The following is a 288,358-nucleotide window of genomic DNA, read 5'->3' as shown; positions in this document are numbered from 1 at the left end:
CTAAAAAGCCCATGTACATAATTATCACTGAACAAAATAGCAATATTTAATTGTTTACCACAAACGTTATTATAATATTAAAAATAATATCACAATTATATGGCTCATTCATGTCTGCAATTATCAAAATTTAATTATCTTTTAATGTGCATTTCTTATTTGACAGATATGCATATCAATATGTATAAATCCGTCTAAACATAAATTTCTTTAAATTTCGGTTGTACTTTATTTCATTTTATTGCAATTTAATTTTACATTATAGTTTGAACAAAAATGATAAATCTTACGTTCTCGAGAGAGAAATATTTCATTACGTAGTTACATCCCTGTCCTTATTATTGTTCATTACAATCCTGCCCGCCTCAACTCCAAAGTGTATCAACACAATATATTTAATACTAGTCAAATTAAGGTCCCATAAATAAGTCAGAAGTTTCTGTCAATTTAGGTATAGATTGAACTTGTTGGCCGTTAGATAACAATTTGTTTGTTTAGAAATGGCATCACCAAGTGGCATGGTGTTTATATGTGCTTAAATGCGTCAACATAGATAAAAGAACAATCAGTTACAAAGAATACATGTATCACAACATAAACACTACTTTCTGCAACTGAACTAGTGAATTATATAATAATACATTAATGTTCTTATCTTGCCGGTTTAAAATAGCAGATATTTAGTCGTCTCAGGCGCAAATGTTATTCTGCCGGTGCATGAAGTTACAAATCTATATTGTTATTTTCATTAATTTATTTCTTTTTAAAAGAAAATGAAATAAAACTAAGAAAAAAATATTTCTTCCCCCCCACCCACATAGATTCAAATTAAAACACAACATTGATACAACATTGCAAAAACGTTACATAGTATCTTTTTTTAAAAATATCACTGCTTGTTGTACATGTTGTGATCAAAAAAAAAAATACGTGCCATTTTGTTTTGGATCATAAGACTTTTAAAAATATCTTAATGTGTAATGTTGTAGCAACGTTGCCTAAACCTTTTTTCTCAATGTAACAAGATCACAACCTTACATCCACAATGTGAAAACATTATGTGTAAGATGGGGATTCACTAATCGTGTTGTTGCTGCCTCATTAGCACTAATCTGCCTCAACCACAAAAATGTTTTGAAAGAATTTTCATGGCTTTAAATAGAGCGTATACATTTCAATGAGACAAATAAGCAAAATAATGACAGATGATACAGCTTAAAAATTGCCATTATACGAGTCTGCAAAGACTTTTATAAAACAAAATAATACCCAGGTCATGAATATATGAACGTTAGATCAGGTTTGTTTGACACTGTACCTATAAACATACCCAGTTATTTGTATGTTCGTTGTATCACTCAGATTTTATTTTGTTCTTCTTTTTCTCAAATATTTGTTTGCTATTTCTGATCAACACATATTTGCAAACCAGGGGTCGTCTAACCACTCCGCTCTGTATTAATGTGGAACAGCTGTGATCAACGATCCTTGGTTAACAAAATATTGACCAGACATAATCTAATCTATGAAGTCAATATAATCTGTATGGCCATAATTATGGTGACTTATGACTTATCATATTATCCGTCTTGAAAAGTTCTGTCGAAGACCTGTTTCTGATTATGACGTAAAATACTTGATAACTCAGATACATGTACCATGAGTCCATATATTTAATACAAATAGATTATTTGAATAAAAGTCAGGGTCTATTGCTTGTGTACTGGACACTTTATTATAATTATTTGTTTCCCCTTTTAAGCTCATAAGCGGTGAACGGAAGATCCTTGTATGATGTAGACTTAGTGTAGTCTGGAACAGTCTCTTAAAACGAATACTGATTTCAAACGCTTTTTGTGAAGTGAGATATTTCCTGGCAGAGCTAAAAGCGTTTTTTAACTTTTAGCTGATGAAAGCAGTAAATTTAAATAATTTCAACATTCAAAAAGGACTTTTTGTCTTTGGCTCAGTACGAAGTATAGTTTATATGTATAGCATACCGCTTCATTCCATTATTTCACTTCATTGTCTACGTCACTCACACATAGTCTGATACTACCTTATATGCTTGAAATGGCTGCGATAAAGTACATACAACCTAGTAATAATCAAAGAAGGGTTTAGCTTGTATATTCTTCTTCTTCGGTTGTCCATCGTGTCTGTTGATGATGGTAGTTGTGCGGCCACTTAGTCTACCCATGTGGCTCCTGGGTCGAAATCTAGACGCACACCAGATGATACAGGTTGGGAATGGGAAATCTCTAGATGAGTTGGTATGTGATGCTGCGAAGTGTCGGTTATCTCTCCAGTCTGTAAGAAGTTGGTGGCGGTCATCTTCCACTACATCAACAGCCTTGGTGATGAGAGTTAACCATGTAAATCATTTATCGGCCGAGTGTACCAGCTCGCTGAGTTGGATTCCTCACCATTTCAGGTTACACATAAAATTGCCTTGTTACCTTTGTCGGAGGCGCCCTCGTTCCCGCTTTCCTTGCTTGAGCTCACCATAGAAGAGTTGTATTGGTATTCTGGTCATTTCTATCCGAATGACGTGACTAGACCATCTGAGCTGGGCCGTGCCTAAATGCTAGTTACTCAGATCCTTTTGAGGACTTATAAGTTTGACAACCTGTATTGCCATTAGATTCACCGTAGTGAGTGAGTGTGGACATAGAGTACCCAGGTTATGACGACAGTTTTGTTGACTTTTATATTGGTGGACATCCTAATGCCATTTTGCTGCTGGACTCTGACACAAAGTGTTCCTTGAGCTTGGCTTGTTTTCCGGATACTGGCTTTAATTTCATTCTCCAGTGACCCATCTGAAGACGTTGCGTCCAAGGTACGCAAAGCTCCCCACGTTCTTCAGCTGTCTCCCGTCGATCTTGATGGTGGGCTGTAATGGGTTCGTGTAAGGAGCTGGATAAAGGAACACCTCTGTTTTATCCAGGTTTATTGTGAGACCAAACAAACTGGATGCCTCAGAAAACATATTTACAATGGTATGTAGGTGGTTTCCCTTGTGTGTCATGTGTGCTCTGTTATCTACAAACAGAGCGTCAATAAATATTCTTTCCAGTACCATTGTTCTTGCAGAGAGCCGAGAGCCGAAACAAGTCAAATAAAGATCAATCAAGGCGATACTTGATGTAGACTTCAATGTCTAGGTCTTTCACTGCATAAAGCATGACTTGTGCGAAGAAGATGTTGAACAGCATTGCTGCGAGTACACAACCCTGCTCCACTCTCCTCGAGATGTCAAAGTACTCAGATTGCTCCATATTGCGGAAGACATCTCCTGTCATGTCGTCTTTGAATAACTGGCTTTGGATTAGCTAATATAAAATTATATTATATGTATGTTGTGTCATCATACGTTTTATGTAATTTACGTGTGCCTTTGCATTTAAAGCAAGTGCTGTAGACTAAATAGAAATGGTGAAATATTATTTGTTTCAGCTGTATTTGCGATGCACGCAACTGATCCACCAAGGTGATGTATTACGTGGAATACATCACATGATGAATCGTATACCTAATGATTAATGTATTGTCACTCTTCACCAACATGAGTAAAGCATGGTCAAACAAGTTACTTGTACTGTAGGACGCATGGTCAGACAAGAGGGTAGCGTGGTTCTGTTCTGTCTATTCGGTTATGTGTACAGTTTGGGTTAAGGCCAGACATGTGTAGCATGGTTCCCTTCTGTCAATTCATGATAGTGTAAAGTACGAGCCAAGTTCAGACATGAGTGGAAGGTGGTTGTATTCTGTAACTTCACTATTCTGTATTGTATGAGTAAAGTTTAGACATTAGTGGAGAATGTTTGTGTTCATTCAATTCAGTTTTGTGTACGGTATGTATCAGTGCTAGATTAAAGTGTATTGTTCCCTTTTGTGTGCCATATAAGCCAAAGCAAGACAAGAGTGTAGCGTGGTTCCGTTCTGTCGATTTCCTTTTTGTGTTTTGTATATATCGAGGCCAGACATGATTGTGGCAGGATTCCGTTCTGGCGATATCCTTTTGTTTAATGTAGAGCCAAAGCCAGGCAAGAGTGTAGCGTGGTTATGTTGTGTCAATTATTTTCTGTGTGCTGTAGTAGTCAAGGTCAGACAATGATGATTGTAGTGACAACATGAAATTAATTGTCAAGAAGAAGAGCGAACACTAATTTAAAAATATAATTTAGCATATATATTGTTGTGTAAATTATTAAACTGAAAGTCTTCAAAGACATGTGCTTCTTTTAATTGTTGCTGAGCAGTTTTTATCAGCATTACATTAAGTTAATGTACTGTACTTTGAGTGTCGATTGATTGAGAACTTTCTGTAAATAAAATGAACCTGGTGCAGATATCTGGAGAAAAAAAAAACGCGATGTTTTGATAATCTGAATCAGATCTCGGTCACAAATTCACCATGTCCTTCATAATCGGAAACAAAAATAAAATGGTATGGTCTATTTTTACAATACTTGTAACGAATATGGTTTTTTTGTTGTCAACAGCCATATATGATGCAGATATGCAGCAGACGGAATTGTATCAGCAATCATATGTGCTACACACCTACATCACACATGCTTATGTCAGCATGCATATATGTTACACATATATAGCACTCTTGTGCCTACATGCATATATGCTGCACATATACAACGCGCAAACTTGTATCTGCATACATATAGGCCATAAACATGCATAAACATATTTCCATCAGCAGGCATATACACTACGCATATATAGCACACAGGCAAGATAATTAATATATATATATATATATATATATATATATATATATATATATATATATATATATATATATATATATATATATATATATATATGATTACATTACAAACGTAGCGGCATTCTGATCTGCGTTATGGTTCAAGTTAAAGATACTCATGTTCAAGTTCATTTAATGTCTAATATGCAGGTAGCCTAGACAATGGATGAAAGTCATTTTGTTTAAATTTATCAATTAAATAAACTGAGGTGGAACGTCAATTACAAAGGAATGAGAGAAAGATATAAAAAAAGAACACAGAATATAAAAGTAATGAGGGTACATGCATTTGAAATAATTGGTAAGTCATTCAAATAAGTCGGTTAAGTGTCAATCTAAAATATATTTGCCTTCAATGCACACATCACTACATTGGTTACATGGTCCACATCAGCGTTACACTTCTCTCTATTGTTCTATATCATAGTTTCGATCCTGTTTCCAGTGCATTCTTCATTTACCAATTAAATTTGGTATGTATGTTCAACCCGTTGGTAGAAGCATCTATATGGAAGGTACTACCACATATATACAAATACACGTGTAAAATAAAAATACTTTTGTGATCTTACACAATGACACTGCTTTATTAAAAAAGAGTGTGAGTGTCGTAACTATTGACTATTTACCACAATAGTATCATATTATCAACTCTGCATGAGGTAAATATGTTTTTCAATAACACGGTATTAGTTATGTGTTGCAGTAGTAATCTGTCGGTTTATTATATACCGTGTCTCTGTAAATCCATTGATAATGAGCATTGTACAGAAGCATGTCTGATAACAGGAGGATCAGATTTTCGTTTAGTAAATGTCTATACATTAGTGAGAAAAATGGTCCAGCAATTGGCTAGTGTAAAGGTTCGATAGTGTTTTTGTTCTTATGTAGTGGTGTTAAAAGTGATCCAGCAATGCTTTTGTGTAATAGCATGAGGTTGTTTCAATATAGTGGTAATGAAAGTCGTCCAATACTTAACTTGAGGCTCATGGGAGTTATATAAGTTGAATCAATTAGTCAATCAATATTTTATGATTTGTTGGTGTCTTTGCCGATTTCACATTTAACGTGTGTTCCAGAACTCCCATTAGTCTCCTACGTGCATAACGAATAAATTCAACACAAGTTGAATTTTAATATTACAACGCTCGCTATTGTCTTTAATATCTATGAAGATAAAAGTGTAATTGAAAGTGAAAGTAGTAAATGTGTGTGTGTGTGCATGAATGTGTACTCAGTATTGTGCGTATGACTGGTGTATTTGTATCCTTCCAACAGAAGACCTTCAACAAAGTCTTCTACTATCTAGATCAGGATTGTACAAATTGGCTCCTCAAAAATGTGTGCGTAACTGGTATCTCAAGATGTGCCTTGCATCAGTCGTCACGAATACTTCAGCATCCTAGAATTCAATGGTATTCTTATGCGATAGCAAAACCAATTTTATTAATATAATGAGGAAGACAAAGAACAGACCGATTGAGGACGGACGGAACAACAGACATACCACTAATTTAAGAATATGCTTGCAGCGTGCAGATAAATTACACGAATAGCTATCAAATAGTTTTGTATCCTATCTAACGTTTCACTATCGTCGATGAACTGATGAGACAGCCTAATAAATTTAATGTGAAGACTACTTTAATCCTATTAATAATCTTTTGAATAATTGATACAATTCATGTTGTCAATACCGTTTGAGAAAGGCTTAGATCATGAGTTCCAGACCCACATTAATAACACTCATGCTGCCAATACCGTTTGAGAAAGGTTTAAAGAAGTTTTCCAGACCCACATTAATAAAACGTATGTTGTCAACAAAGTTTGAGCTAGGCCTAGAAAACGCGATCCAATCCCACTTTAACAACACCACATAATCATTGTACCTGCTCAACATTTTTCCTCCATAAAATTTCACTAGGAAAATATGACGACTATGTAATATCATAATAAATACAGGTGAACAGATTGGTTCAAAGAAGAGTGAAGTTTTATTACTTAAGGTATATATAATTTATATGGCAACGCACTTTTAATTGAATACAAGGTTACCATCTAACATTCTTCGAACACCATTAGATTAATAAATGATCATGTCCGGTTCCCATGACAGCTTGGTAAAATTAGTATGAGCAACAAATCTTTTTGGGTGCAGGTAGATGGTCATGTCCTACATATATATGTCATGTGGTTGTCTGGGATACAGGTAGATTAACATATCCTACGCATTTATTTCATGTGGCTGTTAGGGGTACAGTTAGATGGCCATGTCCCACGTATGTATTTCATGTGTTTGTTATGGGTACAATTTGATGGCCATGTCTCACGCATGTATGTCATGTGGCCGTGAGAGAGGAAGGTAGATGGCCATGCCCTAGGTATTTGCTTCATGTGGTTGCTTGGGTTACAATGTAGATGACCATGTCTGAAGTATTTATCTCATGTGGTCGCATGCAACTAAACATTCCAGGTCTCAATGGTGGTCTAGTAGATTTTCAAATTATCATTTGACGAATACAAACTTTAAAATAACATGATCACAATTTTCCATTGAAGATGCAACAAAAACTAACCAAACATGCGTGGAAGATTTTAATTTTTAGCAGAAATGAATATTTTTCTATGAACCAACTCTAGCCCAACCGCTTGTTTATAGTGTTTGCTTCCGACATTTAAGACCTATTTTGAAATATTTTGTTCTGACACGGTGATTCAAACACACAATAAGGGACTTATGCACGATTACGGTTCGCTCTTGTCATAACAAATTGGAAAGCTATAAATTTACCAAAGTCAGTCGATACGGATATCATTTGTATATCATCTGGATCAAGTGAAGTTACCAGCCCTTTATTTTAGTAGCCCTATATTTGTGCAAATATACATATGTTAAACATTCAGTTTTAACTGAAATTTACATCTAAATTTTAAGTGACCTTACGATACAGAATAAAGTAGAGTTCAAAGGACATATATCCTTAAGAAACTAAGCATCGAATATTAAAATACCGTAAATTAACTCATTAGAGAGGAAAAAGGAAAGAGAACTGCGTGTGAAAGTGGGAAAATAGTTCATTGAATCAATATATTTACACATCGCATTGTTCAGCACAACATTATTATAGTAGTCAGCAAATTAAATAAATTGGAGAATTGATTCCAGATTGAGAAATAAATAATTGATTTCCGTTGCACTTACTCTGAAACTCGGTCGCCATAATTGGGCTAACTCGCTTTAATGTTGTCAACATATTAAATGAATTTCATGAGAGATAAAACATTACTATATTTAAGCTCTTTTAACACATTCCAATGACTGATACTTTGTAAGAACTACATTTTTAATGTGATACTGATGACTGTCAAAACATATACATATCAAGTTGTGTTACAGTATTCTGGAATACGTGTGAATAGTTTGTCATTTCTGTAACGCATTCGCAGACATAGTACTGGAGAGCTGTACAAGCAAGCATGCAAATTTCCTTGTACTTTCCGGTGTAAAGAGGACACGTATACTTTTCTAGATATGACAATAGACGTAAATATAGAATAGTGTTACCTGGTGTACAGCCATGGTTTATCAAGTATGATATAAATTGTAAATATAGAGTATTGTCACTTGGTGTATACATATGCTTGGTCATATATGACATCGAACGTAAATGTATAATAATGTCACCAAAAAGGAACCAAGTTGCAATGCATATAAGACAAGCCAAATTTGAATTAAACCAGTAGATTATATGTAGTCTGCATCTTAGTTGCACATTCATAACATATAACATCTACTGAATAGGCTGTTTTGACATCCATTGCACAGTCTGGACTGACAGTATCGGACAAATAGAGTATCCATTATTAATAGGTTTAGATAGTATTTGTCAGGCACTAACGTAAACGGGCCGTGGTTGACCAAGTAGTCAAAAGCGCTCACATTTATCGATCACTTCCACGTAACTTCTATCAGCGTGTGTTCGAGTCTCAGGCTCAAACAAAGTGCGCATAAAGCTTGCCAGTAGTTTGCAGTGGGTAATTCGTTCTTACCGTGTTCTCACGGGTTGCTCCTTCACCAGTTTTACTGGCTGCCAAGTATATCTTATCGTGTGCTGAATAACGGCATTATAATCAAAAGAGTAGCACACCTAACGGTTACGTTGAATATACATTACACAGTTTGTTTGGACAATATCAGACCGTGTGAAAAAGAATGCTCATTAAACATTCTGTTTTGACATTATCAAACAAGTACCAGCTATAGTATCTATTATATTTTTCTTTCTTACTTTGATATAATGCGTAAACATTAGCGAAGGATACACTAGTTTAAGTGTTTCCTCGTTTATCCCCTATTTATTCACTCCTGTCAGTCAGAATATCTTACGCTAATGACCTACCTCTAGTATTATTTATTTTGTCACCTTTGCAGTTAAGACAAAGTATTCCGGTTGTATTCTGTCTTTCTATTCACTAGAGTTTTGCTCACGTTACACATGACGATATTCTGCAGTTTATTTTGTGTTTCTATGTGTATAACGAAAAGGACTGATATAGTATATATTTCCTAAATGCACAGTAGTTAAATGTCACAAAATTCACTTTTTATTGACCTTGGTGATGCAAAGTCCTTTTGGCAAGTTATATCACCGTATCCTACTTTAAGTCTGGATGCATGGTTAACCCTTACAATCTATATGCGTGTGTATACAATCTTGTCTCCGACAGTTCAACAGTGACTTCTAAATAATTTGTTAAACTTGATCCTGTTGTTTTTGTATTCTGTTTCGTATGATCATCATAAAAGCCATTAAAAAAGCTATCATTGATATTATATCATCATCAGCACGAACATAATATTATCATCACCATTATTAACAAAAGAAACACCATCACCACTATCGTAATCGGCAAGATTGCAGAATTTGTTGATTTCCAATAAACAATATGTAGGGATTTGAAATTCTTACAGTTAAAAAATCTTCATCTTTCTCCATCATTTTGCGTGTTATTTATTTAACGAAGGATTGTAGGAGTACACTGAGGAATTAAGCATAGCCATTGCGACGAGAAAAGGAAAATATGGAACCCGTGCAAACTTGATAGGAAATGTTGGATGAAAAGGACGAGAACCAGTCCTGGGGACATACGAAATCTACATAGATGCTAGATTGGCCATGGCTTAATTTTTCAGAGAGTTTACCAAATTCTTACTTGGTACATGGTTTCTATACACATTTTGGTACAAAATACAAATAACAAGCAAAGTAATGTCAAAACAAGCAAGAAAAAGGCATACTCAGAAACGAGAAACAAGGTGTCCAGCACAAGCAAGCAATCGTCTTTTCTGACTGCCATCAATCTAAGGAATCTATACTGCTACTCATCTATGCTAACTCGAACAACTATTGGATAAGATTACTTTCCTGTCCTTTCGAGATGGAGTAAAATAATTCAACTTTTATATTGTTATCTTTAATTATAAAGGATGGTTCGGATGCTGCTCATGTTTATATATTATATAATGAGATGGCCATTATCAAAAGCACTAAGAACATGTTTTGGATTACATCCTTTCTTGCATTCAAATACATTTCCAATTATCTCTTACTACTAAGGAACGTTTTAATCCATTTTATATTTAACCTACGTAACATCTTAAACTCGTCATGAGTTAACTTTCCAAATCTCAGCATCAACTAAATGAATCATAGCGAAGACGAAAACAAGATAAAGCCATGATTAGCGAAGATCCTGTAAAGGTTATATCACACATAAGGATGTTAGGGTGGAACTGAATTTGGAAGACAATATGGAAAGCAATCATAGGAATTGCATGATGGCTGAAGATCCTGTAAAGGTTATATCACACAGAAGGAAGTTAGGGTAGAACTGATCGTGGAAGAAAACATGGAAAACATTCATAGGCATTGTATGATACCTGAAGATCCTATAAAGGTTATATCACACAGAAGGGCATTAAGGTGGAACTGAACTTGGGAGACAAAATGGAACGCAATTTTAGGAATTGAATGATGCCTATGGCAAGATTTTAACGAATGCATCTGAGTAACACAAAATGGCGAGGCATTTTCAAAATGCAGCACCAAGTGCTGAATTAACGCAAAGTGGATGAAACTAAACGCTATTACACTATGTATTGCTTCGATAGATGCCTTTGCAGCAGGTTTAGGCATCTTATTTGCTGATCAATTAAGTTGTTTATTTCAATATCTTCAACGTTAGGTTGCAAACAAGTTAACAACAAACGATCGAGAAAATCAAAACATGTTATCCATAGAGGATATGTCAAGCGTTTGTCCACATGCAATCCCATGCCGGAAATTCGTTAGGGGAACTTTAAAATCTGCGTCAGCGTTCGCCGGAATTTTTGGCAAGATACATAAAGGAAGAAACCTTCACCAAAGAAAATGTGGAAATTACAAGTATTGTAACTTCGTTATGTCAATTCACAGTCGACAGACAGATAACGCATGGACTTTTACCTGTTAAAATTGTAAACAGCTGACAATTAATATAAAATCAAACATTAGCCTTTCACTATATATAACGGTACATGTACAAGAAAACGAAAAACATTACGAAAAACAATTAATCCGTAACATTATGCTGCCTACATTATACTTCATACAAACTATTTACTATTATAAAAGAAACTGGTCTGCCAAAACGCTAGATACTGCATAATGAAAAAGTTAGTGGGTTTTACAACTGTTTTACAACTTGGAACTGGTCTGCCATCAACAATAGTTCTTGAAGACGTTTTAAAGCTTGTAATTCCATTTTCATTTAGCCAGTTCACAATCGAGAATATGATAGCAAATGGACTTTTACATTAGATAACTGGGATTCGGTAACAGCTAAGGTAATTATGTTTTGAGAAATATTTAAGCATCTATAATTTTAATGAGCGAAATTCAAATGGGACAATAACATAAGATTGCCTACAAAACCTTATAGCGATTACAAATATTTGATCCAAGGTCCATTATAAAGGCATGATAACTAAATATATAATTCTATGAAATTTACTCAGTATGAGGCTTTATGTACACAGGTTTAGTCTTGCTATATTTTCAGCAACTGGATGACATATTATAAAGATAATACAATTGTTATTCAACTAACACATACCAAATATGGTAAGTAAATATAAAATAGCCTTTGCATAACATTACCCATTTCACTTCTTTTCAAAACTCATTGTATCTTTATATTGACGAATTATCTCCGCTCAAATTTCTCTACCTCGTCGGATGTCTTTTCATTCAACTGATAGTTGAGTCCAGCTACACCTTTACTGAACTAATATATGTCATTTTTACGAATGATGATCTTCAATCTGATATGAATGAATTTCTAAGTCTTCAAGAAATTATTCTGTATTAACATGATGCTCTCCGTTATATATATATATATATATATATATATATATATATATATATATATATATATATATATCATACTTTAAAACAACATGGCGTTTAAAGTGTTGGTATGAAGTTATTTGATATAACAATACTACTCTTATATCAAATTATGATCCGCCCATGAATAAAACGAATATACAAATATTCTAGGAACTGTGTGTTGTCATTTCTATCCTATATATCAAAGAAGAATTTCGACTCATTAATCACTGGTGAGGTATGAAAATAACGAGATAAAGTTACAATAATCCCCATTTTCTAAATGAATTTAAATGGTACACAATTTCATCGCAATTCTTTCTTTTCTCTCCCCCCCCCCCCCCCGCGCCTTCGTGCATAAGGGACAAAATATGTAGAAATCTAGTGTGAGAGAGAAACAATTATGGCCTGGATTATAACCTTAAAACTGAACTTGCACCACGTAACCGACACAAATATATTTTGTCGTACCATTATATATACACATTCCTTGGGATCTATCTCTAGTATTGATATAATCAATGACACAAAATTACAATAGCCTGAATTGGTTGCCGGGACACACGTAATGTAATGCATTTAATCCTTTGTTGTTGTTTTTGTTTCTGAAACCTATAATCAGGTTCTAAAAATCGATTATTATTAATTAAATGGCCCCCATCTCTCTCTCTCCCTCTCTCTTTTAAACATCGTATCAAGATACGGATGAAAATAAATGAAGAGAGAGAGAGAGAGAGAGAGAGAATTTGTGGTCGGTAGTAATGTGAATAATATCAGAATAATGACTGTAAATATAATACAATATTTTGACAACAGCTTGCTGGTTCGTCATTTCGTTTAGTTTATACTCCATACTCATGTCCATGCGCCTGTGAATGCCTGAGCGTTCAGTGTTCAAGCTTATAATGATGCCTTTGTAGTAATCTACATTCTTCATTAAAGCCATCTTTCAGTTATAAATCATAAGTGTCTTATATTCATTAAATCAATGTGAATACAAATAGAAACTCTGAAATGTCAATCAACTTATTAATATGCAATGGTGAATGTGAATAGCCATAAAATGCATAAAACTAAATGTTATAGCGGACACACTCAGCAGGGATGAGAGTTCATTCACTCGTCAGTATTAGAGTTGCCCGTAGAGTCTTAACTGCGTTCACAAGGCAAGTATGTATATTGTATGTGAGAAAAATAAAATATATTCATAGTATATACGTTGCATCAAATATATACCAGTCGTTGTATAATTTATTCATTTAAAGTAAACTCGGTAAGCCTCGTTTCCTTTTAATGAAATGTGTATACATCACATGGTATACCAGTGATACAGCGTACTTACTAGGCATATTTATGAAAGTGCTATTTTTGAATCTCAGAGCTTTGATATACATTCGGGAAAATGCTTGCCTCATTATCTAAATCTCTTGCCATGAAGGTTGTATTTATTGGAACTAAATTACTTTCCTCATTATCTTAATCTCGCTCTACTGGTGCTGAATATTATTGATCTGAACCATTTGCCTCATTACTTACATTTCCTATCATGAGAGGGTTGTATGTATTAGAATTGACCCTTTCCGCATTATCTAATATGCCCTGCAACAGATTACGTGCTTTGGAACTGAAGTACCTGCTAGTTCATGAATCTCAATAAATTGCTACTCTCTAATTTCTGCGGTGTACAATGCGCACTCAACTACGAATCGAGCGACTTTACAAAATAAAGCACATTTACTTAACAGAGGGACCTGATTGTCAGTTCCCTACTAATCCCAGTAAATCTACCGCTTATAACGCTCACTGAGTTATGTATTATTTACGTTCTCACTGATTAAGAATGCAGAAAGCTGACTGGGTGGTGAGTAACATGTACTCACTATCATTAGTAAGACGCGATGAATGGCATTGTCTTTTCAAAAATTACTTTAATAGACATTTAATAATAGCATTAGAAAACGTTTTAAGTGTATAGTACAGCCAGGACTGTAGAATACGGTTTTAAACATTAGTAAAGTATTTAAGTGTATAGTATACAAACTACTGTGGAATACAATATTAACTTTTAGAACGTTAAGTGCAAATTATAAACACCAATGCAGAATGAGGTCTTAAACTATAGAATGTTATTAATGTCTTAAACTCTAGAACATAATTTAAGCGTATAGTACAGATATTAATACCAAACAAGGTCTTAAACAAGATGGATAAAGGGAGAATGAAGACCACGTACTCGCCCCAACAAAATGATGGAACTCTTCAAAGTGCGCGAATGTGTAAACTCCCTCGATGGGTGACACTATGTTAGTGGTCATTACCTTTGACCTTATGCCAGTTGCCACTGATATATCTAGGGTAATCGTTACTTTAACACTTCCACTGTAATATCGTTGTTCAAAGTGTATTTGTACCCAGCGTGTCCTCCTCTCCACAACCGGAACGTTTCCTTGTGGCGAGAGTGTGAAGCAATGTTAATCTGTGACACACATTATACATCTTACATACATGTTTAGCATTAATGTCTCCTTGTATGCAGAGTGGTACAAGACGAAATGGCGGTGAAATTTTAAAACCTCTCCATGCGCCCAGGGAGAAAATACAGGTCATTGCATCTACTTTTACATCTTTTTTTAATTTACGCATTTTTCATGATGACTTCTACAGGTTAATACTATTTAAACCACACTGTGATAAGACTTTGTTCCTTATGTGTTATTAATAATGGCTGCTTCGGGACTTTACACAGAGAGGAAATTAGAACACAGCAGTATTTTTTTTTTTTTTTGGGGGGGGTCCAATGTGGTCCCGCTTTGGTATTGAACACAATGTAGCATCAGTAGACACCCCTCAACAAACATGCATGTATTGCAGCAATAGCAACACTAGACGCCACTCCCAACAAAGCGCATATACTACAGCATTAGCAACAATAAACAGTAATCCCACCAAAAGTGAATTTATTAAAGCAGTAGCAATACTGGCACCACCCGCAGCAATGCATGTATTATGGCAGCTAGAAAGACAACAATTATACAGACTGCAGTTCAAGTAGTTGATGCATTTGCTTAAAATATAGAATTTGCATGTAAATTAGCGGTAGTAGTTGTACTAGTAGTATCAGTAGTGTAGTCGCAATGGTAGTGATAGTGGTAGCAGTAGTTCTTGTTATTGTAAAGTAGAAGTAGCAGCAGTAGTAGTAGTGGTAGTCGGGTTTGTAGCTCTGAATGAAGAATGTATCATACGGCAGGTAGTGAACACTTATTTTCTTCCTAATTCGTTTTCTGCAAATGCTGCACGATAACGATTTTAGACGGTAAGACCCTACTCAAAATGACACGTGTAAATATTGACTTGGTCATTAATCATAGTGTCTGATAAGGTTCTAAACGCGCACATGCATATAAAGCTCCCGTCTACCCGGGAAAAGCAATTGGGTCTCAATGAAGCAAAAATGGGCAGACCAGATTCTTATAACTCGGAAATTGTGCTCATCTTCATACAAATTAATTATCGAATCGAGATGCAAATTGTTGTTACCAATAGGCTGGACTTAAGGCAGTAAACTGTTACTGGATGGTAATCATAGAAATGTGCCATGAAATATATATATTTAGTCATTTATTTCACATAGTCGTCAGTGTCTTTGTTGTAAATATTGGTTTGCCTCAAGGAGATGCACTGTAAGGTCGAAGAGAAACAAAGAATTTTTTTTTCAAAGAAAAGACGAGTAATTATTTGCATATAATTTAAATATGTTTATATGTATTTATTGGATTTTTTAAAACATTTTCTAGAAAATCTTACATTTATTAAAATGTTTGTCTGTGTATGTATGTTTAATGTGTCCCTTGCGTAGATTTTGAAATCCAGTCGAATTACAAGTATATATGATCTCTTTCAATGTGTTACAACACCATTTTCAGCATATTTTATTGGTATCTATAGCGAAGGCCAAATACATTCAAATCACACTTCAAGCAGAAATTCAAGACACAAATGTGATCACGTAATAAATTGAATAATAAATTGTCCTTATTCAGGAGAGGTCATACAACATGACTCTTACATCAACCTTATACACGAGTGGAGTTCATCCCATGTCAGCGGCCCTTTATGATTTACCTAGTAAAACAAACGGTGTATAAAAGTATCTCTACCTTACAAAAGGTAATTTGTTACAAGTGCGTTTTCTCCTATGTATTTCATGCAAATATGCTGCGTTGCATTCCACATGTAATGCGTGAACGACTTGTAGATTTTTGTCCAAATTCCACCTGTTATAAAAGTGACACGAAACGTGAGAAACGTTTTGTCTAAACTTGCGATCAATAGTAGTACATTTAAGTCTGATGTTTATCCACACATTATTCAGTATAAGACATATACTAACTAAACTAACCTGGGAGCTGGGTGAGACTTTGTGTCTATCTAAATTCCATTAGCTTTGTCTTCGAGAGGCGGAATAAGGCCTTGGCATACAAATCCCGGCACTGAACTATATTCCTAAGTAAGTTTTCTTTTAGCGTATTGGTTCTTAATTTGATTGCCGACAACACGACCTTATTTTAACCCATATGTTGGGTGCCATTCATGGTGTTTTAAACGAGTATGCGCTTTAACGAAGTAAAGTGGTATATATAGATTATTTACAGCATCATATAAACAATCTTTGTAACCACTATGGCCCTTGTGTGTCTTGAATATCAGATTAGAAACAGAAGTGTATACGTAATTTTTGTAACCGCTATGGACCTTGTGTACCTTGGATATCAGATTAGTAACAGAAGTGAATACGTATTTTTTGTAACCGCTATGGTCCTTGTGTACCTTGAATATCCGATTAGTAACAGAAGTGAATACATACTCTTTGTAACCGCTATGGCCCTTGTTTTTCTTGAATATAAAATTAGTAACAGAAGTGAATAAATAATCTTTGTAACCGCTATGGCCCTTGTGTGTCTTGAATATCAGGTTAGTAACAGAAGTGAATAAATAATCTTTGTAACCACTATGGCCCTTGTGTGTCTTTAATATCAGATTAGTAACAGAAGTGAATACGTAATATTTGTAACGGCTATGGCCCTTGCGTGTCTTAAATATCAGATTAGTAACATAAGTGAATACGTACTCTTTGTAACCGATATGGCCCTTGTGCGTTTTGAATATCATTTAGATTAGTAACAGAAGTGAATACGTAATCATTTCTTACCGCGTCTTTTGCTGCAGCTGATTCTGCCCATTCCATCCCCATCCAGAACAAAAAATGGTGGTGTCGTTCATGTTAAGACAATCTTTCATTCCTAATTTGGCGGTAAAGACAAGCCGACCTCATGGTATGAATATATCTGATAAAATTTGCCCACACTAAGAATTGTAGAAGATGAACATCAGTTTCTTTTACTATATAATGCACACAATGATCTGAGAAAATGTAGTTACATAAAAAATTGCTTAATAACACAACATTCATAGCTTTTGTTAATATTATGTCCGATGTTAATATTTTGTCCGATATTAATCTTATGTCAGATATTAATCTTATATCCGACGTTAATCCCAGTACTTTGACTAGTCTAGCTTCTTTTCTGTAGGTTGTTCACTACAAGAGAAAGTGCGTAGTGTGTACTATGATCTAATAGTCATATAGTTTAGTTTGAATTTGAAATCTTAAGTTTACAGATAATGATAATCGTTCGGCAGTATCTACATTATTAGCAAAGATGTCCCGAATGTATGGCATACACAAAAGTACGAATGTATGGCATAAATAAAGACATACACAAAGAAAAGTGTTACAACGCGGGTTACGGATGACAGGCTAGACAGATGGTTGTCCAGCCATGGCTAGCCTTTAAAGGATGCTTGCATCTGGTTTGAGATTTTGAAAGTAATTTTGCAGTAAAGCAAACAACCGATATTATATTCTTCTATTGTTTAACGCTCTATCGCTATTTGTTGGGGCCACATTTGGCAAATGGTAGGTGTTTGAGGTACAGTGATCTACCCCAATACAGTTCTAAGTTTAGCTGGCAGCTGTATAAACATGAGCCGACAGCTTCGGTAGCCTAAGTTATTAGCTCTTACGCCTCGTATGCAGAAGGTTGCTGGATTGAATCTCGGCCGAGTCATATCACATAATTCTTTTTTTTAAATGGTACCAACAGCTGCCTCGCTTGACGCTCAGCGAGACTAAGAGGTTGGTGTTAGGACTGGTGGGCCTGGTATCATGATAATGTGACTGGGTGGAACATGATGGTACATGCCTGGGGCATGATGCCCAGGTGCTAGACATCACTATAAACTGTCACACTGCAGACATAGTAGCGATATGACTGAAAAAGTGTTAAAACAATCCAAATCACACACACGCACACACACACACACACACACACACACACACACACTATTCGAACAGACGTAATAGACCAGTTCGTATGACACATTCCTCCTGCTTGTGAAATCACTTACTCTATTCCACATTATCCGTACCACGCAGACGTACCGGCTCATGCCACCACTGTCACAGTGGAATTATCGGATCGGTTCTTGAAAACAGGAATTCCACTAATTCTAACAGGGATCTCAACCATTATAATTATCACATTAAATGTATTTTACCCGTTCACGCGACCTAATATTTAATTTGTCCGTCAGTCTATCAACGGTCTATCAACGGGTAACACTAAGCTTAAATTTAGCGTTTAAGCCATTCCATGCACCGTCGTGGAGCATTCATGTTACATGGACAAATTTAAAGTTACCTATCTAAGTGTACCATGAACGGTCTCTACCAGTGTGACTTCAACCATTGTTTCAGTGCTGACTGATGATTGGTATCTTCAGTACAGATTTAGAATTATGTTGTTCAGTACTGGCTTATGATCTGGTTGTTTAGTACTGACGTATGTTTGAATTGTTTATTATTGACGTGTGATAAGGTTGTTCAGTGATGACGTATGTTTGAATTGTTTATTACTGACGTGTGATAAGGTTGTTCAGTGCTGACGTAAGTTTGAATTGTTTATTACTGACGTGTGATAAGTTTGTTCAGTGATGATGTATGTTTGAATTGTTTATTACTGACGTGTGATAAGGTTGTTCAGTGCTGACGTAAGTTTGAATTGTTTATTACTGACGTGTGATAAGGTTGTTCAGTGCTGACGTAAGTTTGAATTGTTTATTACTGACGTGTGATAAGGTTGTTCAGTACTGACGTAAGTTTGAATTGTTTATTACTGACGTGTGATAAGGTTGTTCAGTGCTGACGTAAGTTTGAATTGTTTATTACTGACGTGTGATAAGTTTGTTCAGTGCTGACGTACGTTTGAGTTGTTTATTACTGACGTGTGATAAGGTTGTTCAGTGCTGACGTAAGTTTGAATTGTTTAATACTGACGTGTGATGAGGTTGTTCAGTGCTGACGTACATTTGAACTTTTTAATACGGTTGTATAATTGGGTTGTTGAGTCCTGACGTATGTTTGAATTGTTTATTACTTACATATGATGAGTTTGTTCAGAACGAAGGTATGTTTTAATTAATACTGACATGTGATGAGTTTGTTCAAAACTGACGTATGTTTGACTTGTTTAATGCTGACGTATGATGAGTTTGTTCAGAACTGACGTAAGTTTTAATTTTCTAATACTGACCTATAATGAGCTTGTTCAGAACTGATGTATGTTTGACTTGTTTAATGCTGACGTATGATGAGTTTGTTCAGAAGCGACATATGTTTGATTTGGTTTTTACTGACATATGCTGAGGTTGTGCACTGCTGACGTATGTTTGAATTGTTTAATACTGATATGTAATGATGTTGTTCGGTGCTGAATTACGTTTCGGATTCTTTAATATTTTTGTTTGATTGGGTGGTTCAGTAATGACGCATGATTGGGTTGTTCTGTTCTGATGTAAAATGGGGTTATTTTGTACTTATGTATGACGGACGTACGATGAGGGTTAGAATGTAACGTTTGATAGATGTTCACTCACCTTTGAAGAAGGTAGATGTGAATATTTAAAAGAGTGAAATAAATATTAGAAAGTTTTTCCATTCAAATATTTATTACATAGCTTACAAACATAATAAAGGTGTACAGTTATGCATCTGTTATCCGGAAGTGAAATATCCAGATTATTCTCTCAAGTATTTTAGTGGCATTAGCAGAAAGAACATTGCGAATCGAGCTGATGTGTCTCAGTTCCAGATATGCAGATTTGCATAAGTTCATGGCATGTTATTTGTGCATCGAGCGCATACTGTTGAAAGTGATACATTGTACTGATTGTCTAAATATGATGATGGTATTGTTGATACTTTTTGTTTGAGGCAAAGGTTGTGAATGAGAACGTATTTTCACTAGTGATCCTGATGGTTTCAGTTTTATCGTCATTCATCTGCAACGTGTCATATGTCATCGATTACTTCACATTGGAGATGCACCTTTCTACGCCTTGGAGTGTAGCCTCAACTACATTTGGGCAGCTAAAGTTGTATATTTGAATGTAATTATCGTATTAATGGTGAGGCACCGAATGTAGCTGATATTTCATCAGAAGGGCAGTGTCAATATTAAGGCAGTGGTGATATGCGAGCTGTTCATTCCCCAACAGACTATTTGAATTCAGGTGAAATGCATGTTGGGATAGAATAAAACCTTTTCTGAGACTTTTAAAATGAATGATAAGTTACAAACAAGGCGATAGATTTGGAATCGTTAGAATCCAAGGTTTGTTAGTTTTCAGAAGCGGTTTAACAATGGCAGCTTTGAAACATGATGAGAGTTCTCCAGACGAGAGAGCAGTATTGATAACATCAGTTAGTGAAAGCAATATTGAATCTAAGCAATGGAGCAGCAGTGATTTCGGAATTGGATCGAATTCCTGTGATTTTTGGGCGCTCTTCATCTAAATGGTATATATCAATTCAACAGAGACAGGTTAAAACGCTTTTACAAATTGCAATGTATATTCTGTGTCTTAACTGTATGAGACAATAAAAATTGTGTTGACAAGTTTATCTCTAATGGACTGAAATTTGTCACTGAAGAAATTTGCAAACAGGTCCGGAAGGTCAACTGGAAAGAAGAACGTTGGAAGCGGTTCCATGTATTACTTGACATTTGGATGTTCCTAATCTCGATGAGCTCTTTGCATTATTAACCTTTAGTGATCCTAGACCTGTAGCAGACTGATTTTGCTGCATGAACAGTATTTGTGGCATTCTTATATCTGATCAAGAACAGTGAGGCTGATTGTACTGTGCGTGTTCCACTGTGATGGGTCCAGATAATCGACGTTTTACTGTATATGTCGCATTGTAATGGGTAACGATAATAAACTTTTTACTAAACATCTGGCATTGGGTTCAGATAATCGACCTTTACAGTGTACATGCAACACTGTATTTGCTTTAGACGGTGTACTGAACCGTGTTGTTGTAGTAACGGCACTAGAAATATATACATAATACTTTTCATGTAGAAGGTTGTTTGATCTGATGCACATATGGCAGTGATTCTTGCATGAAATAATATGACACATAAACTCGTTTTTCAGTGAGTCACCAAATCGTACATCCAATAATGTAACACAAGAAAGCGTTCTGACCTTGGCTGTGTTTAAGTCAATAATGTAGCTTAACCAACACTCGACCAAAAAACGCAATTGTTTACTGTCACAGCGGTTTAGGTCGTGACAACACTGACAAGTGCTCCATGACTGATGCTAAATCTCGTTAGCAGATACAAACGTTTAGTTTCTTCAAACACCTGTAAAGTGTTCTACGATTGATGTCAGATCTTGTTAGCCGAGGGCGGTTTTGTTTCCGTTAAAACTAAAACCTATTTGTGTTTGCAGAAGCGATGCTTACCAGTCGCGACAGTATTTTGTTCACAAAAACCTGGCCAGATCATTAAGCCATCTTTTATGTAAAGAGTTATATATTTAATTAAATTCCTGTGATGATGAGATATAAAGGTCCTCTTGTTAAGTTATTTAATTCTGAGATACGAGTTTTTCTATGCCATGGAGACGCAATACCTTAGTTGCTACAGTGTCGAACTCGTGATACGAAAGTCGCGGGTTAAATACCCGTCCATGCTGACCCGGGCTGTCTGCTTCGGTGTCTCAATGAGAAATGCACATATCTCTCATTTCCTCGCCATAATATTACCAGTAATGTGCTAGACGTGTCAACAAAGCCAAAAATGTGCCAGACGTCTCCGTAAAGCCAGTAATGTTCTCGACATATCATTAAAGCCAATACGGTCCTAGACGTGTTCACAAAGTCGGTAATGTCCTAGACGTGTCATTAAAGCACAGCTGAAAAAATAATTTATTTATATTTTTTATTGCCAAAACATTTTTTGTTTCTTTCACAAACTGTAATTTCTCCTAAGATATCTGCCATTCAAAGGTCTTGCCTGGCCTCGTGTGCAGAGCAACACAGTAGGCTAGGGTACAAAGGAAAATAGTTGTCATGTTCTTTTAGCTAAAGTAAGCCAAAGGGAACAACTGTCTGATACCAAACTTATCACAATAACCAGTCCCTTGATGGATCTCCTGCAGCCATGATGTCCCATACCAAGCTTATCACAATAACCAGTCTATGGATGAAACTCCTGCAGCCATGATGTCCCATATCAAAATTATCACAATAATCAGTCTATGGATGGATCTCCTGCAGCCATGATGTCCCATACCAAACTTATCACAAAACCCATTCTATGGATGGATCTCCTGCAGTCACACTGTCTCCTACCAAATCTGCCACAACAACCTGTCTCTAGATGGAACTGCTTCAGCCACATCCGTACAACTGCCAAATCTATCTATCTATCTATCTATCTATCTATCTATCTATCTATCTATCTACCTATCTATCTATCTATCTATCTATCTATCTATCTATCTATCTTTCTATCTATCTATCTATCTATCTATGCATATATATATATATATATATATATATATATATATATATATATATATATATATATATATATATATATATATATATTTATAGGTGTCATGCCTGCCAACCATCCAGTACATTACTGCATTTGTCCTTCTATATACAAATACTTAAAAATGTTGAGACTGATCGTGATGTATGCAAAAAAAAATTAATCTAATGCTTTATAGTGGCTTGATACACAGACAAATAAACACAAACACTCGTAAAGACACACAAATTGTTACCACCATATATAACTCGTTTAGAAACATGTTTAGAATAAACAAAATGTTTGGGATTCTTTCACACAATACAATATTCACGCTTGCTCAAATGAAAATTTTTGAAAGTTAAGAAGCAAACGTTTGCCAAGGTATTTGTCCAGGGAACCAGTGTCTATTTACATATAATTACATATAATTATTTTTTATTTTGGTAAGAGGTGTAAAAACAACAAAAAAAGGAAAATTAAACAAAATTTGTTTGAATTTCTTATTTCATTTGATTAACATGGTTTCTATAGAAAAAACAATACCCTTTACAGAAGATTTTGGGCCCGTCAGGCACATTTCAAAAGGAAATTCGTAGATGGACAGGTATCTTTAGATTTGAAAGCTTGTTCGAATAAAATTTAAATCTGTTTTGTTGCTATGAAATTTTGTAGAATTGTATTGTGTATTTTGCTTCCGGCAGAGAAACGCTTTCTCTAGACTTTACTGCAGAAATACCAAAAGATATCAATACTATTTTAAACATTTATGAAAACTTATTTGCTATTTCCTAATATGCATTGATTGTAGTTTCTTGGAGTATAGCAGTCATTTGTATACACCTGTATTCATGGCGTTGTTTATCCATCTGTTAATATTTGTTTATCCATCTGTTAATATTTGTTAGTCTGGCCCATAATTTTGTAACTGTCTGAAAAAGTTGTGACACTTTGCTCATATATATATCATGACGCGTCCGACTCTGTGTGTAATGTACCGTAGCCAGGCCCAGCCTGTAGATCAATATCAAGAGAAAATATAACTCTGTAACTGCTACCTTTGTCCAGAATTCAACGTTTGCAAGCCTGCAAAATCATATGATTTTATCGTAGAGTTTACTGAAAATATTCATAAATTATGGACTTACGGAACAGTAGCCAAAACTCTGAAAATGCTATTGTTGCAGTATATTCTAAATATTAGCGTGTCAAGGTTTGGGACAGATCACATTGGAGTTGGTCACGGAAACACACTAACGTTATATGGTGTATCTTAGACACTTTAATCAACCAAATGCTCATAACCAGCAAAACGATTGCATGTATTTTATACCATGGTTTGAGCGTTGTTCATCGAGTGAAAATATTGTGAAATTGAAGGGGACAATCAACTCACTACCAAGTCCAAATACTTGAGACAAAGATATATAAAACAGTACTCATATACTTTCTCAAGCATATTACAGGGCATGAAATACAGAAACTGTGATTGTAGGACATCATGCTGCGTCAATATGAGCATTGCTCAATGATGGAATGATGATTACTGCTACTACAAGAATGAAAAATAAAAACGCACAAAGATTACGTCAAGTTGATCCATTAAGAAGCCATTGACCGCCATCTCGTTTGTAGATGCAGTTTCTGTAACTGAACTGAATGTCATTTAGGCTGAAGTGTTTAACGTAATAATGACTTGTCTTCATTGGACCACAATTCTCAACTTTTCAAATGCATGTTTTCCACATTGACAAGAGCAGTACATGATACTTTGTTGCATCTTACTAAAACTTGGTCTTACTTGCAGCAAATATTGGCTGCCTTACTGGAGTTTATTTAGTATTGGCAGGTCTGCTTTTCTAGCACTGAATATATTTTAATGAGACTGTAGCCAATTATTTATCATAACTAGATGGTGTGTCAGGTACAATAGTCAAGCCTTCTGCCTCAAGGGCAAATTCACGGCAATGGAAATGTAAATATGCGACTGATAAGCTATGTCTGGAAGGTAACAAAGTAGCCACTGAAGACATTTTAATGCAACATTTGCCAGTTATGTATCATGCATAGATTGTATGTCGCATACCATAGCCATTACCTCTATCAAATGCAACTCTGACTTGTATCCTTGGCCAAAATATAACTTTGAACTACTTCAGATATTGTAATAAAACCTTTAACCTGTTATATATTATGACTAGACTGTGTGTTACATACCATTGCCATGCTCCCTGCTTCAAGGTCAAGGTTACTGTAAGGGAGACTATAAATCAACGGCCTTTCTTCATGTATTGATGTGTAGATATAGCTGTTAAACCAGTAAAGCTATTTGAATGAAATTTTAGCCTGGTTTATAAAACTTGATATTGTCTTGTCAATTCAATCATTCCACTCTTCCTTTCAAGATCAAGGTCACAAAAAAGAGTACTGTAATCCAGTTGCTAGTTTCCAGTGTCACTTTTAACACCTACATATATTCTGATGAAACTTTAACCAGGTTCACACCATATCATACCAGAGTCAAATCCCAAGCTCAAAGTTCAATGTTGGGGAACAAAACTCACAAGGTGTGCATGTCATGTGTCATTTGTGGTATTCTTGTTGTAAATTTATTTTATGTTTTCCATTGTAAATTTTGATAACTGTAATATAAACCACTCATATGCTTTGGTCCTGGTGTATCTCAATGACTTATTTACTCTGGAAAATTTGTATTAAATGAATTTTTGAATGATACATTTACTTCTAAACTACACAGAGTTTTTAAAGTTCTAATTATGTGAGACCATAATAACAATATATCTTGGAACATGAACAAAATGTGTGCATCCTATCACTTATATGCAGGTAAAATATATACAATATTTGGTTTCGCAAAACTTGTAGACAAACACATATAAATGTAAAGACCAAATGTTAAGATCACCATACACCACAAAATGTTGTTTATATTACGTGAGGTCATGGTAGATAAAATATGCCAATCGATCAGTAGACTAAATTATTTTAGCTGTACCAGAACCTATAGTTCATGCAAAAAATGCTTTAACTGCGTGTCCCAACTTGTGTAGGTCATGACAATTACTTAGAAAAATAATTAAGGGTGTCTCAAGACTTATAATGCCCCGAGACGTACTGTCATTATGTTGATAAATCTTATTTATGAATTATACTAAGGAAGAAATTATAAAGTACACCTTGATTTATAGGCAAATATTATGCTGTACAGTACCATATAAAAGTTATAAGTCTTTCGATATGTTATAATTTACTGAACTCCCCCAAAAAGCTTTTGTCCATTAGAAACTAGTAAAAATCAAAATGATGGCATTTAGACTTGGGTTGCTTCAGATCGTTAGCGTTATTATTGTCATATGTATGAATCAATTTTGATTAAACTATTAAAGTAAGCTTCTGTCAGCAAGAATATGACTGTTACTCAGGGATTTGTTGGGGTAAGTTGTAGTTAACATCGTCTTTAGCGTATATTAGCTGAGTTTCTTACATTTCTAGTGGTTATGTAAAAATTGGACTTAGTATGTAGGCTTATATTGTATTAAAGGGATGACATGATCATTTTCAATTTCCACTGTTTATTGCAAGCTAAAGAGGTCATACAAATTATGTGGAAAGCTCTATTAAAAACTAAAGAAATATATAATACAGGTTCATAAAGATTTTAAGGAAGTGTAACGTATACTAGAAAATCGGGGTCACGAAAGAGCGACTAGAAAAGAGGGTATCTTGGAACATAAAAAGCAGCCGTACGAAAAGGAAAACCCATAATTTCAGTCTCAGAAATATTGTGAGGGGAATATATTGTGTTGCCCAAATTATAAGCGATTTTATGGGAACAAATTCTCCTTCAGGCATAGAGATAAATAACACTTGGACAAATGTCCATTTTCAAACCCCATTCCAATGGCAAAGCAAGCTACTGAGGTGTTATAGTAAGTCCTAGCTGACAGATGAAGACAGATGAAGGGAGATCTGTAGATGAAAGTAATTTTACTATAAACCTGATAGGAGCATACATGTGGAAACAAACAAAAGCAGAAAAAACAATGGACGTGAGAAACAGTGTTCGCTCAGACATCCGAACATTGGGAAGACATTATGTAGAATTCAAATATTTTGAGAAAAATGGATGCATAGAATCTGTAGAAATGTTCAACCATGATAACTTTAGTTCTTTTAAAACCGTTATCTACAAAAAAAGATTCCAGCATTAAGTATGGCTTAAACGAGAATATTTGACACATACTGATAACAAGTGCAAGGGTAAACAGGGAGAAGTAAAAGCGACGGATTTGGACTACGTTGTCTCAGTTTTAAAGTTGAACAGAGGAACAGTTCTTTTTGTGATGCATGATCCATGATTACCCTAAGTAGGCAAGAAAGCGTTCGATTGCCAGATAGACTAACAGATGATGAAGCGTGCAAAAGCTTCAAAAATATGTACTGGAAGTGATAAAAAAACACACTGAAAACAAATTTAATTTAATTGGAAAACATGGCTTTGTAGAAGTGCGCAATGCCGTTTGTTCCAGACTCTTTTGAATGCTTGCTGAGATGGAGAATCCAGTAGATTGAAGATTCATCACTAGTGGAAGGGAAATCAATGGATTACACAGTCCCAGATGAAGACTTTGGATTATCTTTCACCAGTTGAGATGAAAGTGTTTTGTGATATAGAGGTCACTTCCAACAGGGAAACGGGACACAACATGTATCATGTTTGATAACTGGCAATTGCAAGAATTCAATGGCCATCCTCTGTGACATACATATTCGTATGGATATAGGTATTTTATCAACACACGAATTCATCTTTCCAAATGCTGAGTCTTTACCAAACCATGTCGTTTGATGGGACTGCAAGGACGACATGTGTACAAAGGCTGGAATTGAAAATTCAAACCTCAATGCCACAAACAACAGAGCTAGGTCACGTAATATGTATGCAGCACTTGAAGATAAACCAGAACCTATTTTTACCAGCACATGGGGCATACAAAAGTAATGAATGAAAATGAAAATGAAAAAGACCATTGCCAGTTTTGACTGTCGCCAAAGTTGGATTGCATTTGCAGAGTTTTGACAACGGTAAGTACATTGGTGTCTTAAAAGTATAGTAATCTGGAATAAATTTAAATGCCACTACTAACGCGTCACATGCTCTTGTTTTAATACTGGCACTGTGGTAGTATTATGTTAAAGGGTGGTTCCATTATAAGTGATATTGTTTGCACTAATTACTTTAAATTTGTCTGTCAAGACACTTTGTCAAGTAAAGGTAGTGGAGGACATCTTCGTATTGTGTTTGGCCTGTAAAAGCATATATGGATTGGGAATTACTTCGTGGTTTGTTTTACTGGTATGTCTGATACAGTCAATAACGTTGCTTCATCTGATACCCCTACACATAAATTGACCCCTTACGTGAAACGTTAAACACCGTTCAAGTGATACCAAGAGCCGCCCAACAAATCGCACTACCGCTGCTCTTCCATGTGAAGAGGCCACCATTCCCATAGGAATTGCGAACCAAGCTGATTCAGCTGACGCTTCTAGTGCCCCTTTCATTGACACAGCTAATAAACAATCAAGCAGGAATTTAAGTTTAAATAAATTGTTTGGACTAAATTTTCACGTTTAAACCTGTAAGTGTGGGTGAATCCTGAGATAAAAGTTTGTCACACTTCAGGGCTATTTGCTGCTATGATTTTTAGATAACTGGGTCAGTTTGACAGGCGGCCTGCTGTTTTTAGACAATATCAAATAGTATGAGACCAAAAAGCTAGAAAACTTGGTTGTCTATATATTGCACCCCAAGAAGACAAGTCACATATTATGACATTATGAAATATTGACAAGACAGATAAATAGTAAACCTGATCTAATTTCTTGATATTAAGTTCAATATGACATGAGAATCTAATGATATGGACAGCTGACTAAAATATAATGATATAACAAACCTCTCCTTCGATATCTCGCGCACAACAGGGTCTACAAACATATACTGCACCATATGCGAAGGCGCGAGTTACCGAGGGACCTCCAAACATTAAACAAAATCCGCTTATACATTGAGAAAACCACGGAAGGGGGTATTGAACTGGGTTTTTTAATCTCTGAATCATCATTTAGCAATCACCTGTATAGTAAATGTGAATAAACTGCTTTTTCTAATGAACTTGTTCATTATTCTGTGTAAATAAAATTTATTTTCAAAATGTCCAACATGTAAAAGATCGTTCCAACTGGTTTCAACAAACATAACGTATAAGCGAAAATATGGGTGGTTTGGACTGGGATAAGGAATAAAGCTATTCATATAGGGGTCATAGAATAAATATTTTATATATATATGATGGTTGATTGGCCTGTAGCTGCTCTTTCAACACATTTTTGGTTATTGTATGAAAAGAAAATGGGAGCTATGTGCCATTCCTAAGAACACACCAAGGCAGCTCATCTAGACTGGCCTCAGCGGTTTTCAAAACCCGTGACCTTTGGATTATGAGTCTGATACTGCTGTTGTCATTAATTTCGACTTTTTCTTTGAAAACTTTATGACCAAGATTAAACCAAAACCACCTAAGATAAACTAAAGAAATGTTGTAGGCATGTTTATAAGCATATGTAAACAACCTAGTTTGATTTGTATGCCCGTTGGAAAATTTGTAAAATTTGTATGAATTGTTAAAGATTTTTAGACATTGACTTTTTATAGTGCATACATATTTTGCAAACACAAATCTAGTGTTGGTTGTTAAACTGTAATAGAAACAATTGTTTTATATCACTAAAAGTAAAATTACAACTAAGTACACAAACTCACACTTCTTTTATTTCTTTCCTGCTCACTATTTTGCTTATCTATACATGCACACATCACGGAATGGGAAACAAGTAAAGATCTCACCACATACAAAAATCTGCATTCTTTCGAACTGGGGATAAACAAATAATGAGATGAATTTATCATTACTATTTAGAAAATTTGGATATCAAGGAGCAATGTTTTATTTACACAGTGTGCACAAATTGTGTTGGGCATATATCACTTGCATCCATGTTGGCTATATATTTCTTGCATCCATGTTGTAGTTACCGAGTTATACTCCTCGTTGCAATGAATGTTCATTGAATTATTTGGTTGATGAAAGTAGGTGCCTATGAGTGAAAATAGTTAATACAGACACTACAGTAATTTTTATCGACAACAAATGTATATCAACAAAAAACTTTGCTTCTCAAGTATTGCCATTTTTATTAATTTAGCTAAATACAGTGCATGTCATACTGTTGTAAATGCAAAAGTCTATTTCTAATGAATGACTGTGAAGCTTGATACATATTATGGTCATCATCTGAAGATGCACATGTCAACAAATTAATTTACTCCTGCAATAATTGCTTGAAATTGTCTTTTATTTGTGTCTTGATGTAATGCATGCTTGAATCTTGTGAATGCAACTACTGTCAAAGTTTTCATTTAATCTGCATGAAAGATAATTTGAAGATTCATATTTCACGAAATAACTGCCCTACTGCATTTTTTATTGTTGAATTATTGTCAGTTTTTTTCTTACAATGACCGATTCTTGTGCATGCGACACGTCTTGCAGTTTTTGATACATCACTGTGCAATTTGTCTACATATAATGTAAATATGGTGCAGTTATGAAAACAATTCTGTCTATACTTTTGTGAAGGTGTTGGAAAACCTGGGGTTCCAGTGAAGGTCATAGCTTGTATTTTGTACTTGGCCGCATCACTGATTTCCATATACAATATAGATCTCCACATTTTCTCCACATGCTTATGGGCTGGTATGTCATCAGTCCATCCTTTAGCACAAGCTTGTTATCGCTACGCCTCCTAAACTACTTAACGATTGCAATGAAGCTTTATATACCCCTTCACCCCACATACTAGTTGGTCAAATAATGAAAATAGTGGAATTTGGACATCCAGTATGGGTACCACTGTGGCCATATTAAAATTCGTATCGTTACGCCTACTGAACGGATGAGCGGGTTTCACTATAAAACTTCTTATGATGACTAATTGGACCTAAATGAAAATGGTGCCGATCTGGGGTCTAATTTGACCACCACAGTAGCCATCTTGAAAGTTTGTTATCGCTACTCCTTCAGACCAGAAAGTAATATTACTATGAAGTTTTCTCTGGAAATCTAGTTGGTCATAAATTAAAATGTTGTCACTTTGTCACTTACACATCCAATATGGTCTCAGCAGTGGCCATCTTGATATATTATCGCTGTTTATCCCGAATGGATGGTTGTACATGTTTTAGAATGTTTTATTGCTAAATTACATCTTGTAATATGTAGTTGGTCCTTGAAGAAAATACTCTTCTCTGACATCTTATATGGCTGCTGCAGTTACTATCTTGAACATTTGTTATCACTAGTTCTCCTGAATGAATGTTCATATTGGCATTAGGTTTTCACTGAATGACTTCTTACCATGATCCGACTTCACATATGGCCACCATTATGGTCATCATGATATTCTCGTTGCTATTTCTATTGATATTGTACTTTCACCAATATACTTCTTATAATGTGTAGCTTGTACTAAATGGAACGGTGCCATTCTGGTATTCAATATGGGCATCCTGGCAGTCATCTTGAAAATATTGTTATCATTACTAAAATAAGAACACAAAGTCATATCAGCTTGAGGTTTCCACCAGAAAACTTCTTATCATCTGTTAGTTCTAAATGAAAATAGTTCAGATATGACAAGCATTCTGACAATCACAACAGCTAATTTAAAAATCTTGCTATTGCTAAAGAATATTAGAGATGGTTTCAGTACTTGGTAATTGTCTTATGTAGGAAAATATGGAGTGTATGACTTTCCTATTTTTTCACGCTGGAGTAAAAATGTGGCAATTGAACTTGCAATTCATTATGCGAAGAAATCAGAATTTACACCTGCAGCAGACTCCATTATACACATTTGTTTTTAAAATTGAAGCATTAAAACATGAAAGTTCATAATTACCAAAGACAGAATTTGTATTTATTGAAATCTTATATTGGCACGCTATTTACGACATTGTGACGTTTGTAAGCACTGGTTAGCTAAATGCTGATTCCTGATAATCTTTGGTGAGTTCCAAGTACTTTGAGTGGGATGAATAGGTTTCATTTGAGTATAAAGATTCTCGTTAAAATTTATATGTTGAATTATAAAAACATTCTTCGAGTCTTGCTTTTGCAGAAATAATGAGGATAATATATTTCTCTTATACGATTGGAGAGGGGAAAAATTCTTGGATGTGGGCATGAAGGTGCAATGTACTACTTATTCTGTCCAGCTTCACTAGGAAATATTAGTCCGACTAAATGATGTTTACTATATTTACGATATATTATTTATCCTAAATACATATGCAAATTAATTTTTGAGCAGAGTTTGTATTTAGTATATTCTAATAAAGTGGCACTCTGACAAATGTCAAGACTCGGAAGGAAGGTTAAATGACAGCAATGTATGTAACTGACGTCGAAAGGGAGTATCTGATTCATGTATTGTATTCAAAGAATCTATACCAATCTTGTTAACAATAGTGATTATATTATGTATATTTTCCATGAATTTTGGAAGGCATCGCATTTATAGTTCTACTGGTCATAAAGCGGGCGATCTTGTGCGATAGCCTGTTGTCCATCGTCAATCTGTGTGCACAAGTTAATTATCGTTACTCCTTCTAAACTACCTGGAGGATTGACATGAAACGTGACACGATGACCATCTTGACAATATTTTTATTGTGCCTTCTCATGAACGGATATTAATATCAGCATGGAGTTTTTAGCAGAAGACTTTTGATGATGTCAATTACGTCCTAAATCAAAATGATGCCAATCTGGCATCCGATATGGCCACTAACATCTTAAAAAATCTTATCTCCATTCGTTCTAAATGGATGGCCATATCAACATGTGGTTTCACTAGAAGACTTCTTATGATATCTTATTGGTCCTAAATGAAGATGGTGCCAATCTTATATCCAATATAGCTGCTTTGACATCCATCGTGGCAATCTTGTTATAGCTACTCCTGCTGACACGATGCTCACATTGACATGGGTTTTTTACCAAAAGACTTCAGATGATGTCTAACGTCTAGTTAGTCCAAAACGAAAATACTAATGCTCAGGGATATCAGCAATCGTTTCCACAGTTATTGGTTTAGAAGAAAGAAATCCTCTTATATTGATGTCCTGAAAATTAGTTTCGGCCAGTATAGCTTCAGTTCATTCGAGAGGCTCTTGTCTGATTTTTGAATTATCATTTAATTGTAGAATCCCCAAGCTTGTGAGCCGTGTTGCAGTGGTAGTGACCCTCTTATGCTTAATATTAACTGTCACAAAAGTACACACCTATCAGACATTGGGCTACAATATTCAGTTAATCATTTAAACCCTTGCATACCTCACAACAAATGTACTGAAACCTTGTATTTTTAGTCGTATCACTCCTTCTTCGAGTTACAGAATATGATTCAAAGTTAAGTTAACCTTGTACCCTAATCCTTTGTCAGCCAGGTGAGTGATCTCAGACCCACATGAGCCTCTTTCCTCTTGGATGGTCCATGCTAGGATCATCAAACTTGGAAAATGTTTTGTGGCTTATATACTGTAGTTCTCTATTCAAAATCAGTCCTGCTCACTAATAACAAATACACACTTTCCTTCTCACATTAGGTTTTAATTTGCATGTTTCAAGTTTGACTATGTGCAGCTTGAGACTTTTTATTTTGTGAAAACGATGGGACCCCTTATAAAGTACACAAAATTCAGTATCCACGAAAATGTAATTTACCCAGTTCACAAAATAAGGTATCAATGAACGTTTAATTAAATGAATTCACATTATCCTATTGATTCCTTAAAAGTGAGCTTTTCGTGTGGTTCTGCATTTGTTGTGCGTCGTCTGTCATCAGTTGTCTATTGTTTACCTTGAGCAGGAATTTAAATTGTACATTCTCACCATTGACATTTTTAGCACACCTGGCCAAACGATTCACTTATTTGATTCAAAGAATCTATACTAATCTTGCTCACAATAGTGATTATGTTAAGTATATTTGTTCCATGATTTGAGGAAGGTCTCGGATTTTTATCTGTACAGGTCATACAATGGACGATCTCTTGGGGTGGCATGTTGTCCATCCTCCATCTGTGAGCACAAGTTTATTATCGTTACTCCTTCTAAACTACTTGGAGGATTGACATGAAACTTGACACTCAGACCATCTTGAAAATGATTTTATTACTTCTTTTCTTAAATGGATAGCAATATCAGCATGGAGTTTTAGTAATAGTCTTCTGCTGTTGTCTAGTAGGTCTAAATCAAAATGATGCCGATCTGATATCTGATATGGCCACCAACATGGCCATCTTAAAAATCATATCTCCACTCCTTCTGAATGGATGAACATATCAGCATGGGGTTTTCATTAAACGCCTTCTTACGATATTTTATTGGTTCTAAATGCAAATGGTGCCACTATCCTAGCTCACATATAGACAGCACACAGTTCTCCTGAAGTGGGTTGGACCATACATGTATTGGTCACAACCACCCTTCATAGATCAACCAGACATACGTACAGATAGGGTGGTTGTGACCAATACATGTATGGTCCAACCCACTTCAGGAGAACTGTGCGCTGTCTATAAGTATATGTGAGCTAGCATATTATGCTGTCTGTCTGGCCGCCAGTGCGTCTCTATGAGCAGATGTAACCTTCAAGGTCATACAAAGACGAAACCGTCGAGTTGTTAACTTGTGAGTATGGTGGATCTATGTAGAGTGTGTAGAAACCATACAAGTGTATGCCAACAAAAGATTTCAGGAGAACTGTGTGGTTTCTCAATGGGAATATTTGCATGTTTTACAAATATTTATGAATCATACTGCTGTACTAATGAACGATTCATGTTTGTTTTAATCAATTGTTGATTTAGTTGAGTAGAACTGAGTCATATTTATTGCAAGAGATTTTTTGAATCTTACTTTCATCACGTGAGACTATGTGAACCTCATTTATATTACATGAGGCTTTTTAATCTGTTTTTAATTCTATGGGATGATTTGAATCTTACTTTCATTATGTGAGATTATGTGAATCTCACTTTCATTACATGAGATTTGTTTAATCTTACTTTCATTACGTGAGATTATGTGAATCTCACTTTCATTACGTGAGATTATATGAATCTTACCATCATACATTTGAATATATGAATCACATTTGTGTTTTACTATTTGTTAATGTGTCGAATGAGTCGTATGTTTAGAGCGTTAAATGATGAGTATATTTGTAATATATATATATATATATATATATATATATATATATATATATATATTAATTCATTTCATAAATAAATATTCTTCTTTCATCACAATGTGTTGTGTTGACATTTGATCCAAGCATCCATACAGGCCTATCTTGGAACAATTGGTGTCAGAAGTGGGATGCTTTGGATTGAATGAACTACCAATATACTGAATTTAAACTATAGGCTGGCTGTAAGTCATGGACGTTTTGAAAAGTGAATTTTTAGTAGGTGCGGGTTTCCTTAAATATACACGTTTTTTTTAGTTTTTGTTGCCTTGATAACTCAGATTGTATATTGTAGTTTGAAAACCTTTATAACCACTGCACTTAGATCTGGGTTATGAAGGAAAATATCATTGGAAATTTATAAATGAAGAACACACAAAAGAAAGGAACGAACGTGCAAAAAAGCATGGAATCGGAACAGGAAAGATTGTTAGAGGAACACCATCTCGAAAAGGAGAAAATGGAATTAGAAAGTGAAATATTGGAAAGGGAGCAAAAACTCGAAAAGGGAATTAGAAAGGGAAAGATTGGAAAGGAAACAGCAACTCGAAGAAAGGAAAAGGGAATAGAAAAAGGAACTATTTGAGTTAGAAAGGCAGGCAAGATTATAGGTTATAAAGTTAGAAGAATGAAATAAACAAAGAGAGTACGAAAGACAATTAGAGTTAGCACAAGCTAGAAAAGGAAAACAAGATTTTGCCTCTTGCAAATTCTTCTTCTTCTTGGTAGTCTCTCGAGCCAAGGAAGACAAGCTGTGCTATCTGATCGACGGTGGACGCGCATGTGGCTCCGGAGTCCAAATTCAAATGCACACAGGCGATTGCTGGTGGGGTATAGGGCACCGGTGGCTGGTGTGGCTGGTATACAGCTCTGTGACGTCTCTAACGAGCTGCAGCAAGACGCTGCTGGTGGTCAACCTTGAAGGTGGAACTTGATTTTCTGGTCAGGGTTAACCAGTGGCTTCTGCTTGAGGCAGCGAGCTCGAACTGCTGTGGTTGAAGGTCTGTCTTTTTGATGTGCACCTTGAAATTGTTTTTGTACCTTTGTCGAGTGCGGCCTTAGTTTCGGTTGCTCTGGGCTAGCTCGTCAAAGAACAGCTACTTTGGGATTATTTTTTAATCCATGCCAATGACATGGCCAGTTCAACAATGCTGGGCCTGGATTAGTTTGGCTTTGATCCTTGTTGGTTTTGTTCTAACAAAGACTTCCAGGTTGCTGATATGCCTTTGGTAGACATTCCACCTTTCACAGCCAAACAAGAGAGACGCGAGTACAACTGCACTGTATGCTTTCATGTTTATTGACAGGAGTATGTCCTTGTGCTGCAAGACCTTGGTCCGGCGGCGTCCGATTACTTGCTTGGCTTTTTGGATCCTCTCAGTTATCTCTTTCTCCAGGGAGCAATCCCTGGATATTGTGCTGCCAAAGTCTTTGAAACCGTCCACATTCTTCAGCTGCGTGTCGCCAATGGTGATGCAGGGCTGTGAAGGGCTGGAAGAGGTCATCTGTCTTGTATAGGCTAATTGTGAGTCCAAATAGGATGGAGGTTTCAGAGAAGCTGTACATGATTGCCTGTAGGTGAGTCTTTTCATGGATCATGAGGGCACATTCATCTGCAAAGAATGCTTCAATGATGAGTTTGTATAGCGTCTTGGTTTTTGCAACCAGGCGCTGGATATCAAACACTGATCTATCCAGGTGATATCTAATGTAGATACTAAGGTCAGGGTCACGGATGGCATGGATCAGTACCTGCATGAAGAAGAGATCGAAGAGTATCGGAGCGAGTACAACACCCTGTTTGACACCATTATGTATGTGGAATTTCTCAGAGGGTTCACCATCTGAGAGAATCTCTCCAGTGGAAGAGCCGCATGAGGTTGTTAAACTTCTGAGGGCACCCAAGCTTCTTGAGTACTACCCACAGTGCGTCACTGTTGACTATCGAAAGCTTTTGTCATACGGCATACAGATTCATGTTCTGCTCCAGGCACTTCTCCTGGAAGTGTCTTACTGCGAAGATCAGTTCACCGGTGCTGCGTGGTGAAAACAACATTAATACTCGGGGAGGTTATCTTATGACACTACAGCAATAAGCATGCCGGGAATGATAAGAACAAGTATTTTGCCAGCTACGGAGAGCAAGGAGATGCCTCTAGGTAATGCAGTCCACATGTGTGCCTTTATTCTTATAGAGGGTCACATTTGATGCGTCGAGGAGGTCATCTGGAATCACCTCTTCCGTCCAAATGCTGATTGGCACATTGTGGAATGCCTTCAGAGTCTATTCTCTGAAAGCCTTGTATACCCCCGCTGAGACCCCATTTTTTCAAGTTGCCCTGTCACAGTTCATTTGTTTAATGGCCGTTTTCAACTCCTTTATCGTTAGCAGAACATGCAGTTGGCCGTGAGTTGGCTGTTGAGGTATTTGGTCAAGCACATATTGACTGACGGATGAGGGCAGATTTAGTAGCTGATTAAAGTGTTCTTTCCATTTGTCCTTAATGCGAGCGATGTCCTTTATTTGTGTACTGCCATATGCAGCAAGCAAGGTGGCAGAGCCAGACTTTGAAGGGCCGAATATTGACTTGCACTGTAGAACTCTTTGGATTTGTTAGTGTCGGCATAGCATTGTACTTAATCAACTTTCCTTTCCAAACCATTGGCCATGCAGCTTGCGGATTTCTCTCGGACTTTCACCTTGATAGGATTTGAAGCAGCCTTTCTTGGGGCTTTTCCTTAATACATACTAGGATGTGGTCAAAATCAAAGTCATACTTCACACCAAGGAAAATAATACCCAGCATAAAGCAAAGTAAGAGGGTAAGAAATCAAACAAATAATGAGAATAAAACACTAGTTCAAATGGGACAATATTAGAAAATGGAATACTGTAAAAAGTAGAAAAGTGCCTGTCCAACAGTGGTATAGTAATTGTGTGTGATTTGGATTTTTAATGTAGCATTGAAAAAAGTATGTCATTTCACTAATATGTCTGCTGTGTGGCAGTTTAAGGCGATATCTAGTACTGGGGCATCATGCCGCAGACATGCACTATGATAACCTTCCCAATCATATTATCCTGACAGCAGACCAACTGGTTCTAACACCAGCCTCTTAATGGTGAGTGCCTATTGAAGCAGCTGTTAGTAAAATGTTTATACATCTTTGACATGACTCGGCCAGTACATACAGTAAAATGATACAAATAGTAGAATACTACCAACTGGAATAATACAAATATAGGATGAGTACAGATAATAGAAGAGAACTATAGTACAAATGTACAACAACGAACAGTAGAAATAGTAGATCATTGCCAATAGTAGAAGAATACAACAGTACAAATAGTAGAATAGTACAAATTGGAATATTACACATATGAAACCTACATTGAAAAACAGCTAATAATCCCAAAATCTTGATGTTTCTTTTTAGGTTAAACGATGACATGCAAGTGTTCCAAACAAAACATAAGGATTTCTAATACAATTAACACTGTGTTGTGTAATAATTATATGAGAGGTATCAAATCATCCATGCATTTAATCAATATGATCATTAGGAACCAACAATCAATTAACAGCGGATTTAATCTTCTTGTCTGACTAGATCTCACTTATGTGGCTTCACATAATCTCATTAAAATCACCTACACTTTGTTTGATAGCTTGCATAATATACGTGATTTCACATAATCTCATTACAATCACATACACTGTGTTTGAAGCTTGCACACTATACATGGCTGATGCTAGCTTTGTGAGAAATGGATCAAATAAAACAGAATTTCACCATCAAAACAGCTTGTGAGGCAAGGACTCATCTATTGAAATTGTCGTGTGTTAAAACATGAACAGTATGTGAACTTTAATGCAGATATAAACAACCCTGACAAATATAAGCATACTTAATTTTATGATCATGCTGACAATGTGTTAATCAAAATATAGGCACTTGACAGACGTTGAACCATGCATAAGCCACACAGACGTGGAAGCAATTCCACAAGCAAACCCAGACATTGAACCATGCGACAAGCACAAATACAGTCATTGATTCATGCCATAAGCACACAAAGACATGGAAATGAAACCGTGACATTAGCACACACATACACTAAACCATGCCATAAGAATAATCAGACATAGAAACCATGCCAATAACACACACATGGAACCATGCCACACGCACACACATTGAACCATGTCACAAGCACACACAGACATGGAACCATATCACATGCACACACAGAGACAATGAACCATGTCATAATCACGCAAAGACATGGACATATGCCATAAGAATACACATAAATTGAACAATGCCATAAGCGCACATAGACATGGAACTGAAACCGTATCGTTAGCACACATAGACATAAACCATATCACAACCATACTCTGACAATGAGTCGTGTAAAAGCATACAAAAACATGGAGCCATCTCACAAACACATACACAGACTGAACTATGCCATAAGCACACATAAACATTGAAACATGCCACAAGCAAACATACTGAGCCATGCCAGAAGCACAAACATTGAACTATGCCATAAGCTCACACAAACATTGAACCATGCCACAAGCACACATATTGAACCATGCCATATGCACACATACTGAACCATGTCACAAGCATTCACATTGTACCATGCCACAAGTACACACATTGAACCATGCCATAAGCACACAAATTGAATCCCACACGCCAAAATTATACCCCATGATATCAATAGTGTCGAGCGATATACACAAGAAATACTTAATTTTTCAACATTTTATTGAGGATTCAGCTTTGCCAGGTTAGCTAAGTGACATGTTTCAGTCGTACCCGTAGCCTGTCAAGATATATACATACAAGATAAGAGTATATATATATATATATATATATATATATATATATATATATATATATATATATATATATATATATATATATATATATATATATATACATACATACATATATACTCTTCATGTCCAGAGACAGTGTTACTCATGTGGTACACTATCGTGGTAGTGTCAATGCACAACAATTTTAGCTTTTTGTGGATAACTTGAACAAGGAATCAAGAATCATGATAGAATATATACCTCACATTCTTCCAGTCCAATCGTATTGATTAACTTTCATTTTTCCAACACTCCCATCAACATGTCTTAGTTTTAAAATCACAATAGTATTCTTATTTCTTTAAGCTGAAGCTAAAACATACCTCAATAAACTCAGAAAATTGTTGTTCATGTTTTCCTGCTACAAGTAAAAAGCAGAACGATAAGTAAATATTAATTTACTATGCAAGTGGGACATATTCTGGCCTAAAGGGGTGTGGACTGACAAAGGCTTTTTTACACTCCCGGGCATAGTTTAGCCTAGGACACTTTATCCCCCGGAATATACTCAGGTCTCGGTCAAACTATACCTAGGTTTAATCTGGGCAGGGGTTAATATGGCCTGCTACACCGGTACCATTACATTTGCCAGTACCTTCTCCTTCTCTACCACTCGCTGATCATTTCAAACAGAGAGAGAAAGATGAATTGGAGAAATTTATACATCAGCAAAAGGGAAGTAGAACAAGCTTTTCTTCTTCAACAACATCGAAAAGAAGAGGTAAGAAGGGAGCGACAGGAAGAAGAAGCAGCGAAGAAACAAGGGAGTGAAAGTCAAACGGTCACGGTACTTTTAGAAATTTTAGCAGAGTTAACAAGTCTGAAACAAATGTATCAGACATCTTTATTACGACCGAAGAGAATAAGACCTTCCAGAGCTAAACAACCCAACCCTGTGACTACGCCTGCTGTACCACCCTTAGTGATTTCTACCAAAATATCATTGATAGGAGGCAAACCAGAAGTAGGCCTTGACCATGGCAAAGGCTTAATGCAGTTAAAGTTGATTTAAACCAACAATTACCCAAATTTCCTTCTCAGGGCCACCCACTTCTCTCGAAAAGAGATAGTATATCAATTGCCAACACCAATTAAAACTCAAGAAGCCCGTTATTACCCCTACGGTATGTGTGTATGTGTGAATGTATGAGTGTAGGTTCATATTCTAAAATAAAAACGAAGAGCCATTTACGTTTTATGCCTGGTCTATTGTGATCCAATTTTTACAATTCACATCACAGATACATAAGCTTCTTGTGTGTCTTTATTCACTCTCTCTGTGTATTAAATTTCTTCACTGTTACAGTTTTTCCTTCACTCCTTCCTCACTTTCGCCATGTATTCTTTTCTTCTTCTGTTTCTCTTTCTGCACCTGTCTGGGTTCTTCCTTGGGGGAGGGTACCTCTTTTTCTTCCTGTCCATAATTCCTCTCTTCTTCTTCTTTTTGTTTCTTAGGGCGATCTGAAGACCAATGTCTTTTTCCTTGACAATGATAAGAGGTATCTTGACTTCTAGCCCCTGTTTTGCTTTTTTGACGGTCGGGACACTCTGAAGACCAATGTCCTTTCTTCTACAGATATAGCAAGTATCTTGACTTTGGTCATGAAAGGAGGGTGAGAAGACCGTTGCTTGTCTGAAGAAAAGTTTCTAATGACCCCTCGCAAAGCTCTGATCAAAAGTTCGATCTGGGTAGGCTCTTCCATCGTTCTGCTCGGTTTGAGAGTGAAATGAATAGTGGAAGGGCAAGACAAACACCCTTTATAAACGTTGGCCTGTCATGGATATAAAGCGACCCATGGTGTTCAACAAATAGTCATTTGACATTTTGCAGTCAAGATGAAACGATCACATTAGTGAAGAAAGGAGAAGAACGTAAGAAGTAGAAAGGTGATTTTTCGCATCGTACAATAGCTGAAGTCTTGGCAGACATTCATGCCAGTGATTTTGAAGATGACATGAGTGAACCAAAATCCAGGCCCAGAGAGTCTGCCCCCAGCCAAACTTCACGAGTAAACCCTGAAAATTACTATCACATTCGAGAGACGGAAAAGCGCTCCTCTAGAAAATTAAGAATCACGGCTTACACTTACAGGGTAAAGTTTAGAGATTTCAAGTCCGACGTACCATTGAAGAAAGTAGAGGGATTCATTACCGAGATGTGTGATTCTTTGTTAACCACACTAAAGCGACAATGTCAAGCCAAAGAAGACGATTGCTTGAGACTTTCCATAATCACGACAGCTTGAAATCCCCTGGTTGGATCGAGTTTAGCAGCCGCGCAGAAATAACACCTTCCAAAGTCATGGACATGATACAACAGGTACAACAATTCAATGACCAATTTCACACTGATGGTAAAGCGACACTGTCCATGACCCACGTCTCTCTTCCCCAAGGGACTGGACGCAAAAAGGTCTTATTGGTGGACAACCTTCGCAACATTAATCGTAGCCTCGTCCAAATTAACAACAATCAAGACCAGATGTGTTTAGCAAGTGCCATCGTGGTGGGACGAACCTATGCCAACAAGAACGACACGATAGAATGGAAAAGAGCCTGGGAGAACATTTGTCAATCGGACCAAGCCAAACAACGCTATGTAGCATAACTCTTGTTACAACAAGCTGACCTGTCCAAAGTCACACCCTGTAGCATTCCTGAAATGCAAATATTGCAAGATGTCCTAGCTCCACGCTACACCTTGAAAGTGCACTCTGAACAAGTGCGCTGGCCTCTGTTGTTTCTAGGCCAAGATTTTAAAGCTGGAAAATACATTCACGTCTATCATTACCATGAAAATTTCGATGCCATTACCAGTATCACTGGATTCCTGGAATACAGATATTACTGTGAGAAATGTGACTATGGCTACAACAATCGAGAGCAACACAAAATTGTGGATCGAAATGCTCAGGATGTTTGTTTCTCATCCCTGTCTGGATGAAGGACAAGAACGAGTTCATTGTCCAGCTTGTCAGCGCACTTTTGTCAGCCATCCTTGTTACCAACAACATCTAAAGACACAAGGTTCACAGCAGAAATGTGCTTGTCAACTCCTGAGATTGTGCCATATTTGTGGACATGGCATACGTACCAATTGTGCCAAGGCACACGTATGTCCAGGAAAAAAAAATGTCACATTTGTCACCAAATCGTGGACTTGGAACATCAATGCTACATTCAAAAATACCAACGCCAACAAGTGGAATAAGATGGCCACAAAAAGAAAGGCAATTTCATCTTTTTCGATTTTGAATGCATGCAAGAGACTGGCATTCATATTCCTAATTTCTGTGTGGCTCATCGAGCGTGTGAACAGTGTATTTAAGAGCCTATCTTTAGTTATTGCCCTCACTGTAGTAAGATTCCTGGAGGACGTGAAAAAAAATTCGGGGACCGAACACGCTGTTGATTTTGCCCGATGTACCTAGACCCCATCGACAAGACATGGAGCCAAGAGGTCATCGAACGTTACAAAGATTGTCATCGCCATGACACGGTGATGACCCACAATTTCTCGGGATACGATGGACAGTTTCTTTTGAGGTACTATACAGAACAAGGAACCGAACGTCCTAAAGTGACTTTGAACGGAGCCAAAATCATTTCCATGCAAGTGGGACAAGTACAGTTTAAAGATTCGATGAGCTACTTGGCCATGCCTTTGAGTCGAATGCCTAAAACGTTTGGAATGACAGAAATGGCCGAAGGCTACTTTCCACACTTTTTCTATACGGAAGCTAATCAACACGCCATTCTACCCCACTCCCCTGAGGCTGACGACTACGACCCGACAACATGCGCGCAGAACAACGAGAAGCTCTCTACGCTTGGTAACAGACTCACGCCTCGGACCCTTTCGACTTTTAGGAAGAAATGTTAAAGAATTGTCGTTCGACGTGGACATTTTACGGCGTTGCTGTGGAAAATTTTGAGAACTGTTCATGGATCACGGAGGGGGCGATCCTTTGAAAGAAGCCTGCACCATTACCAAAGCGTGTTCCTTAGTGTACCGACAACTATTCGTGCCTGAAAAGACCCTGGCTGTCATCAGTCCTCAAACGACCAACATTGTCAAACGTCAATACTCGGTCAAAGCCCTACGCTGGTTACATTACTTGTGCGACAAGGAAGACAAATGGATTCAGCACGTCCGCAACGGAGGGGGCGAAAAGACCATCGGAACGTATTTGGTAGAGTTTATCGGTTGCTTATTTCATGGATGTCCCTTCTGTTACCCTGAGCGTGGCACTAAAATCAGTTTTTACAACGAACCATGGAAGACTTGTACCAGGCTACTTGTCAGATGCATTTGAAGTAAAAACAGCAAGGATGCCAAGTGTTGGAAATGTGGGAACACGTGCACGATCACCGTTTGAAAACTGATCCGAGTTTAAACGCATCGTAAAAAGTTACAAGTGGGTGGACCCCCTGAACCCGAGTGACAGTTTGTACGGAGGAAGGACAAATGTCACCTGTTTGTTGTACCACGCTGACGAAGAGAAAGGAGAAGAAATCAAATACTTGGACGTTTGCAGATATTGTCGCTTTCCTGCAGGGCACCCGCAATTGTTGACGGAAAACATCTTCCAAGGACAACATATGACAGTACGAAGGCTTGATCAAGTGCAAAGTTTTGCCTCCCACGGACTTGTACCATCCCGTGTTACCCCACCATTGCCAAGCAAACTGATGTTTCCCTTGTGCCATACTTGTGCCGAAACGTGTAACCAAGACCAGCCTTGTCAGCACACTTGACGAGAACATGGGTCAGCGTATAATTCTTTAAAGCTCTTGACATGGGATAAGAACTGTTAGAAGTGTACGAAATTTACCACTTTCCGAAGACACAGCAACGTCACAAGGGCGTTGAGACTCAGAAAGGCATTTCGCAGACTACGTGGATGCCTTTTTGAAGCTGAAACAAGAAGCCAGCGGCTATCCTTCTTGGTGTCACACTGCCGAAGACCAAAAGACAATCAACGAGAAATACTGGAAACAATATGGCATCACTTTAGACTACATCGAGAAAATCGAAGGCAGGCGATCGTTTCTCAAAGTGATGTTAAATTGATTGTGGGGCAAAATGGCACAACGACCGTGTTTACCCAAGACGGAATATTTGATAGAACCTTCCATTACTTCCAGATGATTTACGACAAAACCAAATTCATGAAACACATAGACGTCGTTCGTGCGCAATTTGATTTTAGTCAATTACGAAGAAGATCTGGACTTTGTGCAAGCCGACGAATTTGGAAATGTCATCATTGCGGCTTACGTGACAGCCCATGTTCGCTTAAAATTGTACGAAGCTTTATAACTGTTAATGGATCGTGTCCTGTACTTTGACACGCACAGTTGCGTCTACATGGATCGCCCGGGTCAATGTCACCCTGACATCGCAGGAGACCGTTTAGGAGCCTGGACAGACGAAAATCCCGACGAGAAAATTTTAAGTTTTGCTAGTGGTGGTCCTAAAAATTACAGCTACAAATGCCGCGACCCACAAGGAGAAGTGTACACCGAGCGCAAAGTGAAAGGACTGACTCTGAATTATCGCACCCATCGAGTGGTCAACATTGGGGTATTGAAAGAAGCCTTGCAGTCTGGAGGGGATGGAAACTTTCAAGTGACCACGCATCAACCGAACAAGATTGTACGTTTACCCACTCACCACATCGTCAGTCGACCCTTGGAAAAAGTCTATCAAATCGTGTACTAAAATTGAGTGCGTCTTTCCAACTACTTCACTTTGCCGTACGGTCACATCGATAATGGCCAGTACATAAAAAGGGACAATATACAAGAACAATCGCTCATTGTCAAGTGTCAGAAGAACCCGTCCCCGAGGACATCTATTCCCTTCAGGACAGGACTGTCACAGACATTCCCAAAAGACCATTTCAGAGAGGATACTTGTGTGACATTGCCCATGTAAAGTCTGTCCGAACATTACCCAAACATGTTGTACAGAGACTTGTTTTTATTCCACTTAGATCGTTTTAATGTGCATTTTATCATTGTACTTAAACATTTAGCTTTTATATATTTTAGTCTTTAGTGTATATGTTTGAAACATCAATAAACCTGTCCTGAAGAAGGTATATAAAATCTTGTCTTGTCTGTCTTCGTGTCACAAGTGACATTCCTGACACTATGGCTGCCTCTACTGTCTCTGCTCCGTCTTCCTCGTCTTTCAACGTCATCGACGAATACTTAGATCGTGCCAGTTGGGAGGCTTTGTTTCTCCGTCATCCTGTTAACATGTTCATTGCTGGACCTAGCGGTTCAGGAAAAACCGAATTTGTCAAACGTTTGATCGAACATAAACATAATTTAATCGATCGTCCAACTCAACGAATCGTGTGGTGTTAAAAAGAGTGGCAATCGGAGTACAGCCTCTTGCGAGAAAGTCAAGGTGATTCCATCGTGTTTGTGGACGGCATTCCTAACGAAGACTACGAAATCTTGTCTGACCCCCGTTAAACCCATCTGGTTATTTTCGACGACATGTTAGAAGAAGACGAAAACGAAATTAAACTTTGGTTTACGCGCAAAGGACATCATCGTAATCCCAGTGTCATTTACATCACACAAAATTTGTTTCAACAAAGTAAAGCCCATCGTACCATCAGTCTCAATGCTCATTACGTGGTCTTGTTTAAAAGCCCTCGAGATAAATGGCAAGTGCAAATATTAGCCAAACAGTTACGAATGCCTTGGCTAACTCAGGCGTACGACGATGCCACTCAAACCCTACTTGCCTATTTACTCGTCGATTTTAAACCCACTACCCCCCCCCCCCATGATTTGTGATTTCGTACCCATTTGTTTCACCACTGGTGTCAATACGGAGGGCCTGTCGTGTACATGTCTCTGTCCTCGACTTAACACCAAAAATCTATAAAAACCTCAGACACTTTCGTCTGTCTCATACAGTGTCAACATGACGTCCCTTAAGTCTCATCTTCCCGTCAAATTGATACGTGCTCGTGTCTTAGAAGCCATTCTCAAAGAACTCTTAAGATGATTTACGGTGACAGCACGTCAATTACTGCAAGGCATCATTCAGATTCCCCATCAAAAACTTTTTTTTTGATAGAACCAAAGTAGCCTTGACCCAACTGGTTGATCCAAACTGGTTGAAACCAAAAGGCAAATCATTTTGAAACCTGGAGGGAGCGCTACTCTAGGAGGTGTCACCATTCGCTCCTTATTAAGATGGGATCCTAATGCCCCCAAAGTTCTCCCCAAGAAAAAAGCCACTCCCAAAAAAGCCAAACGAAATCCCATGAAGAAAAAGAGGAACGGTGTCAAGACCAGGTCACAACCCCAGAAAGATTAAAGCCCACAGAAAAAGAAAAGCTGAAAGGATTCTTGGGAACCATGCTGGGAGGACTCGTGGGGGCAATATAAAAATTACCTCTGGAGTTCCAAGATCTTAGACGTGACCCTTGACATCGAATGGAAGGACGAAATCTAGCTTTAGTGCCTTACAAACGTTGGCAAGAACAACGAACCCAACATTTGATTCCCAACCCCAATTTGAGCGAGATGTCCCAGTTGCAACACGAATTGCAGTCGTTGATGGATCGCCACGATTTGTCCGAAACAGAAAAATCACAAAAGTACGGTCAACTCTTGAAATGACTGCGACTCTTTCACCAGAAAGATTTAAACGAAACAGCTCTACCCACTCTGAAAGATTTTAAAACCTTGATGAAAAGGCCATCAACACCACTACTACTGCCAGTTTCCAAGACAGGAAAAGGAGAAGAAGAGGAAGGGTTTCAAAAGGTACGCAAGTTAACAACATGATGACCACCCCTTCTTCGTTAGAAGAGAAAAAGAAGATGAAGACAGAAGTGAAACAAGAACCGATGACCCCTGTTCAGACATGCTCATCCTCGACATCTATCGCTGGTCTGACACGCAAAGCATTATAAACCGAGAAAAGTCTCCGTTTACCTCAAGTGCAACAGTGGTTACAAGAACAAGCTACCTACACTTTGCACAAGCCCATTCGACGCAAGTTTTCCAGAAGTCTCACCCAATGGAAGGCATCTATCATCAATAGCAAGCCGATTTAGCCGATGTCTCTCATTTGGCCAGCTACAATCGTGGCTACAAATATTTGTTTTGTGTCATCGACGTCTTTTCCAGATTTGCCTGGATCGTGCCATCGACATCCAAATCGAGCGGCGAGTTAGTGCGAACCCTGCAACGCGTATTGAAACAAAGTGGTCGTCACCATCTTCGATGGCAAACGGACAAAATCACGGAACAGCTTTCCAGAAAGAATTAAAGAAACGTGACATTCATTTTTTCACCACCAAGAATCCAGAAACCAATGCCACCATCGTGGAACGTTTTCAACGCACTTTGGAAGAACGCACGTGGAAATATTTTACACATCACCACACTCTCAAATACATCGACATCTTACCATACCGGGTTCAGGCGTACAACCAATCTTACCATCAAAGCATTGGACGTGCCCCTCAAGAGGTGACTCTCGACAACGAACTGCTGATTTGTGATCGCCTGTTTGGCACGTCCCCGACGGTGGCTGTCAACATTAAAGGTGATGTGTTGGCCATAGTAGATTGGGTGCGCATTGGCAAAACCAAACGCACTTTCGACAAAGGTTATTTGCCCAAATGGACCACCGAATCGTTTCCTATCACTGGACGAGTGCATGGTCGTCATCCTACCGTCTATAAATTGGAAGACATGAATGGAGAAGTACTTAAAGGAACGTTTTACTTGCCCGAGTTACAACGTGCCACCAAAAAGGAAGACGACGTGTACGACATCGAAAGCATTCTCGAACGCAGAACCCGAAAAGTGGGCAAACGACGTGTCAAAGACGTCAAAGTACATTGGAAAGGATATCAACCCAGTATTGATTCTTGGATCGACGCTTCGCAAGTCATCGACTATACAAAGAAGTGACCATCATGCCCTTTCACACAGACTCAGTTACCGCTACCACTGCAGCTTTTCTCTGCAATATTTACAGAAACAACCCTTGTATTTATGGCGTGGAGAACGTGTGCCTAAAATGCAAATCGTCTTTTTCTTCCAAATCTTTTTGGAGTATTGTGTCATCGGTGCAGCCATTGCCAATTTGAGTCTGCAACAAGGAGACAAACAATTGTAGACCATTTTATTGAACAGTTGCATCGGTTGCCTGCTTCCCAATCCATCCCTAAAATTCTCCTCGAACGGCAACAACGGGAATCATGCCTCCAGTGTCAGTCACCACTCCAACATCAATAACAATCCCATTTTGAGAGGAGACACTCATCTGACTTCCAGTAACCCCTCCGACAGCCAAATAACTCTGGAATTATGAGCTACCATAACCAATTTTACTTAACCTTACCAAGTGATAGTTCCATGGAGGTGTTTCCCAACAACACTTTGTGCTGTTACACTGCCAAATTACCTCAGGCCATGCAATTAGATCATGAAGCCTTTTGGGAAGTGGTCTTGGTAGAAATCATTCATCCGGCACAAATCAAAAACATCACCGAAAAGCAAAACACTTTCCAGATCGATATCTTGAATGTCCAATTACAAGAAGAAATACATAAAATCGGGTTTTTCGGGGACACAAGACCAGCCAGCAATCCATCCTTGAGTATCTACATATTGGAAATTCCTTCAGGGTTTTATTTTCGTGGTGACCATTTGGTTGACAATATTGCGGACAGGTTCGATTTAGCCTTTGGCAAAGCACTGAACAGAGCCAAACGAAGTGTGAAGATTGAGTACCATAAAGTGGCTCATCGCCTCAAGTTCAAATTTAAGGATACGGACACAGTGTCTCTCGGGTTTAATGGTAGTTTGTTTGAAATTTTGGGTGGATATGGACAGATGGTAACAAACAATTTGAGCCCCAAGATCAACAGTAATATGGATTTTTACAGGACTTTTGGAAACCCAGTAGAACTGTACGAAGGACTGAATTATAACTTTGTGTACTCCGATCTTGTGAAGTATAACGTAGTGGGACACACGTCTGTGCCGTTACTGCGTGTAATTCCTTTCAAAGTGGATAGTACCACGACCACTGAACAGGAAGGTGCAAAAACCTATCACGTACACAGTGAATTTGTACATCCTCAGTATTTGCCTCAGTAAGAAGTATTTTGACGCTGTCAACATTGCTATAAAAGCAGATCTTGGACAAATATTCAATTCTCGAAAGGGAAAGTCACGGTGAAACTCCATTTTCGAAAACGATTCTGTAACGAATTGCAAGTCACGTATCGAGTGTACCGAGGCGTTGCTCGACAGCGAGGACATGGTTTAAGAGATATGTTAAAATCAGCTTTTCGTTCGGTGGCTCCGATGTTGAAACCGATGGCGACACGCGGATTGCATGTCTTGAAGGATGCGGCATTGACCCAAGGCAAAGAATTTCTCCAAAATGTCATCATCGACAACCTAACGCTACAGAATCATTTTTGAGGGCAGGCAAAAATGTCTTTCTGCAAATGGGTAAAAACATTTTGGGCCCACGTGAAACTCCTATAAATACCCTGAACGCTATGGAGTCAGACATTCCTGCTTCCCTGACGAATCAGCTACAACAAGGCAGAAAGAGACGAAGAAGAAAACACCCTTTCACCAATCTTCATACTTCTAAATCTAGAATGACAAAGAATAGAAGACTTAAAATTAGACGTTTTTGATTATTAAATATTAGAAACAGAAATGATGCACCAAGAGGCTTGTGTCTGTTCCAAGTCGGAACTGGATCTGTCTGCCATTCCACCCACCATGACGACGATGCAAAAATTCCAATGGGTCGAATTTCATCCTATCTCCTCTTGACATCTTCGGCTCCCATCGAGTTTGAAATTAAAGGACACTCCGAAGATTACAAGTCAAAGTCATTGATTCGGATGATAGCGATCTAGAAGCCGATGAACCAGTAGCTCCTGTCAACAATTTCATGCATTCATTGTTCAGCGAAGTGGACTTGTACTTGAATATCAAACTGGTCAGCAGCATGGATTCTTACCTTTGTCGATCGTACCTGACAAATCTCTTGACGTACGCAAAAGAAGCCCAACATATTCATCTGGATGCTTGCATGGTATGGAAACCTGGCACAACAAACAAGTTCGATGAGGTGGCAGATAAAGATTGCACCAATAAGGGATTTGATGCACGTTAAAAGAAAATTGCTGGAAGTAGAAGTGTATAACTGATGGATCGCTTGCATTTGGAGCGGCAGTACCACTTTCCAATTGATGGCTGGTGCAAACGATTACAAAATCTACATCGAGGAAGCCAGACTCTACGTGCGTCGTGTGGAAGTGTTGCCAAAAGTGGGAAACGACATGTGTCACACTTTGTGCAGAACAAACACTAAGTATCCGATACGACGCCTGGAAGTGAAAACTTTCACCATTGCCTCTGGACTCCTGTCCAAGATCGAAGATCATCTGTTCCAAGGACAGTTACCCAACCGATTAATCATTGTCATCGTGAGCAAAGCAGCCTTCAACGGAGTCCACAATCAAAATCCTTTCCAGTTTAAACACTACGACGTGTTCAAGATCGAAGTCAGTTGAGATTGCAAGACTAAGTGTACCAGACCCTTCGAACCTGACTTTAGCGCCAAGATGAATTACTTAGAGTCGTAATTGTCCCTGTACGAAGCCACCGGACAGTTAGGAAGCAACGCCAGTCACGGTATTACAAACGACGATTACGCAGGAGGCTATGCTTTGTGGGCTTTTGATTCACTCCAGACCAAAGCAGCGACGAGGGACGTTTCCATCCGATAACATCAAGCCAGATTCGAGTGGAGCGTCAGTTTGCCTGAGACGGTGAATGTACTTCTGTATGCAGAATTAAATAATAACCTAGAAATCAATAGTTTGAGAGAAGTCATTATAGACTATTAGAAGCCACGGAAGACTTATCCCTCTTTTCATAGGTCATTATGGTTATCTTTTGTCTTTAGCTAGGAAACGTAGTGTGCACCAATGACCCAATGACTTCCAACAGTGGAAATCTCAATTTCAATGGTGTCAACCTTGTTCAGAAAAGATAGTTACTGAAAAAATGTTTGTTAGTTGTTTGAATCGTTAATTTTTAAAACATTTGTTAATTGTTAGTTGTGAGTTATTTGAATAAAAAATGTTTTGAAAAAATGCGTTTGTCGTGTTTTGATATGGGTATCATGAACAGCGCTCTTTGACTTCTCTCTATCCCTCACAATACATTATTTGAGCAATCTGACTCAAAACCGTGTAGGGATGTTTTCCTTCGCGTCCGCGCTTTTACCATAACAGTGGGGCAGTCTCCAGTCTGACCATTCATTGTCGACTCATCCTCCTACGAAGATGTGCTCAAGATTAGCCAAGCTGAATGAAGCCTATGTGAATTTGCATCGTGTCAGACAAAGTCTGATACCGAAGCCTGAAGAGATAGAGAATGTCAGAATGTTACAAGTCACTCAAGATCTGATAGAAGACCTCTTCAGAGAGGAAATCAACAGGGAAAAAGAAGAATGGACGGAGAAGTACAGACTTCAGAAACAGCAGAGAGAGCAGAGATAGAGCAGCAGCAACAAAAGCAGCAGCAGCAACAGCAACATGAACCTGACAGAGGCTTTGTCGACTGCCGTGTCGACACCAAATAGGTCTCCTTCTCTTTCCGAAGAAGCATACCCTATCCTGTGGAAAAGTCTGCCACCAAAGGAGGCCGCAATCTTAGATCCTAAAAGATTGCCATCACTTAGTTCACACAAAAATCCAGCCCTTTTCAGGGCTACCCCATACTCTAGAAAAGAAATAATCATTTCATTGCCTATGCTAAGTTAGAAAACAATAGAAGTGCGTCTATAAGCACATGATTTCCTTATCTTGGTTAGAAAGTGTGACTCTAAGTCCTTTGTTTCCGTCAGTAGTCAAAAAAGTTTAAAATATTAATTGTTAGTAGAAAAAAGGGAGTGAGTGTTTCGTTTGGGTCCGCGCGTTTTTTTTATATATTTTTTGGTAGTCATGTAGGTAATGTAAGATTTGGGTCTTAGAGAGTGTTTTCCGTCACGTCCGTGCTTCAAGTATAAATTGAGAAACGTTCGTCAGTCTGGCTAATCATCGTTTTTTGATGAACCGTGCAGAATGAGTAGAATGAGCAGCAGACTGACTAAGTTAATGGAACTTCAGATACACAGGGAGTATACCAGGCGACTGCTTGACGAACTGGCAGTGGAAGCTATTGTGGAAGAATGCAGGATAGACCAGGAGGAGGAAGAGAGAAAAATGAAAGAAGAGGAGGACAAAAAGAGATCCGACCTCACCTGTTCATGAGACCAAGTGGTGAGGTGAAACCTATGGTGAGGGAACCTCCACATACAATGGCTGCACCACAGCCAGTAGCTGCAGCACAGCCACAACGTGAACAAAAACAACAACAAGAACCAGTACAAGACCTACAGGAGACACGGAGGCCAGTTGTTCATCCTGAATGTGGCATATAAGACAAAGAAAGCAGAGGGAACAACATGTGTTTACTATTCCACAAACGGAGGAGTGGGATAATGAAGCCACTCAACCCCCGTCTGCTTTTAGCTTCTTCGCGTGTGTGGATTTTAGATTGTGGTATGATTTTTTGTCTTTCCTTGTGTGGATAGTAGAGTTTGGGGTTTGATTAGGTTTCTTCGCGTGTGTGGATGGTATATTTTGTTTTTGATTTGGCTTCTTCAGGTGTGTGGATAATAGAGTGTGTTTATGTTTTTAGCTTCTCCCTTGTATGGATGGTAGAGTTTGGGGTTTGATTTTGCGTCTCCGCGTGTGGATAGTAAATTCTGGGGTTTGATTTAGTTTATTCTCATGTGTGGATAGTAGATTATGGTTATGTTTTTGCTTATCATCGTGTGTGGATAGTAAATTGTGGGTTTGATTTGGCTTCTTCGCGTGTGTGGATAGTAGATTGTGGTTATGTTTTTTAGCTTCTACCGTGTGTGGATAGTATATTTTGGGGCTTGATTTGGCTTCTTCGCGTGTGTGGATAGTAAATTGTGATTATGTTTTGGCTTCTTCTCCTGTGTGAATAGTAGATTGTGGTTAGTTATTTGTCTCCTCACCTTTGTGTGGATAGTAGATAATAGGAGAAGAGAAAAAGGAATGTTTTCCTTCACGTCCGTGCTTTAGATAAAAACTCAAAGCATTCGTCGTTCGCGTCATTCTACGGAATAAGCAGAGAAGATGGCAGTGTCAGCCTTGTTCAACGATTTAAGAAATAGTTACTTTTGGATGGTGGATGGAGAATATGCTGTTGAAAGAATTGAAAGAGAATGGAGGTTAGCAAACAATCTTGCTTATGTGAACCAACTGAAATTAGCCAGGGAGATCATAGAGGGGATAATAGAGGAAGAAGTCGAGAGGTTGTGAGGATCAGTCAATCCCCTTTGTCAGAGTGGGGACAGCAAAAAAGGCAGTGGATAAGATAATATAAGTAAGATACTATTTGGAAGAGATAGAGCAATGGTCAGAGTGGTCCTTTGTCAAAAGGGGTGGTGAACAGCTGAAGAAAGCGGAAGAACGGATGAGAAAGGTGATAGATGTAGAAGTGAAGAAGATAAAGGACAGGCGGTTAAAGAAGAGAAAAGAAAGAGAAAATATAAAGTAAAAGGAAGAGTTTGAGAGGCTGAATCATAACTGGATCAAGATCCAACATAAATTCAGAGCATTGGGTCACCCTGACTGGATGCCAGACCACCAAGAAAAGAAGACAGGAATAGTTGGAAAGGTCAGGAGATGGCTGAAGAAGTGAAGGAAATAGAAGTCGAAGCCAAAGGCCCTTTTCAGGGCCACTCATTGGTCTTGAAAAGAAATGACTTTCTTGCCTTAAACATTTTTCATGTTGTATCAGTGTTTATCTCTTCTCTGTTGTCTATGTTATATCCATCTCCGTTGTTCATTTTCCCTTTGCCATAAAAAGCTCATCCAAGTTCATTTTCCCTTGACCCTATAAAAGCCCATCAATGTTCATTTTCCTTTGACGCTATACAGTCCCATCCATGGTAAAATTCCAATGTTAAATTCCCATAGACTCCATAGTGCAAGGACCTGTTTGTAATGGTAGGTCACTTTGACCCTACGGTGGCCCCATATACTACTAGTAAGGCCCGACAGAAAAATAATAATAAATCCATGTCTGTTTTTCTCTATGTATGCATGTGTTGGTAACTTATATATATAACTGTACGTCATGTCGTCATGGTTCTATACCCTTTCTTTTCATTAGTATTAAAATAGAATAAGTATAGAAATAGTATGCATGTACCAGTTGGTCATTTCTATATGTAACCAGCAGTGGTAGGAGTATGCATGTACCAGTTGGTAATTGCTATATGTAACCAGTATTGGTAAGAGTATGCATGTACCAGTTGGTAATTTCTATATATAACAAGCAGTGGTAACAGTATGCATGTACCAGTTGGCAATTTATATATGCATCCAGCAGTGGTAACAGTATACATGTGCCAGTCGGTAATTTCTATATGTAACCAGCAGTGGTAAAAGCTGCAACAGCATCTTATTATCAATAAATTAGTAGTAGTAGTAGTAGTAGTAGTAGTAGTAGTAGTAGTAGTAGCAGTATTAGTAACAGTTCAGGCGTAGGGGTAGGAATACAGTAGTAGTATTAATAGTAGAATAGTAGTAGTAGTAAGGGTATATACGTATTATATTAGTACGGTACTAGTAGTTGTAGTAGTAGTAGATTAAGCAGAAATATTAATAGTAGTAGTAGCAGCAGCAACAGTAAGATAGTAATTGCAGAAGCAATAGTATTATTATTATTTGAATTTATTTTTCAGATTTATTCTCTCTATCAGCCATATTGTTTGCTGCTGTAAACCTGAAGTACAAGATATTCATGTCGTAACTAAGCCATTTGAGTATCCATTGTAGTATTTGTCTGTACACGCCAATAGCTTGCTAGATAAGCTCAACACTTAATAACATGGGTTGTTGTCATGGTTGGTTTTGTGTATGATAACAAGATTTTGCTTCGAGACAAGTACAATCTTTACAGAGCACACAGTCTGGATAACTTGGGAAAATTGCATTTTAAAGGATTTTTTTATATTCTGTAAGTATCAGTCTACCATTTACTTTTTTGAAACATGAATTCCTATTGAGTCAATACATGAATATGGAATAACGTTGTACTGAATGTGCAGAGTCCTATATTTACTCCAATCAAGGTCACAAAACACTTTCTGATAGTTGTACAGTTGATGATAAATCGGTAATTAAATTCACAGAGTTTTTAAATATTGAAAGATAAGTTATTCATGATGCAGAGAGTTGTATAGTCTCATTGTGTCAGATGTTCACATATTAAATCAGTTAACTCACACCTAGGTCATTTAATGCACAGAAAGTTGTTTATTTTTAGCGAGTGTGATTATAAAGTAAAACTATCATGTACACGTCATTTCCTGTGACCGTGAGGTCAATAAGAGTAGATGAAGACTCTTTAGCAGGAAGCATTACTGGTATTTACACGGATTGCTAACCTCCACTATTATTATACTCGCCACTAACACCCCATCTACATTATTTATACACACTAATAACTTCTATCTATAGTTTTTAAACCCACCACCAACTCTCAATTTACAGTATTTAAATCCACCACTAACTCCCCATCCAAAGTATTTACACCCACCATTAACTCCATATTCATTGCATTTACACACCCACTAACTCCTCATCTACATTATTTACATCTACCACTAATAAACTCATATAACTTAGTATTTACTCCTAAAACTGATCTTCCTCTCCACATCACTTACACCCACTAACTCCAAATCTATAGTATTTTCCCACGTCTCATTCCCCATCTACAGTATTAGTACCCACCACTTACTCCACACCGACATTATTAACACTAATCAATTACTCCCCAAACACAAAAGCATAATGCTTCGTCCAGTCATTGTAATCGTCACCAACTCTATTCTGCACTAAGATCACACAACACCTCTAAGATCACACAACACCTCTAAGATCACACAAAACCACAAAGATTACACAACACCTCTAATCTGCACGAGATCATTAAGATCACAGTACACCTCTAAGATCACACAAAACCACTAAGATCACACAGCACCTCTAAGATCACACAAAACCACTAAGATCACACAACTCCTCTAAGATTACCCAATACCTCTAACATGGCACAATATCACTAATATCACACAACACTAAGATGACTAGGGAATTTAAAGATAATTACCTTCTGCGTTTAAAAATGAGTGTGTGGAACGGCAGCTTTGATAAACTCTTTACACACCAAAATGTTTATGCCATTTCATTGGTATAGATATTTCATTGTACAAGCAAGCTGATATATGTACAATAATTCGTAAACTAAATATTAGTTTGATATATTTCATCGACGCGAATATAATAGTCCTGTCTATATTTTGCAGCCCAGTCTTCGTGTCAGCATTGTGTTAAGTTGAAAGACCATTGCAACTTGAGTCATACCCTGAAGCACAATCATATAAAAAGATAAAATGGCAACAGGAGGAGAGGAAACAGTCGGTTACAGTCTTGCCAATGTTAGGACTGTGACACTAGAAAACAGTAAGTGATCCATAAGTTACATATAAAACTCCAGTGGAGTTTGTCAGTGAATATTTTCATACTCTGCCTACTAATACCTGTACTATATTCATTACACGGCGGGAAATATCAGTGTCTACTTAATACTAATTTGTTTCATAAAGTCTGACATACCTAATGGAATATGACAGTTAATAGTTTCATATTTTCATAGTCTTTCTTAAATAAGTATGACATATTTATTCGAATATTTCAGTGAATACTTTGAATTTCGATCTTAGTTTCATACTCTTGTGTTACCTAACGTCGGGCATACTTAATGGAATCTATCAGTAAATATTTTTATACCCTGCATACATATGCTTTTAATACATATATTAGGAAGGAAAGACAGGAAAGACCGTGTGCAACAGCAGTGCAACAGCCAGTGAGAAACGCATCAGAATTGGCTAAGCCTATATATGGAATTACTAAGTAACCTAAAAACTATAATGCAAAACCATAAACGCAGGTTTTGGAAATTTGATATTCCAACTGGTTGCAACGCAAGTCTTTTCTTTGGTTATGCGTGTAAGCTTCCACCATGACAACTATTGCACTGGCTTTCTGTATATACTAATGGTTATACACAGAATTTGCATTTAAAATTAGCATTTTTATTTTGCTTTAAAGCGTCAGGTCATGTAGTGTATCAAACAAACACAAAATTAGTATATGCAAAGAACGAACACAGAGTCCATGTCATAAGAAATGCATGTATTATTTTCCTCTCTTGTAAAAGAGATCAATATCTGACACCACTCTTTGTTCAGTGTAGTGTGTGGCTACATAAAGTGTATTAATATGCAATATGAAGCGACCGATAGCCACTGTGACTGAGTGGTGACAGGTATGAACATGCTCTTGTCACTGTTGGCAGGTAATCTTACCACCGCGATGCTAGGTTTGTTTTTACCAAGCTTACAGTATTATTTACCTTTATGTATAGTGCCAAAAATTCTGCCCTGTGGAGAGGTATTGTAGTAAATTTAGAGTATGTGCACGTGGTTGTAGTGCCCCGTTTTAAGCAATTCTTAGATTTGTGTGATTACTTGTTTGATTATTGGAATTTGGCGCCATGGAAATATTCCTGGCCCGAACTAATGAGCTAATCAATAGGAGCAAACGTCACGGAGTGAAGTGTTAGTGTGTTTCCATGATGTCCTGGTTCACTAATAGTGAATTCCGACCAAGACCGAATGACTGTCCCTGGGGTAAAATAGTACATATTAAAATCCAGTGGTATACATTGGTAGCGTGACTGCAAGGACAGCACTTACGGTATTAAACCAGTAAATTACACAAGGGCATAAATAAAAAGGGACTTGGCAGAGACCGTTTATGTCGCCATGCGGGCGAATATGGTGCAGTTATATCGGCGAAATGTGCCTGGAAAGCATACATTGACTGGCCTAAGGTGGCGGAGTTAAAATAGTTCCCATTGTTAGGAAGTACTCGTATATGTTCTAAGGCGTGAACGGTTGGTGGTACGGAAACATAATGAAGCCAAAACACGCAGATGTACGGTTGATGGATAGCTGACAGTTTGGTTTATCTGTGGTCTTGCATTAATTAGAGGAAAATTTAGGTATAGAATGGACACGTCGGGCTTTCTGATTTACAACTGAGGTTGTATGGAAGTGTTCGGAAAGTCGGGGAAACTTATGACTTCTAGCGAGAATCGCGCCAGGGTTTGACAACCGCTCGGTCAAGTAAATACCCGTGTGCGTGTAACAGTATTATATTTTTGTAAGAAAAGGGTCAAATATATATGTATTATTTTTCTCGCACGGACGATTTTCAGACTACCTTTCTTGGGATGATGTCGATCTAGAAGCTATTCTTACGGAGTATAGAAAGTATGAACACAAAGAAGACTGGTAACGATGACGACAATTTTGTTGATGATGGAGCATCATCAGACTGATGTGTTGTTTGTCTCTGGCACAAAGTAGATTCAAGAAAACAGTGTTTCTTTTAATACAGATTTTATGCATGCGCGTTCTAAAAAGATTAGAAATTAGACGTCACAAGAAAAAAACTTTGTATGTTTTCAACTGACGAGCAGCTGAACTGAAAGGTCTCATTTTGTTCATATTTGAGTAGAATTACGTTAAGGAATAATGTAGCTTTCTAATTAAAGTCTCCAAGAACATGTTATGCAAGATCTTGCTTAAAAGAAATCCTATCATCCAAATCCCGTGTAATTCAGTCTATAGTAAACTTTGTTGGCATAAATCTCAAACTTGTATCGTTATCAATATTGTTATTTACCAAAAGCATGTGTCCGCAAGAGGGCAACACAAGACTGCATTGATTATGTAATCATGTGAGATGCCGTTTTATTATTGCATGCTGTATAATATATTCGGTGTACGATATACGTAGTCTCGTGTATGATAGCATAACTTCAAATTCGTTATATTATTATTTCTTTCAATTTATTGTTTTATAAAATTAAATGCATGATATCTTAAATTTGTCTAATGAATAATTTACATTCCGTCGGAACTGAGGAAATGTTTTGGCTATAGGCGATATTTCCCAATATTTAAAAGAGAATTGAAGTCTGAAGAAAAAACACTCTCGACTAAAACTTAAATTTGGGAATTTTCTGGACACTAATTAATTAATATTTTATATTCGTCAAATATTAACTACATATTCAGTTACTTTATATAATAAAATAAAATGATATCGCAAGATAAATACAGTGTCATACAATAAGGAGAAAAAGGTAAAATGGTGCCTCATATTGCCAGGTCTAATACGGTTCGATTGCCAAATATTTAGATTTATATATGAATAATATAAACACGATTTTTTTGAGATGCATTGAAACTAAAGGTTCAATAATCGCCCTACCCACCCTACCGTCAACCAGGGTTATTATCCAGTAAAAGAATATGTTATTATATTGACATGTGTAGAGCTAGAAGTTGAATAATCTCTCACCCACCAAACCGTCCAACATGGGTTGTATCCATCATAGTACATGCTGTTATTTTGACATCTGTAGGTGTTTGAGATTTAATACTCTCCCAACTCGCGCAACCATCAACCAGGATTACAAACCGTCAATGTGGACTGTTCTAACACACTCCTGAGTCGTGCAATCCGTGGTTCATAAACGCATTTAACACCTTGACCTCCAGCCAGTTCCATGTCGGTTGGACCACAGGACCCTGATGTTTTATTGTCAGGACATCAGACTCCTTTGGTTGGTCCATATCATTGTGATCCACCCATGGCATTTATAAACATTGGTTCGACTCCGTGTCATCACATCTATATATCAGTCATGAATTTCCACTGATTAATCACTAGCGACGTAAGAAAATAACGATACACATATTAAGATTTCCCTCTCCCCCCACCTCCACTTTTCATTCATAAAGGACAGAGTACGCAGGAATCTAGAGTGAGAGAGAACATTTATTTGGGCTTGAGGAAATCTTTGAAACTGAAACTTAAATAAAGTAGTCTATTGTAACCCGGATCATTGTAACGGTATGTTTACACTTTCCATGGGATTTATAATTAGTGTTCATAAAATCAGTAATATAAATTCGCACTAATCTGTATAAATTGTAAGGTAATTTTCTTGTTTGTGATGCACACACTGTAATAAATTTAATGCTTGTCTTTGTTGCTGTTTTTTCTTATTAAACCTATAATTAGGCTGTAAAACAAGATTATTTTTAAATATCAAAATATCCGAAACATGCCCCTTCCCACTGTTTCTGTGTTGGTTGGTCAAGAGCAGACAAATCCACCTAGAGAGAAACACATGGATTGCCAAGAACAGAAATGCCCTTAGGTAATTATCCCTTAACCCCTCTCTCCCCCCTCTCTCTGTCTCTCTCTCTCTTTCTCTCTCTCTCTCTCTCTCTCTCTCTCTCTCTCTCTCTCTCTCTCTCTGCTGGTCTGTTTGTTGGTCAGTTTCATCATCAGAGGTCCACATACATCGTAGCATGCCACAGGTAAAAATCTGCTACGTTCCATTTTATGGATTTTTGTTTCGGTGTTTTGCAACTGTTCTCGATCGATTGATAGATCAATCGATCGATCGATCATTCGACAGAGAGAGAGAGAGAGAGAGAGAGAGACAGAGAGAGAACTGTTTAATGTAAACGAATGTGCGTGTAGACAAACCAAGGGTGGTGGGGTGGTTGGGAAATGACTGTAAGATTGGTTCGTTGTCCGTTTCGGTTTCTTTGTTGGTGGAATATTTATTTTTACCACCAAACAGAGACAGAGAGACAGACAGAGAGACAGAGAGACAGAGAGAAGAGTACATTAATATGTGTGTCACAGAGCGATAGACTGATTTAAGAGATTGTGTTTACCTGAAATGAGTGAATAGGAAATATATATCGTCGAGTGGAAGAAAAACTCTGGATTTTCACCCACCAGATAAAATACATCCATTACTCACTCCCTTCAACAAATTTCCGTTTTAACATCACAGACTGATAGCATATATCGTACTTTATCCATGGCAACAACCTCAGCGGCTTACAGTTCAAATTCTACTATTTTTCTGCATATTTATGCAGGAAATATCAGTAGAAATCTAATTCTTCTTCCTAATTCAAGCCAAAAGAACACAATAATAAAATGAAGAAAAAATGTATGCATATTAATTGTATCTTGAATTTGGTTCTTCTGTTTGTTTTTCGTGCATGTTTACTGCTGCATTATTCAAATAACGCTCCGGTAGCCTAGTGGTTAGAGCGTCTGCATCGGATGCTGGAGGTCGCGGGTTCGACCAAAGACTTATACAAAGGGCACTAGCAACTGCCTCGCTAGGCGCTCAGCATTAAGAGGTCATTGTTAGGACTGGTCAGCCTTGTGTCAGGATAATATGACTGGGTGGGACATAATGCTTCATGTCTGAGACATGATGCCCCAGTGAAAGACAACACCATAAACTGTCGCACTGCAGATATCGTAGCGATATGACTAGAAAATTGTTAATGCTACGTTAAAAATCCAAATCACACATAGACACATAGACATATACTTCAAGCTTAAAATATGATCGAAGCGGCGTATATATATATATATATATATATATATATATATATATATATATATATATATATATATATATATATATATATATATATATATATCGTATTTTATTTTCAGTGAAATATCATAAATATTTCATTGAGAAAAATTAGTAATTGATGACTCTGCATAAAATAAAGTACTTGTATGCGTATGACACACAAAGATTTTCCAGTTAGATTTTCTCATCTCGAGACGTTATTGTAACTTTGTAACATTGTAGACAAATCTCATGGAAAGTGTACGCCTAACATAATAACCACCCGGGTTCATGTAGGTTACTTGTGTAAGGTCAGTTTGAAGATTGTTATCCCTTCAAATTGCATTTCCTCTCACTGTCCATAATTACCGCGTTTTTTCCCCTAAATAATAGGGGAAATCAAAGGAAATTCCGATCAAATTCATTTCTAAATCGATAAATATGAGGAAATTCTGATCAAGTTCATTTTTAAATCGGTAGATATTAATTAGTTTTCTTTCTGTTTTATTATTTTCTAAATGATTCATAAATGGAAACTCATAATATATCAAGAGAAATAATCAACCGTGTAAACAATAATTATATGCGTAGTCATACCAACAGTATTGATATATCAAATTGCTTCACACCGACACTTTAAAATTCAAGTTAATTTTAATATATGTGATATATCTATGTATCTATCTATCCCGGCTTATAGCATTCGCTATCTTGAAAGAATAACTCACGTGCATGAACGGCGTTTGGGGGTGACAATTTGGGCGACCGTCCCAGTCCCCACTCTTGAGGGGGCTCCGCGCTTAGGTCTAAGGTCGTCCTTATGAGTTTGTCAAACTATGCTCTCAGCCAAATCGCGAAAGTTGATCTCGTCTAGATATAATCAGTGTTTGCAGTTGCATACCAATCGAGATACCGATACTCTGGCCCCTCGCGGTGTCATGGTCGGCCCTAGGTCCCGCGTACTCCTAACGCCGCTTCTGCTCACGTGGTCATTATTTGTAAATAAATTGCAATTTTTTCGGCCCACATATTTGTGTTATAAAAGATTACTCAATTAATAATCCTGCTGCAAAAAAGACCACCAAAATATGAAACTTACTGCCAAGTAATAAACAAAACTCAAATATCAACTTCGGTGCGATTAGCAATTATAAGCATTGAATCTCTTAGGCAATATATTGATCTTTCTCAAAAGGATGAAACTCTATTGACGGCTGTACCAAATTATTCAGACCCCATGCATTACATATAGAATAATATCGCATTTATTGAAAGAAGCAATGAGTTCAAAATGATGAAACAAGGAAGTAATATTTTAATTTATGGACACATTATTTTTAATTAACGATATTGTCTGGTTTCACACATAATAATAATTCCTTTAAACTAGATATGTCGTTATTTCGATTTAGTACTTCTTTTATAATATATATCACGTAATGGGCACCGTAGTTTTACAAACATACAGGTAAGAAAGATTTCGTATGCATAAGAAAAGAATCCGATTCAGTTCCCCTTCGTCGAGTTGATTCAGAACAGTGGCTATACATGTTTGATAGAGTATTCACGTATTTACCTTGCTACGATGTCGTAGCCTCAACTTGATTTATTGTGGTTGAGGCTACGAACTGATCCCAGATCATGTAATGGAGCAAAAAAAATCATCACTAAAGTCAAAAAAACAAACAGTGTAGAAATAAACTACATAAGTATAATCATGTTTTGAAAGAAGTTTGGCTTATTTTGACTTTATTAAGCCCCTACACGATACAATAAATTGGCATGGTTACTCTAACCTTATCCTGTCCGCCATGACAAATAACGCGAGACTCTCTCCGTGACCCCTTTTCTACGTAAGGCTTGCCAGAACATATTTTGGATATTCTACTCTATATTATTATCAATCAAGTGCGAATAATCGCTTCTTGGTTGAATTTCAAAGTTGCCGATAAACCGTATTTACTTTTAATGCGCATATTTTCTGACCCAAACGGAGCCAAATTTACTACGATTTGTTTACATTTCCAAATAAGGCATCAATGTCCTAATATAGCACACAAATAAACGAGTCTGAGGACGGAAGTAATCATTATTTGAAATAACATGGCGGACGATCTAAACGAAAATATCAGCTGAAAAAAGTAAACTAGATTTTACAACTATTTCTACAATGATTTTCGATACTTCCGGTATTAAAAAAGATGACTACTCTATTTATTGGATTATAAGCAAGGAATTTGTTTAAAGTGTTATTAGTAGGCTAAAAGAGCGCCGGGTGTGATTCACACCCGGCTTGCTCCATTAACACGTATATGCTCACGTAAGTACCCTGTCCACGAGGTACGAGTAAGGGTACTAATATTAGTACTAGTATTTACCGTAATATAAAGCTGTAGATGTTTCAACAGCTGTAAACAGATGACATGTACATGTGCTTATTTCCCTCTGGTTGTTCTACCCTAAATCGTAGCTTCCCCTTTTGCTGATCGGTTTTACCAACTACTATATTGTTAAAATCGGGGGTTTACTATTGACTGATTTATAGAGTTGCTCGTTACTCGAGACTGACAAAGAAACGAAATAACAGACAAACTGAATTATGTAGTGATATATGCACAATGGCCGGCAACATGGCAGGCAGGCGAACAAGTATCATCCATTATGTCCTGAACTTCTTCAGCTGGAAATATGTTGAGTCAAATACTTGTCTTAGCTTTATTTTATTGTTTGCTTCTTTTATTAGGGCACTATGACCTATCACGAATCAAGAGAAAAACGTAACAGAATGTGATCTCATGCCTGGCTAATATAAATTTGAAATAGAAGGGTAATTTGAACTTTATTCTAAAAGACAATTTTAAAATGTATGATGAAGATTATACTGGATTTGTTTGACGAGTCAAATCTTTGCTTGCACTATCGTTAACGTATAGCGGGAAATAATGTATGTATGTATGTATTTATGTATGTACGATTTTAAAGTGTGTGTGTGTGATTTAGATTTTTAACGTATCTTAGCACAATGTTTCAGTCATATCGCTACGATGTCTGCAGTGAGGTAATTTATAGTGATGCCTAGCGCTAGGGCATAATGTCGCAGACATGTAGCGTGATGTCCAGGGTTCCCAGATACTTTTTTATATTCCCGCACGTTTATATTTAAAAAGCAGCAACCAAACCGTCCAATTTTTATATTAAAATCTGAAGATTAAATAAGAACCAAATACCTTAAATTATCACTACAATCATTTATTCATCTGTAACTTTAAAGTATTCCTCGTGTATAACGTCCTCGTCGTTATCAGCAGATTCAGTTGTTGCATAAATTTTCGAATTGAAATTACAATTTTGACAACCGCGGCTTCTGTGCTGCAAGGACGACAGAAGGTGAGAGATGAGTCACAGATTCAAGCTGCTCAACATTTGCCGGCAATCTCTGACGCAGTTCTCTTTGTAGTTTCAGTAGATAATGACGACAGCGCTCTTTTATTTGGTCTGCCAAAGAACACTCATTTTTGGAGTCGTGCAGCAGCAAGTTGAATTCAATGCCAAAGTTGATCGCTGCTAAAGATAAATGGTTAGACCTGTTCTCTAGATCAAACGCTATTATTGCTGCCCATGAAGGAAATGTAGTTGGAATTAGAAGCGCGCTTCGATCGTCCGTTTCCGGAATTTAAAAAAAAAGAAGAAATTAAGTATGTGAGATAACATCTATGGTGATACATCCTTAATAATGGATTCTCTTATTCGCTGTACTAAATGTAATAATGATCACATTGCTACACGTTTGACATGTAACGGACATTTGTTCATCACTGCTGAGTTTCAAATCAAATCGCTTATTAGGATAACTGTCTTTGGTAAATTCTTGGCAAAGTATTTTTGCTATTTTTTGCTTAATCGACATCGCTAATTTGATCAGCGATATTAATTTTCAGTTTCTTTCATGAAAAGGGATTGGTTCATGCAATACACGTTGATACAGTCTTTTTTAAGAGAAAGTCTCTTTTCAGGAGAAAAGTGCAATTTTCGTGTGGAATTACCTTATTTCACGAAAAGGAGCCCGTAAACGTGGAAGAAAAATGTTAATCTGCTTGAAAATGTTTAATTTTCATACAATGTATTTTCTGCACGGAAAGGTATTAATCTTCTTTACTATCAGTAATTTATTTTCGTTAACATGGCGAACTCATAATAACAAGTTATTCATGAAAATCTTTTATTTTGTATATATACGGCCAGGATGCACACGTTTAAAGTGAATGAAAGACGATTGCTTTCGTCCCAAGATAGTCACTTTCTTCGCGAAAAGTTGTCTTCGTGAAGACTCGCTAGGGCAATAACATGCACGACATTTGCTTACTTGATTCTTTACTTTTCACTGACATGATAAAATGGTGCAAGACTTTCCTTTATAAAGAAATAAAACTCAACACATATCGATGATTATATATTTAAAGCTCTGATCTTCAAGCCTGCGAAATAGTTTTCATGGAAAAGGATACAAATTAACATAAGACCCACTACATAAAAGGTGATAACCCCAGAGACATTCAAGATGTCAAGATTTAAATGTCTTTGCAAATTATTACTTCGATCGTTTCAAATGTGGAATTTGCACATAACAACATTAACAACAATGATACAATTTGGTTAAAAGCTGACGATGTAGTCATGTTTTAAATTCCCAGAGAGTGATGTAGTTGGCGGAATTTGTGTTGTACAGTTGAAGACGCGCGCTGCTTCAGAACTCACACAAACTGTGCCAGAATAGATAACTTTAGTACATCGGGCTTCGCGGATTTGTAAATAAGTACGTTTCTCCATGTTGCATGTTTCCGTCAGCGTTCTTGTCAGTGCAGATGTCACAATCCAAGGCAGGCAGCCCAATGTGAAAAAATGCAGCAGACAAGTAAATGAATGAAGACATTTACTAACACGGATTTTCACTGAAATACTAAGGGTAGCACATACATATAGAGTAACGACTAAATGTTGGGTATGAAAGGAAAATGTTAGATGAATGATTTATTATTAGTATTATTATTGTTTTTAAAATTTAGTTCACCTGCCCCTCCTCCCCGTTTGCATGACTAACACTAATACTATGGTTAAACAACTTTCCAAAAAACGAGAGAAATTGCATTCATTAGGTTAAATGGTTTATATTTTCGCGAATTTTTCCCCGGCTTTTATTGGAATTTGAGACAAAATTGAAATTTTTAAGTGATACTGTTATAATTGTAAATTAGGGAAGTGTTTTTCTAATTTTGTTATTGTTTTGTTAAGAAATGGAGGTTAAGTATATTGGGTTTGATTTAGTGTGCGATCATACTTTATTTATAGTTGTACTCCTTAAAATGGACAGCCATGATTCTGTTTGCAAAGCCGATAGTCTATGAACCATTTACTAGTTTCGATTCAAATCTCGTTTTTTTTTTTTGTATAAAAAAAATGTTTTCCCCTTTATTTTGTTGTATGCCCGTTTTGTTTACAGTTGTTACGTGGCTGTGGGATGAAGACCTATACTCTATAGCTTTCAAGCAATGACACAGAGACTATTATTTTAATGTTTACATCACCTAAATGTACAAGTTATTTTAGTATTTTGATATGAATATATCTATGCAAATTTAATAATATACACGACGACAACCGCTACGACCATTGCAATTTTTTGACAGTTAAATTTAGAACAATAGAATAAGTATCATAAATTTTACAGGATTTAATTTTTATGGTCATAAATATAATTAATTAAATCATTATTAATGGAATAATACCTACACACTGAGAATGTACAAGTTATTTCATATTTTAATATAATTATGTATGTTTAATATTTTGTGTAGATGTGTATTATTGTTTATATCACTTTATTTCCACAGCCAATGACTTCTTCTTGTACAACTCTATTGTCGTCTGCCAAGACAAGATAGTCGTCCTAGATATCAAGGCGTGGAAAGTCCAGATCCATCGACTCCAAGATGGAAAACTCCTGGCCACGTCAGGCAGACTAGAGTCAGTACCACGTGACATGTGCCTGATCGACGCCATGACGGTTTGTGTCCTTCATGGCGACGGTCTGATAAAAATGATATCAATTGATTCTACAGACATGTCACGTGTTATTAAAACGACCAGGACTTTACGTCCACAGAGAGTATTGAATAGATATTATGGTGTTGTCAGATTCCAGGATAATCTTGTTGTCACTGGTAAGAAACAGGGCAGTATGTACTGGTGCATCGTGTCACTTGATGACGGCCATGTTGACAGGATTCACCAGATATGTGAAGGGGACAGATGGAGTAGAGTGACAACAAAGGACAACATGATTTACATCTCGTGTTTTGCTAGTGTTGAATCTCGTAATAAATCCCATGATAATAATGGTGTCTATGGATTCGACATTTTGAATCCCACTCAATGTAAATATACATACAAACATCAACGTCTACAAGACCCGACATCAATCGTTACAAATGAAGACGGGAATATTTTCGTATGTAACCACGGATACCTTGATTCCTGTATTCATCAACTTACAGCTTCATGTCAACTTGTAGCCATTTTCACACAGGGAATTCCACGGTATCTCAGTGCCATATTCTGGGACAATGGATTTCTCTATGGCACACACTGGACGAGTAGTGACATTACTGTATTCCAACCCATGTATCAAGGTAATTCTTATTTTTTATATTTTATTGACATAAGCAAACTTTTAATGACGTCGTAAATGAAATTACAAGACTTCATTTAATGAGAATTCTCAAAGATTTCATTTTAAATTTAGAAAATAAAATGTAAACACTACAGTTTCGTCATGCCGAGCTGTCATGTTGACATTAAGTTAGATATAGATAAATAGTATTTGTTGTTATAAAATTTATATTAAGTTCACTAAGTGATATACATTTATTTATACTATTTATGTATACTATATACATTTATATGTAAATAAAAATAACACAATTTTGATAGACAAAATGTATCAACTGATGAAGGACGACGACATTTTGTACCGAGTTTATCCACCAGGTGCCGCTTTCATTCCAAGCGCGTGCCATTTATCTGGTTTCATCTGGATTACTAAGATGGCCGTTGGATGTCTTCAGTTTTTCTGTAGACTGTCTTTCTTCACACGTTTATAGAATCATTCCCCCCAACAAAAAATGTATTGTTTAACCATATATAAAAATGTTTAAATAATTTAACAATGAATTTCCAATTTAAACAGTGCCATTCAAACCGGATTGAACTGCATCATACCTGTAGGTAGGCTTCTGTGTAACTGGTTGTGCTTACAGTTTACCTGCCATACATACAATGACTATACGTAGTATATATATTCCAAGTGAATTGTAAGCAACGATACGATCGTCTGGTGCTGTATAGATAAGGCAAACAAAATATGCTTCATGTCAATCGACCGTCTTTGATTTTAGGTGCCAACCTATCTCCCAACCTTTTGAAAACTAGAACTAAATTTTAAAAAATTATGTAGAAAAGGACAATTTTTTAAAAATAAAAATGACGAAATTGGTTTGTGTATTTAATTGAGCTTGTTTTGCGCAAAAGGTTGTAAAAATTTTTTTAAATATTCCAGTAAACTGATTTTTGCAAACAATTGAACCGGTTTTTTAATAGTACTTGAATCACTTTAAACAATATACATATACTTTACTATATACTATATAATCGTTATAATATGTTTAAAAGCAAGGAAAAAACCCAACTACCGAACCTAATTTTAAAACCAGTGAAAATAGGGAACACATTTTTGTGTGCCTAATGGACCGCATTTCTTTATAGAGTTTTAGATTGATTTTACACAATATATGCTTCATAACCGTGTTTGCAGATCTTTGCTTGTTTTAAAAAAATTGAAAACGAATTAAACTGAATAATCGCCATTAAAAAGCCAATGTAGAGAAAAGTGCATATGCAACCTGCAGGATACAGCATACATACAAAGTGGCAGACCATTGTGTTTGGGAAGGGTTGGTAGCTCAGTTGGTAGCCGAGTTTTAAGAATTCATTGGACTTGGGATATATTTTAACTATGCATTAATTTTTTTTTTTTGGACCTAGAATTAAAATAAAAGACCCTGCCTGCACCAAAATGTAATGATGGGTCTCCACATTTATAAAAAGACTCTTCTTTGGCAAGTGGAGTTGCATGAAAAATAGGACCTGGGACAATCAACTTTTTACAACTAAATAATCTTGGTATCAACTGGAAATATTTAAGATTTATGATTATTTTGTTCAAAGGTTGTTTTATTAAGTTGTGTTTTTTTAAAATCTTCCTGGCTTTTAAAACAAATATATCGTGTCAGTTTTACTCTATTTTGGGGTGGGGGCACCAGACAGATGCCCCCCCCATTCCCCAAAAATATAAAAAGTATTGTATGTTTGTATGCTTCCCCCTCAGATATGTTTTATGTTTTATTTAAAAAAGAATTTTATCAAAAATTTTAGTTTTAATTTTTGATGGGGTATTTATTTTTTCCTAGTGTTATCTATAGTGTTGTTCATCCGAGCCTGCTTTTATTCACCTTCAGCGGAGTCCCTTCCCTGACAATTGTGTGACCTTTGCTAAAGGTCCCCTAAGTCTCAGTGTTTGCTATTTGTGTTAGTGCTATATTGTTTGTATGCTATATTTTCTGTATGTTTGAGACAGCAAGTATAAGTCAGGATTTTCCCCCAGTTGTCCTATTTCAGTTCTTTGAATTTAGAAGCCATTGTAATATATTTTATATTATTTATCCGTTTATTTATTTTCAATTTAGAATTTTAGCGATCGGAAGGGTGTGTTATATTAGTTTAAGAGAAAAAAAATTATGTTGTTTTATTTGAGTGTTAATCTGTGTCGTTCCTCGTAATAGGTTCTTTAAATATATAGGCAGGCCGTGCTTGATTCTAGGTTCACACTTCTTTATTCTCCTTGTATTTCTCCTGGTTTGAGTTAGGCCTTCTTTAATTCTTTAAACTATTTCTTAGAAATTTCCAAAATTGTTTAAGACACTACAAGAATATAGGTTGGTTGACCATACAGTGCGGGAGCTGTATAGCTAGAGAAGAGGAAGATAGTCAGTGGGGGTTATACTGTATGTATTTGTTTGGTCTGTTTATACTCTATATGGGGTGTTTTTCCAGGACTCTTTCTTGGACCTGTCCACTTCGCGTAGCGCCTTGTGATGCAGCCCCGTGATGTCATCGCATTGTACTTTCCCCATATATATTCCCTGTGGATTCGCTATAGTTTCTTATTTCAGATAGTATTTTTTTTTTGATTTTCCAAAGTATGACATTATAGGAGTCTTTTGAATTTTCAAGTGTTAATTGAAGATTTAATAAGTATGGGTTCCTATTTAGAATATATTATAATATTATAAATTAGGAATTTTTTAATTCAAATTAAAAAATTTTAATTTTTTTCCCCTTTTTTAATTTTTTTATTATTATTTTTATTATTTATTTAAAAAGAAATTTTAAAGATTTTAAATCATATTTATATCTTGGGAAAAGATTTTACTTTGATTTTTATTTCATTTCCAAAAAATATTGCTGATTTAAAAATTTAAGTTCTATGTAGTTTTTAATCAAATGGTTTTAGGTTCCATAATAAATATTACTTTGGTTGGAGGTTTAGAGACGTTATTATATAATATTATAATTTTTTTAAAAAAATTTTTTAAAAAAAATTAAATTTTAAAATTTGAATTGGATCCTGTGGTTTGTAGGTTCCATGTACGGGTCCAGGGATGAGGTGGATGCTCTGGCCTGCTCACTGGCAGTATCACACCCCTAGTGGGTGGCTAGCAAGAGCTCCTCCTCCCATTGCCCTTTCCCTCCATATTCTACCTCCTTCCAGGTACCAGTTCTTTACTAAAATGTTTCATTATTATCTACTTATTACAATTATCTGCCCACAGGCCCTCATTATTCCTATAATATAATCCGTAATTTTATACAGTGTGGTTTTATCGATATTCCCGTCTAAAAATAAAATTCTTTCTCTTTTATAAATCCGCTTTTTACATATTTCCCCAGTTAATTGTATTCTATCTTCTTTTTTCTTATCACATTGTGTCATAGTGTGGTACTTACTAAAGGGGGGCATTTTTACACAGTGGACATTTTGGCGATACTCTGATCATGTGCCGTCTCACTGCCACCTCTACTGTCAACAATGCAATATGCATGTATTTGAAGCAGAGGCTTTAAATTTTCAGAGGTCCTAGTTTATTCCAGTGCCTCCAGGCCCTTTCCCAGTTAACTACTAAATTTTCTTGTTCTATTTTGCTCTTGTTTGTTTTTGTTGTGTTGTCTCTTCTCTAATTCATTGGTATGTATCTTTCTTTTCTTTTTCCCATACCTCCGTTTTATTACGATATTTAATTAATAATTCCTTAATAAATCTAAATTTTGTAGGTATTTCAAGTTTTCAAAAAAATATTATTTTGTTGTATCTCCAATTTCTCATTGTAAAACCGTACCAATATATGCATATTCCTTCCCACGGTAGGTTGGGTTCAGATTTAAGTCATTAAAACTTATTTAAAATATTAGCATGTTTAATTAAAATGGGATTAGTTAGTGCTAATCTTCCTGTTTCCCTCGCTCTATATCAAGTTTCTTTATTTATGTGGTATGTTTTATAATCCCATATAAAATTAATAATATCATTGTCAATTTTGTTTAATGTGGCATTTTCTATTTCTGTAGATTTTAAAATATAATCTGTGTTAGAATACATGTATGTTTTGGCCTCCTGGGCCCATTCCATTATACATAGTGGCGTTGGTGCCCAGATAGTCACATTTTCTTCCATCTTCTTCGCTTGAGATGAAATCGTCACACAAGTTCTTATGTTCTGATGATATCATCTCACAACCTATCCCTTATAAATAATCCTCTAATGGTATTAATTTTTTGTGAAGTATACAAAATTAATGTAAAACTCTTCGATGTATTTTAAAATTTCCTTCCTGTCAGTTACCCCCTTTCCCTCATTATTTTTAAGAGTTTCAACATATTTTTGACTCCCCCTCCTTAACTCCTCTTCTGTACGGTCCATCCGCTTTATATATATATATAGCAGTGAATTTTCCAGCCCGTATTGCCCTCCCTTTATTTTCTTCATCTAAAATCTTGTTTAGTATATCTTTTAAAATTCTTTCTCTTTCAATTGTATTTACTTTTCCTAACTGCCTATTAATCACATCTTTTTGTTTTTCCTTCCTGATTTTTGAGTATGCAATGGCTTTTTTTAAAAAAAGTAGTTTTTAATTTATCCCATTCAATTAGAATATCTGTGTTCCCCTTTTCTATAAAGTTTTTAATTTCTAGTCTAATTTCTTCAGTGAAAACTTTCTCCTCCTGAATTTTGTTGTTTAATTTCCAGTTCCCTTTGCCTCATTTGTGTTTATGTTCTAAAGTTATTTCTAGATATATTAAATTGTGATCTGAACTTTTGAAGTCCTTGATGCCTGCATTTTTATATAACTTTTTTTCAACATTAGTACAAAAAACTTTATTCAGTTTGCTCCCTTTATTGATTTTGTAATTATATGTATATTCCCTCCTTAGTAAACTAAACTTTTTTATATATGTCTACCATTTTATGTTAATTTAAAAAGAATTCGAACTCTGGTTTAAACCTTATGTCGTTGGTGGTTAATTCCCGTACTATATCTATATTTTCCACCACCCAATTAAAATTTCCCCCTAAAATTAAATTTTCCATGGTGTATTTTTCCATGTATTTAGAGACGTTTTCCAAAAATTGTTGTTTGCGGTATTTATTCACTGACAGATATACATTTAAAAAGTGAACTTCTTCCATTACAATGTGAATTAATCTACCGTTAAAAAATCCTCCTCGTTTTACTTTTTCCAATTCACACCCCTTTTATTTTTTATGAAAGTTGCTACCCCTCTTCTCACATCTTCTCCCTTAAAATCATTTAAAATAAAAACTCCATTCATTTTATTCTCGTATAATGCTTTTAACTTGCTGGTGAAACCATTATGTGTTTCTTGTATAAAGAAGACATCATTGTTGGTTTCATTGCATAGTTTTGTTAATTTTTCTTTGTTGATCCCATTTGCATTTTAGATGAAATGCGGAAGTTTTATGCTTCCGTTTTTCATTTTCCTTCCAGGTTGCCGCATTTTGGTTATACATGGTCATTTTTAACTTAGTTTCTAATTGAATGTGTTTTTTTATATTTACTTAATTTGTATTGTTTATTTGAGGGGGCACTGAATCCCCGCTCCAAATTCTTAGATGTTTGAGTAGTTACTTCTGATGTATTGTCATCAGTCTTATCTTTGCTTCTTTGGTCTTTGGTGTTCTCTGTGTCTATTTCGATTCTGTTGTCGTTTTCCGTTAATTGCGATTCCGTTTCTTTTTCTGTAATGTTGTTGTTTTTGCTATTGAAATTGTCTCTGTTGCTGTTTTCGTTGTCATTTCGCTGTCAGTTTTATTTTGTCCCTATCGTCTTTTCCTGTTTAATTTCGTATATAGTTACACGGCTCTCTTTCTCTGTCGCTACTGCCCCTCTCATGTGACGAGCTTGACCTGGAGAGGGCTTTCCTTTTGTTTATTCTATTTATCCTTAATTTTGGCAAGCGTTGTTGTTCTTGTTGTTCTTGTGGATTTAACGCCATTTTTTAGCACATGATAGGCTATGCATGGCGGCCAGTATTAACGGTGGAGGAAGAACCCGGAAAATCCCCGGGAAGAACCACCGACCCACGAGAAGCTACTGGCAAGCTTTCTCACATACCCACATTGGCCGACTCCTAGACTCGAACCCACGCAGACAGAGGTGAGATGGCATTGATCCATAACGGAGAGCGCTTTAGACCACTCGGCCACTCGGGGCCCCTTTTGGCAAGTGAGTAGAAGTCATCTGCTTCAAACTCACAGCTGACTCCTCACCTTCTATTTTGTCATTGTCCTCTACAAAAAATCGTTCTTTGTGCTACGTTTCACGGACGGGCTCCAGTACAACATACTTATCCGACCTCACCCATGTGTACACACCAGCAAGATATTTATGCTCTTCTTTCTACACTCATATTCTCATTATTCCCACTATGAAAATGAAATCATTTAGACATTTTTTTCACTTACCAATGAATTGCCCACCAAACTTGGACATAAAAAACAGTGATTTTATTCAAGAGCACTTTTAAAACAGATCTATTCTGGCGGCAAAAATAGATTTAAAGACCTTATAATGTTTTCTTACCATAAATATTTTCATCATGAGTTTTTTAAATTTTTATTTCATGGTGTTTGTTTTTTGTAATCATATTATATATGTGTTGTCTAATGTTGTAAAGTGAGTCTTCATTAATATTATTATTATCTCTTAGAGATGCAATTTAATATACATCTAGATAGCAGACTAAAATATTCACTCAGATATTAAATATTTACAACAAATTATGTAAAACAAATTGCTCAAGAAAATAGGGAATTTTACACCTCACTAAAATACCAGTATGTAGGTATTCGTCTCCATGGCACAATCTGTCCCATCTTTAAGGGACTTGTCTATTTCTGTTTCCCATAAAACAAATATGTGTTTATGTGTGTGTATATAGATGTTGAAAGTTAAATAGTTATATGAGTTATTAATATTTTCTTTTGATGGGTTTAGGAGACTTTATAATTGTTTTTACTTTCTGTCATGGCCAGAAATTGTTTTGCTATCCATTTCTAGCAGCAATCAACTGCATATACAAAATCTAGGTAAGTTTTGCATTTAAGAGACAGTCCAATCTGTGTTTAATTTTTTTTCAGGAAGGTTGATACGTAGGTTGATGCGTTCTCTGGGTCGTGGTCGCTCCGAAAAGAAACTTCCCATAAAGCACAGTCAAGGTAGGGTTTGCATATTTTAGTTTAAAATCTTTTTTTCCTTCACCTTAGATCACCTTGCTAAAGGCCAATGAAGCTTATGTTCTGGCCATGCATCTTTTAGACACTGTACCCTGCTTGTCATCAATCGATCACTATTTTTAGTGAATACTTTAAGGACTCCATTTTGTAATAGATTGTCAGAACTCTGAGTAGCATGCCTATTGGTGTGTTTTACATATATATTTGGTCCAAATGCACTTTACACAGTTTCTGTCAAAACATATTGTGTTATGATGTCTATTGGAATTAAAGTGTTAGTCTTGTCCATATTGTGTTGTCCTCTCCATTTGAATTTAAGTGGGAGTGTTGTCCATATTATGGTGTGATGACCACTTGAATTGAATTTGGTTGTTGTTGTTGATGTATGGTTTAATGCCATTTTTCAGCACAAGATATCCTTATACATGCGGCCAGTATCAAAGGTGGAGGAAGAACCCGGGATAACCCCAGAAAGAGCCACCGACTCAAGAGAAGCTACTGACAAGCTTTCTCACATACCCACATGGGCCAAGCCTGAGACTTGAATCCACGCAGATAGAGGTGAGGTGGCAGTGATCCGCAACAGTGAGCACTTTAGACCCCTCAGCCACTTGGGGCCCCTGAATTGAAGTTTGAGTGTAGTCCATATTTATGTCTGCTGTCTCTTTTGATATAAGTGTGGGTGGGAGTTAAGTAGTACAATGTTGCTGAGCTACTTTTTGTCTATGTGGTTTTCATGCATAATCCTTGGAGGATTTATCACAAGGCAGATATATGATACCATTACTAAAGGAACTATGTGTTGGGATATCTTGCCATATTAGGATATTAGCTGTGTTAATCATAAATGGAAAGTTATATTAGGGAATCAAAATTTGATTTTGATTGGTGGAACGTTATGAATAAATAGAGATAAATAGTTTTAATGACTTTTTATTTTTATTCTTATTATGTATAATGCATTTATTTATATTTTTAATTGATAAAATAATCAAGATTGTACATAATCGCGTAAATTTCAAGTTTTTAATTGCTTAAGTGGCACGCAGTATCCAATTATTAAATGCAAACTGTGTTACTGCAAAAAAAGACCCCAACACGAAGGGTTAAATTTGAGTTATGTCCCCTAGTACAATTTAAAAACAATTCAGTATTGTTTTAATTTATAGAATAAACAAACTTAAAGTAGGAAAATGTGATAAAATCATTATCATAAGAATATATTTAATAACATGGTTATACATATATATGTAAAATGAATTTAAATTATAACATAATTATTAATTTTAATACTACTTTATATTAATATAAATATTATGCAAATAAAAGTAAAAAAATTATATAACTTGTGTTACAGGGGTTAGAAATGTTATTCTCATTATTAACAAGAATAGAGGAATGCAAATAAAAAGCGGCCTAGAAGTCTTCAATGAGCCCTTAATAAGAGGCATATGGACGGGCTACATATGCTGCAGCGGTATCGACAAATAATGATTTGTTCGGACACATCTACGACGATGGTGGGGATTCTGACCATGGGCCGGACCAGGAGGCTGTCAGCGTAGACCAGCCCCAGACCCCAGCAGCACCAGAAACGGAGGAGGAGGCCATGCAGAGTGAGGAGGAGGCAGCACTGAAGGATGAGCACGATGGTCCTCAGGCGGAGGCAGACGGCGAAAATGCGATCGTAACAGATTACCAAACTGTAGAACCAAATGAGGGAACTGTGACTGAAACAAATTACCAAACTGTAGAACTGTGAAACATAAAGCAAAAAAAAGAAAAGAAAAACAAGCAATCCAAATTAAATGAAACCAGGCCCCCAAAACATATGACAAGGAACAACAAAGAGGAGATATCCTATTTCAGACCCCACCAAAAACGTCAAAAGCAACCTCACACGAAATCAGCGTGCAACAACCAGCAAAACTCATATGCCCGCACAAGAGCAAGAAGCTGCACCAACAACAAGAAGCAGCACTATCAACCAAGCACACAAATATAACAATAACCAAAACATGGATCACCAAAACGCTACACCAACAAAATACAAAACAATAACTAAAACACCAACCAAAAACCATAACCGCTAACAAACCACCACAAACAACCAATACCAGAACTCATAATGCAGAATAAACATTCAGTAACACTTATATACTTTTTCTATTTAAATGGAGCAAGCACTACGCATTCTGTCTCTAAATTGCAATGGACCAAACCATGATAAAGGCAAACAACTCATACAGTTTTCAAGAAATTCTCACATTATCCTATTACAGGAAATGCATGACATAAACATTCAAGTAATACAATACCTGGAAAACAATTTGGATGCTACACTCATAGTACAAAAAGATCTAATTAACCCAAGATCAGGGATAGCTTTTATATTAAATAAGAACATAAAAAAATAATAAATGGACAAAAAACAACATACCCGACACACTAAAAGGTAGGGTATTACACATTTTTATCAACAACATACACATAATTAACATATATGCACCACGAAATAAAACACATAGGAGACACTACTACTAAACCCTACAAGAATACCTAAGAGAATTCAACCTCGAACACATGTTGATAGCTGGAGATTTTAATTCACTATATTAGACCTGGACCGGAGGGGAGGAATGTCTGAATCTGACAAAGAACTTGCCCCCACCGTATCCAACCTGATAGAGGAATACTCACTAACAGATTCAAAAATCCAAAAAGGAATCAATTTACATATCACTATGAAAACGATGGAGCCTAGGGACTAGACAGAATGTATGTAGATGACCAAAACAAGGAAAATATAATAAACTCTGAAATCCTACCGTTTAAACTAGCGGACCATAATGCTATTTCAGTGGTAATACAAGCCCAAAACACACACAAGTGGGGAACGGGACATGGACATTAAACAATCAATTACTACAGTTGGAAACATATCAGCAAGAAATTGTTCATGTTTTGATCAACCACGATACACACTACACTAATATAATAGAAGAATGGGAACACAAAAGGCCATTCAGAAAATCTCCCAATCATATGCACTCTCCATAGCAAAAAACAAAATGTACATTGAGAGACAATGTCATGATATTATCCACTATCCTGATCCGCAAATGAAGATATACAAAAGGCAAAAAGCGTCCTACATACACTGAAAGAAAAAGAAGAAATAGGAAATAGACTCAGAGCAGGGAAATTCCACTACATTTACGAAGAAGGGAGGCACCTATATAGGAAAGAGGAGATTAGAAAAGGTTTTGAATGAAGCATCATTGAATTAAAAGAGGAAGAAAAAATCCTAAAACATAAAAGAAAAATACATAAATTTTATGCAAATCGATACCAATCACAAAAAGTACCAACATCAAATATAACACTTTACATGGGAAATGTAATCTTTCCGAAACTAAGCCAGGAGAATACTGACCTATGCGAAAAAAAAAGTCACAGAACAAGAAATACTGTATGCAATCAACCAACTAAACAAGGATAAATCCCCGGGATTAGACGGCCTAACCGCTGAATTCTATAAGACTTTCCAAAAACTACTAGCACCATTATTATGTAAGATCTTCAAGGAAATCTTCAAACAAAAAGATATGTCCCCCAAGCATGAAACAAGGACTAATCACGCTAATTTACAAAAACAAAGGGAATGAAAATGAATTAACAAATTGGCGACCAATCACTCTAATAAACACAGATTATACAGTACAATACTGGCCAGTAGAACCACCACTACATTTAACGATATAATCAATAGAAATCAAACATGTGGAGGTGATGACACAAATATTCTAGACAACACCTCGTGAATCAAAACAAACATAGACTTTATTGAGAGCCAAAAGGACACCGGAGCGATGATCCTAATTGATAAGAAAAGGCTTTCGATAGGGTTGACAAAATTACATAACTGAAATCCTAAAGCGTTTTCATTTTGGACCGATTTATTAAGAGTGGATATAAATCCTACACAACAGCATATCACAAGTAGTACAAACCAATTTCACGATTACAAAAAAATTCCCGATAGAGAGATCGGTGAGACAGGGATGCCCTTGATCCATGTTACTCTATGTAATGTACATCGAAGCACTAATAATCAAAATACCGAGCAATAAAAAATCTGAGGGACACATATTCCTAACCTAAAAGAGGAAATAAAGATCCTACAGCACACGGATGAATGTACCAATTTTATAAAAGACATGACCTCATATAAACATATAATGCAAGAATACTACAACTTTGGAAAAGCATCCGGATCCCAGATAAGGAATGGGACAACCGAAATATTTTTACTCGGGAATAGGCGTTGAAACCATCCAGGTCTACCACCTGATTAAATAGACACGTTAAAACACTAGGCATTTTTTGGGGTAAAAACACGAATCACTTAAATTACCTAAATGTACTAAACAAACTAAAATAACAATTACGTTTGTGGAGCTCGCTGTATTTTAACCTTATCGACAGAGCCCATATAGCTAAAACATACCTTTTCAGTAACATATGGTATGAGTTTAGTGTTATAGACTTTGATATGCAGTACACTGTTGCTGTTGAGTTTAATTATAGTGACGTGTGCACAATTGTGCATGTGCCACTTTTTCTGACTGCACCGCAGCCTGCTAGTTGTTCCTGGGGAAGGGAATGGTGCCACCTCCCCCAGGCTTTTATGGGTTCAAGAAACTCTAATAGTTTGGCCTCAATCTGTGGGTCCATAAAGGTCCCTTACAGTTGAATGGTTGGCTGTCATTAGTGGGAAGGAGAGCTCGGGAGACCGCTCCGGTGGCCTAGTGGTTAGATCGTCCGCCTCGGATGCGGGAGGTCGTGGGTTCGATCCCCGGCCGAGTCATACCAGAGACTTAAAAAATGGTACTAACAGCTGCCTCGCTTGGCGTTCAGCATTAAGAGGTTAGTGTTAGGACTGGTCGGCCTGGTGTCAGGATAATGTGACTGGGTGGGACATCGTGCTACATGTCTGCGGCATGATGCCCCAGTGCTAGGCATCACTATAAACTGCCACATTGCAGACATCGTAGCAATATGATTGAAAAATTGTTAAAGCTACGTTAAAAATAAAAAATCACATCACAAATCACAGAGTTCTGGCTGTTTCACATCGCTGGTTTCTTGTTGCATTTGCCTGGTGTTTCTTGCGTTTTGTATTTAGTTTTTCAAGATGTTCTTAAACGGGGGGGGGGGGGTGTTCTATGATGTTTATAGAGGTTGTTAGTAAAAATCATGTATGAAGAGAGATTGTCAAGGTTATTTTGGTATTACTAGTCGAGGTCTTTAGGGTGTACTTCCTACGTTATATTATTTGTAAGTTTTTAGATATTGCCTCTTTAAGTTATTTATTAATGTTTTTAGGGACTGATTGTTATTTATACTTTATTTAGCAAGAGACTAGAGTCCTATCAGATTACACGGTTAGTTAAGGACATCTAGGACCGGTGTCCTAGTAGATTACTAAGTTCGTTAAGGACATCTGGGACATCCGATTTTGCGGTTTCCTTAGTCTTTGATAGGTGCTTCGTAGTACGTTAGGAAACTCGAGAAGGTAATATACCAATTCATATGGAATGGGAAAATACACAAACTAAGTAAACAGACACTACAAAGGGAAAACGAGAAAGGGGGGCTTAACATCCCTATTCTTGCAATTAAACAAACAGCAGACATCATTAACATAATTAAATAATTACAAAACCTTGACGGAAGTCCATTGAAATATATATCTGTTTATTTATTTGGATATATCTTAAATAATTTCCAAGAAATATATAAAAATAGCAAAGTAACCAAGAATCTCAATACCCCAGACATCACATATAAAGTAGAAAACACAATCATAGAATACAGAACTAACAAAGGAATATGGAGCTTACATGAAGAAAAAAACATATGGATACTTACACAACGTTTATACAAACCAACACAAAACACAAATATAACATCTACACCCTGACCTAAACTGGAAATGAATCTGGGAGAAATCGGGAAAGTAAAAAAACACCAACACTCAAACAAGATTATGTTTTAACCTACACGATGCATGGTGGACAGGAGAAAAAGCCTCCTTTAGGAAAATCATCACATCCATACCACCATGTATCTTATGCAACACTCAGTACGATAGCAAACGACATCTAATTTTATATTGTCCAAATACAAAAACACAAAGGGATGCCATAAAACAGAAAATAAAAAATTTAGTAGGGAATTTCCAGACAAAACAATCATTGTACACAGACAACATAGAGGATAAAAACTTATATAATGAGCTAATTCAATACATAAATAATATCGTGCAAATTAGAAACAATAAAATATGGACTACCAATCCATCAGAATAACAACCAACATGTACACAAGACTAATTACCATTACAAAATAAAACCTACAAAACACATCACATTTAACTTAACCCCACCTACAACCTATTAAAAGAGTAGTCAGAAGGGGCGGCGTGCATAACTCTATTAAAGAGTTTATGCCAAACGGAAATCCCCACCCCAGCCTGCGATCACAAACTAACTAAATCAGGACTGTCTACCATTATATAGATAAATCACCACCACAACTAATTATCAACCAATTACGAAATTAAGTAACACAGAAACACAGGCTTTCCCTTGTCTGTCTGTCTGAATATCTGTGTGCTTTATGCCAGTGTTTTCTCGGATTCGTCCACAGGCGTGTCCATTTCGCGTATCACCATATTATATAGCCCTGTTGTTTTTACGCTCGATACCTCTCCCAATGAATGGTTCCCCTGTCCCTCTTCTAAAAAAAGCGGTTTTGTACCTATCCAGTGATTGTTAAAATGAAGTTAAACTATAGTGGATTTCCCAGGTGTTAAGTGTTAGTATTGTGAGGAGTGTACCATTCAATTATTTGTTGTTTCTTTATATATATTTTCTATCCTCCGAAAAACCTGTAGAGCCCAGTACATGTGAAGGGAGAAGCATCCAGCCCATGCACTGGCTGGCACCACCCCTTAGGCAGGGCAGTTAAACGGAACCCATCTCCCACAGTGGTCATTTCTCCTATGGATTATGGGAGGAAATTTATCTATAAGAAAGTTATTTGTTCCAATTACTTTCTCACACCTCAGTGTCATTGTACATGTACTTACATACTCAATCAATTTTTGTGTTGTAGTCTTATCTAGACTGCGGTATAGATACAGTAAATTATTATGATACCTTCCTTTCAAATAAATTATATTCTTCATTTTCTGCTTTATATTTGTTCCACGGAGTAATTAAGTCTGTATTTGTAAAATATTCTCTCCTACATTTCGGACACATGGGAATTTATTTTATCACGTAGTGGTTAAACACAATTTCGCTTGTCAGCCACACATCATTCAAATATTTAAAGAGCATAGTCTGTCTTTTGAGTGATTTATCCCCTCCCCATTTTTCACACATACCCCCATATAATCTCCTAATTTCTTTGTTCAACTTTTCTTAATATGTTTTTAGTGGCGTCCTCCCTCACCCATTAGTACATGTGCTTTTCATCAATTTCACACACTTGCTTCTCATATGTTGTTATGCAGGAGTTCTTTTATTTGTCTTTACCCTCTGGGTAGTTCTAGTTGTTCTGTTAGTGAATTATTTCTGTATACATCTGGTCTATTCCTTAGAGTGAAGCCCAACCAGTAAATTTGGTATACCTGAATTTATCCTTCCCCGCTCCTTGCTTATATATATATATATTCTTTAGGTAAATAGTGCAGTTTTCCGCTCCATAGATAATATATAACTGGCTTGTCTAGTTCTTAGAGCTTTCTATTTTTGAAATCGATCAATATCATCATATAGTTTTTGCCACTTGGGCCCACTCCACTATGCTGAGTAGCATAAGTGCCCAGATGTCTATGTGTTCCATTATTTTTCTCTCTATATTCTTATACTTCTATCCATATTCTTGTTCTCTCTGTATTCTTATACTTGTTTCCCCCCCCAAAGGTTACACCTTGGGCCTTGACCTCATCTTTAATAGGGAGGGGGTGATTTCCCCTCCAGTTCCTTATAATTAAAATTCCAAGTCTTGTTATTAATTTTAGAACCTGATGCCTTCCCAAGGTTTTCAAATATCTTTTCCAGGTGTCTAATGTGATGAAATTGGTACCATCATCAGCATGGTTAGTTCATATTTCAGATCTGGTACAGTATTCCTGCAATGTTTGTTATTTCTTATCTTGTGGCCTAGGATTCTATTGCTATTACATATAATAGCATTAACAGGGGGCAATGGTTCCTGCCTTGCTGAACTTTGATATCAATTTTCTCCATTGTCACACCATTCACCTGTACTTTCGGAAATATTTCATTGAACAGGATTTTGGTCCAATTTTTCATATGTTTTCAAACCCAAATGTTTCTAATACTTTCCCAATAGTTATGTTCTAATCTGTCTAAAGATTTTTCCTGGTCAAAGAGTACAATGGCACCCTTTTTGGCTGGTAATATTTAGGAAGTCGATCATGGTTTGTATGTTCAATATGTTTTTTGGGATATCCCACTCTTTTTCTCTGCAGCTCCGATTTGTTGCTGTTAAGTTTGGCATACTATATATTATACTGTAGGATAAAATCCTACTGAGAAATTTTTAATCAACATTTGGCAAGGAGATGTGTCCAGAGTTTGCTAGTTCATCCCTATCTCCTTTTTCATTGTATAAAATTATTGATCGCATCCTCATTGGTTTTGTCAGTCCCCCCCCCCCAAAAAAAACCCCCAACAAAATAAATATATTACATAACAATTATAAGATTGGTGTTATTTCCTTATTCAATTTTCTTATAAAATCCTTCAGTTAGTCCATAAGTCCCCGGTGATTTCCATTTTGCGATGGAGGCTATTTTTTATTATCTCTCCATCCGATATAAATTCATCACATCGCTCTTTAGTACCATCTGAAATTTGCTTGCATTTTGTATGTTATATAGATATGTATTATCTCTCCCGTGTTGATATTTTGTGAATATAAAGCAATTCGTAATAAATTCCTTTTCATTCTAAGATCGTTTTTTCCTCTATGTATATTGTATTTCCCTCTCTTACTTTATCTAAGCTTCTTCCTTTCTCCCTCCTGGTTTCGTCCCTTTAATACAGTCCTATTACATTTTCATCCAAGTCCATAAATTTCCCTTATGGTTTGAGAACTTGCAAAAGCTGATTTGACAGTCTTTCGTGTTTTCCATTAATAGGGGTGCAATATAAATGTGTCCAATTTACTTTCTTGGTTTAAGCCATTATCATAAATTCTATTAGTAAATTTAGTTTCCTATAAACATCTTGAAGTTCATTTCCTCTTATTATACTGTTCATCCTTTCTTTGAGTAGCAGATCGGTTTGTGTTAATTCTGTTTTTCTGTATATTTCTTCACCCCAACGAGTTATAATATCCCCCACCCTATGATAAAATTTTCAATCTTATAATTTTGTATATATGTTGCCCAATTATCAACACAGACTATTTTCCGATGTTTGGCAGGTAGTTAATGTGTGTGAGAGTGATTTGGATTTTTAGCGTAGCTTTAACAATGTTTCAGCCATATGACTACGATGTCTGCAGTGTGGCAGTTTATAGTGATGCCTAGCACTGGGTCATCATGCCACGAACATGTATCATGATGTCCTACCCAGTCACATTATCCTGACACCAGGCCAACCAGTCCTAACACTAACCTCTTAATGCTGAGCACCAAGTGGGACAGCTGTTAGTACCATTTTTATAAATCTTTGGTATGACTCGGCCGGGGATCGAACCCACGACCCCCCGCATCCGATGCGGATGCTCTTACCACTAGGCCACCGAAGCAGTGCAGCAGGTAGGTAAACATTTAGAATATGACAATCCTTAGTTTTTATGTGAATCATCCTCTCTTTAAAAACATCTTGGAGTTGGTCCCATGATATATGTTCAGCTCTTTTCATGATTAGAGCTACCCCTCCTCTATTTTCTTCTTGATTATTGTTTATTATTACTATCACATTCATTTTTTCTGCAATTTGGGCTTTTACTTCCTTCTATATATTAGGTGTTTCTTGTAGCAGAATTATGTCATAACCATTTCTTTCTTTTATTAAACATTATATTTTGTCATTGTTAATATCATTTATATTAATGCTAGCAATCCAGAGGTTTGGTCCCTCCATTTTCATTATAGTTTGGCATGATGTGTTTATAACATTGGCTATTTTCTTTTTTTGTCTATCCAAATTAATTTTTTTTTGCATGGCCATATTTAGCAAGTCACTTTATTATTTTATTTGTTTCATCATTACTTGAGTTATCACTCCTTATTTCTCCCGATTCCATTGTCCTTTTTTGTATCTTCATTTTTTTCTGATTATATATCCATATCCATTTGTGTTCCGGTCGAGTCTATTTGTTTGAGTTCATTTTTTCCCAATTTTTGTATGTTGTTTTTTGGTCTGTCATATATATCTTGTTCCTTCTGTGTTTTTCCTTCTCATAGGCGAGTATTGTGACATTTTGTTTTCGAATTCGTGTATGAGGTGTTTAATATTTGCATGCTAGATCTGGGGGAGGGGTTTCTCTCTGTTGCATTTCACCCAAGTTTGAATGGGATTGAGATGTTTTCCTCTTCTGGACTTTATTGATCAGCATCGAGGTTAGAGGTTTCAGGCCCAATCAAATCTATTATTCCTTCTTCCATGAGGCTTCATCCTCGATGGAGGATTCCCATTCCTCATACCCTGAGCACTGACTATTGTCTTCTGCTGTCAAAGTTTGCAATAAGCATTCTTATTCTGAACAGGGACAATATCATTCATTCGAGTGGAGCTTGGTAAGAGTTCTCCCCTTTTTTTGGTTTTCCCCTCGAAATTCTCCCTCTCTAAAACTATACCGTTTTTTTTATCTATACTGGACAGGCTCTGCACCTGCATATCAAATGTCCGATTTCCTTCTGGAAGGCTTGGTCCAAGTACTTCACTAGGCCTTGGTTGTTACTCTTAAATTTCCCTTCAGTAAATTCTGTCTGTTGACTTCCTATTTGATTTGCTTTATTTCTCAACTATTGCACGCTGCCGTAACATGTTTTCTATCCCATCCTGTTACTGTTGATTCTTATCTGAGGCCATAGCCGCATTTTCCTCTGTTCAATTACTAAATTTATTTTCAACAGTCTTGGTTTAGGCAGTCACTGGCTGACTGTCCTGTTTGTCACCAACCTCAGGAGGAATTCATTTACATAAAAAACGTTAGAATCTTGGGGTCTTCCCTCTTTCGGACTTGGCTGATTCATACCCTTAATTTTATGTTTTGAAACCAACAACCTGCTGTTATTATGCTTTGCTATACTTTATTTGCAATTTAATCTCAAGTTTGTTTATCATTTACTGGGTCTCTATTTCCACAGGGAGGTTGGGCATGTAAATCTCTGTCTCCTTGGCCTCGACCTCTCATACCATGGGGTGGGAGCACCTTTTTTGTTGTTTGACTCTTTATCTCAATAACCTGTGTTTATTAGTTATGTTGGCAGCCATAACCAGTTCCAGCAGATGTTTGTAAAGAGCTGGAGATGTCGCTCTGTTTTTCGTTTCTAAAGGTCATGGTTTGTGATTTATGTATCCCCCGTCCTCCAATTTGTGGATTTCATATGTGATATTGTTTTATTTGTATTCATTTTTTTAATATCAACTTTTTAATTTTATTATTATTTTTTTTTCGGGGGTGGTGGTTTTGTTTATTTATTCATTTTTTCAGTCAGGGTTGATCTTTGTTTCGTTACGCCATATATTTCGAGTTGTCCCTGCATGCGGGTTCTGAGTTGTTCTCCATTCCCACTCGGTACGCAAGTCGGTTTCCATTCTCAGGTCAATACTTGCAAACACTAGCGCTTGTGATTGTTTTCCTGCCTTGAACCCGACATGCATGAAACTTAGGATTGTACTCGTTTTCCCTTTGCGAAAGTTCAGGGTGAAAGTTTCCGCTCCCATCCCCATTTCGTTATTGTTATTATTTTTGAGTGACTTGCTATATTCATTAAGTCTAGTGTGGTACTGTTTGTGTGTGTTGTGTTGTAACTGCATATGTTCTGTATAGACTGGCACTATCTAGATCATACCTTAAGAGTGTTGGGTTAACTATCTAATTTTCAGTAGTGGCATGGTAGACTTGGTATTAGTCCCTGGGGTGTAGTTCTATCTGTACTTGGATAATTGTGTAATTGCTTTCCAGGCTGGGGTGTAATTAATCATTGGTAGTTAGCGTTCCAAGATTCCGGGAATCATAAGCTAGAAACGAGATTTTAATGGGATAGTTTAGATACAGATTCGTCATATGATGTGTCGTTTAGCAGGTTATTCATATTTGGTTGTGATTTCTGGATTTTTTAATATATACATATTTTTTAATTATTATTTTTAATTTTATTAGGCCATATTATTAATAAAAATCACGTATATTTGGAATATGCATCGGATAACAGTGCTAGAGCCAACTATTTCAGTCAAGTTCGAAATTTGGAATTGATGCATGAAATTAGCAATTTTTTTGCAGTTTTTATATGATGTTTTTCTGGGTTTTTGTGTGCTTGTTTTAATTAGATATGTAGCCAGGTATTTACGATATATAGAGAAATCATAACTTTTTAACCTTTATCAACTTAGATACAAGTATACTTTTTGTACTCTCCCCTTCCCCCACTTAAATGAGAGAACCTTCATATAATTTTCTAGTTGGGTGGCAAAAACAGTTACGAAGGAAAAAGAAGAAAAACAATAATGTCCACCCCACCCACCTGTATATATTTTATTTACAGATTTATTAAGTTTGAAAATGTGAGGACTAATTTTATGAAAATAAAACAAACTTAAATGCAATATTGTGAGTCTGACTGCTAGTAAGTTGATTTTTATTACATGTAATTGGGGTTGAGTCCAGTAGCCTAAAATCTTGTTCAGCATACAAGCTATTTCAAAACACCCCCACCCCACCCCCACGGTCGTTCTGAGATGCTCGCAGTACTTGGCAGATTGAACAAGAAAGAACAGTCTTATCTAGAGCTTCTCGAAATACGTTAGACCAGTGGAGCCCCTGATGTCGCATGAAAATTGAATTGTTCCCAGACATATTTTGCTGTAATCTTTAGTTAGTACAGATTTTAATAAATACCTCATTCAGATTCAGTGTCTTGGTGTATTGCTAATTAGCTGGGACAATTTTTTTTTCTGCAGTAAGTCATAAAGCTTCAGAAGTCCTTGTGAGTGATGAAAGAAAACAACCTGTCATTGAGGAGACAGCCATACAGATAGGACAGGGAAATGTACTGGTAAGTACCTCATACATTCATTTCATATAGTTTACCACACTGTACTGGTGGCTCACTTCCAGTATGACTCGTATGACAATACAGAATTTCTGAAGTATGATATCCATTGATGAGACAACTTTAATACCATTCAAGCATTTTTACTCTTAAATCAAGGTCTATTCTACAGTAGAACAAAAAGTTAGGGGGAGAGGTAATTTCCTTCAGTATTTGAAAGCCAGGAAACATTTAATAAATATCACAGATTGTAAATGAAGACATAAAGGTGGGGCTGGAAAATAATGACATTGCTTGTATTCAGGGCCGTAGACAACGATCACAGGCCCTGGGGTGAGAAATATCTGGGCCTGTCATACTTCTTGTTGAAAAATAAAAGATATAAAATCTTTTATAAAATTAAAACGTGTTGTTTGGCCTGGGCCCCCCTTAAGGGCCCCAGGGATATATCCCCATTTCCCCCTGTCCTTGTTGGCCTTGCTTGTATTTTATTTGGTCAATTTGTTGGCATTACTATTTTACAGCATTATGCTGGTCTGTTTATAAACCAGATAATACGGGATGGCCCATTTTACATCAGTTGGTGCTACTCCTAAACTTCGTAGAGCATTGTCACGAAAGTTTACTGACACATTCATATATCAGACTGCTCTGGTGGCCCATTGGTTAGAGAATCCGCCTCAGAAATGGGAGGTTGTGGGTTCGAACCTCGGCCAAGTCATATCAAAAACTTACGAAACAGGTACTCACAGCTGCCTCTCTAGGCACTCAGCATTAAGAGGTTAGTGTTAAGACTGGTGTCAAGATAATGTGACTGGGTGGAACATCATGCTACATGTCTGCGGCATGATACCCCAGTGCTAGACATCACTATAAACTGCCACACTGCAGAAATCGTAGAGATACGACTGAAAAAGTGTTACAGCTACATTAAAAATCATATTCGCACCCCCCCCCCCACACACACACACACATGCCAAGATATAATTGATCTTAGTGATAGGAAGTGGTTAGATCTTCATAATCGATAATTGGTTCCACTTAACCAGCTGGTAATCGATTATAATTAGTTGCTAAAAGCAAATTGTATTATTTGCTTGTTATACAGTTATATCTTTGATCAAGGGTTCTAGATGTTAATAAATGTACAAGAGTAATCTCTTTTAATAACATGTATAATTTAACCTGATAATGATATTACATTTTTTCTATTGTATTGTGTGTTGATTTTTTTTTCTACAACTTTGTTAAATGAACGCAACCTTTTATGGCTAATGTTGTATGTGTAACTGAAATACTGTAGCAACCCCCCAAAATCCTTTCATTCAAATGTGATGAGTCTAAGTTTAGAGTATAGAAGGACATGGTTTTCTAGTTTGTCATTGTTTACAAATACTACAAGGGATTCTACATTTAAACTGAAACAAATCATCAAAATGTGTTTATATTTAATAGCTCAATAATTTAACAGCTTGATCATGTAATCATGATTTTATGTTCCTAACTATAAAAGTTTGCACCTATGGAAGGAATATCCTATGGTTTTATATATGTAGTTGTAAAGGGAATTAATAATTCAAATCAACTTTACTGGCTGGGAGTTGTACTAGCCTTTGTGCTTCGCATACAATTTAAAAGTATCCTCCCTTCACAACAATCGATTATGGAGTGTCACTATTATCTTATTGGTTTTCTCAAGCAACTGATGATTGATTATAATTGACAATCGGAACAACACTAGTTGATCTTAAATGAAAATGTTGCCACTTGGATATCCACCGTTGCCACCAAAAATACCATCTTGAAATTCGGAATGGAAGATGATATTGGCATGGGATTTTCACAAAAATACTTGCAGTGTCAATTTGGTCGAGATCAAAATGACATCCAATAAACATTTAGCCGTTTTGGCAGCCACCATCTAAATCTTTTTCATACTCCTAGACAAAAAGTTAAATCAGCTGGTCAAAGTTTCCTCTGATCGTTCCCACTACATCTTAATATTTTTTTTAAAAAATATATGCTTGGGTATGGATCATAACGCATTGTCCATCAAAAAGTTGGAATTAACATAAACCACATTGGGGGTAGCTACTTACTAATAAGCCTGGCAAAATTAAATGGCATGACATTCATCCTTATTAGTAAGAATCAATTGGAAGAAATTTCATCTTCTCAAAAATTGCAAATGAAGCATTTATTATGTCTTTCGTTTATTGATAGAAGAGAGGAAACTATTGTTGACAAAATTTGACCTTGTACTCTCTAGTTTTCATGTCGGTCAGTTGAATCTAGCGGCCAATACGTCCATGACAATCAGAGGTCAAATTTTCATGCGACACCAACAGAATCCTCCTTCATAATGGTGTTGTACAAAATAGCAAAAATATTCAATAAAAGTCATGTTTGTGAAAAACAGTAAGATGACACATAATTTTCAATATTTATTCCAAGAACAGCCACAAACCTACTGCTGTCATATCAATTTAAAAAAGCTAGATTTTGCACACAGAGAAAACATTCCAACATGTAGTCACGTGATACTAACTAGAAAAAATATCCAGCATGACCATCTTGTTAGAATCTTGTCAATTTCCTGGTTACTTCATTTGATGTATTGTTGGTCCTGTTGAAAATGGTTATACTTTAACATCATGTCTTCTCGTTACTTATTCTAAGTGATAACTGACACGTAGATTTGGTTTTATACCAGAAAACTCATTGTGATCTCTAGTTGGTCCTAAATAAAATGGTGCTGATCTGACCCTAAATATGTTGGCCAACTTGAAAATTGTTATCGCAGCTGTATCTCTAATAGAAAGTAAATCAAAATGCGGTTTTCTGCAAAATATTTTGATATATTGTTGGGCCTAATGAAAATGGTGCTAATCTATCATCCATTATGGCCTCATTCCAGCTACTGTGAAATATTGTTCTTGCTGCTGATACTAAATAGAGAGTTGTATTAACATAGGGTTTTCAAGGGAAGACTTATGCTGTGTAGTTGGTCACAAACAAATTGTGTTCTTCTGTCATCCAGTATGGCCCAGATGAAGCTATTGTGAAATATTGTTCTTGCTACTCATCCTAACATAAAGTTGTATCGATGTAGGGTTTTCAAGAGAAGACTTATTATCATATGTAGTTAGTGCAACATGAAAACTAAGTCAATATGACATCCAATATGGCCACCATGGGTGACATTTGAAATATGTTGCCATTGAAAGGTATGTCAACTTAAGTGTTTTAGAAGATTTTTTTAATGTTCTGTATGTCCCATATAAATGGACATTCAATAAAAGCATGAGAATATTTTTCTTAAACTTTGTTTTTAGTTTAAAGCTGTTGGGTAGCATTAGTTAGCAAACAATGTAATGCTATGATTTTATTTGATTTATATATTTGTATTGATCATATAAATTGAAGTGCTCAATGCTGTATTGTTCTTGGTTTTGGTAAATGAATGAAGTATGTTGAGATTTGAAGTGTGCTGCTGAGGTGCTAATGTTTGTTATAATTACTAATAATACTGTAGTTACTAAACAAAAATTATAGCTATAAATGGTTATTTTAAATTACTACATGATTATTGGTTTTCAAACACAATGATTTTAACAGCTAAATATATTATTTGAATTTTAAGAGCAGTATAGGCTTGGAAATATTGCAACATACATAGATTTGTTTTGCCAAAATTCTTAACAATGAGTATGTATTCTACTAAAGTTTTGATAATTTCTAGCTTTGAAATGACAACAAAAATACTATCTGGCTTGTCAAGTTTTGAAAACAATTGTCCATGAATTTGCTGGTCATACAAGTAAATAAAGGTCGAGAGGTAGGAAAGTCTGAGTCGAGTAGTTGAATGCATAGATACTGTATAGGTGTATATATAACTTGTGTAATATATTGACTTGTTTGGTTTATAGATATGGTCTTATCTTATTTAATAACCACATACATGAATTGACTTCATGATATATGACTTGAAGTATATTCATTCCATTGCAATTTGACCATTATCACAATGATGTTATATTGCATATCCATTTGCGGACAAATTTCATTGGACTTGAAATTCATAACTCCTTGTTTGTTATTTCTTGAAGCTGTTTAAATGCTGTAATGAACATAAATATCATAAGACATTATAATCTTTACTCAGTCTAATTGCTATAGAAATATAAATTTCATAAATACTACTACTACTAACAATAATAATAATAATAATAATGAGGACTTTGTATAGCGCCTAATCTTTAGAAGCTCTAAGCGCTTTACAGACTTGAAAATATTGCAACAGACAGATATTTGTTTTGCCAAAATTCCTAACAATGAGTATCTATTTTACTTAAGTTTTGATCATCTCTAATTTTGAAATTACAACAAAAATGCTATGAATTATCAAGGTTTGAAAGCAATTGTCCATGAATTTGGTGGTCATAAAAGTAAAAAAATCTAAACTAGAGGTAGAAAAATCCTGAGTCGAGTAGATGAATACATACATTTGTGTGGGTGTACATATAAATGTTGTGATATATTAACCTATGTTTGGTTTATAGATATGGCCTTATCTTATTTAATAACCACATACATGAAATGACTTCATGATATCTAACTTGAAGTATATTCATTCCATTGCAATTTGACCATTATCACAAGGATTGTATATTGCATATTCATTTGCGGACAAATTTCATTGGACTTGAAATTCATAACTTCTTGTTTGTTATTTTTTGATGACGTTTAAATGCTGTAATAAACATAATAAATATAATAATACATTATAATCTTTACTCAGTCTAATTGCTATAGAAATATAAATTTCATAAAAAGTGCTCAACAAATTGAAGACTAGCATGGCATGATTGAGACAAACATTTTGGAAAGAAATACTGAAAAATATATTTGTATATACTTTTCTAAAGAGTATGACTTGAAATTTACCTGCCAGCATGATTCACTTGTTAATACTTACAACATGTATTCTTTTCGCTTTATTGAAAAATAAGTGCATGTTTTATGTTGAATATATTATTGTTTGTAGTTAGGAAATCACATAATGATTGGGTTTTGTTTGCAACAGATTCATTTTTGAACCATTTATTCATGACATAAAAACCATGCTAATTATATACAATTTACAGCATGCTTGCTTTTTGCTTTCTTATGCACCCTTTGGCTTTCAATCATCCTCTGTTTCATGCTAACCTACTTTGTAACATAGCTTCATGGTGAGTGGTACCTTTTCCATTTTCCATATAAGCCATTAGCCAGGAAACCTAGTACAGGACCTGGGGGTTCGGGTTAGAGGATTGGTTTGGTTTGTGGGTTTTAACACCATTTTTAAGTAATGATAGCATATACATGCTGGCAAGTATAGTTGATGGAGGGATGGCCTGGGAGGCTACCAGCAAGCTTTTTCACATACCTAAATTGACTGAGCGGAGACCATTACATGCAGTGGTGAAATGTGTGAGTGATCTGTAAAGATGAGGGCATTAGACCTGACACGGCTACCTGTGGCTCCAGGAGAGGGGTAAATTGTGCTATACAGCAAATGAAATCAGGAATGATAGCCACAGTTATCCTACCATCGTGTGCATCTTTTGCTTATCATCATGTTTATTATACTGATATCCAATAAATATGCATTAACATAGTCTCTATGTCACTCTTTTACACCAGGTATACACGCAGGTGACATATATTCCCAAGAATAGAGGAATCTGTCATACATATGTGTAGCAGACCTGGGTTAAATTACAACATAATTGGTGTAATTGAGTAATTAATTACAATTACAGTGTACATGTATTTGCAACTGTAATTGAAAATCACCAATATTGTGATGTCCCTCAGTAGCATGTGTACAAGTGACATCGGCATTGTGATTGTATATAGTTATTTGTAATTGTAGTACAATCAGATGAATACATGCATGCATACATATCTTAAAATTAATTGAATAACCAAAATCTGATTTTAGGTTCCTCAGTTTTATTGCAAAAAGAATTTAATCAAACTCAACAAAAACAGATGTAAATATGTAATTAAACAATATGTTTAATAATTAAAAATAATTTAAACTATCATCGTATTTGGTTCTACTGGCACAATGTTGAATATCACAGTAAAACAGAAAAATATAAGTTGGGTTTAAAACTAAAATCTCAATTACACCAGTTGAAAAAATAAATAATGAAAATTTAAAATCACTAAACATTCAAATGGCCAGGTAATCTTTGCTATATGAAAATTAAAGCTGTATGTTTATAATGAAGAACAATGTAATTTGTACAGTACCTTAATCATTATTCATTGAACTATACTCACCTCACATGGTACCTAATTTCTTTGTGGAGAAATATAAAAACAAAGCCTTCTACAAACCTTAGGAAATTTTGGAAAAAACGAATCGAAAGCTATGGATGACCCAGAAATGATCCCTAGCAAGGTCACTGCATGAGGTCACACACTGCATTAGAATAAGAAGTAGCAGGAAAACAATTGCCATATGCAGGCTCAAAATAACAGTAAAAAATTATACAACTGATACAGGTATTTATAATGTTAGAGTTGGTTGTATTCACTGCCAACGAATTTTATTGCTGATCGCTCTAAAACATGCTCATCACATCTTAAAACCCCCACAGATGTAACACTGCTGTAATCATGCTAAACTCTCACATTACCCTCTGCTTAATGTGAAGTGTCCTCACAAACATGAAAAAGTACAATACAATATTTTTGCCCTTGTTGAAAAATAAACCTTTTAAACAAATATATAATTGATTCTGACTTATGCAATGAACATAACAACACAAACAGAAAACATTGTGAGTATTGACTGTGTCCTGAGAGCTCAAATCATGCATACATATAACTAGCCATGTAAAAATATGCTGATCACTTTATATAACAAATGTAATTGTTAACTGCTATATCCATAAACCACAAGAACACAAATAAAGACTTTCAGTATGATAATACAGCAGTTAAATGAAACAGTCAATTAGTATAAACCATCAACAGATGAGATGAAATAATTATAAGTGTGACAACTGTAACCATATGACAAGAAACTGAGCATGTAACTCCTAACAACTGAACCTGTGTGTACAATATGAACCCTATTTACTTTTCCATTGATCAATTAAATTTGAACTTGACATTGAATATCATCATCCAAAATGCATAAAGAATTTAAATATCAAATTTATGGAAAATAACTTGTGCACATTAATTAAAACATTTTAAACAGAATAATTTTGTAATCATTGGCATAAAATATATTACATGGGAATACTTAATTCAGTTACTTTGTAAAGACCCTAAATAAATATTCTTTAAAGTTTGTTTATTTGTAAATTTCAGGATCATTCTTTGTGAAAATCATGAGGGCTGTGATTTTCAACAGAGGCCAAAATTAAATGAATTTTAGCATAAGAGCCAGTTAGATGCGATACAGAAAAAACAAATCACTCTCATTCTCTCTCTTTGTATATGCAATATTGTGATGTTAATTGAATGTGTATGATGTTGCCTTTCATCTCTCCTCTTCATTGAATCTTTCTCATCTACTATTTTTCCTCCCCTCTTATCTTTTTTGCTTTTTGTTCTGTTCTCCACCAGGTTCATCCAGTCTATCAATCCATCACTCTCATATGATTTCTCGTTGATGATCTGCAGCAACTCTTCAGTGGTTGCCTTCATTTCATTAAACATTTTAATTTGCTCTTTAGAACTTCTGCTACTTCTCGTGATGCCTTGGCTGAATCTTGTAGCCCATCTCATAACGCCTGTACGGACACACCCATTATCCTGCTGGGGCCAGTGATGACATTGCCCACCTTGTCCATCATTTTATTTGAACATGATTATACTGCTGTCTCTGAGCTGGAACTGGACCATGACTAACTCTTCTACTGCAAGGAAGGCAGCTCCTTATTTGCAACCGTTTCATTCAGACTTGTTCAGTGACCGACTGTAAGTTCAAAACAAACCATGCTTAGTCACAAATGCAGTCTTAGAGATATCTTTGTCCCTAACAAGCACTTGAAAGTATCCTGATGTAAGGTTTAACGTACCGAAAAATCTTGCACCGTAACTGCATCAAGGCATTCATTCACTCTTGGTATAGAAAAAGCATCCACCTTTACACCATTCAGTTTTCTGTAATCTGCCCATGGATGGACGGTACCATTTTTCTTTCTGACCAAAACTATTGGAGATGCCCATGGAGAGCTGGATTCTCTAATTACAGCTTGAACTTTCAGTTTATCAATAACTTCTTTCTCTTCATTAGCAAATGCCACTGGTACACTTCTGAAGGGCTGCTTTATTGGTTTTGTATTCCCTGTGTCAGTTGTGTGTTCTGCAAGATTAGTAAGTTTAGTAAGTCCTTAGTCATTCTCATCTTGAGGGAAAACAACTTCGAAATCAGTGAGTAATTTTGGTACTTCTTTCTGTTGAAGAAACTTTTCTCATCGGATGATTCTCTAGAAATGGCTTTCAAATATTCAGGTATATCTTTTTCTCAGATTTTCTTCTGTGTGCTTCTTTGAGATTGGTTTGCATTCGTGGTTAGAGTTTCCCTTCTTTACATGTATATTTTATATGATCAGCAAGCTTGCTTAGGGTCACTGTATATGCTATCTTTGTCTCATTAGCTTGATACATCTGTTTGCAATGTCATTCCATTCCTAATTTTCATCTTCCGCTAGAGTTACCGTCTTTATGACTGATCCAGGTGAAACTTTCTCATTAGTACCAGTTGTAACAAGATAACCAGGATGGATTTCCATTTCAGTCTTTGTGTGTTTATTTGATGGTCCAATGTTTTTGTATTCTTGTGGAATAGTTCATTGTATGCATGTACTTATGTCTAAGTTCCATGTCTATACGCTTATGGCATGGCTTCCATGACTTTGTGTTTATGGCATGGTTCAGTGTCTGTGCTTGTGGGATGGTTAATTGTATGTGTGTGCTTAAATATGTTCAATGTCTGTTTGTGGTTGTGGCATGGTTCATTATGTGTGTTGATGCCTTAGTTCCATATGCTTGTGGTTAAGTTCCATATCGTGTACCTATGGCATGGCTTCTGTAACAAGATAACTGGGTTGGATTTCGGATTTACAACAGAACACTTGATAGTGATACAAATACAATGTTTAATGATGAATGACTTGAATGAGAAAAGAATCATGATTAATACGTGCGTATATATTATCCAAATATTGGATCAATTAACATAATCCGCACGAACTTAATAATGAAAATACAAAATAACCTTGCACAGTACAAGGACAGGGGTAGAGTGATTCACATTGATTTAACAACGAAAGATTGACATGTGTTATTCAAATTGTAAAACATGTGGTATTTTACTCATATAGTATGTTAGAGTGACTCTGCCAAAGTCATTATTTTTATCCTTGTTGTGCATCAGCGAGTTTTGTGTTGAAGTAGTTCCCCTTTAGATGTAAGGACGGCTCTATCTAGATCAGATTTATTATAGTTGTTTGTTCCTTAGCAATTCGTATTTGTGTTAAAAGAAATTTTTAATAAGTATTTAAGGCTGAAAATAAAGTATTTAGTGTTGACAACAATAAAGTGTCTAAGTGCTTTGTAGTTTGTTTTGTGAATGCATGTGGTGCGTTTGTCTATGTACAAGCACACACACACACACACACACACACACACACACACACATATATATATATTTGCTGGTTGTTATATTATTTTTCATTATTTGATTCTTTGTCTTGTTCATTATTTGTCTTTCACAAAGTCTATAATCCTGTGTGCATAAAATCTGTATCCATTTTGTTGTTTTTCTATATAGTCAGCTCTTGTGATATTTACTTCCTCGGTTTCTTTTTCTGTCATCCAGGTTCGTTGTACTTGTTGATGGTTAGGCTCTGTTAAAAGGTCATGTTTTGTGGGATATACCTCTAAAGAGGTACCAATTTTAAGATTCCAAAATTATGGATTCAACTATGTATAAATTTAATATGTAATCATGAATCGAAGTCCATATGCATTCCTATTTTTTGCCATGGTATTGTAGATTTGTTTTATGGGTTACACTTCCTAAGAAGTAACAAATGATTCACTTTTGCCTTGTGGTCGGGCTTTCCCGCGCAATTTCCTCCCTTACCTCTTACTGATATTACTTCTGTTCTAGTGACAACAGAGTGAATCAGACCACCGACTGACAAGACATTCCAAAACATGTAGATTTAGTCTTGCGGAGAGGCGTTTATACACAGATGATGTAGCTATACATCATATGTGCGCTGGCAGCATTATGTTTTACCCCCTCAAAAACACTTCACAAGATGAACCGAACTCACCATTTTGAAATATTGTACAATATACATAAATCACTCTCGGGTATCGTTGTACACAAAAAAAGGATTTGTGCTATTCCGTGACACCAATGACAGCTCTTTTTTTCCTTGAGACTGATGATGGGAAAGGATTCTCAACCCCCACCTTTACTGTAGCTGTAGCACTAAGATTAACAAGACTAGAAGCCATCACAAGGGGATAACATTTTCATAACGCAGTATTCGTTCATAAAAATATCACATTCACCTTTCTGATCATCAGAATTATGGCGATCAAGAAACACATTTACAATCTGTTCACTCAAACCAGATATGATGCAATTATCAGCTTAACAAACTCGTTTGATTTGATTGTTAGCAATCTGTTGACACTTTATCTCTTTGCCGTCATGAAAAACTTTACTTTCACTCAAAATAATGTCTGCTAGCTTCTGATTAGATTCTTTCATGGCATCAATCTCAAAGAAAACTGCGTCTTCGATTTTAGCAACAATTGCTACTTTATCCATCTTGATAGTGTCTAGTTCTAAGGTGACTTTACACTTCCCATAATCCAGAAGTGGTTCCCCAGTGCTTCATGTACAATACATCCTTTTCTCCTTAATTCTGGTCTTTCAGACTCCTCTGTTTTCTTCTATACATGTTCAGCTAGAACAGTTTTCTCGGCACCAATATCTACTACAAATGTAACTGGGACTCCCTGTGCAAAAACCCATAACATAACTGCCCTTTGACGTTGGTATTCCTCTATGAACATGTATATTGACAGGTATATTAATGTTTGTTCATCAGAAAAATGCTCAATTTAATCACCGAGACCATGTTTCTTTAAAACCTCGACTGTCTTTTGGCCAATGGAGTCACTTCCCATAAAACATTTTCCTGTGCTGGATACCCTTAACTCGGAGCTATTTTTGGAGGTTTTATATGTTGTGGGCTTTCTATCATATCTGTTCTGGTGTCTTGGACATTCACGTTTGAAATGAGAAGGAGTAATACAAATAAAATAGACCTTATTGTATGACTAACTCTGCCTTTGACCATGTGACCCATCTTGGTAACATTGTTTACTTTGTGACCATTATCAAACCTGATGTATGCTGGTTTCCATGGGCATGCATAAGAACTCTGTGTTAAATTAGCAGCATGTTTCTTTATCTCTTCTTGTATAACCTCCTTCAGCTTATCCAAATCAATTGAATCTGTCTTTGAGTCTTTCTTCTCGGTGTTGCCTTTGCCAACTCTTGCAGATTCTTGCACTTTTTTTTATTAAAGACTTTATTCTTATTCTTCCCTGCTGCCCAATTGCAACTCTTTTCTCTGTAGACTGATTTTGATCTTCAGTCACTAGACTACCATCTTTATCAGTATCTGAACACCTTCATTCTTTGACTGCTCGTTTTTTACTCTTCTTGTTTCTATTCTTACATGTTTCTTTGAAGTTAACTATTTGAAAGATAGCTGTCTTTCGGTTCTTTACATACAGTCCTCAAAGTGAAAGTGAGCTTCATCATCTATCAATCTATCAAGGAATCTTCTCAGTAAATCTTCTTGTCTGGTCTCTTCATCACGCTTGACATGCACCTTGTCAAATAACCTCTTTAAATCAGCTTCATACTTTTCTGCAATCTCACCATATTTCTGGTCTCTATGAGTAACTGGGTGCCACATGCTTTTGCAGTTTCAATAATCCTATTTCGACTGGTTAATTCTTTGTGTAATGCATGTAGTCTGTGAGACAATTGTCCATACACAAATTCACCTGCAGCACCTTGTAATCTTGGAAGTAATTCATCTAATTTTTCATCTGATGTCCACCTCTGACGATTGGCAACTTCATCAAAACTATTGAATCACATGGGTGGTAACTTTGAGCTTGTGCTTTTCCTTGTCCTTTACCCTCATAACGCTGATATGATTACTTGCACTAGATGTGTAGATTAATTCACTATCACTCTCTGATGACAGACTTCCTATTTGCAGAGAAATTATCATCATCACCTTGTCCAAAATTCTCAACAGTTCTGTGATTTGTAGTCTTCTGTTCTTTTTCAACTTTCCTTTCATCAGCATTCATTCCATACAAAGCTGCTTGCAGTTCATCTGCAACACCCATAAAAGTGTTACATAACTGGGATACCTTCTTTTCCATCGCTTTCGTAGCTCTGGCTAAGCCCAAATCCTGTAAGGCTGGTTCCATGTACTATTTCTCAAGAAAGCCTTAATATTGTCTGCATCTCTCAAGGTATAACACCGGTATCACTAATACTCCAATATACTGATGCTCTTGGAGTTGATAGACTGCTATTATGACCCAACACACATTCCCCAGCAGGCATCACAGTGTCCATTATAGCTGTAGCTTAGAAAGTAGGAGTGTTACCAACGTCAACTGTACTTTGAGCAAAATGGTTGCCTTTGCAACTTCTTGTATCCACCATAATTGTACTCATGTCATTGGTCATCCTGTTCACTCGTTGAGAACTTGTTTCACATGGCCTATTTCCTTGATGGGTACGGGACCTTATCTGCATCATTTTCTGGAAATCTCTTTCAATGACTTTGAGTTTTCTAAATTACATTTAAAATATTTCCTTATTTAAAATCTATGTATTAATTTATCCTACCCTACCATATGTACACTTTTATTCTAATGCTAAATCTTGGAGACGTAAATTCACTTCACTGGATTTGAATAAAAGTGTCTATTCCCGCCGGTGACGTGTTAGAGAAATCATTTACGTGCTGTGAATTCTTATTCTTGTTACTTCTCCCTCTATAATTTGAAATAGACTTTAATTAAATCAGTTTTATTTAGTACAAGTTTAAATACAAGTCTATTTAATATAATTACCTGTAATTTTGCATTCTGACCTAAAAGGGGGGATTTTTCTTTAAGATAAATGTCAGACCATCCTCCCAATTCTGCCAAGCTTTTAGTTTATATATTCTACGAAATCCCGTAAGGCATACGGAATTCTGCGGAAATCACCGTCAAAAATCTTACCGCCTCTAAGGAATATATTTAAGAAAATAAGACTATTCAATGAAGAATAACATAATTTGTACATTAACTTAAAAAATATTCATTAAATAATAATTACATCACATGGAACACAATTACTTTGTAGAGAAATATAAAAAGAAAGCCTTCTTCAAAGCTGTTTGGGAAGCGCGAACCAATAAATAGTGATGGCCCGGAAGTGAACCCAAACAAGGTCACCGCATTGGAGTAAGGTCAAACACAGCATTAGATTAAGAAGTAACTCCGAGGAAAACAGTTGCCAATGCAGGCTCAACCCAACAAACAGAATGAGAATTTTATAACAGATACAAGCATTTATAATTGTTCCACTAGAGTTGGATGCATTCACTGTCAACGAAGTTCATTGCTGATTGTTCTTAAAATCATGCTCATCACATATCGCCGTACCCCTCCATGTAACACGGCTGTAAGCATGCTAAATGCTGACTATATTGTTCAATTGTAATTGTAATGAAGGTTTAGACTTTTTTAATTGCTCAATTACAAGTCAATTACAAAAGCAAAAATAAATGTCTTTTTTTTAATTCCAAGCAAATTAAAAAAATTGAGAGAAAATACATATGTTAACTGCCAGGTGTTAGACTAATAATATAGGCCTTAACATAGAATAAGCAGTAAAGCTAAGTTTTAGATAAGAAAACTGTAAATGATTTTACTTGGTATACTGTGGGATTTAGACTTCAATTACAATCTAATTAGTGTAATTGAGTAATTAATTAAAATTACACCATGTTTGCAATCACCAGTATTGTGTAACTGTAATTGTAAATCACTAATATGATGTAATTGTAATTGAATATTACCAATATGATGTAATAGTAACTGATATTATTGACTTGGGATTTTCACTTGAAGACTTATTGTGGTATATGGTTGGTTCTAAATGAAAATGAAGCAGATGAGACCTCCAATATGGCTGCCTGGACAGCCATCCTGAACGTCTTGCTACTATTTAATTGAAAGGCACATTGACATGGGTTTACACCAGTAGATTTCTTGTGATATTTAATTGATTCTAAATGAAACTTTAGTGTGAGTCTTAAATCCAGTGTGGTTGTCAAATGGTATTATCTTAGTTTCCTGTAAATTATTTTGATTAGAAAAGCAGCAGTCCGTTGAATGACAATTATTGTGCATTTGAATGTCAGTTTGAAAACAAAACTCTAGTGTTACTTCAGGTATAACCTGTTTCAGCATGTTTTTGTAATATAACTCTCTGATCTGGAATACTAGTCAGGATTTTCAGAATTTCCAGAACTTATAGCTACAAAATAGATTCAACTGACTCTACCAATATGTATCTTCTCCTATTTAATTTGTCATGATGATATGAAAAAAAGTGTTCTCTTTGGAATTTACAAGTTAAGCCATAAACATAGAAATCTAATTCCAAGATAATAATACTAATAACATTTCTCCACTGTTTCAAACGTTTCATGAATTCCTTTTTTATACATCAAATTGGCCAATTTTTAAATAGTTAACATGATATAATTTAATACTTAAGATAAATTGTTTTGCGTCCAAATATCTAAACTCGAAATTGACAGGAAAAGTTAATATGCTTTGCAATGAGTAATTTGGAGGTTCCAGAATTTAATGATTATGACATTTTCTAGATGAAATTTCTTTTTCAGATTTTTAGCTCTGTAACCTTATCTGTGGACACCACGCATTCATATCCCAGCTCATATAGCTTTATAGATGCCCCCTCATGTTTTCTAAAATTAAAGTATTTTATGTCTGTTTATCCCTGTCCATTTATGATGATTAAGTATTTTATCAACAATAATAAAAATAATTTGGAAAATATAATTTTGCATTGAGGTTTTTCTTTGTTTTGTGCTAGTTTCCTTGTGTTATTTGATTAATCCAACATGGGTTTCTTTGTTCATACTCATTTCCCTTCAGGCATGATCCTACTATGCATGGTTTCTTGTCTTTTCCACTTTTAAATCAATAAAAGACCTTTTTGCTCAGAGGTTTGTAGAGTTTGTTAATTTTGACACCATGACGTGGTGTTTGTGGTATTGCATTTGTAATACATTCATTACCCCTTTGTTCTTGTAGGGGATGGGGTTGTCTGAATCAGATCATGTCTTAGACTTTCCAATACAGAGATACTTATAATTATAACCATATGTGTATGTTGCACAGTGTTAATGCCTGCATGTATTTTTATTATTTAAACTTTTACTATTTTTTCCCTTAATTTTTCTTCTTTTTTCTATATGCTATTTTAGCTTGACATTCTGACATGAACTCAAATGATTATTTTGCATGGACATGAATTAAGACAAAGTTAAAGATGTATATTGTTCATGCTTGATGTTGTGAAATGAATGGAAAATGTTTTTGTTGGACTTGATGGAAAACTTGGTAATGTTACTTTTATTGATGTCGTAAAATGGACTGAAACTATTTCTGTTGGACTGAATGGAATACTTGGTTCAGTTACTTTTTCTGTCTTGGGTTTGCTGAATGGATCAAACTTACTGTCATGAATTGTGACTGACAGCATGGTCCATACTGTTAAATCTTTTGAGCTAAGGGTTTTAGTAAAGATTTAAAGTGTTTCTTGAAAACTTGGTAGTATGGATATATATATATATATATATATATATATATATATATATATATATATATATATATATATATATATATATATATATTGGATGATACAAAAGTGGATTAAGATTGCTCAGTTAATGAGTTGAATTGTAAGATAGTCACATGACAATTGTGAAGCTTTAATTTGGTAATGGAACCAAAATTGTTTCGATGTGGATTTAATTGAAACATGATGGTATTAAAGTTCTGGTGGTAATAAACCTTAAGCCCATTAAACACACCTACCTCTTAAGGAGGTAGACATAACTCTCTTTCCTCTGACTCGAGTTACTTTTTTTAATTTTGGTTGAACTTAAGTACTGCAAATTGCTTTCCTTATTTACTCATTCTTTTCTGCTACGTGTATTATACATGTTCTTGTATCCTTGCTTTAATTTGGTTATTTGTCTTTACTTGTTCATATATGTATTAAGACAATTGTTTTTGTGCTGTTTGTCTTATTTTATTTACACTGGATTATAACATGCAGTTTACCATCTTGCTGGTACTTACAGAGAGGACTTGGTGGTTCTATTTCTCATTACATTCCTTATAAATGTTATTTCCCCATCCCACCATGCACATAGGCATGTTTTTAGTCTTGCTTGTATTTAAGCATTTTTTTTTATTTGGCTAAGCTTTTTCCAGACAAGTTTCAGATTCTGATTTAAGTTTTGAGATTATAACGTTTGCTTTGTTTTCTACAAATTCTTTTGTTTGTATGAATTACAATATATTTTCATATACATTTATTTCTATTTCCCACATTTTAGGATCCAAATTCAATTTTGAGTAGTTTTTTTTTTTTAAAGTATTTTTATTCAAGTGAAGGGTGTGTCTAGGGTCTTAGTTACTCTCTTTTTAAAGAGAAAATCAAGGGAACGTGCTCATTTAATCCTTATAATTCCAATTTATTTCTTTTAAACATCAGATCAGCAGATTCAATCAACAAAACATTAACTTTTATGTACATCATAGTTTTCTTTCATTAGCCTCTTAACTGCAATAAAATACCTTGTCCTATCTTTGCTGGCCAAGATTCATTGATTCTTTATAAAGTGGTACTCTGTAGAATGTCGTAGCGGGTCATTCCAGTGATATATTGTTATGATCATTATTTTAATATATATAAAAAATGTTTGTTGTGGTTAAACCAGGAATATGTATTGTTATTTTTTTCTTCCGAAAATTAAACTTGCATATGGCATGTGTTGTCATAGCAACGTCGTTGTTACTTTCTATGCATTTAGATCGTTCTAAAGCAAATTATATCCATATTTAGTGAGATCCGTTGGTTGACACATGACCCTGACATTTAATAACCGCTGCTGTAACATGTTGTCAAGGTAAAATGCAATAATTTCCAAAGATTGGCTTCTAAAGCCTGCCAAATGCCTTCTTCAGGAAAATGGGTGAGTGTTGGAGTGCAGGAAGGTCTGTGCAATTACATGTTTGTAACTTCTAATGGTCAATTTTAATCTGTGGCTTGTCATTTGATCGAAAATCACAGTAGTGGGTGGTGGGAGCTTGTTATTATAAGGGTGTAAGGCATTTATAATATATATATATATATATATATATATATATATATATATATATATATATATATATATATATATATATATATATATATATATATATAACTTTACATCAGATGATCTGGAAACAGTGAACCAAAAGTAGTCTGCTGAATTTATCGGCATAAAGAATTCCAGATCAGTATCACATGACTGTATACATCCAATCAAAATGTAGAATACGCAGTCAATTCATAAAATATTGGAATTATTATCATATAAATTTATTTTAAAATTTCGATTATTGTTAAGATTAGGTAGACCGATTCCATCTTTATTCATATTTTATATAAGGCCTGTTTCAATTTTTAGATTCCTCTGTCCAGCATAAAACTTGTTATCATTTTTTCTATATTACGAATCTATGGTTTTAAGATAAGTAACAGAAAAGAGCGAGAAGCAATACACTTTGTTAAGCTCACAAAATTATTTACTTCTCTAGAATACAAAATGTGAAAAAAAGAACTTATAGCATTGTGAACTAAATCCCATATAATCCTAGAATTACAGACACATGTCCTAATTATTAAAGTTTTTAAAAAAACTTTAGTGGAAATCCAAATTATATCCAATGCTGGTCCATGTAGTGATGATGTGCCAAGAGTCTTTGATTAGATCACAATGATACAATCCAAGAATTAACCCTAAATCCAAGTCTCCAATTCCAAGAATGTTATTATTGAAGATCATTCTGTATTTGCAGAAAAGAATAACTTCAATTAAGTAATTTGCATAAATAAATTCCTGCCCAATTTAATTACTGGACACAACATATTACCGCTAATTCGTCTAAGATCATGCAGCACAAATTAATAATTTCTAGAAAAAAAAGATTATAGAGTCCTCAACTGGACCTTGGATCACAAGTAGCATTTTCTAAAGAAAAAAAGACTATTACCCAATGGAGAATAATCCTCTAGAAGATTCTTAATGTTTACAAAATAAAATCTTATAATTCGAGGGTCTTGCAGAGCACTTTGTATTTCCATTGAATAATAATTTGAATAAACAATTACACCCAAATCAAATATTGAATACAAGTACTAAATAATTTCTCAAACCAGATTATATAAAAAATAAGACACAAAAGAAGAGCCTGGATGTAGATCCAAAGATCATTTGTAGAAAATTCTAAAGGTGCAAACATATAGAATATGTTACTAAAATAGGTTATACAGTAAAACCTGTCTTGAAAGACCACTATTATGTCAGACCACCTGTCTTGAGACACCATCATCTCAATAAATACATTTAATGATTATATAGTGTTATGACCTGTCATGAGATACCAACTGTCTTGAGAGAACATAATTTTATGGCAGAATGGGTAGTCTTTCAAGACAGTTTCTACTGTACTAAAAATATGGTAAACATCAGGTCCAACAGGTTCTTCATGGGGGATTGCCAGTTGGTTAAGTGGAACCGATTATCGATTATGAAGTTCTGACCAATTCCTATCATTAAGATTAACTATATCTTGGCACGTGTGTGTGTGTGTGTGTGTGTGTGTGTGTGTGCGTGACTAGGATTTTTAATGTAGCTGTAATACTTTTTCAATCATATCGCTACGATGTCTGCAGTGTGTCTGTTTACAGTGATGTCTAGCACTGAGGCATCATGCTGCAGACATGTATCAATTTTAATTACACCCAGCTGAGGAGTTTCCTGTTCAGAAGTTGAGCAAGTATACGGTATGGACCCGTGTCTGTTTTATATTGTGCATTGATAAGCATGTGTTCATGAATTGTTTCATAGAATTTATTCAAAAGTATGCAAGAATTTTGATCATACTTTGTACACATGATTTATTAAGATGTTGTATTAGCTTCCCTGGCAACTATTTGAAAACTCTTAAAATTTAGATACATATATTCACTAATTAATGCCCCTGGAAGCATTACATTTTCAAAATGGGGTTGGGGTGCGTTTATTAGAGCATAATAATGAAAACTAAGTTGTTCTTTTGATTTACTACTATAATGATCACATGTACATCGTGAAAGATTTCTACCACTGAATTCAGTCATTGTAATTATCAGTACAGTTAAAATAATCAATTGATGAACACATTTTCCCACTCAGCAGCTGGATGAAGTAGGACTGGTAAGTCTTTCATCTTGCTGTCCAGCTATTTTATCATGTTTAACACTCAGTCTGATTAAAATCAGATCTCCACTGTCCTAGGTGAATATCGGACAGTGACCGCTTAAGGGTGATGTTCTGGTTACCTCTGAATTGCCATTGGAAATGCATCTTTCAGAAATTTAAAAGTGAATTAGATCATGGGCCAGACACTGACACTCTTTAGCCATGCTGCATAGTCTCCCAAAAGCAAAGGGTATAAGACTTAATCTGATTGGCTGATCAAATTAGCCATTATGGTAATAACAAAAGCGGTCAGTGTCAATCTTCACTGGGACCCCGAGTGGGCGAGTGGTCTAAAGCGCTCACCGTTACGGATCACTGCCATCTCACCTATGTCTGCGTGGGTTCGAGTCTCGGATTCAGCCAATGGGGCATGTGAGAAAGCTTGCCAATAGCTTCTCATGGGTCGGTGGTTCTTTCTGGTGTTTTCCCGGGTTCTTCCTCTGCCATTAATACCGGCCGCCATGTATAGCCTATCGTGTGCAGAAAAATGTCGTTAACCCCCACAACAACAAGAATCTTCACTAGGTCTGTGAGTGGAGATCTGATTTTAATCAGATTGGATTAGCATTACATGTGTGCCTCTGGCTTGAGTAATTTATACATTGATACACTGTAGCAGTGTGATTAATTTGACTGCTGCAGCATTTTGTTGTAATCATGGAATCTGAAGCAAACCTGCAATGAAAAGCACAGCTCTGTATGTTTCAATGTACGTTTCTGTTATTGGTTTTATAACATGTTCTAGAGAAGTCATGTTTTTAGTGACTTTCCAAGCAACTTTTTGGCTTCCATAGCAAACAGGATTAAAATGCATTTTTGACCACTCTGAAAACTAATAAGCCATTTGTGATCCAATGTATTTTTTAGGCATGATTACTTATAGTTTTTTGTTGTTGTTAGTATATTGTGTAGCAACTACATGGCTTCCAATGTCTTATGCAAAACAGGCAAGCCAGTTTTTTGTTAAACAAGTGCCATTAAAAAATTATTTTGGTGACCTCATTTACAATATTTTCTGTTAATAGAAGCAGGCATAAACTGTTATTTAGTTTGTCATTAAACATTTCCTGGAAAATCTTAAGAACTTTGTAGGAAGATTTCACATAAGATATTTTACCACGGTTTTATCAAGATGAAGCATTGAGACCACAATCATTTCTTATGACTTCCATGGAAGTTAGCTGAGAAATTAAATCCAATTTACACATCGAACTGGTCATAAAGACAGTATTAGAGTGAACACTTGTAAGAGCCAGATGAACAAATTAAGCCTACTTGGGCCTCGTGTTTAATATTTGTACATTATAAAAACATCTGAAATCCCAACTCATTAATAAATACAGTCAAACCTGATATGGTGCAAACTATCAATGCATGACTCGATCAAAATGTATCCAGGTAACTTCCTTCTATGTACCATGTATTTGCACATTATTAGACCAGTAGTGCATTTTGAGCTATACCAGAACATCTGGCGAATTAATGTTTATCTGTAGTAAACAAAACAAACATGCTAACTTGCAACTGCTAAAATTACATCTTGCCATAAACTGTCTCCAAGAAAGCAAAAATATAAACAAAATCTGGGGCACTGAGTGTCGGAGTGGTCTAAAGCACTCTCCATTATGATCATTGCCAACTCACCTCTGTCTCCGAGGGTTCGAGTCTAGGATTCGGCCAATGTGGGTATGTGAGAAAGCTTGCCAGTAGCTTCTCGTGGGTTGGTGGTTCTTTCTGGTGTTTCCCTGGGTTCTTCCTCCACCGTTAATACTAGCCACCATGTACAGCCTATTGTGTGGTGAAACATGGCGTTAAACCCCACCACAACAAGAATGAACAGAAACTGTCTACTCCCAATATTTACCATATGATACTAAATTATAAATTAAATCAAAGAATTTATTTCCAACTGACCTCGCCATTGTATGTAGATAACATACAGTTCAACGTTTGACAGTGCCATAGATGGTATTGCTTAGTTGCAATTACAGAACCGCCTATTGTCATATGCAAATGATTGAATTTAATTTAATCCAGTCTTGAAATATGCAGAGGAAAATGCCACGGAATGATTTTGTCAGATATAATACATGTAGAATAATGCTGTATGTTGCTCCTCATAACTGCTGTGTCTCCAGTCAGTTGTATCAGTAGTTCCCCATCAATGGCTGCATCTCTAGCCAGTTACACGAGTAGTCCCTCATCAATGCATGTGTCTCCATTCAGTTGCAGGATTAGTTTCCCATCAATGCCTGTCTCCAGTCGGTTGCATGTGTCTCAACTCTCAAGTCAGTAATACGAGTCCTTCCCGATCAGTGCCCATGATCAGTGCCCCTGCCACAAGTCAGTTGTATGTGTAGTTTCCCACCAATGACTGTCTCTTGAGTCAGTTATAGGAATTGTTCTTCATCAATACCCATGCTTCGTGTCAGTTTTACGATTTGTTCCCTATTAATGATTGCATCTCAAGTCAGTTATGAGTTGTTCCCATCAATGCATATGTTTCAAGTAAGCTAAAGATTTGTGCTGGTTTGTCAGTGTTTTGATTGCGTAGACTATCGGTTATGAGTCGTTGCCATCATTGCCTATGCATCAAGTAAGCTCACGAATTGTGCTGTTTGTCAATGTTTCGATCACATAGACTATCAGGCATTTTGATCACATGGACTATCAAGCTGCTAGTCACCAATTAATACATTTATTTTGACTGACCATTTAATGCAGAAGCCATGTAAAATCTATTGTCTTTTGAACTATAGCATTAAATCCAACAAAACACTCACATTTTTAGTATTAGTCTCTGAGAACTGAACACTTGTGTATCCAATCCATGTCAGAACAGAACACTTGTATATCCATTGCTTATTGACCTGAAATTTAAATTGCTGATTCATGCATGGAAATCAGTATCACCGAAAGTAAGAGTAATTTGTGAAAACCGTCTAGACAGTGACGACTATATCTCTATGAGCTGAGTAATGCTTGAAGCAGAGCTGATGTTACTCTTACCTTGGGGATGATGCTGCCCTACACGCATGCATCATCAGTTTAAAGTTCAGGTCAATAACCGATGGAGATACAAGTGTTCTGCTCTGACAGACATGAATACTAAATAAATATGAGTAGTCTGAAGGATTTAATGCCATGGCTCAAAAGAAGAGGATTTTCTTATGTTCCACATAGAAAGGTCAGTAAAAATCAATGTATTAATTATTAGCTAGCACTCCGATAACACTGATGCTCTATCACAAATTATGCCTAGCAAAGTAGGTATCCATCACCACTGAAGTCGAAAAGGGGGGAGAACAACTTGTTAATCAAGGTTTTTGCAATTTGTTACCAATGATTTTTTCTGATTTTATCTAGGTAGATAAAGGACAGACAAGTGTAACGACAGCAATGCCTCCATCGGCACCAGTCCCTGATGACTCTGGAGATAACAATCAAGGTAACATTAACTAAAATCATTGTTACATGCACACATCAATTTGTAAGAGTTTAGACATGCATCATTTCATTATGCTACAGTACATATTTTGTATTGTAGTTTTTTTATTTACTGAGAGAGAGACTAGCACTATTCATGGATTCTACAGTACATATTTTGTATTGTAGTGTTTTATTTACTGAGAGAGAGACTAGCACTATTCATGGAATCTACAGTAGAATATTTTATAGCATTAAGTGAATTTATAAATATGAAGAAACAAGGTTATCATAGAGGTTATAGCAGTGGTAATGAACGTTTTGTGCCTACAGGCACATTTGAGAATTTTTAAGAGAGTGACAAGCACCAACCACTACTGTATACAAACAAATTGATATACCTTTGCATACACATAGCATTGACATACCTTGCGAGTATATAATTTTAATTTGTGTTTCTTCATTATTCAGTACAAGAATGTTCTGTAAAGAAAATCATAATTATGAGTACTAAATTTAAGAGCATAAAACAGATGCACAAAAAAGCATTGGCTGGAGCCTGCAGGCACTGTGTTGGGGACCGCTGGGCTAGATAATTCTAAAAGCTCTATAACTAGTATGATATTTAAACGTTTATATAATGCTATCAATCATTCTTCTAGCGGATCCAAAGATAGCATATTGAGCACTGTTTGGTGTATATAAAATTCATTAACCTGTATGATATTATTTCTTCATAAAAAGGTAATAATCTCTATATACCTTGATTTCTGTCATATGACTATGCAGTGACTGTATTTAGATGAGAATTGAATACTAGGTCCACGTGTGAGTTTCTGCTACATATGAATTCCCATACCAGCTACTTTTTGTAGCATCATGTTTGAGTGATTTGTGAGTGGTCAAGGTGTATAGGGGTTGGTGCTTGCAATATAGGTGATGAGTGCTATAATCTTGCTTTAGTAAGAATTAACTAGTCTCTGATCTGTATGGTAATAATTTATCATGACATACATACATACATACATACATACATACATACATACATACATACATACATACATACGGTTGCCACATGCAGGCAAGGCAGTGGGTGTCATAATCTACATACAGTATGAACTAAAAAATATCTAACCTGTTTGATAATACTATTTATAAATGTGTGTGTGTGAATTGGCAATGAATAATTATGATGACAGGATGATTCCTGTATACATTGTATAAATTGTCATAATGCATTTTACATTGCGCCATATCTCACTGCTCCATTATCATTACATACATGTCATAACAGTTGCGTGGTTAGGAAATTCACTAATTTACCATAGCAACATACATAAAAGAACAAGACTCAGGGAACTGGCTAATTTAATATAGCAGCAGACATGAAGTGACGAGACTCAGTTAGGGAATTAGTAATTTAATATAGCAATGGGCATGAAATGACGAGACAGAAAATTAATTAATTTAACATAGCAATGGACATGAAATGACAAGACTCAGTTAGGGAATTAGTTAATTTAATATAGCAATGGACATGAAATGGCAAGACTCAGTTAGGGAATTAGTTAATTTAATATAGCAGTGGACATGAAATGACAAGATTTAGTTAGGGAATTGGTTAATTTAACATAACAATGGACATGAAATGACAAGACTAAGTTAGGGAATTAGTTAATTTAATATAGCATTATGGACATGAAATAACAAGACTTAGTTAAAGAACATGTTACTTTAACATAGCAATACAAATGAAATAACAAGACTCGACTAATGAATTGGTTGACCATTACAGTCATCCTGAATATGTTATCTCTACTCTTTCCAAATAGAAAGTCCAATCGGCATGGGTTTTCACTAGAAAACTACTTGTCATTTCTAGTTGTCCCTGATGACTATCCTGCTGATCTGGCTTCCAATATGGCTACCTCAGTGGCCATCTTGAAAATGTTGTTGCTCTTCCTTCTAGATGAATAGTGAGTTTTAGTTGGGGTTTTCACCAAAAGGCTTTATGTGGTATCTGGTTTGATCCTAAATAGTGAAAGTCAGACATCTGTTATGGCTGCCATGTTTGCTATTTTACAGATCTTCTGATTACTACTACACCATTATGTAAGTCACATCAACATGGGGTTTTCGCCAGAAAAATTCTAGTTTGTTTTAAATTAAAATTGTGCCAATCTAGCCTCCATTATAGCTGTCATCTTGGCTACTTTGAAAATCTTTGTATTGCTTCTTCTCATAGATGGATGGTTACATTAAAAATGGACCGCTCCGGTGGCCTAGCGGTTATAACGTCCGCCTTGAATGCTGGAGTTTGTGGGTTCAATCCCTGGCCAAGTCATACCAAAGACTTATAAAAATGTTTATATCAGCTGCCTCGCTTGGCACTCAGCATTAAGAGGTTAGTGTTAAGACTGGTCAGCCTGCTCTCAGGATAATGTGACTGGGTTGGACATCATTCTACATGTCTGTGGCATGATGCCCCAGTGCTAGACATCACTATAAACTGCCATACTGCAGACATCATAGCAATATGACTGAAACATTGTTAAAGCTATATTAATAACACCACATTACAACACATTTCATCTAAAGGTATTATGATGTTGGTCCTAAATGAAAATGGAGCTGATCTGACATCCAGTATAACCACCATGGTAGCCAACTTTAACATCTTGCTATCATGATAACTTGTGAATGGATGAACATATGCACATTGGGTTATCAGCAAATCGTGATCTTGTCCTGATCTTAAATGAAAATGTTTTCAACCTTACATTAAGCTTGGTTGCGTGAAATCTTGAGAGAATATATCTCTTAATAAAGCCTTCACTTGTAATTCTAATCATGCAAACTCAAGAAAGTGCTGAATGAGTGAAATCCACAGCTTCCATTTTGAGAGTGGAGAATCCAACCGCAGTTAGTTTAAATAACAAATTAAGACTATTTTAACTAGCAACCCTCTGATTTGATACAATGGTCATTTGCCACCATGTCTGTTGTTGGCTCCAGTTGGCCTAGTGTCATCTTAGTCCAAAAGGTACTAGTGTCATCAGAGTCCAAAAGTGTTAGTGTCATCTGAGTGCTTACATGAGTTGAAGGCTTATAAACAATATATTATAAACAATATATGGTCATCTCTTGAAATCCTGAAAATTCGTTTCAGCCATTAGGCATAAGCCTTTTCAAGGGAGTCTTTGAACTTTTGCTAAACTAATTGCATGTCATAGGCTGCATTTAAATGGCCACTGAATAATTGTGACTTAAAAATAGTTATAAAATATCACCTAGAGAATTTAATATTGGATTGTAAGAGATGAAAAACATCGAGTATCAGTTTTCACTGCAAAGATTGAACCTCTTGCAGACAATATATGTCAGGAAATGAACAACTGTGAAACTGTACAGTGCATTATAACCTCTGCATTACAATATTGGGTGATAGAATGCATCTTCGAAGTGAAAAGCTTCAGACATGAGATAGTGAACTAACCTTCATGGTATGTTAATGCAGATGATGAGGACACTGTTTAGGACAATAATGGTGTAAGCTATATACATGTGAATTTTCCCAAAATTTTTTTAAAGCAAACTATATATATATATATATATATATATATATATATATATATATATATATATATACACTATATACACTATATACACTTTCAATATAAGATCCAGTTTACTTTTAACTTTGTGCATGCTGTTACGATCTGCATCAAAGGAGTGGTCGTTTTGGCATCATAAAAGAATGACAATAAAGCTTTATTTTAACACATGAAAATTTCTTTTTTAAATATTACAGTGATTTCCCTTCTTGAATGCTGGTTGTAAAATTTGCTTCCAGGCCCAGTCATTCCTGTGGAGATCCTTCGTATGGATGATAAATCTCTTCAGTTATACAAAGAAGCTCTGCAAGATGGAAAGGAGAAGGTTTATAACATCCGAGTCATGGTGGTTGGTCAGTATGGGGTCGGAAAGACAACACTAACAAAGCGCCTCCTTGGACAGCATGTTGATATATCTGAGCGGAAAAGTACAGAAGGAATTGATGTATATAAACATTGTTGCAAAATTGCTTTGGATACTGGGGAATGGATAATACAGCATGAAGGTAGGCCATCATCATTCTGAAACATTACAAAGTAAAAGCAGGAGTTGTGTTATTCTGCCTGTCTGAAAGTGCATGAGTAATGATGTATAATTCTCCTCTAGTGTGTATAGAGATTTTAAACCAGGGGATGTGATTACGGTTATTTTGAGCAATGATGTATAATTCCTCATCTAGTGTGCATAGAGATTTTAAACCAGGGGATAGTACAGCATGATAGTACAGCATGAACATTGGCCATCATTATTCTGAAACATTACAAAGTAAAAACAGGAGTTGTGTTATTCTGCCTGTCGGAAAGTGCATGAGTAATGATGTTTAATTCCTCCTCTAGTGTGTATAGATATTTTAAACCGGGGGATGTGATTACGGTTACACCTCTCCCTTGTTAATTCGCGCCCTGATAACGCACGAACCCGATTATAGCGCGGTGTCAGGCATGGATCCCACTTTTTAAACACGAAAATACCCCCAAAATTAATCAATATTTGTTGAACTTGAAGAAAATCGTGATCAAAACTGGTAACGGAAACTTTGATCTATCATCGAAAACAGTCGATAGGACCTGGACATTTTAATCAGCACTATGAAATGTCAAATTTAAAAATAGGTCATACAATTTTTACATTTTCGTTCCAAATGACATTCCTAGTACACCGCATTTAGCGATGTGTAAGGAAATTTTGATCAGTGAAAATGTTACTTATGCTAAGTGGAGGCAGTACTTTAATAAATAAATTTTATATCGATTCAAATTTGTGTTCTGGCTCTATCTTTTAGTTCATTTCAAGTTTTGTCGTCATAAATGCAATGTGTCCTCTTGTATGAGAACCTAATTAAGTGCCGACAGTGTTTTGATAATTGACTTGCGGAAGTATTTGTTATATTGTTGCACTGAATTAAAACTTGGCCTCCATTGTATTATCACGTTAATGATGTCTTTTGAAGAAAAAAAAAGGATTTAGCAGGATATCAAATGCCACTACGGGAACCAGAGTCGTCAAGAAAACAAAAATATGTGACGTAATACACAGATTATTCGCATACACGTGATGGTTGTTCAAACCAGTTGGAACGATCTTTCATATGTTGGATATTTTTAAAATAAATGTTATTTAAACAGAATAATGAACAACTTTATTAGAAAAAAGCACATTATTTATTTATTTATTATTATCGACATGATTGTAAAATGAGGATTCAGTCATTAAACAGTTCCCTAACGCTGCCCACCCCACACCCCTGTTTTCTTGCTGTCAAAGTGATTTTTTCCACGTTTTTGAGATCCCTTGGTATCTCGCGCCTCATTATAGTGGGTTCTATGTTTGTGAACCCCGTTGTGTGCGAGTTATTGAGGGAGAGGTGTATTTTGAGCAATGATATATAATTCCTCCTCTAGTGTACATAGAGATTTTAAACTAAGGGACGTGATTACGGTTGTTTTGAGTAATGATGCATACTTTTTCCTCTAGGGTGCATAGAGATTTTAAACCAGGTGATGTGATTATGGTAATTTTGAGTAAGGGTGTATAATTCCTCCTTATGTGTGCATAGAGATTTTAAACAAGGGGATATGATTATGGTAATTTTGAGTAATGATGTATAATTCCACCTCTTGTGTTTGAAGAGAGATTTTAAAGCTTGGGATAAGATTAAGGTCACTTTGAGACATGCACCACCTTTAGAACTTTGTTTCATCCACCACTGGGGCAGTGTAGTGTATAATACTATAATGCAAGCCAGTTTTGCTTTACATAACGGTTTGTAAATTTACTTGTGTATTGACTAAGAAGAAATGCACACTGTATGATGTTCCTGAATTTATTTTAATGGTATACATTAGAGTTGGAATCAGGTATAATGGTCAAATCCCACCCACCCCAAAAATAAGATTGCATGGAGTTTTACTAGCAATGGATTTAGCTTGTGTATTTTTCCTCGAGAACAGCACAGTATACTGGAGTGTTACTATTGCTGGATTTAGCTTGCATATTTTCCCCCAGAACGGTACAGTTGAATGGACAGTTACTAGTCGTGTAGTTAGCTTGTGTATTTTCCCCCCAGAACAGTAATATTAAATGTGGAGTTACTAATCATGAATTTTGGTCGTGCAATTTTTCCCCAGAACAATAAGATTGAATGGAGAGATATCAATGATATACTGTGGCCATTGAGTTTGATTGGCAGGATGAAAACTTAGGTGAGACATGAATTTCAGCCCGGTGTGTTTGTAGATATTATCTGCAATCTTTATTTCATCAAAGACATCCTGCACCTATTCCAAGTAAATTGATTATATAGAAAACACATTTTGCCAGAAAACCTAGCTGATGTAATAGCATAGCTATGTGTCCGTTATACTGAGTGTTTGGAGTTATGAATCCATACAAATTGCTTGTGTGTAATTAACATTTTTTTGTCATGAATGAACAAATTTTGGTACAACATTCAATTTGACTGCATTGTTTCCTAGCCCTATAACAAAGAGATGTAAATGTTGTCCCCTGACCTTAGAACAATGGGATGTAATTTGTTCCCAGACCCTATAGCAAGGGGATGCGATTATATTGTTACCTGACTCTATAGCAAGGGATATGATTATTGTCCTGTGACTCTTTAGCAAGGGACATGACTACTGTCCTGTGACCCTATAGCATAGGGTGTGACTATATTATTCCCTGACCCTATAGCAAGGGGATGTGACTTTATTGTTCCCTGACCCCATAGCTAGGGATGAAACTATATTATTCCCTGACTATATAGCAAGGGATGTGACTATATCGTTCCATGACTCGATAGCAAGGGATGTGACTATTGTTCCCTGACTCTGTATCACAGGATATGACTATTGTCCTGTGACTCTATACCATGGGATATGACTATTGACCCCTGACTCTATAGCACAGGATGTGACTATTGTCCTGTGACTCTATAGCCTGGGATGTGACTATTGTTCCGTGCCTCTATAGCACAGGATAGTACTATGGTCCTGTGACCCTATAACAAGGGGATATGACTATATTATTCCCTGACTCGATAGCAAGGGATGTGATTGTACTATTCCCTGACTCTATAGCAAGGGGGTGTAACTATATTATTCCCTGACTCTATAGCAAGGGGATGTAACTATATTATTCCCTGACTCTATAACAAGGATGTGACTATATTATTCCTTCACTCTATAGCAAGGGATGTGACTGTATTATTCCCAGACCCTATAGCAAGGGGATGTGACTATTGTCTGGTGACTGTATAGCAAGGGATGTGACTATATCTTTTCCAGACTCTATAGCAGAGGATATGACTATTTTCCCATGACTCTATAGCAAGTGGATGTCACTATATTGTTTCCTGACTCAATAACAAGCGGATGTGAAAGAGTTTGTCCCCTGACTTAAAAGCAAGAGGGTTTGACTAGTGTCCCCTGACCCTGCGGCAAAGGGATGTGACTATATTGTCCCATGATCTAACAATGAGGTCATGTGGCTCTATTATCCCTGACTCTATAGTGATTGGATGGGAATGTATTGTGCCCTGACCTTAGATGATGGGATGGGACTGTATTGTCCCCTGATGCTATAGTGATGGGATGGGACTGTATTGTCCCCTGACCTTAGATGATGGGATGGGACTGTATTGTCCACTGACCTTAGATGATGGGATGGGACTGTATTGTCCCCTGATGCTATAGTGATGGGATGGGACTGTATTGTCCCCTGACCTTAGATGATGGGATGGGACTGTATTGTCCCCTGACCTTAGATGATGGGATGGGACTGTATTGTCCCCTGATACTATAGTGATGGGATGGGACTGTATTGTCCCCTGACCTTAGATGATGGGATGGGTCTGTATTGTCCTCTGACTCTGTAGTGATGGGATGGGACTGTATTGTCCCCTGACCTTAGATGATGGGATGGGACTGTAATGTCCTCTGACTCTGTAGTGATGGGATGGGACTGTATAGTGATTGGATGGGAATGTATTGTGCCCTGACCTTAGATGATGGGATGGGACTGTATTGTCCCCTGATGCTATAGTGATGGGATGGGACTGTATTGTCCCCTGACCTTAGATGATGGGATGGGACTGTAATGTCCTCTGACTCTGTCCCCTGACCTTAGATGATGGGATGGGACTGTATTGTCCCCTGATCTTAGATGATGGGATGGGACTGTATTGTCCCCTGATGCTATAGTGATGGGATGGGACTGTATTGTCCCCTGACCTTAGATGATGGGATGGGACTGTATTGTCCCCTGACCTTAGATGATGGGATGGGACTGTAATGTCCTCTGACTCTGTAGTGATGGGATGGGACTGTATAGTGATTGGATGGGAATGTATTGTGCCCTGACCTTAGATGATGGGATGGGACTGTATTGTCCCCTGATGCTATAGTGATGGGATGGGACTGTATTGTCCCCTGACCTTAGATGATGGGATGGGACTGTAATGTCCTCTGACTCTGTAGTGATGGGATGGGACTGTATTGTCCCCTGATGCTATAGTGATGGGATGGGACTGGATTCTCCTCCTACTCAGTAGGGATGGAATGAGACTGTATGGTTCTCTGAGTCTATGGTGAGCGGATGGGACTGTATTGTAAACTGACCCTTTAACAAGGTGATGTAGATATAGTGTCTGTCCATCTGTCATTCTGTTCATGTGTATGTCTGTGCACAATGTTGTTGCCAATATATTATCCATATTTTGTATTTGATTTTACTGCACTTTTGTGTAAAATTTTATCTTATGAGTGGGATGATCAGCTTCGTTAGGTTGTACTTTTTAAAGTTCTTTCTACAATCAACATACAATAGTCATTCCATTGGCTTGTGAGGAAATAAGCATTCATACTTTTTGTTATATTTTATTAAAATTTATTGTAAAGATTTATTTTAACTATAGCTGAAAGGATTTCAATGAATATAACTTTTGTCAGTCATGTTTTACACAATTATGGCCCTTGATTGATTTAGAATAGGAATTATTCTAGCTTATAATCATTCTAGTGTTAAGAATTTTTGTTTGTAAAGCTTCATCTTAACAGATTTCAGATAAGTTCTGCGGTGAGTAGACATTGATAATTTCCTAAAAAATATTATGATTCTCGATCAGCTTAGAATAAGCATTGATACTGCTTGATTCCAAGCAAATTTGCTTCAAGGTAATAAATGAATTTAATAACTATTAAACGTTTAACATATTTGACAGAGTTATATCCCTTGAAACACTTGAGAGAAACATCACAAAGCATGCAAACACTCTGTCATTCACAGGTTACTCTCTTGGATTTCACATGTTGGCGTCCAGAACTCCCAGCATGGAAACAATTGTCCCAGATCAAAAACTTGGACACGCAATCATAAAATTATGATTTCCAAGAATCATTATTTATGTCTGAAATGTCATAGGAGCCATGCATAAATTGTATAGCAAAATGGTAACAACTGTACTCACCTGATGTTTGCATTCTTAATTAGTCCATTTAACAAATACACTGAAATGCCTACATGGTTTTAATTTATTGAGACCCAAATGTTTCAATGAGTTACCTTTCAAACCAAGTGCTTAGAATGAAACATCATTGATTAACATGTATTTGTAACTTTATTAGCAATTATCATGTATTTATAACTTTATTAGCAATTATCATGTATTTGTAACTTTATTATCAATTATCATGTATTTGTAACTTCATTAGCAATTATCATGTATTTGTAACCTTATTAGCAATTATCATGTACTTGTAACTTTATTAGCAATTATCATGTATTTGTAACTTTATTAGCAATTAACATGTATTTGTAACTTTATTAGCAATTATCATGTATTTGTAACTTTATTAGCAATTAACATGTATTTGTAACTTTATTAGCAATTATCATGTATTTGTAACTTTAATAATGATGATAAAAATCAAGTTATTGGTAATTCTCTTCTTCACAATATTACATTTCATAATAAGAACATGAGTGATAAGTAGAGATGTCAAAATCTAAAGAAATCTTTATGGGGTACCCATCAATCATAACGATCGCTGACCGAGGTATCAGATCAAATGGGACTGCTCCGGTGGCCTAGTGGTTAGAGCATCCTCCTCAGATGAGCGAGGTAAGGGTTCGAACCCTGACATAGTCATACCAAAGACTTTTTAAAATGGTACTTACAACTGCCTCGCTTGACACTCAGCATTAAGAGGTGAGTGTTAGGACTGGTAGGCCTTGTGTCAGGATAATGTAACTGGGTGGGACATAATGCTACTTGTCTGAGGCATGATGCCCAAGTGCTCAACATCACTATAAACTGCCACACTGCAGACATTGTAGCGATATGACTTATTTGTTTAAAGCTACGTTAAAAATCCAAATCACACACACACACCTGATCAAATGGAAATTGTATTAAATGTGAAGCTGAACTGCTTTGTTATAGGTTCAAATATGCCAACCCCCAAGAGAGGTATAAGTGTTGTTGTTGTTGTAGGGTTTAATGCCATTTTCTAGCACAAGATAGGCTATACATGGCGGCCAGTATAACTGGTAGAAAAAGAACCCTATAAAACCCCGGGAAGAACCACCAACCTCCGAGAAGCTACTGGCAAGCTTTCTCTCGTACTCACGTCAGCTGAGCTTGAGACTTGAACCCACGCAGACAGAAGTGAGATGGCATTGCTCCCGAAATGGTATCAGCGTAATGTATTACCAATATAAGTGGCGAAAAGCATGATTGAGCATAACAAGAGCAATCTGCATATTACAAGCCATAATTACAGAAAACTGCATGAAAAATGCACATATTTATTGTATTTAACGTACATTTATTTTTGCTAATTAACTAGATCTCCAGTTATAAAATTTTTGTCTTGGGTTTCCCGCTGATGAACAAATGGAATTCAGTAAACAGACATGTGAACAGCAGCCCTGACCTGAACAGCCAATACTCGCGTCAGGGCACACACTTGAGGCAAATATGGCATTAGTTAAACTGGACATTTATAACGTGCTTGCTTTTTGTGAATTGTAGTACGTATATACCTTTTAGTTCATCAAATATTTTTTAATCAGTATTGTCGCTGTCAACGAAAAGTATTGATGTAGTCAGTGTCATCAGGATCTAAAAACAAGCGCATTTAAGTCGCAAGAAAAATGGTGCGCGAACATGGACAGGCACGAAGTTAGGAATGCCTAGCTTACAATATCAACATTTATTCTTAAATAGGTCCTGCGAGAAAGGAGATAAATGTCCTCTCTTATTATAATATAGTACATGTATTACAAGTAAATTGTAAGCAGCCATACAAGCCCCTGTAATGCACACGTGACATGATCCTCGCACTGTTAGCATTATTCTGTGTCTCGATCTGAGCTTGGAATACTTTTTTTTTAATGGGTACGTGTTTGCTCGTTCTATTACCCTGATTATTATTAATGGATGGCTACCCGGGTACCTGTAGGCAACTTTAGTGATAAGTTACTTTTAATATAAAAAACCAAAATTTTTCCACATTTAATTTTAGGTAACTTTTACAGAATTTTAATACTGTTACTTTTTAACTTTTAGTTTTTCCATTATATTTATATTTTCTTTATCCGATGACTTCATCCTCGAAGAGCTTTTATCGTGGCAATTATTTATACTTAAATTTTAAAATCTGTACTTTTAATTGACAGTCTTTTGCTAATATTAGTTAACATACAGCCACTACTAAAATGAACCTGACCTCATTATCAGTAATACAATCATGTTAATTGACCCTACAACCACTACTACTATGAACTTGGCCTTATCATCTATAATACAATGTTAATGAACCCTACAACCACTACTACTATGAACTTGGCCTTATCATCAATAATACAATGTTAATGAACCCTACAACCACTACTACTATGAACATGGCCTTATCTATAATACAATGTTAATGAACCCTACAACCACTACTACTATGAACTTGGCCTTATCATCAATAATACAATGTTAATTAACCCTACAACCACTACTACTATGAACTTGGCCTTATCATCAATAATACAATGTTAATGAACCCTACAACCACTACTACAATGAACATGGCCTTATCTATAATACACTGTTAATTAACCCTACAACCACTACTACTATGAACTTGGCCTTAACATCTATAATACAATGTTAATTAACCCTACAACCACTACTACTATGAACTTGGCCTTAACATCTATAATACAATGTTAATGAACCCTACAACCACTACTACTATGAACTTGGCCTTATCATCAATAATACAATGTTAATTAACCCTACAACCACTACTACTATGAACTTGGCCTTATCATCAATAATACAATGTTAATTAACCCTACAACCACTACTACTATGAACTTGGCCTTATCATCAATAATACAATGTCAATGAACCCTACAATCACTACTACTATGAACTTGGCCTTATCATCAATAATACAATGTTAATGAACCCTACAACCACTACTACTATGAACATGGGCTTATCTATAATACAATGTTAATGAACCCTACAACAAATACTATTACTACGAACTTGGCCTTATTACCTATAATACAGTGTTAATGAACTCTACAATCACTACCACCGTGAACTTGATCTTATCAGCTATAATACAATGCTAATTAACCCTACAACTACTACTACTATGAACTTGGCTTTATCATCAATAATGCAATGTTAATGAACTCTACAACCACTACAACTATGAACATGGCCTTATCTATAATACAATAATGTTAATGAACCCAACAACCACTACTACTATAAACATGGCCTCATCGTCAATAATAAAATGTTAATGAACCCTACAACCACTACTACATTGAACTGTGCCTTATCATCAATATCATCAATAATACAGTAATATTAACAAACCCTAAAACCAATGCTAATATGACATTGGCCTTATTATAAATAGTATAATGATGTAAATTAACACTACAACCACTAATACTATGACTTTGACCGTATTATGAATAATTCAATAACACAAAATTGATAAATGTGTTTAGCATGATCTGACATAAATGTTTTCCAAATTTGTGTACCTTTTTACTTGCATTATAATTAAAATCAAAATTATAAAGTAATGTGTTGTTTTGGGGCTTTAATGACAGTTGTCAGCACATGACAGGCTATATATGATGGCCAGTATGTCTGATGGAGTAATAACCCAGGGAGATCCTGGGAAGAACCACTGACCAAAATTGGAAACTACTGGCAAGCTTTCTTGCTTACCCATGTTGTTCAAGCCCATGACTCCAACCCACAGAGATAGATGAGCTGTCAGCAATTTGTAAAGATGAGCCCCTCTGACCACTAGGTCACTAATGGCACCATTATACAATGAACAAACAGGGTTTTAATTATTACTGCTTTCACGGCGCATCATGACTATCCAGGGTCATTTCTTATTGGGAGAATATCTAGGTTGTCACTAGGATTTTCTGTTTTGCCATTGTTGTTTTATTAATAGGTTTACCTGTGATTGGGTTCTGGTTGATTTTTATTTTTCCATACCAGATCTTGTACCTACTTAAGTCTAGTTTTCATCTATCATGTACCTTTTATTAATATTTTTGTCCTTTCTGAATTCCCAATGGATGATTCTTGTAAAATAATTGGCGTGTGAGAAAGTTGTATGCATCTTTATGATTCCCAATTTGTGTTTTGGAGAATATTGATTCACCCTTTTGGATGTAATATCAAGCAAGTATCAATTATCCTTATGACAACTGCAGTGTATTTGAAAATCCTGGTTCACCCTTTTATGTTTTAAATCAACCAAATAACCTGTGATATTTCATCTTAATACGATTATTGATGAGAGTGATGACTAGACTATGATATTATTGCACAAAAGTTATGTCCCTTGAATGAGTTAGACGGACGAAAGTCTATGATGATATAAGTTTAAGAAAGATTTGGAACATATTCTACCGAGTTCTTATCCATGATTGACTCGGTACATGTTCTACAAAGTTCTTGTCCATGATTGACTTGGAACATATTCTTGTGTATGATTGACTTGGAACATGTTCTACTGAGGTCTTGTCCATTATTGACTTGTTGTACTGTACTAATACACACAGTGTCCATGACTGACTTGTTGTACTGTACTAATACACACAGTGCAAGTGCAGTATACATCTTTTTGGAGGCAGGCATTGAGGACATTGGCCATATTAGTGGCACGTCTTTGTATCAACAAGTTTATAGACAATATCACTGACCAGTTAAATCCACCCTCTTCATACTGATGAGATGATCAGGTGGACACTGTTAGGCTGACCTTAGTAAAACATTGTATGACCCTTTTACCGAGATTACACAACCCTCTGATGACTTCATTGATCTGGAATTGTAAAGAAATATTCTTAGTTGAGTATTCAAATACATTTGATGTAGACTTCCATAGAAGAAAAGAAAACAAAATCACAAGAAGAAAACACATTGTGGGCAGATTCTCCACATATTTTCATGCAGCTCCATAGAGATAAGCAGAAAGGTGTGGAGGTTAGTAAAATGTCTGTGAAAGTCTGGAAAGTTCTCATTGTTATAGAAACTCCTCAATATATTTTAAAATCTTTTCAAAGTGGTTGTCAGCTTTAAGAAAAAACATGAACAGAGTTCAAAAGTGAAAGTACCTCTCTAAAATTGTGTTGTGATATTTTGTGGTGGAAGTCACATTTGTCTACAATGTTCTATAGAGTTCCATTGAGGTGTGAGGACAATATCTCCATAATTGTACTGTAATTATTTTATAACCTTCCCTATTGTCTTTGGTAGACATGGTGGCTCATAAGCTATCAGGGCGTGTCCGGGTGCATAGCGCTTTTCTCCAAGTGCCTCCCCACGCTATCCAACATACTGCTGTGCTTTCAAGCATGAAACTAAACTAAATTTATGTTGTTTTAAAAATTAGACTACCCAACGTGTTGCTGTGCTTTCAAGCATGAAACCAGACTAAATCCATATTGTTTAAACTTTGACTGAAAAAAAAATATATGCCGAATTGATAACAATTTATTGTGTACAACTTACAACATAAACATGCGACTTTCCTCACTGGTTATACTGGCTATTTCAAAAAGACCTTGTATATCTTAGATATAATTCAAAGAACCTTTAATTCCCTTTATGTTCATGTATGATTGATGGGTGTAATATGGGTTATAGAGTATACAGCTTGGTCTTACTTCAGATGTGCACCTTTCAAAAAAGTGCTAACTCTACTTGGTCATTTTCACTTCCTGAACTTCAGAGGTAAATTGTATCAAGAAGAACTGATAACTTGTTTTACATTTTATATATTTGGTAATTCATTCATTGCACTTTCAGAAGCTGGTATTGTCTAGTCTTTCAAAATTCATTTTCCCTATTTTATTAGCTGCTATGTATAGCGTACGTTTGACTAATTCAAGCTGATTTTTTTTAGCATAAGGGAGCAGTCATTTTAGTTAGCAGTGTTCTTAAATCATGTACAATTTCCAAATGTACAATATCCAAAGAAATATTATCCACATTACATTAATGTAGCATAGAAGTATGCCAACACTCTCTCCATTGTGTATGTTTTAAATGCAAACAACTTCCCCTTACATTCGTCACTCTCTCAAAAGTACATATTAACTGGTGAGCGACCCCTTACAACATAAACATGTGACTTATATTTTAACTGAATCTAATGACTTTCTTCAACATTCAAAAGAACAAGACTGGAGAAAAGGTTAAAGAATTTGACTACAAACAAGCAACAGAAGCTGTTTTTGTAAACTTTAGGAGAATGTAAACATTTTGATTTCTGTTAAAAAGGTACCAGATGATAAAGTTTTTAAAAGATCTGCTTTTTTGTTCAATTAAACTTGTACAATTTATCTATATTTTTCCAGCTTTGAAATCCCAGGAACAACAACCCCATCACATTTTGATAGATACATCCAAGTATGATGCACAATATTCTAATTTTTGTAGTGCATCAAAAAACATTGATCATTATTATTATGTTATTATTGTTATCATTATTGTTGTTGTAGTTGTTGTCAAGTCTTCAAAAACAAATCTGAGTTCTACTAGAATTTGACCAAAAGAACACATCGTCCTGAGCTTGTGCATTTTAAAGATTGTATTAACAGCAGCTAAAATGTTATATTCAGTGGTCAAAATTATTTCAAGCCCAGAGTGACCAAGTGGTTTAAAGCGCTCACCATTATGCATCATTGCCATCTCACCTCTGTCTGCATGGGTTTGAGTCTCAGGTTCGACCAATGTGGGTATGTGAGAAAGCTCACCAGTAGCTTCTCATGGGTCGGTGCTTCTTTCCGGTGTTTTCCCAGGTTCTTCCACTACCATTTATACTGGCTGCGATATATAGCCTATCTGGTGCTGAAAAATGGCGTTAAATTCTACAACAACAAAAACAAATCAAAATTATTTCTACCACAGGGCTGACAAATCCAATAGCTATGGCAGCCATCTTGAAATTTGTATTTATACTCTGCCTGAATGTATTGTTGTATTGATATGGTATTTTCACCAAAAGGTTGGTCCTAACAAAATGTATCGCTGTGTTAACATGGGCTTTTCCACAAAAGGTTGGTCCTAAATAATGATGTTGTATTGATATGGGTTTTTTACCAAAAAGTTAGTCCTAAATAATGATTTGCCCTTTAGACATCCAGTATGGCCACCATTGATGACATCCTCAGAATATATTTATTTTACTTTTTCTAAATGGCTGGTTATATGGATTTAGGGTTTTCACCAAAAGTCTTATTATGATGTCTGGTTGCTCCCAATTTAAAATAATGATGACCTGACATTTATTATAGCTGATTTTAGTGGCCAACTAGAACACCTTCCTTTGGCTACTACTGCAAAATGGATGGTCTTATTGAAACTGGTTTACAATAAATGTATTCTTATGATGCATATGGACATACATTGAGACTGTCTGAGACAAATCAAAAATTCTCAATCTGTGATATCAGGTTCAAGGTCAGACACCATGATTGTTTTCTTGGAAATTTGTTTTTGGCTACTAGAGTGTTGGTCCCTTCTTGTTTGCCTTTACTTATGAAATGACATTATGTTGTCAGTGTTGGCAAAATCAAATCTCTCAAGGGCAGATTTGGTTTTTTATTCATCGTGCACTTTTCTAGCTGAATTGTATAATGATAACAATAATAATAATAATAATAATAATAATAACAATGTGGACTTAGTACAGTGCCTAATCTTTAAAAGCTCTAAGCGATTTACAGTATTAGATAACATAAATTGCATATACATTGACAAATTACAAAAACAAACACCATGAAATTGCAAAACAAAAATATTCTGGAAATAATAAAGGAAGTAAATGGTATTAAGACATTCAGTCTGTTCTTACAGTATAACCAGCCTTGAGCTGTCCACTGAATAACTCATTGACCTTAGTGTGGACACCTTTCAGAACCTTGTATTTGTTTTTGCCCTTCTATATATTTTGCAGTATATTGATGTAAGTACTGATAACCTAACTAGTTTTGAATGATTTCAGGGCTGTTTAAAGTTTCAAATTGCATTCTTAGTAACTTGACATTTAAACTGCAAATAGCTGTGAAGCTATGTCAACTCTATAGGTTATCATGTTAGAAAGGGCGTGGGTTGAAATCCTACCGTTCAATAAACCTGGATTGGTTGTTGTGGTATGTTAGAATCCTACAAACAACCTGGGTTGGCTGATGTAGTGTGTTAGAATCTTACAATTCAATCCACCTGGATTGGTTACTGTTGTTTCTTTAGAATCCTATCTTTCAGTTGACTTGGGTTGGATATTGTGGTTTTTGTTAGAATCCTACCATTCAATCAGCTTTGGTTGGATACTGTGGTGTGTTAGAATCCTAACATTCAATCAACCTGGAATGAATGTTTTGGTGTTTTAGAATGCTACAATTCAGTCGACCTGGGTTGGATACTGTGGTGTGTTAGAATCCTACCATTCAATAAACTTGTGTTGGATACTGTGGTGTGTTAGGATCCTACCGTTGAATCAACTTGGGTTGGATACTGTACTGTGTTAGAATCCTACAATTCAATCAACATGGGTTGGATACTCTGGTGTGTTAGGATCCTACCATTGAATCAACTTTGGTTGGATAATGCGGTGTGTTAGAATCCTACAATTCAATCAACTTGGGTTGGATACTGTGGTGTGGTAGAATCCTACCATTGAATCAACTTGGGTTGGATACTGTGGTGTGTTAGGATCCTACAATTGATTCAACTTGGGTTGGATAATTCATGTGCTACGATCGTACCATTCAGTCGGCCAGGGTTGGATACTGTGGTGTGTTAGAATCATACCATTCAAGCAGCCTGTGTTAGCCGCTGTGGTGTGTTAGTTTCTTTCCTTATTCAAGGCACAAAGCATATAAACAAATTTAAGAAAACACAATAAGTGTGTTGTGAATTTTAACCTGGTGCACTTGTCTGAAAGGGTGTCCTAATTACTGCTAGATGAAGCAAGTGACAAAATGAAGATCACATGTTTTGGTCATAATATTATTGATATATATTGACTGCAGCAGTGAAAAAATATTTCCCATAATTGACTTGAGTGAATTATCAAAATTATGTCTATTCAGAAAATGCACAAATTCATGGGCTAACATAAAAGAACAGCTACATAAGTTAACTTGCCCAAAATTAGCCGTTTTAAATGTCCATATGCAATTAAATATCTTCTAGGTCCATTATTTTGACTGCTATAATTGATACAAAGAGCATAGAGGTTCCAATTCATTCTTCATACATGGCACTTACATTTAAACACACAGATGGATGAACACGATTAAATTAGCAGTATGTAAATGATTGGTTGTCATCAGTCATCTAAATGATTGGTTGTCTTCATTCATCTAAATGTTTGCTTGTCATCAGTCATCTAAATCATTGACTGCCTTTGAGCAGCCAACTAAACAATTGGTTGTCTTTGAGCAGTCATCTAAATGATTGGTTGTCTTTGAGCAGCCATCTAAATGATTGGTTGTTTTTGAGCAGTCATCTGAATGATTGGTTGTCAGCAGTCATCTATATGATTATTTGCTTTTGAGCAGCCAACTAAATGATTGGTTGTCTGTGAGCAAACATCTAAGTGATTGGCTCTCTTTGAAGAGTCATATAAATGATCAGTTGTTTTAGAGCAGTCATATAAATGATTGGTTGCCTTTGAGTAGTCATCTAAATGATTGGTTGTTGTCAGTCATCTAAATGATTGGTTGACTTTGAGCATCCAACTAAATGTTTGGTTTTGTTTGAGCAACCATCTAAATGATTGCTTGTCTCTGAGCAAACATCTAAATGATTGGTTGTCTTTGAGCAGTCACCTAAATGATTGGTTGTCTTTGAGCAGTCATCTATATGATTGGTTGCCTTTGAGCATTCGTGTAAATGATCAGATGTCTTTGAGCATACATCTAAGTGATTGGTTGTCTTTGAACAGCCATCTAAAGTATTGGTTGTCTTTGAGCAGTTATCAAAATGATTGGTTGTCTTTGAGCAGTTATCTAAATGATTGGTTGTCTTTGAGCAGCCATGAGTATGATTGGTTGTTTATGAGCAGCCATCTAAATGATTGGTGCATGAAAGTTTTTGCAGTTTGCATACAGCTCTCATTTTAACACTGCTAATCATAGGCCACAAGAGCTTAGGCGATGATCATTAGAAGTTTCCAGTACTGAGGGCATAACTTTGTTGAGAGTTTGAAATTCATGGCACTATTACATTGTCTTTATGAGCAACTAATGCTGATCACATGACTTATAATGGCACTTGATATGAGGACACTGGTGTAGATGATATCTTTTGGTAACTGCATACAATGTTCCACTTGACCGTAATTCAAGCCCCTCATTCCTGTTTAGTGTTGGTCTCTGTTGTCATATTTCTGTATGACAATTATAAGTTACGTGATTAACCTTTATTGAAATTAAGACTGCCCCATTCATACATACACACTTCCTCACAAATTAAGACTGTCCCATTCATACATACACACTTCCAAACAAATTAAGACTGTCCCATTCATTCATACACACTTCCACACCCATTAAGACTGTCCCATTCATACATACACACAGTCACACAAATTAAGACTGTCCCATTCATACATAAACACTTCCACACAAATTAAGACTACCCCATTCACACATATGATGATCAGCAGCATCCGTCTAAGAAAAAGAAGTGAGACGAAACTGCAACTACTGAACAGCCACCATCAACGTTCACTATGGACAACAGATTTTCCTGGTCAAATAAGCCTCTTGTAATGCTTGTTTCACTGATGTACTGTTCCAGTGATGCAATGCTGTTATATGCTGACCTGTAACTCATGACATTGATGCAATGCTGTTATTTGATGGCCTGTAACTCATTACAATGTTGCAATGCTGTTATGTGTTAGCCTATGACTCATTACAATGATGCAGCGCTGTTATCTGCTGGCCTGTGACTCATTACAATGATGCAATGCTGTTATCTGCTGGCATGTAACTCATTACAATGATACAATGCTGCTATCTGCACTCCTGCAACACATTACAATGATGCAATGCTGATATCTGTTGGCCTATAACTCGTTACAATGATGCAATCAGCTGTCCTATAACCTGTGCTATCTCCCTGATCTTATTTGCACACAATTAATGATTGGTTGAGATTTGACATCCATAGATGTGACTGTCTTGGTCCACATGTTTGATATCTTCACACAGACGAGGTTCCACTTAACCCAAATACGGAACTTGGTGACTATAAATATATAAAGACAGGTGAGCCACCACACACTTCCTTTAATGTTGCAAATGTATGTATTGTACATTTCTGATCAGATTCAGTGAGTGATAAAAGTATAATCTATATTTACAGTTTGTGTATGTGCACGATTTTGTAGTTAATATGCTTTCTCATCATATAATTGCATATTGTGCCGTAACAAAGTCAATAAACAATATTTAGCATAATTAATCATGGATATATTTGGCTATACACATTTATCTTTGTTTTTTATTATCTAAGCTTCAGATCAGTTGTTTAGACTTCAACGTCTCGTAAAGCTCTTGACTGGTCAAACTGAAAGGCCTGAGGACAGTGGTAAGCAGAAAGGACATACAGACCTTATGTATCAAAGAGAGACAACTCCTGATGAATTGCATGGTCCAGTCCATTACGTTGATGATGCATCAACCAACAAAAAAGTTGAGGCAAATAGTGTTACCATTCAAGAGAGTGGAAGACGTGTAACCACTGACAAGAAAGCTGATATTACCAAAAACCAACCAGAAGGATCATCTTATGTCAATGTGGATCAAAGACATCCAACTCTGGAGATGGGTGGCATTACTGATCAAGAGAGTAAAAGTCTTGTAACAAGTAAAGATGATGCAATGATGGAGTTCATTCAGTTGGTCAATGAGAAAGCAGACAAGCTGGATAAGAGTTTAGTAGAGTATGCAGCATTGGCAATGTGGGACTTTGCAGGCCAATCTGTATTCTACACTACACACCAGACATTTCTGACGTGTCGTGCAATTTATCTCTTGGTCACAGATCTTAGTAAGCAGGTCACTGATCTTGTGGAAGATGACAATTTTTTCTTTGATACAGAGGGAGTACAACTGTGTAAAGTTCAAGGTAATGTTAATCCATTCCTAGGAAACTGGAAGTACGACTCTGTCAGGTTCAATATAATGTTAACCCATTACAATTATCCTGACAGTAAGATCATATCTTACATTAATTTGGGGAATATAAATGTATTGAATACTGTATGGATTATTAAATATTACTGTGTGGTTCCATGCTAGAGATTATCCAGTGTATTTTGTAACATCACCATCCTTGGGGGATATATGTCACTTAGTCCTAGTCAGTGTACTGTGACACATCACCATCCTTGGGTGATAGCTGTCACTTAGTCCTAGTCCTTGTATTGTGCAACATCACCGTCCTTGGGGGATAACTTACTTAGTCCCAGTGCTTGCACAATGTAACTTCACCACCCTTGTGGGATAGCTGTCACTCTGTCCTAGTCCTTGAACTATTCAGCTTCACCATCCTTAGGGGATAGAATTCAGGCGGGTAAAATAAGACTCTGCTTATTTCTGGGCTCCAAAGGACACATGTAGACGTTCGTTTGACTTGGATACAAAATTTGATTTCGACACAATAAACGTTTATTATAGACATACTGTTACAGTATATCGCTGGCCGTTAACATGGTGACCATTCAGTGACTCACTATGCTCTCTCTGGCCAATAGACTCTAATCAGAATAAAAGCCCAGTTATACTTGGCCCTTAACTGCAAGAAGTCTGTATGATTCTGTGATGAAGTCTCAAAATCATATGGAAGTAAATGCCAATTCATTGACTTAATATAATTTGATATATTTTATTGTGATGAAAAGATCCATATGTAAAATGTGTTTGATCTTGTCCAGGAATTTAGTTCTGGAAAAGTTAAGTGGAAAGTGAGGACCCTTATTAATGTTGATTATCTGTTTGAATTTATTCTTTTAGAGTAGAAAAAGATACATGATATTCAAGATTAAATTCCTAATAGTGTTATTAGGTCGCCAATCAGATTTACTTAGACCTGACTTTGCTCATTTCCAGATCTGGTTGAAGTTTGGATGAATTCAGTACATTGTTGTGCACCATCCCCAATAGCCAAAACGCCAGTAACATCACCAGCAGCTGTCATCACCATGACATCACCTGCATTGACATCCCATGTAGCTAGTACCTCAGGGACCTCCACTAATGTCAGTAATGCAGTGATTCCACCAGTGATCCTTGTTGGTACACACATTGACAAAATACGACAGGTAGATTTATATATCATTTAAAATACATTAGTGTCTCTAGTTTTCATACTTTGTCTGCATGGCTTGATGTGTTGTCTGTATAAGTCAACAATTATGCAAAAGTGTCATCGGTTTGGATACTTTGTCAGCATGGTTTGATGTTTTACATGTTGAAGTCAATATGCATTATTGTCCTCAGTTTGAATACTTTGTCAGCATGGCTTGAGGTGTGGTCTATATAAGTCAATATGCAATAGTGTCCTCAGTTTGAATACTTTGTCAGCATGGCTTGAGGTGTGGTCTATATAAGTCAATATGCAATAGTGTCCTCAGTTTGAATACTTTGTCAGCGTAGCTTGAGCTGTGATCTGTAGAAGTCAATATGCAATAGTGTCCTCAGTTTGAATACTTTGTCAGCATGGCTTGAGGTGTAGTCTGTAGAAGTCAATATGCAATAGTGTCCTCAGTTTGAATAACTTTGTCAGCGTAGCTTGAGGTGTGATCTGTAGAAGTCAATATGCAATAGTGTCCTCAGTTTGAATACTTTGTCAGCGTAGCTTGAGGTGTGGTCTATATAAGTCAATATGCAATAGTGTCCTCAGTTTGAATACTTTGTCAGCATGGCTTGAGGTGTGGTCTATATAAGTCAATATGCAATAGTGTCCTCAGTTTGAATACTTTGTCAGCGTAGCTTGAGGTGTGATCTGTAGAAGTCAATATGCAATAGTGTCCTCAGTTTGAATACTTTGTCAGCATGGCTTGAGGTGTAGTCTGTAGAAGTCAATATGCAATAGTGTCCTCAGTTTGAATAACTTTGTCAGCGTAGCTTGAGGTGTGATCTGTAGAAGTCAATATGCAATAGTGTCCTCAGTTTGAATACTTTATCAGCGTAGCTTGAGGTGTGGTCTGTAGAAGTCAATATGTAATAGTGTCCTCAGTTTGAATACTTTGTCAGCATAGCTTGAGGTGTGATCTGTAGAAGGCAGTTTGCAATAGTGTCCTCAGTTTTAAATGTCATTTAAAATGCAAAGGTTTCATTAGTTTGGATACTTTATCAGTATGGCCATCTGTCGGCCTGTCAAACGTTCTTGATAGAGACAGATAGTTAAATTACTATTAAGCCAAACCTTATGAGGATTAAATATTAATTAGATAATCTTGAATGAGTAGCCAAGATCAGATTACATTGTCAGACTCTTTATAAAAAAAACTAAAAAATAAACTGAAAAACCTGCAGAAACAGACTTTTTTGTTTGAGTATATCCAGATTTATAATCTGAGAATTGGTTAACATCAATACTTAAATCCTGAATGGTTTTGCTACAGTTAAGATAATTTGGTTAACTAAATATTTCTTCATACTTGTTTCCTGGAAATATTTTCTTGACAAAATAATTACAATCCTGTAAGAAGAAAATAAAGCAACATCTTTGCTATTAACACAAGTATTGTTTTATATTTAGAAAAGTTTAAATTCAAAATATGAACATTTTTCATGAAATGATATAAAAAGATTATGACTACATAGGGAATCGTGGTAAGAAAACTAATTTTAGCACAAGAATGAAAGTTTTTCTAAATAATAATACTGTTAATGAAACGTTATCCATTTCATTTCCTAAATCAGTAGGTGGAAATTTACCAAACTTGGTATATACTGTAGTTTGAGGCGTAATCTGTTGTCACTTGGTCTGCCCTTATGCACTTCTCTTCCTAAACCACTTGCTGGAAATTTACCTTACTTGGTTTATACTGTAGATTGACAATCCATCTGTTGTCAATTAGTCTGCACTTATCCACTATATTTCCTAAACTGCTAGGTGAAATTTTTCCCAACCTTGGTGCGTACTGTAGATTGACCCTCCAGCTGTTGTTAGTTGTTCTACCATTTTCCACTTTTGTTCCTAAATCACTATGTCAATTTAATGAACTTGGTATATACTGTTAGTAGACATTGTGTTGACTGTCTGTTGAGGTCCCTGAGATTGAGTCAGAGGTCAGGTGTGGGATAGTTTTAATTATAGTCAATATGCTTTGTTAAGTGAAATTTACTATTTTTGCACTCTGCAGTGAACAGAACGATAATGAAAGATAGGTGTCAAACAACTTACAAAAAAAATCGCATTTACATTTGCCTGATGTAAAACATTATTGCACAAGTAACAATAGTTCCATGTACAAGCATGGCTGGATCAGTTAAAGTGTTGGGAGGTTTCGAAAATTTCAAAAGGGTCCCAACTTTCCTCAAAAGGGCACCAAAGCAAAAATCTATGTGTCTATTTACTCAAATTATACATAATACCCAATAAACATGCACGAGAGCAAAATGATAGTCAAATTTCAAATGACATGTGACTGTATGTTGTGTGTGTACATTTTGCTTTCTTCTTGCAGAGTGGGGGAGGGGGACCTTGTTCCTGCCCTAATGGCTTCTCATGTATATCTTGTACTACTTCTTCTGACATCCATTCACAGAATTATAGAGGTGTGATTTAAACTTGAGATTTTTAATATAAGAAGGAACCATGACATTTCTTTTGATGAATGTAATAACAAAATTTATCCAGGTTGGAGAGAACAATCTAGCCCCATAAATTAAATAGCCAGTTCCTTGCAGTATGCATGTAGTTAAAGTTGAACAAGTATTGATAGTCAGCATTGTGACTGGGAAATTACATGATTTGTAAATTCAAACTTTGCTCATTTTCTGTTTTAAAAAGTGGATGTCAACTGGAATTGTCTGTATTTAGATTACTTTGAATAAGGTGAAAGTGTAAACATATTCCAAAATAAGTCGATCAACCTTCTCTAAGTGTACAGAATAGACCAAACATTTTTATTTTATTTTTTTATGGAAATCAAGATCACTTGATTCTTGAAACGGTTGTAAATCACGCATGATATTTCAGTCTTTCCATGGATTGTGATCATCCACTGACTATTCAAATTTCATTCAGTAAAATTAACGTTTACTAGACCATAATTTGAGCTACATGTATTATGTGCAACATGCCAAATGATTTGTGTGATAGAAATGGACTTTTCCCAATCTGAAATTGACATCTTCTGGTGCTAACATTTTATAGCACTGTTTACAATGGTCGCTGCCTTGATTTTTGATGAACATCCGCTGAACCAAGTCTTTATTAGGGAGAGACCATTCAAGTTTCTAAAGGGAGGAGGGGTAAGTCCTTGAATTGTTTTATTCTGATTTTTGGTATAAAATACAACAATTCAATACCTTGCTTTGCTTGAAACAAACTTCTCTTTTCATAAATGAAATAGAAACAATTCTGCAGTTGAAAATAATAATTTAGCCCCATACAATTAAATGGTCAGTCCCATCACTACATGTGCCTTCTGAATTGAACTAGATGGTAGTTGTGTATATGTACATTCAGTATTGTAGCCATTATTGCTTAAGGACTAAACACATTGACATTTAAGTGTAAATTCTGTGTTTTCTTTTTTGTTGTTTGTTTGCAAACAGAAGCTGCAGCTATCTGGAATTTATTTGTCCATACCTTGGAGGATTACTTTTCATATTTAAACAGTAGGATAAATTCACTTTTCATGCGAAGCACATCAAGGTGGGCCTCCTGTCAAGTCAGCGCATACATTTTGTAAATGTACAAAATATACAAGACTTCTCAAATTAATCTGTATTGTCCATAGATATGAGTAGTGAATGGGGACACCCGAGGGACAAGGGGACTTTAATGTTAAATAGGGGTATATCCACTCTGGGGACAATGGAAATTTAACATGGGAAGCAATATCCACTCTGGGGACGATGGAAATTTAACATGGGAAAAAAAGACATCCACTCTGGGGACAAGGGAATTTAACATGGGAAAAAGGAAATATCCACTCTAGGGACAAATGCATTGAACAATGGGAGAAAAAAAATATCCATTCTAGGGACAAAGGCAATTGAACATGGAATTTTTTTAAAAAAAACAATTAAAAAATAAAAAATAAAAAAAGGGGTAGGCAATGGAAAGTCAATCTCTTTTCGAGAAATGTGGGTGGCCCTGAAAAGGGCCTTTGGATTTATGTTAATATGCCCTTAACATAAAGGGCATCTGCGGCATCTTCTTGTCCTCAAGCTGCGTCTTAGTGTAGGGCCATAAATCAGACTCCTCTTGAGGCAACCTTGTCTTTTCACGTACACTCTTCGTATCCACAGACTGGTGTCTGACTTGTGGACATCGGTCCACTTGGATCGGACATACATGAGCATGTCCGTCCTAAACATCATTGAAGACACAAGAGTGGATGATTCAACTGTGGTCCACATCTTGAGGCGACGAGAACAGGTGAATCAATGCAGTGAACTGCGCTTATTTATAGGTAGAGGAAGGATTGAAACGGATTGAGTTCATTGGCCAATCCAAACACGCGTTACAAAATTCAGTCAGTCCGCATCCAATCCGAAGAGAACAGTCTGTGACGTCACGTAGTCTATATAGATTCGCTAGCGCCTGTGTGCATTCAATCTATGCGACAGTGATTCAACATGACGGAAACTCAGAAAACAATTCATTGGGGTGCACCAGCAGTGTAGACCGCCCAAGGGAACCCGGACTTACTTTCAGAAGAGGTAAATTGGGATTTTGTGGATTTTCTTACCTCGCAAGAATTTGTTCCAGAACCTTCGGCACCTTCATTAACGCAATTGGAGAATTTTAGACAGAGACAGAAAGAAGAATTGGAGAAATTTATACAACGACAAAAGGAAGCGGAACAAGCTTTTCTCCTACAGCAGCAGCAGCAAGAAGAAGAGGTAAGAAAAAAACAACAGCAAGAAGAAGTAGCGGCAAAGAAACAAGAGGGTGAAAATCAAACGGTCACGGTACTGTTGGACATTTTAGTGGAGTTAAGAAGTCTGAAACAAATGTATCAGACTTCTTTATTACGACCGAAGAGAATACGACCTTCCCGAGCTAAACACGTCAACCCTGTGACTAAGCCTACCGTACCACCCTTAGTGATTTCAACCAAATCATCATCATCATCAACAGTACGCAGTCCAGAAGTAGGCCTTGGTCGTGGCAAAGGCTTAAGGCAGTTAAAGTTGATTGCTTAAACTCACCCCTACACCAAAAAAAGGCCCTTTTCAGGGCCACCCACGTCTCTCGAAAAGAGATAGCCTTTCAATTTGCCAATAACTAAAAAATCAACAAAAAAAAAAAAACATTTTACCCCTATAGTACGTGTATATGAGTGCGTGAGTGAAGCTTCTTATTTAAAATCAAAACTCAAAGACACTTACCTTAGATAATTAATTTATTCTTTTATCCGTAGTTACAATCCAATTCACAATTCCCAACAGAGCACTCTAAAAAGTTCATAGACTTCTTCTGTCTCACTCTTTAGTCTCTCTGTTTTTTCAATTTCTTCACCGTCACAATCTTTTCATCCTCTTCCTCAGTTTCTTCCCTTCTTCTTCTCATTTTTCTTGTTCTTTGCCACTTGTAAATAGAATTGTCTTCTTTCTTCCTCTTTTCTTCTGACTCCTCTTGTTTCTTTTTTGGGCAATCTGGAGACCAATGTCCTTTTTCTTGACAATAATAACAGGTATCTTGACTTTTGTCTTTTCTAGCCCCTGTTTTTTTTTTCTTTTTTGACGGTCTGGACACTCTGAAGACCAATGCCCTTTCTTTTGATAGATATAGCCAGTATCTTGACTTTTATCTCGAAAGGAAGGAGAGTAGTCCGTCGGCTGGTCTGAAGAGAATTTTCTAATGACCCCTCGCAAAGCTCTGATGAAACGTTCGATTTGGCTAGTCTCTTCCATCGTTGTGCTCGGTTTGAGAGTGAAATGAATAGTGAAAGGACAAGACACACACCCTTTTATATATGCTGGTTTGCCATGACTATAAATTAGCCGATGGTGTTTAAACTTGAGTCATTTGACGTTTTGCACTTAAGATGAAACGATCCTATTCATTCGAGAAGAAAGAAGAAGAAGAAAGTAAGAGGCAGAAACGTGATCTATCGCCTCGTACCAGAGCTGAAGTCTTGGCACAAATTCATGCCAGTGATTTTGAAGAGGACATGAGTGAACCAGAATCCGAACCCTCTAAACAAAGTTCACCACCCTTAGTCAACCCTGAAATGTACTATTCCATTCGAGAGACGGAAAAGCGCTCCTCTAGAAAATTTAGAACCACGGCTTACACCTACACGGTGAAGTTTAAAGATTTCAAGTCCGACGTACCCTTGGAGAAAGCAGAAGGGTTTATCACCGAGATGTGGGATTCTTTGCTCACCGCACTCAAGCGACAATGTCAACCCAAAGAAGACGATCGCTTGACACTATCCATAGATCACGACAGCTTGAAATCCCCTGTTTGGATCGAGTTTAGCAGACCCGCAGAACTAACCCCTTCCAAAGTCATGGACAAGATTCAACACGTACAACAATCTAATGATCAGTTTGACATCACCGATGGAAAACCACACTGAAAACGGCCCACGTCTCTCCTCCTCAAGGGACTGGACGCAAAAAGGTCTTATTGGTGGACGACCTTCGCAACACCAAAACAAGTCTCGTCCGAATTCACAACACTCAAGACCAGATGTGTTTAGCCCGTGCCATCGTGGTGGGACGAACCTATGCCAACAAAAACGACACGGTAGAATGGAAAAGAGGCTGGGAGACTTTTCGAAAATCGGACCGAGCCAAACAACGAAGTGAAGCAGAACGCCTGTTACGACAAGCCGACTTGCCCAAAGACAAACCCTGTGGCATTCCTGAGATGCAAAAATTGCAAGATGCCCTAGCTCCACGCTACACCTTGAAAGTGTACCCTCAAGAAGTGCGCGGGCCTCTGTTGTTTCGAGGGAAAGACTTTAAGGACAGAAAATACATTCACCTTTATCATCACGATGACCATTTCGATACCATTACCAGTATCACTGGATTCCTGGGACACAAATATTACTGTGAGAAATGTGACCGTGGTTATAATAATATAGAGCAACACAAGCATTGTGGATCGAAATGCCCATGATGTTTGGCCTCTTCACCCTGTCTGAGCGAAGGACAAGAAAGAGTACATTGTCCTGCTTGTCTGCGCACGTTTGTCAGCCCTGCCTGTTACCAACAACATCTGAAGACGCAAGGTTCACAGCAGAAATGTGCTTGTCAACTGCTGAGATTGTGCGTTACGTGTGGACACGGCCAACGTACCAATAGTGCCAAGGCACACGTATGTTCAGGAAAGAAAAAATGTCACATTTGTCACCACATCGTGGACTTGGAACACGAATGCTACGTGCAAAAATACCAATCCCCACCAGAGAAAGAGGACGGTCACAAGAAGAAAGGCAATTTCATCTTTTTTGATTTCGAATGCATGCAAGAGACCGGCATTCACATTCCTAATTTTTGCATGGCTCATCGAGCGTGCGAGAAGTGCATTCAAGAACCTATCTTCAGTCATTGCCCTCACTGCAGCAAGATTCCTGGAGGACGTGAAAAAATCTTTCGAGGACCGAACACGCTAGCCGATTTGCCCAATGGGTCTTAGACCCCATCGACAAGACGTGGAGCCAAGAGGACATCGAACGTTACGGAGATTGTCATCGCCATGCCACGGTGATGGCTCACAATTTCTCCGGATACGATGGACAGTTTCTTTTGAGCTACTATACGGAACATGGCACCAAACGTCCTAAAGTGACTTTGAACGGAGCCAAAATCATTTTCATGCAAGTGGGACAAGTGCAGTTTAAAGATTCGATGAGTTACTTGGCCATGCCTTTGAGTCGAATGCCTAAAACGTTTGGAATGACAGAAATGGCTAAAGGTTATTTTCCTCACTTTTTCAATACGGAAGCCAATCAACATGCCGTTCTACCCCATTTGCCTGAGGCTCACTATTACGACCCCGACAACATGCGTACCGAAAAACGAGAAGCTTTCTAAGCTTGGTACCAGGCTCACGCCTCGGACCATTTCGACTTTCAGGAAGAAATGCTAAAGTATTGTCGTTCCGACGTGGACATTTTACGGCGTTGCTGTGGAAAATTTCGAGAACTGTTCATGGAACACGGAGGGGTCGATCCTTTGAAAGAAGCTTGCACCATTACCAAAGCGTGTTCCTTAGTGTATCGACAACGATTCATGCCTGAAAACACCGTGGCTGTCATCAGTCCTCAAACGACCCACTATGTCAAACGTCAATACTCGCTCAAAGCCCTACGCTGGTTACATTACTTGTGCGACCAGGAAGACAAATGGATTCAGCATGCCCGCAACGGAGGAGGCGAAAAGACCATCGGAACGCATTCGTTCGATGGCTGGGACTTACAAAACCCCAAGATCGTGTACGAGTTTAACGGTTGCTTATTTCACGGATGTCCCGTCTGTTACCCTGACCGTGGCACTAAAAATCAGTTTTTACAACGAACCATGGAAGACCTGTACCAGGACACTTGTCAGCGACGCCTAAAGTTAGAACAGCAAGGATACCAAGTGGTGGAAATGTGGGAACACGAGTACGATCACCGTATGAAAACCGATCCCGAGTTTAAACGTGTCGTGGAAAGATACAAGCTGATGGACCCCCTGAACCCGAGGGATAGTTTGTACGGAGGAAGGACCAATGCCACCTGTTTGCTGTACCAAGCCGACGAAGAGAAAGGAGAAGAAATCAAATACTTGGATGTGTGTTCGCTGTATCCCTACGTGTGCAAATATTGTCGCTTTCCTGTAGGGCACCCACAATTGTTCACGGAACACATCGACCTGAAAAACATTCGACAATACGAAGGCTTGATCAAGTGTAAAGTTTTGCCTCCTACGAACCTATACCATCCCGTCTTACCTCACCATTGCCAAGGCAAACTGATGTTTCCTTTGTGCCGTACTTGTGCCGAAACGTGCAACCAAGACCAACCTTGTCAGCACACCCAGGAAGAACGGGCCTTAACGGGAACCTGGGTCAGCGTAGAATTGTTCAAAGCTCTGGACATGGCATATCAACTGTTAGAAGTGTACGAAATTTGCGACTTTCCCAAGACACAACAATACCACAAGGGTGACCCCACGCAGAAAGGCATTTTCGCCGACTACGTGGATGCCTTTTTGAAACTGAAGCAAGAAGCCAGCGGCTATCCGTCCTGGTGTCACACTACCGAAGACCAAATACAATTCAAAGAGAAATACTATGAACAAGAAAGCATCTCTTTAGACCACATCGAGCAAAACGAAGGCAGGCGATCGTTTGCCAAAGTGATGTTAAATTGCTTGTGGGGTAAAATGGCACAACGTCCGTGTTTACCCAAGACGGAATATTTGACCGAACCTTCCCGCTACTTTCAGATGATTCACGACAAAACCAAATACATGAAACACGTGGACGTCGTTCGAGAGGATTTGATCTTGGTCAATTACGAAGAAGATCTGGACTTTGTACAAGACGACCCTTTTGGAAATGTCATCATTGCGGCTTACGTGACAGCTCATGCTCGCTTAAAATTGTACGAAGCTTTAGAACTGTTAGAAGAACGCGTCCTGTACTGTGACACGGACAGTTGCATTTACATCCATTACCTGAGTCAACAGCACCCTGACATCGAAGGAGACCGTTTAGGAGCCTGGACAGACGAGCATCCAGACGACAAGATTCTAAGTTTCGTCAGTGGAGGTCCAAAAAATTACGTCTACGAATACCGGGACCCACAAGGAGAAGTGCACACGACGTGCAAAGGGAAAGGATTGACTCTGAATTATCGTACCAGTCGTGTGGTCAACTTTGGGGTATTGAAAGAAGCCTTGCAATCCGGAGAGGATGAACACTTTAAAGTGACCACCTACCAACCGAACAAGATTGTACGTTTACCCACTCACCACATCGTCAGTTGACCCTTGGAAAAAGTCTATCAAATCGTGTACCAGAAGCGAGTGCGACTGCCCAATCATTTCACTTTGCCGTATGGACATGTTGGTATAAAACTTTGGTTGTAAGCGGATAGCCACTCACTAGAAGGATGACTTCGCCACAGCAAGAATCGAGTGAGAAACCCGATGAGAACTCCAAGTTCAAACCCTACCATTTTCCAGTCTTCTTACCTGACTATTGTGATTGTGCCCGTCGATTGGACACGTTTCAAGCATGGCCTACGGATAGGAAAGGATTACCTTCTTCGCATATTTTAGCTAGAACAGGATTTGTCTACGTGGGACCTGAGTCAGGATTGGGATATGAAGTACAGTGTTTCGCTTGTGGCCTGAAGTTACGAATGGATCTATGTATCTATAAAGATTCAGCTATTCTGGAACATACTCGATGGTCTCCGCACTGCCCTTACCTTTCTATGGCCTTTCCTACCATGACATTACGGTACAATGATGACGGTACCTTAGAGACGATACCTTCCAAAACAAGACATATAAAACATAAAAAAGAATGATGTACAAGCTTGAGACTGCACTGCGACTAGTATAAAAAGGGGCTATGGTCAAGATCGATAGTTCATTGGGACTACCAAGACCGAGCGAACAAGATGAATACTTTCAGAGAAACACAAAATAAGTTTAGACAGGCACAATTCAAGTGTGGGGCTTCGGAAGTGGAATGCGATTGTGAGCCTTGCGATGGGTACGATGCTGTACGTTGTGACCTTAGCGATGCCGTAAAGCATCATGGGAACTTTGTTCTCACTACCCCTATCATGGAAAGGGATGCTGTTGGTGTCAAACCTGAGGGATGCGAAAGCGATGCCGCTCATCCTCTTGGACATTTTACTGGGTTTCGTTTTAAATGGGAATGTTCACCTTCACGTCTACCCCCCTACGGATGTCATCCACCCCTGAGCAAACTCCTGTCCATGTCACCCAACCATCATCGAAACGAACCTGTGAAAGACGAATATTCGTTTCCTGTGCGTTTGTCGGAATACTGCGACTTTGAAAATCGTCTTCAATCGTTCAAAGGAAAATGGCCTAAGTATCTGGGAGGACCGACCCCCGAAGAATTAGCCAGAGCCGGATTTTTCTACTTGGGAGAAGGAGATAAAGTCAAGTGCTTCAGTTGCGGTGTGTCACTTCACCACTGGGAACCGCAAGATTCGGCCTACGTAGAACATGCTCGATGGTCACCGAACTGTCATTACTTACCCTTAGTGGGACCGAGACATTAAAGTAACTTACCATGTCGTTGACGAAGAAGAAACCAGTTTGGCTAGGAGTCAAATGCTGGACATCAACGAGACCAGTATTTAACTTCATTTCAAAAACGATATTGAATCATTACCTAAAGAACTGCAAGAGAAGATTTACAAGGAACTTTGGCAGGGACTTGCCAGAGTGAAATCTCAATGGGTGACTGCAGAACTTTTGTGCCGAGAAATTCACTAGAGGAAAGTGAAAAAAGTCAACCAGTGTTTTAGATTTCTTTGGGTCAAGTGTGCATTCGTCCTATTGTATTACTCTAGACCGTTTACATCAAAAGAGTTCAGTGACATTCTTGGACGTTACCCTGAATGGCAGTGGTCAGAAATTACTCACTATGTGGATTACTTTTGCTCTAGGAGAAGATTGTGAATTGTACGGACTGACCTATTCATGGATAATTTACAAGAGAACATTCGTGCTTTGCCTGTGGAATTGAGAGAACGCATTTACCGAGAAGAACAATTGCATCCGTTACGTCACCAGATCTTTAACCACTGGCACCTGAATGGTATAAGAGAACTGATTCGTCAGAAATTGTTTCAGTGGTCAGACCTTGTTAAATACTTCCAGGCCCCCGATGATCCACGTATTGATCATTTTGGTTACTTCGAGATTAACCTAGTGAAACACATTGAGAAAGACAAGGTAAAGGATTACCGACATATTTTACGCGGAATCACTTAGCGGAAGAGGAAACTTCTAAACAAACTCTGACGTTTAGGTTACAGTATGCAACATTTAAATTCCCCACTGGAGAACGAAGCTGTCTGGCTAGAAAGTACGTGTATTGTTTCCGAAACAAAGAGACTATAAAAACAGGCTGCCATGCCACGACTTATGTCGCATGTAATCCAACAGATTCCGTGGAAGGAACTCAATGACCATATTCAAACCGTGGATCATTACCATCGATTATTACAAGAACTGTATCCATTCAATTTGGGACGACGCATAGTGTGTCTTAGTGACTTGTTTTCTAGGATTTCGTTTACCAGCCGATTCCTTGTGGACTCTTTACGAACAGTACTTACCACCCCATTCAACATGAAAGTGGTGCCTTTAAATGTTCACGAGAGACTCCTCTTGCTCAAAGCCTTAAGTTTCATCTGGATACTTCTTGACCTCTACGGGAAAAAATGATTCGTCAACTTTTAGCTACCCAAGACGTGTATGACGATGTGTGTGTAGCTTGTGACTTACATCCTCGTTGGACAGATGTCCGTGCCTGGAAAGAATGGGATTTTGAGGCTTGGACCCAAGAAGTGGCCCAGTATGCTCGAGAGTTGTGATCCTTCCTTTCAACGTAGAAAAAAAAAAGTTACTTTTCAACCTGTGTTAGTGACGGTGCCAGAAGAACCCGTCACCCAGGACAGGACTGTCGTGGACAGACCTGAAAGACCCTTTCGGGAGGACACTTGTGTGACCTTACCCCCTATAGAACTGGTCAGAACTTTACCCAAAACATGTTGTACAGACACTTGTTTTTATTCCACGTTAATGGTTATCATGTGCCTTTTATCGTTGTACTTAAGCCTTTGGCTTTTATGTATTTTTGTCTTTCGTATTCATGTTTAAAACATTCAATAAACGTGTTTTGAAAAAAAGTATATAAACTCTTGTCTTGTTTGTTTTCGTGTCACAAGTGACATTCCTGACACTATGGCTACCTCTGCTGTTTCTGCGCCCTCTTCCTCCACTGTCAAAGTCATCGACGAACACTTAGATCGTGCCAGTTGGGAGGCTTTGTATCTTCGCCATCCCTGTAACATGCTCATTGCTGGACCTAGCGGTTCAGGCAAAACCGAATTCGTCAAACGTTTGATCGAACATAAACATCATTTGATCGATCGACCACCTCAGCGGATCGTGTGGTGTTACAAAGAGTGGCAATCGGCGTAAAGCCTCTTGCGAGAAAGTCAAGGCGATTCCATCGTGTTTGTGGAAGGCATTCCTAAAGAAGACGACGGCATCGTCTCTGACTCCCGTCAAACCCATTTGGTCATTTTTGTCGACATGGTAGGAGAAGACGAAGAAGAAATTAAACTGTGGTTCACGCGCAAAGGGCATCACCGTAATGCCAGTGTCGTTTACATCACCCAAAATTTGTTTCAACAAAGTAAAGCCCATCGCACCATCAGTCTCAATGCGCATTACGTGGTCTTATTTAAAAGCCCTCGAGATAAATCGCAAGTGCAAGTCTTAGCCAAACAGTTAGGAACGCCTTGACTGACTCAGGCGTACGACGATGCGATCAAACTCCACACTCCTATTTACTAGTCGATTTGAAACCTACGACCACCGAGGATTTGCGATTTCGTACCCACTTGTTTCACCACTGGTGCCAAGACGGAGGGCCTGTCCTGTACACGTCTCTGTCCTCGACTTAACTTCACTCCACGAAACAATCTATAAAAACCTCAGGCCCTTTTCGTCTGTCTCACACAACGTCAACATGACGTCCCTTCAGTCGCATCTTCCCGTCAAATTCATTCGTGCCTTGTATGGCATCAGTCGAGAAAAAAATCCACAAATACGAGCTCGTGTCTTAGAAGCTAGTCTCAAAGAAGTCTTACGATGGTTCACGGTGACAGCACGTCAATTACTCCAAGGGATCATTCAGATTCCTCATCAAACCAAACGCTTTTTTGATCGAAACAAAGTATCTTTGACCCAACTGGCCGATCCCCGCATCGACACTCAAACCGAAAAACAAATCATTTTGAAACCTGGAGGGAGCGATACTCTAGGAGGGGTCATCATTCGCTCTCTCTTAAGATGGGTTCCTAATGCCCCCAAACTTCTCCCCAAGAAAAAAGTCAAACGAAGCTCCAAGAAGAAGAAGAAGAAAAAGACCAGGTCCCCAAGGAGAACTTCTCCAGTGGTGGGACCCTCCTCTTACCAGACACCACCCCGGAAAAAGAAAAGAAGCCCCCAGAAAAAGAAACAGAGAAAAAGTCCCCAGAAAAAGAAAAGTCCACAGAAGAAAACTAGTCGCAAGAGAGGCACTTCGGCCAGGACGCAACCTTACACTCGCAAACCACGACCTGCCACGGCGGTGACCGCTTCTCCGGTAGCCTCAAGTTCATCCACTTCTCCGTTGATGATACCAAGAACTGAAGAGTACTTGGAGACGTTGATCACACCAAGAACTTCTCCGTTGATGACCCCAAGAAGAACTTCCCCAGCGGGAGGACCCTCCAATTTAGTGGCAGTGGCTACTGCTCACAAAGTACCTTCTCCCAAAATCAAAGTCCAAGAAAGATCGGGCATGTTACAAAGTTTACTGGATTTGTCCAAGCAAGAACTGGCTCGATTTAGTCCGTTGCGTACCCCTCCACGACGTGTCATGCCTGTCCTCAAGTTCATACGACGTAAAGACAATCAGTGGCGACGCGTTCCAGTATAAAAAAGGTGTGTGACCAAGTAGGGTATCAGTGTTTTTGGTGCTCCTGAAGACTCAAAGATGTCACCCTCCAGAAAACATCCCTCTTCTTAACAACCCCAAGGAAAGAAAAGAAAAGGACTGCCTCCTCGTTTAGTCAAACATGGGGACATGTTATCTGTCCTGTCCAAAGCTTCTCCACCCCTACGAAAAAAATGTTGTTTGAACGTCTTGAAAGGCACGATCCCTTTGTCCAAACACCAGAAACAATGCTTACGCAAACATCGTCACGTTCTTCGCCAAATGGTTCGAAAGAAAATTCCCATTCGTCAAAAGAAGAAGATGTTGGTCGAACGTGGAGGCATTTTACCCCTCTTGTTAGGTCCCTTACTGAAAGGAGTCTTGGGAACCATGTTGGGAGGACTGGTGGGAGCAAGATAAAAAGGCCCTCGGAAGTCCCAAGATCTCAGAATCGACCCCTGACAACCCCATGGAAGGACGAAAACTAGCTTTAGTGCCTTACAAACGATGGATGGAATACCATCGTTGGCAAGAACAACGCACCCCGCATTTACCTCCCAATCCCCATTTGAGCGAGATGTCCCAGTTACAACACGAACTGCAGTCCTTGATGGATCGCCAAGATTTGTCCGAAACAGAAAAATCGCAAAAGTACGGTCAACTCTTGCAACGACTGCAACTCTTTCACCAGAAAGCTTTAGACGAAACAGCTCTACCCACTCTGAAACATTTTAAGACCTTGATGAAAAGTCCACCACCATCATCACTACCACCACCACTACTACCATCCCCAGAGGTCACCAGAGATGCTACCCCACGAAGACCTGAGGAAGAAGAGATGCGAGAAGTGTTTCAAACACCGTCAGCAGCTCCCATTTCGAGTAAGATTGCAGCATCCTTGTTGACCCCGTCCCCAACACTCCAACGAAAAGAAATGAAAGCTTGGGTTAAAAAGATGATGTCCACTCCTCCTTCGACAGAAGTGAAAAAGAAAGAAGGGAAACCAGAAGTGAAAAAAGAAAAGAAAACCAAAGCCATTCCATTGCCACCTCCACCACCACTACCTTCGACTTCTACTCCCGTAGCCCATCGGACACGTAAATCCGTTTCCAAATCACCCTTTCGACCCACCCAAAGTAGCATCACCGAAGAGTGGGTGACTTATTAACACACCAAAAAAAATGGAGAAGGTGTTAGCCAGCATTTACTACGATCCCTCCCATCCTGCAGGTTACGCAGGAGTTCAAAAATTGTATCGTGCTGCCAAAATTCGACTGAAAAGTCTCCGTTTACCTCAAGTGCAACGATGGTTACAAGAACAAGCTACCTACACTTTACACAAACCCATTCGACGCAAGTTTGCCAGAAGTCGCACCCGAGTGGAAGGCATCGATCATCAATGGCAAGCCGATTTAGCCGATGTCTCTCATTTGGCCAGCTACAATCGTGGCTACAAATATTTGTTTTGTGTCATCGACGTCTTTTCCAAATTTGCCTGGGTCGTGCCCTTGACTTCCAAATCGAGCAGCGAGTTAGTGCGAGCCCTGCAACGGGTGTTGAAACAAAGCGGTCGTCACCCTCTTCGATGGCAAACGGACAAAGGTACCGAATTTCTGAACCAAGCTTTCCAAAAAGAATTAAAGAAACGTGACATTCATTTTTTTACCACCGAGAATCCCGAAACCAAAGCCAGCATCGTGGAACGTTTTCAACGCACTTTGAAAGAACGCATGTGGAAATATTTTACGCATCACCACACTCTGAAGTACATCGACATCTTACCGCACCTGGTGCAAGCGTACAACCAATCTTACCATCGAAGCATCGGACGTGCCCCGCAAGAAGTGACTCCCGAGAACGAAGTGCTGGTGTTTGAGCGCCTGTTTGATACGTCCCCGACGAGGGCTGTCCCCAAGAAAAGTGGAGTGTTGGCCGTAGGAGATTGGGTGCGCATTGGCAAAACCAAATGCACTTTCGACAAAGGTTACTTACCTAACTGGACGACCGAATTGTTTCGTGTCACTGGACGAGTGCATGGCCGTCATCCTGCCGTCTATAAATTGGAAGACATGAACGGAGAAGTGCTCAAAGGAACGTTTTATTTGCCCGAGTTACAACGTGTCACCAAAAAAGAAGACCACGTGTACGACATCGAAAGCATTCTCGAACGCAGAACCCGTAAAGTAGGCAAACGACGTGTCAAAGAAGTCAAAGTACGTTGGAAAGGATATCCACCCAGTTTTGATTCTTGGATCGACGCTTCGCAAGTCATCGACTATAAAAAGAAGTGACCATCATGCCCTTTCACACAGATGCAGCTACTACGGCTACCAATCCTTCACCCAGTTCTTCTCTACAAGATTTGCAAAAACAACCCTTGTGGGTGTGGTGCGGAGAACGTGTGCCTAAAACGCAAATCGTCTTTTTCTGAAAAATCTGTGTGGTGTATTGTGTCATCAGGGCAGCCATTGCCAATTTGGGTTTGCAACAAGGAGACAAACAATTGTGGACCATTTTATTGAGCAGTTGCATCGGTTACCTGCTTCCTAATCCCTCCCTGAAATTCACCTCGAACGGGAACCACGGGAACCTTGTGTCCAGTGCCAATGCCAGTCACCAGTCCATTAACAACCATAACCAGAACCCCATTTTAGGCGGAGACACGCCTCTGACGTCCAGTAACCCCTCGGACAGCCACAGAACTCTGGAATTGTGAGTTACCAAAACCAATTTTACTTAACTTTACCCAGTGACAGTTCCATGGAGGTGTTTCCCAACAACACTTTGTGCTGTTACACGGCCAAATTACCTCAGGCCATCCAGTTAGATCACGAAGCCCATTGGGAAGTGGCTTTAGTGGAAATCATTCACCCGACCCAAGTCCACAATGTCCTACCCAATCAAAATTTTTTTACGGTGGAAGTTCATGACGAGTAAATGCAAATGTACTTGAATGCCCATGTCAAATATGACAATAAAAACTATGATGACAAAACTCAAAAGTGGTCCTACCACTTGTTGATTCCCCCAGGCTATTATTTTAGTGGCCAACATTTGGTCAGCACCATAACCTCCAGGTTTAATGTCGTGTTTATGAAAGCTTTGGAAAGTGCCCAAAAAAGTGTCACCTTGGAATATCACAAAGCAGCTCGTCGCTTCTTGATGAAATTTGACGGAAGTAAAGTCGTGTCCATTTTTTTTGTACTGAATTGTTTGACATATTGGGCGGAGACATGGACATGAGAATGACCATGCTCAAGAAAAACGAATTACCAATCATTTACGACAACGAGTCTTTTAGCAAGTTATTTCGTGCCCGGTAAAACTGAACCAAGGACTGAATTTGATGTTTGTGTACTCCGATGTGGTGGAGTACAACGTGGTGGGACACACCTCCGTACCGTTACTACGTGTCATTCCTTTCAAAGTGGATTCTGCCACGGTCACTGACGAGGAAGGTGGAAACACTTACCACGTTCACCTCGAATTAATACATCCTCACTATTTGCCTGTCAGCAAGTCGTATTTGGACACGGTCAACATTGCTATAAAAGGAGATCTGGGACAAAATATTCCATTCATCAAAGGAAAAGTCACGGTGAAACTCCATTTTCGAAAACGGTTCTCTCACGACTCGTATGTCATGTATCCAGTGTACCGAGGGGTTGCTCGACAGCGAGGACACCGTTTAGGAGATATGTTAAAACCGGCTTTTCGTTCGGTGGCTCCGTTGTTGAAACCGATGGTGACACGCGGATTGTACGCCTTGAAAGATGCGGCATTGACGCAAGGCAAAGAATTTCTCCAAAAAGTCATCATCGACAAACAAAACCCTAAAGAAGCCTTCATGAGGGCAGGCAAAAATGTCTTGCTGCAAACGGGCAAAGATCTTTTGGGCCGACGCGAAACACCTATAAATGCCCTGCACGCTACCGAGTCAGGCATTCAGTAAGGAGAAGGCAGAAAGAGACGACGAAGAAAACACCCTTTCACCAGACTTCATACTTCTAAAGCTAGAAAGACAAAGAAAAGAAGAACCGTTCGAGACTTAGACGTTTTCGATTATTGAAAAAAAAAAAAAACAGAACAAAATGATGCACCGAGAGTCTTGCGCTTGTTCCAAGTCGGAACTGGATCTGTTTGCCATGCCGCCCACCATGATGACCATGCAAGAATCCCAATGGGTATAATTTCACCCGGTCTCCTCTTTGACGGATTCTGCTCCCATCGAGTTTGACATCAACCCGAAGATTACATCGATCTGAATAGCAGTTACCTGTATTTGAAAGTCAAAGTGATCAAAGCGGACAACACCAATCCTGGAGCCAATGATAGGGTAGCGCCCGTCAACAATTTCATGCATTCCTTGTTCAGCGAAGTGGACTTGTACTTGAAAAACAAACTGGTCAGCAGCAGCATGGATACTTACCCGTATCGTGCCTACCTGGAAAATCTCTTGACGTACGGAAAAGAAGCCAAGAATACTCATCTGGATGCTTGCGTGGTATGGAAACCTGACACGGCAGGCACGTTTAACGACACAGCCCTGACAGAAGATAACAATCTTCACAATGTGGGGTTTAACATTTTTTTTAGAAATAAAATTCTGCAAGGGCGAAGTTTAGAACTGATGGATCGTTTGCATTTGGACATGTAGTTACAAGAAAAGTATTTGCTGAACGGAGTGGATATCCGTCTGAGACTGAATCGTAGCAGTGCCACTTTCCATTTGATGGTTGCTGGTGATACCGTTTACAAAACTTTCATTCAAGAAGCCCGACTTTACGTGCGTCGTGTGGAAGCGTTACCTAAAGTGGAAAACGACGTCAGTCAGACGTTGAGCAGAACGACCGCCAAGTATCCGATACGACGCGTAGAAGTGAAAACGTTCACCATTCCTGTTGAACAACGATCCATGATCGAAGATCATCTGTTCCAAGGACAGTTACCCAAACGTTTGATCGTTGGTATCGTCAGGAATTCAGCTTTCAATGGAGCCTACAACGAAAATCCTTTTGAGTTTCAACACTTTGGCGTGTCCAAGATCGAAGTCAGTCGCGATGGCAAGACCTTGTGTACCCGACCCTTTGAGCCTAAGTTTGGTGACAGAAATTATTTGAGATCGTACTTGTCCCTGTACGAAGCCACCGGACAGCTAGGAACCAACACCAGTCACGGTATTACATACGACGATTATGCAGGAGGCTATGCTTTGTGGGCTTTCGATTTCACTCCAGACCAAGGCAGCGACTAGGGACATTTCCACCCTATACAATCCGGCCAGATTCGTGTGGAAATTCAGTTTGCAAACCGAGACCCTGCTGATCCAACGTTGAATGTCATCCTGTATGCAGAATTTGAAAATACCATAGAAATCAACAGTTTGAGAGAAGTTATTCTAGATTATTAGAAGCCATGGAAGACTGTTATCCCTCTTTACCTAGTGGAGAAACTTTGGAAATGGAATGTGAGGAGACCGTGGAAAAAGAAGAATCCCTTGACAAAGACGAAGAAGTTGTCATGATGAAGTCAAGATGGCCAGAACAAGAAGCCCATTTAGTCTCCTGTTTTGCCAAACACTTGGTCAAAAAAATGACAGAATTGATCAAAAAAGAGTGCTATGGATGTCAAAACGATCATCCCAGTCAAATTCAACACAATAAATGCCTGATGCTGAGTCAAGAAGAAAAATTGAACGAGTATCTGGACGAAGCTTGGAGTCTCATCTCGGACGAAGTCGTGTGGCACCAGTGGTATAAAGACTTGCGTGAACATTCTTGTCCACCATTAACCACTCAAGAGATCCATCGTATCGAAGCTCTTCTGAATCAGAGTGAGGAAACGAAACGAAGAAACGGTTATTTGTCAGACATTTTCAAGCAAAAAGTCAGGATCGAATTGATGACTTATTATTACCTGTGAAGAAGAAAAAAACACACAAATCAATGGATACCTGGGAACTTTATTACCTTTTGAACCACAGTTCGTACACAGCTTCTTGGAATCCTGTCGTCTGTGCTAAAGATGAACTCCCTCATCGCAAACCTCAAGACCATCTAGCTTACGTGATCAACACGGACGACAGTCATCTCCCAGGAACCCACTGGGTAGCCGTCTACTTTCCTCAAGAAGGATGTGTGGAATATTTTGATTCGTACGGATTGCCCCCTTTGGAAGACGATATCATCGACTTTATGAGAAGAAATGCTCAGACCACCCGATTCAATAATGTGAAATTACAAGGCACAGATTCCTTGGTGTGTGGACAGTACTGTGTGTATTTTCTGCATCATCGCAGCCTGGGCTATTCCTTAGAACATTTAGTGACTCATTTTGATCCTCGTTCTTCTTCAAGAAACGATGTGAAAGTAGATCGATGGTTTTGTGACCATTATGCTTATCTTTTGTCTCAAGCTAGGAAACGTAGTGTCCATCAATGGCCTAATGACTTCTAACAGTGGAAATCACAATTTCATTCACAACGTTGTCAGCCCTGTTTAAAGTAGAGTGTGAATTGAAAAAATGTTTGATGTTATATTGTTAGATTATTGTTAAAAATGTTAGAGTTGTTGGTTAGTGTTAAGTGATTTTTGAATAAAAAATGTTGTGTTTTGAAAAAAAATGCCTTTGTATTTTGTTTGGCTATAAGAATGTTGATTTATGCTCTTTGACTTCTTACTATCCCTCTCATGACACTCATTGAACGTTCCGGCTCGAAAACCGTAGAGGGATATTTTCCTTCACGTCCGCGCTTTGACTTTAAGAACCGGGGCAGTTTCCAGTCTAACCATCCATTGTCGACTCATCCTCCTACGAAGATGTGCTCCAAACTAGCTAAGCTAAACGAAGCCTACGTGAATTTGCATAGGGTCAGACACAGTCTGATACCGAAGCCAGAAGAGACAGAGAATGTGAGAGTGTTAAAAGTCACTGAAGACCTGATAGAAGAGCTCTTCAGAGAAGAAGTGAACAGGGAGAAAGAAGAATGGACAGAGAAGTACAGACTTCAGAGACAACAGCAACAGCAACAACAACAGCAGCAGCAGCAGCAGCAACCTGAACCTGACAGAGGCTTTGTCGATTGTCGTATCGACACCGAAGAGTTCTTCTTCTCTTTCTGAAGAAGCAGACCTATCGTCAGAAAGTCTATCCTCAAAGGACGTCGCATTCTTAGAAACTAAAAGATTGCCATAGTAAACAAAAAAACAGCCCTTTTCAGGACTACCCCAATACTCTAGAAAAGAAATAACAATCGATTTGCCAATGTGCGTAGGTAGAGTAGTGTGAATATAAACACTAACTCTTTTTTAATAGTGTGAGGGTATGTGTTTGTGTGTAAGATTGTGTGTTTGTAACTGCTCACGTACGTTGGTGTGGATAGTAGATTAAGATCATGTCTTTTTTTTTTTTGCTGTTAGAGGTGTGGGGAGAGTATATTTGGGGTTTGATTGCTTTGCGTATGTGGATAGTATATTGAAGTGATTAATGAAATTTTTTTAGAATAGTAATGGGGAGTATAAAAAAGTGAGTCAGTGTTTCTTTTAGGTCCGCGCGTTGTTTGGTCATGATTTAGGTAAGATCAATTTTATGTTTTTAGGGGGATGTTTTCCATCACGTCCGCGCTTTTACTATAAATTGAAACTCGCTGGGCAGTCTAGCTACCCTTGTTGATTGATCAACACCACCAGAATGAACACCAGAATTGTGAAACTGCTAGAACTCCAGATGCACCTGGAATATGCCAGGCGCCTGTTAAATGAACTGGCCGCGGAGGCCATTGTCGAAGAGGGAAGGATGAGAGAGGAGGAGGAAAGAAGAAAAAAAGAAGAGGAGGAAAAGGAGAGAAGAAATTTCAGAATCCCAGAGACAGAATATTGGGATTCTTAAGCCACTTATCCCACCTCTGCACTCCCAAGAAAAAAAGGTAAAAGGAGACTGGGGAAGAAGATGTGTGTTTGGCGCCAGACCAGGAAGGTGCCAGCATTAGATAGGTGCATCTGGAGTTAAAAAACAAACAGCCCTTTTCAGGGCTACCCAATACTCTAGAAAAGAAATAGCAATCGATTTGCCAATGTGTGTATGTAGTGTAGTGTGTATATAAACACTGACTCTTTTTTCCTGGTGTGAGGGTATGTGTTTGTGTGTTTGTGTGTTTGTGTTTGTAAGCGCTCACGTACGTTTGTGTGAATAGTAGATTATGGGTTTGTTTATTGTTTCTTAGCGTATGTGGAGAGTATAGTTTGGGTTTTGTAACCGCTCACGTACGATTGTGTGGATAGTAAACTGTGGATTTTGTTTTAATGATTTGAGTGTGTAAATAGTAGATTTGGGGTTTGTTAAATGTTGCTTCACTTATGTGGATAGTAGATTATATGAAATGAGAAAGTGGGGATGTTTTCCTTCACGTCCGCGCGTTGTTTGGTTATGATTTAGGTAATATCAATTTTATGTCTTAGGGGGATGTTTTCCATCACGTCCGCGCTTTCACTATAAGAACCCACAGTATTCGTCGTTCAAACCATTCTAAGGAATAAACAAAGAAGATGGAGGTGACAAAATTATTTAACGATTTGAGACATAGCTATTTTTGGATCATGGATGGAACTTATGTAGTAGAAAGATTGAATAAGGAAGGAAGATTTGAAGGTAGCCTGAACAATGTGAAGAATCTTGGAGTAGCAAAAGATCAAATAGGGGGAATGATTGAGGAAGAAGTAGAAAGAATCAGAGGATTCATTGACCCACCTTACGTGAGAGTAGGTACTTTAAAGGAAGCCTTGGATCATATCACATAAGTCAGGAGCTTCCTAGAAAATAGCTTTCATTGGACTGACTGGTGTTACGTAAAGTGGGGTTGTAACCAGTTGATAAAAGCAGAAGAACTAATTAGAGAGGTAATGAAAGTAGAAGTGATGAAGATAAAAGAAAAATGGAGCAAAGAGAGAAAGGAAGAAGAGAATAAGAAGAAGAAATTAGAGTTTGAAAGATTGAATAACAACTGGATGAAGATCCAACAGAAATTTAGAGAGATGGGCCATCTTGACTGGATAACAGAGGAGGAAAAGAAGAAGAAGAAAGAAATAATGGAAAAAGTGAGGACTTGGTGGAAGAAGTGGAGGAGTTAGAAGAAGAAGAAGAAGAAAAAACCCAAAGGCCCTTTTCAGGGCCACCCACATTTCTCGAAAAGAGATTGACTTTCCATTGCCTACCCCTTTTTTATTTTTTATTTTTTAATTTTTGTATAAAAAAAAATCCCATGTTCAATTGCCTTTGTCCCTAGAATGGATATTTTTTTTCTCCCATTGTTCAAATGCATTTGTCCCTAGAGTGGATATTTCCTTTCTCCCATGTTAAATTCACTTGTCCCCAGAGTGGATGTCTTTCTTTTCCCATGTTAAATTTCCATTGTCCCCAGAGTGGATATTGATTCTTATGTTAAATTTCCATTGTCCCCAGAGTGGATATACCCCTATTTAACATTAAAGTCCCCTTGTCCCTAGGGTGTCCCCATTCACTACTTATATGATTCAGACAGAGATGACTGATTGGTGAAATGGTATTTGATTATCAATCACGCATGATGTATTATAATTCCATGAGTAGCCTTCATTGATTGGTGAGATGGTATTTGATTATCAATCAGTCATTATGTATTGTAATTCTATGAGTGGTCTTCATTGATTGGTGAAATGGTATTTGATTATCAATCAGTCATGATGTATTGTAATTCCATGAGTAGTCTTCATTGATTGAATGATCCACAATGGAGATGCTATTGCACACGAGCCAAGGAACTGTGGTGATTTGTTAGTATTTTATTACTGTGTTTTGGAGCAAAAGTGGAGGGATTAAGTCCCCTACTGCGTTGCATGAGGTCCCGTAAATACATTGTGAGCTGTTCTGCCGGTAGGATGGATATATGAATTAATGCTCTTAAGGTATTATGCTGGGGTAAGTTGTTGTTGCTGCTGTGGGCTTTAACGCCTTTTTCAGCACACGATAGGCTATAAATAGCGGCCAGTATTAATGGTGGAGGAAGAACCTGGGAAAGAACCAACAACTCACAAGAAGCTACTGGAAAGCTTTCTCACATACCCACATTGGCTGAATCCGAGACGAACTGGCGCAGACAGAGGTGAGATGGCAGTGATCCATAACGGAGAGCGCTTTAGACCACTTGGCCACTCGGGCCCCCTCCTAACTGAGGTACATGTAAAATGATGCTCATTTTACTAGAAAAAAATAGTTTAAAAAATTTGTAGATTGTATGTTGTATTGTTTGGTCATGGACTGAAAGAGAGTGTATCTAGGTGTTGGGGTTGAGATTGGACATCAAACGTAATAACAATAATTAGACACTTGGCATAAGAACCCAGTCAAAAATTGATTAAAGAAATAGCACTGGCATTAAACAGATGTCAGAGTCTACTGTCCAAAGCATGGAGAATATTTAAGGCTTTTTGACATTAGCTTAAAGTTTTGGCTGAAGTGGCAAGAATTCTGATGAACTTGGACAAAAACAGTAAAGATAAATACATGTAGTGACTTTTTCCTTGTCTTTGGTGCACAACATCATGATTGCAAAACATCCTGAATTGGACACTACCCTCTCAAAAAGCTCAATTCAAGGTGGGATTTGTTTCAAAAATTGCTCTAGGTAATTCTTGTGAAATGACGTAACAATTCAAACACTATTCAACAGTGGCTGTTGAATAAACTACTTTTAATTTAGATTGGTGTCTATTGAATAGGCTACTTACATTTCAGATTGGTAGCTGTTGAATAAACTACATTCATTTGGATTGGTGGCTGTTGAATAAACTAATTACATTTTGGATTGGTGCTGTTGAATAAACTACTTTCATTTGGATTGATGGCTGTTGAATAAAGTAATTACTTTTCGGATTGGTGGCTGTTGAACAAGCTACTTACATTTCAGATTTGTGGCTGATGAAAAGGTTACATTCAATTCAGATTAGTGGCTGTTGAATAAACTACTTTCATTTGGATTGATGGCTGTTGAATGAACTACTTTCATTTGGATTGATGGCTGTTGAGTAGGCTACTTACATTTGGATTGATGGCTGTTGTTGAATAAACTACTTACATTTCAGATTTGTGGCTGTTGAATAAACTACTTATATTTTGGATTGATGGCTGTTGAATAAACTACTTACATTTCAGATTTCTGGCTGTTGAAAAGGCTACATTAAATTCAGATTAGTGGCTGTAGAATAGATTACTTTCATTTGGATTGGCGAAGGTTGAATAAACTACTTACATTTCAGATTTGTGGCTGGTGAATAAACTACTTACATTTCAGATTCGTGGCTGTTGAATAAACTAGTTACATTTCAGATTTGTGGCTGTTGAATAAACTACTTATATTTTGGATTGATGGCTGTTGAATAAACTACTTACATTTCAGATTTCTGGCTGTTGAAAAGGCTACATTAAATTCAGATTAGTGGCTGTGAATAAACTACTTACATTTTGGATTGGCGGAGGTTGAATAAACTACTTACATTTCAGATTTGTGACTGTTGAATAAACTACTTATATTTTGGATTGATGACTGTTGAATAAACTACTTATATTTTGGATTGATGGCTGTTGAATACTCAGTAGGCTACGATCAATCGGATTTGTGGTTGTGGAAAAGGCTACAAACATTTTGGCTTGGTGGCTGTTGAATTGGTTACGTTCAATTCAGATTGATGGCTGTTGAATAGGCTACTTACATTTTGGATTGGTGGCTGTGGAATAGCCTACTTATATTTCGGGTTGGTGGATGTTGAATAGGCTACATTGTTACGTTTAGGCTCTTACAAAATGTAACAAGAAAAGAGTGAAGACAGCAAGCTTTGTAAAATTTAACAAATAATTTATTTTCCTGGAAAAACAAGGTAAAATGAGAAAAGGAATTTATGGTTTTACGAATCAAATCCAAAAATAATCCAAGAATAAAAAAATAGAAGTTCTATTAATAAAAAGTCCTAATGAAACTAAAGATAAATCTCAATGAAATCCAAAATGGAAGGCGATGACGTATGCTGTGGTCAGTATCATACTGATGTGTCAACAATTCATTGTTGAATCATCACAGAAAATAATATTCCAGTGTTTGAATTCTTTGTAAATTTCAATAACTGTCCTTGTCCAAGAATTAACTTAGGGCACAAGTATTTCCAGGGAAAATTAATCTCTTGGAATCCAAATAATTTGAAGAAAACAAAATAATTAGCCAAAAAGAAACTGGTCACAACATAAAATCCTTTGCCTTTTCAAGTGTTATGGCAAGAATGACTATTCTTTTTCAATACATCAATAATAACTCTAGCTTCGGCATAAAACAGATGCCGGATGCGGGTAAATCCTCCAGAAAAACCAGAGCTTGAAACATTTGCTACATGTTATTTGTCATTTACTCCAATTATAGCCTTGATTTCATGTTATGAATCTACTCTAAGAAAGAATTTAAAAAAGGTGTTTCCTTCAACTCTTACTGATTTCTGAATCAAGGTCAGGAACTATGTCAGCATTAGATACAAAGTTTCTGTTATTAGTGTTTATGAAAAATAGGTCAAACTTAACTGCATTTCTGGAAAATGAATTTCTGACAAATGTCAAATCTAGTAAATAAAATTACATTACATTAACACATAATGGAATAAAAATAATGTAAAACTAACAAACAATTAAATTAAATCAAATATACATAACAACATTCAATTCGGATTGGTGGCTGCTGAATAGGCTACTTACATTTTGGACTGGTTGCTGTTGAATAAACTACTTTCAAGTTGGATTGGTGGCTATTGAATATGATAATTTCAATTTGGACTGTTATTGAAAAGGCTACTTGCAGTTAAGTTTGGTGTATATTGTTTACTCTGGACTGAAGTGATCAGTGTCAGCCCTTACAGCCAATCAGGACTGAAAGTGGCTTACTCAATGAATGACATCCTTTTATTAATTTAAAATTCAGGTACTATTGGATTAATTATTTAATTTATTATAATTCAGTCTAAATAAGATTTTTATGATCAGGACTTAGAATAAAAGTCACCAACTTTATACATTAAGTTATTTAAAATTTTCATACTATGGTCAAGTTACAATTAAATCATATCGTGCACTTCTCTATTATAAAATATTTCTTCCTATTGAATTAAATTTAAATAGTCCACACAATTGAACAAATAATTGAGTTACTGCCCCTATAGTCTGTCCTTATCACTCAAACATTTTGGTCATGTTGGAATTGAAGATCAACAGGGAAATAATGCTTCATTCATCTAATTATTAGTCTCGTTACAATGTAAAGGGTATATTTCATTTTACTGGGAAAATACCATATATATATTTCACTGTGTGGTACAAAACATGTGATATTTTAATGAGGGGTAAAACCACAACTTAACATATATTATTTTAGTGTATGTCCTGTATTGTATGTTCATTTTATACAAAACTTGTTTTTGAATCTGAGCTGGATGATTAAACTTGTTCTTCAGAACACAAATGGTTTAGTAGTAAGTACTGGAGAAAACAAGGAATGGTCAGGTTTTTTGGGAACACAAATTGTTTAATAGTAAGTACTGGAGAATACAAGGAATGTTCAGGTTATTGGGGAACACAAATGGTTTAACAATAAGTACTGAAGAATACAAGGAATGGTCAGGTTATTGGGGAACACAAATGGTTTAGTAATAAGTACTGGAGAATACAACGAATGGTCAGGTTATTGGGAAACACAAATGGTTTAATAATAAGTACTGGAGAATACAAGGAATGTTCAAGTTATTGGAGAACACAAATGGTTTAATAATAAGTACTGAAGAATACAAGGAATGGTCAGGTTATTCGGGAACACAAATGGTTTAATGGTAAGTAATGGAGAATACAAGGAATGGTCAGGTTATTGGGGAACACAAATGGTTTAATAGTAAATACTAGAGAATACAAGGAATAGTCAGGTTATTGGGGAGAAAAGGACTGGAAGAGCAACAGTTACATTCACTGACATCATATGCTGATTTGAGTATTGTCATGGAGTGAAAAATGATTTGTCACCACCTGAATTTAAAATCAAACCCAAGGATTACACCAAGTTAAGAGATAGCAATCAGTCATTGAGCTGTCCATGTTTTGGAAATGCAATTTGTGAAATTGGACAGGATATAATTAAGAGCCAAGTGTATACTACTTTACACACTTTTTAGTTGAACATAATGTTTACCATCGATGTCTTGAATCACACTTCTTAAGTTTTATAAACGTGTTTTCCAGCTTGATTAACTGTACTTATTATTTGGTACACCTTATTGAAAAGAGCTTGAACTGTTGTAGAATAATCAACTGCCAGACTGAGAAAGTTTTGTTACATTTAGCAGGTCAGTCAACATCCTTTTCATAAATTCATCTCATGTTCATCATTTTTCAAGGCTACTTATATAAATATCTGTGACTTGAAGTGGCGGTATGATTGGGATGACTTATTCCCTTGCAGTAAATTATTTTTTTGTCATTTTGCATATTATTTTACACTTCCTAACCACAGTTCATCAAGGCATCACAGCTGGTTTAACACTGTTGTCAAGTGAAACTAATTTCATACAGACACATGTCTGAAATGTAATGGATGTAGCTTCCATTATTGCTTCTAGCTCACAAAGTGCTGATTTTTCTTTCTGCTTTTTTAATTTTTGTAGGTTCATATGATCAAATGTTGCATCACATGATGGGAAGTCTTTTATTTTCACATATAAAAATATCACACATGCTTGACTTCAAAAATTAAAGGAATGATGATACAATATGAAAATTATTTCTCCAATAATCTTTTATAGTGTAGAGTAAGTATATAATAAAACTGACTCAGAACCGCACAAATGTAATTCAATTAAATATAAATGCTTAAGTAATTGAGTTTACAGTATTTTCAGTGCAGCATGTCCATGGATGGATGAGTACGTGTTAAGAGGGGAGTGTCAATAAACACCACAGTAGACAAAAAAGGAAGAAATGTAAAATATAATGACAATTTTGTTAACATTGTTGAACATTCTAATAACAATGCTGTGGATATTCAAGTAGGAACATTTGCTATTTTTTTCAGCTCTTGTATAATTTAAGATGGTGTCGGTGATTAATTTTAATAACCATAGTTATATTAATATTAATGTCATTAAATTTAATATATACATATAAATCAGTATTTCATAATGAGCAACTTATATATAGATATTAATACTCAAAGGGAAAATGAGCAACTACATATAATGATAAATATTACAAAATAAATAACACCAACTCATAAAATATGTGATGAGTTTCGCTTTATTACTTTCAAGTTGTACACATGTAAAATGAACATTATATGATTTGTATTTAACTAAAATGCTTGTTGAAACTAAAGTTATGCTACGATTAGAGGTCTTGTACTGCTTGTTGTGACGTGTCTGCTCTTGTAAGCAACTGTTTGCCCATCTAATTACCTCGTCTAAATGTACATTTGATTGGCAAGTTGGGTCCAGAAAGAACCATTCCATTGTAGTTTTAACCTTGAATTCATCAAGACAATTTTGCAAATGCATTTGTAAACTACAATCTACCTACACACCCAACATGATTCGTCTTCATATAATTATTTAATATTTGGGAAATACTGTCTGACGTGATGATGATGATGATGATGATGATGATGATGATGATGATTGAAATAATGATTTACATAGATAAGAATCTAAAACTAAATCATACAGTAAAGATATTCATTTGATCAGAACACCTCAGTCTGAACAAACAGGCTATGATAGTTAAGAACTTTAAAACTTAATACAGCAGGATGAAAGAGGTCCTCAATACAGAACAATATTTATACACAGATAAAGAACATTAATCTCATAAACCATTAACAGACTAGTTAAGGACTTTAAAACTTAATACAGCAGGATGAAAGAGGTCCTCAATACAGAACAATATTTATACACAGATAAAGAACTGATTAACCTCATGAACCATTACCAGACTAATGCTTTTACAACTAGCTGAGACATCTGTTGCAGATCATTATCCAAGATTTAAAAAAAAAAAAAAATTTATAGCAGAATGGAGCTATGTAAACACTGTATTGATATACGGACATTTCCTTCTACCACCTGCACCCTCCATTACAACTTGCCCCATATTTTAGTGACAGTGGGTGCATCCCAATTCTGATAAAATCCTGACAACATCACTGCATTGTCAAACATCATTATCTGAGTAGACAAATAGCAAGGTAACTAAGAAAATTACTGACCAGAACTTGACCAAATTTGACACACTTCTGGCATATGAGCCTTTTTCATGATATCAAAGTGGAGTTACAAAACCTAGAAAAACATTGAATTAGTTCTTTACATAACATAGGTCATCAACAGCATTTGTAGGATGTCGAGCCGAGGACATCCTACTGGCCCAGAGGTTTTGGTCAATTACTATAGCATTTGGTTATTAGGTACATGTCAGCCAGATTAGCAATGTCAACTGCTAATTTTATTTAGTCATTAGTTACATATCAAAAAGATACCTGTGACAATTGCTATGGCATTTGGTTATTATGCACATATTAATAAGATTGGCAATGACAACTACTATAGCATTTGGTTATTAGGTACATATAAAAAAGATTAGCAATTACAAGTGCTATGGCATTTTGTTATTAGGTACATATATACAAGATAAGCAATGTCAGCTCCTGTGGCATTTGGTTATTAGGTATATATAAACAAGATAAGCAATGTCAACTGCTATGGCATTTGGTTTTTAGGTACATGTCAGCCACATTAGCAATGTCAACTGCCATGGCATTTGGTTATTATGTATGTATCAACAAGATTAGCAATGATAACTGCTATGGTATTTGTTTATTAGGTACATGTCCATCAGATTAGCAATGTCATGTGCATGTGTGCCTGTTTTAGTAAGCTATAATAATACAATGTAACAACAAAATATTTGAAAGATGTGCCTAACATTAAATATTACAGGTAAAATTTGTATAAGAAGGTTGGTTTATGCATTTAGTTATTTCATATAGTAGATTCATGCTTCGCAATCAGGAAATAAATAATGTCATATAAAATGCACTGAGTTTGGAATATTTTTGTCACTTTTTAACTTGCATTGAATGTATTTGTTTGCCATATTATGCCTTATAATATTGTTTGTTAGTATGATATGTAGTATAGTTTATGCAAACCAGAGTTCTATGCTTGTAAAACACATACTCAATCATCGAACAACATCTAGCATATCTTCAAATTAGAAATTGATCATGGCCAGTAAAATGGCTGCTTAGGATAGACCAAGGAAACATTTTTAGTTGCATATCAATATTTGTCTTTTTATGCATCGTAGTTGTTTCTCTTTGTATATATATCATATAGGTTACTGGTCAATACCTCAACATTCTCTTTGCTATGACCCAAAGGCTAAATTCCAGGGGATGGGTTGGGGTGGGTTAGAGAAAAGATTTTGGGGTATGATCCAGGCTTGCCATGCTGACAGGTACCAGCACTTGGGATGAGAACAAGATTCCTATAAAGGTGTGCAAATTTACAATCAAAGGACCATTAATGACCGATATTCATATTTTTAGGTTTGGCTGTAAAGACAAGTTCAGTGGCATTACAATTGTACTTTTGTACATGTATTAATGGACTGTATTACACTTCTCCATTCTAGACATGGAGTGAGTGTTATAACACGGTCATCCACACTTTTGACTGCTATGGACTTGTGCTCTCAGTTATTTCATTATATGTTAGTGCAAACAAATTATTACTAGTTCAATTAATTTAAGGTACATCTCCACTTAAGATTATATTTCTTATGATTTTCTATTAAATGAAGTGGTAGTGGTAGTGACTTAAAGTGTCTGTATGTTGCATTATAAACATTTGTATGCATTAGGAACTAGTTTGATGCATTACAAACTTGTTTGATGCAATATAAACATGTTTGATGCATTACAAACTTGTTTGATGCATTAGGAATTTGTTTTATGCATTATGAACTTGTTTGATGCATTATGAACTTGTTTGATGTATTATGAACTTGTTTGATGCATTACAAACTTGTCTGATGAGTTAGGAATGTGTTTGATGCATTATAAAGTTGTTTGATGCATTAGGAATTTGTTTTATGCATTATGAACTTGTTTGATGCATTATGAACTTGTTTGATGTATTATGAACTTGTTTGATGCATTAGGAACTTGTTTGATGCATTAGGAATGTGTTTGATGCATTATGAACTTGTATGATGCATTATGAAATTGTTTGATTCATTATAAACTTGTTTAATGCATTATGAACTTGTTTGATGCATTACAAAATTGTTTGCTGCATTATGAACTTGTTTGATGCATTACAAACTTGTTTGGTGCATTATGAACTTGCTTGATGCATTATGAACTCGTTTGATGCATTAAAATCTTGTTTGATGCATTATGAACTTATTTTGATGTATTATGAACTTGCATGATGCATCATGAACTTGTTTGATGCTTTGTGAACCTGTTTGATGCATTACAAACTTGTTTTATGCATTGTGAACTTGTTTTGATACATTACAAACTTGTTTTGATGCATTGTTTGATGCATTACAAACTTGTTTGATGCAATACAAACTTGTTTGATGCATTGCAAACTTGTTTGATGCATTGTTTGATGCATTACAATCTTGTTTGATGCAATACAAACTTGTTTGATGCATTAGGAACTTGTTTGATGCATTGTAAGCTTTTCTATGCATTATGAAGTGTTTGTTTCATTATTAACGTTTGTATGCATTAGAAACCTGTTTGATGTATTGAAAACTTGTTTGCATAACCAACTTGTTTGAAGCATTGTCAATTTGATAAATTATAAACTAGCTTGTTGCATCATACACTTGTTTGATGCATTATGAACTTGTTTGATGCATTATTAACTTGTTTGATGCATTATGAATTTGTTTGATGCATCATAAACTTGTTTTATGCATTATGAACTTGTTTTTTATGACAAACATTGAAGACAGTTTAGTATTCACATCCTTTACACAAATTCTGACATATTGGAACATTTATATTCCCGTGATTATGTAAAAGGTATGCACCCAATATGTGTCACCTCTAAATTATGCATTTTCTTCATTTTAGGATAAACGTCAAGAAATCATCAGGAAATATTTTGATCAGATTTGTTTCATTCTGAAGGATAAACCAGCTTTTCAACACTTGGAGGACTTTTTTCCTATAGATAACACCCAGTTTGACCCTCAATTAGAGAAACTGAAGAAAAGGATTTTTGAATTGGCTTCAGGTCAGCCATATTGGGGACAGGAAGTACCTGCCAATTGGCTTCCCTTGGAAGCATCTCTCATGAAGCTCAAAGCCTCTGGTATTAAGGTATAGTAGAAAATGATATTGTGCAAATAATCATTTTACTACATAGAAATATATCATACAACTTGTGTGTACAATATGCAGAATATACCACATATAAATGTATCCTAAACTTGCATCTACAATATTCAGAATATACCACATAGAAATGTATCCTGCAACTTGTCTGTACAATATGCAAAATTATACCACATAGAAATGTATCCTACAACTTGGGTGTACAATATGCAAAATTATACCACATAGAAATGTATCCTACAATTTGTGTGTACAATATGCAAAATTATACCACGTGGAAATGTATCCTACAACTTGTGTGTACAATTTGCAAAATATACCACATAGAAATGTTTGATATAACTTGTGTGTACAGTTTGCAAACTTATGCCACATAGAAATGTATGATACAACTTGTGTGTACAATATGTAAAATATACCACAAAGAATGTATCATATAACTTGTGTGTACAATATGCAACATAGATTTCAGATTTCACAGAAATCTTAACAAATTGTATCAGTGTTGTAAGTTTTTACCTGCTTGCTGTTGAACAAATCATGAGTATGGTTTAAATTTAGTCAGGAGTAAAATGCATGTATGATATAGAATCAGAGGATATTTGAATGGTTCACTCTCTCAGGAGATCAGTCCTATTCAGTTAAGTGTTGTATGCATAACAACAAAAAATGTTTTGAATAAAATATTGTAATAAATCAAAATGTTGACCACACTGTAACTCCAGGTTTGTTTGCGTTTAATTCATCATGTCTTTCTTGCCAACGAGGTCTTAATTATGTCCTAGCCAAGCAAAAGTAAAAAGATATCAGCATTGCTGGAATTATCATTATCAAACATATAAATTATGCTATATCTTCTCATTGGCAGAAATGATTGCCTATTCCTTTGAATCTTGGTTTTCATGTGGACTGAGAAAATCTAGCCTCACATCCCCATGTTTTGTTCACCTGGGTATGGAGTTTTGTTACCAGTCTTAAATAGCTACATCCCTTTTATGTCAGCTTCATAACAACCATCAAACTCAGAGTGTATTTCCAACAGGACATCAAATTTAGTGAGATTCCTCGCGCAAGTCCTTGGGTTAAACAGTGTGACAATGTATTTGATCATGTTGGGATGCTTGTATAAGCACCTGTTACAAATAATTGTTCTGGTGCAATGTTGCCTTTATTTCAGTCTACTTGTATGATCATTCCTTTGTCACTGGCACAACCATGCTGTTTTATGAGAGGAATTCCACTGGAGAAGCCCCAGCCATGAGTAAGGATAGGTATAGACACCACTATGGGGGATCCATTTGTTACCGGCCTTCAGTATAATCTATGGCAGATGAATCTGTCTCTTAAAGTCAGCCATTTTGAAATGAAGGCCATCATCAAAGCCTTTCAGTTCTGAAAAGACAGGCTTTACAGGAAGTCAGTCTGATTAAGTTAGAGAACTTTGTAGTGATTACTTCCTTCCCTGAATAATGGGGAACCAGATAGCCCTACCTGTGCATGCTTATTTGGCATTTTATTTCTTGTTGCTTGCAACTTCCAATCAGTATATAAATCAGAGACATTCCAGGCAGATTCACCAGAAATTGTCAGGCTATTCATTTGGAATGGTACTTTTGGACTTGTTCACTCCAGGGCATCCAGTGATAAACCATTTTATTACAAGGTTTAACCACAAAATTGACCATCTGTGTCTTACCGGTTCCTGACCCACTACCTTGGGCAGCTGATGCACTATCAATCAGTTGGGATAGGTTATGTGCCTTTGCTTACCCCTACACCCAACCACCACCACCATGGTTTTAATACTGAGGATAAGACAGAATTTAATTGGTCATAATTACAAGATCCTTATGATAACCCCACTCAAATGGAACAAGACCTGCGTCAACGATTTACTTTATATAGCAATAGTCATAAACCAGAAGATTATGACCACACATAATCTTCTCAAACAACCGTGGTCAGTGGTGTTCTGAAACTACTGAGACTGTCTGTCCCTTCACACCAGGATGTTAACAGGGCAGCCTTGTGAGAACAGAATTTAGAATTTATGGGATTGATGAGAATCTCAAGAGTGTTTAGGCTATTCAGTCTGAAGGAATATGAGTGAATGTAGTGAGTTTTCAGGAACTGGTACAGAGTCAATGACATCTCTTCAAGTCTCTCAGTCTCTCAACTGGATGAACCTTTTCTCTGGCTCTACAAAGAGAAAAAGTTGGCATCAGTTACCATCAAAGGCTACCACTCCAAACAATCTGACACATTCAGACCTATTAGTTTCGATTTGAAGAGACCAATCCCTCACCATGTTTCCAAAATAGAATCTGTCCCAGGTCATAACATGGTTCAATTTAGAGAAATTCACGTTGTTAGCCTGAATCGTGATAAAGATGTTGTCATAAAAATCCTGGATCCTAATAGTTTCATAGATTTTAATTCCCACTACAGATATACCAGTAGCAAACTAGCTTAAATACTCAGGAGATTTATAACTATCATGGGTCGAAAATTATATTGCATCCAGAACTGACAATGTGTAAAACACCTTTGATGGTAACAAATTAAATTTTCTCCTTGCTGAGAGCTGTAATGGTTTTAATCGCACTGTGTTTAATAGGATGGGTTAGTTACCTGATATTATTACATCATGTAGGAAAATAATCTTATACTCAGTGTGATATTTCTCCCTCTCGCTTGATTCTTGTTGATGCTTTGGACATGGTATATTTTACTTTGAAAACCTCATTTCAAAGGTTGTTAGTTGTGAAACGTAAAAATAATTTTAGGGACTCCAGGTGTCCACCGTTCACATGTTTTTAATCTTGGGCAACTACAATAAAATATTTTGCACAAATCGATTATCAATTGATAAAATTAAAAAATACTAGTGAGAGGTTAACGTGCTTTTAATGCCCCAAGATAGCTTAGAGGTCTAAAGTAGTCACCTTTACCAGTCCCTGCCATCTCACTGCTGTCCACATGGAATTGAGTCTAAGGCTCGGCCAGTAGGGGTACATCTATATGACAAAGCTTCCTGATGTGGGTGGTTCATTTGGGAGTTTTCCAGGGTTCTTCTTGCACCAGTTACACTGGTCACGACATGTAGCCTATGAGGCCTCTGCTGAAAAATGGTATCAAACCCACAACAACAATAAACACGATTTTCCACACAAACTGTTGAACCGTTGATTAAAACATTATTCATCTTAAGGTGTATTAGTTGGCGTGATTTAAAACATCTGTTCATCACTTTACCTACCAGTAATAATTTAGTATGACTGTATTTCTTAAGTAAAAAAAAAGTATTTATATATTTGACTTACACAGTGATAAGTTTAAAAGGAGACATTTTAAAGCCTGTTTAGAATTGCATGCATATGGACAACAGCTGATGACATTTGCACTCAAGCACTGTGACCTGTTTATAAGAAGACTAACCTTAGACAACGGGGCCCCAAGTTGTCAAGTGGTCTAAAGCATTTAGCCTTATAGATCACTGCCATCTCACCTCTTTCTGCATGGGTTTGAGTCTCAGACTCAGCCAATGTGGGTATGTGAGAAAGCTTGCCGGTAGATTCTCATTGGTTGTTGGTTCTTTCCAGGGTTTTCCTCCACCATTGATACTGGCCGCCTTGTATAGCCTATCTTGTACTGAAAAATGGTGTTAAACCATAAAACAACAACAACACCCTCACACCAAATATACTCATAGGATTTTGTCTCTCAAAACTCTTGTGGGTGTTGAATTCAAAACATGATTGTAATCAAGGAAGACACAAATCTGCACAGTTTTCTGTATTGACAGTGTTAATTTGGTTCAGAATATTCTAGTGCATTACCCCGATAATTGACTGTCCTAGAAGTCACATACAAGAGCTGGCAGATGCCCATTTGCACCTCTTTGTGAATGGTTAGTTGGAATGATGAAACACATAGTTTTCAGCAGTCAGGAGCTGGCTAGTGCCGGACAGAATTGTATTATTTATGGAAGGATTATTATTGCTATTGTTATTGAATATAATGTTCTCTCAACGTGGGCATTTCTCTTCAAATAAATTTGGATGAGTGACAGGAGAGGAAGGTCCATTAGTATTTCATTTGAAATTGATGTGTTGCAAAGTTACTGCACACTTAAATGTTTATTTCGTATTACAAATTAAACAGGCATATTTTATTATTGTTAGATTTTCTTGGTTGCTGGAGCTTGCTTAGTCATACTAATACAATATTTGCCACCCTTTAGCTCAGACACCATTCATATGGTATTTGCAGATCAGTTCTTACGTTGCTTGTCAGCTGCCATTTTCAGGTGTGTTCCATGTACATCTAACAGACTATTTTCGATTACTGTCTCCTACTAGTCATGTTTAATTACAAGTAGCCCAATTAGGTACATGTAATTTTATACTCCAAATTCCCCTTTCAGCAGCCATTTGAAGTTGAATAGTTCTACTTATTTTATTGATATTTCCAGACGGACTTGATCAGATAATTTATTTTGTGTATTAAAAGGAATTTCATTGTAGAGGGTTCCCTAAATGTTTTTTAATTGCTGAGATACTAATTGCTGCAAATGGATGTTTAGAATTTGATATTAATTAACTTTCAGTCTTAATTGGTTCCTGAGAAACCACCAGATATAACTTCAAGGCTTTTACAAGCTTTTACAAGAGATTCCGTTATTCTCTCCAATGCTGGTATAGTTTCAAATCTGTAAATAAATTAAACTTGTTTTCACAATCCAACTGATAGCATTTAACCAAATATGACATTAACTTTCCTGACTTATGGCTTTGTACAAATGATGTCCATCCACTACTCAGTATAACACCACATTTACTAAAACCATTGCTTTCAACTGTTAAACTTTAGGTAAGCTCAATCAAATTTGACCACTTTTGTCATGGAGCATCCTGGCATAGAGTCCTTTTATATTTGTACAAGTTAGGTCTATCCATCATCTAATATAACTGTCTATGCTAAAATTGAAACTAAACTTTCAAATAACTTCATGAAAGCAATTCAAAAGACTCTTTTAATTTGGAAGAGATTTTTATTTAAAAACATTTAATCATACTAGTCAGCAATGGTTTGATTAAACTAAATGACAAATTATCCATATTTCTTAGACAGCCACACATGTAGTTAGTTTTTAAAACAGATTTCAGTTTTTTGAGTGATATAAGATCATGTGAGTGATCTCGTGCCAGGATCGATCTCACACCATGTGAGTGATCTCAGATGATGTGATGACAGACCATGTAAGCAATCTTAAACCACATGATTATTTAAGTGATCACAGACCATTTGAACAATTTTTGGCCAAGCTGGGCCTCTTATAAATGATTCTGCTGGCATTAAGTTCACTTATAAGTTCTTGATAAAGGCGTGACAGTCATATTGTGAAGAACATAGAAAATAAAAGGAGATTAAAAGTGGTGATGTAATATTCGGATAATTAAAAATTAAGATAACACTGGACAACAAATTTTTACAAAAGTCATGTTACTGAAATAAAATTAGTCAATTCTTATCAATTTTTATGTGCTGAACACGAATATGACAGTCAAATTGCAAAATTGGCTCTAGTTTTTTTGTAATCTGCAAGAAATTAATGTTTACATAACGAAATGCATTCCAATAGTAAAAGGTCAACTGTAATAGCCTACCTATAAAAAATCAAGTCATTGACTACATCTTAGATTTCTTCGCCTGTCTCTTGTACAGCTGTTCGGGAGTATCTCTGAGGAGTGTCCAGCAGTAGTCAGCCAGCATTGTAGTGGACCATTTTCCCTGGTATCTTTGTTCCATTGTTGCGATATCTTGATGAAAACGTTCGCCGTGTTCATCACTAACAATACCACAGTTGCTAGGAAAGAAATCCAAATGGGAATGAAGGAAGTGAATCTTTAGAGACATATTGCAGCCAAGTTTCTTATACTTCATCAACATGTCTTCTACTAGTTCCTTATAGTTTTCTGCCCTAACATTTCCGAGGAAGTTTGTAGAAACTAGGCGAAAAGCATTCCATGCTTGTTTCGCGTCACCTTCCAGCAAGTTGTTGAACCGGTCATCTTTGAAAAGCTCTCGAATCTGAGGACCCACAAAAACTCCCTCTTTAATCTTTGCTTCGCTGAGTCGAGGGAATTTTTCATGCAGGTATCGGAATGCTGGCAAAGTCCGGTCAATGGCTTTCACGAAGTTCTTCATCAAACCTAGTTTGATGTGAAGGGGTGGTAGCAAGATTTTCTGAGCCTCAACCAGAGCTGGGTGTTGGATATTCTTCTCTCCAATGGCTACATTCTGCCTGTGAGTCCATTCCTTCCTCATGTAGTGCATTTCCCTTGCTCGGCTATCCCACTCGCATAAGAAACACATGTATTTTGTATATCCTTGCTGCAGTCCCATTAAAAGGGCAACTACCTTCAAATCACCACAGAGGTGCCAGCTGTACTTGTTATACTCAATGGAATTCAGTAGCTGCCTTAAGTTATCGTATGTCTCTTTCATGTGGACAGCATACGCTACTGGAATAGATGGAAGAATGTTTCCATTGTGCAAAAGCACAGCCTTGAGACTCAGTTTCGAAGAGTCCACAAATAGTCTCCATTCTTGTGGGTCATGAGTGATTTTTAAAGTATTCATGAGGCCCTCAATATCGGAACAGAATATCAGATTACTTTCCTTTCTGAAGAAAGGCTCCAATTGCTGGTGGCGCTTTCGATATGCAGTAATTGTGACATCTTCTTCTAGAAGATTCCATTGTTGGAGTCTTGATCCTAGCAATTCTGCCTTGTTCTTTGATAAGTCCAAATCACGAATCAGGTCATTTAGTTCTTCCTGTGTTATTCTGTGTGGAATTGATGATGCACCACAGTGAAAATCTGGATCACTGCATGCTGATGGACCAGGAGAAGAACAGGTCGACTCACCTTTGTCTTCTTCAGATGAATCAAGAGAATATTCTGCTGGAGGTTCTGGAATAGGAAGTCCCTCACCATGTGGAACTGGTCTCAATGCAGACGGAATGTTTGGGTAGACTATTCTCGACTTCTTTCGCTTCGTTATTCCGCCGGAAAGAGGAGGAACCAAGCAGAAGTAACAGTCATTTAGGTGGTTGCTTGGCTCTCTCCACACCATTGGGACTGCAAACGGCATTGATGACCTTTTGCAATTCAACCACTGTGAAAGCTGTGTTGTACATGTAGCACAGCATATATGCGGAGCCCAAGGCTTGTCTTGGTCACCAACCTTGCATCCGAAGTAAAGATGATATGCCTTCTTCACTTGAGAATTGATACTTTTCTTCTGGTTGGCAAATGTCACTTCCCCACAAATATAGCAAAAATTGTCCGCGGTATTAACACACTTTCGAGGCATTACTGTTCTTTATTGTACGTAAATGGATAAAATAATAAGTTTTATGTAACAGTAGCTTGAACTGTCTCGCACAACGTCTAAAATATTTTAAATGCTGAACCTATCTGATTGGGCTTTATATAGTACACTGCTTACGTCAGTTTCAGCAGCCGCCTGGCATTAGTATAATAGGCCTACACATGTATAGTACACTGCTGACGTCAACTTACTTCAGCAGCCGCATGGCATTAGTATTGCATTGCATCAGAAAATGATGCAATCAACTGTGGATGATGTGAGCATGATGGTATTATGCAATGTTACATCATTATTCCGGATGTTGCTGCAGTCCTACTGGAGAAATTTACACAGTGAAACATAGAAAATGAGGTATATGAATATCTTCAAAACGAGAGCCAATACAAATTTTTCACGGTTATATTCGTGTTCGGCACACCAAAATACTACAGATTAGGGCCTTTTCAAGTCAGTAATGATTTCACTGTTGACCAGTGTAAGCCATCATAACAAATAAATTGATCCTTTATCACTGAATATTTGATATTAAATCACATATGGAGTTTCTGTAATTCCAGGATTTTATCTCTGACAAAACTATTGTTATTTCCTTTTTTTGTCAGGTCATTCCGCACAGTCTAGTTGAGGAGATGAATCAGGCAGGGGCAGTTCCTATTAAGACCACAGAACAACTGGAGCTGTTCCTTAGGTTCCAGCATGAGACAGGCAATTTTATCTACTTTAGGTAAAAAGAAAGGCCCCTTAGGGTTTTGGGCTACTGATTATTGTACCAGTTTCAGACCTGCCAACCCTTACAATATTGCTGTAAGTCTTAACTTAAAATACAGACTTATAGAGTGAAGGAAAAACTACAGAAGTATGATTATTGCGGTAGGATCCAGGTAATTGGCTCATTCGTTTTTGATTTGGATCCAGGTTTCACACTATCTTTAGTGGAATTAGAGAATCAGACTAGCTTGATAGTTTTATCTCAGACGCTTTAAACTGAACATATTTTTACAGGCAAAGCATCTGCATGATCAAATTATTGATGATATATTTTGTTTGAAAATGGCACCTAGCTACCAATACATGTAACTGTTAAAGATGAAAGGAAAAAATAAGCCTCTTAAAAATGTTTTAGTAATCAGTACAGAAGAATAAATAAGAATATTCATATTGTTGCGAATAAAAGTGGAAAGGGACACAATTACGTTTATTTGAAATTAAAGTGTCATTTTGAGTATGTCACATGGCGGGAGTTACGATTGCCATCGTGTGTACTAAAAAAAATATCCAAGAATTACGTCAAGTTGAGAGATAGCAACCAACCATTGATTTGCATTGGGTTTGAAACTGAAGCTTATGCGAGTGTACTGGAGGTTGATAGGTATATGTGTTGTTTTGTATATTTCATAATATCTGATTTAATTGTTTGAAAGTTTTAAAATCTTTTTTTTTTTTTTTTTCATTTCATTATCTGTCTTATTAATGTAGTTCTGTTTGTGTGACTGTACTAGAGGTTGATAGGTGCATGTGTTGTTATGTATATTTAATAATATCTGATTTAATTGTTTGTAAGTTTTTAAATCTTTTTTCATTTTTTTTATATTTCATTATCTGTCATATTAATGTAGCTCTGTTTATTAGGAACTCTTACTTTTTCCAGAAAATAGTTTGACCTTGACTGTCGTTTTAGTAATCACGTAAGGTTGACTTGGTCTCCGACCTTAATTCAAAATTAGTAGCAGCCACGTAAATATGTTCTACTTTTATTTTAAGATGATTGGTTGTTGTCAAGGTCATGATGGGAATACATGATTTAAGATGTAAACAATTTTTTTAAATTTTATTTCTTAGAGTAAAATGATTGGTTTTCGTCAGGGTCATGTTAGGCGTACGTGATATAAACACGATCACATGACCCACTTTTTGATTTCGCAACTTGGGGATTTATGAAACTGCATTTTAGAGTACGACAAAACCTTTGTTTTAGATAAATAATGTCAGTTGGGCTATTACAGTGGAAAGTGTTTGTTGTGTCGTTTGGAGCTGTTTCAAATTATTTGAATTCAAAAGGATTAATTCTTTTTTCTGGAAAAAAAAATACTTGTGTCCATACAAAATTCTTGAACAAAGACAGCTCTAATAAAATATTTATTAGATTTCCAAAACATGAGTGATATTTTTTGTTTCTACATGGAACTGTAGACTTCGAGCCTAAACACGTAACATAAGAGTGTACTTTACAAACTATTCTGATAAACATATTTGTTTCCATCGATGCATCAGTTTTGGAATACCGATTTTTTTAAATAAACGTTTCCTTACTTGACAATAGCAGTACATGATATTTTGTTTCATCTTACTGGAAACTGGTCAAACTTAACAGAAAATATGTCTGCTACCTTACTGAGATGATAATGTTTGGGTTGGCAGGTCTGCAGTTTTATGTATCACATTAAATTTGTATCACCCTAGTTTGGGAAGGGTACCAAAGTGCATGTCATAATCAGTGTCTTAAGTACCAATAGTTGATGCAGTTATGTAATGTATGATTGTTCATGTACCTGGATATATGCACAGTTGGATATAGTGCAGATATACACTCGACTGTTTGCTTTAAATTATGAATGGAAATTTTTGTCTTAAAACCAGCATTTACTTTTAAGTTCATTAGATGCAGTTTTCTAACAGTTATATACTGCACTTTCAAATCTGTATCAGCTGATATACAAGGGTTGATCCAAATGTTTCTGTAAAAATAAATCAAGTGAAATTAATTGAGGTAAATTGTAGAACCATATAAAGAAATAAATATAAAACTTGTAAAGAATTGTGCATTTATATGATCAGAATCTATAATTAAGAAACCAGCCTTACACTTGTACCTATCAACAACTTTATTAAATTGAAAGCTGCCTTACACTTGTACCTATCAACAACTGTATCAAATTGAAAGCTGCCTAACATTTAAATCAATCAACTACTTTATTACATTTAAACTTGCCTTACATTTAAACCAATCAATAACTTTATTAAATTGAAAGCTGCCTAACATTTAAACCAATCAACAACTTTATTAAATTTAAACCCGCCTTAAATGTAAACCAATCAGTAACATTATTAGACTTTCATGCAAGTTCTATTTTGGAGATTACCATATGTTGAATTGATCTTTATCAGACTATCACTCAACCTGTAAATTTCAGGGTCATTGGAGACTGGTTGTATTGATCTCTATCAGACTATCACTCAACCTGTAAATCTCAGGGTCAGTGGAGACTGGTTGAATTGATTTTTATCAGACTATCACTCAACCTGTAAATCTCAGGGTCATTGGAGACTGGTTGTATTGATCTCTATCAGACTATCACTCAACCTGTAAATCTCAGTGTCAGTGGAAACTGGTTGTATTGATCTCTATCAAACTATCACTCAACCTGTAAATCTCAGGGTCAGTGGAGACTGGTTGAATTGATCTTTATCAGACTATCACTCAACCTGTAAATCTCAGGGTCAGTGGAGACTGGTTGAATTGATCTCTATCAGACTATCACTCAACCTGTAAATCTCAGGGTCAGTGGAGACTGGTTGAATTGATCTCTATCAGACTATCACTCAACCTGTAAATCTCATTGGAGAAATGGAATATGAAACCTATAATAATCTTCATCATATCTTCTAATCTGAAAGGTTACTAAAAATGTGTGACTATGAATTCCAAAGCTCACCAGAACAAAAACCTATAACAGTCTTCATCAAATCTACTAATCTGAAAGATTACTAAAAATCTGTGGCCAGGAATTCCATAGGTCAGCATAACATAAACTTGTAATAATTCATCATATCTAATAATGTGTGATCATGAATTCCAAAGCTCACCAGAACATAAACTATATAACAGTCTCCATTATATCTACTAATCTGAAAGATTATTAAACATGTGTGGCCAGGAATTCCAAAGGTCAGCAGAATGCAAACCTATATCAATGTCCATCTGATTGACATGTTATAAGTAGATACAGGTTGTAATTCGATTTGATTTGAGTTCTGTTGTCAGGATTATGTTTTATTGTTTAGCAGAGTTATATTCCCTGCTGTCCCTTGATTACACTTTTTATTTCAACACAGTTCATTATAGTACTGCTTTGTTGTATATTGCAACTGAATCTGGTGTCACTGAATTTGGTATGCTACTGGATACAGATGAGATCTTGGATAATTTCAACTAATCTGGTCTGCTACTGGATGGTGATGAGACCTTGGATTAATTGACAGCACAGTAATTCTGCTGATATTATGAGATTTCTTTTGAAATTGGCATGCTACTGGATCCTGATGAGATCTCGGAGGATTTCAACTGAATCTATTATGCTAGTGAATAATGATGATATCTTGGAGGAGTTTAGTGGAATGTTGTATGATACTGGATAGTGATGGGATCTCAGGTGATTTCAGCTGAATTTTTGTATAGTGATGAGTCTTGGATGAGTTCACTACTCTGTAATTCTCCTGATGTCAGGTTTCAACTGAATTTGATATGACCTGCAGCCTGATAAGATCTAGGAGAAGTTCAGCTGAATTTGGTGTGCTGTTGGATACTAGTGAGATCTTCGATGATTTCGCCTGGATCTGGTATGCTATTGAATGCAGATGAGATCTTCAAGGAGTGTAGTTGAATTTGGCATGCCACTGAACACTGATGAGATCTTGGATGATTTCAACTTAGGAAGCTACTGCTTATTGATGAGATACTGGAAGAATTTAATTGTTCCCATCATCATTTAGATGAGTTAATGCTCCTTGCTTACAAGACTGACCAGTTTTTGCACACACACACAAGTCCTTGATAGATGGTTTGAGGGAGAGAATTGTTCTGGAATCCATAATGCACAATTCATGTCAGTATTGTATGAGTTGTGGTGATTTCTGCTAAATTTCGTTCTTATGTTAAAATGATAATTTTTTTTTTACAATTCATATAAAGGTTATCTTCAATCAGATGATTTTCATTCTTATGTTAAAATCATAGTGTTTTGCCTTTGATTTACATAAAGTTTACCTTGAATCTGATGACAGTATTGAGCTTGCTTCATACAACAAGGATATATTCATATCCATATTCTGTCAAATAATAGAAATTTGCATTGTAATTTTCAGCATGGAAGGTTTGAGGGAGTGGATTGTGCTTGATCCAGCGTGGTTAATTGATGCTCTGAAGTCCCTCATCACTGCTGATACATTCATGTTTAAGAATAACCCAGCTGTCCAAAGCAACTTGTTTGAATTCAGAGACAAGGGAAAACTTACACCTGAATTGATAGGTGTGTATGTTTCTAACTTACTTAAGAACTTTTGGACTCCTTGTAACATAATGCATTCCTACATTAAGTCTTGTGGACTCTTGGTCTCCTTGTGAAGTAACGTATTCTTACATGGTCTTAAGAACAGTTAGGCTTCTTGTAATGAAGCATATTCCTACATTAAGTCTTAATAACTCCTGATCTCCTTGTAATACTTTCCTACATTAAGTCTTAAGAACTCCTGGTCTCAATGTATTACATTCCTGTATTATGCATTAATATTTCTTGAAAATGTGTTATCCTACAAATGGACTGAAATTTTCCAGACTATATTTATTAATGCCATATGATAATGCTTGACTTGCACAGATCAATGGCAAATGCCCTATAGTAATGCTTAATTTGCACAGATAAATGGCAAATGCCCTATGTTAATGCTTGCAAAGATAAGTGGCAAATGCCCTATGGTAATGCTTGACTTGCACAGATCAATGGCAAATGCCCTATAGTAATGCTTTACTTGCACAGATCAATGCCACATGCCCTATGGTAATGCTTGACTTGCACAGATCAGTGGCAAGTGAACTCTTATTACATATCTAGTGCTCTGAATTTTTGGACTGAATCTAATAGTCCAAACTTTACAACAGCACGCACACAGCAGTGTTTTCCAGACTATATTTTTAACAAGGTCCTGTGGAAATATAAATTGTCCAGGTCAAACAGGTATGATTTTTATCATGACCTCAGGCTTTTATGACACCATCTTACATGTTCAGTATTTGGCATTTTTCAGTACCTTTAATATGGGAGGGATGTATCATATTAGTCACGAATGCCCATCCATTATTTACTTATACTTTCCAAATGTGTGATATGGTAACTTTGTTGGTACAGAATTGGAGTTGTAATTCAAGGATAGCACATTACATTAAAGTAATCAAGCATATTACATTAAAATGATCAAGCACATTACATTAAAATGATCAAGCACATCAAGCACATTACATTAAAGTGATCAAACACATTACGTTAAAGTGACCTGCCAACTCTTATGATTTTTTCGTAAGTCTTACGAAAATAACCCTTAAAATAATGAATTATGGCATGCAAGCAAAAGCTATGGAAAAATGATAGTTGCTGAAAAATCTGGATAAGCGGTTCATCCATGTTTGAGATGAGTCCGGGTTTCTTATTAAGATTATTGAAATAAGTCAGGGAATCAGACCTTACAGCAGCACTCCAGATGCTTTAATCTGCACCTATTTGTTCATGCAAAACATCTGCATGATCAAACTGTTGATTAATTATTTTTTTTTAAATGGAGTTGAGAAAGAGATGCATGTTTAACTTTAAAACAAAAGGGAAAATAAGCTTCTAAAATAGTGTTAATTATCAACACAGAAGAATAAAAAGGAGTATTCATATTCTTGTGAATAATAGCTGGAAAGGAAACAATTACATTTATTTGGACATCATGTGCCAGATTGAGGATGTCTCATGGCAGGATATATGATTGCCATTGTCATGTGAAATGGAAAAAGAATTTCCAAGAATTAAGTTGAAAGACAGCAACAAGCCATTGATTTGCATAGGGTTTTGGAACTAAAGTTTGAGCAACTGTACTAGTGGTAAATAAGTCTACGCATAATTTACAAACGTTTCAGTTGAACGTAATGTTTATCGTCGCTGGGTCAAACTTTTAATTACGTTTTCCAGCTTTACAATAGCAGTTATTTATGTTTTGTTACACCTTACTGAAAACTGGTCATTCTTACGGGACAAAAGCTGACTTACTGAGACAGACTTGTCAGGGTTGGCAGGTTTGTGATTGTATCTGATTCGACGATTGACCTTGTTAAGATACCATTTGGGCGCGCATCTGATTGGTTGTTCTTGTGAAAATACATGTATACAGATAGTACATTGCATACAATTACATTTCATTTTTTTCACAACAGGAAAAGTAATTAATGATATGTGGTTCTAAGAATCTTTTGTTTTAGTGTTATGTCTCTTGCTGAAGAAAATGTTTAAACCAGAGAAAAATATATTTAAAATTTATTAACAAATATATTAAGTTTAGAATACAAGATACAAAATCATAGACATAGAAAACGCTGGAACCTTGAAATGGAGACAATCACATGAAAAGTACTTTCCATGAGACAGCATTTTGTATCATACTTGCTGTGTATGTATTTTCTATCAACCTCTCAAACATGTTCAGTTAGTGATTTTCCCAGGACTTTTGATATGGAATATAGATTGCCTCGGTCTCCAGTCATTTGTTCTTATTCTTAATGTGATTTTTTTGGGTTTAGATGTTTAAAAGTTGTTTATTAGGACTTTGTTAAGAATGGAAATTAAGCTCTGATGTACGAAAAATATGATTTTTAATTAGGAAGAGGGTCCACATATATTTTGACCCCGAAAAGTGACTTTTAAATATCCCTAGACTTTTAGTTGTGGAGTATAGATGAAACGTACATTGCATTATTGATAAATTCAAACATTGCTCTTGTTCTTGATACGATTGTAATAATTCATTGGTATTTTGCACACTAGTCTTATAAATGTAATTATGTTATCAAGCTTTTGTCAACTTAGAGTGTTATTTCGTCTATTCATATCTGATATATTTATTTTGTTCCAATTGCAAATCATTCATCATAATCCCTATGCCAATTAAATTCAAGTCCGTAACATGGATTGTGTTATATATTGGATGAATAACATGCCAAACACCAATACACACACTCTGATGGATGAATAACATGCCAAACACTGATACACACACTCTGTTGGATAAAAAAAACATGCCAAACACCAATATACATACTTCTGGATGAATAACAGGCCATACACCAATACACACACTCTGTTGGATGAATAACATGCCATAAACCAATACACACACCACTGGAAGAATAACATGCCAAACACCGATACAAACACTCTGCTGGATGAATAACATGCCAAACACTGATACACACTGTTAGATGAATAACATGCCATAAACCAATGCACACACTCTGCTGGATGAATAACATGCCAAACACCGATGCACACACTCTTTTGGATGAATAACATGCCAAACACTGATACACAAACTCTGATGGATGATTATCCTGTCAAACACCAATACACACAGTCTGCTGGATGAATAACATGCCAAACACCGATACACACACTCTGCTGGATGAATAACATGCCAAACACCGATACACACACTCTGCTGGATGAATAACATGCCAAACACTGATACACACACTCTGCTGGATAAATAGCATGCCAAACACTGATACACACACTCTGTTGGATGAATAACATGCCAAACACCGATGCATACACCCTGTTGGATGAATAACATGCCATACACCAATACACACTGCTGGATGAATAACATGCCATACACAAATACACACACTCTGATGGATAAATAACATGCCAAACACCAATACACACACTCTGCTGTTTTATTGCTTGAATATTACATTCTGTATACCATCTGGACAAATGAGGGACTCTAATAATTCCATCACAACAAGATTACAAACACAGTATTACCATACACCAGGACTCATACATAAACATAATAAAAAAACCACACATACTATTCTGTTTTATTTGCTTGAATATCTTGATAAAATGTCACTTTCTAGATGCGATCTGGACAAAAGAGAAACACCCTGAATTCCATTACTACAAGGAGATTATTTTACAACTTATGGAAAAGTTGAACATTGTAGCGAGGCCAAGGATTTACAGACCAGATGCAAAAGAAGTCAAGGTCAGTTAATATAAAATATTATTTTGTTAGCTTTTTTGCACTTGAGACTTACTAAAATTATTGAGCAAGCGGTAGTCTTGGAATGGAATTGTTCAGGACTCATTTGTGGCTTGTATTATTATTATACATTATAACATACACTTATACTGTTAAGTGACATCTCAACAAAGCCACCCACTAGAGTGTGACTAAAATGAGCAGAATGCATTCTGGATTAAGGACTGTATAATTGTTTTACAAATAATGCCAATATGCTGTCCAATATCGATAATGTTATTAACAATAGGGATAAACTTCAAAAACTGCTCAATAAAATTTAACCTACTTGGACATAGACCTTAGATTATTTTGATGTGTTATCAAATATGTTTGGTAATACTGAATGGAGAAAATTCTTCAAAGAATACAGTATCATCCCCATCATGCAATTGATTAGGTTATATATATATATATATATATATATATATATATATATATATATATATATATATATATATATATATATATATATATATATATATTACATAGTAGGCATATCAATCCATCAGTCAATTACATCTTTGGAAAAGTTTACATTTTTACATTTAGATTTAGATCATTTTCAGACACTGTGTTGGGGCATCCATATTTAATGAACATAGCTCTAGATTTCATGACTTATGAACACAAATTCATAGTGATTTGAATGAACAGTTTTACAGTAATCTAGATTTCTTGGCCAACTAATATTTCAAATAGCTATTTAGTTGAATCACTAAGCTGTCAGCCAGGTGGGCCATCTTAGATCCTCTTTGGCCTCTTGTTTTTTACTTGACAATAGGATTTTTCTGATCAAGCAGTGGTTTTGGAAAGGACTCTGTTGGGATTTATTCATTTTCTTGATCAAGCTGCTGTCTTGGAAAGAACATGATGGGATTTATTCAAGTTTTTGATCAAGAAATGATCTTGAAGAGAACTGTATTCTGACTTTTTAAATGTATTCATCAATACTCTATCCTAAGTAACTTCAATCTTGCAAGGATACGTTTTAAGTCATGCATGCAGATAATTCACACTTTCAGAGTACTTTTTAAAATAAGTTTTCTGAAGTTCGTTTTTAAGAGTTTGTTTAATTTTAAGTTTACAAAAGTTCAACTAATTTGTATTTCAGGTGGAGGGTTACTTTCTTGTTCCATGCATGCTACGCCATGCAACACCAAAAGAACTCATCTCCTTTGGGCCAAATTCTCAGCAAGGAAATACATCAGTTATTTGCTTTGTATTTACGGGGAAGTTCTTACCCTCACCAGTCTTCCACAGGCTTCTTGCTGCCTGTGTGGCACAGTGGCCCATTGCCAGAAAAAGGATGGAGAATCTGATCTTCTGTGGTTGCTGTCTTTTTGACCTTGGTCTTCTCCACAGATTGACTGTGTTGTTCAGGGAACATGTCATATTTGCAGGAGTCACAAGAATAGGGACCACAGAAAAGACTCCATCTTCCAAACTATGCATTGAAGTTCGAGAATTCATCACCAGGACTCTGTCCAGTATCATCGGATGCCTAGGACAGAGTCTGCCATTTGAGTTGTCTATCCAGTGCCCCAACTCTGACAGATACAGTGTACACTGCCACATCCCAGTTGCCATCCTTCAAGGGAATGTAGAAGTTCCCTGCCATTTCCATGACAACAGTCATATGATTATTTCCCATGATGTACTGAAGTTCTGGTTTCAGGAAGAGGTAAGAGTAAATAAGTTTGTTTGGAGTTTTCACTTGTAATAGATCTGTATAGTTTTTACATAGCACTGTTATCTATAAGACTTCTGTAAATAGATCTGTATTGTTTGTACATAGCACTGTTAGCTATAGGAGTTCTGTTAATAGATCTGTATTGTTTTTATATAGCACTGTCATCTAATGGAGTTCTATTAATAGATCTGTATTGTTTTTCCATAGCACTGTTAGCTATAGGAGTTCTGTTAATAGATCTGTATTGTTTTTACATAGCACTGTTAGCTATAGGAGTTCTGTTAATAGATCTGTATTGTTTTTACATAGCATATTTATCTATAGGAGTTCTGTTAATAGATCTGTATTGTTTTTACATAGCACATTTATCTATAGGAGTTCTGTTAATATATTTATATTGTTTTAACATAGCAATGTCCTAAATAAGATGATCATTATGACATGGGGTTGTCACAATATCCAGAATAAAAATGGTGTCATTATTCTTCCTGAATTGATGATCATTATGACACGGGGTTTTCACAATGTCCTAATTAAAAAGTGTGTCATTAGTCTAATATACATGTTGCCAACCTGACATCCATATGTATGCCATATCACCAAATTTGAAAATGGTTTTGCTGAAGAATGTAAGAGACGATTTCAACACTCAACATTTAAAAATTAAGAATTAGTCTTACATGTACCTTACATTCCTGGAAGGTTTCCTTGCCCAGCAGAGCATCTAATCTTTCAGGGGGACTCTTGTTACTATAATTATTGGCATATAACATATACGTCAGAATATATGCTATATAAGCTCAGTGCATCCATGCACTTCACTGCATGGTGGTGTTTAATATAATTGAAGTATATGTATGGTTAGAATATATACTTTATAAACACATCGATGGTTCCATGCACTTCACTGTATGGCATTGCTTAATATAATTCAAGAAGGACCACCAATGCATGTTTTTCCCATTCCAGTATAGTCGTAATATACTGTAGTATATGTTGCATTTATCTCATATCAGCAGTGTTTAAAAATATGGCCAGTTCTTTACACCATAGTCTCTACATTTGTCTCACATCAACAGGGGTAGGTAATTACTGTTCCTACATAAGTGAGGGTCAAACATTTACATAGTGTAGCACTTAAATAGCAATGAATAAATGTTATTTCCTTTACTTTTCAGGAACAGTCTGCTGATGGATGTAAGTATATATTTTTCTCATTATATACTTTTACAAATCAATAATTTATAATATTCTAGTTCAGAATCATTTTTCTCTTTTTTGAATTAAATTTCAGCTACATTTTGTTTATTATGCTCTTTTGATTTCTTTCAGGTCATCTTGTCATAAAGCCAAGTGATGTAACTATCTTGAATTTGTGTGTTGACTGAGTTCGTGAGTTCCTCAATGGTCATTTCACTGTTGTAGCTGTCTGGAATTCATGAGTTGACTGTCATCTACCATTCCTGGTATTGCTATTCCTCAGTGGTCATGTCACTATTGTAACTATCTGGAATTCATGAGTTGACTGTCATCTACCAATACTGGTATTGCTATTCCTCAATGGTCATTTCACTATTGTAACTATCTGGAATTCATGAGTTGACTGTCATCAACCAGTCCTGGTATTGATATTCCTCAATGGTCATATCGCTATTGTAACTATCTGGAATTCATGAGTTGACTGTCATCTACCAATCCTGGTATTGCTATTTCTCAATGGTCATATCACTGTTGTAACTATCTGGAATTCATGAGTTGACTGTCATCTACCAATCCTGGTATTGCTATTCCTCAATGGTCATATCACTGTTGTAGCTGTCTGGAACTCATGATTTGACTGTCATCTACCATTCCTGGTATTGCTATTCCTCAATGGTCATGTCACTATTGTAACTATCTGGAATTTATGAGTTGACTCTCATCTACCAATCCTGGTATTGCTATTCCTCAAAGGTCATATCACTGTTGTAACTATCTGGAATTCATGAGTTGACTGTCATCAACCAATCTTGGTATTACTATTTCTCAATGGTCATATCGCTATTGTAACTATCTGGAATTCATGAGTTGACTGTCATCTACCAATCCTGGTATTACTATTTCTCAATGGTCATATCACTGTTGTAACTTTCTGGAATTCATGAATTCACTGTCATGATCTTTTAATACCTGCTTTAAAAACAATAAAACAACATAAAATGAAATTAGTTGCAAGTATCATAGTAGTAAGATATTTCAAGTTTATAAAAATTATACCAATTCATTATCAATGGAAACCATTGCTAAAACTAGAAGAATTTTTATTGGCTTCTTTCTATACATTATTCATCAGAAAGCATGCTTGCGTTAAAGTTTTTCAGGTTTATACAAAAAAATGCTGACTAGTCATTATTTGTGGCTTGTATTATTATTATACATTATGACATACACTTTATACTGTTAAGTCACGTCTCAACAAAGCCACCCACTAGAGTGTGACTAAAATGAGCAGAATGCATTCTGGATTAAAGACTGTATAATTGTTTTACAAATAATGCCAACATGCTGTCCAATATTGATAATGTTATTAACAATAGGGATAAACTTCAAAAACTGCTCAATAAAATTTAACCTACTTGGACATAAACCTTAGATTATTTTGATGTATTATCAAATATATTTGATAATACTGAATTTAGAAAATTCTTCAAAGAATACAGTATCATCCCCATCATGCAATTGATTAGGGTGTATGTATGTATGTATACACACACATATATATATATATATCTATATATATATATATATATATATATATATATATATATATATATATATATATATATATATATATATATATATATATATATATATATATATATATATATATATATATAGTAGGCATATCAATCCATCAGTCAATTACATCTTTGGAAAAGTTTACATTTTTACATTTAGATTTAGATCATTTTCAGACACTGTGTTGGGGCATCCGTATTTAATGAACATCGCTCTAGATTTCATGACTTATGAACAGAAACTCATAGTAATTTGAATAAACAGTTTTACAGTTATCTAGATTTCTTGGCCAACTAATATTTCAAATAGCTATTTAGTTGAATCACTAAGCTGTCAGCCAGGTGGGCCACCTTAGATCCTCTTTGGCCTCTTGTTTTTTACTGGACAATAGGATTTTTCTGATAAACTTGATGGACATTTTATCTCTATCCAGTTCATCATTTATTTGGACATCTCACTTATGTCACGAATAAAGGCACATCAATTATTGAAATGGCTTTGGTGTTTCAGAGAGTATTTTATATAATAGTGATGCATGCCACCTCAGCGCAAAAGTAGCTATAAGATGCCAACTAAAAGCAAAGATTTAAAAAGACTTGGAGAGGAAAACTTTGTTCAGGCTGTTAACTTCCATATTCTATTTATGGCGTTTTATGATCAATTTTGTGTTCAGTCATAAACCTGTTTTAAGATTGTCTCCCCCTGAAGTGGATGATATACCTCATAATGTTACTGTTGAATATGATACTGGTTTTTTTAATTATTTAAATGTGAAAAAATCCTACTTTTGATGAATTACTATGAGAGATTATGCTGATTTATCAAAGTTTAGATTCTGTACACACTGTAAACTAGATGTGATTAATAAAATAAAACCCAGTCACATACTATAGAGTAGATGTAATTAATAAACTGATTACCAGTCTCATAACTTATTGTATATAATGTACTTCTTAAAATCCGTGTTGCACCTGATATATCTAGGGAACCAATCAAGAGGTTTGTGTGGAAAATATAACCTTGTCAGACAGTGTTTCCCTTTATGCACATGTGTGCATCAGGGACACAGGCTTGAGAAAATTGACGCACATGTTTGTTACCGTGCATTCTTTTGACTATAAGGATTCGCATAACGCAGTCAGGATTGATTTAATATCCACTGTTTTGAATGAAGGATGACATCATGTATACTTTGAGCATAGGCATAGACTGGTTCCCTGCTCTGTTCGCTTCCTGCGTTGCACACCTCCATTCGTATAGCGGAGTGCAATGCAGGGAGCATATGTTTTAGGGAACCAGACTAGCATAGGCAATTTTATGACAGAGTAGCTTCCCCTAATCTTGCGAGCCCTCACGTGATTTCCATCGAGCTCATTAAGATGTCGTCTAGATGTTTAACCTCAATGCTTGTTGCATTTGAAAGTGATTTCCAGATTAAAACGGCAAAGAACTAATAATCATTAGCAGACAAAGTGAAAGAAGCAAGACACAAAAGGGTAACCGCGGATCTAACGTTAATGAAAAATTGAGGAAATAATTCCCTTGACTGGAATACGGCACATCCATTAGGATTACCGGTGTGACTTCTGATCGCATGATTGCGAAGACTGCAAAAGTGAATAATCCTTCTGTGACAGGGTTGAAGAATTTTAAAAAATCTGCCATCATTCGCCACAAGATATCTAGAGAAACACATTATAACCCAAGACATTCTTTCACAACAAAGAAATCAGTAAACTTGCGGAGACAACTGCATTACTTGGATTACAAAGTCAAGGGCTCATTGCAGATTTTGTTGGTTTTTAACTTTGCTGCAATGAAAGAAAGATCTCAGAGTTCAAATGTAACTTATTAGAAAGAAGAATCAATAGCCTGCTTGATTGTTAGATACATGTGTTCTAGGATAAAGTAAGTACAATGAAACCGATGATAGTACACATTTTATGAAAGGCAGCAAATTAACTACCATTTGGTTAAAAAGATTTATTTGGCTTTTTATATTGGCTTGTATGTAATGTGTTGAGCTCTACCATTGCTTCAAAATGATTATAATGAGACTTAAAATACGACTTTAAACTAAAAGAAAAATGAACTAATACAATTATTCTTTGAATGGACAATGCATTTGTTTGTTAATTGTGCATGTTGGTTTATTTGTATGTTTAGAGAGAGGGAGAGTATGTTGTGCAAGTTGCAATATCCTATTTCAAGCTGAAAAAGTATGGGTCAGATGAAAATTTGTCATTACATTTTTAACTACCACATTTTTTAAATATTTTATTCCCCATTTCTGACACCAAGGTGGTTTATTGTTTTACCCCCAATTTTACACCCCTGGGGGATACACTCGTCAGTACAGTCCTTCAAAAGTGGTCCCAAAGTAGCAGCATATTTGTATGTAACTGAAAGCTTTCAATTGTTGATTCAAGGAGACAAGACTACAGTTAAATCAAACAACAACCTCAAACTAATTTATAATCCCATCATTTCCATATTGTTTTAAAAATTATTTTGAATCAGGAGAAAACACAGATAAAATAAAGTGGGTAAATAATCCACCATGTCAGTTAAAATCTCTGGAGAGGTTGTCATCAAGAATTATTACTATCATTCCTCATCTGTATATATAAAGTGATCCACTTCTAACCTCTCATCATAAATGAGTTGATGCATTATCTTTTTTTAAATCAAAAATTTAAATGCTTTAAAATAATAACATTACATTAATTTTCCCTTTGGTTTTACAAATCAAAATGGGCCCCATGTGGCCACTGTGATCTAAAGCCTTGCCTTTACAACCACTGCCTCTCGGACTAAGCCAGTGTGGGTATGTGAGAACTCTGCCAGTAACTTATCATGGGTCAGTGGTTCTTAATGCAGTTCTCCACCAATTGTATTGTCTGCCATATACAGCCTCTCTTGCACTGTGAAATGGTGTTAAATACACATACAAGAACACGAAGAAGCAAATCAGTTAGTGTTTTAGTTATGTACAGTATCATACATTACAACCAGCATTATTAGTTGAGTAATCTAAAAAGCATTTTATTTTCCACACCTCCCATACAATGCCCTCTTACAGTATTTTAGGGCATATAAAGCATGAGCACACACTGAACATCTCTTTAGCTATGTTACATAATTTAAATGGACCTGTAAGCAATTTGCATTGATTGATTGACATATGATATGCAATAATCATGGATATTGATTAGAGAAGGAAAGAAAGACAAACATGTTAAATGTGCATAAATTAAATTTTATTTTCATTGGACAAACTTGAATTAGAAGATAGGTTCTGTATCATGAAATTCATGCATCATGATTTTGCATTGAATATAGTCTTAAGTAGTAAATTCTGTAGAAATCCAGTATACTTATTTTCATAATATTCATGGAAAATTCAATAAAAATCATACTTTGTTAATATAGGCACAGCAAATTCAAATGAAATCCAGTATACTTTGTTGATATAGTCTTGGTAAATACAGTACAAAAATGCTCTTTTCTTTGTTTATAACATTCATACATAACCTAAGGAAATATTGAAAGCTTTTACAATGTGCACGCACGTACTGAGTCTTTGTACACATTTTGTCATATTTCAGCTTCTGCAGTTCCCATGCAAACTCCACCAGCTGGTGACACAGACAGGTTCATGCGTCTGACATATCTGTTGGTTGATGTTGGATCCAGGATTCTGAGACAATTGTTAAGTCGTCACACAGTCACTCCGACCTGCACGTTGGACCATTATCTTGCCAAAAACAGGAAATCCCTCAACAGTCTTCTTAAACGAAAAGTGTTATACCAGTCTCAGATGGATATCCTGTTCCCAACAAATGGAGGCAATACAAACGTAGAAGACTATGATGTCACACTTCTTTCCGCTCTCTTTAACAATATTGTACCTTCCCTGACTCAGAAGGAAGTGGACATGATAAAATGTTTGCGAGAAGACAGGAACAAACTGTACGGACATGCTAAGTCATGCAAGATGAATGCCATGGAGTATCATACCTGCTGGAATAGCATCAGCTCAACATTGATAACCCTCAGTCAGCAGTGTGGAGACCCCAGTTTTCAGAATGAGATATCACAGGAAATTCAGCGAATTCAAGTTTCAGGAATCCCTACTGGATCCTACCTGGATATCCTGAAGACTTGGTTCAGTACTATAGAAACAGTTAAGGGATCATTAGAAACTGCTGAAGGTGCAATACAGGCTTTGGCATCTAGGGTAGAAGCTCTAGAGTTGAAGAAAACAACTGAGGAGAGTGAGGGGAAATAATGGGGAAATATCTGTCAGTATAAGAATTTAATATATATATATATATATATATATATATATATATATATATATATATATATATATATATATATACGAGAAAAAACTTTGTCATAAAGGTTTCACAAGTTTAAATGGTAATAAAGAGCTACTTACAGCTAGAAGATATTGAGTATGGAAGGAAATTCACTATCTCAAGAAATTGTGTGTCATACAATTACAGCCGCCATATCTGTATTATTATGAATAAGTAATTGCACTTGTTTGTAAACATCGTCATTTTTGGATATAGTTCTGCAGATGGTGGAATGACTGTCAGCTTGAGACTGAAGATTCAGCAATCCCTGCTCACTGCTACCACAAGAAAATAAACAGCTGGTTTGGTTAAAGAATCTGTCTCTAAAGTGCTCTTGATTTAATAGTACATTAGTAAGTGTGAGTCACAAACTGTTATTATTTGAAACAAGCATCTCAGCAGAATTGATGTTAATTAATAAAAACATGAGACATTGAATCAAAATAAAAATCTCTCTAGTAAATCATGAACTTTTCTGCCTTTAAGCCAAAGAATCTATCTCAGTGAAGTGAGTCATAAACATTACATGTGTTTACCAGCCATTCAATTAAGTTTAAGAACAAGTCTTAAACATTTGTTCTACTAAGCAGGACACAGTTCTTGAAAAGTGAGCAATAAACATTCCAGAACTTGACAATGATTTACTTGAATAAAAGGAGTCAGACCCTAACGCAGGATATAGTCCAGTTTTCTTGAATGGAAGGAGTCAGACCCTAATGCAGGATATAGTCCAGTTTACTTGAGGAACTGATTAAAGTCCAGGACTCTGTGAATCTCTCTGAGGGAGACAATGTGTATGACATCCAACATGAACGGTTTATCTTTTACTTCTGGTTAAACCAATTTATTTCTTGACTACTGATTAAAGTGGCTTAGACTGTGTTTTATTTGTAGACTACTGATTAAAGTGGCTTAGACTGTGTGTTTTATTTGTAGACTACTGATTAAAGTAGCTTAGATTGTGTGTTTTCTGCCAGGAAAAAACAAGTTTCATGAGCATGCAAACTTGGGGTATGATTTTCAAAACCAGGGTCCAGTTGGTAAATTGTAGTAGAAATTCTTGATCATTTGCATGGAAAATTTGGAGAACAATTTGAAGTTGAAAACTGTATTCACCGCTCCCTCGATAACTCGCGCCCGGATAACTCGCGATCCCGCTTATAACGCGGTGTCCGTCTTGGCTCCCAATTTTTCCAGAGAAAATGTATTTAAAATATCTTTAAAATATGCTGAACATGAAAAAATTACGATAAGAATTGATAAATTAAACCTTGATACATTGCTCGATTTATCATCGAAAATGGTGATTAATGCCCATAAAAATATAATCCATAGTTTGAAATTTGCAAGTTCGAAAGAAGAATTAATTTCAGAGATCTCGAAAATGCTTAATTACGCGTATTTGGACGCCAATTTTTGATCTGGGACGCAGAAAATCACTGAGGCTGGTGTCCTCCGTACGCATGTAATAGGTGCGCGGGAAAATTCAAAGATTTGCCGGTCCTGTTTCAGCCACCTGCTTTGTGCGAAAATGTGTTGATCAGTTAACTGTGCTGATATTTACAATGACAGAATTCAGTGACTGAAAGACTCTTTGATGTACTGTTGCCATTTTATAAGAGTACATTTTAAAAAAAAGAACATGATGCAACAGCTAGGCGGCTAGTTCAAAGTATTTGACTGGCGGCCGAGTGAGAAAATGTACTGATATTTAGTGATTGAATTCAGAGGCAGAAAGACCCAGTTTTAAAATCCTAGCGAGACCTCTGTTTAAAGATATCATATATTATGTAAGTTGTTATGATAAATAGTTGTCAGTATACTGTAAATAAACAGTCTGGTGAAATAGCGATCAATGAAAACTTCTGGTAAATGCTAACAGGTGGCAACAAAGAATGAAATAAACACCAATTAAATGTCTTCCTGTGTGAAAGTCATGTTCTAATCCTTTAATTCCGTTTCAGTGTAAACATTATAATCACAACTTATTCTGTTCATTGAAAACATGAAAAGAGTCAATCGACCGTCACATCGAAACCCATGAGTACTTCTGTGAGAACCTAATTACATGTACATGCCAGCTTTGTTTTGATCAACAACTTGGGGAAGTGTTTGTTGCATTAAAAAAAATCGATTACAAGAGACCTCGGGTGCTGGATTAAGGGTCATGAGGCTGCCTTTCACGTAAAGCAAAACAGTAACAGAGACAACGATGATGATAGTGATTTCGAATGTTTCAGTGAAACTGATGTCATTAATGCCGAGGCTGTTTGGGAGAAATTCGTACAGACTCAAGGTCCTGAGATGGACGTTTCTCTTGATGATATGGAGGAGTGGATTTGTGCTGACAATGACTGCCCCACAGACGAATACATGTCAGATGAAACTATGATTATTTCTATAGCGAACAAATTTGCAGCAGGAGATGATTCTAACTGGAGTAACACAAGTGTTGAAAGTGATGCAGACGCAGATGTTGCACCCCCTCCACCCCTCTGCACAGGAAGCAATCAGATATTTTGATATTGCCATAAGGTGGCTGGAGACCCAAAATATTGACTACGCAAAGCTCATGCAGTTGAGAAATCTGAGGGATTTTGCTCGGCAGCAGAGAAACCAAGGAGTAATACACACACACAAAATAACTGATTTGTTTCAAAAAGTGAATTGATATTTGTCAAGAGTGGCACAAACGGCAAGTATTTACTTGCTCTAATTTACGTTGTTTTAATTTTGTAGACCAATTAAATAGGTTAGTACTGATTAACCCTTGGTTTTTTTTTTTCCATTTTACTTCTATCACATTCAAATCTATTTATCTATCTATCGTTCGATCAACACTGTTTCTCGAAAAGAGTCGATCTTTTGTATATAAAAACATCTAATTTGGATCAAACAATAAAACTAGAATGTATCCAAGTCAACATAAAATTAGTTGTTGTGTTGTTGTGGGGTTTAACGCCATTTTTCAGCACACGATAGGCTATACATGGCGGCCAGTATTAATGGTGGAGGAAGAACCCGGAAAACCCCGGAAAGAACCACCGACCCACGAGAAGCTACTGGCAAGCTTTCTCACATGCCCACATTGGCTGAATCTTAGACTCGAACCGCCGCAGACAGAGGTGAGATGACAGTGATCCGTAACGAAGAAGTGCTTTAGACCACTCGGCCACTCGGGGCCCCCCAACATAAAATTAGTGACTTAGTACACAATATGTGAAGTGGTACACATGTTAAGTGAACGGAAACCACGTGGAATAATGTTTTCGATGATCGCCTCAATATACTGTAATTTATCCTCAAATTAATGTTGTCCTATGAGGAAATAATAAAATACACCATTATGAAGACATATTTATTAACAGTTAATCTCATAACGATTATAAAGTGAGTATTCAACAGTATAAATCTGCCTACCCCCCACCCATTTCTCCGTTATGTCGTCAATCACATTATTGGTTTGAGGCTTATTATTTTATAGGTCCCTCGATAACTCGCGCCTCACTTATAGTGCAGTCGATGTTTCTGCACCCCGATGTGCGCGAGTTATCGATGGAGTGGTGTATTTGATAGCTATTAATTTATCAGTTTGTGCACATAACAGTGCATGCTGATTCACTGACCTTTTATTGTAGATATAACATTTTCAACACGTGTGTAAACATTTATGTGCATTTTGCATTTTTAGCAATCATGTTTATTTGCCTGGGTTTTATTATGTTTCGCAGAGATGTTTTTGTTTGAATTATTATGACATAAGATATCATTCAGAAATGGAGTTGTGCTTCCTTAAGTAAAGGATTCAGGATGGCAGATATTTTTAAATTTACATCCGATTGTTTGTTGACAGTTTGTTAATTAAATTCTGTATTGTTTGTAACTTCACTGCTGAAAACGTTTATGATAGAGAACTGTGCTAAGTTACACTGTAATAAGTAATACTGCTTCTGTATGTAAACTGGAATAGGTAATTACGTTACTGTATGCAAACTGTAATAGATATTACTGCTTCCGTGTGCTAACTGTAATAGGTATTACTGGTACTGAATGCATGCTGTAATAGGTATTACTGCTACTGTACGCAAGCTGTAATAGGTAATACTGCTACTGTATGCATACAGTAATGGGTGATACTGCTACTGTATGCAAACTGTAATAGGTATTACTGCTACTGTATGCAAACTGATACGTATTAATGCTACTGTATGCACACTTCAATTAGATGATACTGCTACTGTATGCAAACTGTAATAGATATTACTGCTACTGTATGCAAACTGTAATAGGTAATACTGCTACTGTATGCATACAATAATGGGTGATACTGCTACTGTATGCAAATTGTAATAGATAATACTACTACTGTATGCAAAATGTAATAGGTAATACTGCTGCTGTATGCAAACTGTAATAGGTAATACTGCTGTTGTTTGCAAACTGTAATAGGTAATACTGATACTGTATGCATACAATAATGGGTGATACTGCTACTGTATGCAAATTGTAATAGATAATACTACTGCTGTATGCAAAATGTAATAGGTAATACTGCTGCTGTATGCAAACTGTAATAGGTAATACTGCTTCTGTATGCAAACTGCAACAGGCCAAGGCTTTGGCTGCATCTTGGGCATTTCCTATTTGGATGCAGTCCTGACTAGGAGGTAATGTATGACTATTAATAACATGTAGTTTTTACCTCAGCTGGTCATACGGCAGAAGAGCTTATGGGGTATTATGTTGTCCATATCTGTCCATCCATTAGTACAAGTTTGTTATTGCTACTCCTCCTAAACTTACTGGTGGTGCTCATGGATGATTGCTGCTCAATATGTGGTTATCACTAAAAGACTTCTTGTAATGTCTAATTGGTCCTAAATAAAACTAGTATTGATCTGATACCCACTCTGACCACCACGGTGGACATCTTGAAAGTCTTGTTGCCACTTCTCATGGGCAGAAAGTCTTAATAACATGGGTTTTCTTCCATGCATAAATCCCCCAGTCATATTAATATTAGGAACAAAGACTGCTACCTCCTGAATACAACCCTACTAGAGCATATTGGCAAAGGGCTGTAACTCTTGCTCATTACTTCCTCTTGCTGCCACCAGGTGTCTCCAGTTTTAGTCTTTGTGTGAAAATCAAACATCCATTCAAAAGTGTGCATTAGTTTGAAGTAATATTGATCAATACACATGTGGTACATGTTACTTTAATATACTAATTTGTTGGTATTTTGTGACATTTATCACTTTCTTTGACCTTTTTCCTATTGTTGATGAATGTTAAATTTGAAGTGTTCTCAACCACTGTCTTTAGTTCGTGCACTGTTTATAACAGGTGCCATTTTACCTCTTCTATCCTTCACCTGACATCACAAAGCCTATCTCTTCTACACTTGCAACATGTGCAATTCTTGGTCTGGGGACACATGGTCAGCCATTCCACCAAAAGACACAGAGAAGCAAGACAAAGCATGCAAGACCAGTACAGATATATTAAGTATACATTTGAATACAGAATCAGTTCTGAGCCTTCTTGTAGACGCTAATGAGTCCCTTCCCCACACCTAAAAATCGGAAGGAAGATGCTTGATTTGGGCAGGGGAGATGAATGCAAATATGTTGCATTCACATTTGGATGCATCAGACTTTTAGCAGCACATGAGTCAACAATGGGTACAGGAGAATATGACGCAATTCCTGTGGTCTTCAGGTCACATTTTACCCCTTTTTTCATCTTGCATCGATAATTTAGATACTATGGGGATTGCTCCTTCATTTTTAAGTAGCAAAGTTGGCATAAAGAGCATCACAAGATGAGTGTGGGCTTCAGGCATCTAAGAATGGGCACATGGGATATTATTCAGATCCAGCGAAAATGTATGATCAGCTTACCAAACATCTCTGTGACCCAAAGGATATTTAAACCATTTTATTTGTCAAAACCAGGTATCAATTACGTTCTGTTGCGCTGGTACAGACACGTCCCACCACATGCCATACTGAACACCCATCACAGTGTTGGATAAGTGTCAAAACTAATTATCAATATTTTTGCTATGTCTTCAATGTTTGATCTGGCCTCTTTAGTGATTTTCAGATAGCAAACCAACACGCCAGGGAGTCAACAGCCCACACTGCTAGCAGAGTAGCTCACCATTACAGTGGCTAATGTATTGCCTGTCTCTGCTAATCTTGATATGTTTTGATGCGTATTTAGGTCCACATCACTTAAACTGCATCATGTCTGTGCTAGTCTTGATATGTTGTCATGCATGTTTAGGTCCGCATCACCTGAAATGCATCATGTCTCTGCCAGTCTTGATATGTTGTCAAGCATGTTGAGGTCGACTTAAACTGCATCATGTCTCTGCCAGTCTTGATATGTTGTCATGTATGTTTAGGTCCACATCACTTAAACTGCATCATGCCCTGGCTGTACGAAAACATCCATTTGGCTCACTGTTGCTAGTGGTGACAAGAGATTGAGCAAGAGTTACTGCCCTTCATCTATATAGTATATACAAAAATATGAATCTTCATCTTTTAGTAGGGCTGGACTTGGGATGTAGCTGGCTCATATTCATAATGTTAATTGTACCAGGTAAGCATTCTCAGAGAATTGCAATTTGCTGTAACATTTACTTTCTCAAAAAGACATTATAATGCATAGATGGTTCTAAATGAAACTTGTGTTGATCTCGCATCCAGTATGGCCATCATATTGCTATCACTATTCCTCTTGCTTGGATGGTCATGTCAAATGGGGTTTTCATTCAAGATTTTTATCATATATTGATCCTAATGAAAGTGGTGCTGATTTGAAGTTGGTATGGCCACATATGGTCAATATGGCCACGTGTAGCCATCTTGAATATCATGTATCACTAATCCTGACTGATTGAATGGTCATGTCATTCACTACTCCCTCCTGATTGGATGGTCATGTCATTCATTACTTCTTCCTGATTGGATGGTCAGGTCATTCAATACTCCCTCCCGATTGGATGGTCATGTCATTCACTAGTCCCTCCTGATTGAATGGTCATGTCATTCATTACTCCCTCCTGATTGGATGGTCATGTCATTCACTACTCCCTCCTGATTGGACGGTCATGTCATTCACTACTTCCTCCTGATTGGATGGTCATGTCATTCACTACTCCCTCCTAATATCACTGTGCAGCCATCCTAATAATCCTGTTACCACAAAATCATATTGAAATTTGTACGTAGATGTCAGACTGGGATCATGCTTCTATTTTTATTAATGTTCAGATATAGTCTGTTTTATGTAACAGTTGTATTTCGAAATGAAATTGACTGATTTGGCAGAGTCATATATGTTTAATACAGTAAAGGATGAAAAGTGTCCTGGCTATTTATAATCCCATGTAATTAATTTTGTTGTAGATAAATTGATGTATAAACATTTCACCAGGATTTTTACGTGTATGCATATGTAACATGTCTGGTGGTACTTATACTTAAAACACACTAGTGTTTTAGTTATACTTAAAGCACACCAGTGTTTTAGTTATACTTAAAACACACTAGTGTTTTAGTTATACTTAAAGCACACTAGTGTTTTAGTTATACTTAAAGCACACTAGTGTTTTAGTTATACTTAAAGCACACTAGTGTTTTAGTTATACTTGAAACGCACTAGTGTTTTAGTTATACTTAAAACACACTAGTGTTTTAGTTCATGTACTTCATAGTATAGTTGTGTGTATTTTAATGGTCACTGGTAATGTTGGTCTTGCTGAATGGCTCAGGGGGCAGCTTGTGTTCATATTGAAGTAAAGTTCTAGGTCCTGTGTATGGAAGTAAGGTTCTAGGTCCTGTGTATGGAAGTAAGGTTCTAGGTCCTGTGTATGGAAGTAAGGTTCTAGGTCCTGTGTATTGAAGTAAGGTTCTAGGTCCTGTGTATGGAAGTAAGGTTCTAGGTCCTATGTATGGAAGTAAGGTTCTAGGTCCTGTGTATTGAAGTAAGGTTCTAGGTCCTGTGTATGGAAGTAAGGTTCTAGGTCCTGTGTATGGAAGTAAGGTTCTAGGTCCTGTGTATGGAAGTAAGGTTCTAGGTCCTGTGTATGGAAGTAAGGTTCTAGGTCCTGTGTATGGAAGTAAGGTTCTAGGTCCAGTGTATTGAAGTAAGGTTCTAGGTCCTGTGTATGGAAGTAAGGTTCTAGGTCCTGTGTATGGAAGTAAGGTTCTAGGTCCTGTGTATGGAAGTAAGGTTCTAGGTCCTGTGTATAGAAGTAAGGTTCTAGGTCCTGTATATGGAAGTAAGGTTCTAGGTCCTGTGTATGGAAGTAAGGTTCTAGGTCGTGTATATGGAAGTAAGGTTCTAGGTCCTGTGTATGGAAGTAAGGTTCTAGGTCCTGTGTATGGAAGTAAGGTTCTATGTCCTTTGTATGGAAGTAAGGTTCTAGTCCTTTGTATGCAAGTAAGGTTCTATGTTCTTTGTATGCACGTAAGGTTCTTTGTCCTTTGTATGCAAGTAAGGTTATATGTCCTTTATACAGAAGTAATGTTCTAGGTCCATTCTATAGATTGGAAGCAAGGATCTAGGCTTGCCCTTTTTTGGCAGATTATTTTCATATTTGTCAAAGCATTTATGTATGTTAACATAATATTATAATTCATGTTTATTATTTGCTGAATTTAATGTGTGTAAAATTAACTGGGCAACATGGAAATGTCTCTCAATATTTCATTTTGAACTCACTGCCAAAGACAACAGTATTTAGTGCATGTGTACACAAACAGTGGTCAAGAAATCAGAATATAGTAGAATGCACATGCAAGTATCTGGAATAGAGTAGACCCAGGTTAATCACTGTGCATATATACATCATAAATAAATGTATCATTTTCATGACTGTTCTTTGTCTTTTCACTAAATCCAAACCGACTCGGTCAATATAGCCTCGTGCTGTAGAACTTGTGTTGGAAACCCAAAGCTTTGGAGTTGATAGGTTTTCAGGGGACATAATTATTCTAGATGAAGATGTGACATCCAGGAAATGCATCTCAGTCAAGGTCTCATAAAAATATCAATGTATAATAATACATGTATATTCAGGTATAATTTTATTTGATAAAGTTATGGTGCAGTATGCAAAGGTAGGAAAATAGACAATCAAGGGACATGATTCTTCTGACTGCTAAATTAGAACCTTTGACTTTAAACCCATTTAATGTCTCACCAGTATAACTTGCAAAATATCAAAATCACTGGCAAATAGATTCCACAAAAGTTAAAGATTTCAGAACCTTTTCCAAAAAGTCACACTCAAACGAGCCGAAAACATTTCAAAGTATATCTGTAGGGAATTACCAGATTCATTTTTTCTTCATGATATTGTATCAGGTCATACAAAGTTATTGTACGACCTTATGCAATTTGTTCACTGGTTGTTGGGGGGGCCCTGAGTGGCCGAGTGTTCTAAAGCGCTACCGTTACAGAACATTGCCATCTCATCTTTGTCTACATGGATTTCCAGTCTCATTTTCGGTAAATGTGGGAATGTGAGAAAGCTTGCCAATAGCTTCTCATGGGTCAGTGGTTCTTTCCAGAGTTTTCCCAGGTTCTTCTTCCACCATTTATACTGGCCACCATGTATAGCCTATCTTGTGCTGAAAAATGGACACCATGTATGGCCTATCTTGTGCTGGAAAATGGTGTTAAACCTACAACAACAATCACAACAACATCAGCTTTTATTTATGGTATACAAACTGCAAGTTTAATACGAGACAGATTCACATATTACTAATGTAAACAAACTATGTAGAGGAAGTAACCAACAGTTCAATTACTATGGCTCATTCCCAGCACAGTCGGTGAGGATGGATCCAAACCAATTCAATTGCTGTGGCTCATTCCCAGTACCAAGTATCGGCACCAGTCTGTGAGGGTGGATCCAAGCCAATTCAACTGCTGTGGCTCATTCCCAGTACTAAGTATCAGCACTAGTCTGTGAGGGTGGATCCAAATCAATTCAACTGCTGTGGCCCATTTCCAGTGCCAAGTATCAACACCAGTCTGAGGGTTAATCCAAGCCAATTCTACTGCTGTGGCCCATACCCAGTACCAAGGATAAACAATACTCTGAGGGTGGCCTTTTCCCATTACCAAGCATCAATACCTGGCTGTGAGGGTGGATCCAAGCCAATTCAACTGCTGCAGCCCATTCCTGGTACCAAGTCAAACCTGGAAAAAAGGCAACAGAATGCTTTGAAGGAATGAGACTGGTAGATGAAACAAGAGTCCCAGGAAGGGACTGAAACTCTGCTGTCTGCAATGAATTTCTGGAATTCAAGACAAGACATTTTTTCTATTCAACACTCGAGTATTGAAACCACTTCTGATATTCTTCACTGATCAAAATATTTTCAAATTATCTGCAGTGGTACATATACTGGATGTTAGCTTGGGTCCATTTTCATTTAGAACAAAGCATACATCATATGAAGTCTTTTGGGAAAAATCCAATGTCATAATAATCATCTATTCAGAAGGAACAGTGACAACTAGACTTTTAAGATAGCTGTCATTGTAACTGTACTGGAAGTACAACTGCACCATTTTCATTTAGGAAAATCTAGGTATCATAAGAAGTCTATTGGTGAAAACAACATGTTGTTATACTATTCATTTGGAGATTAGTAGATACAAAAATATTTTCAAGATAATACTTTCCATTCAGGAGGAGGAGCAATAACTAGATTTTAAAAATGGTTGCTGTGGTGGCCATTTTAGATGTCCAATTAGCACATTTTTAATTGAAAATTTATAAGATGGAGGCCATATTGGATATCAGATCAACACCATTTTTATTTTGAGCCAGCTAGACATCATAAGGGGTATTTTAGTGGAAACTCTATGATGATATGGCCATACAATCAGCAAGGTAGTAATAACAAGGTTTTCAATATGGCCACTGTGCTGGCCATATTAGATGTTAAACGAGATCATGATTTAAGACCAACTAGGCATCATAAGAAGACTTTAGTGAAAATTCCATGTTTATATGACCATCCATCAAGGAGGAATGGCAGTTAAATGCCTTTCATGATGGATGCAATGGCAGCCATATTGGATATTACATTGGTATAATGTTCATTTAGTACCAACTAAACATCATAACTAAAAGTGCTGCAGTTAAAATCCTATGTTGATATGACCATCCAATCAGGAGATGTAGCGATCACAATATTTTTAATCTGACTATTGTGATGGCCATATCGGATCTCCAAGCAACACGTTTGTCATGTAGGGCAACTATACCTGGGATGAATATGTGGGTCATATTGGAGCTCCAAGCAACATATTTGTAATGTAGGGATCAACATGACATGGGATGAATATCTAGGCCATATTGGATCTCCAAGCAACACATTTGTCATGTAGGGCCAACTAGATCCTGGGATGAATATGTGGGCCATATTGGATCTTTAACCACCATATTTATCATGTAAAGCCAACTAGACCTGGGATGAATATAAAGGCCATATTGGATCTCCAACCACCACATTTGTCATGTAGGGCTAACTAGACCTGGGATGAATATGTGGGCTATATTGGATCTCCAACCACCACATTTGTCATGTAGGGCCATCTAGACCTGGGATGAATATATAGGCCATATTGGATCTCCAAGCAACACAGTTGTCATGTAGAGCCAACTAGACCTGGGATGAATATGTGGGCCATATTGGATCTCCAAGCAATACATTTGTCATGTACGGCCAAATAGATCCAGGGATAAATATGTTGATAAAGCTGCATGGGAATCCAGGTAACAGTTTAGTAGATGTAATAACAAACGTTTGCTTGTGGATTGATATAAAAGAGATGATGGACAGAAGATGATCCCGCAAACTCGTCTGATCTACAACTTGTGGCATTAAAAAGGAAAACATGTATATACTTAATTATTAAATGTACCAGGAAATGTATTCTATCCTGGAATTACTTCACAAGTTTCTTCACAAATTATTTGTTGATAAAATGAATTTTTTCTTTCAGAAAATTGTAATAAAGAATTTGAACCAACAACGGTAATTTATGCCGCTCACTGCTTTTACCAATCAATCAACAAGCTGACTTACTACCTCAAAACTGGATAATTATTCAATGTTGGGCATTTCTGGTCAAGTCTGATGGTATTGACTTACTACCTCAAAACTGGGTAATTATTCACTGATGGGCATTTCTTGTCAAGTCGGATGGTAATGTCTTACTACCTCAAAACTGGGTAATTATTCAATGATGGGCATTTCTGGTCAAGTCTGGCAGTAATTCTTTGTTGGATCAGCAAATCTTGGGACAATGATAGTAAATATTATTTGTTGTAGCAATCTTGTCCTTTTCAATTATGCCTATTGCAGTACATATTTTATTATAAAGGTCTAATACATGATGATATACACACACTGGTCTTGTCGGGCAGTAATTCTTTGCTGGATCTTAGGACGATGATAGTAAATGCTATTGTTGTAGCAAATTTTTCCTTTTCACTTATGCCTATTGCAGTACATATTGTATTATAAAGATCTAATACATGGTGATAGACCACTGACAAACACTATAAGGCTATGGCAGTCCATATTGTATTATAAATGTATAATTCATGGTGATAGTCCACTGACAAACACTATAAGGCTATGGCAGTCCATATTGTATCATAAATGTATAATACATGGTGATAGACCACTGACACACAATATATGGCCATGTCAGTCCATATTGTATCATAAATGTATAATACATGGTGATAGACCTCACAATATATGGCCATGTCAGTCCATATTGTATCATAAATGTATAATACATGGTGATAGACCACTGACACACAATATATGGCCATGTCAGTCCATATTGTATTATAAATGTATAATACATGGTGATAGACCTCACAATATATGGCCGTGTCAGTCCATATTGTGTCATAAATGTATAATACATGGTGATAGACCTCACAATATATGGCCATGTCAGTCCATATTGTATTATAAATGTATAATACATGGTGATAGACCACTGACACACAATATATGGCCATGGCAGTCCATATTGTATTATAAAGGTCTGATTTATGGTGATAGACCACTAGCACTCAATATATGACTATGTCAGTACATATTTTCTTTTAAAGATCCAATATATTTTGATAGACTGCTGACACAGAATATATGGCCGTGTCAACACATTTTATTTTAAAGGTCTGATAAAGGACAATACACCACTGACACACTGACACAATATATGAACCACAGAGATTACTCATGGCCAAAAGCTACAATAGTGTGTCATTGGGTGGGGCACTTTAATTCAATTGCCTCGCACTAAATAACCTACTTGTTTTGCTACACTGCATAATACCAAAGCAAACCAAAACCATACTACACTAAATGACCTACTTGTCTTGCTACACTGTATGACACTAAACCAAACCAAAACCCTTAAACTAAGTAACCTACTTGTCTTGGTACACTGTACAATAACAAACCAAACCAAAACCTTAAACTATGTAACATACCTGTCTTGCTAGACTGTATAATACCAAACCAAACAAATAGCCTTACACTAACAACCTACTTGTCTTGCTACACCGTACAGAACCAAACCAAACCAAAACCCTTAAACCCTTAAACTAAGTAACCTACCTGTGTTGCTACACTGCACAACAACAAACCAAATCTAAACCATTAAACTAAGTATTAACCTACTTGTCTTGCGACACTATAATACCAAACCAATCCATAACCATATTACACTAAATAACCTACCTGTCTTGATACACTATACAATAACAAACCAAACCAAAACCTTAAACTATGTAACCTACTTGTCTTGCTACACTGTATAATACCAAACCAATAGCCTTACACTAATAACCTACTTGTCTTGCTACACCATACAGAATCAAACCAAGCCAAACCCCTTAAGCTATGTAACCTACTTGTCTTGCTACACTGTATAATACCAAACCCTTAAACTATGTAACCTACTTATCTTGCTAGACTCTATAATACCAAAGCAAACCAATAGCTTTACATTAATAACCTACTTGTCTTGCTACACCATACAGGACCAAACTAAACCAAAACCCTTAAACCCTTAAACTAAGTAACCTACCTGTGTTGCTACACTGCACAACAACAAACCAAATCTAAACCATTAAACTAAGTATTAACCTACTTGTCTTGCGACACTATAATACCAAACCAATCCATAACCATACTACACTAAATGACCTACTTGTCTTGCTACACTGTATGACACTAAACCAAACCAAAACCCTTAAACTAAGTAACCTACTTGTCTTGGTACACTGTACAATAACAAACCAAACCAAAACCTTAAACTATGTAACATACCTGTCTTGCTATACTGTATAATACCAAACCAAACAAATAGCCTTACACTAACAACCTACTTGTCTTGCTACACCGTACAGAACCAAACCAAACCAAAACCCTTAAACCCTTAAACTAAGTAACCTACCTGTGTTGCTACACTGCACAACAACAAACCAAATCTAAACCATTAAACTAAGTATTAACCTACTTGTCTTGCAACACTATAATACCAAACCAATCCATAACCATATTACACTAAATAACCTACCTGTCTTGATACACTATACAATAACAAACCAAACCAAAACCTTAAACTATGTAACCTACTTGTCTTGCTACACTGTATAATACCAAAGCAATAGCCTTACACTAATAACCTACTTGTCTTGCTACACCATACAGAATCAAACCAAGCCAAACCCCTTAAGCTATGTGACCTACTTGTCTTGCTACACTGTATAATACCAAACCCTTAAACTATGTAACCTACTTATCTTGCTAGACTCTATAATACCAAAGCAAACCAATAGCTTTACATTAATAACCTACTTGTCTTGCTACACCATACAGGACCAAACTAAACCAAAACCCTTAAACCCTTAAACTAAGTAACCTACCTGTGTTGCTACACTGCACAACAACAAACCAAATCTAAACCATTAAACTAAGTATTAACCTACTTGTCTTGCGACACTATAATACCGAACCAAACCATAACCATATTACACTAAATAACCTACCTGTCTTGATACACTATACAATAACAAACCAAACCAAAACCCTTAAACTATGTAACCTAATTGTCTTGCTACACTGTATAATACCAAACCAAACCAATAGCCTTACACTAAAATAACCTACTTGTCTTGGTACACTGTACAATAACAAACCAAACCAAAACCTTAAACTATGTACCCTACTTGTCTTGCTACACTGTATAATACCAAACCAAACCAATTGCCTTACACTAATAACCTACTTGCCTTGCCACACCATACAGAATCAAACCATGCCAAACCCCTTAAGTTATGTAACCTACTTGTCTTGCTACACTGTATAATACCAAACCCATAAACTATGTAACCTACTTGTCTTGCTAGACTGTATGATACCAAAGCAAACCAGTAGCCTTACACTAAAAACCTACTTGTCTTGCTACACCGTACAGAAACAAACCAAATCAAAACCCTTAAACCAAGTAACCTACCTGTTTTGCTACACTGTACAACAACAAACCAAACCAAAACCCTTAAACTAAGTATTAACCTACTTGTCTTGCTACACTATAATACCAAACCAAACCAAACCAAAACAATATTACACTAAATAACCTACTTGTCTTGCAACACCATACATAATCAAACCAAAACAAAGCCCTTAAACTATGTAACCAACTTGTCTTGCTGTGCTGAACAATACCAAACCAAGCCAAAACCTTTACACTATATAACCTAATTGTCTTGTTACACTGTATACTACCAAACCAAACCAAACACCTTACACTAGATAACCTACTTGTCTTGCTACAATGTATGATACCAAACCAAACCAAAAGCCTTGCACTAAGTAACCTACTTGTCTTGTTACACTGTACAATAACAAAACAAACCAATAGCCTTACGCTAAAATAACCTACTTGTCTTGATACACTGTACAATAACAAACCAAACCAAAACCTTTAAACTATGTAACCTACTTGTGTTGCTACAATGTAAATTATCAAACCAAACCAACAGCCTAACACTAATAACTTACTTGTCTTGGTACACCATACAGAACCAAACCAAACCAAAGTCCTTAAACTATGTAACCTACTTGTCTTGCTCGCTGTATAATACCAAACTAAACCAAAAGTCTTACACTAAATAACCTACTTGTCTTGCTAAACTGTATAATACCAAACCAAAACCCTTACACTAAATAACCTACTTGTCTTGCTACACTGTATAATACCAAACCAAACCAAAACCCTTACACTAAATAACCTTGTCTTGCTATGATGTATAATACCAAACCAAACCAAACACCTTACACTAGATAACCTACTTGTCTTGCTACATTGTATGATACCAAACCAAACCAAAAACCTTACACTAAGTAACCTACTTGTCTTGTTACACTGTGCAATAACAAACCAAACCAATAGAATTACACTAAAATAACCTACTTGTCTTGCTACATTGTACAATAACAAATCAAACCAAAACCCTTAAACTAAGTAACCTAATTGTCTTGCTACACTGTATAATACCAAACCAAACCAACAGCCTTACAGTAATAACCTACTTGTCTTGCTACACCGTACAGAACCAAACCAATCCAAAGCCCTTAAACTATGTAACTTACTTGTCTTGCTATGCTGTATAATACCAAAACAAACCAAAAGTCTGACACTAAATAACATACTTGTCTTGCTACACTGTATAATACCAAACCAAACCAAAGCCCTTAAATTAAATAACCTTTTCTTGCTACGCTGTATAATACCAAACCAAACCAAAACCCTTACACTAAATAACCTTGTCTTGCTACACTACATAATATCAAACCAAGCCAAAACCCTTAAAATAAGTAATTAAAATGCCTTGCTACACTGTACAATAACAAACCAAACCAAAACCCTTAAACTAAGTAACTTGTGTTGCAACACTGTATAATACCAAACCAAACCAAAACCTGTACACTAAATAACCTACTTGTCTTGCTACACTATACAATGCCAAACCAAATCAAAACAAGTATTACACTAGATAACCTACTTGTCTTGCTACACTGTAAAATGCCAAACCAAACCAAATGTCTTGCACTAAATAACCTACTTGTCTTGCTACATTGTACAGTACCAAACCAAACCAAAAGCTTTACACTAAATAACCTACTTGTCTTGCCGTACTGTATAACACCAAACCCAACCCTGTGGCAATTATTGAAATACAGTGTTTTCATAAGTCACATGGTAATAGGGACTGATGTTATGTCCATAGTACTGACCCAGGAAAACTTGTTGAAATATAGGGTTTTCATACGTCACATAGTGTGAGGGACCATTGAAATACAGGGTTTTCATACGTCACATAGTGTGAGGGACCATTGAAATATAGGGTTTTCATAAGTCACATAATGTGAGGGACTATCGAAATATAGGGTTTTCATAAGTCACATGGTGTGAGGGACCATTGAAATATAGGATGTTGAGCATCCACATGTTGTGAGGGACCAATGTTACATTCATAGTACTGAGCCAGGGACAATCATTGAAAGATAGAGCTTTCTTATGTCCATGTGATAAGATTTTCTAGCCTTCAATTGTCTTTTTGTCTCAACATATGACAAAATACAATAACCAAAGACAAAATGGGTGAAATGATATTTCTGTGTCACATATAAATACATATGATGTACAATGTAGATTACAGTACATATCAATACATAAGCAAACACAACATGGGATGAAACAATATGCCTATCAATAATATCATGATGCACAACTTATGGCATAGTTTGGTCATTGTGCTATTAATTGATGATGCATCAATTGGACTTGCTGTCCATCAATAAATTAGCACATTGTACATCTATACACATACAATAATAATGAGGCTAATTTATTGATGGACACCATGTCCAATTTATTGATGCATCATCAGTTAATAGCATCTCACCCCTAAAACACAATGACCAAACAATGCCATAGTATAATTATGGTCACCATGTCCAATTTATTTATACATCATCAGGTAACAGAATCTCACCAATAAAACTAAATGACCAAACAATGCCATATTATAAGTATGTTGGCACCCCATGACTCCATTCCAGCAGATGCTGGTAAAGATTAAAGATTTCACCCAGTTTTTCATTTCTAAACGTCATGGTTTGTGATTTTTGGATTTCATGTTGTCTTTTTTTTAGTAGCTATGGACACCATGTCCAATGAATCAAGTTTGCAAACAGTCAGTTGGTCTTATATATCTCTTATGCCTGGCAAATATGATCATTTTGAAGTGCTTTTATCCTAAATGTATTTAAGAATGCTCTATTATTATTATTATTATTATTGTTATTATTATATTATTTATATTATTATTTTTATTATTGTTATTATTATTATTATTATTATTATCATTTTTTTATAATATGTTTGTAATGTTTGTATTTTTGCCTTATTTTTAATTTTCTTTTTTCTCTTGTGTTTACAATAGTTTGTTCATCCTGTGGGAGTAAGGGAAGAATACTATATTATACTAACAGAGTTACCCTCATCAAATTTTTAAAACAAATTCCAATACATACATGCACACTAATACAGAATTAGTAGAAAAATGTGTTATGCCTGGCAAATATGGTCATTTGAAATCTATGATATGTACATGTATGTACATACTAATATTGAAATCTCTGATATGCACATGTATATACATACTAATATTGCAATATCTGATATGTACATTTTATATACATAATACTATTGAAACCTCTGTTATGTACATGTATATAAATACTAATATTGAAAAGTGTCCTAAATTTTGGCCAAGTTAAAAATCATTACACTCATCAGCCATTTGTTATGATGCTTGCTTCTGTATGTAGTCTTTTGAGACCATGTGAGTTTTGATGGCTTCTATATGTAGCCTTTTGAGACCCTATGAGTTTTGATGGCTTCAATATGTAGTCTTTTGAGACCCTGTGAGTTTTGATAGCTTCTATATGTAGTCTTTTGAGACCCTGTGAGTTTTGATGGCTTCAATATGTAGTCTTTTGAGACCATGTGGGTTTTGATGGCTTCTATATGTAGCCTTTTGAGACTCTGTGAGTTTTGATGGCTTCTATATGTAGTCTTTTGAGACCATGTGAGTTTTGATGGCTTCTATATGTAGTCTTTTGAGACCCTGTGAGTTTTGATGGCTACTATTTGTAGTCTTTTGAGACCATGTGAGTTTTGATAGCTTCTTTTTGTAGTCCTTTGAGACCATGTGAGTTTTGATGGCTTCTATTTGTAGCCTTTTGAGACCATGTGATTTTTGATAGCTCAATTGGCTAAAATTGGACATACTGTCTCAAAGATGTGGCCAAGTTAGAAACTGTTACACTTATCACGCTGTTGTTTTGATACTTGCTTGCATGAAGTTAATCTCTACTGAGACTTGGTAGTCGTGATAACACAGTTGGCTAACAGTGGGCATACCGTGTACTGGCCAGCACACCATACTGGTCCTGATTATTGTTGGTCGATGACTGGCCAGCATACCATACTGGTCTTGATTATTGTTGGTCGATGACTGGCCAGCATACCATACTGGTTTTGTATGTTGCTGGTCCATCACTGGCTAGCATATTCTACCATTCATATCACAGAACCATGATCTCAAACCAGTAGATTGTCACATTTTATATCCATAGATTGGCTTTTAAACTAGTTGAGTTGTATCAATATACATTTCTTGTCTTCAATGGGACTGAAAGCATAAATCGAAATTCATTTTTGCCATAATATGTATTCCCTTCTTACTAAAACTACGCAGTAAGTTTTGAGCATAAATCAAATTTGGATTCTTATGTTAATGTTGCAATAATAATTAATATTGATCAATATGTTGTTACTTAAAAAAAAGAAAGTATTGTTTATATTATAGTTCACTGTAAAGAATTTTTTAAAGAAACATCTAACAGCATTTTTAGTTTCCTTCACAAGATCACTGTCTGCTGGCCACTGAAGACATTCATTGTGATTAGACATACTTAACAGGTTCTCAACAGATCTCTGGTGAACATTTCCCCCTAAATCACTTTTGCATTTGATGAAGAATGGATAATGTCCTCTCTCTGTCAGCTTTAAAATGTTGTACTGACAGGACAAATATGCTCAGCCTGCAAAGAGCTTCAGCTGCAGTTTCCTGTTGCCGGGTTTGTATGGTTGCTGACTCGTTTATATGGTTGCTGACTCCAATAGTTCTCCAAAGTTACAATGCAAACTCAGGACCTTTGCAACACACAATGCAAACTCAAGACATTTGCAACACACAATGCAAACTTAGGACTTTTGAATGTGTTGTATTTCTTAGATGATGGTTTTTAAGCAATGGGAGAAAACACATGAATCGGCATTTTGCCATGAATTGAACACAGTATGCACCAGCTTCTCTTGCATATTCCTCATACAATATCTTCAATAATGCCATTATATTAATTAAACATAACAATACCATAACAATTAAACATAATACTACCATAACAATTAAACATAATACTGCCATAACAATTAAACATAACAATACCATACCAGTTAAACATAATACTATCATAACAATTAAACATAACAATATCATAACAATTAAACATAACAATAATATAACAATTAAACATAACAATTAAACATAACAATACCATGACAATTAAACATAACAAGATCATGGAAACTAAACATAACAATATCATAACAATTAAACAAAACAATAACATAACAATTAAACATAACAATACCAAAACAATTGAACACAATGATACCATAGCTATTAAAAATAATGATACCATAACAATTAAACACAATGATACCATAACAATTAAGCATAATGATATTATAACAATTAAACATAAGAATGCAATAGCTATTAGACATAATGCCATAACAATTAAACATGACAAAAATATTTACTCTAAGATGTCTGCCAAAATATTTTATTGGTTGTTCTCTGGATCATATCTTCTTTCCCATAATGGTCTGATGACTTGCATCTAAACTTCAGAAGACATCATGGCCATCCTTTATTACTTGTAACACCTTAACAAGACACCCATAATTTGTCCTTCAAGTCCCATATTGTATCAGTAAGGTATTAGTTAACATCTTGTGTACACATGTTGGCTGTTCTTGAACAATTGATCTGTCATGCATCATCACACTAGTCATTAGTAACCTTTTATCAAATATATCTTATACCAAAATTATTTTCATACGTATTGGCCATTATGTTATTTGCTAAACCTATCCAATTAAAGCAAGAAAGAAAACAATAAGCAATACAAAGGAGTCATCCTGAATATTTCCTGTAACATTGTAGGAAACAGTGGCAGATCAGTTGGAAGATGTTAGGTTTGTAATAAAAGGATTTTCGATTTGATGCCTACCCAGGCCAGCCCACGTCGGGTGCTTCATAATACCCTTGGAATAGCCTTGGAAACGGCACATATCTCCCATTTCAACTGAATGATGTAGCCAATAATGGGCTACAATGACCTTAAAACCAAAAAAGAATGAAGAAGAGGTCAGTGCATAATCAAAACATTTAATTTGCAGTATATTTATTTTTCAATAATAAAAATTAAACTTAGAAGCAGTTTTTAAATACATACCTTTGATACCCACCCTATTTTCTCTACAAGATATAGTCAGGCCACCCAATAATATCTACATGATATAGACAGGCCACCCCATGTTACCTACATGTTATAGCCAGGCCACCCCATGTTATCTACATAATATAGTCAGGCCACCCAATATTATCTACATGATATAGCCAGGCCACCCCATATTATCTACATGATATAGCCAGGCCACCCCATGTTACCTACATGATGTAGTCAGGCCACCCAATATTATCTACATGATATAGCCAGGCCACCCAATATCATCTACATGATATAGCCAGGCCACCCAATATCATCTACATGATATAGCCAGGCCACCCAGTTCCCCTTGTATGATATAACCAGGGCACCCCATTTTCCCTGTATGTTATAGTCAGGCCACCCCCATTTTCTCTGTATGACATATCCAGGCCACCCCATGTTATCTATATGATATAGCCAGGTCACCACATTTCCTCTGTATGATATATACAGGTCACCCCATGTTATCTTCATGATATAGCCAGACCACCCTATATTGTCTACATGATATAGCCAGGCCACCCCATTTCATCTGTATGATATACCAAGGTCACCCCATGTTATCTACATGAGATAACCAGACCACCCTATATTTTCTAAATGATATAGCCAGGCCACCTAATTTGCTCTGTATGATATACCCAGACCAACCCATATTATTTACATGATATAGCCAGGCCACCCCATTTCCACTGTATGATATAGCTGGACCAGCCTATTTCCTCTGTATTTTATAGCCAGGCCATCCCCATTTCCTCTGTATAACATAGTCAGGTCACCCCATGTTATCTATATGATATAGCCAGTCCACCCCATTTCCTCTGTATGATTTACCCAGGCCACTATATGATATAGCTAGGCCGTGCCATATCCTTTGTATGATATAGCCAGGTCACCCCATGATATCTACATGATATAGCCAGACCAACCCATATTATCTACAAGATATAGCCAGGCCACCCCATTTCCTTTGCTATAGTCAGACCAAGCCATTTCCTCTGTATGATATAACCAATATATAAATTAAAAGTATTGCTGCATTAAAGAAAATGAAAACGGAACTGTATATGATTTTATGAATATCTCTATTGTATGATTCATGTTTGCCCATGATTGTAGATTGTATGTGTCATTTTCTAAACAACATTGAAAATGAAAATGGAACTGTATATGATTTTATGAATATCTCTATTGTATGATTCATGTTTGCCCATGATTGTAGATTGTATGTCATTTTCTAAACTACATACATAGCTAACTTTTTCCCATGAGTTGTAAACTAATTTAAGATAATATGAACATGTTGACATGACCTTATGCAAGGTTCTATAATTGTTCCTGCTTTTTAGTCTTGTTTGTAAATTATAAATAAGTTGTTTACTGATGCTATGTTCAAGGTCTACATTTCTTTAACAATCGAGAAGCAAATGTGTGTTTACCTATGACGGGAACTTGACCTACATCATGTTTCTCTTATTGTGTTTTAAGTCTATATGTTAAGGTTTTTAACATCAGAGTTACTAATTCCATATCTTAATATAAAAATGTGTAGAATCAATTATAGTTGTGTTCAGTTCTAATTTGGGAGTGATTATTCATTTAAATTATTTATTGTATTTACTAAGCGCTTATTGGTTTTCAGACTAGTCACTATTTTGGAATTATTGTGAATTCACTCAGGGACAGTCTGAATTACACCACAGTGATAGACTAAAAATTGGTACATTAGCACATTCAATGCTACTGGAATATCAGCACACTTAAGATTGGAATTCATTCATAATGCTACTGAAATTCATTTGGAATACTCTATACTTGTGGAATTGTGATAAAACGTTTAGGACTGATTGGGATTTAATTCACATAACTATGTTCCTTTTTAAATTTTCACATTGCATTCTAGAGAAATAAATTATGTGTTAAATTTTAAACAAAAAGTCACGCTGCTTTTCACTTTTTCGTTTGCTTAGTTTAAAAGGAAAGAGTTATAAACAACAATTAAAATGATTACATTTTCTTAATCATTTATTTATTTGCAATATAAACTGAATTTACACAATATATTTTTTAATCTGTGTTTCTAAAGAAAAATGTCAACAATAATCATAATAAATTTTCCAAAGAAAAATAATTGTGTTATACTAGTCTAACACATGCCACTGACCTCCTAGACTTTTGTAATCATTTTAATTTTTGGTCTACCACGTGCCACATGTCTATCTTGTTGGTCTAGATCATATCACAGACCTATCTTGTTGGTCTAGATTATATCACGGACCTATCTTGTTGGTCTAGATCATATCACGGACCTATCTTGTTGGTCTAGATCATATCACGGACCTATCTTGTTGGTCTAGATCATATCACAGACCTATCTTGTTGGTCTAGATCATATCACAGACCTATCTTGTTGGTCTAGATTATATCACAGACCTATCTTGTTGGTCTAGATTATATCACGGACCTATCTTGTTGGTCTAGATTATATCACGGACCTATCTTGTTGGTCTAGATCATATCACGGACCTATCTTGTTGGTCTAGATCATATCACGGACCTATCTTGTTGGTCTAGATCATATCACGGACCTATCTTGTTGGTCTAGATCATATCACGGACCTATCTTGTTGGTCTAGATCATATCACGGACCTATCTTGTTGGTCTAGATCACATCACGGACCTATCTTGTTGGCCTAGATCATATCACGGACCTATCTTGTTGGTCTAGATCATATCACGGACCTTTATAATCTTGTTGGCCTAGATCATATCACGGACCTATCTTGTTGGTCTAGATCATATCACGGACCTATCTTGTTGGTCTAGATCATATCACGGACCTATCTTGTTGGCCTGGCACATGCTACAGATTTATCCTACCGGTCTAACATTCCTCTTATCAATCACTTTGTTTTAACACCTGCCATTGATATATTAAGTTGGTCTAACACATGTCACAGATCTATCCTGTTGGTCTAACACATGTCACATATATATCGTGTTGGTCTAACACATATCACAGATATATTATGTTGGTCTAACACATGTCACTGATATATTATGTTGGTCTAACACATGCCACTGATATATTATGTTGTTCTAATACATGTCACTGATAAATTATGTTGGTCTAACACATATCACTGATCTATTATGTTGTTCTAATACATGTCACTGATAAATTATGTTGGTCTAACACATGTCACTGATATATTATGTTGGTCTAATACATGCCACTGATATATTATGTTGGTCTAACACATGTCACTGATATATTATGTTGGTCTAACACATGTCACTGATATATCATGTTGGTCTAACACATGTCACTGATATATTATGTTTGTCTAATACATGCCACTGATATATTACGTTGGTCTAACACATGTCACTGATATATTATGTTGGTCTAACACATGCCACTGATATATTATGATGGTCTAATACATGCCACTGATAAATTATGTTGGTCTAACACATGTCACTGATAAATTATGTTGGTCTAACAAATATCACTGATATATTATGTTGATCTAACACATGCCACTGATATATTATGTTGGTCTAACACATGTCACTGATATAGTATGTTGGTCTAACACATGTCACTGCAGTTTGGTATATGTTTATTTCATTTTTATTTTTCATTTTTTAAAATTCACTCATTAATAACACAGAAATAAAAACTTATGGGAAAACTACCCGGTTTTGTATGACAACCGATTGTCAGCAAGTTAAGATATAGTGAGCAAAAAGAGTTTCAGATCTAGTGAATCTAATGATGTAGGCTCAGACATAGTGAGCAAAAATGAATTTCAGGTCTGGAGAATCTATTGAAAATTCAAAAATAAAATACTATCATTTTTAAAATATTAACAAAAGCTAATGAGTTAATTCAAAATTATTCATCATAAATTTTCCTGGGTTTTAAACCATTTTAATTATTGATCTAATGACCGACTCGTCCTTAGATTATAAACCATTTTAAACTATTCGTCTAAATGATATGGTTGTCCTTGATTAGAAAACATTTTAAACTGTTGGTCTAATGATAGATTTGTACTTGATTATAAGCCATTTTTGTAATTATTGATGTAAATAACAGACTTGTCATGGATCATGAACCATTTAAAATAACATAAAATTGTACACATGCCAATAACTAGTTCAAGTTGCTCTTGTCTGTTCATAATTTGTGACAGTTAAGCAAAATATATATTTTAGAAAATTACATTTTTATGACTCGAGTTAAAGGGACGAATGAATGGAGTGCACTTTGCGAAAACTTCATACAACACAAGACAGCTACTTTGTTTTATCTATGTAGCATGTGGGTCAGAGAAAAATCTCACTGACTGCCTTACAGTTCACTAAAAGCGGACATTACTTTACAGTGAAAAATGGTTAACACTAGTACATTGGTAATACATTCCAATTATAAATCCAACGCAGAATTTAATATTGGGTACCTCTGTGTGAGAGAGAGAGTGGGAGAGAGAGAGGGTTTGCTTATTTTAACCATATTATATATATATATATATATATATATATATATATATATATATATGCACTGATACAATTATGCACACATACACATGCATACACATATACATATACATTTACACATATATGCCAATGCACAAATGCAAGTTACTACCATATTCAAGAATGACTTATTACAGGTTTTATACAGTACCCATTTTATTTACTCATTTGACAATATTTATATTCATTTATCACGTTAAATGATTCATTTCTATTATCATCAGTCTCATCCTAATAAATGCTAAAATTAAGAGACTTGAACAATTTACTGTATTAACACCTTGTAATTTTAGATGTATTTCTATCTCTCTCTCTCTCTCTCTCTCTCTCTCTCTCTCTCTCTCTATATATATATATATATATATATATATATATATATATATATATATATATATATATATATATATATTTGCTTTCTAAGATACCCAACAACAAAAATAAATGAGGTCATAACAAAATCATTGTAAATATGTTTAATTCACACATGCCTTCATCACTGTACACATGCTTAATTGCATGCATGCCCCCGTCACTGTATACATGCCTAATCTCATATATGACTCCGTCACTGTACACGTACTTAATTTCATACATGCCTTCATCACTGTACACATGCTTAATTTCATACATGCCCCCGTCACTGTATACATGCCTAATCTCATATATGACTCCGTCACTGTACACGTACTTAATTTCATACATCAGCAGCAGCAGCCTCAGGCACTATACACATATTTAATTTTATACATGCATCCATCACCGTACCCATGTTTAATTTCATACATGGACATATCCGAATTTAATTAAAATTGCAGATATGATTTGATAATATAGTATGCATCATTCATAGAGATGTCTGTATAGTTGTCATTTGTTCTCAAACATGTTCCATGTACAACTGATACCTGCATAATATTTGTCTGAAATGTAATAGAATATCATGCCCTTTGTAAATGTTCCATGTTTGGTATTTCATTATTAAATCTACGTGTATAGATATATGATTTCAGTTGAAAGAAAAGGAGATTGAACACTGTATCTATGTTGTTTTGGTTTATTATACAACAAATAAATTCTCGTTTTGAAACGAACATTGTGCAGGTGATAATGCTTTATTCTTTTCACCTACGAAAACGAGTAAATAATGACTAAGTTTTGGAACTGTTCCAAACAAGATGAGATAAAGTATCTAAAGAGTCATTACATAAAGAGCACATATTTGTAGGGTCCACTATTACAATTGTTTTCAAAATTGTGTTGTTGGTAAAATTCCATGCACTATTTTAGTTTTGAAACCATCTCAGTCTAAGATTTTTAATATTTAAAAGGCAAGAATAAGTATTAATTCCAGTCACACTCCTCTATAAACCCATATTCTTAATTCCAGTCACACTCCTCTGTAAACCCATATTCTTAATTCCAGTCTCCTCTATAAACCCATATTGTTAATTCCAGTCACACTCCTCTATAAACCCATATTGTTAATTCCAGTCACACTCCTCTATAAACCCATATTCTTATTTCCAGTCACACTCCTCTATAAACCCATATTCTTAATTCCAATCACACTCCTCTATAAACCCATGTTCTTAATTCCAATCACACTCATCTATAAACCCATATTCTTAATTCCAGTCACACTCCTCTATAAACCCATGTTCTTAATTCCAGTCACACTCCTATATAAACCAATGTTCTTAATTCCAATCACATTCCTCTATAAACCCATATTCTTAATTCCAGTCAGTCTCCTCAATAAACCCATATTCTTAATTCCATTGCAATACTGATGTTGCCCTAGACGTATTCACTTTTAGTTTTTGATGTATACTTTTACATCCCCCTTTTTTCTTAATGAGCAAAATTACAGCTTTATGTATAAAAAGGGACATTTAATGGCAGTAATAGTGACTATTAAATGAATAATATAAACGTTAGCGTTATAATAGCATGCATTAGTGGTACTAGTAGTACAATATATAAGAAGTGTTAATATTATCAGTAGTATATATATCAGTGGTAATAGTATAGTAGTACATGTAGAAGTACTAGTAGTGGTACTCGTAGTAGTATATGTATAAGTACTATTAGTATCAGTAGTCTATCTAGTAGAGGTAATATTAGCAATAACACATGTAGAAGTACTAGTAGTAGTGGTGTACTTAGAAAAACAGACTTTGAGCTTTCAAGAGGAGAGGTTTCTACACATGCAATTCGTTCCAGGAGATTTGCTGAAGCGTTAACATATTTCAGGTTTTCACATCAATCAATTTGTCTACCGTATTACGCACTAGACTAAACCTTTTATCGAGATGAGCATCTCCCATGTTAATCCTTTGAGTTTACACTAAAATGCCTCCATATTTCTGTATTAAAAAAAAACCTGGTTGAGTTAGGTCAACTTTCGATATTCTAACTCTTTGCAATTACAAATATTTTGCGGCGATTCTATTTATATCAACAGTACTCCTACTTTGAAAAGTCAGACTAGTGTTTTACATTGTTCAGAGTACACATTTTATTCGAGAAGTTTACCTTCGAAGAAACTTGTACAAACGTTATAAGTATCAAGTATGTATATATGATTTTAATACTAAGACATGTTTATTACCTTGTCCCCTTTCTTTTCGTTTAGGGCACGTGCAATCATATTACCTTTCCATATAGTCACATTCTTTGTGGTCAATGTATACATTAAAAGTGAAATTTGTTACTAGGTACAACCAAACATGACGTGATAGTATGTGTACCGTGGAAATTTCTCACATGCGTTACATATTAAAATGGCTTCCTGTGTCTGAAATGGCAACCACGAGGATGAAGCATAATTACTTAATTATTAGACAGACAGATTGTTATCAGAAGACTATGTTTCGAAAGTCATCATAAATTACCGTTGTGCATCTCTGTTTAAATTAATTAAATTTAATTGCCAAATATTTCCTTAGTACATGTTGATATGCCGTTAAACACGAATGAATTCACTCAGACTAAGTAATCATAAATGCTGTCGGACATTGTTTATGCAAGGAGTAAGATATTACTACACTATTTTAGCAAGATGTATGTGTTGATTATCCTGAGACTCGAACCCAGGCGTACAGATGTGAAGTGTCAGTAATCCAAACCCAGGGCCCAAAATTATTTAAATAAGATGCATGTGTTGGTTATCATGAGACTCGAACCCACGCGGACAGATGTGAAGTGTTAGTAATCCAAACCCAGGGCCCCAATTTATTTAAATAAGATGCATGTGTTGGTTATCATGAGACTCGAATCTACGCCCACAGATATGAAGTGTCAGTGATCCAAACCCAGGGCCCCAATTATATAAATACGATCTACGTGTTGATTATCATGAGACCCGAATGCTCCAACAGATTTGAAGTGTCAGTGATCCAAACCTAAGGCCCCACATAATTAAATAAGATGTGTGTGTGTTTGTGTGTTAATTATCATGAGACTTGAACCCACATAAACATACGTGAAATGTCAGTGATCCAAGCCATCGTCCCAATTATTTAAATAAGATGAGTTGATTATCCTACTTTAACTACAAGTATTGGACTTGACAGAAACCCTATGGTTTTAAAAGAGATCTAACTCAGGATATTCAAAACTACATCCTACTTAAATTAGTGGCACTCTGGGTCTGGATCAATGGCACTTCACATCTGTCCACGTGGGTTCGAGTCTCACGATATTCAACACATTAAGACGTTTTGTCAGCATAAATACTATTTGTATGTGTTTACATTTCAAAATGCAAATATTGTTTTAAGGAGGAAAGGGGATTAATTAAATAGCCAACTGTTTCCATATAAATTCGGTATGAAATTTCGCAATGCAGAGAAAATAGAGACATTTGTTACGTGTTTAGGCTCTTGCAGAACGTAACAAGAAAAAAGTGAAGACAACAAGCTTTGTAAAATTTAACAAAAAAATTATTTCCCAAGAAAAACAAGACATAAAGGAGGCAAAGAACTTAAGGTTTTACGAATCAAATCCAAAATTAATCCAATAATTCTCCAAGAATTAAAAAAGTAGAAGTCATAATAATAATAAAAAGTCCTAATGAAACTGAGTTTGAATCCCGATGAAATCCAAAATGGAAGGCGATGACGTATACTGTGGTCGTACGGATGTATCAACAGTTCTATGTTGAATCACAGACAATGCTATTCCAGTGTTTTAATTCTGTGTAAATTTCGATAACTGTCCTTGTCCATGAATTCATTTAGAACACAAGTTTTTCTAGGGAAAAATAATATCTTAGAATCCAAATAATTTGAAGAAAATTATTAATTAACCCCCCCAAAAAAACTACTCACAACATAAAACACCTGAACGTCTCCAGTGTTAAGGCAAGTAATTACTATTCTTTATCAAAACAACAATAATAAATCCAGCTACGACGCAAAACAGATGCCCATAGGTTGGTCAATACTCTAGAAAAAAAACTAATTGATACATTTTATTTGTCACGTGCTCAAATTATGGCCTCGATTACACTTTATGAATCGTACTCTGAAAAAGAATTAAAAATAATATTAAAAAAAATGTTGTTTACTTCAAGTCTTACTGGTTTTGAATCAAGGTCAGGAACTAGGTCATCATTAGATACAAAGTTTATATTATTAGTTTACAAAAGCAGTCAGGTCAAACAGAACTGAACTGAATTTCTGGACAATGTCAAATCCAGTCAATAAAGTTACATTCCAATAGCATGTAATAGAATGAAAAAAATAAAAATAAACTAACAAACAAATAATTAAATTAAATCAAATACACATAACACATAAATCTTGTTTTTATGCCTGTAATGGGCCATGCAAATAAACGTGTCGTGTTTGGAAGGAACGAAGAAATTTAATTTAATAAAGTTCGTCCGACCTACATTTTAACTACATTAATAGTTTTCAAAATACTTCCACAATATGTTACTGTCTACAGAAGCGTAAATTTACATTTAAGGATCTGGTGGAATGTAAGGATGTATGAAGTCTATCAATCAGTGTTCATTTACCTCACACTCTTTTAATTTTCCAATGAAACACTAATATTACAAACTGGTTAGTTTGTCATATTTTGCCTCGTATCTAAACGTTTGTAGATACATTGTGATAAGTCCTACCTGTTAGTGTTCCCTGCATGCGTTCATACGTCACTGTTTCTTGTAGCCTGATATCCATCTACTGTAACTGAAGGACAGCGAACATGTTTAGTATCATGTTTAATGGAGAAACGTAGATAATCACGAAACATCTCAGAATCCATAAGCAGCCACTGGGGTGGGAGTCTGGGGTCTAAAACTTTTATTTTCGTACGTAATAGTGTTCGTGTTTAAATTTAAAAGAAATTGCAGATATTGCGATGGCTTCTATCTACAGCCAATGTGTTCATACATGATACACGTACATTTCATGTACTGTCGGAAATACTAATTGGTACTTATTAAGAAGGAATTAAAATGAATTGATGACGGAAAAAGAGGGAGTGATCAGAAGCAAGCAACAAACCAGTGATACTCGGTATAAGCGCATACAACTTTTTTTCCCGTGCAATAACATTTAGGAGACACATGTTATACAACACAACCATGTGTATTAGGAGGCACTGATACGGATAACTGATTAATGTTTTGTTCATTAACTAGTTTTTCTGTACTTTTAGTCACAGTAAGTAAGACCTATGAAATTGACCGTCCGAAATCTTCTTGTTTCTTTCTGGCCCGTCTTTTCCATTCACATTATCTCGTCTAGGTCTGTGATGTTGAACAAACGTGATCGTGCAGAAACCATTATTATTATTTCGGTGACAGTGCACTTATATTGGACCTTTTGACCATGAACTTGAAAGTGTTTTACTTATCTGAAGTGAAATGTCATCCACAAAGTTTGGTGACAATAAATACGGATAACTAAAGTGAATGTGCGGAAATTAGTTCCCTTCTTACAGTCATACAGACCATTATTCTTGACCTATTGACCTCAAAATGAAGAATTTGTCCTTCAATACAAGTGTAAGCTACCTACAAACTTCAGGTGCTTAGATGGTGGAAAAGTACTTGGTCAGAAAGAAAGAAAAAAACGTTTTGTGAGTGGATATATAAATATTAGCTATGACAAGAGCACATCTCATGGTGTGGTGACAATATTCTACAACAATAGAGATTTGAAAGAATCAGTCAGATCTTTGGCTCGCTGGGGAAATGTACTTGGTTTTAATATAGAAGTTAAGAATCTGCAAACGACACTTAGTAACAACATTTAATATTATGAATACGAAAGGCCAAGTGGAAATGTTTCAGTATGTTTTGATGTTTAGTGCACCTTTTTATATCACTGTCATCTATGTAGACCAGACCTATTAGTGTCATTTGTGTAGACCGGAACTATCAGTTGCATCTGTGTAGACTGGACCTATCACTGTAATCTATGTAGACCGGAACTATGATTGCAATCTGTGTAGACTTTAGCTATCACTCACATCCCATTAGACCGGAACTATCAACTAAAATAGCATGGTCATCTGTGTAAACCGAAGCTAAGCTATCACTCTCATTCCTGTAGATCGGGGATATCACTGTCATCTGTGTAGACCGAAACTTAGTTCAAGATTGTGAAAATCCAAAAGTAAAAGACAGACTACTGGGCTGAACAAGACTTGGATTTCTGGAGAATTATAATGCAGAGTTTAAGGAACAGACTTGGATTTACAAAAATAAATATAAATTTTTTCCGATAAATGGAGAAAGTGTATTTTCTATCGGTGGCAAAGATACTCACATATATCCAAACAACAGTATAAACCATTTCTCTAAAATGCATGCCATTTCAAAAAGTTTTAAAATGAACCAGGTTTCTGGAAATTGAATAATTCATTGTTAAGGATAAAGCTATTTGTAAAATAAGAAAAAAAAAAAAAAAACACATCAAAGGAAATAAATTTACTGATGGTTTATCACGAAAGAAATTTATTCTGTGGGATTGTGTGTGTGTGTGTATGTTTGAATTTGTAACGTAGCTTTAACAGTTTTTCAGTCATATCGCTATGATGTCTGCAGTGTGGCAGTTTATAGTGATGTCTATCACTAGCATTGGGGCATCATGCCGCAGACATGTATCTTGATGTCCCACCCAGTCACATTATCCTGACACCAGGCAGACCAGTCCTAACACTAACCTGTTAATGCTGAGCGTATAGCGAGGCAGCTGTTAGTACCATTTTTGTAAGTCTGTGGAATGACTCGGCCGGGGTTCGAACCCACGACCTCCCGCTTCCCAGGCGGGCACTTTAACCACTAGGCCACCAGAGCGGTAAAATTTATTATAATTTCAATACTACACCTAACTTGTTAGAAGTGCATTCTAAAACCTATGCAACTTCTAACGTTTTAGAAGTGTATCCTAAATTAGTTGCAGTATTTAACGCGTTAAAGTGTAATTTATCTTTGTTTTGATTTTTGACTCTCAGTCCTGCATTTCTAGGGGCTTCATTGCCTTTCCTAAAGACACTTACATTTAATTGTCAAATATTTTCGCGGTAAGAAATAACGTATCACATAATAATATGTTGCTAAATACATCTATACAATTAAATCATTTAATAAGATGCATATGTTTACTATCCAACTTTCCATTCAAGTATTGCACTTGGCAAAAATGCCTTTAATAATACTGAGTGCCTTAGGAAGTTTGGTTGTAAAATAATACATTTTTTATATGCTTAGTGTTTTAATGCAATATTTTTTCAAAAGAAAAGAGAAAGAAGTAAAGAACAAAGTGTCTCTATATCAACATGTTATGAGAACAACGAAACAGGAGGGAAAGAAATTATTTATTTATCTTTCCCATTTTCTCAGAAAATGAAAAGAAAGACACATCGCTAGTACTTGTGACATTCTTTCCAGTTATGATTATACAGCTTAGAAGGAATAACGTAATCTGTTTTATTCAAGGTAACGGTATTTTGTGCTGCAGTTTTCCAAATAATTTTGAGACATGTTATGGTCCTTATAAGTGCAAATATGCATATAGGTATTTGTCGGAATGCATGATGTAAGTATATAGTCAGTGTATCAATGCCTATCGGAAGTGTATCAATATATATATGATGTGTATCGATATATATCGGAAGAGTATCAATGTATATATGATGTGTATCAATGTATATCGGAAGAGTATCAATGTATATATGATGTGTATCAATGTATATCGGAAGTGTAAACATTTTATAGGATATGTATCATTGTATATAGGAAGTGCATCAATATATATCGAAAGTGTATCAATGTATATCGGAAGTGTATCAGTGTATATATGAAGCGTATCAATGTATAACGGAAGTGTTACAAAGTATATAGGAAGTGAATCAAAGCTCATTTGTCCCACAATGCTTATACTTTCTAATCAGAAACTAAGAGTTCGAATGGTCATTTGTATCCGATCCTGTGACCAAAACCTTTGCAGACATATTTTTTCTGGGCATACACGTTGGTTATATATGGATTCCTATGTACTTCACTGCTTAACTTGTAGCCTGGTATCCATCTATTATGACTGACGGAGAGCGATCATGTTTTATTATGCTTTATGACGATACGTAGGTGATCACGAAGGATTCCGAACTTTGACGCAGACCCCGGTGAGGGATTGTTGGGGTAGAAAGTTCATTCTTTACTAAGTGTAATGGAGCAAACATTACAATAAACTGCAGATATTGAGATATCTAGTCAAACTCTTCATAGACAATACAAGTAAATGCATAAACTGTTATATATATTGTTGGGTATTTATAAAGTAGAATTGAAAATGAAACAACATAAAGGAAAAGAGAGGTGTATAAAAATCACGCAACGGAACGATGGTAGTCATCATAAGCACATACATCAGAGTTTTTGTTTCTGTGCAAGAATGTTTAACTGACAGAAGTCATACAACAAACACGAGTAGAACAAGAGCACCAAGAAGAGAAAATTATACGCCAACACTGTATTTAAACGTATTATATGCAGATAAATGAAATGTGTGCTGAAAATACCATTTTCTATGTTATAGTGAATATGATCTTTGACCCAGACACCCACAACAATAATCGGCCTCTTCTTCCAAGCATTAGCATCCTTAAAGTTCAGTCCAAATTTGTGATGCAGAGCTAATGTGATTTTGGTTCCGTTCTACCGTTTTACCTTTAAATCCCTCCATTTTGGTGTAAGATTGGTATGCGCAATGTGGGTTATAGAATATTCAGATTGGCTTTACTTCAGACTTGCACATCTCAAAAGTCTGCTAGCTCCACTTGGTCATTTTTATCTCCGAGACTTGAAATGTAAAATGGAGAAAGAAAACTAGCTGATAGGTTCTTTACCTTTTATCAATTCATTTGTTGCAATTTAAGAAGCTGGTATTGCTAGCCAACAAACTCACTCTTTATACAAAGACTTTCTATTCAATTCAATGAAAACTCTTGTTGTACTTTACAGTTAACGAAATATCAATAATGGCGACAGAAAATAAATAACCATCATTATGTCTTCGATAGAGATGTAACTTGTTGTTTACGCTTTATTCACATTTTGCTATAGATCCATCGTATTGTTTCTAATAAGACTTACTCGATATTCACAGTTATAATGTCAATCAATGAAACGCTTGTTGTATTTGACTTTAAATTAATTAAGCATCATGACAGCCATAAAGTCAGCAGAAAATGTTACTGTAAAAGATAATCGTGGCTTATCTGACATCAAGTATCAGGACATGGTGCTAGAAATTTCATTAAGGTTACAAGGATGCATTGATTGAAGATTTTGGAACTGACGTTGTCTCATATTTCCATGGATAGAACTTTAACAACCTTCGGATGCAAGATTTCCTTGATACATGGAAAGTCCTTAAAGATATTAGACCGAAACATATTAGAGCAAAAGGTCATAGTTTAAGTAGCAGATGGGTGTTAAACATTTGGCGAATTAGGGCTTGTCTACCCAAGCATGGACAGACTGGACTTAGTGGAATGTGCACCCGCAATTCTACGGGAAGAAAGGTGAACCCAGCAACGAGACGTGCAGCGTAGAGAGCGTGGTCATCCAATGCATTCAAAATTCTCTCCAGTCGTATCAACCATGTCTTGACATTGAATCAAGATGGGCCAGGATGAGAGAGTGGGGCCGATGAACTGCGCAACTCTACCTCGCTCAATCAAAGTCAAGCGCAAGTCCTAGCTTCAAACCCATAGAAACGTGTGGCACCGTAGAGGAATCAGTCTTACCACCAATCGTAAAGTGTACCGTGCTGTAGTGCTCACCACCCTCCAGTACACCGGAGAGACGTGGACAGCAGACATTCCCGAAAACTCAATCAATTCTACACGAGCTGTCTCCGAATGATTATGCGGATAAGGTGGCAAGACAAAATTTATGATATCGAGGTTCTCACGTGGGCAGATATTCCATCTCTCGTCACTATGCTGCAGAAGGCTAGAGTTATATGGGAAGGACACATCGTCTGTATACAAGCTAAACGTATTCCAAAACAACTACTCAATGGCGAACTCGACGAGAGAAAACGCACTGTTGGATGACAAAAGAAGCGCTTCAAGGACTAACTTAATTTGCCTTTGGAAAAACTGCATATCAACAGTGCCTCATGGGAAACTCTTGCACAAGACCGTTCGTACTAGCGCAGCAAGATCACATCTGGCTCTCGAGCAACACCACGGCAGAAAATCACCGAGGCGCAAATAAAATGAGCCACTCGTAAGGACAGAGCTGTCAACGCCCCTACTCTATACAATCCCTTGTTATCTCCACATGCGGGAGAGATTCCCGTTCCCGGATTCGCCTCACTGGTCATCTACCTACTCACCTCCTGACAACAGATGCTGAACACATTTCCATTAGAGTTTCTTATACTGTACATTTCATTTCCATTAGAGTTTATCATAATGTACATAGCATTTTCCATGAGACTTTTTTATACTGTACATATCATCTTCCATGAGACTTTTTTATACTGTACATATCATTTGCCATGAGACTTTTATACTGTATACAGAGGCTTAAAGGAGACTAGAAATCAAATTTTCCTTTTACGTATGTAATTCTCTACAGATTTTAATTCGACTGCAATGTTTATAAATTAAATATCGTAAGCGGATAGTGATCATATTGCGTGGAAGATTCCACGATTCCGTAAATTGCCGAGTTTTTCCGAGTTTTGATGAGACGACAGATCACGTGGTACCGTGACGCTATGCTAGCGAGTCCTCGAATACAAACATAAACATTGGCGGGCGAGGCAGGCAGGAGACCACATTTGGGTTGCACATTCAAAAGTTGAATCTGCAATCTGATATAATAGTTTATGTACTGTACTGGTAAGTGCTAAAAGAAATGTGTTAAGCACAGGCCTTTTCATTTGTCAGAAAAAAACCCAACCCCAAACCATTTTTAAATGTAACGTATGCAATCCACAGTCTAAACTGCCACACTGCAGACATCGTAGCGATATGACTGAAAAATTGTTAAAGCTACGTTAAAAATTCAAATCACACGCACACACGTCTAAACCGGCACTGGACGAAATAATTAATATCATACAACAGGTTTTTTCTTCTTTTTTTCTTCTTCAGTAAATAGAACGTGAAGATTAAGCATTATTCAAGTAAATTTCAGATTTTTTAAAGAACTACAGCAGTACTATAGTATTAAAAAAATTAAAATAATAAAATTGTCACCAATTAGCTTAAATGAATGATCACTTTGAAATTTTCTCTGCAAACAAAATCGCATCTCCATTTCCGCCAAAGACACTCGGCCAGTTAACACCTGACATTCCTCTACCGTATATGAAAAGTTTAATTATCATGATTAAATTACAAAGAATAAAACAAAATATACCATGCAATATATGTGGCCCTAAAGAACTAATTCTGAATAAATATTTTATTCAGCAAACAGTGTTACATGCATTAAGACTTAAACCCAAGGAAATAAGGTGGGGCATAAAACGTGAGAAAAACAGTTGCCACAAGTACGGTAACTTGTGACTGCAGATTTGAACTGTTAAAATTAAGTCCATGACATCGTAAGTAACAACAAAATAGGCATCGTTTATTTGGTAATCAATTGCTGGTGCTTACACATACACCCACTGTCAAACATGGTTTCTTTGAAGTATGTCCGAAGGGCAGTCCTTTTCACAAGATCAATGCAAGGATAAGGATTATGTTCATTAGTCACACCGGTTTTATCGTTTGCGTACTTAAATCGAAACTTTAGCTATTTTGCAATTTAGCCAAAACTGACCAGAATATGCAAAAGGGGCTTGTCATGGGGGAATAATAAGGCGTATCACATGGAGAAAAGGCACGTCAAATGGGCGGTCGCACATTGGGGCGGGGGGGGTCAATAGTCCCCCCCCCCCGTTGTCAGACAGTTAATGTGAAACTTTGACCTCTTTTCTTTTTAAATCGCTGCTTTTTAAACTGCCCAAGTAATAGTTTTATATCAGTTCCAATTATTACAGATTACAGTTTATGCATATTACATGTATACAATGCATTTTTTTTTAAATTTTAAATTTTTATAAGATTACTGAAAATTGTTTTTTCTCGAAACACGACAGGTTTAGAATCTTATGTTTAGCAAAGTTTCCATTTGATTAAAATCAAATCTAAATTTCACCTAGGACAGTGGTGATTTGATTTAAATTGTGCCGTGTTAAGGCATGCATGTCAACGTCTTGAAAGTACATTTACTCATTTCACCAGCGCAATCAAAGTTTCCTCAGGCAAACAATGTTTGTTTCGACAAGCCTGACGGGCACCTCACTTTGAATACAGGATGGGCCGGAACTAAAACCAGAAGGGGCCCAGGGTGTCGGACTATCAGATTTGTTTTTAGCACTGCTGTTTTTAGATAAAAGATGTGGATTGATTGTTGCATTTTGTGGTCACTTACTCGTCCTTCTGCCTCTTTTCGTAACTCACACATTTAACACTTTTTCCAGGATTTAAATGTCCAAAGATATGTCTGGAACAGCGCCAACTTTTAGTCTAGGCCTAGCATTTGCGTATCTTTGAGCTGCTATTTTTTTCATGATCCCTCTCGTAACATTCCTTTGAGAAATGTAACGAGCACATAGTGCTGTATGGTGTTGCTTTGAAATCGACTCGTTTGTAATAATGTACCCATTCTTTCATTATTCCTTTATCTTTCGGAAAAGAATTTTTTTTTTTATGTCAACAGGCTTTTCTTAATGTTCTATTACACCCGTAAGCAATGCAAAACGGTATTGTCTTTTACTCTGGCAACTCCCACTTGGGCTGCTGGAGTCGCTACTATGACGTCACATCCAGAAAGTAACCGAACAGGCGCGGAAATTTTGCATACGAGGTCACGGAAATTCAGCTCCTAGAAGATAGGCCAATATTTAAATATTGGCATTACGGTCGCAGATGATACTTCAGAATAAGGTTTTCTGCTATAGTACTTTTATTATTATTCTATATTTCCATTGGTTTCTGGTCTCCTTTAATGACAGAGGGGTCAAAACGTAATATTGCAGGTCACAAACTGAACGGTTCAAACATTGTTAGCAAAGACGTTCTTGTCTTGCAAAAATAAGTTGCATTGAGTTGTGGCATAAATGTTCAATATAGGAAATGGCATATACATATCAATGAGATTTCTTTCTGAGACAATGCAATAAAGGATTGCGATTGATTCATTTATCTTCATTTATAAAGTATTCAAGCATTTATGAACTTATTAATCTAAATGTTATCATTAATTAATCTTTCATGTTGCTGATTTTGAATAACTGGCAGTAACGTTTTAAATATGAAGCACAACCTTATATTCTAAGACTGCAAAATATCTGACAGATAAGTTTTCGTTATGTAACATTATTTTCTACGAGTCAAAATGTTACAATTTTATATTTTTAGATTTTCAAGGAAACTTATTGGGCAAGTTGATCCTCAACTTTTGATGTTATTATAACTCCAATAACTATGAATTGACTGAGGCTGGTTGTAACTCCAATAACTATGAATTGACTGAGGCTGGTTGTAACTCCAATAACTATGAATTGACCGAGGCTGGTTGTAACTCCAATAACTATGAATTGACTGAGGCTGGTTGTAACTCCAATAACTATGAATTGACTGAGGCTGGTTGTAACTCCAATAACTATGAATTGACTGAGGCTGGTTGTAACTCCAATAACTATGAATTGACTGAGGCTGGTTGTAACTCCAATAACTATGAATTGACTGAGGCTGGTTGTAACTCCAATAACTATGAATTGACTGAGGCTGGTGCAGTTTGAGTGGATTTAAAAGGTTACGTGATACTGATCTGAATATTTAATAAAAACGGTAAATTCTAACCATCTTCTTCGGTTCCCAATCAGTTTCCAGTGCATTTTAGGGGAAACATTGTCTATATCAGCAACACAGACTATGCAAATAACAAAAATACAAGTTTCATTACACTCTATACACCCCACACGCGTATCCACGTATCAAAATGTGTAAGACCAACTAACCTCAAATGACGTATCCTTGCAGTCTTTCCTGGACTTAAAAACTCGCATGTGTTCTCAAACCCTTGCTTGCCTGATCAAGCTATTTTATACTAACACATTAAAGCTGTTACATGTTAACACATTACAGCTATTATACATTAACACATCACAGCTATTATACATTAACACATTACAGCTATTATACATTAACACATTACACGTCAATAATTCTTTGCTGGGAGATGTTTAAAAGCTGTTATCAAAGGTCGTAGTCATATTACGTATAATCAGGACACCAGACTTAACCAGCCCGGGCTGATCCAATAGTATTCCTTTCTACAGCAAGTCTGCCATGCTAAATGCTGTACATCTACCTACTCTTGGGTAAAATCTTAGTCTGACTGACAAATCCGGAATTTTTATTATAAAATACGATCCATTTTTATTTTTATTTTTTAGGTCTAATGGACCATGTGCCAAAGAGGTGCCCAACATTGTATTCCTTTTCTCCCTACAGCTATGCAACATATATGAATTATACAATTTGCATATGACAGTTACCCATTTGAACAATATTAGGTCTAAGAAAACAAATTTAGACGCATCTACCATTGTCAGGCCAGGCCTAATATAACAAACTATAACGTAACTAGCATATTCATTTTAAGCCTGATAGAAAAAAACTACAACGTAACTATCATAGTCATTTCAAGCTTGATATAACAAACTATAACGTAACTAGCATATTCATTTCAAGCCTGATAGAAAAAATTATAACATAACTAGCATAGTCAGGTAAGGCCTAATAGAACAAATTATAACGTAACTAGCATAGTCAGGTAAGGCCTAATAGAACAAATTATAACGTAACTAGCATAGTCAGGTAAGGCCTAATAGAACAAACTATAACGTAACTAGCATAGTCAGGTAAGGCCTAATAGAACAAATTATAACGTAACTAGCATAGTAAGGTCAGGCCTAATAGAACAAATTATAACGTAACTAGCATAGTCAGGTAAGGCCTAATAGAACAAGCTAATGTAATTAGCATAATCAGGTCAGGCCTAATAGAACAAATTATAACGTAACTAGCATAGTAAGGTCAGATCTAATACAAGAAACTATAACGTAACTATCATAGAAATTTCAAGCCTGATTGATCAAACAATAACGTAACTAGCACATTCAGTTAAAGCCTAATAGAACAAATTATAACGTAACTAGCATAGTCAGGTCAGGCCTAATAGAACAAACTATAACGTAACTAGCATAGTCAGGTCAGGCCTAATATAACAAACTATAACGTAACTATCATAGTAATTTCAAGCCTGATTGATCAAACAATAATGTAACTAGCACAGTCAGTTAAAGCCCAATAGAACAAATTATAACGTAACTAGCATAATCAGGTAAGGCATAATAGAACAACCTAACGTAGCTAGCATAGTCATGTCAGGCCTAATAGTACAAACTATAACATAACTAGCATATTCAGTTCAGGCCTAATAGAACAAAGTTAACTATAACGTAACTAGCATAGTCAGGCCAGACCAAATATAACAAGCATTAACGTAACTAGCATAGTCAGGTCATGCCTAATAGTACAAACTATAACGTAACTAGCATATACAGTTCAGGCCTAATAGAACAAACCATAACGTAACTAGAATAGTCAGGTCAGTCCTAATAGAACAAACTATAACGTAACTATCATAGTCAGGTCAGGCCTAATAGAACAAACTACAACGTAACTAACATATTCAGGTTAGGCCTAATAGAACAAACTATAACTTAACCAGCATAGTCAGGTCAGGTCTAATAGAACAAACTATAACTACATAGAATATACATATGATGCTAGCATTAAGGGTATAACAACTGAGGGATATATTTTTACACAAGTAGTTTAATTGGGACATGCCATTTCTGTATTCACCTGCATTTGTGATATATATATATATATATATATATATATATATATATATATATATATATATATATATATATATATATATATATCACAGATAGATAGATAGATAGATAATCTCATTACTTATTTGTTTTTGAATTTATATTTCTTATTTTTAGCTTATTATGGAAAAAGACAATCATCGAAAGCTATACATTCCCTCTGAAACAGTTTCAATTTATGAACTAACAAGAAGGAAACCATAATAAAAACCCAAATAAATGTGTTTGGTGATCCAGGGATGATTCGCGTTGATACTCTTTTGGAAACTGAATCCACATCATTCTGGTTAGAAGCCCCATGTTTTAACCATTGAGCAACTGCAGTACCTATGGATGGATATCACTTGTTTTCTAGTTTTGACATCAGGGGATGGTCCCAGGCGTGGTAGTAACGACAAACCTGGGCATCAATGTTGACTGTAGAAATCAATTCCCCTTGTCATGCCAGGTAGAATATATACCTTCAGTATAGGGATATGAACTGTGTTCAATTTCTGAATCATATCCCAGACCACAAAGGCAGAAAAAGATCCATGGGAAAATGCCGTGTATATAAATAACGTGTCCTTTCCATGCCAAGAAGGTAATATATATTGCCAAGGAAAGAACATGACAACAACATCAATATAAAATGCAGAAGGTATGTGCTATTATTTTTTCTCGTCAACAGTTTCAATATGTTTGCAAATTTGCATTTATAAGCTGATGTATGTGACCTACCCAGGTAACCAATGTTAAACCCGCTTGGGCCTCTTGTTAGGTTTTAAGGAAAAAGCTACAGCAATGCCCATTCACCAACAAGTCTGCAAATGTTTAAAGTGTGCTCAGTCTATATTGTTAAACAGACTTTTTGAAGGTAAAATTTGCAATTAGCCTTCCAGATCCAGTAAAGAATACGCACACTCTTGATGATATGATTATTGTTTACATGCTAACAATGAAAGATATAGCCAAGACATATCACACAATTAAAAAGGTCAAACCGCAACTCCAGATGCAAATATAGACCCATTCCAGCAACACACACACACACTATATCCGGCCGTACGATTCACCCAAAACCACCGAAATCAATCTAAAACCTGCCCAAAACCACCCAAATCCTGCCCAAATCCACTTCATTACAAAAAATGAATCTTAGAGCATTTGTCAGAGCTTTTTAATCGTCCGTACCAAATATAAACTTATCATCTCCAAGTTCTTTCGGGAATTAGCGAAACGGGTAAGTAATACTTAGGGATCAAATTTTGCTAATGAATCCATTATATCTGAAATACCCAAATAATAAATCTACACTGAACGCTGTGATAGAGATATATTGATGTTCAAAATTTTAACCATTTATAACTTTAACTAAGTTGTCATTTACTCACCGTCTCGAGACGTTGCAATGCACTAACGAAGTCAAACCTTGATTCATTCAAAGAACGACAGGATAAACACATAATCCAAAGCCAATTTTCCCCATTGTCTTAGTTCTTATACACTCGTGAACTGACACTGTCTATGATATCAATTTCCACATGTAATGCAGTAAACACACTCAGATGCATGGGAAATATTGCCGTTGTTTTCCATCAGCGCTCATCTCTGTCAGTTATACGGCAAAACTTTTTAATATTGGTAGCAAAAAGTATTCGTTTTGAAATCATTACTTTATGTCGTTATTGAATTCTGATATTTTTAATGTAAAATTATATTAACATGGGTACTGGAACAGTCCTCAATTTTTAATCTTTGTTTTTTCTCCATCTTTGAAAAGTAAGAAATGTATCAACCAAATTAAATAACATTAAAGACATGGTCACACTTTTTCATTCAATGTTTCCAACATCAATTTAGTATGCACCTTTGATTTTATAACTGCATCTTATGAATATGCATTTTCCATTCCACACTTACTTTAAAGACTGTTTTCCACTCGTTGTATAATAAACCCTTCCTTCCCATTCTGCATTCATCTTGTTGGTGTAATGTCGATAATAGAAAAATAAATCACTTATAATTGAAAGTCTGTGTGTTCGTATAAACTCGTTAGATTTCTTATCACAACACACACCGGAACACCACGATTTAAAAAAAAACAAAAAAAAAAAAAAACAAATGTTATTGTTAACTTTCTTGATCGATAGGTCTATTATACTAACATTATTCATTAATGTGGTAATTACTCTCAATCTCGGACCAGGATGATTCGGTACAAATTACTGACTGATTCAGCCCAGATTTCTGGCTGATTCTCCAAACTTCCAAGCTGATTAGAACCATGTGAAATATTGATCAGCTAAGTCCAGGATTTAAATGTGACATTTCATTTTTTTAATGATGATCTTCCCATTATGTCCCAAGTACGTCGTTCTGTAAAAATACGCATTTAAGGTAACAAAATCCCGTTAGTACACATTACCACGGTGTTGTTACATATAATAAAATAATGTAATCCTGTTTATTTTGCATTGATAATTTAGTAATTAAATATTTTTTAAACTTCTCGTTCAACTTTAAATAGTTTGTTTCATTGAGAAATAATAAAATTATGAGCACTGACAGAAAATAAAAAATAAACTAAATGATGGGCATAGTACAAGTGATCTTTCAGAAACCGTCCGAATTCTGTGCATTAACCATGATAATGAACTCGGTAGCGACCGCATTTCCTGAGTAGGCGTCAATGATGTGTTTGTTTTTTCGAGTTCAAGTATCATCCGTCAATGGTTAGCAAATCTCAATGAAAAATCAGGTAAAATAGTTCAGTTAGAGAGATGATACTTTAACCCTTTGGCTTATTGACGGTCAGCACCAATTCAGTTGATTTCGGTTTATATAGGTCCATGCCATAAAGTCGTCTCAGGATGACTTTACTTATTAGGTTGGAACTCTTTAATATATAAAACTGCAGACGTCACATCATGTTTACGCCCGCTCTGTTTTTCCAAATAAAATGTATCTAACGATATGAAGAGCAGAGCAAAAGGGACAGATAAAACTTCTTTTTCATCAAGTACAGTAACGAAGTTGATCAAATGGAAAAGTTGAAAAGTTGCAAATATTATAGATTTAATAAGTTATTAAGATGAAGAAAAATAACAATTAATAAAGCCTTAACAACCATTTAGCGACATATAAGAATTAGTATATATGATCATTGGGGAGACTTCTCCAGGGGCAGTGGGGCGACATCTCCGACCACCATTGGGCGACTTCTCCTGACAGCTGGGATGTGCTCTCCCAGGGCGAGTTTTCCATGCGGCGAGTTCTCCATAATTAGTTCATATGTATGGCACACTGATGGTCCATTATTTACTTCACAATGAATCCGTTTATACTTGGAACGTACTGAATGGGTCCGCCTTTGACTTGGCTGCCAGCATTGGGAATCAATCCAGTAACATTTGTCTCCCTTTTGTCATTTCCATCCGATTTAAATACTAATTCCGGCATAATTTGTCCTCTGTTTCAACAACATAGTACTCTTTCCATTGTTTTCTTGTGGTTTTGGGGTATGTTTCATTTGATTTAAATAATATCTGTGGTGGATTTGGGCAGGTTTTGGGTGGTTTTTGGACAGGATTTGGGTGGTTTGGGTGAATTGTGCGACCTCAATATATCTACCCCCCCCCCCCCTTGTGCTGTCGCTGAAACACTGATTGTCACGTGATATATATGGCTCTGCTTTAATGTGTAATTTAGTAAAACAATACATTGAAGAAATATAAAGCTCCAGTAAAAGAAAATAGTCTTTACTGGATTTGAGCAACACAGGTTAGTGAGAACAGATTTCAATATGGGTCCAGGGGACAGATGTGACATTGTCAGTTAAAATGGTGATAGTGATATTTCACCTGCTTCTAGTGTATGCGTTGTTTTCATCTTCCATTAAGTCGTGTTATATCTGGTGTGTAAGATTGTGTGAAGATACATGTGGCCATTTCAGCAGCTTAAATATGAAAAAGCTATTTTTCGTTATTTCAGTAAGAAGAAGCGCTAATTTTGGTAATTCAGTAGCTTAAACACGAGAAGAAAGGTTTGGTCATTTTAGTAGCTCAAACATGAGCAAGCTAATTGTAGCCATTTTAGTAGCTTCAACATTAAGTTGCAATAAATATAAAAATACTTGCTTCTATTTTATGTATTTATTCAGTTTCTGTTAATTCAAACCATACTTGATATCATATAAATAATGTGCTTCTGTTCTGTGCATTTATTTATTTATTTAGTTTCTATTAATTAAATCATATTTCATTCACAATTTCCTGCCGATGTACAATGCACCGCTGTTACACTATGTTGGCTAGTTGGCATTGTATACGAAGAGAGGTAACTCATAAAATCCAATAGATGTCTCTAGGACAAAGCACTAATGTCTGTTCGATCCGCCAAGGTGTAGATAAGGTTAACATATCAGAACCTTGGCTAGCGAAGATGAATCTACCACTCTGCATGCATGTCGTCATGTGAGAGGTAACCTGCTACTAAAACCCATATTGAACCTTGCCCAGCTGATGAGTGTTGTTTCATTACTACACATCTTTGCCCAGCTCATGAGTGTTGTTTCATTACTACACATCTTTGCCCAGCTCATGAGTGTTGTTTCATTACTACACATCCTTGCCCAGCTGATGAGTGTTGTTTCATTACTACACATCTTTGCCCAGCTCATGAGTGTTGTTTCATTACTACACATCCTTGCCCAGCTGATGAGTGTTGTTTCATTACTACACATCCTTGCCCAGCTGATAAGTGTTGTTTCATTACTACACATCTTTGCCCAGCTGATGAGTGTTGTTTCATTACTACACATCCTTGCCTAGCTGATGAGTGGTGTTTCATTACTACACATCCTTGCCCAGCTGATGAGTGTTGTTTCATTACTACACATCTTTGCCTAGCTGATGAGTGGTGTTTCATTACTACACATCCTTGCCCAGTTGATGAGTGGTGTTTCATTACTACACATCCTTGCCCAGCTGATGAGTGTTGTTTCATTACTACACATCTTTGCAAGTTAAATAAGTGTCAAACAAGATTTTACATAATTGTTAGTCCTAACTAAATGCTACGATTAGTTAATATCATGAGATGGGAAGGAAATTATATTTTAAACACGTACCGTGTACGTAAACAAGCTATGTGTATCTATAGCAATTCCCCCTGAATACATTGTACGTAAACAATATATATCTTTCTGTAGCGATCAATTCTAATCAGAAATTATTTTCGTAACCAAAATAGGGAAATGACAAATGGATTATGGAAAGACAATTTCTTCAAAACTAGTGTTGTTCCTTGAGTACTCTTTTGGCCACTAAAACTTAAAGAGCCAATTTTAAAGCATATATTGTTATCTACTTTGAGAACACCGACATATATGTTAAATAACAACAATACAACTGTTACTTCTTCACATAATTTATAATATTAATAATAATAATGAGAATAATAATAATAATAATAATAATAATTATTATTATTATTATTGTTATTATTATTATTATTATTATTATTATTATTATTATTATTATTACTATAAACTTTTGATATCTGACTATTTGTGTATGTACCCATAGTATGGAATCTACACGGGAATATGCAGGTTATCAAACGACTATGGTCTTGAGTTCCCATATAACTGACATTTGCAAAGCATCGCTGATACTGTTTTAGACACAATTCATATTAATGTCGAGAAACAACGCGAAAACCTGTGAGTAGTTTCCGTTATGTTACAACTTCGCTGAAATAAAATTAGCACAATTTCCTTAAAGGTTCTTCTTCCTTTTTTGTGGCCTTGTGGTAAGAGCGTCCGCTTCGGATGCGGAAGGTCGTGTGTTCGAACCCGGTTGAGTCATAAGAAAAAGGTATTAAAATGGTAATGACAGCTGTCTCGCTAGTCACTGAGCATTAAGAGGTTAGTGTTAGGACTGGTCGACCTGGTGTCAGGATAATGACTGGGTGGGACATGATGCTACATATATGTGGCATGGTGCCCCCATTGCTAGACATTGGTATAGACTGCCACACTACAGACATCGTCGCCATATGCCTGCACAATTGTTAAAGATACGTTAAAAATCCAAATCACACACACACACACACACACACACACGCCATTTTTCATTCACAAGAAACTCCATTTTCAGGCAGTGATAACAATCGGACTTAATTTCATTATATGTTAAAGTCGACCAGTAACCATGCTACTCTTTTGCTTTTCAAAACCTGAATCAGTTTATTGAAACTCAATACTTTATATGAACGGCTATATTCATAGGAATGTGGCATTTTACACATGGGACTATAACTGAATGTATAATGGAACTGTGGGCAATTCAAACGAAACGAAGCAAGCTGGTTTTCTATAATCAAGATTGACTGAGCCCACGATACAAAAAATGTCTACAAAATGTGTGACATTGACCCAGAAATCAAAATCTTGAGTCATGATCCTAATTATTTATTCCTATTAAGGAGAAAATCTATCATGGAGTCTAGACAATATAAATAAATATAAATCTTTCAACCAAAACGTTACTTGAAGGTTTTTGTGACAATTAATCAATGGGTGTATCAAATATGAGCTTGACCCAATATAAAATGGAAAAGCGTTTTTGTTGTAACATGAACTAACTTTCTTCAAACTGATTCATCCCAGGGATGTTGTGGCATCAAATTAACTTAACTTCAAACTGATTGATTGCATTGACGATGGACATATAAAAAAGAATTAGAAAATATATGCAAATATAAAACTGTAACTAAAGCATTAACAAAATGCTGTTTCATTTCCTACTAGAGTGAGATCAACAACAAAAATGAGAAAGAAAACTCAAGACCAGGACGTGCCATTCTGAAAAAGTATAGGTGTACTGGTGAGAATAGACACAACGGCAAAACAGCCATGTCATGGCAATTATCTTTACTTAAAATGTGATATGGGTTCTATGGTAGCAATAAACATATTATCTGGTGAAATCGACCATTCGAAACTAAAAGGACCCGGCACATAAGGATGCAACTTTATCTAAATGTAGACATTCCAATAAGGTAATCTGAGTCTTGTTGTTGAAAAACACACACAAGATAAACGAAGTTTTCTTTTCCAATTGTCAGACCTTATGAAAATGTATTCATTATTTAAATGATCAGTGATAAAATAAGACAGGAATGTGAAACAGCATTCCGTGTAGTATTTGTATGTGATTATAAATAGTACAACCCTCTAGAGGCAAATAAGAAAAATCGTGTCTTTATCAAGATTGCATACATATTTGTATAGTTTAAGCCAGCTATGTAAATCTTCCCTTTTATGTAGAAGTTTAACCGACTGTCAAAGTTTTCCCTAAAATATTTAACAATATATCCCATATGCCATTGTGCTATCTTATCTTGCGTATCAATATTCTGTATTTGAATATAACACTTACATCCAGACAAAATATTTACTATGTGTACTTCATCTGAGTTTGTGATTCAAGTTAGCACTTTGGTGTCATGTGTAAACTGATAACATTATTTAACACTAGCAACACTTTGCTTCATCCTGACAGGACACACGAAATAATGCAAGCATGCAAATACAATACAACGCCAATCCGTTATTAGCATACTGATATACTGTTCCAATCTGTCACTAGCATTATACTGTTCCAATCCGTCACTAGCATTATACGGTTCAAATCTGTCACTAGCATTATACTGTTCCAATCCGTCACTAGCATTATACTGTTCCAACCCGTCAATAGTATCATACTGTTACAATCCGTCACTAGCAGCATACTGTTCCAATCTGTCACTAGCATTATACTGTTCCAATTCATCACTAACATTATACTGCTCCAATTTGTCACTAGCGTTATACTGTTCCAATCTGTCACTAGCATTATACTGTTCCAATCTGTTACTAGCACTATACTGTTCCAAACTTTCATTAGCATTATACTTCTCCAATTTGTCAATAGCATTATATCTGCTCCAATCTGTCACTAGCATTATACCTGCTCTAATCCGTCACTTGCATTATACAAGCAATATACTGCTCCAATTCGTTGCTAACATTATACTGCTGCAATCCGTTATTAGCATTTTGTTGCTCCAATCTGACAAAAATAAACATTTCTTCAGCCTGACACTATATAAACACACTGCCTCATTCTAACATTCTGACGCCAGAAATACATTGCACCAATCTGTCACTAGCAACACTCTGTAATAATCTGACATTAGCAGAAACTTTTCCAATCTGACACTAACAGTAAGTTGCTCTGAGCATATACTATACCGCTCCATTCATGAACTTGAAAGGCATTGCTTGACTAGCACTAATCTGTTCCAATCTAACATTATCAACAGATTACTTAATCTGATGTTAGCAATCGACTGCCCCAATCTGACTATAGCTATATAGGTTTCCAATCTGACACCAACAACATGCTGTTCCAATGGAACATATTTTCCATATGATACTAGCATCAATATGCTCCAATCTGATACTTTCAGTACTTTACGCTAATATAACTTTAGCAATATATTGCTCCAGTCTTGCACTATCAACACTCTGTTCCAATCCGAAGTTAGTAAAATGTTGCTGAAATCTGACACTAGCAACACATTAGTCTAATCTGACACAAGCAACTCATTGTTTCAGTTAAACGTTTGCAGGATTTTAATCAGTACACTTTGTCAACAATCCCAATGATATTCACTGAGAATGGGCTAATTGTTGACAGGTAGACCCATATTACTGACAATGGCCTAATTGTTGACAGGTAGACCGATATCACTGAGAATGGGCTAATTGTTGACAGGTAGACATATATCACTGAGAATGGGCTAAATGTTGACAGGTAGACCGATATCACAGGGCATGGCGCTTAATGTTGGTAATATATGGACATCATGGACATCAGGGAGGACACATATAGCTTCATACAAGCATATTGATATCATCATTTAAGTAGTAATCGGATTCGTCATATTTGACTTCGAAAAATACAATTTCCAGTATCAGTCAGGTGCCTTAGAGAAATACATCTCAGAATCGGGTTGGTGACTTCGAAAAACCACATCAGAATAAGCAATATGATTTGGAATATATATATATATATATATATATATATATATATATATATATATATATATATATATATATATATATATATGAATCGGCCTGATGACTTCAAAACATGCATCTATCAGAATATCGGCCTGGTGATACATATTATCCGACTTGGTGAGTTCGGAAAATCCATCAGAATTGGCTCGATGATTTAGATACATTATCTTTTGCATTATGATGTAGATACATTATCTTTTGGATTATGATTTAGATACATTATATTTTGGATTATGATTTAGATACATTATCTTTTGCATTATGATTTAGATACATTATCTTTTGCATTATGATTTAGATACATTATCTTTTGCATTATGATTTAGATACATTATCTTTTGCATTATGATTTAGATACATTATCTTTTGGATTATGATTTAGATACATTATCTTTTGCATTATGATTTAGATACATTATATTTTGGATTATGATTTAGATACATTATATTTTGGATTATGATTTAGATACATTATCTTTTGCATTATGATTTAGATACATTATCTTTTGCATTATGATTTAGATACATTATCTTTTGCATTATGATTTAGATACATTATCTTTTGCATTATGATTTAGATACATTATATTTTGGATTATGATTTAGATACATTATATTTTGGATCATGATTTAGATACATTATCTTTTGCATTATGATTTAGATACATTATCTTTTGCATTATGATTTAGATACATTATCTTTTGCATTATGATTTAGATACATTATCTTTTGGATTATGATTTAGATACATTATCTTTTGCATTATGATTTAGATACATTATATTTTGGATTATGATTTAGATACATTATATTTTGGATTATGATTTAGATACATTATCTTTTGCATTATGATTTAGATACATTATCTTTTGCATTATGATTTAGATACATTATCTTTTGCATTATGATTTAGATACATTATCTTTTGCATTATGATTTAGATACATTATCTTTTGCATTATGATTTAGATACATTATCTTTTGGATTATGATTGATACATTATCTTTTGGATTATGATTTAGATACATTATCTTTTGCATTATGATTTAGATACATTATCTTTTGCATTATGATTTAGATACATTATCTTTTGCATTATGATTTAGATACATTATCTTTTGCATTATGATTTAGATACATTATCTTTTGCATTATGATTTAGATACATTATCTTTTGCATTATGATTTAGATACATTATCTTTTGCATTATGATTTAGATACATTATCTTTTGCATTATGATTTAGATACATTATCTTTTGCATTATGATTTAGATACATTATCTTTTGCATTATGATTTAGATACATTATCTTTTGCATTATGATTTAGATACATTATCTTTTGCATTATGATTTAGATACATTATCTTTTGCATTATGATTTAGATACATTATCTTTTGCATTATGATTTAGATACATTATCTTTTGGATTATGATTTAGATACATTATATTTTGCATTATGATTTAGATACATTATCTTTTGGATTATGATTTAGATACATTATCTTTTGCATTATGATTTAGATACATTATCTTTTGCATTATGATTTAGATACATTATCTTTTGGATTATGATTTAGATACATTATCTTTTGCATTATGATTTAGATACATTATCTTTTGGATTATGATTTAGATACATTATCTTTTGCATTATGATTTAGATACATTATCTTTTGCATTATGATTTAGATACATTATCTTTTGCATTATGATTTAGATACATTATCTTTTGCATTATGATTTAGATACATTATCTTTTGGATTATGATTTAGATACATTATCTTTTTGCATTATGATTTAGATACATTATCTTTTGCATTATGATTTAGATACATTATCTTTTGCATTATGATTTAGATACATTATCTTTTGGATTATGATTTAGATACATTATCTTTTGCATTATGATTTAGATACATTATCTTTTGGATTATGATTTAGATACATTATCTTTTGCATTATGATTTAGATACATTATCTTTTGGATTATGATTTAGATACATTATCTTTTGCATTATGATTTAGATACATTATCTTTTGCATTATGATTTAGATATCTATAGACATTATCTTTTGCATTATGATTTAGATACATTATCTTTTGACTATATGATTTAGATACATTATCTTTTGCATTATGATTTAGATACATTATCTTTTGCATTATGATTTAGATACATTATCTTTTGACATTATGATTTAGATAATGCATTATGATTTAGTTACATGTAAATTTCTCTAAGGTATAACTAGGGTGAAAATTGATTCACATAAATTACAACTACAGTTTCCAGTCAAAGGAAATATCTAACTCACATGCCAGTTATAAATATATTATTTACAATGATAGGTAAGCTAACTTGAAAGAAAATGGCATTCCATTTGACAAGAGCTTTGTTGAGCTTACAATACAAGTCACAAGGATACAGAAGTCTCTCTAACAGAAGCGAATGTCTCCTGGAGTACGAGTTTTTAATATCTCTCTCTCTCTCTCTCTCCAAACTGCCAGTATATTTGCAATATTTCGTTTCACACTAATTCAGTTTTAACAAGGAATATATAAGCCATGTTACACAGTAGTGAAATCTGAGACAAACTTACAGGCTAATAGAAAGGGGCCACGAGTGACCGAAAGGTCTAAAACGCTCACAGTTACGGATCACTGCCATCACACCTCTGTCTGCGCGGGTTAGAGTCTCGGCTTCGGCCAATGTGGTTATGCGAGAAAGCTCGGCAGTAGCTTCTCGTGTGTCCGTTGTTCTTTCCGGGGTTTTCCCGGGTTCATCCTCCACTAATAATGCTGGCCGACATGTATAGCCTATCGTGTGCTGAAAAATGGCGTTAAATCCTACAACAACATTCGAATAGAAAACTGACTACTAAGATTCAAAATATCGCATTTCCCTACAAATATATAAATGATTTTATTAGTTCACTGCAAGATGATTGTTTATGAATGCGACTGGAGAAGATCATTCATGGTACACATGTTACAAACTATACTGCCGCCATATTTCATAACCATAAGAAGTAGAGCCAAGATTTGCTCGAAACTAGTCAATAACGGATATATTTTATCGAGTGGGTGAAAATACTTGCGTTTTCACCTACGTGATGATATATATTCGTTATTCACTGTCTACAAGCAAATTGTGATTGTCCGAATATAAGTTATGCTCAAGTGTATTGGCTGGCATTATGTATGACAGGATATTTTGTACCGTATCCCTGGCAACAATGCCAAAGGTTTATCATTTATGTTCTGCTGTGTTTTGTGTATATTCGTACAGCAAATGTCAGTAGTAACATAAATATCTTTGAGACGAAACAGCACTTTTAAAATTGGAAGAACTGATGCATAATATTGGACTTAAACTTGGTCAAACTAATAGTCATTTCACCTTACCATGTAGCAATTACTCCGTGCACTATTAATCATATAACTGGCATCATAATACGCTAATATGAGTTTCACCCTACCACTCCATAATCATCCAGTGCCATCCATTCTTATTACCCGTTTGATTCAAATATGAAGTGGTCCTTTATTGCTTAGATTAATATACTTTGTTTTAAAAGGGGTAAACTATAAGTGACGTTTATTGCCAGTATGTTGGCGTCATAACTGAGCGTTTAATGCTCCAGTTAGATTTACCTCCCCTGGAAATATGTCTACCATCTGCAGAGTCAACCCTCTAATATTTACTATTGGCTAATATGAAAATATATTTACATAATTGAAGACTGGGTCACACAAAACAAACGCGTTATTGGTGAAACGTTTAAAATCATTCTCACACTGACTTCTTGAATTTAATGACATTTTAATGGAATCAATTGGTGACCGAGGCCCAAAAGATACCAGCAAATGATTCAAGGGAAGTTATGCTGGACTTACTTCATGATATGAAATGATACATCCCTTTTTTAAGGCGAATTTCTTTTTTGTTTTGTTTGTTTAAATACTATTTTAACAACATACACATGCTTGTATGGTATTACTTAAGATGGATTCAGAAATATATCCTTATGTCTGCTTTCTCATCGTTTGAATGGGTATGTGTGTGTGTGATTTTGATTTTAACGTAGCTTTAACAATTTTTCAGTCATTTCGCTACGATGTCTGCAATGTGGCAGTTTATAGTGATGGCTAGCACTGGGGCATCATGCCGCAGACATGTAGCATGATGTCCCACCCAGCCATATTATCCTGACACAAGGCCGGCCAGTCCTAACACTAACCTCTAAATGCTCAACGCCAAGCGAGGCAGCTGTTAGTACCATTTTTTAAGTCTCTGGTATGACTCGGCCGGGGATCGAACCTACGACCTCCCGCATCCGAGGCGGACGCTCTAACCACTAGGCCACCAGAGCGGTCTTGAATGGGTATACTTTATATATACCAAATTGGACTTGGCTTTGGTTTACGGTATCATGCATGGGTCTGTGTATGTTCCATATCATTAGCAAAGCAGTGCGATATGAATATAATAGTCCACTACCCGAACCGTCCGTGTCAATACGCTTTGATTGCATTTATTTCGGTAATATTATATGTTAATCTTGGTGTTATTTTATTAAATGAATATGCAGATATATTAATAATCGTATATATATTTAAAACTGATGGAATTATAGTTGGAAAGTCATTGTTTCTCTCACTATGAAATCTTGGTTTATCTAATGAAGACACATTCATAATTTTAATTAAGCCGAAGCCACTAATAATATATTAACATATATGAACAAATTATTATTTTAAGCTTATATTTATTTTATAGACATAATACACATAATGAACTACATATAGCAGACACCAACAACGCAAGCGACAACATACACACACACACACACACACACACACATATCGATAAAAATAAAACGAAGAGAACAGAAGAGAACGAAGCTTTGTTCAGAAACAAAAGTCTCGATTAGTCGGTCAAATTTGTAGGTTTCATACATTTTAAGCCAAAAGAGAAAAAATAAAATAAATAGGTTTTAACTTTGTACATCCTTTTAGATCGGAAACACCTGCTTCTTTGTCATAATGTCTAGACATGGTAAGGTTGATACACTGAATCATAAAATAAGAACGTAGTAGCAATACAGATAGAAAACATTGTACTGAACCTGATATTTAAGGATACAAAGGTCGCCCGAACAAGTGTGTTGTTCGCGAAATGTGATGCAAGATGTGCCTGATATGACACATAACAAGGAGATTTCAAGTTTTACCGAGTCATTGTGATACACGAAAGATCCTGTTAACTTTATAACTCTGAACGGTAGAATACATGTATGAGTGATGTAAAGTACAAAATGCTTCTGAGCTGAAACTTTAAATGAGTGTTATGTGAGTACGCTATTAGTGTTATACGATCCGTTAATAATTTTCTAAAGGAACTCACACTACAATTACTTTACATCCACGACAGTCCTTGTAAATAAGGGACCAACAGATGATTTTCGGGTCGGAAGGGCTGGGACATTGAGAAAAACGTTTCTACCCTCAGATAGCTTGAAACACTAATCTTGCTTTGATTTAAGTAAGAAATTAATTTAGCAATAAAGCTGATGCACACAAAATGTATAATATTTAGAAGCCACATAGCAGGATTCGTATTTTATCTGGAAGTATCTTGGAAAATGCTATGTAAGAGTAAGCGCTAACAGATCACCTATTTTGTAATTGGATGCGTAAGTGTATTATATACCCTCATTAAATAACTATAACAAGCAATGGGTCTCACTACCGAACGAATCAAGCAACATTTCTGTGAGTCAAGCTTGATGTCAATGTTTTCGTTATTTCAATGGACTTCAAGAAAACAGTCGTTGTCTTTTCTGGCGTTCTTAAACGCGCAAGTGCAACAAACAATTTCCTCCAGTCAACTAAGATACACACATTGATGATATCCTAATTTTATACTAGCATAATCTCTCTTGCTTTACAATTGCATGACCCATCAGCAAGCTCTTCCAAGCCGAAGATTAGTAAACACCTGTACCTTAAAATATCAAGGAACTTCCTGATGCTAAGAAATTATGGGGAATACATTTTACGAAATCAGTCTTGGTGACCATCAAATCTGGCAAAGAAGAGACTGGCAAGTTACTAATTTTGATAAATATTTTCACGCCACCTATAATCAGATAAATAATCATTAAAGTCTAAGTAGGATGAAACAAAAATGATACCTTAAACACCAGATTGCGCATAATATATATTGCATGTAGAAGAAAATTGAAGAAAATCAGTTAAATTCCGTACTAAGGAATGTATCAACTGGCTCTAGAATATCGTAATGTCGTTTAATAAACCAATGAATATGAAATTAGTCAATCGATTGATTTAGCGTTTGCTTTCAAGTAAGAAAATCGTTATAGGAACATGCACTAGACGTACATAACAAACAAGTATTAGTGTGAATTCTAGTCTCTTGTGAATACGCAAAGCCCTCCTAAGGATACAATCCACTCTCTTTTTCTTATTATTCTAATTATGATCGTTCCTTAATACTTCTCGAGTTCATTGTCATGTCCTTGAATGGAATGACTGAAGTCGAAAACTTGGACAGAAAGACATATTTTCTGGATAAAGGTGTGGTTTTTAGATATTTCTTGAAAAACGATGGCCACTAGTGATGCACATTATCAATAACTGGCAAGCACTGTTATGTGCTCGGAATGGAGATGTTGCTTATTGCAGGCTGGACTGAACAATGTTCGCTTTTAAGTTATTAATTAACTATTTACTTTCCTGCCGAAATGCAAGGTCTGGAAGTTAAGGGCCCATGCCATTACTCCTAGAAATTGTTTTTATACTAGTAATAACGTCATGATTAATTTGATGATGATAAACATTAATGTAATTTCGATACAGGAAATCTTGTCCTCGAAGCACGAGAGCGCACAAATGACTGGAGTGTATACGTTCAGTGGATAGCGAGTTGTCAGCACGTACTGAAACTTTTGCCCCTTAGGAGCTGCACACACTGAATCTATCGAAATATCTGCTTGCTGCAAAAGTATTTCTTCTTTTCTCGTTGTTTTGGGTTTGTAGAGTCATTAAGACAGCACAACACAGATGGTTGTTAATTTTAACGATACTTCATTTGGTATTCCGAAGTCACGACACTGATAAAGCAGTGTGCCGTCCGCTACCTTTGGTGGTGAGCGTGTGACAGGTGAAGAGTGACTTTTCACATCGATCAAATCAATCTCGTCTTTGGAACTTTAACTTGTTCAGATGGTTCTCAGATTTTGAAAGAATTCGATTTTGCAGGTACCGACTTCAAATTGTGTGAGTAATGGATAATCACAGACACTAGTGATCTTGAGCATGGCGTTGTTGTTTCAATTCTTGTATCATTGTGGACATTTGTTTTCTCGGCTGGAACGTAAGACGTGAATTGGTTTGGGTTTTTCGTCCTTTGAATAACTCGTAATATTCTTCAAAAACATTTTTGTCCAGTGAGCACTTTGCAATATAATGATCAACCTAATCAAATGATTCTTCTCAATAATATCAAAAGGCGAATTTCGTCTGCAGACCTGATGTTACAACATGCAAATAAGAAATAAGAACGAATTAATTATCCTTCTACAACTACTTGTATATCAACGTATTTTTGGAAATTTATTTTGCTCCTACTAGTTACGTGACATTGGAAAATCTACCAAGTCGTAAAAGAACCCGATTGACCGATTGATCCATCCAATTGGAAATATCGCAATTCTTCTACGAACCCACCTGAAGAATCCATCCAACGTTTGTAAATATGGCTATTATTGTTATGAACTTCACCTTAGCCATTTATTGATCCCCCACAATCTCCAGTCACTCTTGATATCGAAAAATAGAACATATTCCCGTATACAAATTTGAACTACTGATAATGACTACAATGGTGTCTACTGACCGTGGCTTTGCATTGCAGACAGTTTGGGGTGACATGGGAATCATCGAGAGTACAGAAGCTAGCCTTAATAAATTAGTCACTACGATTGGCAAACCGGCCGAGGAAGTTCCTTGCTGGATTTAGAGGTAGAAAGTGGAGCAATTGAAAAGCTGATCTGGCCATAACAGAATCTCATCAACTAAGTCGGCGCAACACTGGAGAGTATTGTGTGTCAGCTCCGAATCGCTCTATGATGATGGAACCAATTGCACTGCAAGATAGTATTCATGTACGTGGATGCCAATTTGGCACGCATCATATACACAATTGTTTGGAAAGGAAACACAAATTATATGTGAAAGGGAGTATTAGTCTTTAGAGAAGCTATGAGGAGACGTTTGGGACAAAGAACTGTGAAGCGGTACTACAGCTGCCAAACATCTTTGTTTAAATAACCCTAAGACCAGTTCTGTGCCACCCAAATCTCCTCGAAAAGCGAGATGCTGCTCAAAGTCATTATCACTTAGTATATTGTGTTTGTATATGTCTATATCTGTTCAAAAGCAAAAACAAAAAAATTAAAAACTATTATATTATTCATGTGTATGATATAGTGTATATGCAAACAATAACCTGCAGTGTGCGATAGTATGTTTGCGTGTGTATAAGGATAGTATATGTATAAACGCTCCTACTATCTTGTTGGTGATGTTGTGTAATTGCAACCCACTTCATTCACATCCTACCAGTTTCGTGTGATAGTAGGTGCTGGGGTTTTCTTCACTTCACATAGCGTGAGAGACATATTGTGTTTTCCAGATACATGCACATATCCATGAATTGTACACAACATACTTCACATATAAATAATATAATAAATTACATATGAATCACATACACATCATAAATCATACATCCCATGAAACAGGCATATTGTGTTCCCTAAGGCTAGCCATACATCCATGCAATGACTACATCAAAAGGCACACATCCCTTGAAACAGGCACGTTGTGTTGCCCAGGCCCATGCACACATCCGTGCATTGTATACATCATCAATTACACAGACAATGAAATAACCGGCAGTAGAGCCTTATATTTTAAGGTTGTTTAATATATGACGGGCAAGTCAACTATAATAATTCGTCTTTATTTAACATAGTATTACTGTAAATCACAATGTTAAAATGTTGTATTCTTTGATCTCTTGGGAAACATATTGTGCAGGTTAAGCCTTAATTTGCAATTTGGTATAACTGCAATAATTATGAGTCGATTGGGTGTCCTGCAATATGATTGGATTTAAACTTTTGATGCAAGCTCTTCTCGATACACGAAAGGTCCTTAATGAAATTACATTAAAAGGCCAAATGTCAGGTTTTGTCCAACGCTGTCGGAGACATAAAACGCTCTTTAAACTAGCAACAAATTGCTCCACTCTGAAACTTGCAATAAATTACTCCAATCTGACACTATCAACAAATTGCTCCAATCTGAAACTCTTAAGCAATACAATACTCCAATTTGACACTAGCAATTAGGGTCTCCAGTCTGAAACAAGCAAGACATTGTTCCGATCTGTCACTAGCAATAAATTGTTTCAATCTGACACAAGCAACTCGTTACTTCAGTTAAACGTTTGCTGGATTTGCACGTTGCTGGATTTGCACCAGCACCCTTCTCGTCACCAATCCAAACGATAGTCACTGAGCATTTGTTAAATCATGACAGTTTTAGACTGATATCATTGAACATGGGTTAAATGTTGACACGGAGACCCATATGACTGAGCATGAGCGAGATGTTGACATGCTGACCCATATCACAGAGCATGGACTAGATGTTGACATGTAGACCCATATTACAGAGCATGGGCTAGATGATGACGTAAGGACCCATATCACTGAGCATGAGCTAGATGTTGACATGTAGACCCATATCACAGATCATGAATGTGTGTTTGATTAGGATTCTTAACGTAGCTTTAACAATATTTCAGTCATATCGCTACGATGTCTACAGTGTGACAGTTTATAGTGATGTCTAGCACTGGGGCATCATGCCTCAGACATGTAGCATGATGTCCCACCCAATCACATTATCCTGACACCAGGCCCACCAGTCCTAACACTAACTTCATAATGACGAGCGCCTAGCGAGGCAGCTGTTAGTACAATTTTTGTAAGTCTTTGGTATGACTCGGCCGGGGTTGGAACCCACGACGTCCCGCTTCCGAGGCGGACGCTCCAACCACTAGGCCATCGGAGCGGTCCAGAGCATGAGCTAGATGATGACGTATAGACCCATATCACAGAGCATGGGCTAAATGTTGACATGTAGACCCATAATACAGAGCATGAGCTAAATGTTGACATGTAGACCAATATTACAGAGCATGGGCTAGATGTTGACATGTAGACCCATATCACAGAGCATGGGCTAGATGATGACGTATGGAGCAGCAGAGGGGGCGAATCCGACATTTTGTCCAATCGTTATTTTGCTTAATTATTGCTTTCTGCACTCAGCGGATCCGGTGTAGTCAGCGCTGGTAAAAAAAAAACGACGACGTCGTTGGGGGATCGTCCAATCGTCATTTGGTTTAATTAACACCTTCTGCGCGTCGATCCCCAGCGTCGTCAGCGTCCGGTAAGCACATCGACGACCGCGTCGATGTCATCGCCCCCTCTGCTGCTTACAATGAGGGTCTTTATGATCTTACAAACAGAGTGATCACTAACTCCTCCTCCTGTAGATCAATTGGGTTATTTGACTGATCGGTGAGTTTAAAATTAATTCTCGTTAAAAACCGATCATGGCATCGCATATAGACCGGATTAATCGGATTCTCAACGATTAAATATCCCGGAGGGGCTGTTGGTGAAAATGAATAAAGGATATATCCCTGTTGAGCTTGATTTGATTGATTGGTATCCACCTGGTAACTCCCTTCGATAGCATCACACACTAGATTAATTGCTATCACCGATGCGATATTTACGTTGTATGGAGCAATATGCCTACCATCATCTCCGTTATCGTGTCTGAGGATATGAGTTGATGAACTGATAAAATCATTAAGAGACTTTCTTAGTTCTGGCGCGTTGTATCCTGGAAACTTGAAATCAGGTAAATCGGCTTCTGTGATATTATACTCGGTTAGGAATTTTTGTTTATTATCATCGCTGCTATCGGATATTACTTTAACGATTCGTTCATTGATATATTCCATGTCTGATATAAGTTGATTTAACACCTCAACGTGTTTTTGTGCTTTTGTCTCTCGTAGCTGTTCTAGTTGTAATTGGTAATAATGATTAATTTCGGCAAACATATCAGTGATATTCTTTAAACTAATTACGAATGTGGTGTGCAATTTAGGAGTTTCCCCATGCTGAAAATACCATTGCATGTTATTCCTGTCTTGAAATGCAAATATACTGGGTAATAACGCGTTTTTCATATTATACAATTTATTTTGATAATTGGGATTAATATCATGATACGATTGCTTGTCCGCGGGGGTTTTATGAGGTGGATTCTCAGGCCATCCTAGTATGGTTCTTATTGAACTGTTATAAATATCAACCATATACCCCGGTGTGCTTATTTCAATCGTCGACGATAACGTCGGTTCATGAACCGTAATAGCGATTTTTGATTCCTTTCCTGTGATCGATTTTATCCTGCGTTGAAATTCTTTATTGATTTGTTCTATTTGGTATGACCCAGTTGGTATTGTAACCTCCTCCCAGTCTGGGGTCCCATTGGGTTTATTTGTCCGTGCAAAAACCAGCGAGTTATTAGGTTGTTGTCCGTTAAATGCGTCCGCTCGGATATTAGGTCAACTGTGATATACTCGCAATTTTGCCAGCGCTATTTCCTTCACTGGAACCGGCGATGGGAAGTTCACACTGAATTCGGGTTTCGTTGACGTTATCGATATCATATTTGTTTGTACCGGAGTGGTGTTCTCCGCGATCCGCTGAAGTAATTGAAACCCTTCGGGGTTCAGCGACATTATTATTATTCGTTGTCTTTAGTGTCTAATTTCAACAACCAGGTGGTTCCGGCTTCCAGTTGAAAATCCTCGATTTTTGACATCGCGGAGCTATACAACTGGACCATCGTGGAGAATTCAACATCGGATACGAACAAATTATCAATTGACAACGAGATCAACCCGGATAATTTCGAGTACGCGTCGGATACTATTTGATGTTTTACTGTATACTCGTTGAGTTTTTTCTGAAAACACGATGATATCTTCCTAGTGATTGCGTTGGCGACTCCAGCAACTGTTGTCATCGCGGAAACAGCGATTGGAACAGCGATCGGGGCTATCGTGGTCACCGTGGATAAAATAACACCGGCGCCAGCTACTATACCCGACACCGAGTACACGACCGCGTCGATGGCGGTTATTTTTCGGCGGTATTTTTTTATTTTTGCACGGTATTGTTCGGAAAGCGTTTTCAAGTTCGCGGAAAATTCTTTTGCGGTATCGAATCGATATTGATGTGACGTCGGTGATACCTCTGATTCAATTTCCTTGGTGGTCATTTTTATTTTAAAAGAGCTAGTGTTTTTAATTACTTAGATTCGCTACAAATTCCACATACCATGTGATGTTTGCCCCGGCTAGATTTCTATCAACGGCATAAATTGTAAACAGTTCAGTTGCGTTCTTGTCTATAATTGTTGATATTGTATTGTTAAACCCGGATGAACTCGACGATAATATATTAAACTGCATCATTGAAACCAGTGTCAATCGATAAATACCCTTAACAGTTGCGGTAATATTTACTGTATTCTGTGTAGGAGTCCAATCGAATGATCCATGCCGAATTGTGTATACTGTGTTGATGATGTTCTCATGAGGGGTTTTTATTTTTTCGAGTTGCTCTGCTACTCTCGGTAGCCCGTCTTTAATCGCTTCAACATCAGTTCTGATTATTCCTACTTCCCGCCAATGCGCGTCTATATTATTCTTGTTCGCTGCAACATTAGTTTTGATTGTTTCTATTTCCCGTGTATTCTCGGTTATACTTTTTTTGTTCGCTGCAACATCAAGTTTGATTGTTTCTATTTCATATGTATGCACGTCTATACCTTTTTTATTCGCTGCAACATCAGTTTTAATTAATCCTATTCCCCGCCAATACGCGTCTACATTTTTTTTGTTCGCTTCAATATCAGTTTTGATTGTTCCTATTTCCTGTGTATGCGCGTCCGCACTCTTTTTGTTCGCTTCAATATCAGTTTTGATTGTTCCTATTTCCTGTGTATGCGCGTCCATATTATTTATGATCGTTGTAACATCAGTTTTGATTGTTTCTATTTTCCGTCCATGCGAGTCTACATTATTTATGATCGTTGCAACATTAGCGCCGATTATTTCTATTTCCCGTTCATGCGCGTCTACACTCCTTTTGTTTGTTGCAACATCAGTTTTGATTGTTTTTATTTCCTGTCCATACGCAGTGATATCATTTATAGTTATTGTAATCTCATCCGGCTTGGTATTTTTTTTACCAAAGAATTTATCAAAGTTGTCATCGATCCTGTTAACATTTTTTCGCAACGGGGGTAAATTGGCCGACAGCGCCGTAAGCTCCGAAATAGCATTTTTTATCATTACATAATTCGGTTCGGTTGCCGTCGGGGGTCCCCGAAAAAAACTATCGACAATGTCTTGCACATCGGCGAAATGCGTTAGCATCGCCTCGAGCCGTTCTTCATGCAAGTTAATTTCACTACGTAAACCCTTTAACGAATTTGACATGGTTATATAATTGTCGCCAAGTGTACTTATTTTTCCATTTATCGTCAAGATGGATTCACCCGGTTTGAGTCGTCCGTCGCCGGTATACAACGCGATAGCGTCCTCGGCGGCATCACGCTGTCGTGTTAAAACATCATCCAGCGACACATTACTGGATTTCAATTTACCCTGGCGGTCTTGTAATACAACTATTTCGCCTGGGTCAACACTTGTTAAATTCAACGTATCAGCGATTTCATCCTCGATTAGTTTTTTTATGTCATCGGTGGCGGGCGTTTCCGTGGGTTTTTTCAGCGCCGAAACCGGTCGTCCCCAAATATCAATCATTATTATTGTAAATGTTATTCTCTAAAATCCGTTGAGCTTCTACGACCCCACTAGTGTATTCGTTTACAACCACATGAGGTGGTTTCCGCGATGATGAAATCTCCGCAAGTACGTTCAATACCTCGCGGCCACATATCGGTGGGTCACTTAATCGCTGTGTTGGCAGCGTGGAATAAAAAACCCGGGCTGAACACGCCCGGGCTGAACACGCCCGGGCTGAACACGCCCGGACATACCGCATGAACTCTTTCGGCGGAGCTAACCCGTATGAATCAAAATAGACGATCGCACGCGGATCAATCGCGTATGCAACCCAATGAGTTCCCGCTCCGGAGGACCCATCGAGGTTAATTATGCCGGTTTCAATATTCCTTGGTTTTGTCGGTAATTGATCCCTCATGAAAACACCTCTGAAGTTTTTTATCGCTAGCGCGTTTGCGGCGTCTATTAAATCAAAATTAGACATGGGAGTCATTGACTCCTGCGTTAATAAACGGTTCCCGGTAGTCTTAGACCCTTTCCCGAGTACCATGAATACGGGGTTCCCGGTAGTCTTAGACCCTTTCCGGCCACGGGTCGTTTTTTTTTGTAGCCTTTCCCGGTTGCCTTTTTCAGTGCCATTCCCGCCGCGGTACCAACGGCTCCTAACGCCGCCGCCTTAGCCACTGCTGGTGCGGCCGCGGCAATCAATGCCGGAATCGCAGCTAACAGCGGAAATATCCCACCGGTCTTTTCCATGTTTTTAATTGCTGCGGCCGAGAAATCTATTTGAACACCCTTTTTATTCTTCATCGCATCATTGAAATGTTTTATTTGACGCGCCGTCAACGATATCTTATGATTACCACCCGCCATCTGTGACGGCTTCAGCGTTATTGTGGTTCCACATTGTTTAGCCGACTTTGATCGTAATTTCTTGACTTGACCATCAGTCAACTCTACACTGACGACACTATACGACATTTTATTGTAAACGCGTTTATGCTTTCAATTACATGTTTTCCACTGGCGCATCAACGATTCTCATTCGTCCACCAACACCTTCTAGCAGCATTGATTTATCGCTGAGGATGACAGCAACCGCTCTGTAATTAACACCACCCGGGGCTATACGAGCTCGGAAGTGTATATCAACGACGGATTGTCTCGTTAAATCAAGATGTTCCAGCGAAAAATAATAAATCGGATACAGGTTTTTAAAATCAAGTTGTGATATTTGCAAACCAGTGTCGACGTTTTGATCACGGCCCATATATGACAGCAATCGATGATACACACGTGCGATATGGTTGTCGCCGTAATTAAGCTGTATATCCTCGGATGGTTCCTGTTGTCCGTTTATTCTCAGCGAAACCTCCATGACTCCTAATCGATCAAATATCATATGGCTGCGTTCTTGACTGCCCAATCGTTCCCTATTCTGTAGCGCTATGAATATATGACGCGGGGCTGAAACACCCTGTTTTGATGCCAGGTGCCATGTAAACGTATCGGCGACGTTATCCTCTTTAGCATCAGTTGTTACCGCTAGCCAACTCAACAACGATTCCCCCCCCCCCCCGTTCCATAAATGCTAACAATCGTGCTTCCGTGGTAACTGATGGAGTCAGCACCGGCATCCACAATGCCATTTTAGTTAAAATGACTTTACCGGCAGCGACGCCAGCAGCATGCCATATTGCATTGTTATCATCGCCCCTTCGCGTCAGGGCAATTGTATGCTTAGCCCCATAGATGACTTTTCTAACATTTCTGCAGAATCCAAATATGTGATGGAGTGGAATCGCGCATGAAAACTTTCGGCGTGGTCCTTGCAACATCCCTACTCGTGTTGCGAATCCCATATTGTAATTATCGTTGATACTCTTTATAATATTGAAATTAGCGCCTGGTCTTGCTCTGCGGTCTGGGTTATTTGCTTCAGCCTGTGGGTCAGTTGCTGTATCTCTTTCCACCAGCACGTTAACGTACTGAAGATGGTCAGCGTTATCGGTGGAGTCCTTTGCGAACATTATAGATGGGCCCGCCGATCTTGTATAATCATCCGAGTATCTCGCCAACCCAATTATCGTCGTTACAACATCAACCTCGCGTTCTATTGATTCAATTTCTCGCCCGTCAATAAGATATCTGGCGCTCTCAAATAACGCCATGATACCGTTGTTGACGAAGCCAACTCGAACACGATGGTCATCTGCGTATGGTACATTATCGGCGGCATTTGTCACGAGTTCTCCCTCAATTTCGATAAACGCTTCACACGGCAAAAAATATTTACTGGCATCTTGGACTTGAAGTTCAATTCGCGATCGTAGGTCAGGTTGCGCTGCATAATAAGAATAATATTGATAATCACGGACAGAATCATCCCTGCGCACTGGGGCGTCCATATCAAACGCGGGGTCAGCGGTTCGCGCAAACATTTTATTATTATTCATGTCGGTGTTTTCAATTGAAATCCATCAACGTCGTTTTCGTCGTAAATTCTTTGAATTTAAACCACTCCCCGCTATCGCGTTCATGAGCGCGTTGGTTGCCGCATCGGCTGATGGCGAAGTCGCCAACGACTCTAGTTTTTCTTCCACGGCGTTATTTATTACTTTACTGACATTCGCAGGCATCACTGTCGTTGATGGCATCTGTTTTTTTCTCCTGGATTTTACCAACGACATTAGTTTGTCCCGCGCGGCTGAAAGCGCCTTTCCGGCAACATCTCCAATGGCACTAATACCCTTATCACGAATAACATCAATAGCCTTCATTCCTAATTGTTTGGCTAACGGCGCTACTTTTGGAGCCATTCTTGTAAATAACCCCGCAATGGTGCTACCGAGACCATCTCCATAGTACGCGCGGTAAACAGGCAATCGCGAGTTTACCACGTAGACGAGTACTGGTTTATCGTGGTTGTAGTGTATGATCATCCTTATTAAAAACACCAGTTTTCCAATTAGTGATTGTAATCACCAGTGATTGTGATCACCAGTGATTGATTACCCCCCCCCACCGCCGTGTGGAAAACCGGAATAAATTTTATCAAAATTTCCTTGGGGTTTTGCCCTCGATAAAAATCCGGTTTTTTTCTGGTTTTTTCTTGATTTTTAGTCATTTTTGGTCGTTTTTTGTTGCCTATAGTCGTTTTTTCCTCGATTTTTCAGAAAAACATCGATTTTCTCTAAATGATTTCCTTGGGTTTTTGCCCTCAAAAAATGGCCAAAAACAGTCAAAAAATGGCCAAAAACAGTCAAAAAATGGCCAAAAACAGTCAAAAAACGGTTGAAAATTAACAAAAACGATAATTTTATAATTTTATAATTTTATAATTTTTTTAATCATCCACGAGTTCGTCTATGAGCGTTCGATATGCATTAATGTCCATAATACCGCCTGCAAATAACCGCTTGCAAATATCAGCGGCCTCATTGATTATTTCCGGAGAGTTATTTCCGGCTCGTTTTCCTCCAATTAGTACCTCTAGCCGTGATATATCACTGAGAACACTGCCAGGACAGGTAACGCCGTAGGATTCTTTACCAACAGAGTATCCTTTTCCTTTTTTCGGTGTTCTACTCTTAACTTCCTTGTGGAATGCGTCGTAATCGGGTTTACTACGATGTAGTAATGCATCTTTATGTTTACTTGCTAAATACACTATTCTTGCCCAGTCCTTTAACGACTTTATATTTTTCTCGTAACCGCTATTGATATGCTTCTTATCTCGTATGCTCTTAGCAAAATTGTTGGCAGCAAAATTAATTAATTCTTCCCTGCTGCTGAAGCCTCTAATTTGATCTATTGTGCTCTTCTTGAGTATAACACGGGGTATATTCTCCTCTTTTTCTTCCGGTTCTCTTGCGGTGGCGCCTAGTTCTTCTTCCGGTATTTCTTCTTCTGGTTCTCTTGCGGTGGCGCCTAGTTCTTCTTCATCGGCCATTGTAACATAGGGTTCTTGTGGTTCCGTTATAGCGAGTGGTGGTGGCCTCCGTGTTGTAGCAGCCGCTATTTTCGCAGGGAATGTTTCTAAAGACCTTTTTGTTTGTTTTGTCTCTGCCGCTATCTTCTCAAGCGCATCGAGGACGGGCACAGTTGCCGCCGTAACATCTTTGGTCGCTTTAGTTACCGGGGCAAAGAGTTGTTCGCTTCCAACAGTAAAATCGGTTTGCATTTGTTGCCGCGTTTGAAGTTGTTCTCGGACCCTGTCTCGTAACGGTATGAACTTTTTAAGCGCTGCTAGCCGCTCTCTGGCTAGCCGAGTAGTAAGTGATTCGCCTACCATTATTGCAATTGCGAAGCAATTTCTAATTTCTCGCCGGAGTTTTCGTCTATAATCCTTCTAATGTTTTTGATCTTGCTGGAAATCTCCCGGCGTCGTTCATAAACACGTCCGAGTTTTTTTCGTATTATTTCAACGGCAGTGAATAGTCCAATGAATGCATTTGCGTCATTGTGGTACAAGTTTTCATTAATCGTATGTTGTAATCGTTTTATAAAAAAGTACTCGCGGGCCAGGGTAAAACGCCCCCGTTTCGATTGTTCGTTAATAATCTCATAATCGGATAATATTTTTTCGCTGTCGAGACCATCAGATAATTCAATTCCTTGATTTTTTAATTTTGAAATCTCGGCTAATATATTATTGATGTCTTCGATATTCATTATTCTTATAGAACATCTTGTTTTTAAATAAAAAAAATGAAACCCCGTGTATCAATCCCGAGGTGTTCATACTTTGTTTTCTTCCGGAATGGACAATTTATTGTCATGGCGACTTCGTCAGCGCCATAGGTGCCGGTGGCCTTGTCACGGTGACTTCGTCACTCGCTAATTTCTGTTATATATGAAAATCGAATTCTGTGCCCAGTCTTTTTTGAGATCGCTGAATTCTGTATTCCTTCTGCAACAAATCGTATTGAGGCGATACAAATGTCGAAATATTTTCCTGCCGCATTCATGGAGTGAAATGTTTTTTCTTCGTGCGTTGTTGTATCAAACGATTTGACACCCCTTGCTTTCTTTGGGTATTTACCAGTTTGGCCTTTTTTGGCATTCTGACTTTGCGAGATGGCTTGCAGGTTTGTAAGAGAATTATCAGTCTTATTATTATTAATATGATCAATCACAAGTCCATTCTCGATTAATCCGTGAAAACATTCATAGATGATTCTGTGAACATAGTATTTTTTCTTTCCGGCACCAAACATCAGATACCCCTGATTACTTACGGTACCAACCGGCTTCTTCAGTTTGCGGTTTCTAACAATGCCGTCGCGAGACGCCTCGTAACTGACGAGCACAGGATGCGGCTGAAATTCTTGGTCCATTTGTATAATAATACTATTTGTCTAATTTATTATTTGGTTTAATTATAAATCTTTGAACGTAGTCTTGGGGGGTTTTGATGACGAAGTCAGCGGTGGGGTCAATGACGGCGTTTTTAATTCGCTTGTCATAATAGCGTTTTAGTTCCCTGTATCGTTTTCCGCCACAATTAATACACAACTGCGATTTTCCTCTTACACCGACGTGGCAAACCAAGCACGGGAGGGGGCCAAGAGAACCATTACGAACGCTTTGTAAATGATACTCGCAGAATTCACCTCTACATGATTTATTGCACGGGGTTATCGACCCAATCATCAACCATTTGCATTTATTCATTATACTATATTCTTTCATTTAAATACTTGTTTTAATTATATGGATGAGTTCGAGAGATTGGCAGCAATTAAGCCCCGGAAAAATATTAAGTTCAATCTCGATAGAGTCCTCAAGGACACACCAAAAGCGTTGATAAACGATAGAACCCTGTTGAGTAAAATACGCGATTATATCGATGAATTCAAGCGTGATGGCGCATCTCATAGTTGGTCAACATTTCGAATTGATGGCGTTGTTGATGCTACCATGAACGACAACCGCGCAGCAACGATAATATCACAACTTGACGGTAAAAGGTATTTCTTCAGAGTAAAATTCATTGTCCGGGTGGAATCAGGTAATTGGATCATACGTGATAAATTTGAACCAGTTCTCAGCGACATGAAAACAATCATTGTTAGCCGCGACTCCAAGCCGGGGCTGTTAACCGGAATTGACAGACCATACTATGAACGAGCGTATCCTGAAACAGCAGTTGTTTATGGAATATACCCGTTAAATAAGAAACCTGATATCGGAAAACTGAAACCAATGAAACAGTCAACGGGGATAAATTGTGTAGCAGAACGAGTAATAGAGCATTTTACAAATGCGTGTCGAGGAAACAAATTGACTGATTTACGACGTAGCAAAATCAACCAGTGGGAACTAACCGTAAAAGAGCGTGGAGCAACCATCAGCGACATAGCGAGATTAGAAACATCGCTGAGATTTCCAATAACCGTTACAACGATAACCGGTGAAGTATTATACGAATCAAAGTACAAATCAAATGGGGCCCCAATCAAAATTATTGATCATAACGAACACGCATGGACGCCCGCGATCACAATATTTCCACGGGATAGAACAGTAAAGTATATACCCGAAGAATTTTTAGGAGAAGAATTCTCCCGGGATGGTTTTCTCGCGGAGAGGAAACTATTTGATGCTATTGCCTACTTGTGTAAAAACGACCCTGTATCAGTGTGGTTACTTCGCAGCGCTGAAAACGATGCGGATACCTTTGATCAGTTTGTAAGACCAAACGGCGAATTATATCGCACTGAAGCATTTCACAACAGGATGAAAAAAACCGCCATGGAATTTGAAGAGCATGATGAACAACTGCTAACAAATTGTTTTACGATTCCATCGGTTGTAGCTCATGTTGCAGCAAGGAAAAATGCGTGGAGACCAACGCGCAAGGAATTTCTGCCGGATGTACAATCCAGTTGTTTGGAATACTATCACGGTGGACTATGGAACACTGAATACAACCGCGACGCTATGATCTCGGTTGATATGGTTGCCTGTTATCCAGCGAGTTTTCTCGGGTATGGATCCGCCGCTGAGTATTTCAAACGATTTGGACACCCCAGACATGAAATGACTCGTGTTGCTCTTAATGGACCACTGCCTGATTTTGATTTAACCGGATTCGCTCGCATAGTATCATTTGAATTCGCGGCAGGACTCCATCGCTGTTGCTATATTTGGATCGGTAGACACATGGCTGAAAAGAAGTGGCTGCCAATAGCGCTGCTACGGTACATGATTGATTGTAGCATGCTTGTATCGTTGATTGTCAGTGACGTGATTATATCATACCGAGCGCAGACTGAAGTCTGGTTACCAGAACCGGAGCGTCTAGATAGCATAATTGACGAGTCCAGAAAACACATTGATGCCGACGAGGAATATATCATCGAATGGTCCAGGAGGATATTCAACCAACGAAACCGCGAGGCAAAAGATCTCGGTAGAAGAATAATTGGTAAGTTCACACAAGGTGGAAAAAACTGCGATTACAAACGATATTGCTCACGGCTGATTATAGATGACGCAGAATATGATTTCGTAATCAAGGACGCAGTGGCAAAAAATAGATACGTGAACTGCAAAACAGCTTTCTTGTCCAATGGAACAAAGTTGGGTACAGTTGTTTCCTACAGCGATGGAGACAGCCCCGCGTATCCGCATTTGAGGGCGTCTATGCTGGGTTACGCCGCTATCAATTTATTCTCGATGATAAATAGATTCCCCGACACCGCGGTTAGAGTAGCCGTTGATTCGTTTTATGTTGACGTAGCGTATAAGGAAAACGTAGCCGAGTTTACTAGTCCGGACGAGAGTTGGGGTACATGGAGAATTAAAAATGAAATACGACGCGATTATTCCCCGTCAGCAGATGTCGCCGTTGAAAACAATTACTTACGCGGTGATAAATTGTCAGAATGGTCAAATGCACCACCGTGTTCTGATCCAATTTGTAGACACAAGACGGTTTATTTAAGCGGCTGTGGCGGGTCGGGAAAGACGACTCGGGCAATTGAATTATTTCGAACGCGGGCAAGTATAATCGTGCTTACATCGACCCATAGACTAGCGCGAGAGATAAAACAACGAAATGTTGACGCCGTTACTTATCACAGCTTTTTTCGATACAGCGGTGGCGAGTGGACTCCTGATCGAATGGGTGAAAAATTTATTCCTGAAGTTATCATCTGGGATGAGATATGTACTGTTTCGTTAGACGTTTTACAAATGTTTCTTGATTGGTTGGTGCTCGCGAATACAGCGGTGATCATGTGTGGCGACCATGGCCAACCACCACCATTTGTCGGCGAGGGTCCACATGATTGGTTGAGCGGGTTCGTGGACTATTATGAAGAAACCGATACTGATTACCGGGCACTTGATGAACAACTGCGCGGGGTTAAAAAATTAATCAGATTACAGCCGGATAGAATTCAATGTGAAATAATCCGCGAGGTGATTCCGGAAACGCCGTTAAATGAATTCTGGGAAACATGGAGACCAAACGATTTGATTGTAGCGAGTAGAAAGATAGTCAGGGACACACTTCAGCGGAAGTTGTTTGCGTTGCATAAGGAAAAGTTTCCAACGCGTCCAGTGGCGTTATGTTATAGACCCGCGGACACACGGCGGCAGAACATTGAAGTTGAAATTCCAGGCCTGACAGCGTCGGGGACAAAAAAACAAATTCTCGTGCTGAATGATATCGTGCTCGTTGATATCAGCGTCGTCGAGGACGCGCTACGTGCTGATAAATCCCCGTGGACGCTAGGATACGCAACGACAATACATTCCTCGCAGGGACTAACCATCACGGACACAATTGTTTGGATAGTTGATAATCGCATCGAATGGTCCAATCTAGTCTATCTTGCAGTGTCCAGAGTACGGAGGATAAATCAGCTTCGAAGAATTGTTATTGACGGAGTCAGTGACGAAGCCGGTGACGGGGTCACTGACGGAGTCATCGATGCAAGCGTCATTGATAGAAAACTCTCGGGTTACCGCCAACAGGATAAAAAAAAAACAGCGGCGTTTTGATATTGATGCCGAATTAATAATTGCGTTACGACAACAACAGAATAATCACTGCGCGAGTTGCAATTGTATAATGAGTTGGCGTTATTTGGATAAAGACGCTCGCCAATTTACCGTGGACAGAATCGATAACAGTCTCGGTCATGTTAAAAACAATGTGAGGTTGACCTGTCTTGAGTGCAATAGACGCAACGGCGCTAGTTAAGACCACGCGGGGGTAATTGAGTATCGTCAGGTATCACTTGTAGTTGCTCGCGTGTAAATCCGCGCTGAGGAGCAGTTGAATCCAGTCTATAGATCGGTGGTCTACCAGTTGATCGTGTTATCGTTGATATGTTATGTGTGGTAACACTCCAAATAGGATCAGTAGCTCTTTTTTTACCGCCTTCAAGCTCTCCTGGTTCATACAGATATCTAACAGTGACATCGCCGAGAATCGACTTGGAAACGCTATCTATTTTTGATCTTTTGGGTATATACTCGTATTTAATCGCGTCGCTGGGCTTCATGTTGATTGCTCGGGTAATCTCGTTATTTAACGCTGCAATTACGCCTGGCAACCTTTTGACCCATTCACGAGATCGTTTTTCTTGGATGAATTCCTTCGCGTATTGATATCCAAATAACCGTTCAGCAAGAGTCCGATTGAATCGTTCAACAATTGCCTGATCACGATGTAGCGCAGTATGACCTCGTCGTATCGCGACGCTATGATGTTTTAGCGTTGATAAAACAGCGCCGCGAAATTCACTACCAGGATCAACTTGTAATAGATTTGGCCAGCGCAGAGGACCTCTTTGATAAATTCTTTCAAACGCAGCGGCTACTTCAGTTGCTGACTTTGTTTTTAACGGCTCCGCTTGTTTGTATCGACTCGCAACATCAACTACGGTTAGCGCGTATTTGTAACCGTTGTCATGCGGCAGAAATAGTATATCAGCCTGATGAACTTCATTAGGTACGCTGACATCAAAGCGCGAGAAGTTGATTTGTTTAGGCGGTGGTAGATAAATTTGCCATATAGCCTGTTTGGATAACCAATTAGCCGCAGTGACCCTCGTTACTTTTGCAGCGCTTGCAAGCTTACCAATTGCGGCCTTCCCCTTCCAGTATCCTCTCGGAGAATAATAGATGGATTCCATGTTGTTATTATAAACGCTAGCGTTTTCAATTACCAGCGCGAGAAGCTCCGCTTCCAATCATTAATTTACCTTTCATAGCCGATTTTACCAACCATGAGGCCAATTTTTCTTTGACGGATTTATCAGGAATAGCATTTAGCGCGTGAATTAATTTTACATCCGCGATATGACGCTGTTGCAGATCGCTACTTTTGTAAGCAACATCATGAGCATGACACGCCTTATCGATAGCGTTTATTGGATACTCGCCGGGTTTGGGCTGATTTTGATCATCGAGTCTGATATCTAATCGTGTTCCGGGGCCACAGTAGCTATATCCTGGGAGGTGCTTTTCTCCTGGATACTTTGCCCACGGGGTTCCGGGGAGTTTTGATAACTTGGCTGCAATATCACCTCCTCGCTTTTTTTTTAAAACATCCCCGGGTTTAATAGAAATAAATCTAAATTTCTTTGTACCGCATTGTACACACTTACCAGTAAGGGCCGATCTGTTATTTCTTGTTGTAGCGGTTGTCATATCATTTGTGCCAGTACGTACTCTACACTTCACACAATATAGATCCATAATTTATGTATAGAGATATGAATATAATTGATTTTTCGGCGACTAAAACAAGAGAACCAGTTAAGCATGTTGCAGCGTTACCAAACTCGATCCGGATGATTATCATCGGACCATCTGGATCCGGCAAGACGCAATTGTTACTCAATTTAATAATGAGATGGATGAAGTGGGATAAGTTGTATTTGGTTGCTCCTAGCGTAGATGATCAACGATGCTACGAGGTGTTGAAAGATTTCAACGAGAATGCATCAGCGATCGCTAAAAAAATGTCATCGAGTTTATTACAGATATCAATGATGCACCAGGTATTGATGATATTGATGGCGACGTTAACAATCTAGTCGTGTACGATGATGTTATGTTAGACAATCAAAAAAACCCAGCTAGGATATTTTCCAGAGGCAGGCATAAAAACACTGACGTGATATATGTCACTCAACGATACACTCAGATTCCAAAAGTAATCAGAGACAACTGTAATATTCTTGCTGTATTCAACGGCGTTGATACACACACGCTACGAAATATTTGGCAGACATGGTGCGGCGGTGACATGGACTTTAATGTTTTTCGAAACTTTTTTAGTCATGCTCAGTCGACCCCACATGGATTCGTAACGATAAATTTACATGATCCTCGGACACGATATCGTATCGGACTTGACCAAATATTCGGTTAGTTGTAAATAATTTTCATTGTAAGCAGCAGAGGGGGCGATGACATCGACGCGGTCGTCGATGTGCTTACCGGACGCTGACGACGCTGGGGATCGACGCGCAGAAGGTGTTAATTAAACCAAATGACGATTGGACGATCCCCCAACGACGTCGTCGTTTTTTTTTTTTACCAGCGCTGACTACACCGGATCCGCTGAGTGCAGAAAGCAATAATTAAGCAAAATAACGATTGGACAAAATGTCGGATTCGCCCCCTCTGCTGCTTATGGACCCATATCACAGAGCATGAGCTAAATGTTTGAAGGTAGACGAATATCATGGTGACATACTTAACGTCATACAAGCAGCAGCTTGATGTCAAGTTTTAACTCGGAATCAGAATCGGCCTTATGAATTTGAAACTCGGAATCAGAATCGGTCTGACGACATTTTTTTTTAACTCGGAGTCACAATTAGCCTGGTGAATTTCATACATGCATCTATTATTATCGGCCTGGTGAATTTGAAATATAGAATATTTAAAACATGCATCTAATGGAATCCGTCTGATGACTTCGAAAAATATATCGATCACAATCGGCCAGGTGACTTCGATAGATTACATTTGCATCATGATGTTTGGTTAGGTACAGTTTTCTAAAGTATACCTTGGGTGACAATTGATACACACGAATTAGAACTATATTTTCAGTTAAAGAAAATATCTAATTCATACAAGAATTAGAACTACAATTCTTATGTCACGTGTTTAGGCTCGAATAAACAGTAACACAAGAGAGAGTGAAAACAACAAACTTTGAAAAATAAAATAAATTTATTTCCCTGGAAAAATATTGTAAAAATAAAGAAAACATGAACTTATGGTTTTATAGGATCAAATCCGAAATAATCCAAAAATAATCCAAGAATAAAATTTTTGAACTTCTAATAACAAAATCTTCTACTGATTTCAAGTTCGAATCCCGACGAAGAATCCAAGATGGAAGACGATGATGTATGCTGCAATCTGTAGTATTGAAGTCTACAGTTCCTTGTAGAAACAAGAATTATCAATCCTGTTTTGGAAATGAAAAAAAAATTCTTATAAGAACTGTATTTTATTAAGAATCTCACATGAGCACATGTATTTTCAAAAAAAATAACAGAATTAATCTTTTTGAATCCAACTAATTTAAAGTAACTCCAAACAGCACAACATACAACTTCCAGTTTAACAGCCCAGCTTCTACCGATAATAATTTTCCAAAATAGAGGTTATATCGTCTTCTAAACGTAAACAGGGCGCGTCACGTGATCATGTTCTGGCAGCTTATATAAACTAAATACTTGTTAAAGGTCACGTACACCCAGTGTGACCCTGACGAAGAAAAATCATTTTACTCATAGAAATAAATAAAATTGAAAAAATGTTTACAGTCCGATACACTTTATTTGCAATCAATGCCGAGTTGCCTAGGAAGACAATGACATTCCCTTCAACAAGATTTTTCAGTATTTTCCACTCTGCAATGGAAGTCACAAGGGTATCATCATTGGCGGCTCAGTCTAAAGAAACCATGCAAATAGTGCCCTTGGAGTGTCGTCTGTCTCTGGGGTTTTGGCATCGTCTGCTGTAGGTGTGCAGGCCTACGCACGAGTGACAGTCCCTATTGCAGTTGGTGCAGACATACTGGGAAATCTGAGTTGCTGGGGTTACTGCCGCGCTCTTCTTTCTCTCACGTTTCTCTGCCGCCAGTTGGCCTCTCCTCACATCAGCAACTGCTATGCCCTTGCTTACCGTCAGTATCCATGTGCCTCGGTCCTCGGCCTGCACTTCCCATAACAGAACGGAAAATGCTATCCCTGGATCCTACAGGATAATGCTTGAGAATACTAGGCAGGATTAATATTTCACACAAATATTACTATCACACAGGTATGAGCACCAATCGCCTTGCCTGCAAGTACCAGTCCATATACCATGACAACTAAGCACATCACAACAAACTGATTCTACTAAGCCAGTTGTACATGAACTCCTGCGTAGCAGGCATGGTAATTAACTCTCATCTATCTAAAGTCATTTCGGATTCCAAAAAGAAATCATGAAATCAAGGTATATAGACTAATTATGCAGAATTACAAATATAAACCAAATAGAACGGAACGTCCTATCCCTCTATTATACAAGATAATGTTTGATTTCTTATTAACGTTTTTAAACGCATTCGATAACCGGCGTCTGAGATCGCTGTCAACATCACACATGATAGGCATCTCAGATCACTGTCAATATGGTGTATAAACAGCATTCGAAATTATTGCTAAGAATTGTGCATGTTCGGTGTCTGAGATTACTATCAGTACCGTACTTGAATGGCGTCTGAGATCAATGTCAACAAAGTGCATGATTGACATCTAAGATCAGTGAAAACATAGACACGATCGGCATCTGAGATCACTGACATCATGGTAAAGGCTCAGCGTCAGAGATCACTGGCAATATTTAATACTATCGGTGTCCGAGATCAATTCCAACATAAAATTAGATCGGCGTCTGAGTTTGTTCGAGTAGAAATCTATTCGGCTGATTATAATTCGGTTGTTTACATTGTCTTCTTCCATCCATCATTTGACTGGTGCTAGGAAGCAGGAAGCAGGCCAACATAAAACTAACCAAGCAAGCAATAAGGAAAGGAATACATTTTCGGTATCCAGACATTTTGTTCTATGGGTTGCGCATTATATAACCACCTCCTTATAATGCTTACAGTACAGGGACATTGTGATTGAGTTAGGCTGATTAGGCTAACAGTTGTTTCAACATACCAATCTTACCGCTCCGGTGGTCTAGTGGTTAGAGCTTCCGCCTCAAATGGGGGAGGTCATAGGTTCGATCCCCGGCCGAGTCATACCAAAGACTTACAAAAATGGTACTAATACTTGCCTCGCTTGGCGCTCAGCATTAAGAGGTTAGTGTTAGCACTTGTCGGCCTGTTGTCAGGATAATGTGAATGTGTGGGACATCATGCTACATGTCTGCGGCATGATGCCCCAGTGCTCACATCACTATAAACTGCCATACTGCAAACATCGTAGCGATATGACTGAAAAATTGTTAAAGCTACGTTAAAAATCCAATTAACACACACACACACACACACACACACACACAAACACGCTCACCATACCATTCCTCAATCAACCCGTACTCAATTAAACAAACAGCAGGCATCACAATACGCTAGCAAGTATTTTATCGTACCATTGCCCAGTATTTTATTAAACAGACAGTGAACGTCATAATACGCTAATAGCTATTTCGCCTTACCATTCCTCAATCACCCCGTGTTCTATTAAATCTAGATCTGGCATCATAGCAAGCTAATAGTTATTTCGCTCTCCCGTTTCCCAACTACCCATTGCTCTATTAAAATTACAACTGCTATCATAAGACCCTAATAGTCATTTCACCCCACCATTCCCCAATCACCCATTTCACTATTAATCATATAGTTGGCCTCCTAATATGTCAATATGTTTCGCACCGCCACTCCATAATCATCCACTGACTTGTATTACCCGTTTGACTCAAATATCAAAATATTAGTGACGTACATTGCTAGTATGTTGGCGTCAAAACTTAGCGGCTTAGGTTCCAGTTAGATTTAGCTTCTCTGGAAATATATGTCTACCATCTGCAGAGTAATCCATATCTCTGTAGTATTTACATACTTGAAGACCAAGTGATACAACACAAACACATTTTGCAAACTTTATTGGCGACACGCTTAGAATGATTCTCACATTGATTTCTCGAATTTAAAGACATTTTAATGGAATCAATTGTTGACCTAGAACCGAAAGATACCAGGCATTCAAGGGAAGTTAGATTGAACTTACTGCATCATATGAAATGGTATATCCCTTTGTTAAGACAACTTTCTTTGTTTCTTTTTTTGTTTAAAGACTCTATTAATAACATACACACATGCTTGTATAATATTAAGATGGATTTAGAAATATATCCATATGTTTGCTTTCATATAGTTTGAGTGTGTCTATTTTATATTTACCAAATTGGACTTGGTTAAGGTTTGGGGTGCCATGATGAGTTTGTATATGTTCCATATCGTTAGTAAATCTGTGTGATATGAATACAATAGTCCACTACCCGAACCGTCCGCGTAAATACACGTTTATTGCATACACGGAATGTGTTTGTTTCTTTCACTATGAAATCTTGGCTTATGTAACGAAGACTCATTTACAAAATTTCCCTTAAGCTGAAGTCACTCATCAATATAGGGTAACATATTTGAAAGGATGATCAGTATTTGTAAGCATATTTTTAATTTATAGACTTATTACACATAATGAGCTACATTTAACAGACATAAAAAATACAAGCAGCAACAAATATATCGGTAATAAAAACAAGAAAAGAAAAATGAAAAAGTTTCGATTAATCGGTCTGATTTGTAGTTTTTATACATTTTAATACAACGGAGAAATAAATAAAATAAGAGGTTTTAACTTTGTACATCCTTTTATATCGGAAAGACCTGCCTCATTATCATAATGTCTAGACATGGTAAGATTAATACACTGAATCATAAAGTAAGGACGTATTAGCAATAAAGATAGAAAACATTATACTGAACCTTATATTTAAGGATACAAAGGTCGTCAGAACAAGTGTGCTGTTCGCGAAATATGATGCAAGATTTGCCTTCCCGATATGACACTATGACACGGAGATTTCAAGTTTTACCGAGTCATCCTGATACGCGAAATATCCAGTTAACTGTATAACTTCTGACCAGTAGCAAGCAGTTTTTTAATAATTTAAACTACAAAATGCTTATGAGCTGAAACTTTATGAGTAGAGCATTAGTGTTATACAATGAGTTGATCATTTTATAAAGGAACGCACACCACAGTTTCTTTACATCCGCTATTGTCCTCGCAAAGGGACCAATAAATGATATTCTGGTCGGTAGGGCTGGGATATTTAGAAAATAGTTCCTACCCTCAGAAAGGTCGTAACACTATTATTGCTTTGATTTCAGTAAAACATTAATTTCGTAATAAAGCTGATGCGCAAAAATTGTGAAATGTTTGGAAGCCACATACCAGGGTTCGTTTTTTTATCTGGAAGTGTCTTGGAATCTGTTATGTAAGTGCAAGTGCTACTTGACCAGAGATTTTCTAAATGTATACGCAGGTGTATTATATACAATCATTACGTAGCTATAACAAACAATGGGTCTCACTACCAAGCTGATCAAACAACATTACTGTGAGTCTGGCTGATGTCAATGTTTCCGTTATTTCCATGGATGCCAAGAAAACTGGTTTCTGTTGTAGGGTTCTTAAACGCACAAGTTCAGCATATACATTCCTGCAATCAACCAACACACAAATACTAACGACATCCTAATTTCAGACCAGTATGGTATCTCTCTCTCTCTCTCTCTCTATCTCGCTTTACAATTGCATGACCCATCAGCAAGCTTTTCCAAGCCAAAGATTAGTAAATACCGGTACCTAAAAATATCAAGGGACTTACTTATGCTAACAAAATAGAGAGACTTCATTTTACAAAATTAGTCTATGCTACCATCAAGTCTCTCGAAGAATATACATTATATTTTCTGCTCCTAAAATGACAAATTACAAGAATTTAGAAATATTTTAACGCCACCGACAACCTATAATCAAAAAAATAAATAGCTAAAATCCAATAAGACTATACATATGGAGATATTTAAAAAGACGTACACACCCCTACGTTTGTTGCAATATGAAACACTTCCAAATATGATACATATACCTTACATAGCACCAAACTGCGTGCAATATTTATTGCCTGTAGAAGGAAATTGAGGAAAATCATTTAAATGTCGTACCAAGGAAGGCATCAACTGGCTCTAGAATGTCATAATGTAACTTAATCAACCAGTTAATATAAAAATTATTCAAATCAATCTATTAATTTGGCGGTTACTTCCACGTAAGAAAAATATTATAGGAACGTATGTTAGACGTACATAACAAACAAGAGTTTAATGCGACAAATAACAAATAGATAAAACTATTTTCTAGGACCTGAAGACTACTGTCGTTCTCATCTGAATGGTTACTTTTGCGTCCTCCCGGAATCCACTACAGCTTGGACAGTGACACAATAAAGACTCTTGAATACACTTGTCACAATTACGATGAAGAATGATTGTGAATTCCAGTCTTTTGTGAATACGAAAAGCAAACTAAAAACATAAAATTCATGTTCTTTTTAATTTTATTCTTATTCTAATCGTCCCTTAATACTTCTAGAGTTCATTGTCATGTCTTTGAATGCAATGATTGAAGTCGACAACTTGGACACAATGCACATCTTTGTTTCTGGACAAAGTTGCGACTTTTAGCTATTTGTTGAAACAAGATGTCCATGGGTGATATACATTATCAATAATTAGCAAGCACTCTTCTATTCTTTGAATGGAGATGTTGCTTATTGTAGGCTGGACTGAACAATGTTAGCTTGGAAGTTGATTAATGAACAAATTAGTCTCTATCCGAACTGCAGGGTCTGGCTCTTAAGCAACCATGACATTAGTCATAGAAATCTTGTGATACTAGTAATAATAACAACATTATTTTGACGATGATAAACGTGAAAAGCTAATAGGACACTACCTGGTGATGGAACCGACTGCAGTGCAAAATTGTATTCATATACGTGGATGCCAATTAGACACGCATCATATACACGACTATTTGGAAAGGAAACAAAAATTATATGTGAAAGAGTATTAGTCTATGGACCAGCTACAAAGAGACGTTTTTGAAAATGAACTGTGAAGCGATACATGTATCAAACATATTTGATTAAAGACCAGTTCTGTGCCACCCAAATCTCCTCGAAAAGAAAGATGTTGCCCAAAGTCATTATCACTGTGTGTTGTGTGTTTGTGTATGTCTATGTCTGTTCACAAGCAAACAAAACGTAAAATCTCTTCTATAATTCTTTTCTGTAATATCGTGTATATGCAACCAGTAACCTTTAGTGTGCGATAGCATGTTTGCGTGTATATAAGGACAGCATATGTATAAACGCTCCTACCATCTTGCGCGTGATATTGTGTAATGTCAACCAACTTTTTTCACATCCTACCATTTCATGTGGTAGTAGGTGATGAGGTTTTATTCACTTCACATGCGTGTTGGATAATATCAAGCATTGTTGGCAGATAGTTGATAACCAAGTATTGCTCACAATTCACGGAAAGTAAATGTGGGGTATTGGATAATATATGTGGGATGGTGGGTAGCATATACAAAACAAGAGCACTCACTACAAGATCTATAAAACATGAAATATGAATAACTCAAGGAGACGAAGAATAATAGAATGCCAGGAAAATTATGCAATCGTGATAATGAAAACATCTGCCATTTAAAAAGGCTGAATGTTTATGACTTGTTCCCATATCTCTGTTTGGATGGGGTTGTATCGTAATTATATTTTTTTCACTAGCTTCTTGTGTCGAGTGTTCGTCAGATGAAATATTTTATCTTATGTTAATTCAAACGACGGACATGAAATGATCTGTGTTTAAATCAATAACTATAAACTCATTCTTCCAAGTTAGTTTAATTCTAACATTTGACCTAGAAATACCATGTTTATTATTAGTCACTAGTCATTATTAAATTTTTACGATCACACACGAGACATTTCATTTCTTTATAAATGCCATTCCCTTCACATAAAAAAACGAAATATGAAATACATTACCAATATAATGTTACCTGTCTGCACAATAAATTCATCTATACAGATAATACAATACACAATCTCTTACAGCTTACATCAAACAAAGGTAACCATTTATTTTGCATAATGAGTGGGTATTTTCATAGGCAAACTAATAGTTTGCTTTGATTTTCGTTCACTACTAGTGTCTCGCAATGAAAAGATTAATAAGCAATGTAAGTTTCAAGAATGTAGTGGTGTCAGTCTTATTATCACGTGGTTATCCTAAGTGAAAATATGTTTGTTATCCTTCGCATCCACGACATCGCTTCTAAGCGGGAATTTAAAACTAAACTCGTCACGCTTAAGACATTTGTTTGTTGTTATTTGGATATTTAGTTAGTCGTTCATTATGCTGCCTGGTTATATGTGTTCTTGCTAGCTTGCTTGCTTCAGTGACTCTTTTTCCAGAGTCAATATTATAAAGTCCAAATTTCACATAATAATACGAAGAAATAATGTGATACATGTGTCAATTTGAAGTTTTATTAACAGAAGTTTTATTTCAACAAGGAAACGCAATCCCTGGTGTTAGTGTAATGACAAAACATCTCTCTGGACGTAATCTAGTGCAAACCCAGTTTAAACATAGATTTTAATTCAACAAGCAGTAGTTGACAGAATAAACACGATAAATAGAAATGAATACATTTAGAAAGGCGTCCAGTTACAACTTTGAAATTGCATGTCATGTATCATGATACTCAGCAAGTATACAATGTCATCTATATAAAACATTGTGTAGGTTATTTCCAAAATCCTGTTGTAATCTGGTATCCAGGAGTCTACTTCTGTTTCATCAAGCGTGGCAGTATTTTGTATAGTACATGCTTGTTTTCCAAGCAAGGTCATTTGTAAGAGTAGAATGTATTTGCTAGCTTAAAACAAATTATTAGAGAGATTGCTTTTGTCTTAATAGTCCTTCCTCGCTAACTTAAAAAAATCACCAGAAAAATTATATACAAATGTATCTTCTCATCAGAAATTTGTATACCTTCGTCTCATCGGAAAATTATCTACAATGTACCTTCTCATCAGAAAGGTATACGCAAATGTGTCTTCCCATTAGAAAATTATATACCAATGTATCTTGTCATCAATACAAAGCTAAGTGCAATACAAGCTGAAATGAACTAAACCTGGCACAAGAATAAAATAAAGAAATACTTATTTAAATATATACATTACTTCTACCTTTTCTTTTAACAATTTCCTAATTCAAAGATTGTGTATGTAGCTAACTCTTTATTCGGACACATCAACCGCGTAAGGGCTTTTGGAATTCCTTTTAGGCCAAAGTAGCCTATTCAAAAAGAACAGTTTAATAGACGCTTTTTAAGGTCAGAACAGGAAAACAGAACCCTGCAGAAGTTATGGATAAACCAAAAACAGTATCATGGGAACTTTTGTTGCCTCGGGTGAAGACGATCATATTTAAGGGCATTAATGTGTAAACTACTTTTTAACAAACTGTTAAAAAAGGGTCGAAGTGAATCGAAATACATGCTACCAAAATGTTACAATATAGTCAAGGTGACTATCTACATGCTAACAGTGTGCTACTAAAAGTTCATGCTAACAGAGCGTTACAAAAAGGTCATGCTAACAGAGTATTACAAAAAGGTCATGCTAAAAGTGTTACAAAATAGTCAAGCTTACAGAGAGTTACAAAACGGTCATGCTAACAGAGAGTTACAAAAAGGTCAAAGTGACTCCAAGTACATGCTAAGAGTGCTACAAAAGGGCCAAAGTGACTCAAATGACATGTTATTAAAGTATTACAAAGTGACGCTATGTACATGTTAACAGTGTTAAAAAGGGTTAAAGTGACACGAAGTACATGCTAACAGTTTTACTAAAACCGTCACAGTGACCCTAAATATGTGCTAACAATTTCACTAAACCGGTCAAAGTAACTCTAAGTATGAACTAATTACAAAAACTTTCAAAATGACTCTAAGTACATGCTAACATTATGCAAAAAGTGTCAAGGTGACTTCAAGTATGGCAATGTACCCACTGGACCATACACATACTGCTTAGTAGGTGCAAAAATAGGACCAATACAAATTTACCCGCTAGAGATAGAAAAAGAAAGAAAAAAAGGTAAACAAAATATATAAAATACATAACGAAAACACGAAAATACAATAGAAATAACCTCATCTCCCACAATATTCCAGTTGGACTATGTTCTTTTTGTTTATCAAAGGAGATGAAAAAATGTATACAACGTAGCAAAATTTCAAGATCTGTTTCAAAAGTCTATTAAAAAACAGGCTGGATAATCCATGATCATACATGTTCTATATACCAACTGTTTCATGGTAATAAAAAACACTATGGTCTACAATTGTTTTTTATATCAAGTGGTATATCCATAAGACATCGTGCAATAATACAATGTCATATCTTCTCAAGTGGTATATCCATAAGAAATCTTACAACAATACAATGTCATGTTCTTTTTGTTTATCAAAAAACCCTTATGGGATGGGGAATGTATTCTAACACAAAACAACCCCTTATGGGATAGGGGATGCATTCTAACACAGAACAACCCCTTATGGGATGGAGGATGCATTCTACCACAAAACAGCCTCTTATGGGATGGGTGATGCATTCTACCACAGAAAAAAACCTTATGGGATGGTGGATGCATTCTAGCACAGAACAACCCCTTATGGGATGGGGGATGCATTCTACCACAAAACAACCCCTTATGGGATGGGGGATGCATTCTACCACAAAACAACCCCTTATGGGATGGGGGATGCATTCTGCCACAAAACAACCCCTTATGGGACGGGGGATGCATTCTAACACAGAAAAAACCTTTATGAGATTCGGATTTCGTCTAACACTGAGGATTTATTTATTAAACAGAACAACCCTTCTCGGGGTTCGGAATGTATTGGAACAACCCCTTGTCGGATTGAGTATATATATTCTAACATAGATAAATTCCTGTATGATTGAGGATGCATTCTAACACAGAGTAACCCCTTTTGAGATTGATAACGCCTGCTAACACATAACATACCACTGTGGGATTGTGGACGCATTCTAACACAGATCGTGATGATGTAAAGATATGTCGCATTATCAAAGTCATTCAAAGGTCTTGATGTAAATGCATTTAGCAAGCTTAATAGCAATGAGATCTGAAATATAGTCACTAGATCTACTGGGACGATAAGCTCAACGAACCAGATACAAAGTATTGCATTCATATGCATAGATCTTGCTTATAACCTTACTCATCTAAACGTTTGATAATACAAGACTATTCGACAACTTTGATCCACTTACAAGGTCACATGGCATATATCTTACTTATAATCAAACTCTTATAACAGTTTGATAATAAAAGACTATTCGACAACTTTGATCCACTTGCAAGGTCATATCAACAATATGCATTTATTTCGCTCATAATTATACTCTCTCAAAATTCTGATGACAGAGAACTTGTATCCATTTCCGTCAAATTCATATAAAAAGTTCAAATCTCTAGGGAGGTGAAAACACTCTATATCAGGTGGAAGATAAGACGAACATGAAAATATGTAATATTATAAACTAGCAAAATTACCCATGCCAACTAGCATATTTCGTAGTTTGTAATAAAGAGTTAAAAATACTTCCCCAGTTCCAATGAAAAACTTCATATTTATTTTTCAACTCGGAATATCAAAATCGTAACTAAAAAGATGATAGCATGCCAACATCAAATTCAAGCCAAGGAAACAGTTCCTAATGTGCTGACGTACCCAACGAATCATAACTTTACCACATTAAGATGTATCTATCTTGGTTATTACTGTACTCAATAAAGATCGTAATAGTTGAAGCCTCTTTGTCATGTCTAATCAAACTTGGACGTGGAATACCGTCTTTAGAGTGGTAACATGCTGAGCCAACCACATGGGCGATCAACACGATCACCTTATTAATAACTGTGGACCCCATGCATTATGGAACTCCTGCAGTAATTTGGATTAAGCCAATGATGGTAGTGTGATCAACATAATAACTCAAAGAGAGGTAACAAACACAACATTACCTTTTAATTATGCTCAGAACCTATCCACCGTTAAAATTGTCCCAGATCGACATAACATAGGCCCACATATCAATTTTTATCAGTTAAACCCTACTTATTCGTGGGCATTTACAATATTTAACTAGTTACGTGTAATTCAAACTGGTCACATGTTCAAATAAAAGTTTGATATAGTAAAGGGAAATGTCAAAATGGAAACTTGTTATGCAATAAACTGGAATCCTCACAATGGAAACGGAGTATGCTGTAAACTGGAAACCTCTCGATGGAAACCGATTATGATTTAAACTGGAAACCCCGCAATGGAAACGGATTGTGAAATAAGCTGGAAATCTCACAATGGAAACAGAACAGAGTTTGCTGCAAACTGGTGTCACCGAGTTAAAAAGACTTGAATACAAAAAGTGGTTGCTGTTACAAAGATCTCTGAAAACTTCACATTTATGTCAATAAGGACATTATTTTGAAATATTTTGATAAATTTTTGTTGTTTGTTTGGTCCTCTGCCTTTGGACCCCAGGCTCAATTTGACAATTAAAATCAATTGCATGCTTTTTAATTTTGAGACGCATGTTGACATATATTGAATTTGACACGCATAATGACATATATAGCTTTTGACACTCATGATGACATACATTGATATTAATACGCGTGTTGATATTGATTTTGACAGGCATTATGACATAGACTGAATTTTACACACATGATGACATATTGAATTTGACACTCATGATGACATAATTGATTTTGATACGCATGATGTCTTTGATTGATTTTGATACGTATGATGACATACATTGATTTTCACACGAAAGATGACATACGTTGATTTTCACACGCATGAAATACATTAGATTTTTCCACGCATGATCACATTCATTGATTTCGACTCTTATTATGACATATATTGATTAACACATATTATCACATGCATTGATTTTGACTTGCATTATGAAATATATTGATTTTGACACGCATTATGACAAATACTGATTTTTACACGTATGATGACATACAATGATTATGACTCGCATTATGACGTACATTGATTTTCACACGAGTGATGACATACATTAGTTATGTACTACTTTTGGAGCTGATTGATCCATTTCTCATCTACTGGAACCAGAGAATCTGGTGTATTCTGTGAACAGTACGCTACACGTATGATATATCAGGAATAGTTTAAGAGCTGGACGAAAATTGAAAACGAAAAGGATATTCAACAGAGAAGACAGAACATTGTATGTAGTGTTGACCTTTAACCTTGCCTTGGGGCCCCTGAAGTGACAGAGAAATTGCTATACTAGAGGCAACTACTTGTGTGTGACAGTTGATCTTAAGTAGTTCTAAAGTTACACAATCTGATTTAAAGTAATGTAAAAACGGGCCTTAATAGTGTCATCATATCTCAATGTGTACAGGGGTCTTATTAGTATTGTCCTATTTCAATGTGTACATGGGTCTTATTAGTAGCATCCTATTTCAATGTGTACATGGGTCTTATTAGTAGCATCCTATTTCAATGTGCACAGTGACTATATTAATATCATCCAATTTCAACGTGTACAGTGGTCTTATTAGTATCATCCAATTTCATTATGTACAGTGGTTTCATTAGCATCACCCTTTTTCAATGTGTACAGGGGTCTTAGCATCATCCAATTTAAATGTGTATAGGGGTCTTATTAGCATCATCCCATTTCAATGTGTACAGTGGCTTTATTAGTATCATCCAATTTCAATGTGTACAGTGGTCTTATTAGCATCATCCTTTTTCAATGTGTACAGGGGTCTTATTAGCATCATCACATTTCAATGTGTACAGGGGTCTTATTAGCATCATCACATTTCAATGTGTACAGTGGCCTTATTAGTATAATCCCATTTCAATGTGTACAGTGGTCTTATTAGCAACATCCTATTTCAATGTGAACAGGGATCTTGCTAGTATCAGCCCAGTTCAATGTATATAGTGGCCTTATTAGTATCGTCCTATTTCAATGTGTAGAGTGGCCTTATTAGTATCATACTATTTCAATTTGTGCAGTGGCCTTAGCATCATACTATTTCAATGTATACAGTGGCATTTTATTTATCGTCCTATTTTCATTATGTATATGGGCCTTATTAGACTTATCATATTTCAATGTGTACAAGGGCCTTGTTAGTGTTATCAGAGTTTAATGTGTACATATGCATTATTACTATCATCCCATGTAAATGTGTACATGGACATTATTAGTATCATCCTATCTCAGTGTGCATAGTGGCCTTATTAATATTGTCCTATTTCAATGTGTACACTGGCCTTATTAAAATCATCGTATTTCAATGTGCACACGGACCTAATTAGTACCATCCTATTACAACTGGTACAGGAGACTTATCAGTAGCATCCCATTTCACTGTCTAATATGGCCTTATTAGTATCGTCCTATCTGAATGTGTACATATACCTTATTAGTATCGTCCATTTCCAATGTGTACACGGGCCTTATTAGTATGATTATATTGTAGTGTGTACAAATTAATTATTAGTATCATCAGTTTTTAATCTGTACGGAGGCCTTATTAGTATCATCCCATTTCAATGTGTACATATGCATTATTAGTATCGTCATATTTCAATATTTACAGGAGCCTTATTAGAATCATCATATTTCAATGTGTAGAGATGCATTGTTAGTATCATCCTATTTCAAAATGGACATGTACCTCAAAAGTATCGCCATGTCTCAACGTGTACAGTGGCCTCGTTAGAATAGTCCTTTTTCAATGTGTGCATGGGCCTTATTAGTATCATCCAATTTCAATGTTAGCACGATACTATTCAGGTAATTGTAAAGTGATACTAGCCGAGACCCATTAGTCTATGTGCATAACTTTGGATTTTAACGCGAATGGTCAACTATTCGGCTCTTGCCAAACATGAATAATAATAATAATAATGATGATTCAGTACAGCGCCTACTATTTGAAAGCTCTAAACGCTTTACGATATTAGGCAAAACATAAAAAGAGACAAATCGACAAGACCAAAAACAAAAAAAACCACCATGAAACCACAAAAAAACACCGACACCCAAGGAAGCAAACACCACTAGATCGTTACATCTCTTCCTGCAGATGAAAAAAGGTCAGTTTTAAGAACACACCTTAATCAGACCACAACATACCTGCA

At 36.5% G+C, this 288,358-nt stretch overlaps 2 protein-coding genes across 2 annotated transcripts; one reads left to right on the top strand and one right to left on the bottom strand.

Annotated features, from left to right (window-relative positions):
- Positions 1-36,712: 36,712 nt before the first annotated feature.
- On the bottom strand, positions 36,713-37,162 carry LOC149770958 (uncharacterized). Its single transcript, XM_089948944.1, has one exon. The coding sequence runs from the start codon at positions 37,160-37,162 to the stop codon at positions 36,713-36,715; it is 450 nt and encodes a 149-aa protein (XP_089805070.1).
- A 19,321-nt stretch (positions 37,163-56,483) lies between these two features.
- LOC149770957 (uncharacterized) lies at positions 56,484-196,020 on the top strand. The gene is made up of 16 exons (XM_089948941.1): positions 56,484-56,596; positions 57,951-58,107; positions 69,070-69,867; positions 77,010-77,087; positions 90,347-90,441; positions 113,541-113,622; positions 117,454-117,720; positions 134,791-135,405; positions 136,389-136,600; positions 170,363-170,611; positions 178,627-178,748; positions 183,167-183,330; positions 186,975-187,102; positions 188,253-188,822; positions 190,010-190,028; positions 195,218-196,020. The coding sequence occupies exons 2-16, from the start codon at positions 58,038-58,040 to the stop codon at positions 195,898-195,900; spliced, it is 4,152 nt and encodes a 1,383-aa protein (XP_089805067.1). The 5' UTR covers positions 56,484-56,596; positions 57,951-58,037; the 3' UTR covers positions 195,901-196,020.
- Positions 196,021-288,358: the final 92,338 nt, after the last annotated feature.

This window comes from Sinohyriopsis cumingii, unplaced genomic scaffold, assembly GCF_028554795.1.
Source record: "Sinohyriopsis cumingii isolate HCF-2022 unplaced genomic scaffold, ASM2855479v2 utg002187l, whole genome shotgun sequence".
Classification (NCBI taxonomy): Eukaryota; Metazoa; Mollusca; class Bivalvia; order Unionida; family Unionidae; genus Sinohyriopsis; species Sinohyriopsis cumingii.
Note: the sequence above shows the minus strand (reverse complement) of the source record. Positions and strands in the feature narration are given on the sequence as shown.

Excerpts from the sequence above, each read along its gene's own strand:
- LOC149770958 (XM_089948944.1), bottom strand. The coding sequence starts at position 37,162 with ATGAAAAGACTCACCTACAGGCAATCATGTACAGCTTCTCTGAAACCT.
- LOC149770957 (XM_089948941.1), top strand. The coding sequence starts at position 58,038 with ATGGCAACAGGAGGAGAGGAAACAGTCGGTTACAGTCTTGCCAATGTT. Across the intron at positions 69,868-77,009 it reads ATTCCAACCCATGTATCAAG|GAAGGTTGATACGTAGGTTG; the intron begins GTAATTCTTATT and ends ATTTTTTTTCAG. Across the intron at positions 170,612-178,626 it reads TCAAAGCCTCTGGTATTAAG|GTCATTCCGCACAGTCTAGT; the intron begins GTATAGTAGAAA and ends TTTTTTTGTCAG.